The sequence below is a fragment of the Pteronotus mesoamericanus genome, unplaced genomic scaffold (assembly GCF_021234165.1).
Source record: "Pteronotus mesoamericanus isolate MK-2021 breed Mesoamerican mustached bat unplaced genomic scaffold, CSHL_Meso_final contig_221, whole genome shotgun sequence".
NCBI classification, from domain to species: domain Eukaryota; kingdom Metazoa; phylum Chordata; class Mammalia; order Chiroptera; family Mormoopidae; genus Pteronotus; species Pteronotus mesoamericanus.
Window position 1 is genome coordinate 9373560 of NW_026555092.1, and position 283726 is coordinate 9657285.

The window sequence follows — 283726 nt, forward strand, 5'->3', positions numbered from 1 at the left end:
CCACCCGCTCCCAGGCGGCATCAAGCCCAGCCTATCCAATCCCTGACTGGCCCTCCGCTCTTGGGATCCGCCCCTTCTCACAGACAGACCCCGCCCGCCTCAGTAGCCCCGCCCTTTTCCCAGAGCCCCGCCCCGCCCCGGTCTTTTTCGGTCTCAGTCTCTGTTGTCTCAGTCTCTGTCGTCTCTCTCTCTGTCTACCTCTTTCCTTCTCTCCACTCCTCTCTCTCCCTCGCCCCCTCTTCCCGCGCTCACGTGAGGCGCGGGCGCGCGCCGTAGCAGCTGAGCCAGCGCGCGAAAGGCACATCAACCAGGCCGGTGGTCCCGGGCAGCAGCAGCAGATTGCACCCCGGCCAGCGCCAGGTGGCGCCCGGCGGGCGGCGGCGCTGCGGACTCGGCCAGTGGTCACCCAGGCTGCGGCGGGCGCCGGGCGCCGGCAAGGCCGGGCCCCGACAGCCCCAGAAACACAACTCCTGGTCCAGGCGGTGCGGGGGCGTGGTCCGGGGCCGCCTGCGGGGAGATGGGGCGCAGCCACCCCAAGAGGGCACTACGAGCGGGGAGGAGGGGCCGCCTCGAATCAGATGCGGCGAGGCAAGGGCCGCGGCCACTCCTGGTCGATGGAGGGACTGAGCGGGGGTTGAAGGGCCCCATCGGAGTCTTCCTAAGTTCCTGGGCGCCTCTTCTTCCGGCTCCCAGACCAGGACCCTTGTTACTGCTGGCGCCCTCCCCAGAAACCCCTCACCAGGACTGAAGAAAATTCACCACGAAGTGGGAAGTCTCGGTGGACAGCATGGTGTCCAGGCCGTCTAGCCCGGCTTCGGCTTCTTTTAATACCTGACCAGGCGTAGAGGGGGAGGCCTGAAAGCCCATAGTACCCCTGGGCCTGGCTGTTTTTATTAGTAGGAGGCTTCAGCTAGTAGAAGGGAGTGGAGGGCAACGCCTATTCCACTGTCTGACTTCACCAGCCACTTTAATGGGAGGGAACTGGTCATCAGATCTTAATGATCCCCTGAGACACTTCCCCCCAGGACCCTGGACAGAAGGGCAAGAACAGGAGGGCAAGGAGAGGCAGAGGCAGCAAGAGAGGGCTGAGGACAAGAAGGTCAGCTGCTGGCTGAATAAACCCTTCCGTATTCCATCCAGAGGCCTCCAGCCTGTAGCCATACACCCTGATGGTGTGCTCAGGTAGAACCCACACCTCAAAAGACCTCACTGCTCCCACGGCCCTTTTTTCCCTTGCTCCAGGGCACTCTTAAATGTCAGATGCAGAAAGCTTCTCAGCCAGCTCCTACTTAAAGAATTTTTAAAAATATTTTATTCTATTCGTTTTTAGAGAGAGGGAAAGGGAGGGAGGAAGAGAGGGTGAGAAACATCAATTGAGAGAAATATCAGTCTGTTGCCTCTCGCACAGGCTCCCCAGAGAAATATCAGTCTGTTGCCTCTCACACATGCTCCCCAACAGGACTGAAACCTCAACCCAGGCATGTACCCTGACCAGGGATTGAACTGGCAACCTTTCGATTTGTGGGCTAACGCCCAACCAACAGAGCTGCACCAGTCAGGGCGTGAATTCTCATCTGGAGACCAGGAATGAATTTCTGGGAGCTCCAGGACCCCCTAAACTGTCTTCAAAGTTCCAAACACAAATATATTTCTGGAAAGAATCTAAAAAGAGTCCCTGACACCTACCTCTCCATCCCTCCAAAAAAAAGTCCTTGATCTGGTCTAATGTACCCTTTGCAGAAAGGGAAACCAGTTCAGAGGTGGGTAGAGAAAAGCCAAAAGTAAAACTTGGGCTTCCTACTACTCTGCCTACCCCTACAAAGGGTGAAACAACTCTCCTGTGCCCCTGTCCTGCCCAGAGCATGGGGTTCGGGGCTCAGGGCTCGGAGCACAGGCTGGGCCCTGCTCCTTTTCCCACACTGCCAGTTTGGGCTATTCCCCACACCCCGTGACTCATACTGGCTGCTGAGGAGAGTGGGCAGCTGTTCTGAGCCCCCAGAGCTCATCCAGTACAGGTCCTGACTTGCCCCCTCCAAATGTGCAGCCATATTTGAGGATTTAATCTCTTTTCCTCTCCTCTCTGTGGGGAATCTACCTCTTGTCATTCCTTGCTCTTTTCCCTGTCTCCAGTTTCTCCTTCCCTGACAGCTCCTTCCCAGCAGCAGATAGGCTCTAGTTTTTCCTATTTTTGAAGAAGAAGAAAGGTTCTGTCAGTCCTGTGCCCTTCTCCAGCTCCCCTTCACAGCCAACATTCTTGAAAGAGTTGTGTACACACGCTGTTTCTGCTTCCTCACTCAGCCCCTGCAGTCGGGCTTCCTCCCCGACCATTCCACAGGGACAGCGCATCAAGGTCACCACTCACCTCCTTGTTGCTAAATCCAAGGGATGCTCTCGAGGCTTTATCTGACTTGACCCCTTAGCAGTGGTGACTTCGGCACAGTTAAATACTCCCTTCTCTTTGAAGGACTTTCGTGTCCTTGTTTTTTTTAGACATTATGCGCTCTTGACTTTCTCGCTATCTTACTGATTGCGGTGACACGGCACAGTTCTCATCCTTTGCTCACTGCCTAAACATGGGTGTTCTCGGGCCTGCTGCCGTGTGTCCCAAGGGAATCTCATCGGTTCCCATGCCTTTGGTGTCCACCTGTGTCAGAGACTCACTTCTCTCTTTCAGCCCGACCTCTCTTCCCTGCTCTACACCTGTCTCTTGGACCCCTCCCACTGGATGACCCACTTCACAGGACACATGCCCCACACCTGCCCTTCCTCTTACATTCCCCAGCTTGGCTGTTTTCTCAGTTGCCTGAACTAGAAGTCTGGGCTTGGGTCCAGACTCTACCCTTTCTCCACCTTTTCATATTCAAGCAGCTACAAAATCCTGTGTTCTCCAGGACCTATCAAAATCCCGTTGCTTTTCTCCATTTCCACTGCTGACACGTGGTCCCAGACCCCACAGCCTTTGACCTGGGAGGCAGCAGCAACCTCCTTAATTGTCTCCCTATTGCCACTCTCAATCTCTTAGGAGGTCTCTTCCCACAGAGCAGCCAGGGTTGTCTTTCCAAAACAGGTGTATGTCCCTCTGCACAGTGTCTTCAGCAAAAAGTTCACCCATGGTTCACACCAGTCCCAGTGCTGGGACATTTCCCACCCCAAGGTCTTTGCCTGGATGTCTGCCTCTCACCTTAGTTCTAGTGTCAGTTCCTTAGGGAAGCCATTCTGGACCCCCAGCTGGCTCTGCTTTTCCTTCTCCTCACAGCATCGTGGCCTCTCCTCTATGGACTCATCAGTCATTCATTAGCTGGTCTAATCTGCAGACATTCTACAAACTCCTGATCCCTCCCATTTTAGGCCCCGGGGATGTCGGGATGAATATGACACAGCCCCCATCCTCAATGCATCCCTGTCATAATGGGGTAGACAGCCATTCAACAGGCATCAAGGAATATAGGTAAGTACACAGTGGGACAAGTAGGCAAAAAACAGGCAGTCAGAGTAGTCTTCTTTGAGAGGTGGCGATTAGTGGAGATCCGAAGGGTCAGTGGGATTGGGAGGGAGGCTATTCCGGGCAGAAGGACCAGCATGCTTACAGGTGGGAAGAATGTTTTGTGAAGAGCTGAGGAGTGTCCAGTGTGGCTAGGCAGTGATGTAAACAAGCCATTGATGAGATTTATTTACTTTTAAATATTTATTTATTTTTAGAGAGAGGGGAAGGAGAAAGAGAGGGAGAGAAACATTGATCAGCTGCCTCTCACACACACCCCAACTGGGGACCTGGTCCACAACCCAGGCTTGTGCCCTGACCGGGAACTAAACCAGTCACTGTTTGGTTCGCAGGCTGGCACTCAATCCACTGAGCCACACCAGCCAGGTCCATTGATGGAATTTAAATAGGAGAATGACAAGGCTGGGTTTGTGGTCTTTATAAAACCAGTCTGGACTGGAAGAACCAAACAAGGAGCGAATCAGGGAGATTGGTTAGGAGGCTGCAGGAGTAATCCAGATGAGCAGCAATGGGAAGCTGGTGTGAAATTGGAGCAGAATGGTCTGCGGTCATCTGGAAAGAGGGGGAATGAAAATGATTCTGGCGCTCTTACTCCAAGATTAGGTGGAGAAAGGCCATGGAAGCAGGGACAGCCATATCCCTGTGGTGTCCAATTCGCTGATCTACCTGGTGCTGGGTTTCCTGATGTCTTCCCAGGGGCCCCCATTCATCCTTTATCCTAGGGCAGCAGGTGGAGGCCCAAGGGGTAGGAGGCTGCTAAGAAGACCCAGGATGAGACAGAGGGGAGGAGAAAAGGAAGTTGGGTCAGAGTGTGGATATGGTGGGGTTCCAGGGAAAGTAACATTTGGAACTTCCTCAGAGTCTGGAAATTCCAGTGTCTCTGGATCCACCCAAGACTCCCAAATTCTGAGATGTTCAACCTCTGGGGCCCAGTTCTTAGAAGTCATGGGATACTTCTAGGGGCTGTGAGTCTATATCTGAAGGACACCATCCCCTGACAAGTCCCTAGGATTCATGACAGTCCCTAACGTCAGGGTGCACTTCCCATGAGTTGGCCCAATGCCCATGATCCCTGAGATTGGGATCCTCACACTAACCCTGGAGGCTGGCAGCTTATGTACCCATATGGTACCCAGGAAGACTCCCAGGGCTTAAGGAACTTGCTCAAATTCATATAGTTAAGACGAGGCAGAAGAAGGATTGGAATCAAGATTTGGCTGACATTAGAGTCTGTGCTTTTGACTCCTGAACTATATTTAAGCCTCTTGACCGGAAGCTTTGTGGGGAACTTGCTTGTGGTTGGGGTGGCTGCCCCCGTCTTATATCAAGTGATGGGAAAGGGTAGTGCTGATGTCAATTGTTGCCGTGGTGATACAGCAAACGTTTCTCTCTGTCTCCATAGTAACTTGGGGGTCCATCTGTGTACTTAGCCCCCTCCTTCTAAAATGGGGCTCTTTAAGGAGGGGCTGGCTAGTACGGTGTCTGAGAGAGAAGTCAGGGAAGACAGTGATTCAACCATCCTTTTTTTCCCTGGGCCCCTGCTCATTCCTCAGGTCCAGACAATAAGGCTGGGATCTGGGAGTTCAGCTTTGGCGTCTGGGAACAGCTTTACTCTATTAGGTGAGGGAGGCAACTCTGTTTTTACCACTTGGGGGTTCCCCTGGAAATTCCCCCTACCAAGTTCCCAGGCTCCTGAGCGGAACTGCTGGGAAGTTGGCAGAGAGAGGCAAGAGGGATTCCCCAGTCCCTTCTTCAGGCTGGTCATCACCCAGCCCCTGGGGACAAGGCTGGCAAGCTCTCTGTTGCCCCTTGAGGCCAAATGTAGGAGCAGCAGCAACAGGCTCTAGTTCCTTGAGCGCCAGCTGCGCCAGAGATACCTTCCTGGTGCTATACTCACATGACTTACTGAAACCTTCCACCAGGTGTCATTAATGTCATTTCACAGATTTGGAAATGGAGATTCAGAGAGGCTAAGTAACTAGCCCAAGTTTGCACAGCTTGTAAATGCCAGTCAGGACTAAAATCCAAGACTAGAATTTAGGCTCCAGCAGGAAAGAAGAAAAAGCAACCGAGAACAGAATGGAAAAGAAGGTGAGAAACAGGAGAGAGAAGCAATTTAGATTGGAGCCTGTCATGCTCCCTGTAGCCTACAGAACAAAGTTCAAACTCAACGCCTTGACCCAGCTTCTCTTCTGTGAACTCATCCCTGGATCCCCTGAATTCTGAGCTCTGCAAGAACAAGGGATTAGATTCAGGCTTGAGCTCTCAGCACCTGGTGTGGCCCAGGTAGGTACTGGTGAAAGTTGACTGAGCTGAATTTCTTGAACTCGCCCTCCACTTTTCTGCCTCCAGCCTTTGCCCACAGTGTTCCTTCCACCTGGAATGTCTTACTCATGGACATTCTAGACCTAACTAGACTCAGGGTCTGGCCCCTTGGCGAGGTATATGTCTGCAGTGTCTAGAATCTTTGCATCCCTCATTATCCAAGCAACATCAGAGGAGGCAATAAAACTTTTTTTCAAGGAAAGGAGGGTTGAGAAGATAGCACAAAGGAAGGAAGAAAGGTGAAAGAAAGGAGGAATGGGAAAGATTCAGCATTTTGGGGTTGGCAAGGTCCAGAGAGATTAGCTGGTCCCCGCCCACAACTTTTTTCCCCCCCTAACCATTGAGGAAAGATTCCCTGAGGGAAGGGACTTGCCAGAGTGAGGCCTCCCAGTAAATCATGTGAGTTCTATGATTTCTATGTGAGTTCTATGAGGGTCAAGTTCACCATTGAATCCCCAGTGTTCTGCACAGGCCTGGTAGACCTGTATTGTCTGTGCCAGGGACAAAGTCTGAACTAGAACCCAGAGGCCTGACACCTGGTCACACTGCCCAAGGCTCCTCATTGCCATGGGACAGGGTTGTCATCCTGGCCCCTGTCACTCTTTACCCCTTCTTTTCAGGCTTCTTTTTCTCCCAGGCATAATCAATCTTCCAATCTTTGTAGAAGCTGTCCATTACTGTCTGGTGATGCTGTCAATTGCCTGGTTGTGCTTACACCTCAAAGGAAGGCTTACTTAGGGCCCAGACTGGTCAATTATAATCCCCCATCTCCTTGACAATGGTGATTGGCCCAAGGAGTGTACACATGATTTAAGAAGGGCCAATCGCTGCCCTTTCAAGGGTAGGCATACAGAGAGTGGGAGAAAACACCTCTCCCTTCTTGGGATTTCTGAGCTGCTGGCAATCCTGATGCCTCCGCAGGAGATAATCAGGAATTGAGAGAGGAACAAGGGGCAGTCCTGGTGGGGTTGACTCCTTTGTTCAGTCCCAATAGGTGCCCTGATTCCTACAGTTCTTTCTTAAATCGGTAGCTCATATCCTTTCCAGCCACTTGAAACAATCCTTTTTTTTTGTTTAAGTTAACTTCAGGTGCTCTCAATGGCTAGACCATATCAATAATAGAGCCCAGTAATTTTTTCTCTCTAAAATGACAATGGCCTCCTAAGGAGGGTGAATACTGTTTACAAGGAATGAGGTCATTTTTCTGCAGAACAGCATCATGGGTTGTTAGGTTGACTAGGGGCTACATTAAGTTTGGTGGGGATGGAAACAGCTGGATTATTCCACTTAATAGAAGAACGGAGAGTCTGTGAGGGGTTCTCCAGGCAGTAAGGGTGGAGGAGAAGAGGAGTGAAGGAGGAGAGGGAAGCCAGCACGAGGGCCTAAAGCCAGGGGTTATTCTAGTGGAGGGACAAGCTAGGTGTGGAGGGGCTCTCAAAGAGACAGGATGTTTTGAAGGACCAGGGGCTGAATGGTCATCTGAAGTCCTTGCTTTGAAGCAGACCTTTTGGCAAACATCTTCTCCTGTATAAGCCTACATTTGGCACTGCCTAGGAGAGTGTTTTGTTTAGATGTCTAGAAGTCACCTTTCAGATAACCATGGGATTTTGAAGTGCTCTAGGGACAGCTTGGCCTTCTACCCTAGGTAAATTAGGTAAGGAAAATTGAGTCAATTGCACTTAGATCTCAGGCGACAGGAGATTGAACCAGATCTTTGGCTTACATATATTTTTTTTCCAATATTAAATAATCCAGGTTCATTAAAGCAAAATTGGAAAGTGAAAAATACTTATTCAGCCTCAGTACTACACTTTAAGGCAAGTTTGTGCCAGAGGCTGGTCCTATGGATGGCTTTTAAGTCTGAGGACATTAAGTCTGAGAACATTGGAGGGTATGAGCATCATTTATCTGTTGGGGGACCCCAGGCAAGGCACTCAAGGCTCAGTTCCCTCACTTGTAAAATAGGAATTTGAAATCAAAGTTTTTGAAATGACTTCTCGAATTTTTTTTCTGGTTCTACCAGTTCTGGAAGAAACCAAGGTCAAGATGGACAGGGTACTCCCCCACCCCAACTCTTCCAGCAAAACCAAAGGTGCCCAGGGTCACAAATCAGCAGGTAGCAAAACGTAATGCCATCTTGGGAGAATTAAATGAGCCTGGAGTGGGTGGTCATTCTCTACTCTAATTTGCCTGCCGATCCCCTCCAATCCCGAGCTTCTCTAGGCCCCGGGAGTCCAGCACAATAATGTGACTTTCACTGGAGGCTGTGGGAAGAGATGGGAGAGAGAGAAGGATGAACACAAAGGCCCCGAGAGGAAAGGGTGCTGGAGAAGGGGGTCATGACTAGCAAATAATGGGGGAGAGGTATACGCCTGGCCAGAAGAAAGTGGGCCGGAAAAGATGAGTTCCTGGGGCTGGGAGGATTCAGAGGAGGCGGCAGACATAGGGAAGGCACTGTGGGATGGTGCGGAGCAGTCAGCGGGCCCGATACGACAGGAAAGACATACACGGCCAGACCGGAGTGGAAAGAACAGTTTATGCTGTGCTTTATTAAAATGTGCATCATTCTTTTATTTTAAAATGTGCATCACTGTCTCGTGTTCGGCGCGCGCGACGTGCTCAGGCGCACTCAGGTGGCGCGGGCCCGGGGGCTCCCGCCCATAGCCAGGTAGACGTCGATGGGCACGTGCAGCAGCGTCAGGCAGTGGCAGCCAGGGCAGCGTCGAAGCGGCCTGGGGGAAAAGCAGTGCGACAGGGGGCGCTGTTGAGGTCTTATCCGTGGAGTGCACCAGGAGTCTCGGAGGTTCCGGCGAGGATGTGGGCCCTCATCTGGGGCCAGGGTGGATGGGACTGGGGCCAGAAAGTGGGAGGACGACGACCTGGGAGCGCAGGAGGGGCCGCAGGCTTACCTGACCGGGTTGTGCTCCGTAGCTACTGGCTCTGGGCTGTCCTGGGACTCGGGAGCGGCGGCAAGGCCAGGGGAGTCGCCCGCCTCAATGGGGAATCTCCGACCCTGATGGGGCTCCTGGGCACTCATGTCCAGGCCCCGGGTCGCTCTGCGCCAGGAGGGGCGGGGCAGGGCCGTCAGGCCGCTCCCAGACCGCCGGGCGCACTCACCCTGCGCCCGCCCCCTGGGCCGTGCTCACCTGCCGGAGGCCAAGGCCAGTCCCAGGCTGGAAGCGGCTGCCTGAGCCCTGGCCGTGGGAGGACGCTCAGGTCCAGGCGGAGACGGGCAGGTGTCTGCGGCGCGTGTGGGCCCGGGTGTCCACGGGGAAGGCTGCATTGTGACCTGGGCCTTGGCGTGCTGACCTCACAGAACTCGTTCCTCCCTCCAGGGAACCCTTCCGCCACCCGACACCTAGTGCGGCAGTGCGCACGGAGACCGAGGGCTCCCGCCATGGCGCCTTGCGACTGGATGGCACAGACCTCCAGCAGCCCAATGGGGGCGCAGCGGCGACAGCAACCAGCTGGGAGGAGGCCTCGGCGAGGAGCCTGGCATTTTAGGAAGCTTTGGAACCCCTGAGCGTCCGTCCACACCAGGCTGGGCTGCAACTCACTCACTGCCTGGCTGGAGGGTGGGAGCGCGGCGATGACTTAATCGGTGCTAGGTTTGGTGGTGCTGTTGCTGAGGGTAGGCCATTTTGGCCAAGGGTCACACAATATTTACATCACAATTGGGCTGGAGTTGTAAAATGTCTGGTCCTCTACCTCCCCACCACCTGCGGCTGCTGTGCCCTGCGGAGAATGTTCTAGCGCTGGGGGCTGCTGTGGGTGAAGTCCTTGGGGGGAAAAGGTCCGGGCCAAGGGCGATGGTGGAGTAGAGCTGCCTCACAGAGGCAGCATGAGCTGAGAGGGTGATAGGAAGGAAGCGCTACGCAGCATGGAGGACTTTCTGCTCTCCAATGGGTACCAGCTGGGCAAGACCATTGGGGAAGGGACCTACTCAAAAGTCAAAGAAGCATTTTCCAAAAAACACCAAAGAAAGGTGGCAATTAAAATTATAGACAAGATGGGAGGGCCAGAAGGTGAGCAGGGGCCCCTTTGGAGGAAGGGAGGGCTGGTTTAGGTGGGTGGGGGGCTTCCTCCTCCCTTTAGTCTGGAACCAAGAGAGACAGTGGCTCTGGAGTAGGTCATTGGGGAACAGAGGGATGCTGGGAATCCAGGAACATCAGACCCTCCAAAACCAAGATTAAAGTGGCAGGTGAAGGGTCCTCAGAGGCAGAAGCTGGTGTGGAGGCAGGTAGAGATGGGTGTGGGCTCATGGAAAGAACTGTTGGTCACGAAGCAGGGGTGAGGAGCTGGTTACCCCACTGCAGGCAAATCAGGCCTTAAAGCTGAGATTCAATGGCTTTGTCTAACAGTCCCTCAAGTACTTGGATACCTAAGGGCTCACAGGCTGCTCACAACAGTCCCTGAGGTTGGAAGGGAGTGGTTCCTTTGAATATGTTAACTACAAAAGTAAGGTGAATATTCTTTGCACTGTCCAAGCACCTAGACATCTAAGACTGTTAAAAAGAATTTCACATTGTGATTAGTAGGCACCAGACCCAGCCAGACATGGTGGAGAGGCATGCAGATGTTGGAAGGCAAAAGACAGGAGGCAGGAGTTTGGACTTTCTGGACTTGACACCCTATCTCTTTGTCCTTTGTTTCCTCAGAATTTATCCAGAGATTCCTACCTCGGGAGCTCCAGATTGTCCGTACCCTGGACCACAAGAACATCATCCAGGTGTATGAGATGCTGGAGTCTGCTGATGGTAAAATCTACCTGGTGATGGAGCTGGCTGAGGGAGGGGATGTCTTTGACTGTGTGCTGAACGGGGGACCACTGCCCGAGAGCCAGGCAAAAGCACTCTTCCGTCAGATGGTTGAGGCCATCCGCTACTGCCATGGCTGTGGTGTGGCCCACCGCGATCTCAAGTGTGAGAATGCCTTGTTGCAGGGCTTCAACCTGAAGCTGACTGACTTTGGCTTTGCCAAGGTGTTGCCCAAATCACGCCGGGAGCTGAGCCAGACCTTCTGCGGCAGCACAGCCTATGCCGCCCCGGAGGTGCTGCAGGGTATTCCTCACGACAGCAAGAAGGGTGATGTCTGGAGCATGGGCGTCGTCCTCTATGTCATGCTCTGCGCCAGCCTACCTTTTGATGACACAGACATTCCCAAGATGCTGTGGCAGCAGCAGAAGGGGGTGTCCTTCCCCACCCATCTGGGCATCTCGGCCGAATGCCAGGACTTGCTGAAGCAGCTCCTGGAACCAGACATGATCCTCCGGCCTTCAATCGAAGAAATTAGTTGGCATCCATGGCTAGCAAGCACTTCATAAAAGCAATGGCAAGTCCTCCCCAATAAAACGGGGGGAGAAAGAAACCCCAAATCCGCTTCTAAAATGGTGATAAATGGTGATATATATTTTACACTTTAGGTTTACTTATCCTAAAACTTACCTACACCTTTCCCAGCCTTACTTCTCTTTCCCTTTAAAGATCTTCATGGAACCAAAGGGCCTCATTCAGACTTCCCTTTTATTACATCTGACAAGTGATTTTCATATGGGTATTTAACTAAAGTTAATTAAATTAGATCCCAGGAACATACACATACAGGGGGAGGAGAGGAGAGGGGAACAATTGACCAAGATCAATTGGAGCCACTGTTGTTGCAACTTCCTTTTCAAATAAAAGCAGACGCATTGGGAATGCAGAATTGGCCTCTTGACTCCTTGTCTTGGTGAGAAGCCTGCTGGGGGCCCTTTCCATTTCTCATCCCAAAGGCCAACCTGGCTGAGTCTAGGATGAGGATGAGGGACTTCTTCAGGACCCATGCTATCATTGTGGTGCAGGTGCCATGGGGGACAATAACAGACCCCCAGACACCTTCCAGCTTCTGTCGAATCTCTTTAATGCTGTTAACGCCAAGTCTGGAAAACGTTCAGGACAAAGTTCTTTTTTCGTTCTTTTTAATTACAAAACTAACAGCTGTTAGAATCTTTTTTTTTCCTTTTTTCTTTTCCCAGCTACAAAATACTCTGGGGAGATGCATTATAATTTAAAATATATAATATTGCACAAACAACCAAAAGATTAAACTAAAGAAATTACAAAGAGAAAACCCCCCATCCCATCAAAAAGATTCAGCATTCTCTCCATCCCACCCCCTCATTGAAGGTTTGAAGTGGAAGTGACCACCTCTCTTGGCATCCCTGCCTCGATCCAATTAAATCACTGAACACACCAGACTATGTACAAGAATCACCAGAGCAGCATCGTGAAGCACCAGGGTCTCCAGGGATTCCTGCAGCCCCTCATTTCCCCAAGAGAGGTGTAGCTTTTCCAGAGTGAAGCATAAGAGCCATAGGGATTGGGTCTGCCTTCAGAAGAAGAGCTTTTCCAGAAGCCTGGTGAAAATCTCAGGTCACCTCCAGCATATCCCTTCCAGAAGCAGAAGGGTTGAGGCAGAGAAACTGAGCTTACCAGGGATGTAAGTATTCAGCTTTGATCACTGCTCTGTACCACTTGGAGCTGGCTTGTGTCCTAAGATCCAGGTGACGTGTGTAGTTGGCTGGGCAACGTACCCCACCAGGCAATGCACAGAAGGGTCTGGAGAGGCCCCTCCCTTCTTGGGGAGGGGAAGAAAAGCAAGAGCAGTCTCTTGCAGGTGGCACAGCTGGGCTAAGGACTTGGGTGCATCTGACATGAACAAGCCCTGGGAAAGGCATTGGGGACATACCAGCCTGGACTGGATGCAAAATGGAGAACTCAGGGTTTGGTCTCTAGATTCTGAACCACGAGGAACCTTTCCAGGAATGGAAAATACCTGGGAATGGGATATTCCCAAGAGGGGCTAATTTCCCAGAGTCAAATGTCTCTTACCCACTGGAATAGGAACCAAAATGTGTTTGCCATGCCTGTCTAGCCAAAGGGAGGTGACATGGCCTTCCTTGCCTGCTTATGGGTGGACAGTGTGTTGACTTAGCTTCTTCCAAGAGACTGATGGTTCAGTTCCTGTCCCCACAGGCAGAAGGGATGGAGCTATTCCTTAGACCTTCCCAGCAAGAATCCCCAAGAACAGTGGGTATTCAGCAGAGAAATGTAGGCTCTTCCGGTGAGGGGGTAGGTCTCCTCCCCCTAAGGTCATCCTATGGTTGGCACAAGTCAGAGTTCTTGGTTTGGATTTTGTGAGCCCCCTCCCAGCTGTGAGCAGAGATCCACAGGGCCAGCAAGGAGCAACCCAGAATCTGTGCCTAGAGCTCTAGTTGATAGAGGCGATTTGGGGGACATTCTTGATCAGTGTCTTCCAGGGCTGGGCTGAGACGATCGAGTGAAATGGGAGGTGCTGTGGAGGGGGAGCTGCTTGCCCTGGCTCCCCTCATTCCCAGTCCTCCCACTCTACATCTTCCAGCTGTAAATGGGAGGAATAATGGAGAGCACAAAAAGAAATTTACTCCTTTAAGTCAAGCCCAGATTCAAGCTCCCCTTGCTGCCTCCATTTCCAGAGAGCCCTCCTTCACCCCCGTCACCCTGGGCCATACAGTGGCCCTGAGAGTGAACCACTAGCCTTAACGGAATGTATTTGGGGAGCAGAGTTGTCCTCTGCCTAAGGCGTGGATGTGCTGCTCTGATCATTTCAGACCTAAAGGAAATGCTTCCACCAACCAACACTGGACTCTATAAGGGGGATGCCTTGCCCACGGGAACCAAGTCAGTCAATTCCTTAAGGAAAACTGTCTCCTGCTGAACAGATTAAGATGGCGGCTCAGAGAGACAGAGAACTTGAGAGTGGCATTATAATTAGAAGCAAGTGTGGCCCTGGACTAGAGGCACTCACAGGCTCTTCACTAGAGGCTCCAGCACTCTCGTCCCCAGCTGAAGTCTTCCCAGGCCGTTTCTCTTGGCCTGCTGTCAGCTGATCCCTACTGTGACGGGTTACAGAATGACTCTGCTCAGGGACACTGTGCGTCAGGTTTTCAAAGAGGGCTTTTTAAACAAAAGCCGTGAAGCCCCTGCAGCATGACAGGGCTGCATGGGCCTTCCCTGCCGTGGGTGCCGTGAGATCACAGGTGCCAAATGCTCTTGCAGGTATCACTACCTCCTCTCCGGGCTTCAGTTCCCAATATGAAAAACGAGGCCCTTTCCGTGCCTCTAATCTGTTCACCTCGTTAGCAGGTTCATGAGCTATGTGATAGAAGGAATCACGTGGTTCTCTGTGACAGTGGACGTAACAGTGACTTGAATCGTATGTCTGGGCTGGAGCATCAGTCCTGTCACTTATTGGCTACATGAGCTTTTCTCCCAGCCTCTCATTTAAAATGACCCACTCATGACTTTGAGCAGTAGTGAAGAATGCGTACTAGGCCTCTGAGCTTATAATACCTAGACTGGGTCTTGTGGTGGTAACATCTACTAGTGCTCCCATGTCCCAAGCACTGTGACTGACATGTCTACATACATTGTCTATGACAGCTTATAAGCTCATAATCATCAATTCCAGGTTTCAGATGAAAAAACAGAGGCTCAGGTTAAATGATCAGCCCTAGATCACATTGTCTTTTGTCTGCAAGGCAAGAAATCTACTCAGGTCCCACACCGGGGGACCATGAGTCAGAAGATCTGGAGCAGGGTCTGGCATCTGCATTCTTTTAATAGTTCCTTGGTGATTTTGACACAGAGCTAATGTCAGGAACTCTCCCATTCATCCATCCTGGAACTGAGGGGCAGCAGAGCCTGCCGATGACAACTGCTCAGGGCCTGAGTGGGAGGTCCCAGCTCTCTTCCCTGCAGTCTGCCACCTCAGAGAGGCACAGGTATGCACCCTGAGGGGACAGTTGGGCTTGGTGGGGAAAGGCCTCAGACCCGGGCTCCCCGGGATCGCTTCCCTGTGGCCAGCCAGGCCCACTCACCTCACCCGAGGCATCCACTTTGGAAAGTGCCATCTGCACCTCTTCTTCGGTCATGTCCAAGTCAAAGTCCTTCTCCCAGTCTTCACTGATGTCTGTGCTTGAGCCTGGAACCACAACCCACAGTGGCGAGGTCAGGAAGGGATGTGTGAAGAGGTCGCAGCTGGGGAGGGGAGGGGCGGTGCTCCTTAAAGGGCTTGACAAATATACACCAGAGGTCTTCGCCTTCTGCTGCCACTCTAGCTCACTCCCTACTTTAAGGAATCTAAGGAATAATCCTAGATTCAGTCAAAAATTTAACCAAAAGAATGTTCACTGTAGTGCTGCTACAGTGATGAAAACTTAGAAAACCACCTCAAAGTCCACTGATAAGGGAATTACAAACATAAATAAGTGGTGTGATGGAATAGTATGTGACTTTTAAGTTTAGGCTGTAGAACAGTTATATACATTTAAATGGTACTAAACTATACTGTTAAGTGAGGCAAAGCAAGTTAATGAGTAATAGAGAAGCACTTTGGTCTAGGGGTCCCTTGGGAGCCATAAAAATCTTCCAGAAGAAATAAACAATGAATCTCTTCCTCTTCACTGACCACATTCTACCTGCACTGATCTTGCTACTCTGGAAACACACCAGGCACATTCCCACCTTAGGGCCTTTACGTGGGGTGTTCCCTTGTACCTGGAACTCTCAGATATCCATCCACAGGCCAACTCCTTCACTTCCTTTACACCTTTGCTCAAATCTCACCATCTAAGTATGACCTACCCTAACCATCCTTTTAAATTGCAACATATTCCTTATACTCTGCTCTGGTGGTTCTTTTTCTTTTTTCATTGTTTTTATCATTTTCTAGCATGTCATCAGATTTAATATGTTTATTGTTTAACAATATAGGAGCTGGAATGAGAGCTTCCTAAGGGCAGGCAGGATTTTTGTTTTATACTCCAAGTGACTAGAACACATAGTTTGTAATCAGTAAATATTCTTAGACCCTTTCTCTAAACCAGGGGTTGCCAAAATATGGTCCATGGACCAAATCCACCCTATCACCTATTTTTGGAAATAAAAATTTGACCCACAGCTATGGCCATTTGTGTACACATTGGCTACAGCTGCTTTGAGGCTACAGCATCACAATTGAGCAGCTGGGCCATAGACTGTATGCCCCAAAAAGTCTAAAATATTTGTGATCCGACCCAATCCAGAAAAAGTTTACCTATCACTGTTCTAGGTAATTCTAATACCTGTTGAAGTTTAATAACTACTGCTCCAAAAATTCATACTTGGTTATGATTTCTTACAGGCAATATTTAAAAAATGTACACTGAAAGTTATTACTAAGAACAAAAGTACAAAAATAGTCCCTGTTAAAAAAAGTATATGCAGTAAGATTCCATTTTAGAAATACGCTCACAGATGCAGCACGCGCACAGAAAAGGTGAGCAATAGCCCACAGAAATACTAACTATAGTTATCTGTAGGTGATGAGGTCATGTGGTAATTTTTCTTGTTTCCCCTCCTCCTAAAAGGAACATGTATTACTTTTTTTTTTAAGCACCTTAAAAAGCATAGGCCCGATTCCCCCAATAGCATGACCCTTGAATAATCTCCTTATTTCTCGTCTACCTTGCTCCTCACCAGATGCCTAGGCTCTGAGACCCCCAAGACTCACCCCCACATTCCTTATAAGGGGGTCTCACAGTGTTCTCTTTTCTAGCCACCTGGCTCACTAAAGAGCATGGTCTCTGGAAACAAGCAAACAAGCAGACCTGGGTGGACTCTCTATTCTAGTGTATTTAAAAGCTTGTATTTATTTTTAGAGAAAACGGAAAGGAGAGAGAAAGCGGAAAGGAGAGAGAAAGCGAGGGAGAGAAATATCAAGGTGAGAGAGAAACATCAATCTGTTGCCTCTTGTATGTGCCCCAACTGCAGGGCTGAACCCACAACCTAGGCACATGCCCTGACCGGGAACCGAACCAGCGACCATTTGCTTTGCAGGACAATGCTCAGCCACCTGTGCCACACAAATCAGGGCAGAATCTCTACTCTTTTTATCCATTATAGTTTTGGGGCAAGTTATTCAGAGCTTTAGTCTATTTATAAAATAAGAATAAAACTACACTCTTTGCAAAGAACCACTGAGGGAGCTTATTAGAATGCAGATTCCTGCTTCTCCAACCCTCTCATTCAGATTCAGCAGATCTAGGTGGTGTCCCAGAATTCTGCAGTTCCCTGGATGATTCTGTGTAGACCAGAGCCTGCCGTTTGATACATACCAGAGCTAATATCAGAGATGGCAATGTAAAGTGCCTATAACATATACACATAGTGGATATTTAACAAATAAAGTTCTTAGAGGCCTCTTCTCAAAGTTAAGTGGTGTTGCACATGGCCCCACAACTAGTCAGGGGCAAATCTGCAACCCAGACCCAGTTCTTCTGATTCCATATTTAAGTCTCCCTGTACTCTCAGGGCACTTTGGTGGCAACATACTTGACAGTCTGACAGTGCAGGCTTCCTGTGGGATAAAAGCCAGACTCCTGGCTGATTCATGACTTCGGAGGTGTGGCTGTGGCCATGACAGCTTTCCCTAACCTTGGGTTACCCTCTAGGTAGAATTAAGTGAATTAAGTGAAATTCTCTTCCTCAGGCTTAAATGCTAGGGCAGACACTTCCAGGGATAGAAAACAGAATATCAGCTGAACTTTTTAGAGCACGTCACATCTACCTCCTAGGGTGGGTATTTACAGTTCCGATTTACAGATGAGGAAATGAAGGCTTCGAGTGGCAGAGAAGTGAACCTGGGCTCTGCCATCTGCCTCGTCCCACCATCCTGTTCTGTCACATACAGAAAGTACTAAGATTTCTACAATACAGCCCTGGCTGGTGTGGCTCAGTGGATCGAGCGCTGGCCTGTGAACCTAAAGGTTGCAGGTTCAATTCCCAGTCAGGGCACATGGCTGGATTGTGGGCCAGGGTCCCTGGCTGGGGGCGTGTGAAAGGCAACTAATCAATGTATCTCTCTTACACTGATGTTTTTCTCCCTCTCTTCCCCTCTCTCTAAAACTGCATAAAATCTTTCAAGAAACTTCTGTTATACAGTGCACATGGCAGAACACTCATCTATGCAACAACAATTTTAAACTTCATGATGGAGTTTTTCTGCTTTTTGATTACTAACCTCAGGTAGGAAGCAGCTCTACAATGACGGATGGGGATTGCCCTACGACCTGGGAGTCCCCTGTGTCTAGACCCCAAGAGACTCTGTTGCATCCAGAAACCAAGCCTCTCTCATGTCACCTTAGGAAGTGACCATAAGAGGAAAAGGAGTCACTCTGTCTCTAAGTCTCCATTGTCCCTTTTAAGATTTACTCCCTCTACTCTGTTCCCGCTGTCCTACCCTAGTCTAAGACTATGGCTTCCCCCCACTGACTACAACTACTTCTGGTGGGCCTTATGCATCAAATCCCCAACTTCTCCAAGTGCATTAGACAGTAAAACAGAGTAGTTTAGTGCTTTCACTGCATCTTCCCCATTATCTCATTTTGTTCAATCTCTTCCACCCACCATTCATTTTTTCTGATCATGCTCTCTATTCAGATTCCAAACGGAACCTATAATTCCTTAGCCCTACAACTATTTCACTGTTATTCCCCACCTTATCCAGCTCAGATTCCACAAGCCATCATTCTGATCACTTCTTGGATGTACTTGGACTCTCTTCCTCCACTAACTTCATCTGGCTAAATTTGAACCTTGGTTAAATCCAACTCCCCACCTGCTCTGTGCCTGTACCTGAGCAACTGAATGTAGCTCGACAGAAGTGCGGAAGTGCTGACTGTGGCCTCGCAGTTCATGACCGCCACCTCCAGTGGGCCCTCGGTACCACTCACCAGCAACCCCCCACTGCCTACTGGGCCCATCACCTACCTACTCATCCACTCTCCTAAAGGACTACTTCTTACTTTTTTGAATACTTATTGGGTAGGTAAGTGATCTGTTTCCTACCAGTAAAAAATGGGGAAAATTGCACAGGTCTTTGTGAAGATTGAGTGATTATGCATATCAAGTGCTTAGCACAGAGCTACATGGAAAGTGCTCAGAGAATAGTAGCTCTTATCACCACCATCATTTCTCCAAAGCAGGGCTCTACTCAAATTTCTTCCCTGATCGAGGATCTGTCATGGAACAATTACTTTCAGTTTATAGAGCAATAAACAGAAGCTTAGAGATCAGTAAATTTTCTGAAGTCACATGGCTTATAAGCAAAGTAGGCACTTGAACCTGGAGCCTCGACATACAAGGCTCTTAGTATAGGCTGGCCACATAATGTAAGCAGCATGCCCTGCTGCTTTGTGGCACTAAGTTCCACCTTCTAAATTCAGCCTAAGTTCTTAAGTTCTATTTCTGAGCCAATCTGTCCCCCTTTCTTGTTCCTCCCTCTCCTAGGAGACGAGAGAGAAAAGTGGGCTTTGGTCACTAGCCTTGCAATGTGCCCCATGCCCTCTGCTATATGGACTTTATAGGCCTGCTCAGCCTGGACTCCTCTCCTGCACCTGCCCCAAACGCTCCAACTCTCCTATACAACACTTGTCTCCTCAGTGGAACACTTGCTGACGCCCAGAGGCTCCTTCTTTCTTTGACCTTCTCCAGTACCATGTCTGTCCCATACTGCTTCATGCTTCATCATAAAGACTGTAGCTTTTGCCCCTCCCTCCTCAGTGCCTCATAAAGAATAGGTAGGAGCTCAATGGATGACCTCACTGAACCAGAGTCAGAAAGCAAGCACTGTGTTGGAAACTAGATACCCTGCAGTTTCCATCAGGGAGTAGGGTAGGGTGTAGTGGAGCCCATTTCTCCAGTGGATTGAGCACCAGCCTGTGAACCAAAAGGTCACCAGTTCTATTCCCAGTCATGGCAGATGCCTGGGTTGCGGGCCGGGTCCCTGATTGGGGGCATGCAAGAGGCAATTGAGTGATGCTTCTCTCTCCCCCTTTCCCTCTCTCTAGAAATAAATAAATCTTTAATCTTAAGGTCACCCAGGAAAGAAGATCCTTGACATCAATCAGTGTCACAGGAATACCTACCCCAGGATAAGGTTAAACTGTACAAAAGGATACAAAGCAGTACAGTGTGGTAGGTAGTTAAGGGTATAGGCTTCAAGTCAGACAGACCTGGGTCTGACTCTGGACTTGCTACTTCTGGCCACGTGAATCAGAGCAAGATATCATTTCTAAGCTTCACTTTCTTTATTTATAAAATGAGAACAGTAATACTGACCTCAGGTTGTAAGATATGAGAAATTAAAGGCTATGTTACACACTTAGCACAGGATCTGACATAAACCTTATTTTTTGACTCTAAAATCCCAACAGTTATAAAATGCATCCTTATTTCTGAGAACCTGTGCATTTTGGAATTGATGGAATATGGTAATAAATAATATATAGAAGCCATCATCATCAGTATCACAAATGAAGGACATCTGCTTCTAGAACCCTCACAAGGGACAAGGAGGCGAGCCTCCCTTGTGAGGTGTCAACTCTCACCTGCTCTGCCCCATACACTCCCTGGGCTTTGGCCTGGACTTACCTTTCTTTCCATTGTTGGAGGGTGTAGACTTCCCACTGTCCGAGTTCAGCTCAAACACCCGTAAGTCTGTGAGCACCTCCTCCCTGAGAGTCTCTACTCTGGCTGGAGGCCTGGGCTCTGGGCCACTGGGGCGGCCAGCAGGGGTGTGGGGCTTCAACTGTGCTGGGGGCGGGGGTCCAGTCTCGCCCGCATCCACAGCCAGGCTCTGTTCCTCCAAAGATGCCTCTAGAAGCTTTTGGGACAGGTCCTTGGGCAGCACTGGTGCCTCAGGTGTGGTGGCAGGTTTGGCGATCTGTGTCACAAGGGAGACACTCTCACTGCTCTCTGACGGGGTCACTTCTGGTGGAGGCTCTACTGGGATCACCAGATTCTCTTCACAGGGACTCTGGGGGCCAGGTTCTCCTTCAAGGGATGTGGATGTTTTAGCCATAGGAGGCTTTGCCTCTTTCGGAGATGTGGGTGAAAGGCCAACAAGCTCTTCTGTTGAGAGACAAAACAGGGAAAACTGGTTAGCACAAGACAACCTTGGAGCTCTCTGAAGAGAGGCCTCAGGTTCCCTCTAAAGTTTACTCTCATCAAGACCTGGCCCTGGCCAGGTAGCTGAGTTGGTCAGGGCGGCATCCTGATACACCAAGGTTGCAGGTTCGATCTCCAGTCAGGGCACATACAAGCAGCAACCAATGAATGTATAACTAAGTGGGACAACAAATCAATGTTTCTCTTTCCCTTCCTCTCTCTCTAAAATAAAAAAAGAAAAAAAGGCTAAAGGCTGCCAGTTTCCTCACCATTTTCCATAAGGTTCTTCTGCAGATATTCCCTATATTCCCTGTCCAAGTGTCTACTGCCCTTGAGGCCTGGCACCTGTCTGGTTGGGCACCTGGCTGCCAGAAACGCAGCCCACAACGGTATTGTAGATTAATGAGCCCAAGACTTGTCAGTTTTATTTTTCCTTTATCTTAAAAAAAATTTTTTTTCATTTATTTATTTTTATAGAGAGGAGAAGAGAGGGAGAGAAACATCGATCAAGAATTGGGGACCTGGCCCACAACCAAGGCCCGTGTCCTGACTGGGAATTAAACCAGTGACCTTTCCGTGTGCAGGATGATGCCCAACCCACTGAGCCATACCAGTCAGGGCTATCTTTTCTTTGTCAGTCAGTTTTGAGTTCAGGTCAGGCTCTGCTACATCCTAGGTGTGTGATCTTGGGCAAGGCACTTAGCTTTTCTTTAACTTACCTGCCTCACTCAAAAAAGAGGGATAATGGAGTTGTGATAACCACCACACATATAAAGCTCTTAGTACAGACTGGCATATAATATAAGCACTTAACAAATGTCTTAATATTAAATCATATAGGCGCCTCCAACACACCGTCCTAAGCTGAGCTGCCACAGAGGATGTTCAGCTCCCTCCCTAAGCCAGCAGTTCCCAAGTCATTAATATTAATGAGCTTAGCCACAGAAACTTAAAAGGTGGGATAAGAGGCTCTGGAATGTCAATAAGCATCCCAGGTGACTCTAAAGTAGCTGGTCCATGGCTGGCAGGAGAACTGCTGCAACTGACACATGTGCTTTCTGTACCTAAGCCTGGGTTTCCACCAGCCTGAGGAAACACCTCCTTGTCAGCTCAGCCTGTCCTCAGCACGCACACACGCTGTACTCATTCCTTCCTCTCCCCTGGGGTGCCATCTCTCTCCAGGCTGCAGACAGTCCCCCAGAGGCAGGACCTGGTACCTGCCCATCACCTCTCCATACTTCTTACCTTCTTCCTCTTCCCACCCAGGCTCCTCAGTGATGCTTTGTTCTGCCCGCTGCTTCAGGGCATCCCTCCGGGCCTGTTCCTAAACGTGGGGGAACAGATGGCCAGGAGCAGTCAGAGCACTCTTCCCACACCCGGATCCTAATCCCAGAGCTCTTACTACCCCCGTCCCCGTCTTTCCTCAACAAAATCCAGCCTGCTTCTCCCGCGGCTGAATGGAGTGCCTCCCCAGGCTAGGCCAGCATACCTGCTCTAGTTGATGAACTTTATAGAAATAGCGATGCCAGAATTCTGAATGGGAAACAGCTGCTGGCACCTAGAAGGACGGGACAGCAGAGATGGGACGTTTGAAGTGGTTGTATGGGGTCTGCATCCCCAGTTTATCAGTCAGCTCCTAGCCACTCTAGATTTTAGACATAGTAAGAGGCTGAGCAGTGATTAAACAGGGCACTCTACCCTACCCCGACCCCTGCTACCTTCTTGGCTAGCTTGACCCAGGAGGGAGAAAAGAAATTCCATCGGGCTTTGCCAGCCCTTCCATTGCTCACTATGATGGCCAGAAACCTGGCAAATCAGTTTCCCTCACACAGATTCTTGGCTGGTTTGGCTCTACAGGGCTGCCCACTGCTCTCTGAGCCAGATACTCTGAAATGAATCTGGACTTGTCCCACCTCCCGACACCTCACGCTGGGAGCTGGCCGGAGGTCTTGCTAATTGGGCCCTCACCATCTTGGTGTAGAGGGCCCGGATGGAGGGGCTGCCTACAAGGAGCTCTGAGATCTCCCCCTTCTTCTCCTCCAAGCAGAACTGGGAAAGCCAGGCATCAAACAATTCCAGAGGCCCTGTGGAAGGACAGACACTGATGGTCAGAGATCCCTGAGTCTGGGGAAAGAACACTGGGCCTACAGAAAACACACCTAAACCAGGACATGGACAATGAGGAAAGCTTAAGGTCTTCTTCAAAGCCATTTGATCCAAGGTCGGGGGAAAGGCAGGGTGATGGGCTGGGTGGACCTTACTGTTGCCAGGGCACAGCACCTAAGTGATCTCCAGGGGGGGTTGCAGACTCCATTCTCTGCCATGCCTGCTCGCTTTTTAGCCCCCACTGCGTGAGGCCACTGAATCTCTTCTCTGAAACTGCTGTTCTCAGGCCACCCATGTTGCCAGATCCAATGGCAACTTCTCTGTCCTCTCTCATGCGACCAGTTCACAGTTTCTGACCCTGGGAGCCACTGCATTCCTCTAAAAGTCCTCCAGATCCTGGGGTCCAAGTGTCTCCTGGACACGTCTACTTGCACAGGTGCTGCAAACCCAACTCATTTTCTTTCCTGCCCAACCTGACCCACACAGTGATCCTCTGGAAAAGTGGGGACCCTCCTAGATGCCTCCCTATCCAGTCGCTCTGGATTCCACTTTCTTAGTGTCTCTCATATGCACACACTTCTCTTCACTCTTTCTGCCACTTCCTAGTTTCTGGCCCCACCTCTGATGTGAGGGCTGCTACCCAGCCTCCTAACCGGTCTTCCCATCTTCTCTCTCTCCCTCTACCTCATCCTTCACAACACTGCCCAGGGTTCTTTTATGAAATGTAAACTCTGATTACATCAGTCCTCAAAACCCTTTAACAGGCTTTTAAAGCTAGGGTCCAAAGATGGCCTTCAAAGGGTCAAGGAATTCCCATTTTGCATATGCAATTTTGTGGAGAGAGAGCTTGTCATTTTCAAGAGATTTTTAAAAGACTTTGTGACTTAAAAAAAAAAAAGTCAAGAAGCTCTACTTTGAGCATTTTAGGACAAAATTCAAACTGGTTAGTCTGACATCCAGAGCATTCCAATCTGGCTCCCTCTGTAGCTCCTACTGTTTTGATTCCCTCACATGCACCCTTTCCAAATGCCTAGGTCCTCCCTGTTCTTTTTGGACCTTTACGTGTCCTGTTGCTATGCCTGAACACCCACCCCCCACTTCTAAAGGTAAAATAAGTTTACTGCTAACTCATCCTTAAAACCTCCTTTCAACTGTCACATCATAGGTTGCCAGGCTGGGCTGCGTGTCATCCCTCTGGGTTCCCACTGCCCCCACTGGTTCTAGAGAAGCAGTCACTCCAAATCTACTATCTTTGCTTTATTTACTGTTTCCTGTGTCCTTCTTCCAAGAGCAGGCTCCTGGAGGTCTGGACCAGGTTGTGGGTTTGACTCATTTCTGAACTCCAGTTCCCAGCCTCGGGGTTTAGCAAACAGTCAGGGCAGCAGGGCTGGGAAGGCGCCTGAGCTGAGGATGAGGGAGAGGATCAAAGTCTCTGCAGACAGGGATGAAGAGAGCCTGGGTTCAGGGAGGAAAAGAGACCATCGACCCATCGCACCAGATCTAAGGTATACACTAGTCCCACTCTGGTCCCTTTACACAGTGGGTGCCTGGCCACTGCTATCAGAGACAAACAGGGAGCACAGACCAGATGCCCCTGGTCTCCTTGCCCTGCACGCCCACCCCCTCACCGCTACCCTCTCACCATCTGGTTCATTGCAGTAGGTCGCCGGATCTGACTGCAGGCTATAGAGACGAGCCTATGAGAAACAGAGAAGACTCTTCAATGAGGCAGCAGAGCAGCTTCTCCAGCAGACACAGACATGCAGATGTCTGTGAAGACCCTGGCTGGCTGGACCACCTCCCTCAAGGTTGAGCCCAGTGACACCACTGAAAATCAAAACTAAAATCCAAGACAAGGAAGGCATCCCACCTGACCAGCAGGGTCTGATTTTTGTGGGCAAACTATTGGAGGATGGCTGCACGCTCTCAGACTACATTCTTCAGAAAGAGCCCACCCTGTATCTGGTGCTTCATTTGCGGGGTGATCTCATTGAGCCATTCCTCTGCCAGCTCACATGTAAGTACAGCTGCGACAAGGTGATCTGCCACAAGTGTTATGTTCAGCTGCACCTCCACTCTGTCAATAGCTGCAAGAAGTATGGCTACACCAACAAACATGTGCCCCAAGAAGGTTAAATAAGTCCCTTCCACCACTTCCTTGGGCCCACAGGGTAGCATTGTGCCTGAACCCCAAGGCCGTGAGGCCTCAATAAAGTTTCCCTATTGCTGACTGAAGCAGAAAAGGAAGGGAGGGAGGGAGGAAAAAAAGAAGAGAAGAGCAGAGAAGAGAAGAGAAAAGAAAAGAAAAAAAGAGAAAAGAAAAGAAAAGAAAAGGAAAAGAGAACATAAACTCTGGGATGTTGGGCAAAGAAAGCACCCCTTTCTGCCACAGCACTCAGTCAACCACAGCCCAGCTTCTCCCCTGTTGGCTACCATATCCACAGGGCACTTGTCAATTAGTACCGTGGCTAGGGAGCGGAGTGCTGGGCTAGAAGCCCAAAACTGGGGCTCTGAGAAAAGTGATCTCTCACCCAGTATTCCACTCCTGGGAACTAAGAAAATACAGTGTAAACAGGCAACAAAATTATATGTATGAAATTAAATTATGTGAAACGTGAAAAATGCTAATGCAAAAATATTAATAAAGTCCAAAATTATGGACAAGTTTTGAAAGAATGTAACTTCTCTAAATTAAAACCATTCATCAAGAATTTCTTATCCCTGGCTGGGCTGCTCCGTTGGTTAGAGCGCTTGTCCCGATGCACCAAGTTATGGGTTCCAACCCTGGTCAGGGAACATGCAGAAATCAACCAGTGGGTGCACAAATAAGTGGAATAACAAATTGATTCTCTCTCTCTAAAATCAATTAAAAAAATTTTTTTGTTAAAGAATTTCTTAACTTGACAGCCATCTGCTAAGTGAAACTAAGCTGTGCTGCTATTAGGGCCACAGACATGGCAAATTGGAGCTGGTCAACAGAAAGCCCCACCTCCCGTCCTCGGCGTTATGCGAAGTGCGGGCTGGCCGCCTGCATCAGAGCTTCAGCAAGTGGTTTTGGTGAATCACTGCTTTAATTTAAAATCCTGTAATTTAAAAATTTTCACAATTCCACTTGTTCACTAAGTGGTGGTGCCAATTCTAATGCTAAAAACACACTTGAAAAATCAGTATGTTCAGAATGGAAATTCAATGTGGTAAAGTGCTGCGAAGGAGGCTAAATTGTTATGACACTGTGAATTTAGGAGAAAACATTCCATGAAATCCAAGAATGATGAGAAAATAAAATGCAGTAGAAATACAGACATTCTCCCCCCTGCCCCTTGTACATGTATTCCTATTAGGAACTAGCCTTTTTTAAAAAAATTATTTATTTATTTTTAGAGAGAGGGAAGAGAAGGGAGGAGAGGGAGAGAAACATCAATGTGTGAGAGAAACATGGATCGGTTGCCTCTCGCACGCCCCCAACCAGGGACTTGGCCCACAGCCCAGGCTTGTGCCCTGACTTGGATGTGAACTGGAGGCCTTTTGGTTTGTGGTATGATGCTCAACCCACTTAGCTACACCAGTCAGGGCTGGAAATTAGTCTTAAATAACCCAAATGTGGAGAAGATTATGCCTGTAAAGATGCTCCCTACAGCATTCCTTATTATGGTTGAAAGCTGAAGGAATCCAAATGTGCAACATTAGAGAAATCACTAAATAAATTATGCTATATTCATTTGCAAGAGTTTAAAGACGTTAAAAATGATGGTGGTTAGGAAAGGTGCTAACTTTATTGCAAATTTTTTAAAAGGTTACAAAATTACACATATAAAGTGCCTTTTATGTTAAAAAGAAGAAAACCCAAACTGTCTTTACCTATGTTTGTAAACAAAAAGAAATGAAAGGCTAAACACTGCCAAAAAAAAATCGGTGGGTTTTTTGAGTGATGAGATTATAGGTTTAGAAATAATTATCTTCCGGCTTATCGGTATTCTCCAATTTAGTTATATACATGTATTTATTTTGTAGCCTGAACATGTACTGCTTTTGTGACTACATGTAGGAAGCTGGAGCCCAGTGTTGTTAGGCAACCGCAGTGGAGGCCACTAGTGAGTACCTTGGTGCCATCATAGGGCTCAGCTGTGCCAGAGGGCGTGCCCATCAGGGTGATGACATCACAGTCGATGGTTTTGTCTGGTGAGGGAGCAAAGGTGTCGGAGATCACCCCTAGGAAGTCAGACAGACCCTTCTTCACTTTCTCCGTCGCCCCCGAGGAGCCTTCAGTCTGCAAAGAGAAGCCAGCAGAGGAAGCAAGTGGCCCAGGAGCAGGCTACAATCTGGGGTATGGGGCATGGAGGAGTGAAGTGTCAGGGGCAAAGCGTACTGTGTATGTGGGGACCAGGAGTGCTCATGACCTCACACCCCATCTCTGGGGCTGGAGAAGGAGAGGGAGACAGCCAGGGTTTCCATCCCCCAGGTGGGGGTGCAGCACAGGGCTGCAGTAGGCCTTGTAGGTCGGAGCAGGGCTTCGTGACTGGCTGTTCATCAAAATTTCAAGGCCAGCCAGACCGCGCAAAAACTGACCGGAGAGAAGCCATGCTATGGACATTCAGTGGGGAAGAGGACCTATGAGGAGAGTGATGAGAAAGGTCCTAGCTATGGGGTCAAACTTGAATTTGAATCCCAGCTCTACTACTTGTTGATTAGGAGACCTAAATCCTCCTTGAATCTCTGTTTCCTTATCTGTAAAATGCAGATACATATATTTCCTGCAGAGAGCTATTGTGAAGATTCAAAGAGATAAGACATGTACAATGCCTAACACATAGCAAACATTGTTTTAAAAAAAAGCAATACTGAAATATCACAATTCCATCATCATGACTGCTCAGGAAATAGATATTTTATATGAAGGCTGAGGAAATACGGGCAGGATTAGAACAGATAATCTTGCCTAGAGGAAAGCCTGAGACCAGCTGAGGGGCTCTGTAGAGACCTCACAGAAGGGGAGAAGTGGGACACCAGGCTTGAGCCACACTGGTCAGAATGCCCCCCAGCAACCAGAGATGAGTTGCTGAGTGACAGGGTGTGGCTCTAAAGACCTCATGGAAAACTACAGTATTTATGCCTAATTAGGCTGCCCAGGCACTTTAAATCTAGAACGTATCACAGTGCCTGGCACATGTTGGCATAGGTATACAACCATATTTGTTGAATGAAAAAAAGGAGTAACAAATAAAGAAACAAGTGCTGCTTCTGCTACTGCCTGGACTTATCACAGTTCAACAGGGTTCATGCTTATCAGGAGTTGGGGTTAGCAGGCAGCCAGTATTTTACAACATTCAACAAAACAAGCCTGGCTAAAAAATCTCCAAAACATGTTTTTCATAACATGGCCTATAGTCACAAGGCAACTGATTTAGCTGGCAATCAAATTAAGAAACTGCAGTCTGTCCCAATACCAAAGGAAAAATTGTAATATAAAACCAGTATACTGTACTTTATCATAAACTTGAGACTTGCAATGATACTTTTGATTATACACAATTTTCATTCGCACACTGACTTCAGAATCAAACTCCTTTCTCACAAGAGAATTCCACTGCACGTCTCTGAGTAATAAAAACAGGGCCAGTAAGAATATAAGTTGGTACACCTTTCTGGAGGACAGTTTTGCAATAGATATTAAAAGGCCTAAGACTGTACTGACCCTATGATCCCTTCCAATATTTTATCATGAAGAAAATGTTAAGGGCAAAGATTTAGCAATCAGAATGTTCACTGTAGCTCTGTTTACAATACTGGGAAAAACATGAAATAGCAAACTAGGAACTAGTTAAATCCACATAGTAGAATACCATGCCATTTGTGATGCTGCAGAATGAGGTCTGCAATAAGTCAAAAAGTAGGTTACAAGACATGGTATTTAGTTGATTCCAATTCTGAAAAAGAAAGTGTAAATAAGGGACATACTCCCCACATAGTAACAGTAGTTATCTCTGGGAGATGGAATCATGGGTATGTCTAGGCCTTTCTTTCTTTCACTTTTACTTGTATGTATTTTCTAAATTGTCTAGAATGAATGACTTCGATAACAGGAAAACATTTGCTAAGACAAAGAGAAGTGAGAAATCTTAGTATTACTTAATATATATATGTAGCTTGTTTGCTTGATAGACACAATTTTTTCAAAATGAGAGTCTATGGGGATAAACAATCACACAAAAAAAAAATTGGAGAAAGGTTGGGAGCGCCACCGCAGTCCCAGAATACATCACGCTGTGAGGGGCAGCCCCTTCGTGGACAGAGGTTGTACTCACAGCCAACTTCTCCTTGACCACGCTGGCCGTGGCTGCAATGGTGCAGGCTGTGTCGTGCTGCACCACCTGGGTGAACTCTGTCAGGTCCCGCTTCATGAACTCCAGGGCTTCGGAGGACTATGGGAAGACAGAGAGGGATGACAGAGACAGCTCTCTCCACCACCCTTTGTTCCTGTTCCCTGTGCTTCTTCATACCAGATAGACACATGGAAAACTCAAGTGACACGGGAGGCCTGAGCTCAGAAACAATGCTCACTTGTTCCAATTCCACAGCCTGGTATCTAACAACAGAGAGCGAAGAACTTCTTGCTGCTCTGAGAACAGGAATTGACTATCAGCCCAGACACGTACAAGCTAGGTAACCAGGAGTTAACTCTCATCCAGTCTTTGATTGCCTCCCAAAGGCAACCAAACTAGGGGACTAGATCAGTGGTTCTCAAGAGTGAACTGGGGAAGGGGACATATAATATGAAAACAGATTTTGTTGCATTGCTTTTATATGCTTTAAGACATGACATTTGTTTCAAATAACATGAAGAAAAGGTATGTGATTTTTTTTTTTTAATCAAAGGACAGTGTTTGTTTTTACTTTTTTTGTTATGGGGGGATTTAGTTGAAATGAAGCAGTATGTAAAATTATTTGTCTGAAAGGTTTAATAAATATGTTGCAATAATAATGAAGCTTTTATGATTAATTATTGACAATTTAATGCCAGTAAAAAGGTGTATTGATTTTTACATTCAACAAAGGGAGTGTTAACAGAAATATTTGACTGGACTCTCTCTGAGGCTTTCTCGGTCCCATTCATTCATAAAGCTTCTTTGGGCAGAACTGGTATTTGCTTCTGTTAGATCAATCTGCTTCTTACCCTGCACTCAGAACCAACTTAAGGCAGCAGGTGTTCAGCTCTTGTCTAAGTGTTGCCTTGTCTGCTTCATCTTCACCCACTAAATGATGCCTTCCTGAGCTAGCTCTGTACTCGCCTGCAAGCCCTCTCATTTTACACAAGGAAAGCCACCTGCAATTTTTTTAGCATGCTTTTGAGTATTCTGGTGATGTGTTTGTGGAAGGGTGCTGCTTAGTTTTCATCAGCATTGGAAGTCTCTGAGTGAGACAGTCTCATCCATCAGCCACAGGCTACTCTGGGGGTGGGCATTATGCCTCCCTATCAGCTTCAGGACTCCTCTATTGGGATAGAGAGGTTGTTTATTAATTCTCTCTCCATCCACACGGCCACCACCTTAGTCCAGGCCAACCTGGGCTCCTCCTAGGTGGCATCAGATGCTACTATTAAATTCTCTTCCTGATACCAGTGGGAGCGTTGTTAAGTCAGAGCAGAGAGCAGACCATGTTTAGTCTTTGATGGTTGCACAGCATCCTATGAGCAAGTATAAATCTTAACACTCACTTGCAAGGCCCACATAATCCTGCTCTGGCGGACTTTCATCCCCCACTGCCGTGTCCCTCACTAAGCCCCACCTGGCCTTCCTCAAGTTTCTCAAATGTTCTAGCATCTTCCCTACGTCAGGAGTTCTGTACATTATTCCTCTCCTTGACACACAGTTCTAACTCTTCAAAGCAAAGCACAGAACAAAGACAATGAGTGAGCCCTCTTATCTTGCCAACTCCTGTTCCTCCTTCAGATCTAAGCTTAAATGTCACTTCCTTGGAGCAGCTTCCCTGATGCCACCTCATTCTAGGATGGCTCCCCTGCTTCGTGGTCTAAGAGACCTGCACATTGTCTTAACATTTTTCATACTTTAGACCCAATGTCTATTCTCCTGTATAAGCTGTGCGTTCCATGAACATACAGCCTGTTCTTAATTCACTGATGTTTCCCCAAGTGTCTGACAAAGAGCTGGGCATGCAGTAGGCACTCAAAAAATGTTTGCTTGTTACATTTACATGTGACAAGGCAACTTTAATTATATAACCACCAGCATGATTACTTGATGAATGGTTATCTCCCTCACTAGACTGTGAGCTCAGAGGTGACAAATATGAATAAACATGTTGCTTGTTCTCATGAAGGTCACAGACTATTGGGGAAAATGCTCGCATAACAGTGCTAACAAGCAAGGAAAGACCAGTGACCAGAGTATTATGGGGAGCTTGGAAAGACTTGGATTGTGCCCTAAAAAATGGGCAGGAGTCAGCTAAGAAGCCTGGGTGTGGTGGGGCATGAGTTTACTGAGGCCTACAAGCATGTTAATCCTAATGAATACAACAGGTAAAGCAGAAGTGGTGAGGGATAAAGCTAGAGAGGTTGCCAAGGGCAGCCATGGAGCACCTGGTCAGCCCCGCAGGCGATGGGGAGCCACTAAAGGTTTGAAAGAGGGGGGAATGATGAGACTTGCATTTTTAATTGGTCATTCCAGGGACTGATACGGTCTAAGGGTGACAAGATTAGAAGAGGGAAGACCAGCCAGGAGGCTGCTGCAGGAAAGAAAATAGAAGAATATGAACAAGGACAGTGCTGATAAGGATGAAGAGGATGAGACTGGTTCAAGAAACATCAGGCGAAAAAGATGGATTTGGTGATTAAATAGGTGTATTGACTGAGAACAAGATAGAATCAAGGAAGAGCCACTGGCTGCTAGACTGGGTGATAAAGTTGATGCAGTGCTGCTAACTGAGAGAGAAAATGCTGAATGGGGAGCAGCTTTAGAGAAAAGATGATGACAATGACTCTGGTCATGTAGAATCAGCAAGGACTATGGGGTATCTGGAACTGTCCAGAAGCAGCTATTCTCAAACACAAGCTCAGAGAAAAGGACTCAAACAAGTCACCCTAACAAGAGAATGGAGGTCACCCAGAAGAGTTTATAAACAGAGAAGTGGACTGAGGACAAGGACCCTCAAACACTACACCTTTAAGAGGCAGGCAGAGGAAATCAAACTCCTGAAAACAGAGGCAAGGAAAGCCTGGCGAAGTATGCGGAGAAGTAAGAGACGGTCACGCCACAAAAGCCAAGGGAGTAGAGTTTCAAGAATGAGGTAGTGATCACTAGTGTCAAATGCAGCAGAAAGGTGCAGGAAGATAAGGGCTGAAAACCACCCACTGGATCTGGCAAGTGCTAGGTAATGCTGAGTGTGTAAAAAGATAAGTTTATACATCGTGGCTTCAGGGGTGGGGAGGAGTTAGAAGAGATCATGCTGTTGACCTCTAATTTTAAAAAGTAGGAGCTAACGCTGTCTCCCTGAAGTAAAAGGGAAATCGTTGACCAGGGGACTTGAGGGAAGAGTGAGGTTTGGGGAAAGTTTCTGAAGGCATGGGGAGGAGATAGAGACTGAAAATGCTTACCTGGGGTGCTCAGGCCCAGATGAGGTTGGGGAATCTATGGTAGGGCCAAGGAGCAATGGTGACTTTCTCTACCAGTGTCTGCGGCCAAGTGTTCTTGCACTCGCACTCTCTCTCTCTCTGACACACACACACACACACAATGGGAAGAGCAGAGGAAGGCAGATTATAGCACCACCTCAGAGCTAGTCTTTGAGGCAATGCATACTATGCAGTACAAGAAAATTGAAGGTGCTGGGAACTGAGTAGTCGAAATGGAAGGAGGCTAGGAAGAAGGGAAGCAAGGCCACGAAAGCACTGAAAGACCAAGAAAAAAATGGAAAGAAAAACGGACTAGTAGAATTTAAGAAGTTTCCCCAATACTCTCAGTACTTAATAAAATAGCCAACACTTATTATATCATATTTACTGTGTTCTAGGTATTATTCTTAGTGCTTTACATATATAATCATTTAATCCTGACACAAATCCTACCAGGTATGTGTCAGTATTCCCATTTTACAGATGAGAAATGGTGGCTTAGAGAGGTTAAATAACTTGCCCAGGTTCATGTAAAAGTAAGCAGCTAAAAGAGGGAAATTAAGCCTTCTCTTTACAAACGGGGACTTGTTAAAGGCAGAAACAACACTTACCTCTCCCACTTTTTCTTTCAAATGAGAGTTCTCCAAGAACAAAGATGGAAGGTTAATCAACTACCTATTTTTCATGCCTTATGGTAAACCCTGAGGGAAACACACGGGAGGCCTTCAAACACACCTGCTAATTGACTGTCAGACTCTTAGAAGGTTGAACAACCAAAAGAAAGCCACTCGGAGGTCTCTTTTATTAAATCTCAGTGTGAAACTCTCTTCCTTGGTTCTCATCAAAACAAACAGCTCAGGACATTCTCAGATCTGCTGGACTGGAGCTGAGAAGAGTACACAGGCCAGGGAGAATAAAAATGCTCCCAGAGTAGACAACTGACTTGACTGAGGCCAGAAACCTCCTGAAGTCTGTGCTAAAGCAGGGCTCACCCCAAAGGCTTGAGTAACTAGTTAAACAGTGACTAGTTTTCTTCCAGAATTCATTTGGGATGGTTCTGACAGACAAGCCCGCAATGAAACAGAAACACACAATGGCGCTGTTCACTGACAGAGTCAAGTCTCATTCATCCCACAGGGATTGCGGTCTCTCCACTAGACTGTGAGCTTTGTGAGGCCCAGGACTGCATTTGCTTGGCCAACATCGGTATCCTGAGAGCCGGTCAGAGAGTGCTGGCTGGGGCATAAACGCTAATATTTAAATGACTATAGGAGTAAGTTTCTATTGCTAGAATCCCTTATCTTCAAGGTTTACATCAAATGTTTTCTGTTCTACGAAGTTGTGAATTTCACGAGCTGGTATAAATTGCTCGTTCCTATGGGTTCCTACGAAAGGGTCTCTCCAGCCTTTAAAACAATCTTTACTTCACTGCCTATTGTCACAATGGTCTGAGTTGGGGTCTGTCCTTCCACAGACAGAAAGGGGCTAAAAGTAGGGAGAGTCGTTCTCACCCCTGAGGCCTGGCACCCACACAGGTCGGGCGGGGACGCTTCGACCAAGTTGCAGAGGTGTCGCCGGTCCGGCTTACCTTTTCCTTGACTGCCTGGTAGCTCTGCTGCAGCCAGCTCCTCCACCATCCCACGTCCTCCCTGTGGAAGACAGACACATTTGGCAGCCCTGCAGTGCGACTCTTGCCCGCGCAGTGATCGGGTCTCAGCCTCCCCCTCAGAAGTGGCCCCGCGGGCTGAGGCTTCGCAGACCGCTTCCCCACCCCCCTCACATTGAGACTCCGCCTCGCCCTTTCAGCTCCGTCCACCGCTGCCCTGGCCTCCTGTTCCCCACGGGGACCCTGGCCCAGCACCCCAACCCTGGGAAAATTCAGGCCCCAAAGCCCGAGAGTTAGATGACGGGCTCACCCTTCCGCCATCTTGCCTGCATGACATCACCACTATTTACTGACCTTTGACTTACGACACGGCACCGCCCCCTCAAGCACCGCCCTAGAGCACTCGGTCCAATCCTCGAGTGTACACCGTCTTCAGCCCAATCTCCTCCCTGCTTTATGATTAGGCTCCGCCTCCTCGAGCTTGGTCCATTCTCTGTTTCACCCTTAAACTCCGCCCCTGAAGGCTTGGACCAATCCACAGTTTTGTCTTAAGGCCCGCCCCCCCCAGCACTAGCTCCTCCCCCATCAACCTCATCTGTATGGATTTCAGCCAACATCCCCTACGGTGGCCGTTATGGAACTTTGCCGTCCCTTTGGGTGGGCAGTGGGAAACTGGGAGTAGAGGGAAGAGAGGGATCCCGGTGGGAGGGAGCCGGGCCGGAGCTCGTTCAAATGGATCCCAGAGTGCAGGGCTAGGACCGCCCCCCTTTATGAAACCAGCCGCGTAACAGTTGTTCGGGGGCTCTTCGGGCTAGTTCTACAAGCGCAGACCGAGGAGCTCCGGGCCAGCGTTTGGAGTTTTGTGGAGAAAAATTTAGGTGACCTAAATGCAGCCTCTGGAGATACCGGGAGATACACATTCAGGAACCTCTCAACTCTTGGTGGCCCAACTCAATAAATCGAGCTGGATGTGGTTAGGACAAATGCAGAGACAGCCTGGAGGAGGGGAATTGAGATGTTAGAGAGGAGAGGAGAAGAGACAGAATGGGGAGGGAACCCACATACTTTGCAGTCAGGGAACTTGCTGTTCCCTCTGCTTACAATGCTCTTACCCCAGATATCTATGTTTTCCCGACCTTTGCCTCCTTTTCCACTCAAATATCTCTTACCCACCCTGACCACATTATTTAAAATTGTATCTTGGCCCTGGCCAGGTAGCTCAATTGACTAGAGTGTTGTCCTGACACGCCAAGGTTGTGGGTGTGATCCTGGGTCAGGGCACACATTAAGAATCAACCAAAGAATGCATCGTAAGTGGAACAACAAAGTGATGTCTCTCTCTCAAAAAATAAAAAGCTGTCTCAAAGCCCCAGCATTCCCATTCTTCTCCCCTGCTTATTTTTTTCTCCAGTCACTTATCACCAATCTGAAATACTATACATTTTTAAGAAAATTGCCTGCCTCCCTCTGACTAGAAATGCGACTTCCATGAAGTCATGAGTTTTTGTCTGTCTTGTTTATCTGTCTACCCCTAGCACCTAGAACAGGTACCAGGAACAAAATAGGAAAAATTTATTGAGCGAACAAAAGAATAAATATGAGGAGAGCAAGGACAAAATCAGGACTAATTTGGAGCAAGCTGGAGTGACTAAAACGAAAAGAAAAAAGAAGATGGAGGTGAAGCTGTAAAGATCATTAACGTCTAAATTCCTTGGATACAACCTTGGATGCAGCACTAAAAATTCAAAACTAATTCGTGGATAGAGGGTCACCAAAGACTTTTTGAATAAAGAAGTGACTTGTTCTGTGAAGGTGACGTGACCAAGTGATCATGTACTACTGTTAACAGGTGTAATGGGGCCACTTATTAAACAGGTGAACATTTTACAAAATGTACCTTGTGTGATCTTCCCAATAGCCCTATAAGGTAGGAGCAGTTTTTAATCTCTATTTTATAGTTGAAGACACTGAGATTTCAGAGAGATGGAGTTACTTTCCCAAGGTCACACAGCTAGGAAATGGCAGAGCTCTGATTTGAACAGTGTTGTCTAATAAAATCAAGTTTCTGCACATCTTATATGTCTTGACTTCATTCAGCCTCATGTCCTGCCTTCACACCCCGATGATAAGCTGCAGACAAGCAAGGACTGTATCCTGTCCTTTGATATATTCACCTTATGCATTCTCCCATCCCCAAGCCTAGCACAGTGCTGGCCTATGAGGTCCTCAGTGTGTGTGGACTGAGACTCTCTGCTTGGATCTCTTTAATCTTCCCCACACCTTGACCCTTGGCTCCCTTAACTGACATCGAGAAGATCTGGATTCAAATCCTGCCTCAGCCACTTCCCAGCAATGTGATCAGTGTCTTCCTCATTAAAATGGGAACAGGATTCATGGCTGTTATGAATATTAAGTAAAATAAGTAAAACACCCAACACATTGTATGGCGAAGTCCTCAAAGAGCTAATTATTATCTTATCCCCTTACCCTGTCCTTAGAGGCTAACACATTGCTAGGCACTTGTAGAGCGTTAGTAAGTATCTTTTTATATTTATTTTATTGCATTTTTCATAACCACTTATCTCCCTTATAACCCCTCTCCAAATAAGAATATTTTGAATTAAATATATGTTGAAAAAAAACTGGACTGGGTGTCAGCAGAGGTAGATTTTCTTCCTGGGCTGAAGACATTGGTCACTTTTTCTCTCTGGAACTGTATTTTTTTCCACTGTCCTCAGGACCTCAAGATATCTTTTAACAATACCTTTTAGGCAAAATATGAATGCATGGATTCACCCCATCCTTGACCCTCAGACCCCGCTCTGACCCACATCCCCACTCCTGCACTCCTGGACCTCTCTTGGCTGATGATTTCTGTCCCAGGATACTCCTGCCTTAGACTCCCAAGAAGCCCTGACTCCCGGTTGCCACCAGGTGGTGCTGTGGATACATTCAGGTAAGGCTGGCTTCCAGGCTCCAGGCAGGGCTTACAGGAGTGGCCCTAGGACGACTTTCTGGCTCCTCTGGAGAGGCTGGGCTTCCCCAGCAGAAGGCAGCTAGTCTGGGAATGATTCTGGGAGGTGACATTCGCAAAGACTTCCCTATTTCTGCTGTGGAGATTCCAGCATAGACTTGGCAGCAGGACTAGCTACATAATCTGTGGGACCCATTGCAAAATAAAAATGCCTAAATTGCTGGTAGAGGTAGCACAAGGCATGGGTTCTGGTTCAGCCTTTTAGAGCTGACTGTTAAAATTACAAGAATTTTATAAGCTAGCTGTTTAGCACAGCCATTATTTTTGAAAAGTGGTATAAACTTCCCTGATTGGTGTTGTTCAGTGGGTTGGGTGTTGTCCCACAAACTGAAGGGTTGGCGGTTCAACTCCCAGTCAGGGCCTGGGTTGTGGGCCAGGTCCCCAGTTGGGGGTGCAAGAGGCAACTGATCGATGTTTCTCTCACACATCCCTGTTTCTCTCCCTCTTTCTTACCCTCCCTTCCCCTCTCTGAAAATAAATAAAATATAAATAAAATAAAAAATGATATAAACTTACAATTAAATAAATAAAAATAAAGGTAATATCCCAAACTCATTATGTAATTATTGTTATACATTTCATTATCATCTATGCTTTTGAAGTGACAAATTTATTGTATCTGTAGGGTTGAAATACTATGCTGTGTCTTTTACTGTACATCTCTTCCCAACTCTGCGTACAATGATGTCACATTGATAGTTTAAAATCGATGAAGGTGGGAGTGCTTACATCATCAAAATCTACAAACACTACATGTCATGCCCCCTCTTCAAGACAGTTATTGAACTTTTACCAGTACTCCCCTGGTCCTGGTTTTACTGTGTGATCTTGAGCAAAGTCCTATTCCTTCCAGCCTGATATTATTATAAAAGAATATGCATTCTTTTACAATCTACAAAAGGTGGGGACATCCTTTGTGTGCTGGTCACTGTTATCTCATGTAACACTTAGAACCACTGAGCAGGTGGATTATTGTGGTCCAAGGAGCAAAGGATGTTTCCCAGAAAGAGCTGATGACTTTGGCTCCCAAAAATTGCCTATCACTGAAGGCTTCCAGAAGGTGGTGCTGTGGACTGGTTCAGGTAAGCAAGCCACATTACCTTGCAGTGCCTCTTTTTCTGCATGGGTTAGATGATGATGATGATAACAATAATAATAAAAAATAATAGTCTTCCCAATGGCTCCAGCATTGTTTTTGGGACTCATGAACCATAAGCCTGCTTCGTGACTGTATCTGAGAGTGGTAGAGGAAAGATCTAGGCTCCTCTGCTTCTGCAGGAGGACACAGCAGTGAGAGATGAGAACTGGCATTTTCTTCTTACTGTCACAAGAGTAAGGCTTTTTCCCAAAAGGGGGGCTGGGGCTGGATGCTTCAGGAGTTCAGGAAATGCCAGCCCCAAATATGCTGCTTTGGTATATTGATTATTTTGGGTTGAAGTCACCTGAAAAACAGCAAGTTCAAGGAGAGGAACTCAATTGTCATAAATCCCCTCACTTGGAGTTCATCAACCTGGGAAGATGGACTCATCACAGGAGAGGAGATTAGACACTTAACCAGACAAACTTTGATGCGAACTATCATATCTCCCATCTATTTGTCTAAGGTCCCATCCATCTTTCCAAAAATTCATTTACGCTTACCCCTAAGTGGCCTACCTCTCCCCACCCCTTCCTTATTAAGTTGGTATATGAGCTTTCAACTCCCACTACTTTTTCTCCCTCTGCATTTCCCATGCCCATAATATTAACATGAATAAATTTGTATACCTTTTCTCCTGTTAACCTTCCTATTGTCAATTTATTCGATAAACTCAACTATTGAACCCAGAAGGGTAAAGCTGGAAGGTTTTTCCTTCCTTACAATGTGTATGGCCCAAACATTAACTGTTCTATGTATCCCACTTGCTGCAAAACACATACACCCTGCGTCCCAAACTTAGATTTTCTTTCCAGTTAGCAGAAAGCAGCTATCACTCCTAGAATTGAGGGAAAAAACACCTTAATTCCTTAGGAAGGTACCTCAAGGCGCTGGTGTTCCTCCTCTAGCTTTCTTGCAATCCTTCTCAAAAATCTGCAAATTTATGGCTAAATAGTGAAGTTACTCTCCCTAGGCAATCACCTAGATACAATAGTAGGGGAAGGAGAGAAGAAAGAGAAGAAAAAGTATTTGAAGTATGTAAATATATACTTTGAGGAAAGGAGTTCAAACACAGACTATCATCCTCACCTCCATACCGCATTCTAAGGCTGGTCTTGTATTTGCGACTTTTCTTCTTCACTATCTCAGGTTCCCTCTGCCTTCAGTCAGCAGCAGATAGTCAAATTCTTGGCCCACAGAAGAGATCCAGCCCTTCATCACTCCTGAGAGATCTGTGCCCTGTGAAGTTCTCTTGCATAGAATTATAGTAATTTTGCAGTAACTTTGATCACAGGATTTGTAGTAGGAACGGGTTCCTTAGGGATAAATTTGAGTCTATCACTAAGCCTCCCTGCCCCTATCGTATGGTAACAACTTATTTCCCCTTGATAGACAGAGTTTTTAACCCATATAATACCTTGATTTTTTTTTTCTTTCTGTTTAGAGGCATGAAATATTCAAAATGGTTGAGTGGCAGTTTCAACTTTCAGTTTAGTGGAAAAATTGTGTCACTTGGCGGAGGCATCCCTCCCTTGGACACTAAGAGCCTTTAGCATTCCTTCCCTCCCCGCAGTCATGGGGCTAAGAAACAAATAATTTTTGAGTGAGTCAAAAAGTTTTATTGTGAGAGGAGCAACTTTCTTACATCTAGTTTCTTGGTTCTAGATCTATGTAAAGGAGAAACAGCACACTGGTTCAGTGTATTACTGCATCTTGGTGGATGGCTATCTTACAAAGTGTTTAATGGAGGGTACCTTATCTGGACCTTCAATAGGCCTCTCCACTATTCTAGAAGCCTGGAGTAAAGGAGTACGTGGTAAGACCAGTGAATCCTGTGGGTGTCAGCTCCGTGCCTCATTTCTTTATTGTGAAGTCACTTCCATGATCAGAAACAATATTGTATAGGATATCAAGACTGTTTTAGTATATGTGCTGCTGAAGTGAGCACCGATGTCAAGATTGTTTAGTAAGTCCACACATGGAGGTTCTGGCAGGGGCATGTGAGGCAAATCCAAGTCCAGAGTAAGTGCCTCTTCTAGTGAAACAAATTCCTACCTCCATCACAAGGGACATGGTCCTATGTAATCAATTTGCCACCAAATAGTTGGCTGGTACCCTCAAGGTATGATACCAAATCAAGGGTGCAAGCTGATTGGTGCTATGGGCAAACTGGGTATCAATAGTGGTTGTTGCCAGCTTGGCTTTGGTGAGGGTATGTCCTTGTTCTATACTCCTGTCATCACGGTCCTTTGTCCATGAACCCACTGAACAAGTGGGAGCTTGTGGTGAGCATTCATATGGCATACCTGTTGCCTCATGAACTTAGACTATTCTAGGGAATCCATCTTTCCCAAACCTCTTTGTCGTAGCTTCTAATCTTTAGCTCTGAGTGCTCAAATCATTAGTCACTGAATGTGAACTACTGTAGATCTTGACCTCAGGCCATGTCTCCTTCTAGGCAAAGTGGACAATGAGATATATTGCTTACAGTTCTGCCTGCAGATGTAATTAGTTAAGATGACTTTTGTGCTGGAGTGGAGTGAACCCCTAAGCAAATATGACTGATGTCCTTATATTAAAAAAAGGAAAATATGAACACAGAAATATATACAGAGAAAATGCCATGTAGACATGAAGATGGCTAGCTATAAGCCAAGGAGAGAGGATAGGACAGCCTCTTCCTTCATATCCCTCAGAAGGAACCAACACTACCAACACTTCGATTTTAGACTTCTAGTTTCCAGAATGGTGAGACAATGAACCCCGCATTAAAACTAAATTCCCTGAGACCGGTAACCTGGTTTATCTTGTTCACAGCCATGTCAGATCCTGCCTGTACCATTGCTTAACACCTTGTACCTGTACCATTGCTTAACACCTCGTACTGTTATTTAAGTGTTTCATCTGTACATATGAACCTGAAAGCCTTTCGCGGGGTGGTGGTGGTGTGGGGGGAGTTAGCTAGTATTCTATCAAAACCTGTTGAGTAAAAAGGACTCATGGACATGGACAATAGTGTGGTGATTGCGGGGGCTGCGTGGGTGCGTTGGAGGGTATAAGGGGGCTAAATGGTAATGGGAAAAAAAACAATTAAAAAAAAACCTGTTGAGTAGATTAAACTATGTCACACATTTCCAGATTTTTTTATTTATTTATTATTTTTTTTGTGAAGAGTGTACGGATAAGTCATAGCTCTTACTCTCCAGGTTGTATTAATATGCAATGACGCGCTTTTAGCTCTCCGGACAAAGAGATCAATACTTCGCAGGTCCCTCAAATGGGACTCAGAGGACCGAAGGAAGCTCTAGCCTTTGGCAAGCGCTGGTTCTTGCCCCTTTTGGCATCTTGGTACTTGTAGTTTTGTCCACTATATCTTTCACCGAAAAACAAACGCTGAGACCACAACTCCCATCACCCCGCGAGCACTGGAGCCTTCAGAGCGCATCCTCCAGAGGGGGCGCGAGCGCCATTGACTAACCTGCTGGTTGAAGGCCCGCCTTCCTGGGCGCAGAAGCACCTATGATTGGTCATCTGCCCCGCTTCTCAATGGAAGGGGAGACAGGTGAATGAAAGGGGGGCGTGTCCGTGCTCTTAGCTTGGTGGCGGCGCTGCTGGGACCCGCTGGAAGGTGAGAGCCAAGAAGCGGGTTCACGCTGTCGCTTTCATTGGCTTGGGCAGGATCCGGGGACCTCCGAAGGTCGGCCCTGGCCGGGGGTCAGGGGGCAGGGAAGCCCTATCTCGGCCGGCCTTCTTCTGAGCGCCCGGCCCTGGCGACTCCCGGGATCCCTGCAGTGAATGACGGACCCTCGATTTCCCCTTAAGCGTGGAGAGGGGCGCCATGAAGGCAGATGCCCCCTATCCCTGGCATTGGGCTGCCCACCCCCGCGTGGTCCACCCGGGTGGTCGGGGAGTGGGCTCATCCAGAAGCTGCGGGGGCGCGAGGCAGTGCCCGCCGTAGCGATGGTCACTTCGTCCGCAGAGGCCACGGGAGGGGCAAGGCCTCGGTTCCCTACCCTCAGGGGCCAAAGACAGAGTCCAGTAACTAGTTCCAGTTGTCTGGATCCGGACGGGAGAGGACCCCCTTGTCTTGTGAACAATTTAGCAGGTGAACCAAAGACGTAATTCACCCTGAAATTCTTTCTGTGGAAGTGGAAACTTCTTCGTGTCCTTCCTCTCTCCTCCCTGTGTTGGGGAGAGCATGACTTCCCCATCCCTTCTCATTGTGTCCTGGAGGGTTTGGGGAGTCAGGCTTGCGTACTGCTTAAGGGTGTCAACTCTGGAGTCAAACCGACCTGGTTCCAATCCTAGCTTTGGGCATGTTATCTGTAAATCGGAACCGCAATTTTCTTCTCTGAAAAAAAGGATGTAATGATTGTGTCAACGGCACCGGGGTCTTGTGAGGTTTAAATTAATTAACGTTTGTAAAGGACTTGTACAGTGCTTCATGAGAAGTAGTTCTCAGTGAATGCTAACACTTGATGAGTGTTTTCATTATTCTCAGGTCAGCGAACCTGGAAAAGTCTTGTAGGAGTCAGTGGTTGTAATTCAAGGCTGCTTTTGGTGGCTTAATGAAGACAGTCTTGTGATTTGGCTAGGTCGGGTCCTGTTAGGGGAATGTGGCAGTTTATTTCAGGTGGTAGTATTGACATCTGCCCTCTCCTGGAGGATAGGCACTATATGGTAGTAGGTTCATTTTTCTATTCTTGGCAGCTTCCTTGTGTCAGGCATTGTTTGTAGCTAGTAACCGTTGAATTGGAGCTGTTGGGAAGGTTGGCAGGATCCCTGCCAGAGTATGGGTAAATATACTTCTGAGAGCAGTATGCCCTGAGAACTTCTTTTCTAGGAGAAATAGTGATCCTCAGCATGTCCCAGGAATGCAGAGCACCCAAGGCAAGAAGATGAATATGAATAAATAATTTCACATTATATGCCAAATATAGGGTCGAGGAAATGTTTGAAAAAAGTGTGTGGATAGGCTTTTGCAAAGTCATGGAGTATCTGCATAAGTCAATGGAGTTTAGAATATTTGCAGAGAGAAAGCCAAAGGCAATGGATTTTGGGTGCTATTGTTGAAAAGGAATATCTTCCCGTGAAAAAAATGGAAGTGCCCTGGGAGGAGGTTCTGTATATAAGACCATTCTGCAAGTTTAGAAGTATTGTGCCTACTTAGATATTGATCCTCCAGTTTGCCAACTTCTTACCCCTTTGCCCCTCCTCCTTTGTTCTCTTTGTTAGAAAAGAAAAATAAAAGCAATACAGGTGCATAGTGGAACATATTAACAGTACAGAGGTTGCAAAGGAAAAGGGAAGTTCCCACCACACATCACTTGCCCATATTCCCTCTCCTCAAAGGTATCTGCCTGTATAACCTTCCAGAAAAAAATGTATGCAGATACCAGCAAAAACATACACACAGATAGGATCATACTGTATATTTTGTTTTCCATCTTGCCTTTTTCTCTTTTATTATATCTTAATGTCCTTCTTTATATAAACACACTCAACTCTAGCTCATTAAAAACATGGTTGCCTAGTATTTCACTGAGTGACTGCACTTTGATTTAACTTCTCTGTTGGTGGACATTCAGATTGTTTTTACTTTTGCATTAGTACGAAAAAACCTGATGCAGTCTCTGATGTCTCTGAATTTATAATTTGATGTATTTTTTGAGAATATATCCAAAAGGGTAAATTTTTAGCAATGAAATTTCTGGGACAAAAAAATGTGTGCATTTTAAGCTGGTATAAATATTGCCACATTCCCCTTTAAAGTGGTGTTCAAAATTACATTCCCATCAATAATGGATATTATCCCATTAAAAAACGTGATTTTACCAGTCCCATAGGTTTTCTTTCAGTTCTGAGGTAGGATACAATGTAGCATTTAAATGTAGCATTTTCCTATATCTTGTTTTTCCCTTACCATTCTGATTGCCAAGGGCAGCAGCAGGAGCTGCTGGGAGGGCTCGGGTGGAGCAGCCTGAAGAGGTGAGAAGGGCGGTGAAACAAACCCTTAGTCCTGTGAAAACTTTCAGGGGTGATTTATTTGGAAAGAGTAGAATTTTTCAGACATCTGAAAGTTCTCTTCCTTTCTGAACCAAATGTTAATTTTAACTACTTTGGGTGAAAATTTCCAAAATTATGACATAACTTCCTTGAGTTTAAAACAATATAAAGAGCTAAGCCTTCTCGATGACTTATACCCATCTGTTATAGCCCTGGGCTATAATTTAGTGATGTCCTTAGGCCAGTTGTAGTATGTAGGAGCCCTTAATTCCCTTAGCTAAATGGCCTCAGGCTGATATTTTGAAAAAACTCATAGGTCTAGTTTTTTAGAATGGGTTTACCTTTTCCCAGCTGTCAGTTCCTCCCGTTTGTCAGTTTACTTGCTTAGAGAAGCTCCTCTCCACTTTTCTTCCTAATTGGTTCTCTAGTTTCCAAAGTCATTTGTTATACATATGTATAAAGTAGGTGTAAAATGCCCTTTAATAAGCTTGTTGTGGGTCTTTTATGAGTCAAGTCTGTGCAGTTATTGTGTTAGGCCTTTGGGAATCTACTTTTGCCAGTGGAAGGACCCTTTCTGGGGGAAGAGTGCCTGATTTCTGGTTGGGTAAGGCATTGTTGCGCTCCATTTGTAAAAAGAAAGAATGTCAAAGAGTTGTTAACGATGGTCAGCAGCTCTAACTAGACTTTCTGTGATTTCAGTAAAGGGAGATGATGTACTTGATTGTAGACCCTTCTCTGAGCTCTGTGGGTCAGTAAGTAAAAGGGGTGTTGTTGGACGGGACTGTGGTTTGTGTGAAGGGAAAGATGGAGCAGGGAGCTTGGGAAAGAAGGCAACTCCTGCTTATATAACCTTCCGGGAAAAATTCATGCATATACCAGCAAAAGCGTAAGAAACGGATCATAGCTTCAAAGGGCTTGTAGTCTACAGAAAAACAAGGGCCAAGACATAGAAATACAGAGGAGTAAACCAAAGGTAGTAGAGCCAATCAGTTAGGAGTCTCTCGCTTGCAAGAGATGGAAAACCCAACTCAACCCTGGCTGGAGTGGTTCAGCTTGTTGGAGCATCACTCCAGTAACTGAAAGGTCGCTGATTGATTCCCAGTCAGGGCACATGCCCTGTCACGGGATGAAACTGATTGATATTTCACATTGATGTCTCTCTCTCTCTTTCCCCCCTCCCCTCTTCCTCTCTCTTTCTAATAAAATAAACCTTGAAAGAAAGAAAGAAAAAGAGAAAGAGAGAGAAAGAAAACCTAACTCAGACCAGCTAAGCAAAAAGGAAAAAGGAACTTAATTGGCTTCTGGCACAGCAGAAATTGGGACTTAGATGGTGTCCCTGGGTCCATCTGTTACTCCTGCCTGAGCTGGATTGTCACCTTTGTTAGGCTGGTTCTCCTGGTGGCGGCAGCAGCAACCCTCACACCCCACCTGCCTGCAGAGCAGGAAAGAACATACTTTTTTGGAACTCCCAGTAAACATTTCATTGCTTTTCATCAGCTCTGACCAAGCCATGTGGCCATCTCTGAGCCAGTCACTGTGGTCAGATGGCGGAGCCTGGGGATGGCATCAGCTAGATGCAAAGCACGTTGGCCAAGAATGGGGAAGGATGGTTCCAACCAAAGCCAAAACGGACAATAAAACTGTAAGAATGGTCAATGCATGCTGGCCCAAGAATCTGCCAATGTTTCCACAAAGTGATGACAAGAGGTGTAAGCTGAGGCTGCTTGCCAGTCTCTAAGCTCTGTATTAGGACAATGTAGACTGAAGTATAATTCTTAGGTTTGGGTATTATCTATATTTTGAGCCTTGAAGAAAGTAGAGTGCAGTACATCAAAGCATGAACTCTGGAGGTTAACAGACCTGGTTTTGAGTCCTGGCTCTGTTACAGCTGGGTCATCTATCTTCTTTGAATCTCAGTGTCCTTATTGGAAAAATGGGGACAATATTGGTGTTTTGTCATAGGATGTTTCTAAATATTCACTGAAAGAATCAAACACCACATACTGTGTCTACATGCAGTTACCTCTAGTGATTTTTTTTTTCATAAATTAATATAATTGGACAACCTCTGATTTTTGTTAGATCCGAAACAGTCCATATCATCAAGACACTATCGAACCAGTGTTTTGGGGAGAATTATTAAAAAACATTAAAAATACCATGACTGGTGTGGCTCAGTGGATTGATTGCTGGCATGAGAACCTAAAGGTCACTGGTTCAACATTCAATTCCTGGTCAGGGCTCATGCCTGGGTTGTGTGCCAGGTCCCCTAAGAGACAACCTATTGATGTTTCTCTTGCACTTCCATGTTTCTCTCCCTCTTGTTTCCCCCTCTTCCCTTCTCTCTGAAAAGTAAGTAAAATCTTTAAAAAAAATAAATAAAAAATGGGCATCTTATTTGTAAGGCTGGAATTTCTGAATTAACTTTTCAAAAATCTTGGCAGAGATCCAGGCTACTCAAGCGCAGCAGCAGCTGGTGGAGAAATGGAGGTGCAATCCTATTATGCCAAGCTCTTGGGAGAGTTGAATGAACAGCGAAAGAGGGACTTTTTCTGTGACTGTAGCATCATTGTGGAAGGGCGGATCTTCAAGGCCCACAGGAACATTTTGTTTGCCAACAGCGGCTACTTCCGAGCCCTGCTCATTCACTATATCCAGGACAGCGGGCGGCACAGCACCGCCTCCCTGGACATTGTCACCTCCGATGCCTTTTCCATCATCTTAGATTTTCTCTATTCTGGGAAGTTGGATTTGTGTGGGGAGAACGTGATTGAAGTTATGTCGGCCGCCAGCTACCTGCAGATGAATGACGTGGTGAACTTCTGCAAGACATACATCAGGTCATCCCTTGATATCTGCCGAAAGATGGAGAAGGAGGCTGCTGTGGCTGCAGCGGTGGCGGCGGCGGCAGCGGCGGCAGCTGCAGCAGCAGCGCATCATGTTGACGGTGGAAGCCCCAGTTCAAGCAAGGAGGGGACCTCCTGCGATACTAAGAGCTTGGTCTCCTCTCCAGCTGAGGAAGAAGAGCGTGTGGACTGTCCAAGAGAGTCCCCTTGCGGGGACTGCAGAGGCTGCCACCCCCTGGAACTGCTGGTGAAAGACAGTCAGGGCAGTGGCTCAGCTGACAGCGACCTCTCTACCCTGCCCAAACAGATAGAGCCCAAGGTGGAGTTTGATGCTGACGAAGTGGAGGTGGAGGTGGGTGAGCAGCTACAGCAGTATGCTGCCCCGCTGAGCCTGGCCCACATGGAGGAGGGTTTGCCCAGTGGCCAGGCCGTGGACTTGGCTTACAGCAACTACCATGTGAAGCAATTCTTGGAGGCCCTCCTGCGCAACAGTGCTGTCCAGAGCAAAGATGATGTGGAGCATCACTTCTCTCGGAGTTTGGAGGGAAGACCAGATGGCATGGGAGGGGCCATGAGTTCCATGATGGACGTCCAGACTGACTGGTATGGAGAGGACTCAGGTGAGCTCCATTATCGTTCATCATCTCTGCTGGTCATGTAACACCCACCTCTGTGCCTTATAGTCTCCCGCCATCATCCTCATCATCATTGTCACTACCATCGTCATTCCCACCGTCCTCAATGCTGTCATTGCCGCCACTATCACTATCACCATCACCACGTTATTGCCACTGCCACTACAGCTAATAGGTATTCATCGAGTGGGTCATTGTCTCTTTGTACGTGTATTTTGCTTGTATAACTAGAGTGTAAGCATGTTGAGGGCAGTCTGAAGACATGGAAAGAACCTACTATCTTTCACTAACCAGCAGTGGGACTTTGGTTACATCATTAAATCTCTCTGAACCTGTTTTGTTCAGGAGATAATCAGCCCTGTCTTGACTTTTTCACAATGTTGAGGACGAAATGAGGAGGTTTTCGTAATTTTTTCCTCATATATATTCTAGACAGATAGGAAGTTCATTCTTCTTTGTGTCAACCATGGCGCCTGGCATAAAGACATTTGCTAACATGTCATGGTCAATGGTGTGATCTACTTGAGAAAATTTTAGAGGTGGCATTTGGCTTCATGTGAGTGAGTTTCTTTTATGCTTTGGTAAGCTTTTTTGTTATAAGAGAACGTGGTTGTATTCCTGAACAATTTTGAAAGATGAGTTAACTCTTCTCAACAGTGAGCTAATTGTGTGGTAAAGTATCTTGTAGGAGACAGAAATAGACTTGGCTGTCACCTTCCTGATGAAAGTACCCTGTAGCTTCCGGAACCTAAAGCCAAAAGAAATTAATGAATCAAATTCTTACATATCCTTCAGTAGGGAACAGTGAAAGTATTTTAAATAATGGAGATCAGCCGCTTTTATTTGTTACTAAATGGCTGTTTTTAAGTTTTTTTAATTTCATTTTTTTTTTTTTGAAGCAGAACACTGTGTATATCCAATTAAAATTAGACTTGAAAGACTTGAAAATGCTGTTTTGGTCCTCAGAGACACTGCCTTAACCAACATTTAGAAGGTAACGGCTGTTTTCGGTGAGCTCACTACGGGAACTGGTTGCCATCTCATTTCCATGGGTATAATAACCCTTCACAGACTGTGATCACTCTTTCTCATTCATTAGACTTTCATCATGCCTGTGAGTTTGGCAGAGGAAAGGTAGAGAAACTGAGACTCAGAAATGTTTAGTAAGTTTCCTAAGAATGCAGAGCTGGTAAGTGGCACAGCTAAAACTAGAAACCTGGGATGGCATCACTTGTTAAACAGACTGAAGGAGCACAGTTGGATAGAGGATTTCAGTGCAACTATTTTATCATTCAACACAAGCTGCCTGTAAGCACAAGTATCAAGGAGTAATTCAGCTGATTGCTATCTTCATTCAAGTCTTGTCTGTCAGTCTGTGAAGTCAGGTTTCCAAGTAGAAGGTGCTGTGGCAAGGCAGCCGCCTGGCCCCTGGCCATGCCTGGTGTCTGCCACATTTCGATTCCATTCACACAGCTACAGGCTAAATTTATTCCAAGTGCCAAGGTACAGAGTAGGACAGATTTGTAGGATCATTCATTTATTTGCTCAAGTATCTGAGTACCTTCTTGGTGAAGCTCTGTAGATAAGTCAGACATAGATCCAGGCCTCAAAGAACTTAGAGGGGATAAGACGTGTGTAATTGACATCACATGGTCCAAAGGTACTAGGGCTGGTAGATAGATGGAGGTGTGAATTTCACAGCTGTCCGAAAGCAAGAGAGCTGGCTTCCAACTGGGATATCAGGAAGGCTACATAAATGTGGCATCTGAGGGTAAGAAGACGAGACATAGGAAAAAATTGACTAGAGTCAGATCATGGAAAGTCTTGAATGCTAAGAGATGAGGTTTTTATTTGTAGGCACAGGGGGATTTTGGGTAGTTCCTGAGCTTGGGAGTGGACTGGATCTGTGCTTCAGGGAGTTTATTTTGCCCTCAGCACAGGATGATGTGCATGTGGGAGTCCAGGGCAGAGAGACAGTCAGGTGGCTGTTGCAATAGTTCTGTATCAATGTTGCTCATCCCAGCGTTTGCAGACACTGTCAAAGCGTAAGGTTCTGCTATAATCTCTCCTTCCCCGTCCTTCTAAACCCAGCTCTAGCACCTCCTATCACTTCTTGGAAACTTCATCTGCATTTGCTTCCTCCACTGTTTTGCTTCCCACTCTTTTCTCAGCCCACTGCAGCTTGGCTTCTGCCCCCTACACACCACCAGAACCTCTGTTGTGTGGTCAGCTTTATTGTAAAGCGTGGTTTTCAAGTGTTCTCTTACATGACCTTTCTCAGTAGTGGACTCTGACCTGTCTTTCCTTGAAATTCTTTCTAACCCTGGCTTCTGACACCATGAATACCCATTGCTGTTACCTCTGTCCATTCCTTTTCAGCCTCACCATGGGTCATTTAATGTCCAGCATTCCATCATCGGCTTGCTTCTTCAACACCTTCTCATTTCTGTTTGTTCATTCACCGAACAAGTATTTATTGAGCACTTACTACATGCCTAGCAGTGTTTATCACAGAGAACAAAAGAGTCCTGGTCCTCATGAAGCTGGCATTTCTGGTGTAGGGAGACAGACCATAAACAAATAAGTAAATATATAATATGAAGAAGAACTAAAGCAGGGGAAAGGTTGAAAGAAAGTGAAGGGGATGCTATTTTTTTTAGTGTTGACAAGGAAGCCTTTTCTAACAAGTTGCTTCTGAGCAGAAACCTCAAGGCAGCAAAAGAGCAAACTGTCCATGTATCAGGGAGAAGAACATTTTAGGCAGAGGGAAGAGCAAGGCACACAGGCCCAGGTGCAGGATCACATTTGAAAGGTGAACCAAAAGAACAGCTACGATGCTGGTATGGCTGGGGTAGAGTAAGCAAGGCAGAGAGTCCTGGGGGATGAAGCCAGGGAGTTTGGGTGAGGGTAGGCCAGGTAGGGTCTTGAAGGCCATGAGAAAGCCCTAGGATATTACTCTGAGAAAGGAAGCTGCTAGAGGGTCTCAGCCAAGTACAGTAAAAGAACACCCTTGGGTACTATGTGCAGTAACCTCCTAAGTGGGCCTCTTGCTTCCTCCCTTGCTCTCTGCCTATAGAATGCAGGGGAGCCTAGACTCTAGGGGAGTAAAAGTGGAAGCAGGAGGACCACTTCGGGGGGAGTTACTGCAATTCCCCAGGTGAGAGATGTGCTCCTTGACTCAGTGTGGTAGCAGGAGAGAGGACGATAACTGATGATGGAAGAGGGAGGGGCAGTTAACAGAGTGAGGGGAGAGGGGATCCTGTGTACTAGTGGAGGAGATGGTCTGGTTTTAGAGGGGAGGAAGGACAATTCATTCGCGGTAGTAGAAATGAAAGATCGTATGTATTCATATGGGAGGTTGGTGGGTGGCTGGGAGCCAGTAGGGGTTCTCTTCTGCCTGTTCCTCCTTTTCAGTTAAACAAGAAGCAAGAACAGAAGCTGCAAGCGAGGAGAGAGTAAGAGAGGTTGCAGATTTGGGCAGAGGGAAAGTGTAAAATAGACATTCAGAAGCGTGGGTGAGTGAATGAACCAGGGACATTTTTAGGATGCCTGAGCAGACCTAAGAGCTCTTTTGATGTCAGTGCCTAGATGGTGATGGTTAGATGGATTTAAAGTGACCAAAATACGCAGTTGTGTATTTTTCTTTGGTGATATTGATTTGCCTTATTTCACGTATGGAATAGGCAGAGAGTTGTATTTACCCAGAGTCTAGGTTTAACCAAGTGAATACAGATAGAGGGGGAGAGAGGACCAAGACGACTGAGGATGTATGTGAAGGAGTGAATTTATTGATGGATTTTGTAGGCACTGAACTGGGGAAAGAGGATTGAGGACTAAAGGAGGTGAATAGCAATAAAATGGCATTTAAGTCCATGGCTTGGAGGTCCCAGCAGATAAAGGGCCCCCGGGTGTGAGCTGAAAATGTAAGAGACAGTGATTGGGAAATGGGGTATTTGAAATGTAGGTTATGGAGCAAATATAGTTTAATGGCAATATCTAGAAATGGGGCTTGAACTCTCATCTCTGACTGTACATTAGAATGGGAAGGGTGTTTTTAAAATATGGTCCTTGAAATGGAGATTGGATATCAGTATTTTCTTTTCTAAGCTTTCCAGATTGTTGTAGGCAGAGGTGAGGGCTCCTGGTCCAGGACTGGGTAGCTGAAATAGGGTGGAGGAAAACGGGTTCTTTGGAGAAAAGGAGGTCAAGGAACAGAGAGACCACGGTGTTGGAAGGGTCATTTTTGGTATTCCCATGAATTATGCCAGCAGTTTCATTTGAAGGCAACGTGATCAAAGCTCTGAAGGACGATGAGATGACCGAGCGGCTCCTGGATTACTGTAGCAAGGAGAGAGGGCAGTGGCATCATCTGATGGTGTGAGCTTCAAAAGGTCTTAGGGTGTTTGAGGATAGAGGGAGGGACAGTGGACTGGAGATGACAGTGAAGCACAAGAGAGATCCCACTCACCTCTAACCCAGGGCTGTCAGGGCTCTGGGGTAAAGAGAGTAGAGCGCTCAAGAGAGAGGCAGGTCTCAGGTAAAGCAACCACTCCGATGTGCTGAGGTCTCTCATAATTCTGTTCTTCCCTTCTTCCCCTAAGCTCCAGATTTATCTATCTAATCCTGAAAGGCATGGATAGAAGGAACAAATCTCCTAATACTGCAATAAGGGTAACTCATTAAACTTGAAAGGAACAGTTTCTATACGTGTCACCTTAATGGTTGTATGAGCAAGGTGAACAAACCAAAAAAAAAAGATTTGGAAAAAGATTTAAGTGAATTTCTGGATATTTGGTAATTTCAGATATATAGAGTTAATATGATCCCAAACAATTGAGGTTCGCATCGTAGCAAACTCTTCTGTACATGCCCGGAAGCTATTCTCAGGAGTTACTGTCCAGAGGTCTGATCCATCATCTCGACCTGGGCTGGTGGAATCCCCAGCCCCAAATGCTATCCTTCGGAGGCACTGTTGTTGCTGCTCACTGTACAGCTAAATCAGTCCATTTGGTTTCCCAGGTGATGTGCTGGTGGTCCCCATCAAGCTCCACAAGTGTCCTTTCTGCCCTTACACTGCCAAACAGAAGGGCATCCTTAAGCGGCACATCCGCTCGCACACGGGTGAGCGGCCCTACCCCTGTGAGACCTGTGGCAAGAGGTTCACTCGACAGGAGCACCTGCGGAGCCATGCCCTGAGCGTAAGTGAGCTGGCAGTTCTCTTGTGGTGTGTGTGTGGGGTGGCTCCTGACATTTGTTTAATGCAGCAATTTTAAACCTGTGTGCCACAAGAATTTTTAAAACACGCGATACCTGACTATTTAGTAAGGGGCACCGATCTCTTTTCCCTTAGATTGTCAAGTAAAAAAATGACAACAGCCAACACAACAGTAGTCATCCAGTGTGAATGGATCAAAATTATACTGCCTTGTGGGGTAGCTCATTTGGTTATAGCATTGTCCTGATATGCCAAGGTTGTGGGTCCAATCCCTGGTCAGGACACATCCAAGAATCAACCAAGGAATACATAAATAAGTGGAACAACAAAGCGATGTTTCTCTCTCTCTCTCTCTCTCTCTCCCCCTCCCTCTCTCTCTAAAATCAATCAATAAAAACAAAAATTTTACCTAATTTTATTAGGCAAAAAAAATATTTTTTCTGTGCTACAGAATTTTAGCAATTAGTTTATGTGTGTTGTGAGGTGAAAAGAGTAGAAAATTACTGGTCTAATGTAAGGGTTAGAAGTGTCTTTCACATTTCTGTCCACTGGAGTATTTTTAGAGAATTTTAGACATGTTTCTTCTACTAAATTAAACTGCATTGGTGGTACTTAGAGAAAGTTAAAACTTTTTTTTTAAGGTTTTATTTATTTATTTTCAGAGAGAGAGGAAGGCAGGATTTTCAAAGACAAAGGAAAGGAGGGAGAAAGAGAAGGAGAGAGGGGTCCATATCTTGCATTCCCCCAACAGAGGACCTCAGCCCGGGCATGTGCCCTGACTGGGAATTGAACTGGTGACCTTTCAGTTAGCACGCCCTTCCGGGGTCGCTCATCTGGTTCGAGCATCATCCTGATATGCCGCCTTAGTTATCAGGCTGACTGTTGTGGTATTGCAGTGCTTACGTTCATGGAAGACTTATTTTACTTAATAATGGCCTAGTACCCAAGAGTAGCACTGCTAGCATTATCCAAATTGATACCATATGCCAAAGAGATACCATAAAGGGCTTCCTTTAAGTGAAAATGTATGTGTGTCTAGGAAAAAACATAGTATATGAGTCCAGAAGGAAACCAGCCATGTAATATGAAAAATGGGGGCATTTACTGAAGAAGATACAAGATACAAGAAACATTGTACATGGACCAATGACATCTCAGTCCCCTTCAAAGTAGGCATCTTGGGACCTCACACAGTTCTCCCAAATGCCATCAGCTGCCCCATCATATTTTAGTGAATCTCATCAATGATCTGAAATCTCTTCCCTGTTAAGGTGATTTTAGTTTTGGGGAAAACCAGAAGTCACAGGGTGCAAAATCTGGGCTGAACGGGGGCTGAGTCACCTGGGTGACTTGATGTTTCGCCAAAAAACTCTGCACCAGACCTGATGCACAAGCAGGCGTGTTGTCGTTACGAAGCTGACAATCACCAGTGGCCCACAGCTGCGGCCTTCTGAATCATCCTAATAGTTTACGTGGAGGAATTTTCAAGCTTAATGCAGAATTTGGTACAGATTCGTCGCTCACTCATTTTGTTTGCTTAGTTTGTTTTTTAGATTCAATTGTTGATAGATCTGTTTTGTCATTGTATAGTTCATAGTTTTCATCTTCTTCTTTTTTCTTAAATAAATCCCTTTAATATTTCATGTAATAATGGTTTGGTGGTGATGAACTCCCTTAGTTTTTTCTTGTCTGGGAAGCTCTTTATCTGCTCTTTGATTCTAAATGATAGCTGTGTTAGGTAGAGCAATCTTGGCTGTGGGTCCCTGCTTTTCATGACTTTGAATATTTCTTGCCAATCCCTTCTAGCTTGCAAGGATACTTTTGAGAAATCAGCTGACAATCTTATGGGAACTCCCCTGTAGGTAACTTACTTCTTTTCTCTTGCTGCTTTTAAGATTCTTCTCTCTTTATCTTTAACCTTTGACATTTTAATTATGAAGTATCTTGAAGCTGGGCCTCTTTGCATCCATCTTGTTTGGGACTCTGTGCTCCCTGGACTTGCATGTCTACTTCCTTCACCAAATTAGGGAAGTTTTCTTTCATTATTTTTTCAAATAGACTTCCAATTTCTTGCTCTTTCTCTTCTTCTGGCATCCCTATGATGTGAATGTTGGACCTCTTGAAGTTATCCCAGAGGCTACTTATGCTATCCTCACTTTTTTGGATTCTTTCTTCTTCTTCTTGTTCTGATTGGTTGTTTTTTGCTTCCTTATGTTCCATATCATTATTTTGATTCTCAGCTTCATCTACTCTACTGTTATTTTCCTGTAAATTGTTCTTCATTTCAATTAGTGTATCTTTTGTTTCTGATTGGATCTTTTTTATGCTGTTGAGGTCCTCACTAAGTTCCTTGAGCATCCTTATAACCAGTGTTTTTTCTGGAGTTTTGGTTTGCTCTTTCATTTGGGCCATGTTTCTTTATCTCCTCATTTTGGCAGCCTCCCTGTATTTGTTTCTTTGTATTAGGTAGAGCTGCTTTGACTCCCTGTCTTGGTAGTGTGGCGTAATATAGTAGGTGTCCTGTAGGGTCCAGTAGCACAGCCTCCCCTATCACCCAAGCTGGGTACTTGAGATACGCCCTTCATGTGGGCTGAGTACACCCTCCTCTTGTAGGTGAGCTTTGGTTGCTGTTGGCAGATCAATGGGAGGGATTTACCCAGGTCAGTCAGCTGCAAGGACTGGCTGTGACCACTGGCCACCAACCTCTGCCCTCTATGGAGGACCAGCTTTGCAGGGACAGGGTGGTGGTGCTCCGACATGGTCTGTAGCTGTCCATTGGGTTCATTGGCCCTGAGGTTCCCTGGGTGGTGCAGGCCAAGGTCAGCCCAACCTGTGTTTTGTCTGGGGCCACCCTATCTGAGCTATAAAGCAATCTGAGATGGCTGCTACTTCTGCTGGGCTTAGAGATTCCCAAGCAAAGGAAAGCTGTGAATCTAAGCTGGCTGCTGCTAGTGCTGGGCCTGGAACTTACTGAGGCCATCTGTTGCTTGTTTGAGAGGATTTAGGAAGTTGTGAAGCAAGAGCCAAGACCAGCCTTTTATATGGAAAAGCAGCTTGGGTGGACCTGTAAGTTGGGTGTAACAGTGCCTCTGGGGATCACCAAGGAGGGTCAAACAGTGTTAGCCAGATTGATGGAGCCTCAGATATGGCACCAGCTTGCTGGTTCTGTGAGGAGAGGGTTTTGAAAAGGGACAGTGGTCTCCGCTTGTCCTAATGCCAGACACTTCAGATTCTCCCTGTATGCCACTGGTGTCTTTCAAGCTGCAACCCTGGTGCTGGAGCTCAGAGGGAGTGAGTCTGAGTAGGTGAGTCCATGTAGGGGGTTTTTAAGAGAAACTGCTTGGGACTCCAGAAGTTTCTTCCACTGACTCAATCCCTGCTGGTTTTGTAGCCAGAAGTTGGGGGAACTTACCTTCCTGTCACTGGAACCCTGGGCTGGGGGCCTGGGGGCCTGGGGTGGGGCTGGGATGCCTCACTCCTGAGTATTCCTCCTGAACTTTTATCCACTCCATGTGGGTGAGGCACCAGCCCATTCCACATCTGTGCCCCTCCTGCTAGTCTGGATGGATATGGTTTCTTTAATTCTGTAGTTGTCATACTTTTCTATTCAACTCAATTTCTGACGGTTCTAAGAGGTGGTGGTTCTACATTTTAGTTGTAATTTTGATGTGGTTGTGTGACAAGGCGAGCCCTGTCTGCCTACACTGCCTACAATGACTTCACTGGAAGTTCCCTCACTCATTCATTTTTCAGTGCAACAACCATGCAGAGCACATATTCACTCAACTGTGTCTACTGCCCTCACTGACTAGTGCAGTGAAGCCTTCATTGTTCATGCATGCGCATTCCACTCCACTCTCCTTGGCTGCCTGGTTACATTGATGTCACACAAATCATTTGTGTTATAGTAAGAGTGGCTGGACTTTTTGCAAACAGGCCTCATATATATGGTTTGGTACTATCTGTGGTTTCAGGTGTCCATGGAGGGTCTTGGAACATATTCCCCGCAGATAATGGGGGACTGCTGGACAGTCAAGGAAGGAGTATAAGCCAGAATATATAGCTGGGGGACCTAACCTGGCCTGGAGCATCAGAGAAGCCTTCCTTGAGGGGCATTAGTAAGGGGGAGGGGTTGGCAATGGAAGGAGAGCACTTTCCAGGGATGTCCAAGGGCTCTGAGGTGGAAAGGACCTTGGTGACTCTGAGACTGCAAAAGATGGAGCAGGGGGGAGAGTGGTAAGTAATGAGGCTGGAGGGTCAACCAGGGGCCACATCAATGGGGCCTTGAAGGTCAAGATTCAACGCCATTTCTGTGACATTTACTTTGTCTACTTGTAACTTTAGGTCCACAGGTCCAACCGTCCAATCATCTGCAAGGGCTGCAGAAGAACCTTCACAAGTCACCTGTCACAGGGCCTGAGGCGCTTTGGGCTGTGTGACAGCTGTACCTGCGTTACAGACACACATGATGATGAGGACGATTTGATGCCCATCAACCTTAGCCTGGTGGAGGCTTCATCCGAAAGCCAAGAAAAGAGTGACACAGACAATGACTGGCCAATCTATGTGGAGTCTGGTGAGGAAAACGACCCTGCTGGCGACGATTCTGACGACAGACCACCCATTCGGCCCAACCTCACAGATCGCGAAACACTTCTGTAGCAGGAAACTGGTGGGGAGGAGGTTTTAGAATTTGCTATTGCTTGTTCTGTGGCTGAGAGCCACCATTTGTCTAGTTCTGTGGAACACCGAGAGGAACATTTTTTTCACTGTTAACATATTTGCATTTTTGTTTGACTACCTAGCAGAGGTTGGATTTTGTGACTCGAAGGACTAAAGCCTTTTTAGTAGGGTGCCCTTGGTTTGCTGGTGGCTTAACTGTCCTTCGAGTGAATCAGGGCTGGCCTCACGCTCCCTGTTTTTCCTGTTGTGCATCCAAACTCTGGTTAGGAGGACGGGAAGAAAGCCTCCGTGCTTGTTTTCGTATTGTCTCGATCTTCCGCATTCCTTCGTCATCATCCCCTTTTCTCTGGAAAGGTGGGCAGAAACATATTAACTTTTGAGATCAGTCTTACCTCTGCCTAACTTCTCCTGATGAATTCCATATTCTGATTTTCTGAAGAATTTCAGAGAAACCTTTATTGACATAACGCAGGCAGGGCTGCCTTATGCATGATTGTAAAGGATACTTTTTAAATCTAAGACTGCAATTTTAAAAGCTGGGGGTATTTCTGTGCAGGCAAGAACGGAAATGAGTTAAAAGCCTCCTCATGGCACTTTGACTTGCCCCATTGAATTAAATTTTAAGTTAGCCCTGGGAAGGGGCCTGGGAGCCCAGGTCTGGAAGGTTCTCCTGCTTAGTTTGGTATTTGATGATTCTATACACACCAATAACCTGTTTTGTGATCATAAAATGAGTCGTTTGGGCAAAACTAAAAATTCTCTCCTGCTTTGTCAAGCCATTTCCAAAGGCCATTGCTGTGTAACCTGGAAATGGAGCTACCACTGACATTCTTTTACTTTGCTTATGAATAGAACTTTAATTGGAGGGAAAGTGTAAGCCTATATAAACAAGTTATATTTCTACATTGCTTACCTTTTAAAAGATCCTCTGGAAGGAAAGGGAAGTTTAGCAGAAGAACAGGTTTTTAAAGTAGTCTGCCTTTCACCCACTTAGCAGCCATACAATTATTCTAACAAAAGCCTGCATTTCTTCAAAGGGCTAAAAAGCAGGAAATATTAGGGATTAAAAATATTTAAGGCACTTTCATAATTTTTTCTTATGTTAAGGTATCCGAAATGGATTTTAAAAGAAATCTCTAATGAAACAAATATGCAAACAAAACAGAGTTGCAACTTTGAAAAAAAAAATCCCTTTTTCTTCCTTTGATTTTGTATAGTTATATTTCAAGAGGTGGTAAAATCACTTTTCTTTCTGCCTCTCGAACAAAAATGATCATTAAAACATCATAAATTGGCTTGTAAATATTAGTCATTGTAGAGTCAAAAAGTGTTTAAACTGTATTTAGAAGTTAAATACTAGCTACGGCTGCTCAAACTGTGGCCCGCCCACCCGCGCGTACTGGCATGTGAGTTGTTTGATAACAGCCCACACGGTAGGACCTTGTATTAGTCTGCAGTAGATTGGTAATTTAAAACCTGGTCTTTTATCACAGATAGTTTAAAAATTATTGTTCTATATCAAGAGTTACACATAAGTTGAAACTTATTAAGGACCAGAAACACATTTCTTAATCTGAAATGACTATATTAGCTGATTTTTGTTTTTTTAAACAACTGTATTTTTTAAAATGTTTTATTTATTTATTTTTAGAGAGAGGGGAAGGGAGGGGGAAACAGAGGGAGAGAAAGAAACAGCATCAATCAGTTGCTTCTTGTAAGGGCAACCAGGCATGTGCCCCAGCAATCAAACAGGTAACCTCTTGCTTTCGGGGACAGTGCCCAAGCATCTGAGCCACATCGGTCAGGGCTAGCTATTGTTTTAAAAGATGGATCTTAGCAGAAGCCAATCCTAAATGGATGTATTGAAGCTATACTTTGCAAGGAGTTCTGTTTGATGTTTTTGCTCTTTCTGTTTAAAGTATTTTTGATGTTTTCATATGACTTTTCTACCTCACAGTTTAACTTCTCTGCCTACTTTCTTTGGTAGAGCAAAGAGCCTCTTCAGTGACCTCATGATCTATTCACATCCCTGGGTGCAAAGTAAAAAATTTTGCATTAGAGAAATCATTGTAAGACAGTGATCCTCAACTGAGGGTGATTCTGCCCCCCAGGGGAGATCTGGCACTGTCTGGAGATGTTCTTATTGTTACAACTGGGGCAGGGTGCTGCTAGCACCTAGTGGGTGGGGAAGAGGATGGTGCTAAACATCCTACAATCCATAGCACGTCCTCTTACAGCAAAGACTTGTCTAGTTCAAAATGTTAAGAGTTCAAGGTTAAGAAACCCTACTAAAAATTAGAATAAAAAAAAAAATGACGTTGAGTGAATTTAATTTTGTGTTATATTTTAGGCTACCATTTTCTGTCTAAATATTTGATACACCCTTATCCTCCACAAGTTTTGGAAAATAGTGGATGAGTAAAATGGGGAGTGAAGGCCAAATTATTCATAATTTGCCCAAAATCTGATTGGGTTTGTAATGTGGAAATTTGGAAATTCTGACTCTGAATCATACCCCTAGACCCATTCTAGGCTTTGATCATTTTATTAGATTTTGAAGTAGGAGACTCATTGGAAGGAAAACAGAACATGAAGTTTTAATATTTAAATAATTCTCTTTTTTCCATAATGTTTCATATCGTTGCATTCCTGGTTGGCTGTTTAGAGTTTGCATTGGCATTTGTAATAACTGGATCACTGAATTTTGTCACTTTTATAGGAGATCTTTGTCTGGACTATCAGATCATAAACTGTCCTGTTTTAAATTTATGTTTATATTTGGTGGTCAGTATTTATAATCTGCACAGTGTCTTTGAGGTTTAATTTGTGGAGTTGGTGATTTTTTTTTTTATAATAAGTAAATTCACAGTTGGGTCCAACAGACCATTAGTGATTTAGGTTATATTCTGGCATCTTTCTCGCACATTCTGTCCAAGTTCACAAAGGGATACCTTTACCTTATATTAGATATATTGCATGAATGGGAACAGGATTCTTACTTATAATGTAATTAAAGTGGCGTCGTTGGGAAGTTGTTTCGCTTGGGGGAAGGGGACAGGTTTCTTAGCAAGGGTGGGGGAGGAATGTAAATAAGGCCTGTAATTGTAATAAATTAAAAAATGATGTAGAGCATCATGACTTATGGTCATTTGGCAGAAAGATTCCATTCTGGTGTAAATATTTTGGTGGCCACTAGACTTTGAATATTTCTTAAGAAAATGACAGACCTAGTAGTCTGCAGAATATTGTGGAATTGATTAGTCTGGTGGTTCAGAATACTATGATGGCTTTTTTTGTTATTGTGGTTAATTGATGTTGCAACAAACCCCTTAGAAAGGCCACAGGAAGGGCTACATGTACTGATTCTGAGGGCAGTGGGGAAGACTGGAATGGCCTTTGGTCAACTCAATTCAGGCTGTTTCATTTGGACTTCTAGGTTTTTATTGCGTGTCCCTTGTGAGGTGTAGTATAACGGCGTAGGGTGGGGCAAAGGGTTGGGTGGGTGAGAAATTCCTATTGCGTTCTGTTTTGAGCATTACTGCTGTACTTCCTGTTGTTGTTGGTCTTTTACAGCTTGCCTGGTGCTTTCACAGGATCACACTATCTTTTGACCCAAAAAAGGGGACATTTTTTGCAGTTACTTCTGATGGGCAATGTTTTCATTGATTTTTTTCAATATTTCCACAATATCTCTTATTACTATGTTCTTCCAACCTGTCATTATAGGGCTGAAAATTTGAATTCTTTTTTTCAAATAATGCTTCTGTAGAGATAAATAAAAAGTTTTTTGTTTGGCAGGAATAGTTTTGTTGGTTTCTAACATGTCCTAGTTTTAAAAGGTGACACTAATTCACACCATTGTGACCAGATTATCTAGAACCTTCCTAATTTAAGAAGGATATTCAGCATCTCCTCTGACCCTCCAGGTAGATAATTTTACCATTGCCAATTCTTCATTGACAACTGTGATTTTTAGGAGCTATCCATCATCTGAGTTTTGGACAAGCAAATGACCCATACCAGGCAAGTATGGGAGCTATCCTGGCTTAAAAGCCTCTTATCCCGTGGGAGCAAATATCTTTTATAACAACTCCATAGACATAGCTTCTAGGGTCCCTGCAAGAGAAATATCTGCTCCAAGAGTCACTGTATTTAGAGAAGCCCAGAGCTGTGGCTTCTTATTAGGTATTTATAGTTCTCACAGTCTGGATGCAATTTAAGGGGTCATTTCTACCATATGTAATGTTGCCTAGCAACATAGTTGACATACTACTCTAGTAGGTTGTCAGGGGAACAGAGCTAGAGAGTTAACCAGAGGTCAGATTCTCACAGCGAACGGGAAAAGATTCTGTTAATCCTTTACCAAACAGTATGCTAAGCAGTTGCACAATAGACACTCCACCTAGTTTCTCTAAAATATAACCAGGGGAATTTGCTATTAAAATATAGCTACCACCAACTAACTTTTTCTCTCTTGAAGAGTGTTCATTCTTTGTGCTTAGCTGCTTGTAGTTAATATGCTGTTTGCAAATTTTTCTGAGATATGTGTAAGAGTTGGATAAATAGTCAAAATGGTCCTGTCAAAATGTCAAGTATCCTTTGGTGCTACTCCCAATAGGCAGGTATAGTATGACGTATTATAGGGACATTGAATGGAAATTTCTGGGGAGCCCATCAGTCACACTTTCAGGGGAACCTATGTCCACCTAGCAACCAAACACTAGGCTCCTGGTAATGGTGCCTCTTATTGCTATGTTATGTGGTACTACTCTTGCCTGCTTCTGTTGCTCCTCGGCAGATCAATAAGTGAGGATACTGGGTTATTTATTCAACAGTTATCCAACAGTTATTTATGTAGTCCTTATTATGTGTCAGGCGCTAGGGGGACATCAATGAATAAGCAAGATCTCTGTCCCCAAGGAACTTGCAGTGCATAATCAGGAAGACTAGCAATTAAGCAATACAGTTTTGGGTGTGACAGTAGGGACAAGGACAGGGCGTGCTGGGTAGAGCACCTGGCTCAGTTTTAGAGTGTCAGTGATGTGACAGAGAAACATCGACTGGCCTTCCGACCAGCCGGCCAGCCAGGACTGAACCTGTAACCCAGGCACGTGCCCTCTCTGGGAATTGAGCTGGCAGCTCTTTGCCTTGCAGAACAAGGACCAACCAACTAAGCCACACTGATCAGGGCCATAGAGGCTTTCTTGTCTAAGCTTGTGTTATTGTGATCTTTCCCATCCAGTGAACTTCTAGCTTTGGGATACAATTTATAAACAATTTAAACAGGCATTTCCTGCCTTTTCCAAACATGGTGGTTTTGGACATTAACAGTGTTTAAATTACTCATTTTATTTAGGTATGTAAATTTACTATGAGTGTTTTAGAATATCCCGGTCTTTAGAAAATATACCTTAGATGCTATGGTGTTCTTATTAAAAAGAAACAAACAACAACTTCCATTACCTTGATCCAGTGTAATAAGATAGAACAAAGATATTGTTACTGTGACAGAGATGGAGGAACCCCCACTGCATCTGGTTTTGGTCTTGGCTGGCCATGAAAACTAGTTACTACCCCAGAAATTGGGATAGATCTGGGACAGGACCATTAAGTCAAGGGTTTGGGAAATAGAAACAGTGTTAGAGATAGTCAGGTCCAACTCCATTTTATAAAGAGATGAAATGATTAGTTCCTAGTTCCTACACCTCTAGTTGGGATCAGATACCAGGTCTTGCCAGGACAATGCTGATAACAAACACGTTTGGGTAAGAAGCGAAGAGCATCTGTAGATAGCATTTGCTTCCTTGGGGTACCCATCAGACTGACACCACAGAAAAGGAAAATGCTGTGTTCACCTCACATAGCTTTGTGTAATCATGGCCTACATTCTTGTAATGCTTAGACAGGGAGGGGGGAAATCACGTGTTAAGCATGGGGGTGTTTATTTAATTTTTTTGCCAATAATATCCACACATATCTGAAGCAACATAAACCACCATCAACACACATGCACACACACACGGCAAATAAAAATCTTTATTGTCCACTTATTTAATATGTACCATGTATTTGATTTTAATATATTCCTTTTGTTTGTAAAAACCCCCAAAATTAAAAAAAATTACAACATTATCTTGAAATTACTTTTGCCAACCTCTCTGCCAATTTGCCAATTTGAAATATAAATTGGGCACGATTCAGGGAAGTTAACAAGGACAATCTTATTTGAAAAAACAACAACAAAAAAAACACCCTACATATATTTAAGACAGCAACCCATATAATATTATAGTATTGAGTGAAAATACATTTTAGGTATTTCTTGACTCAGTAAATTTTAATAAGTGTACTGCAAAAGGTAATTTTATATAAAGGTCTGTGATAATATATAACAGTTATTAGTAAAACAGATTAGCTACTTTATGATCTAAAAATACCTAGAAGCAGGGTTTCTGGTTGTTAATGAAATATTTATCAAGTTTTGGATTAAAATTAATGCAAATCATCTTTAATTGGTTCAATCAACCTCGGGGGGTAGACAGGACATAGTCTCAAAATAAATTTTTGTTTTGGTTTATATAAGTCAGATGGAGACACATAGGAACAGCCTCAGCCAGATTCAAGAAAAAGTCTTTTGTTCCTTTATTGCTTATTTTATCTTCAGAAACAAATGTAATTTAACTATTTTCTGTGCCTTCCAGAATTTTTAAATTGACCTAAATTGGATAACTGCAAATTTTAGAATGACTAAGGTCAAAATGGTTAAAACAGTTTCTTTAGAATGAATGAAACAAATTAAGGTTTGATTCCCGCACATGGATGAGTTAATAATCCTTCCTAATTTAAATTTAGTTAACTGTTTTTCTCCGTGCAATTATTTTATATGAATTTCTAATGAGGAATTTACAAATAAGATATTAGTTAAGGGGGAAGAAAAGCAAGCTATTTAATAGACCTCCAAACAAAAGAAGCTTCTGTTGAAGTCTTCCCACCTCTCCGACCACTGGAGTTAGGACCAATTACTCCCTTCCTTACACGACATGTTTTCTGGACAGAGTATTCCAAGCCAGAACATTTTAGATTCTACAAAAGAAGACTGACCACTGCTTGATTAATGGGTGGGTAATCATTCACGGGAAGCAATATAAGCAAAAACTAGTGGCAGGCAACACAAAAATCAGAAAAGACACAATCATTCTAAACTCTGAGTTTTATAGTCACACACTTTCCCATGACTCTTAGAAGAAAAACAGTAACTGACTTTATCTTTGGCTGTCAAGTTGCCAAGTGGATTAGTTCCTCTTACAAAGGCACTTGTCAAAACAGCTATCAAAAAAAGAGAAGATGAAGTTGGAAGGGATCCTGACCATTTAAACAATAGCAACAGATACCTTTTTTAAGGAGTGGGAAACTTTCTGCTTTTTAGAACTGAGTCAGTCTTTATGTTAAAGTGACTATGTACCAAGTCTGTTTATATGGTTCAATGTTGTCCAGGTTGTGTGTTGTTTTGCTATTTTTACTTTTTATATATAAAGACCTAAAAATAAAGTAATAAGTTAGTGGATATAATCTATATAATCTAGATCTGACTCTCATTTCTGTTGTCTTGGTATTCCATTTTTAACATAAATCTTTAAGAAGTGCCTATTTTTGTTTCAAAATTCCTTTCTGCTTAAACAACAATTTCAAATATTTATCTTTTGAAGACGGGAAGTTGGTTCAGTTTTAGCGATGTATTGATTTAATTTTACATTTAGAAAAAAATGTAGAGGTTGGGTTTATTTCAGATTGGCTGGGCTTACTTCAGCTCTTGAGAAAAGCATTTATAGCCTATAGATTGTTAAAAGATTCTCTATAACAATATAGAACTGCTAACACTAAACACTAAATATACTTTCCATCCCTTTGAAGACTCATTAACTTCATTTAGTAAGAGGGGGAAAAAAAGGACTATCTAAAACAGGGCAGGCCAAATCCTGCTCACTTCCTATATTTTGCAAGTAAAGTTTTGTTAGGAACACAGACACACCCATTCCTTTCCATATTGTATATGCCAGCTTTTGCACTACAGTGGCAAAGCTGTGGTGTTGTGACAGACGCCTTTCATCTGCAGAGTTCGAAATAGTGACTATCTGACACTTTACAGAGTTTGCCCACCAGTGATCTAGAATGTCGGTGGGGACAAGAGATCTGTTATTCCCTATGTAGGGACGGTGGAGGTGGGGTAGGTTGCACCATCTCAGCGAGCATCTCTAGGATTTACACCAATCTAGTATGTATGGACCGATCTTTGAGCATCACTAAAATTTAAACATGTCTAATATGTATGAAGGTCAGTGGAGGGGCAAAGCCGATCTGTGCCAAATTTTTAGGAGGAAGTCACTAGATGTATCTGACCAAGAGAAAAGATGGTCATGGCTCAGCTCCAGAGAAGTGTGCCTGAGCCTTCACTGTGAGCACTACAAAGAGAAATTAAAGAAGCGTGAATCCAAAATCTTGGTGAGATGCTGAGAGCTCAATGGGCATCATTGCTTTGAACATCTGTCAAAAGCATGAAGCACAGTGCAAGTGCTGGAGCCCTGGCTGCCCGGCACTTCAGCTCTATACATCCTCAGTGGATTCCTAGTATGGCTGTAGCTCAAAGCAGTAGCAAGAGAGGTTAAATCCACATGGGTGGGCTCTAATAATGCTCACTGAAGGCAGCTACGAATTCAGCAGCTAAACACCTGTTTTGGTCAGGGCACAGGGGGGTTCGGATGCAAATTAAGTTTAAGAGCAATTTTTCTAAAATTTTATTTATTGATTTTTAGAGAGAGAGGAAGGGGAAGAGACAGAAACATTGAGTTGCTGTTCCACTTACATATTTATGTGTTCATTGGTTGATTCTTGTGTGTGCCCTGACTGGGGATAGAATCCGCAACCTTGGTGCATCCAGATGACGCTCCAACCAGCTGAGCTATTCAGCCAGGGCTGAGAACATTTTTTCAAAAGGATTTGTGCCAAGATTAAAATGAGTGATTTCAGGAGCACCCTATGGGAGGAAATTGGCAGATCACCTGAAATTAGAAAGTAAGGACTGAGACTGGGCCAGTCCCTCATGGTCCTTGTCTATGCTCCTTTTCTGCTTCTCTCTGCCTGTGTGAAGTTCTCCAGCCTCTCTCAGAAGACTGGCTTGCGTCTGCCCATTCATCAGCTGTAGATGGCTGCCCCATCTCTGACATGACTATTGTCCTGTCCTTTGGTTAAAAACTTTCAAGGAAAACATCTCAGTTTCACCCAGCAAATGCTGGGTTCCCTTGAGTCAGATGGCACACCTTAGGTCAGGCAGCATGGGCTCTGGGAGGTAGCAGGGGTTAGGAGACGTCATTTAGAAGTTGGGGCTGGGTGGTGGTGAAGGGAACAGACCCTCTGAGAACAGGCCCTGATGAGGGCAGGAATACTGACCTGCATGTCTCCTATATCCTGAAAATTAAAGCAGACGGGACATTTTTCTGTTGAGAACATGCATGATACACTTTCATGCATGATACCTGAAATCCCAGAATCAATGAGGGGGGGGGGGGACTGCAGGTGTTGTAGGGTTTTCCATTAATAGGGGATCAAAAGTCTAATTTAGTTACATACCCAAAAGAACTGAATATGAAAATAGATGTTCAAATAAAAACTTGTATGCAAACTCAAACATTCATAGCAGCATTATTCACAACAGCCAAAAGGTGGAAACACCCAAATGTCCAGCAACTGGTGAATGGATAAACAAAATGTGGTATATTCATACATTGGAGTATTACTCATTCATGAAAAGGAATGAAGTCCTGATACACACTGTCAGATAACTTGAAAACATGACGCTAGGTGAGACAGGCCAGTCACAGAGGACATAATATTGTGTAATTCCATTTTTAGAAAATATCCAGGATAGACAAAGCCTTAGAACAGAAAGCAGAGTGGCAGTTAGGACGGGCTGGGTGGGCTGGAGGGAATGACTGCTGATGGGCGCAGGTTTCACTTCCAGGTGACGGAAAAGTTCCAGAACAAGATAGTGGTGATGGTTGCGTAAGATCATGAAAGTACTTAATACTACCGAATTATCCTTTAAAAGGGTAAATTTTGTTATATGTATTTAACACCACGTTTTTAAAATTACAGAATGCATTTTCAGTCAATATTGTTTCTGGAATTCTGTGGATTCACTAAAGGACTAGGGAGCAAAGGCTCCAGCGACAGCGCCCCGGGCTCTGACCACCCAGGCGACGCCCTGGCGGCCCCGTGCGGCCCGAGGCGCGGTGCGTTTACCGGTCCCTGGCCTCCCAGCCGGGCCAGCGGCGGGAGGAGCAGAGGCAAGCGGGCGCCATTTCCAACCCTGGGAGCAGTGACCGCGACGCGCCGACTCCGAGGGGCTGGAGATGATCACAAAGGTGGCGCAGGGCGCAGCCTCGGGGCGGTGGCCCGTGGTGAGAGGCGGGCAGCGCCGGGGAGCACCAGCTCCTGGGCTGTGCGCCTGTCTGGCCCGGGCGTCCCGACCCCGCCCCACCAGCGATCCTAGGCAGTGCGCCCGGGAGGATCTATGGGACAATGGCCGTGCTGTCGCCTCCCGCGACCGCCTCGCCTCCCTGCCTGGCGGCGGCGCGGGGATACGCGGGAAGGCACGCGGAGCCTCCCGCAGCGGCAGCGGGAAGGGGGTGCGGTGCCGGCGCCGGGTGTGTCTGGAGCCGTCGGGCTCCGCGGACTCCCGGACTCCCGGACTCCCGAGGGCTCCGCGTCTGGCTGGGATCCGATCGCTCAGCACGTGTCTGGCGGCCCGCCCATTGGGGCGAACGGGGGCGGACCAGCTAATTAGTAAAATCTTTCCCCTACTTGGTTTTGTTTCAAGCTATGCATTTCAGGCAGGACTATCACAGAAGTGATGCCGCGTTCTTCTCCCTGCCTCACATCAAGCGGCACACAATTTCAGCTAGTCAGTTTGTCTCGATGATATTCACTTTGATCCTTGATTAAGATGCCGTCTGCCACGCTTCTCCACTGTAAAGTTACACATTTTCCTTTTGTAATTGTTAAGTATTATATATGGAGGTACTTTAAAACTACATAAATCACCTAATTCTCATCAAACCTTTACAATTTTATTTATTTTTTATATCAGATGGACTCATCATGTAATCTGTTTTATCCATTGGGCTATACTATGTTCCTATCATTTATTTTAATGATCAAATTGTACCAATATGGCCAGTGGAAGCTCATTCCAGCCAGTTTTTATGCCGACTTGACATGTCCCTATTGTCACTTGAACACCTCCTTTCTTGCACAAGATGTGCGAGGCTCATCTTGTACTTTATCCCTGTGCCAGCCCTGGAATTAGATACTTCTACAAGGAACTTGGTTCTCTTTAGTAGAGAGCGGTTAGTTAGACACCAAAATCCAGATGCTAGATGTGCTTATTGCTTTTGAAGTGTTCTGCTTTCATGCTGTCTGGGGCATTTCCCATAGAGAGATAGCTAGTTAGGTAGAGTGACAGTTTTATATATAGATATGGACATATAGAAATAACTCCAGGTAAAAATCCAATACCATGGGAGCCATTTCTAATTTTCTCCCTCATCATGATTTTTGGTAAATGTGCTGTTAAGGTGAACACTACCACATTTATTCTTTCAAAAATTTTTATTTTCCTCATTAAAGGAAAATATTACCATCAATAACATGGGAAACTACAAAAAAGTAAAGGGAATAAATTGACCATAATCTCAGCATAACAATACAACTATATTTTATAGATTTACTTCTAGCCTTTTCCAATGTGTAGATCTCCTTTTCTGAGTTACAAAAAATTATGCTGTATATACAATTCTGTACACTTTGTTTTCCCAGTCAATATTGCAGGGAGAGGCAATTACAGCCCACAGGCCAAACCTGGCCTATTATTAGTTTTTGTCCATGAAGTAAAGCTGGTTTTTAAATTCTAAATGGTTAAACAAAATCAAAAGAGGAATAATATATGGTGACATGTGAAAGTTATATGAACTTCAAATTTAAGTGTACGCGAATTAAGTTTCATTGGAACACAATCATGCATATTTATTTATATACTGTCTATGGCAGCTTTTTGCTAACAGCAGTGTCAAATAGTTGTAAAAGAAACTCTACTGCCCCCAAAGCGTAAATACTATTTGGCCCTTTACAGAAAAAGTTTGTCAGCGCTTGAAATACTGTATCTGAATCATGTTATTAAATTGGCTGCTAGGTCTGTCCTTCAAAATGTTAGAGAAGTGATAACAATAATACTCAGCACATTTTAGGAGCTCAACAAAGGAATTTCTTCCAAATTTAAGAAGGGAAGGGATTAGGCAGAAAAGAAGGAAGAGGGATAATGATTTTTAGACATGTCTCTTTTCAGGCATCTGTTGAATTTTTTATTCCCAATGGAAAAAAATGTTTTCTCACTAGTCATTAAGAAGAAAGATAAGGTCTTTCATCAATCTTTCATGGCTAAAATAATAGCTTCCTAAATGTCCTTTTGAAAAGTTATTTGGGACCAAAATAACCTTGTCACTACCAAATTAGTAATACATCTAATTTTAACTTATCTTTGGAGAAGCTTTGGTGAATTATTTATTTATTTACTTTTAAAGTTTAAAAAAAAAATTATTAATTTAAGAAAGAGAGAGGAAGTAGGGGGAAGGGGAGAGAGACAGAGAGACATCAATTTGTTGTTCCTTTTATTTATTATGCATTCACTGGTTGATTCTTATAGGTGCTCTGACCCAGAAGCATATGGGGACAACACTCTAACCAGCTGAGCTATCTGGCCAGGGCCACTTTGGTGAATTTTCAAAACGGCCCTGTAACAAACTTGGGAAGATGGTGGGGAGCTGAAGAGGCCTCTCCTACCTTTGTCCCTCACCCCACCCCAGCCCTGTGGGCTACACCGGAATAAATGCTGACACCTTTTTTTAGATCTCTTCGGCCAAAAACCAGTCATAAGTTTATTATTTTTATGATTTACGTCTGCAGTTTCTTAAAGTGGCAGTATATTATTTTAATAATTCTCCTGTTGAGAGGTGGGCGTCTTTGTACTCTCCCTTTGAGTCTGGGTGGGCTTGTGCTATGCCCTGTGGAGTACTGCGGAGGTGATGTATGATTTCTGAGGCTAGGAAACGCCATGCACTCTCCACCTAACTTTCTTGAAATGCTGGTTTTTGGGACCTGCCCTCTGATCTGCTCCTCCGTGGAACCCAGCCACCCTGTGGCAGAGAGCATGTAGGTAGTCTGTCCCTGGCCCTGCAGCTCAGTTGTTTAGAGCATTGTCCAGATACACTAAGGTTGTGGGTCAGATCCCCAGTCAGGGCACATACAAGAACAATGCATAAATAAGTGGAACAACAAAAATCCATGTTTTTATTTTCTCTCCAATATATATATAAATGTTTATATATATTCTTCATGAATATATATATACGTATATATTTTTTTTCTGCACAACAGTCGAGTCCAGCCCTCAGCCTCTTCGGCCCAGGCTCAGCCATGTGAGCAAGAAAGCCACCTTGGAGTGAGTCCTGCATCCCCCACCGCTCTGGCTCCTACCTGTTAGTCACCAGCTGAGGCGTAGGACAGGGTGGACAGAGGAGAGCATCCCCACTGTGCCTTTTCAGATCCACAGAATCAATAATGAATTGTATGATAAAAATACAGAAATCAATAAAAAACATCAATGAGCCATGGTGGAATGGCTCAGTTGGTTGGCTTGTCTTCCATCCACCGAAAGGTTACAGGTTTGATCTTTGGTCGGGGTGTGTATGGGAGGCAACCAATTGTTTCTTTCACATTGATCCTTCTTTCTCTCTCCCTTCCTCCCTCTCTAAAAATCAATAAACATATCCTTAGGTGAGGATTAAAAAAATATCAATCATAAGCATAATAGAATGGTTGTTGTTTCATACCACTAAGTTTGGGGTAGTTCTATAGCAATAGTAACTGGAACAATACCATCTCAATAAAGGAATTTATATAACACCATAAAATAAGCGTAAACAATAAAAAGCAGAGGGGTAATTAAAGCTAAAAATAGTATATCTGAATATTGACTGTAGTTCTGAGTTTTCTAGTAGCCAAAATTATAAGCAGAGAGATTGCCAAATGTAATAGTTCTCATTTTATAATAATAAGAAAGATTATTATTTGTCAGAAGAAAGGAAGTTTTTCTGCCATTAAACTCTAATAGGACTTTATTAAACCATTTCCTCTATAAGGGATATTGAAAAATATAATGGGAAAATTTTTTATCAGCAGTTTTATAGAATTCACAAGGGCTGTTTCTAATATGGACCATCAATAAACTCCAAGTACACAACACTAAATCATAAACTAAGATTGCCTAAGTGTGTAGCTTACTTCTGGGACAGAGCTTGTAAAATCTAGAGGAACGAATGGTTAGCACATTCCTTTGACCCTCTGAGCAGTCATATCAACCAGGCTTTCAGCAAGGACTTGTCATCAGCCAATAAGTTAAACAATACATTTTCTGGGCCCTGGCCCAGTGCCTAAGTTGGTTGTAGTGTCCTCCCATATACTGAGAGGTTGTGGGTTCAATCCCCAGTTGAGGTACATTTGGGAGGTGACCCATAAATGTTTCTCTCTCAAACTGATTTTTATCTCTCTCTAAAATCAATTTTCAAAAAATTTTCTGGTGAATATATGGCTTACAGGAAGTCTGTCATGTTGATTGAAGGTAGTCTTTTCAGGCTTTAAAATACAAGAAAAAAGGCAGCAATGCCTACATGTCATGTGTGTGTTGGGGGGAGGCTATAGACCATAGGCAGGGCTACAATTTCTTTCAAAAATAATTTTGAAACTCATTAGAAACAAGCAACTCAATTTTTAAAAATGAGCAAAATATTTGAATTTCATCAAAGAAGATATATGGATGGCAAATAAACACAGGAAAAGGTGCTCAATAATATTAGTTATGAGGGAAATGTCAATTAAAACTACAATACAAAATAAAACCACCTCACACCTTTAGAAAGGATACAAACAAAAGCAAAACCTTATAATATCAAGCATTGGTCAGGGACATAGATCACTGGAATTCTCATTTGCTGCTGGTGGGAATGCAAAGTGGTATAGCTATTTTGGGAAACAATTTGGCAGTTTGTTATAAAGTTAAATGCACACCAAGTATATGACCCATAAATTCTCCTAAGTGTTTATCCAACTGAAATGAAAACATGATCACACAAAAATCCATATGTGAATGTTTAAAGCAGCTTTTTCACAAATTCCACAACTGGAAACAGTCCAAATGTTCTTCAGCTGGTGAACAGATACATGGGTAGTACATCCATACAATGGAATATTACTCAGCAACAAAAAGGAAGGAACTAGAGTTACATTAGAGTTACATGCAACGACATGGGTGAATTTCTGATATGTTAAGTGAGAGAAACCAGACTCAAAAGACTATTACCTAAAGGTTAAAATAGCAAATTTTCTTATATATATTTTCTCACAATAAAAAAACAAGACTACATACTGTAGGATTCCATTTATGTGTCATTCTGGAAAAAGCGAAGATATGGGGACAATAGGACAGATCGGTGGTTGCCAGGAGATGGAAATGAGAGAGGTGAACCACTGTCCACCATGGTGGTTAGCGCCAATGCAACCCCAACAGGGATCTTCAATGTGATGTGCAGTGAAGAAGGAAACTTTATTTAGCACGAACAGCTCAGTGGAGGGAATACAGCATGGCTGTGAGAACTGCACTACCATGGAACAGCTTAATTGTGCTACAATGCGACTGTGAAAACAGCACCGCCTTGAGGCTCTCCTGGGAACCAGGCCTGTCTTCACCTAGGCAGCTTCTCTCTAGCGCACTCCGGGCAGGTCTCCTACACTCTAGTGCCACCTGCACCGGGGAAACACAGAGTTCAACCTTCGGTGGCAAGCGCGCTGTTGAAACCACAGGGGAGTTGGCTTATATAGACAGAAGTATTTGCCCCTGGATCCTCATTGGTCAGTATAGAGCCCTCTGATTGGTCAGAGCTGTGGAACTGCAATTGGATGGGGAAAGCCTCAGTCCTACTGGCTGAAATAGTACTCCAGGAGCTATTGACTGGGAACCAAACCTGCAACCTAGGTACGTGCCCTGACCAGGAATTGGACCCACATTTTGGTGCACAGGATGATGCTCCAACTAATTGATCCACCCGGCCAGGACATTTAAAATTTATTTATTGATTGATTTGAGAGAGAGAGTGAGAGAGCGAGTGCAAGCAACATTGATTTATTCTTCCACTTGGCTAGGGTGAGTCTACATATTTTCGAAACCATCAAGCCATGGCTTTCTTTTGTTTAATAGTCCTTCCTTTAGCTTCTCTCTCTCCTTTCATAATTTACTACAGGTGGCCCCTTCCGTACTCTACTTGGAAATCTCCTTAGCTAGATCACCCAATTCATCAGGTACATTTTCTACTTTTCACTTTACTGCAGGCAATAGTGTTGCCAAATTTCTGCCAATACATAACAAGAACTCCCTTTCTTCCAGTGTCCAATAAGATTTTTGTGATTCTCCATTAAGCCCTCACTTGAAGCTTCCTGAAAGGTCATCAGGACTCTTATCTTTTGAAAGGTTCAAGCTTTCACTATTGCTCACCTCAAAGTCCTTCCAGCTGCAGCCCACTGCTCAGTTCCAGAGTCGCATGTTTAGGCTTTTGTTATGATAGCACTTTTGGATACCACAATCTGTATGTTTTTCTGCATAACAAATCACACCCACAACATAATGGCTTAAAACAAAAAACATTCATTACTTCTCAAGAATTCTGAGGGTCAGGAATTTGGGAGCATCTCAGCTGGTTGGTTCTGGCTTGGGCTTTCTCATGAGGTTTCAGACAAGTTTTTTGCTGTGCTGCAGTCAGCTGAAGGCTTGTCTGGGGCTGGAATATATATTCCAAACTAGCTCACTTGCTCACTCACATGGATGTTGGCAGAAAACCTTATTTTATTTCCACAGATTATCTCCCAGAAAAACCGATCTAAGACAGAGAAAGAATAAGCAGGAAGCTGCTTTACTTTTTATCACCAAGACTCTGAAATCACACTATTCATTTCTGCTTTATTCTAGTCTTTAAAAGCAAGTCACGCTAAGTCCAACTCACACTCATTAGAATCAACTTCTTGAAGGAAACAGGGTCAAAGAATATGTAGGCATTTAAAAAAACCCTTCAACTATCCATGGTTTTCTCTTTGCTTTCCAGTTTCAATGGGGACAATGAAGTTATCACTTTTCCTATCCAAAGTCTGCTCTTCTATTTGAGATTTTGATCTCCTCCCTGAATTTATAGAAATTTAACCACTGTTGTCCTGGCCAGGTGGCTCAATTGATTGGAGCATTGTCCCATACACCAAAAGGTTGTAGGTTCAATTCCTGGTCAGGGCACATACCTAGGTCGTGAGTTTGATCCCTGATCAGGGCATGTACAGAAGGAAACCGATTAATGTTTCTCTCTCTCCTTCCTCTCTCTCTCTAAAATCAATACCAATATCCTCAGGTAAGGATTAAAAAAAGTCAGCCTTATTATTTCTCCTGTATATTCAATATCTCCTTCTCGTCTTTATGCTTTCTCTCAGCATTTAAACATTTTTAAGTCTTTTACCCATATCCCTTTCTAGCTAATACCCTCTTTGCCTGTAGTAGTTTTTAAACATGACTCAAACTTCTCTGACATTCTTCCCATTAAGAGAGAGCAGCTATGTGCCCTTCTGCTTGAATCTTGGTAGGCTTGTGATTACACAGTAGAATATGGCAAGCGAGGCAATGCAACTTCTGTAGATGGGTATAAAAGATCACGCAGCTCCGTCCCAGTTCTCTAGGAATACCACCTCTTGGGGACACTCCCTCTTAGAACCCAGCCACCATGCTGCAAGAGCCCAAGCCACATGGAGAGGCCATGTGTAGGTGTACCAGGTGACAACCACAGCCAAACCCAATTTTTAAAAAATTAATTATTTCAAAAGCCAAATTTTTAAAAATTTTTTAAAATTTATCAATGAGAGAGAGAGAGAGAATGAGAGAGAGAGAGATAGTCCTGTTGCTCCTATATGTGCTCAGACCGGGGATGGAACCTGCAACCCTAGTGTATGGGGATGATGTTCCAGCCAACTGATCTACCTGGCCAGGGCACTAAGCCCATTTTTCAAGTGACTGTACCTGATCTGTGAGTGAAGAAGCCTCCAGATGATTCCAATTCCTAGCAGTTTGAGTTACCTGCCAGCAATTTGAGTCTCCTCAGCTGAGACTCCAGACACTGTGAAACAGAGAGAAGTCATCCCTGCTGTGATTTGTCAAATCCTTGATCCTTGGAATCCATGAACATAATAAAACAGTTCTTGTTTTATGCCACTACGATTGGGTTAGTTTGTTACATGGCAATAGTAACGTGAACATCCCGTTTACAACCAATTCTCTCAAAAGAGTTGTGAATTCTCATCTTTCTTCATCCCCTACTTATTCCTCTAATCTGAATTTTGCTCCCATCTTTCAAGCTTAATAATGGTCTCTGAAGTTAATGATCTCCAAGTTGCTAAATCTGATAGACATTTTTCTAACACTATTTAACACTAATACTTAACTCTATTGTCCAATTCTTCCATCTTGAATACTCTCTTCTAGTTTCTAAAGCACCATACTATCCCAGGTCTCTTCCTTCGTCTCTAGTTACCTCTCAGCCTTGTTTCCAATTTCACCTTCCTCTTCCCAGCCACTAGATGATGAAGTTGCTTGAGCTTGGTTCTAAGCTTTCTTCTCACTTTATATTCTATCCATTTCCCTGATTTTAATTCTCACCTATACAACATTGATGTCATTTTATCTCAAATAATTTTACCTATTAAGCTCCATGCCACAAGATCAGATGCCTTCTTAACATTTTGTACCATTCAGCGTTCTTAGGTGAGCAGAGACTGGCCTTGGCTGAAAGTATTAAAAATTCACAGAATCACAGGAAGGGCAGAGCACCGGGGGTAGAGCCCACGGTAAACAGGCAGGAGCAATAGCCAAGTCATGCCACAAAACTGGCCTCGTGAGGATACCAACACTGCTCTCAGCAAACAGAGACATGGCAGCTGTCACTAGCAACAGCATTGCCACTGTGGCCATTGGAGATATTATCTTGGTGCAACTGTCAACACTGCCAGAAAAGATTCTTTGAGGTTCTTGCTTTTTGGTGCCACAGCTCCCTTTTCAAAGTTGCTGGTGGGCACACCTGGTCCTCACATGTAGACTTTGACCATGTCCTAACTGTGAGAGATTCTGGGAAAGCAAGCTGTTGGCATTTCCAGGTTCTTTGCAGAAGGCAGATTGTACCTCCAACCAGTTAAGTATAATGTAAGAAATTCTCCAAATATGTAAATGAGTTTCAGAAGCTAAGACTGGGAAGCTGAGGAAAAAAACAAACAAACTTCCATTACCTCTTCCTTTCAACAAAGAGCTTATCAGTGATCCATTGTGCTCTCTTGAGGAACAAGGTTGTAGAACTCTGTTGTATGTTTTAATTAACAAAGGGTAAAATAAAGTCTTCTGCTATAAAAACGGATGGCCTTCCCTTGAGAATTCTCATGGGGATGTAGCAGAGTAGCCTAGGACATCCAACACTCCTGATCCTCATACCTAGTGATTTTCAAACACATTTCCTTTCACCTTTCTCATTTTCTTTCCCTTTTTTGTTTCATTTGTTGTTTCCTTTCTTTTTTTTCCATTTGCCTTTCTGAATATGAGGAAATGTGACTACCTAGCAAAACACCCTTAGAATAATGCAGAAGTGACATTAAGAGATAGTTGTGAATATTTTGTATCCTTCTCATATAGTATGACCCTCAAAATATATAACTAATTGTTAGTGAAACCAAAGGAATAAACTTTGCCCAATAGGACTCTATATATGACACAGGACAGGAATCTATAAAATAGAAAAACAAAATTTTTAAAAAATTAGTGTTTTTTTTCACTTACTTTACCTGAGAGTCCTTTTCAGTATCTTACCCTCATTATAAGGAACTAGAAAACTACCTTGGTTTATAGAATTAATGTTTCTGTAGTAACAGTGAAAATTCAGTGATTTAAGAATTTAGCAAATATATAACCTGTTTGTACTCCAAATATTAGGGACATACATATGTCAGAAGACAGGCTTGATATACAATACATTTTTGTATTTGAAAACACAAAACCTACTATTTTTACTGGTTTTCTATTTTCTCTGAACTTAACCAAGAATTATTTTCTCTTATCTCAGCCTCTCTGGGTTTTCCTTTGAATAAAATGCTTGTGACCTGTAGAGATTTAGAAAAGGTTTTCCCCGACTAAAATAAGTTCTTCGAAAAAGAGAAGAATTCTGTGGAAATCTCTTGCATTTGAAGTTGCTAAACTTAAGTACAATACTGTCACATGTACTTATACAGTAATTGTGGACACGCCTAAGTCCCTCCCTCTTTCCTAAACCAAATTCCCCAGATCCTAGAAATCCAGCCCTTCTGCCCTCCGGAGGCGCCTTTCCCAACGTAAAGTACAATTTTCAATTTCAGCTCCTGACTCCAAAATGGTTCTGTAGCCAACTGCTAGGGAATCTGGGCACCCCCGCGCCTCTGGAGGGTGCAGCGGGGTGTAGGCAAGGGCAGGGGGAGTGGGCGAAGCCGCTGGTTGGTGCCTCAAATCTGTGCGTTGCCCCTTTAATTGTGTCCTCAGCCCTCGGGCGTTTCTGTCCAACGCCCACGTCAGCAAATACCTTTTGTTTCTCTCACGTTGGGGCTACTTGTTTTAGGGCGCAAAGGACCGGCTGGGAAAAGGGGTATTTCCCCTGCGGAGGACCAGGAATCTGCCCCCAAGCCTGCGCGCGCGACCCGCCGGTGCGCCGCGGCCCGCGGTAAGAGGCTGCGGGCGGCGCGGGCGGAGGGCGGGTGGGGCGTCGGGGCTGCCGGGACCCGCGGGACCGGCTAGCGAGCCTCGCTACGGGCGGAGGCACGGGCGATGCGCGGGCGGCAGCGCCGCGGGCTCTGACCACCCGGGCGGCGGCGGCGGGATGCGGCCCGGGGTGCGGTGCCCCATACGTCCCCGGCCGGGCGAGCGGCGGGAGGCGCTGAGGCGAGCGGGCGCCATTTGCAGCCCCGGGCTCAGTGGCGGCGGCGCGCCGGCTCCGCGGGGCTGGAGACGGTCACAAAGGCGGCGCGGGCAGCCGGCGGCGGAGGACGCGGCCTCGGGGCGGTGGCCCGCGGGGAGAGGCAGGCGGCGCCGGGGCGCACGGGTTCCCGAACCCCGCGCCCGCCTGACCGCGCCGCCCCGCCTGGCCAGCGGGCCAACCGGCCAGCCCATCCTGCGCGCCCGGGAGGGGTTGCGGGACAATGGCCGCGCCGTCGCCGCCTGCGCCCGCCTAGTCGCCCCCGTGGAGCGCCGCGCCCGCTTCGCCTCCCGGCCCGGCGGCGGCGCGGGGAAAGGCGGGAAGGCGCGCGGAGCCTCCTGGCGGCGGCAGAAAGGCGGCGCGGGGACGGTGGCGGGCGTGTCTGGAGCCGTCGGGCGCCGCGGACTCCCGGAGGGTCGGCAGGCGGCCGGGCTTGCGCTGCTTCGCGAGTGACGGCCGGGCCAACGGGGCGGCGGGGGGCCGGGGCGCCTTCCCCGCGGCCGCGGGCACTTGCCTCCGCGGGAAGGTGGCATGCGGGGCGGTAGTCCCAGTTTTTCCGTACATCCTCCATGCTTTAGTTTTCATATTATGCGAGAGATCCAGGCTTGGAACGGAATGCACCTCACAAATATTGAGCTATGATTATTGTTTTATGACGGAACCACACGTGTGCACCTTCTACTGCCACTTTTGTAAGTGAGCTGTTTAGCTCCTTTCCATTAAAATGCGCTTATATCGTTGATTGTGCCAGTAGCCAGACTCCACATCTTTCAAAAACTGGAGTTTAAAAAAAATGAGATAATTGACATGTAGCATTGTAATAGTTACAATGTTATATGTTATGTTGTGTTTGGAAGCGATAAATTGTTACTTCTATTCTTAATAAACGTTTATATTTGCTGAACTTTATATAGTAAATTAAATGCTTTCACTTACTGAATCCTTTCACGTTCACGTAAAACCACCATACAGTCAGGCCGATGGTTATTCCACTTTCCAGGTGAGGAAATGAGTTAAACGCGGAGCTTCACCTCTAAGCCAGGAGGTGAACGATGGCAGTGTCCCAGCGCCTTTGCCTCCTGGTCTTGCTCTCCATTTCCTCCTCAAGTCACCTCCAGAGTCTTCCAGAAAGCAAATTAGTCACATCGGTCTCCAGGTCTACAAACCTGAACTGATCCTATCAGAAAAAAGTTCAAAGCCTCAGCGGAAAAATCAAGTGCCAAATTTTCTCTCCAGTCTAATCTCCGAACCTCTCTTATGGGTGGGTTTGTGGGACCCCAGGAGCAAGAACTCTTCGCTGATAACCAGGGATCTCGAATATCTTTATTCCTGGGAATTGACCTGGCCTCACAAGGGGTAAATGGGAAGTGACAATCTCATCTGCCACCCTTGGCCAAATGGGCACATATAGGTTAGGCTATGTCAGTAGAAGGCATCATGAACCCCTGGGCTCCTTCTATGTCATGTAAATTTCAGGTGCCAGGAAACAGGGCACCCTGTCAGATCTTATCTCCTGAACTTGAAATCACCAGCCTTTCTGTTGATAGTGATTTGGGCCCAGAAAAAAAAACTTGGGAAGATAACACTAAATTCATTTTATATAATTTAAATTGTATTTTCTAGATACAGAATTTTTCTCTAATAGACATAACTCTTTCAGTGACACATACATGTGTATAATAAAAAATTCGATATAAGTTTATTTGATTCCCCTTGAGGGAAGTTTTTGTCACTTTTTTGCTCAAAATTGGTCAGTGACTCCTTATTTCCCTCAGATTAAAAGTCAAAGCCCCCCCCGTGGGCTACCAGATCCTCTAGGAACTGATCTCAAGATGTCCTACCTGCCTCACATCTGCTTTTTCCTTTCTTCCTTTTTTTTAAAAAAAAATAATTATTTTTAGAGCGAGGGGAAAGGAGGGAGAAAGAGAGGGAGAGAAACACCTTTGTGGACCTGGCCCAAAATCCAGGTATGTGCCCTGACTGGCAATGGAACTGGGACCTTTCGGTTTGTAGAACTGTGCCCGATCCACTGAGCTACACCAGTCGGGGCTGGCATGCCTTTTCCCGACCCCATCCCTCATTGCTCTCCCCAGCCCTCTTTGCCCGCCCCTGCTCCGAGCCTCTGCAGGCACTCTTCCATCTACATGGAAGACTTTTCCACCCAGATACCTACATGACTGTCACTGCTTTTGGACTTGACTTAAATGCCATTTTCTCAGTGGGACTTTCCCATCTATGGTTTTGATTTTCTTAAATGTTTTTATACTTCTCAGTCTTTGCAGTTAAAAGATGTTTACCCACCAAAGAATATAATTACCATGTCGGTTGGCTGAATTTCCTTATGACCCCGGGATTTTTGCTAAGGAGGCTAATGAGATTTATTTCGGTGACTCTGATGGTGCACACTAAATTCTAGATTAATGACTATGTATCTTAAAAAAGAGTCTCCTAGACCACCAGTTTAATTCAAGTTACACTCATTTCCTAACTCTTCAGTTTACTCATAGAAATACATATATTTCCCTTCTGTTCCAAAGACCTTTGAACTTAATGGTTCCCGAAATATGCAGTTGTTTTTTCGATCCATCTTTTTAAAGATCTTTGAACTTAGTGGGAATCTTGAATTTTTTAATATTCTTAGGACTATTATAGATATTTAAGTCTCATAGATATTTAAAAATGTTTCTCATTGAATTTTGGATGTCTTGCATGAATTAGTATAACTTGTTTCAACTTTTATTGTCAATCTACTGAAGTAAGAAAAAACGTATTACTCATTTCCATGATTTAGTCACATCTTGAAAATAAACCTTTTAAAAAATTTTTTAAAAAAGAATTTGTTTATTTTTAGACAAAGGGGAAGGGAGGGAGAAAGAGAGGGAGAGAAACATGAATGTGTTATTGCCTCTCAGTGTGCCCACACTGGGGACCTGGCCCGCAACCCAGACATGTATGTACCCTGACTGGGAATCTAACTGGCGACCCTTTGGTTCACAGGCCAGCGCTCAATCTACTGAGCTGCACCAGCTAGGGCAAAAAGTAAACCTTTTTTGATGACTTAAGAGTACTGTTATGAATGCAAATTGTGTTAATGCCCTATAGAAGTAAGTGTTATCAAGTTATAACTGACCCCAATTTATAGAACAATTCCTATTTTCTTGGAAAACTTCCTGTTTTGCTCCTTTCTTTGTCTCCATTGCCTTAGCTCAGTTCCTCACCAGTTCTTGCTTTGACCTTTGCATTTAGCCTTTAAATTAGTCTTCCTGGCTCTGCCTCTCCCACCATTTCTCTTCCTCCATGCCGTCTCAGTTTTTCTTCTGGGTATACAAATTGGGTCATCATAACAGTAATACCTGTTTTTTATTGAGCCTTAGCTGCATGCCATGTATAGTGCTAGGTATTTGCACACACTGTGGTCAGAAGAACGCAAGACTTAAGAGTGTCAGTTTGAGGTCAGTTGGCTTGAATTCCAGTCTCTGGTCACTTGCTCCTTGTGCAGTCTTGGACATTTTCTTCTGATTTCTCTGTGCCTTAGGTTTTGTTGTTGTTGTTGTTGTTTTGTTTTGTTTTTATCTATACAATGTGGATCACAGCAGCAGAAAATGAATGTAAAATGTTTAACACAGTGCCCAATAAACATTCAAATTCTGTATCAAAAAAGAGGTTTGCTAGAAAGTAATCTCACAGCGTTATTTGATCATAAATTCCTAAATGGGCAGGTTATGGCAGGTAGTCACACCCCAGGCATATAACTTCTTTAGTAAAAGGCTTATCTTTTTTTTTTTTTTTTTTTTAAGGCTTTTTACTGCCTTAGGCAAGCCTTGACCATTGTTTTTGTGCATCTCGGTTATGCCCCTTTGAAATACCTTTTCTCAGACCCCTCCTTCTAAAAGGGTGACCACCCTGAAAAGAACAAAGAATTTTAACTATCCTGTAATCCCATCCCTGCCTTGCTTTCTCCCAGCATCATATAACCTTCCTTAGAGTTGGCAGGGAAACAGCACCAGAATGTTAGCAGCACTAGATGTCTGGCTAAGAAAGAATTTGCAACCTTGGCACTTGAGTTCTGGCTAAGAAAAAACTCAGAGGAAAGACCCAACAAAAGTAAAAGTTTATTTAGAAAGTCACAGAGATAGAAATGAGCCATAGGAGAAATGGGCTCCGAAAAGGAGAGAGGGAGAGGGAGAGGAGGGAGAAGAGGGAGAGGAGGGAGCGGGAGAGGGAAGAGGGAGAGGGAGATACCCTGTGGGAGGATCTCAGTGGAATAGTTATCAGCTCCCCAGCTGTGTCACCTCAGGGTTGCGGTTTCCACTGATTTGTCTGTGCCAAGTGCTAGGGAAGGGGGTCATTAGTCATTGCATCTGCTCCTGATGTCCACCATGGTGTTGCTCCACTGCTCTGCTCTGGTTTTGCTGCTTTCCTGGAGCCGGAGCTGAAGCACAACTGAGCTGGGGGTGTCCAACATTTTGGTGTCTCTGGGTCCCACTGGAAGAAGAAGAGTTGCCTTGGGCCACACATTAAATACATTGTGACATGTAATCACACACACACACACACACACACACACACACACACACACACACAAAATCTCATAATGTTTTAAGTAAATGTACGATTTTGTGTTGGGCTGCATTCACAGCCATCCTGGGCTGCATGCGGCCTGTAGGCTGCAGGTTGGACACCCCTGGAACTTATTTCTAAGGGCTTAGTCCTTAAGGGAGTGGTTGTGCAAGGGCTTGTATGGGGTTTGTTTGAGGCTCCAGCTCCCTGGTTTCTCCTCGAAGGGGCTCTACCACGTGACTAGCAACATGCAGGGGAGGGAAAGGTCACCGCAGAGACAAGGTGCTTGTTTTCCCATTTTGACCCTCATTTTACAAAAATGAAACTGATACTTAGAGTTAAGTAAACTTGACTAAGTCACACAGGGAGTCATTGGTAGACCTATAATCATGTCACTCTTAAAAGCCTTCGTAAGTGCCCTGACCCTACAAAGCAGAGGGGCTTCAGGATCTGGTGCCTACATATTTTTCTTTTTATCTTCCACTATCCTTCCACAGGCTGTAATCTCTAGTCATATCAAACTTTTAATCATTCCTGAAGAGGTCATGTTGTTTAATACTTGTCTGTACGTTTGCCTTTGGTGCTCTCTGTCTAGGATGCCCTTTGCCCTCTTTTTCATATATGAACTTCTACTCATCCTCCAAGACCCAACCCAACTGTTTACGGCCTTTTGGAAACTTTTCTGGACCCTCCCAGACACAGTCATTTGCTTCCCTGATTTTACAGTTCCCTTCTCCTAGGAGTATTTTCTTCATTGCATTGTAACTTTAAAAGCCTCACTCTCTCTCTTCCTCTCTCTCTCTTTTTCTGACTCTCTTTTCCCCTTATGGATATGGAGGTGTGCCAGAGAACTGACACACCTCAATGACAGGGCATCATCTCTTTGTATTCCCAGGGCCAGGGATAGCCTGGCACAGAGTAGATGAGTGAGAAATATGTATTGAATGCATACATTTTACCTTCCAGTTTGAATATCTGCCCTTGTCAGGAAAAGAAAAGATTTTTGTTTGTTTGTTTTTTTAAAGATTTTATTTATTTTTAGGCAGAAGTGGAGGGAGGGAGAAAGAGAGGGAGAGAAACATCAGTGTGTGGTTGTTGCTTGCAAGCCCCTTATTGAGGACTTGGCCTGCAACCCAGGCATGTGCCCTGAGTGGGAATCGAACCAGTGACCCTTTGGTTCACAGGCTGGTGTTCAATCCACTGAGCCACACCAGCTCGGGCAAGATTTTTACTTTCAATAGCAAAATAAAACATGTATAGTTATATGGAGTTCAGAACAGTATAAAAGTAATTATTGAATCAGAGGATGAAGCTGCTGTCTTTCAGTTTTCCTAATCTTTCAGAAAAAAGTCCACTCGGACCAGGTAGCTAAGTTGGTTAGAACAGGGGTCCCCATCCTCTGGACGTGGACAGGTACTGATCTGGGCCTGTTAGGGGCCTCACAGCAGGAAGGGAGATTGAATGTAATGCACTTGAATCATCTTGGAACCACCTGCTGACCACGGTCCGTGGAAAAATTGTCTTCCATGAAACCAGTCCCTGGTGCCAAAAAGGTTGGGGACCGCTGGGTTAGAGCATCCTCCCTAAATGCCAAGGTTGTAGGTTTGATCCCCAGTCAGGGCACATACAAGAATCAACCAATGAATGCATGAATAAATGGAACAACAAATCTCTCTCTCTCTCCCTCCCTCCTCGCCCTCCTGTCCCCCATTTCTCTCTCTCTAAAATCAATAAATAAAAATAAAAATAGCTCCCTAAGGACCAAAGCTTTGAAAATTCTAAAAGAAAGTCTCCACTGCTTTGAGTCCTCGGTTCTCAGCAGCATATGAAACATCGAGAGTTTAACAAACACCTGTGTATCAGCTTCAGTTTCCTCATCTCAGCTGGCACCAATGGATAAGGTGCAACATTAGGTTCTTACAATTTCAGAATATTTGAGGGAAGCTTTATTCCAAAATCTGCAATGTATTTTTCACCATCAGAAGACACTTCAGCACAGTAAACCAGGCCATTTTATCTAAAATCTTCTTAATACTACATTAAAATAGTATTTTAAACCTAAGTACTAAAATTTTAAACTTCTCTGCGATAACATTTTTCTTTCTTTTTTTTTTTTTTAGATTTTATTTATTTTTAGAGAGGGGGAAAGGGATTGGGAGAATCATCTATGTGTGAGAGATACATCAACTGGTTGCCTTTCACACGTGCCCAAATGGGGACCCGGCCTGCAAACCATGCATATGCTTTGACTGGGAACCGAACTGGCAACCCTTTGGTTCACAGGCCAGCACTCAATCCACTGACCACACCAGCCAGGGCTGTGATAACATTTTAAAAATATGAATAACAAAACAAACTGTTAACAAATGAATGGGTAAAAATGATGCGACCTATAAATGTGAGATATACACACACATGAATAATAATCAACCATGAGAAGTCCTGTCATTGTGCTAAATGAAATAAATCAGTTAGAGAAAGACAGATACTGCGTGTTATCATTTATACATAGAATCTAAAAGTCAAACTCATAGAAACAGTAGAAAAGTGGTTTTCTGTGGCTGGAGTCGGGGAGGGAAATATGGAGAGGTTGGTAAAAGGTATACATAGACTTTCAGCAATGAATAAGGTTTGAGGATCTGTATAACGGGTGACTAATTGGTAACACTCTACTATGTAATTGAAATTTGGTAAGAGAGTAGAACTTAAGTGTTCTCACCAAAAAAAGATAAATATGTGAAGTGATAGACATTAACTAGTGGGAAGAATTCTCTCTCAATGTATTCATACTGTATATCAAATCACCACGATATTCACTTTCAGTACTTTATAATTTTATTGTCAATTATACCTCAGTGAAGCTGGAAAAAAATCTGAATAACAAAGACCCTGGTTCATAAAGCATGATTAATGAGGTAACATTTGAAATGGGAAAATGGCAAAAATAGTTTCTAAAGAGTGGCTTGTCCTTAGGGTGAGGTCTGCAATAACTAGTTAGAGTAGAACTTTGATACCGTCAGGTACACTGTAGTTTTGGAAGGATCACTTTCTCTGGGTATGCAAATATGATGGAAGCAGTCAAATATTTTCTGTGTCCACCTTGTATAAGTTAGCATTCTCTAGGTCACGAGAAAAATGTGTGTAATAAAATTTTACAATGTTTACATTTTCTGCTTCATTAAAGCAGTATTTTAAAGTCATCTGCATAACTAATAATAGAAAAGAATATTATTACTATAATAATAGCTAACATCTATCAAGGGCTTGTTGTAAGGCAGATACTGTTGTAAGCACTTTACAAAGATTATCTTCTCATTTAATCATAACTCTAGGTGTAGGTATTATTACTATTCCCATTTTACAGATGAAGAAACTGAGGCAACAGGGAGGTTAACATCCCATGTTGTCCATTTAGTGGGTTGCAGAGCCAGAGTTTACACCTAGGTGGTCTGATTCCAGAACCTGTTCTTCACCACACTGCCCAGTACTGCTGCTCAGAGATAGACTACTCATCCTTCTGCTTACATTTTGAGGCAAATTATGTACTAGTATGTCATCTCAGCCCAGTTTCAGAAAAGAGAAACAACTCTAGTGTTTTAATTTGTTAACTAAAGGGAATTGAGTACTTAACAAAATCACTGGAAGGGCTGGAAGCATTGGGCTCCAGGCTGGGCCTTCAATTATTCTCAGAACCCGAGCTCCAAGCAGGCCCTCCGGGGGGAGGGAGCCCCTGGTGCTGCGGAGTTCCAGATGGCATTGCGCATGGCAATTCAAGGTTCAAGAAATTGCTACCCCGAAACTCTCCCTCAGCATCCACCAAGTGGTGAAGGCTCTCTCTACCAAACTTATCTCTTGACAGCCATGGAGCCCTGGGACACTGGCGTGCTGCTGCAGGGAGACCCGATGTTTCCACAAACGTGCTTGCCAGCATTAATTGCCAGAACAGCAGAAAGACAAGTTCCGCCTCGTTTCTGCTTTCCAGATTTCCCAGCACAGCCTCTGGGAGCTGGACCCCATTTCACATGGGGAAACTTAACTGTAAAGGAGTCTGGGAAATGTACTTTTAGTTTTCCATTTGGGAAGTTAGAAAGGATGCTTACACACAAATCTACCGTAATATCTGCTAGGGTAGAATTTGGTGGTTGTCTGTTAAAAATGACATTTCCTTTTTTTTTAAATACTTTTTTTAGACTTTATTTGTTTCCTTTTAGAGAGAGGAGAAGGGAGGGGGAAAGGGAGGAAGAGAAACATCAATGTGTGGTTGCCTCTTGCACACCCCCTACTGGGGATCTCACCTGCAACCCATACATGTGCCCTAACAGGGAATCAAACTGGCAACCCTTTAGGCACTCAATCCACTGAACCACACCAGCTAGGGCAAAAATGACATTTCATTACAGTGTAAAAACTGTTTAGGGCACAGACTAGATTCAGAAATCAGTTCTGTTAAAAAGCCACAGAATTAACTTTCCCTTGTCACTCAGTACGCTGGACAGTATTAATTAGTGAGCTCTTAAGTGAGTGAAACTAAAGCTATCAGAGTAAACACCCTTTGCCAAGTGCCCTCCTAGCTCAGTGGGGCTAGGAGATAGATGAGTTTTTGGTGAAGCAAGGAGTTCTAAAAAATTATTAATTTTGTGCGCCCAACTACAAAATCCTAGTTTATCCCTCAGTTTGATCCTGCTGTTTTAATGATGAATATATTTTTTAAAAATTTATTGATTTTAGAGAGAGAGCAAGAGGGGAGAGAAAGAAACATCGATTCGCTGTGCCACTACTTTCTGCCTTCCTTGGTTGATTCTTGTGTGTGCCCTGACCAGCGATCAAACCCACAGTCTTGGTGGGATGACACTCTAATCAGCTGAGCTACCTGGTCAGGGCCAAAGATGGGTGTTTCTTAAAATCTTTCTCATAGCCAATTTTATTCTTTCCTGAATAAAAATTTTTCTTTTATTCAATTTTTGTTTTTATCTTCACCCAAGGACATTTTTTCATTGCTTTTTTAAGATAGAGAGGGAGGGAGAGAGAAAAACAATGTGAGAGAGCAGCATTGATTTATTGCCTCCCATACATGCCTGAGCCGGGGATCAAACCCACAACCTTTTGGTTACGGGATGATGCTCCAACCAACTGAGCCACACTGGCCATGGTTCTTTACTGTCCTTTAATGTGACACTTAAAAAATGTTGATAATCCACTGTCAATGCAGCTTCCTACTTCCATCACCTTTCCTCTCGGCTTGCTCTAGTCCCCTTATTTAGATTATTTTTGATTTCTCTCATTCTTGCCAACTCTAGAGACCAAGAGACTTTAAGAAAAAAATGTCATAAGAAGTAATCACATTACATCTTATGGAATACTCAGATCGTCTTGGCTATTTTCTCTATTGGTTCATGCTCAAAAAATGTCTTTTAAATTGTAAATGTATTGGGGTGACAATTGATTAAAAAATTACATAGGTGTCAGTGTAAAGTTCTATAATATAGCATCTATATATTGTATTATGTGTTCACTACCTCAAGTCGAGTCTCCTTTCATCACCATTTCCTCCCCTCCGTTTACCCTATTCTTCCTCCCCCCCCCACCTCCTTTTCCCTCTAGTAATCACCATGCTGTTGCCTGTGTCTATGAGTTTTTTTCCTCACCTTTTTTACCCTGCCCTCCAACTCCCTTCACCTCTGACAGCTGTCAATCTATTCTTAGCTTAACTGGTTGGTTTAAAAAGCATCAAATTCACTTTTCCACTGCTTATGGGCATAAAGCGTTACCACTCTCTACATGAACAAAACTCAATGGTCATTGAAGAAACTAGTGGAACAGATTATGTTGTTGGAAGTGGTAATTAAAGTGGTTTGGAATATAGTAGAAACTGAAACTTTATATATATATGTGTGTATATATATATATGTATATATAATTTATTTATTTTTAGAAAGGATGGAAAGGAGGGAGAAAGCGAGGGAGAGAACATCAGCGATTGGTTTCCTCTCCCCTCCTCCAACTGGGGACCTGGGTCACAACCCAGACCGGAAGTCGAACATTTTGGCTCACAGGTTGGCGCTAAGTCCAGTGAGCCCGACAGGCCAGGGCGAAACTGCAACTTTTTTGTAGCAAGAGTCGTTACAGCTGCTGTTACAAATTGTGGTATACTCTGGTACAATCTGGCAGATCAGATAGAGTTATAAAGGACCTGGGTGACTGCGGTGGGGCTTTCTGAACCTTAGCAGTGGGATTTCCGCCGCGCCGCGTCCCCCAGCCCAACTTCTCTCTTAACCATACAGTTTTTAAGTAATGTTGATTTTTTCAAGTTGAATCTTTAATGCTGTTCTGTTTGGTTTTCTTGCAAGTCCTGTGGATGTCACTTGCAGGAAAAGGATAACAGGATACATGTTGTTGTCTTGGTGTTTCATCTGCTGGCCTGCTTTTGACTAGATGTTTTTGTAAGAAGTTTATTTTATTGTCAAAGTTAAAAAGTATGTTTGCTTTCAATTTGCCATAATATATCTTAATGTTGGAAATCTCTACTTACAGGTTGATATAATAACGTTCAGGTAATAAATAAATTTCCATTCACTAATAATCTGTGCCAGATTATCTATTTTTACATGCTAAAAAAAAATCTGATAGATGGTCCCATGTAATTTAAATCGATATTTATGATGTATCTTAGCAGACGTTTTATGTCTCATTACAAGAATACATTATAAATAATTATTTTCTCTCTACAGGGCAATCCTTCATACAGAGACTGTGTCTGACTTCAAATCTTCCCTTATTTTACTCTATTCAATTGATTTAGCAGGGTTTCAAGAGAAGCATTTGTAAGTTTCCAGGTATGAAAAATTTTAATTCTTGATATTATACCTAACTTAAATACATAGATAAAAAGTATAACTTTGCAGTTGTAGATTTTATGTATCAGAGAATGGATTTATTGCTTGAAAATTCAGTGTATAAAACATTTAACATTTGGATCTCCTTGGCCAGGTCTCGCTGTTTGCGTATTGCTAAATATTTAATCCATTGCCTCTTGTGTCTTCCATTCCACCTTAATCGAAGACTTATGTTACTTAGGGCTGGAGATTATCTAGATCAGTCCCCTCAATTTGCAGGGAAGGACATAAGCCTAGAGAGGTGAAGTTACTTGTCCGTGGACATAGAGCTAACGCAGTGGCAGCACAGCTGTCGGCACTGATCTTCCAGCACCCACTTCCCACCCCCGCCCCTCAGCCCTCACTGGTGAGGGAGTATAACTCAGTAGTTACAGGCCGCAGCTTGGGAGTCATTGTCTGGGCTAATACCCTTTTCTGTAAAATAGGGATAATAATACTACCCGCCTGATAGGTTGTTGTGTGTGAGGATTAAAGGAGACAGTGCATATCGCTACTATTGTTATTACCCATGGCCCTGTCATTTCTCGCCATATTGACCCCTTCACTGCTTCTTGAAACTCCTCATCCTTGGCCAGCATATTACAGGGCTCTGATTCTCCTTATAATATGGTCGCCAGCACTGGCTTCTCTCCCCTGTCCTGCCGCACAGTCACGGGCAGTCCTCCAGGATCTCACCTCAGCCCCTGTTTCCTCTGAGCCCGTTCATCTCTTCGCAGATACCTCCCACGTCTCTGTCTTCAGGTCTGACTTCTTCTCTGACTTCCGATCAGCATTCTCAGCGGCCCTCTGGCCAACTTTACCTGATTTCCCACTCTCCTCAAACACAGTGTACTTAGAACCAAGGTCATAATCAGGTTTTTTCTCCTGACTTTCTAATTTCTGTTAGGGATACTACTAACCATCTAGGTTTTAAAAATCCATGTGTCTCTCCCTTACTGGTGTGGCTCAGTTGGTTGGGCGTCATCCCACAAAGTGAAAGGTTGCTGATCCAGTTCTTGGTCAGGGCACATCCTAGGTTGTGCGCCTGGTCCCTGGCTGGGGCACACGTAAGACATCTGATCGATGTTTCTCTCCCTCTTTCTCCTTACTTTCCCCTCTCTCTAAAATAAATAAATAAATTTTTTAAAAAAATCACTGTGTCTCTTTACCTTCCACAGCCAATCAGCCATTAAGATCCATGGATTTATTTCCCATACAAATCTTTTACATCTTTCCATCCTTTCCATTCCTGCCGTAATTACTGGGCTCAGGCCATTAATCAGACCAACACTTGGAATAGAGTAGCTATTTTGTCACTTGGAAGTAGTTTGGTTGGTATTCTTTTTCTCTTTCTCTCTCTTTCCCAAGAAATCCAACCTCTTGAGTTTCCATAGTGGAATATTAACTTATCACTTGTTCATGTAGCACATGAATCTTGATTTAAAGATACAGAATATCATCATATTTTATTCTTCTCTTACAGCCTATATCTGGCTAAATGTGAGACTGAATGTTAAAATTTTGCCCACTTGTTTGACAAACTTTAAAAAATTTTATTTTTGAATATATTAATATGATTCAAAACTCAAAAAATACTTAAAAGTATACAATGTAAAATTGGTTGCCTGGCTGGGTAGCTCAGTTGATTAGAACATCCTTCCAATATGCCAGGGTTGCTGGTTCCATGTCCGGTCAGGGAACATACAAGATGCAATCAATGAATGCATCAATAAGTGGTGCGACAAATTGATATTTCTCTCTCTCTAATCTGTTTAAAACAATTTTTAAAAAAAGTTTGTCTCCCATGCTTCTCTCTTGTCTCCCAGATGCCACTTCATCTCCAATTGGCAACCACTTTTTTGGGTAAATATGTACACACACACACATACTCTCTCTCTCTCTCTCTCTCCCCCTCCCTCCCCCCCCCTTGCTTTTTAAAAAAGTTTAAAAAAATTCTTGCCCAAGGATATGTTTATTGATTTTAGAAAGAGAGGGGGGGGGGAGAGAGAGAGAGAAACACATTGATTTGTTGTTCCACTTAGTTATGCATTAACTGGTTGATTCTTGTATGTGCCCTGACTGGGGATAGAACCCACAACCTTGGTGTATTAGGATGATGCTCTCACTAACTGAGCTACCCGGCCAAGGTCTATAATTATTTTAGAGTGTACTCTTTCTAGTTAAAAAAAAATAAAATTTGCTGTCAGAGTATGCTGTGCTATGCTGGCAGCAGCCTCTTAGATTTTGTATTTACCATTTCTCTCTGTCTTTTCTTTTTTAATCCTCACCAGAGGACATGCTTATTGATTTTAGAGAGAAGGGAAGGGAGGGAGAGGAACATTGATGCGAGAGAGAAACATTGATTGGTTGTCTCTTATACACTCCCCAACCAGAGATCTAACCTTCTATCTGGGTATGTGCCCTGACCAGGAATCGAAACTTTAACCTTTGGTTTATGGACGACGCTCCAACCAACTGAGCCACACCAGCCAGGGCTACTATGTCTCGTGATTGTATCATTTTCTCTTGTGTTTGATTTAATCTTGTATTCTTTTATAAAATTTAGTGTAGCCTAAATTTACAGTGTTCATAAAGTCTACAGTAGTGTACATTAATGTCTTAAGTTGTCAGATTCACTCACTACTCACTCACTGACTCATCCAGAGCAACTTCCAGTCCTGTAAGCTCTATACATGGTATGTGCCAGTTTTTGATTTATGTATTTTGAAGTTCTGTTATTAGGTGCATAGGTACTTACGGCTGTTATAATTTCTTGATGAATTAATCCTTTTATCATTATAAAATATCTTTATAACTGGCATTACTTTGTCTGATATTTAACATAACCATTCCAGCTCTTTTCATGTTATACTTAAAAAAAGATATACACACACACACACACACACACACACACGCATGCATGCATGCACATATATATGGCCCTGACCAGTATGGCTCAGTTGGTTGGTCATCGTCCTGAAAAGCAAAGTCACGGGTTTGATTCCCACATGCCTGGGTTGCAGGCCAGGTCCCTGGTTGGGGGCATGTGAGAGGCAACCAATCAATGTCTCTCTCACACATTGATGTTTCTTTCCCTCCCCCGTCTCTAAAAATAAATAAATAATCTTAAGAATAAAACATAATTAAAAAATAAAAAAGATTTTAAATCTTCACCCAAGGATATATTTATTGATTTGAAAGAGAGAGACATCAATATGAGAGAGAAACACCAATCAGCTGCCTCCCATACATACCCTGACCAGGGATCAAACTCTCCACCTAGGCATGTGCCCTAACTTGGGATCAAACCAACTGAGCCCCCTGGCCAGGGCCTAATGCTGTACTTTTTAACATCTATTTGCTTTTAACATTTTTGTATCTTTATACTTAAAGTGTATTTCTTGCAGACAGCATATATTTGAGTCTTCCTTTTTTATCATCGTCTGCTTTTATAAATAAAGTTTTATTGTAACACAACCACTGCCCTTCATTTTAAATGGAATTCAGACTTTTCACAATTATGAAAATGATCAGTATATTTGGATTTAGCCCTAGCTGGATGGCTTAGTTGCTTGGAGCATCATCTGTGCACCAAAAGGTTGTGGGTATGGTCAGGGTACATATCCAGGTTGCAGGTTTGATCCCTGGTTGGGGCATGTACAGGAGACACCCAATCAATGTTTGTATCTCACGTCAGTGTTTCTCTCTCTCTCTCCCTTCTTCTCTCTTGAAAATCAGTAAACATATCCTTGGGTGAAGATTATATATATATATATATATATATATATATATATATATATATATTTGGATTTAAGTATACCATCTTGCTATTAATTTTCTATTTATACTATTTGTTTTTGTTCCTTTTCTTACCACTTCCTCACTTTTCCTTATTCTCTCTCAATAAAATAATATTGAGTAATTTTTAGTATTCTATTGTATTTGTGCTATTGGCTTATTAGTTTAATCTCTTAGTTTTATATTTAGTGGTTGCTCTAGGGGGGTTCACAGTATGCATTTTCCCCTATTACAATATGCATTTCATTTATTATTCATCATATATTGTACCACTTCATATATAGCAGGAGTTGGCAAACTACAGCTTTCAGGCCAAATCTGGACCATCGTCTGCTTTTATAAATAAAGTTTTATTGTAACACAACCACTGCCCTTCATTTACATATTGTTTATGGCATATTTTTGTGCTGCAGTGGCAGAGTTGAGTAGTTGCAGCAGAGACCACTAGCCAACAATGCCTAAAATATCAGCTATCTGGCCTTTCATAGAAAAAGTGTGTCAATCTCAGATATATAATGTAAGGACCTTAAAACAGTATATTTGTGTTTCACCTCTTTTCTTCAAATATTTTTTCTGCCCTTTTTTCTCGAACTTCAATTATAAACATAATAGGCTGTTCGATATTGTTTCACGACGTGTCTCTAAGGCTTTGTTCATTTTGCTATATCTTCACATTCATGGATCATTCTTCTGCAGTTTGCAATCAGTTATTAAACTCATCTAAAAATTTAAAATTACAGATACTGTATTTTTCGTTTCTAAAAATTTGATTATTTTTATCTCTTCTATGTCTCAATATGTTCACGTTTTTCTTTAAATCTTTGAGTGTATGTATAATAACTGTTTTTACATCCTTGTTTGCTAAGTCTAGCATCTTTCATTTTTGGGTCTGTTTCTAATGACTAATTATTCTTCTGATTTTAGGGAGATTTTTTTTTTCTTTTTCATGTGTCTAGTAATTTTTAACGAAATGATGGACACTGTAAATATATGTTTTTCAATGTCTGAATTTCGTTGTCTTTTTTTGAAGACTTTTGTATTTTGGTTTACTTGTTAATGAGCTAGTGAATCAGTGTGATGATTTTGAGACTTGTTTTTGAGGTTTGAGGCAGTTCCAGAGAGATCTTTACTGTTGAATTAGATTAGTCCAATTACTAAGGTGTTACTCTCCTGGGGTCTCTACTAAAAGCCCTGAGTATTCAAAAAAGATTCTTTACTCTGGCTGGTCTAAAGTTAAGTGTCTTCCAACCTTTTGTGAGCTCTGGGAATTTTTCTGCACGTGGTTCCCCAGGAGTTCTTTATCCATGCTCTTGAAATTTCACCCTACACTTGAACACATTAATGTTCAGCACAGGCTCTGGAGTACTCCTGTGAAGACGTATTGATATGTTTTGGGCCGAGTAGTTGCCTCCCTTGGTACTTTGCCCCACAACTTCCAGGTACCTCAACCTTCCTGAGCACCCACTTTGCCTGTTCAAGTTTGATTTCCCCTCCCTAAATACAGAAAACCAAAGTGATAATAGTCTTATCTCATTTTATTCCCTTCTCTCAGAGATCACAGTCCCAATTACTCCATTTCTTGGTCTGAAAACAATTTTTTCATGTATTGTGTCCAGTTCTCTAATTGTTTCTAGCAGAAGGCTAAGCCTAGTTCCAGTTACTCCAACATGGAAAAAAGCCCAATAATTTTACTTTAATAGTTTTCTAAGTTTACTTTTGCATTTTAATGATATCTAATATCACCTGCAATAACAATAACTGTTTCATCCTTTCCAGTATTCATATTTCATATTTAATTATTTTGCCTAATTCACTGGCTAACACTTGCAGGGCAATGTTAAATACTAGTATTGATATTTTGCTGGTAGTTTTCCCCAAGGGTAGATGGGAAAGTATTTTAATGAGATAACATCCAGAGTTAATGAAAGTGTTAGAGGAAAAGGGCACTAACGTGTTGGTAATGTTTTGGGAAGGTAATCTGTCTGTACCGACTTAGCAATTGTATTTCTAGGAATCTGATTATTTTACAAGTGCTGAAGGATTTATGTGCAAAGGTACTCATTGCAGCATTAATTATAATAGCAAAAAATTGTAATGTCATGACCCACTACCATATTTCAAATACGGAATTACTACATTTTAACTAACAGGATATTATAGTAAGGGATTGGGTATTGATTTGACACTTCTCCAGCAGTATTCCCAGGTGTCTTGTTTTGGCAGGTGTATTGTATGACATAACCCTGAGTATATTCCATCTCCTTTAACATAGTATCCCTAGTTTGCCTGTACTGAGAGACGTAATCATATACTACACAGCAAAATCTGGGTCTTTGGGCACATAATGACGTGAAGACCCCAACCTCTAGCTAAGTGATATATTCTTATTTATATAATAATTTCTAAGAGGCTTTGGATTTTTAAGCCTAGTAAGCCAGAACCTGGGTTACATTAAACATGGAAGAAATGTCATTACAGATATAACTCCTTATCACAGGTGTTCAAGTGTTAAGGTTAAAGTTAGTGTATGAGTACTAAACAGAAATATTATTTTGGATGTTTCTTTTTAAATTATTTTCTTTGTTCATTATTATTACATTTGTTTCCATTTTCCTGCCATATTTTGGATGTTAAAATGGATATTTTACAGTGACTTGAGCCAGGGGAATAGCTTTAAATAACTGATCAGCTGTTAAGGAGAGGTTGGTGGCAGACTTCCAACATAACAAAAGGTGTCTGAAAAGTTATTGTAGCCTGAGAAGAAATGACTCACAACTCGCTGAATGAATAAAGTTCAGAGAAACTTTGCCTGGAGGCATGCCAAGACTTTATATATGAAGGGAAAAAACTGCAGTATAACAACATTAGTAACTCTCTTTTAATGATTTGATGGCCTCGATTGCACTGATTCCATTAATATTCCTATTTATAAAAATGTGCTCTCCCTTCTAAATAGAGTATTCTTGAATGGGCCATAGTTGCAGCCTTGGAAAATGTCACATATGAGGAATAAATGATTCTTGGTCACCTAAATTTAAGCAGAAAAGGAAATTTTTTGGTTCATATAACTAAAAATCCCAAGGGAGCATTGGCTGTAAGCACAGCTGGACCTAGGAATTAAGAAAATCTCATTAGGACTCTCTCTAAAACAGTTTTTTCTGGCTTTCTTTTGTGTTAGCATTATTCCTTTGCGGGCATTCTCACTTGTTGAAGATAACTTTTTGTAGTTCTAGTCTTATGAGATCCTTAAGGCCCATGTTGTCATGCAGTGAGAACACTGTTCTTAGCTTCCATCATATATGCCAATGAAAGACTCAGGCCGATCAGTCTGGGTCTTTTGCCCATGGGGTCGAGGAGGCCAAAGGATGAATAACATCATCAAATTGTGGAAGGCAGTTCTCAAAAGAAAAAGAGGAACCCTACCCTGAGGAAGAGAAATGGATGCTGTGCAGGGAAAAAATAATGGAGGTCCAACTATGACAACAGAAATGGAAGGAGGCTCATGTCAGTAGTGCATCTGAAATATTATGGGTAGAAGGACTTGGTGCCTGTGAATTTAATTTTAAATATTCTGGGTGGGGAACATGAAGGCAGATCAAAGATACAAAACTGACAAAATTCGTGAATGTTCAAAATGGGTAGTAAGTATATGAGCATTCCTTATATTATGTACTCTGTTTTGGTGAGTGTTTAAATTTTTGCTAAAAAAGTTAATGACAAAAACAAAACACCAACAATAACAACAGCAAAATAAATGCAGTTTTTAATTGACTACGGTTGTTTGCAAGAAGTAAAAGGTAAGAGAGGTGCTGAGAGGAAAGAGTATGTCATTTATCCAGAAGGTCAAGTCTCAGGATAATAGACACTTTCAGCTGATTTACCTGTTTTTAGTGCTAGAAAAGGTATCAGTCACGGTCTACTCAGGAAGACAGAAACCACGCTGGGTATTTCAAAGAGAGGGAATTTAATATATGAAATTCGTTCCAAATGTCTAAGAAGGACTAGAACAGCAAAAGGGAAAAGCGGGGCCAGGGGACCTAGGAGAAGAATTCTAACAGATCAGGAGCTTCCGTGCCCTGGAGCTGGAGCCCATAAGTTTGTCCTTGCTGCTGTGCAGTTGGAATTGCTGTCACAGTCAGTTTGGGTCCTGCCGAGGAAGTGCCACTTGTGTCGGAGATGTAAAGTCCAAAGGATGGAAAGGCTACTGCAACCCGGAATCTGCCCAGGCCTGGTGCCATTGCACCAACAGCCAGCAATTGCTGCATTTCCGCCGCCCAAAGCAGGAAATATCTTTTCCTTTTTCTGATCTCCTATTAGTTCCTTCTATTGATAGAATCTAACAGGAAGCCAGCTGCAAGGAAGGAAGCCTGTGAAATAATCATTTGCAGAATTCCGATTCCATCAGTAGTAAGTAGATAATGGTGGGTGTTGAGCTGAGAGACAACAGGCAAATAACCAGCATAGTCCACCATTCTGGCTACTTGGCATCCATACTGCTTTTCTTGTATTTAAAACTCTAAACAACAAGCTTACGGGTCTGCCTGACAATATGCAGCTTTTCTCCATACAAAGACACCCTCGTGCTCTCCCCAGAATGGGTGATGTTAACTCTTCCTTTAGGTCTGTCGCAGTCTGATTTTAATGGAGCCATGCAGTGTTTCCCTGGCGCAAGCCTTCCCATCTTGGGAGTTAAGACCTCTAAAGGGACAGAAAGCAAAAATTCTCTTAGTAGCTTATTAGAAAAATAATAGTTTAAAAAAATAGTAAAGGAGAAAGGAGGGACTACCACTTTCTTTCCCCCTAGAGGTGGGTGTTCTATCTATGGAAAAAATAGCATTACATTATGGTAGTGGTTAAAAGTGTACACCACTTCCATTGGGATAGCACCCCAGTCTCTCAGGGTATCATCCGTCGGATAGGGCCATAATTGAATAGTCAGTTGGTTATTCCACCATTTTGTCAGGCAAGCTGCTTCTGGGTGATGGAGTATGCAGCGAGCTTCATAGAGGCTAGGGGAAAAGGCCAGCCAGCATCCACAGAATGGACCATCTTGTCCGTCCGATTTCTGGAGGGCCTCCTCAGCAGCTAGTACCCTTAATTAAGATTTCACACAACACTCTAAAACCTCATACCTTGTGCCCATTCCAAAAGGTATATCCATCTACCTTTTCTTCATATGCCTTTCAGTTACCAGTGCTTCTATCTATTTCTTTTTAAATCCTCAAGCATTTGGCCAACTTGTTAACCACTGTTGACAAAACGGAGTAAAAATCCATACTTGTGTCTATCTCTGTGTCCATGCCAGGTGGACAACCAGATGCCCGATGGGGTATTTCCCTTCCCATTGCCTTTCGGGGAGACTCCTGATTGGAGTTGTGATGTTTCAGCCATCCACTCCCAGCTGGTGCCAGCATATTGTGCGGAACCATCTCTAAAGGAGGCCTTAACTTTTTTCCCCTCTGTCAGCTAATTGTAGGTAACTCACCATAGGGCCATATTTGTGAGCTGAGGAAAGGCAGCCGGGTACCAGGAGTAGGTGCTATGGGAACTGTACCATTTGCTCGTGAACCTATTTGTGGATTCAGGACCTGTTCAGTCTGATCTTGTACGTAACACTTCATCTTGATGACAGAGTGCTGCTGCACATGCCCAAATATGTAATTTGGTGCCGTAGTAACACTCATGACAGGCAACTCAGGCATGGCCACATAGTGACCCATGGTCAGCATCAAGCTCTAAGAGAGCTTGCTAGCATTCCAAAAGCTCTTTTTCAACAGGAGACTAGCTGTCTGCTAGACCTCCAAATCAAGCTACCCGGCTGCAGTGTTCATGCTTATAACTATAAGCTGGTCTATATCAACTTTTATCTCTTTGACCAATTTAAACGTATATTAAGAATCTGTCAAGTTTTATTCTATTTTCTGAAATTCCTGGTGTTTAAATTCTCCTGTTTGTATGCCTGCTCATTCTTCATTTTCATTTTTTAAAAGTAATAGTAATTTTATTTTTTTAATTTTTAAATTTATTTATTGATTTTAGAGAGGAAGGGGACGGAGGCGGGGGGGAAGAGGGGAGAGAGAGAGAGACATCAGTTTGTTGTTCCACTTATTTATGCATTCATTGGTTGATTCTTCTGTGTACTCTGACCCGTCATTGAACCTGCAACTTTGGCACATTGAGACGTCGCTCTAACCAGCTGAGCTACCCAGCCAGGGCTCATTCTTTGTAAAGAATGATTTCCTTGTATGTTTTAACATTTTTTATTTATTCATTTAACGTTTATTGAGCATCTGCTGTGTACTTGAGTGCTGTTCAAGAAACTAGGAATGCATAAAGAAACAAAACAGGCAAAGTTCCTGCTCTTTTGGACCTAGTAGGTGAAAACAGTAAATAAATAAATAAGGGAATGGAGAGTGGGAGGGGTGCTTATATGGATGGTAAAGGAAAGCATCTCTGATAAGGTGGCACATGATCAGACACCTAAAAGATATGAGAATGTGAACTGTGTGTGTATCTGGAAGAAGAATTGCCCAGCAGAGGGAATAGCTGGTACAGAGGCTGCATGGCAGGAACATGCCTTTGAATGGTCAGGAATGAGCAGAGGTGATTGTAGCTGGAATGCAGTGCATGAGGGTAGAGCAGAGGTGATGAGGGCAGAGAGGTACCTGGAGTGGGAAGATGCAGATCATGCTGAGCGGTTTAGGTCGTGCGAACTTTGGAGCTGGATGGGGAACTGCTGGAGCATTTTGCACAGAGGAGTAACCTAATTTCGCTTAATGTTTTAGAAGGGTCACTCTGGCTGCCGCATTCAAACTAGACTGAAGTTGCAAGGAGACTAATTAAGAGGCTACTGAGGATAGGCGATGGCGACTTGGATCAAGGTGGTAACATGAGTAGTGGACAAAAGTGGTAAAGATTTTGGGTTGTTTTTTTTTTTTTAAGGTAAAGCCAACAGCATGGAATCAAAGATGACTTAATGTTTTTGGTCCCAACAACTGGAATAGAGTTACCGTTCCTGAGATGGAATAAGACTGTAGGAAAAACAAGTTTAAGATGAGGGTGAATGAAGGGTAATTTTTTGGATGTGTTGAGCTTAGGGTGCCTATTAAGCATCTAAGAGGAGATGCAGGTAAACAGATATGAGTCTTAGGTTCAGCGAAGAGGTTGGCGGCTAGATATGTAAATCTGTGAGTCATAAACCCAAAGATGGCATTTAAAATTGAGACAGGGCAGGCTCTCCTAGGGAATGATGTGGGTGGAGAAGAGGCTTGAGCCCCACAGCCTGAGGCATTCCAGCTCTAAGGGAGGAAAAATTTTCATTGACATTCCTCCTGGCTGAGTCTAAAAATTAAACTGACAAAGACAGATTAACAGGAGTAACTCAAACAAATTTACTTAATATAAGTTTTCCATGACACAGAAACCTTCACAAGGAAATGAAGAAATAGTTAGAAATGAGTATTTTTATGCAAGGTTAATGAAGGGTGGACAGCCACGGAGGACTCTGGTGGGTTAAGGAGTATGAGGTGAGTTTAGCAAACTGGCGAAACTCAGCAAAGCCTGTTGGTTCAGTTTCTTGTCGGTGTCCCTTTGTCTTCTGAGATAAGGAGGCACCTTTCCTTTGGGTATAGGGAGGGCACCTCTCAGGTGAGGGTTTTATGATGTGTTGCAGGGAAGAAAGGAAGGGGGTGTCAGAGTGACCTTCCTGCTTCAGTTCAAAATATCCAGTGTCCAAGGGGCCACATTGTGGCCTAGCGTGTCCTGAATCCCGCAGCACTTAGAGGCTGGGGAAATGGAAAACCAGCGAAGGAGGCTGAGAAAGAGTGACAACAGAAGAAGAACCATGAAGGAGAGGTGTTCTGGCAGCCAGACAAAAGTGTGTTAGGGTGAAGAGTGAGGCGCTGCGCCAGTAAGGTGCAGGCAGAGGAAGGACCATTGGATTTAACAATGTGCAGGTTGCTAATCTTTTTAAAAAAATGGTTTTGATGGACGGGGATGAAAACCTGATTAGAATAGGGTCAAGCAAGAATGGGAGGAACGTGAAGACAGCAAATGAAAAATACAAAACAAAAAAACTCTTTCGATGAATTTTATGTAAAGGGGGCAGAGAAATGGAGTAGTAGCCAGAGGTAGATGTGAAATCAAGGGGATGGTTTTGTTTGCTTATTTGTTTGTTTTTACAACAGGAGAGATTAGGCATCATGGTGGTACAATATTAGAGATGATCCACTCTGTGTAAAGAGGGGAATGATTTTGAGTTCAGCTTAAGCAGAGCTTATTTCCCCCTGGCTTGGGTTCTGGGTTGCCTCTTGTACATTCCCCGACCAGGGACCGAACCCGCAACCTAGCCATGTGCCCTGACCAGGAATTAAACCCACGACCTTTTGGTTTGCAGGATGATGCCCAACCAACTGAGCCACCCCAGCCAGGGCCTTCTGAGCAGTTTTGCATTTGCTTCTTCAAGATGCCCCACAGGCACCACCAGCACCTCTGATTCCACCAGAAAATTAACAGGACTAATTTTCTTGTTAATTTTTAGCCTTGAGGTTTCCCACACAAAGCAGGTAAAATAAATTTGGACTCCAGAACCTCAAAAGACACAATCTTGGGTTTGATATCTTATCTAGGAACAATTATTTTTCCCCAACCAAGGCCCTGCAAAGACAAACTTCCTTTACCTTAACCCTAGACTTATGGGCAAAGCTCATCAGCCCTTTTTCATTGAGATTGTGGTCCTTAGAGGATTCCAACCTCTGCTACTGATAAAAACCCAAGCCCACATTGCTGTTCTGGCTCTGTTCCCTCTCCACTTCTGCAACCTAGAGATTTCATATTCTTTCTTGCAAGCCCAGCCACACACATTTTAAAAGTTTTGGTTAATTTTAGCCAGCATCTCTAGAGGTCTGTGGCAGGAAAGTTTCAGCACTTTCCAGACCACTGTTTTTGCTGGAATCAGAAATATTCTCCCTTCATTTTTCACTTGGTGAATTCCTGGTCATCTTTGAGGTCTCAGCCTAAATGTCACTTCTCAGAGAAGTATTCCCTAACCCTCTCCATCTCAGTCGAAATTAGTTTACACTTTTCTACTTCCTGTAGCACCCTCTTTCTGTCTTAGCACGTAATCTATCATTTATAACTTCATAGGAATATTTGTTTAATGCCTGACACCCCCTCTAGATTGAAAACTACATGAAGACAAAAGTCAAGCCTGTTTAGTTCGTCATATAGCCAATGGCCTGATTTATAGATGATGCGAAATGAAGTTTGGTGACTAGACAAGTAATTGTTTAAAAATCTAAAAACTAATAATATAGTATTATGTGATATCCTGAAACCTATGATTCTTTGTGTCTTGGAGACTGTATTCTCTAAGAAAGTGGTTTTCATGGAAAAAAAGATAGAGGTTTCTGATTGGAATTTTAGTTGATTCATCTTAGAAAACAGTGTTACTTTGTGGTTGATAATCGCATGTGTCTTCTCCTCTTTAGAATGGAGATCTCCTCTCATCAGTCTCAGCTCTTGCAACAACTAAATGAGCAGCGCCGGCAAGATGTGTTCTGTGATTGCAGCATCCTAGTTGAAGGGAAAGTCTTCAAAGCGCATCGAAATGTATTATTTGCTAGTAGTGGTTACTTTAAAATGCTTCTTTCTCAGAATTCAAAGGAGACAAGTCAGCCGACCACAGCTACATTTCAGGCTTTCTCCCCTGACACTTTCACAGTTATCCTGGACTTCGTCTATTCCGGCAAACTCTCTCTTACTGGTCAGAATGTCATAGAAGTGATGTCAGCTGCTAGCTTCCTTCAGATGACTGATGTTATTAGTGTATGTAAGACCTTTATTAAATCTTCATTAGACATTAGTGAGAAAGAAAAAGATCGCTATTTCAGTCTCTCTGACAAAGATGCCAGTTCTAATGGTATAGAACGCTCCTCTTTTTATAGCAGTGGCTGGCAAGAAGAAAGCAGTTCTCCACATCCTCACCTAAGCCCAGACCAAGGAACAGGTGTAATAAGTGGAAAATCTTGGAATAAGTATAATTACCATCCGGTTACCCAAAGGAATACTCAGCAACCCTTGGCCAAGCATGAACAAAGGAAAGATTCCATTAAAAAGTCCAAACACTTGAGGTTGTCACAGCCTTCTGAAATTGCTCATTGTAAGTCAAGCAAGCGAGAAGCACGAACGTCTGAGTCTTCCAGCCACGCTTCCCAGTCTGAAGAACAAGCACAAATCGATGCTGAAATGGACTCTACTGTTGGCTTTCAGTATGGTCAAGGCTCTGATGTTACGTCAAGAAGTTTTCCAGGTACCCAGAAAGAGAGTCTGTCCCCTCACTCAGGTGTCCTATATAAATCCAGCCTACGCCAACATGCCCTTACTTTTTTTTTACATGTTATGGGCAGTTGAACTGAGCGATATTTTTTTTTTAAAGATTTATTTTTAATTTATTTTTAGAGAGGGGGAAGGGAGGAAGAAAGAGAGGGAGAGAAACATCCATATCTGAGAGAAACATCGATTGGTTCTGAGGGTCAAAATTCATGATTTTCTCATTTTACAAACCTGTATCTGTGGGTGATTAAATTACTGTTAAATATTTAAAGCTTTTTTTAAAAAAAATAATTTAAAAAAATGTATTTATTTTTGGAGAGAGGGGAAGGGAGGGAGACAGAGAGGGACAGAAACATCAATGTGTGGTTTCCTCTTGTGTACTCCACACTGGGGGCCAGGCCTGCAACCCAGGCACGCGCCCCAACTGGGAATTGAACAGGCCACCCTCTGGTTCTCAGGCCAGCGCTCAGTCCACTGAGCCACACCACCCAGAGCTAAAGCTCTTTTCTAAATGGTTCAGTTCCTAAGACCAACGGAGCCACACCAGTTGGGGCCCAAATGATTTTTTTAAAGTCACTTTTCTAATAAAATTTATTTCATAAAACAAAAGAGGGAGAGAAACATTGATGTGAGAGAGAAACATCGATCAGTTGCCTCTCGCACACCCCCAATCAACCAGGGACTGCAACCCAGGCATGTCATGTGCCCTGATCAGGAATCGATTCATCAAACTTGTGCTTTGCGGAATGACACCCAACCAACTGAGCCAAACTGGTCAGGGTATAAATGAAAAATTTTTAATTAAAGTAATATTGGGGAAATTTAATGACAGGTCAAAACACATGATTTTCTAAACCTGTATCTGTGGGTGATTAGATTACTGTTAAATGTTTAAAGCCCTTTTCTGAATGGTTCAGTTCCTAAGACACATGTTTTCATGTAAAATAGTTTACTTTTTTCCTGAGTATTCACTTGGGAAGAATATTTTTGTACAGAAAAGTTAAATAGGGCAAACATGTATAATTGCGAAGGTTCACAGATCCAATATTCAAAAGAAATTAGACTAAATCTGAATTTATTATGATATAAACAGAACTTTTAAAAAACTTAACATACAGCCAATAGCATTGATACTGTAATTCATGTGCAACAACTTGGGACATTTCACTTTTATGATAGTAGTACAATGCAGAGAAATTATGTAGGTTGAGAGTTTCAAAGTAACCTTCCCTCATCACTTAAGACTGAAGTAGAGAATGGAGATGAGAAATTCATACCATCCAGTCCCTCTCCCACCTCCCATTAATCAGCACATTTGCTTTATAGCTTACATGTGAATTTAAAGGAAAATTAGGATTCAATGAAACCCCTGCAGAGTAGAGGATTTGGATTATATATTTACAAATTTTAATTTTTGGAAAATTTCAGAAGTAAAGAGGATAGTGTCATTAACTTCCATGCCCCCAGTTACCCAGCCCCAACAGCGTTCAACTCCTGGTCAATCTTACTTCATTCATACCTCTGCCTCCAACCCCTCCCCTTACTATTTTTAAGCAAATCTCAGGCATCATATGTTTTAATCTGTAAGTATCTCAGAATGTGTCCTTAAAATATAGAATAAAAAAGACACTCCAATACTGTTATGGTATGTAAACAAGATCAACAAGTCCTTAATATCGCTAAGTAAGTTAATATTCACATTTGTCATATAAATTTCAAAAAAATAATTTGCTTACAGAGAACATATTTTTAAGTGATAGCAACCTGATTTTTACTTATCACATGTTTTATAGGATACTAACATGAAAATATATGAAATTGTATCATATTTTAGAGCTTACCGTTAATAACAAAAAATGGGAAATCTTTGTTTCACTTTAAAACAGCAATAAAGTCATCCTTTTTTTTATTTGGGTTCTGCCCTTTTATAAATCTGGGTTATTTAAGCCTAACTTCAGTAATGAGTAGCTCAATTAATAGCAGTTAATTTGATGAAGTTTGCCCTCAATCACAACTAACGTGTTGACTATGTGAATTTTAAAATAAAAAATTAAAGATCCCTTATGTCAACTATACTTTAATTATAAAGAGCTTTATATTCCAGAATAAAAAAAATTGAAGATCCTTGAAATTGTTTCACCTTTAAAAGTATTACAAGTGTATGAAGAATAAAGGCGAGGGAAATAAAAACATGTAAGTAAAACAAGTTACCTAAAAGCTTCAATATTAAATCACTTTACTTTTGGATTGTGTCAACAGTTTTAAAATCCAGTACTACCTTTTTACATTCAATAGATATTGACTCTATGACATTTAATAAAAAGGTAAGTGTGACAGTCTAAATTTACCTTGACTATAAATATATCAAATATTAATACTAAAGTTATAGTTCTGTACTTAGGGTTACCCTGACAATCAACTCTTAATAACATTTCTTCTCCTTTCTCCTTTTCAAGATTGGACACACCAACTCCTTCTGGATTCTTTTTGTTATTAGAATTGTTATTGTGAACTTCCTGGTGATTTAATCAAATTGTCTCCTAACAGACGATCTGCCCAGGATGAGGTTCAAGTGCCCATACTGCACACATGTGGTGAAACGGAAAGCAGACCTAAAGCGTCACCTTCGTTGTCACACAGGAGAACGGCCCTATCCATGTCAAGCTTGTGGAAAAAGATTTAGCAGGCTAGACCACCTAAGTAGCCATTTTCGAACAGTATGTATTTGATTTTTCATCATTTTACTTCTTAAGAAATAAGTGCATTGATCTGCTTTAGGATAATCTAATTCATGGCAAATCTTTTCCACAACTTCACCATATTAAAAGCTTTTTCAGCTTAATGTTTTTACTGTGCACGTAATACATAATTGTGTATATATATATATATATTCATTTATCTATTTATTCTCCTTTGAGACTTTGAAGTTGGAGATATTTTTTGAGTATTTATTTTAATGCATTTAGAATCTAATAGGTTTTATATACTGGTCTTTTTGGGGCCAAAGCCAATGTAAAATGTAAACATGTTTTAACTGTCTGAGTCAGGATCATCACTTCAGATACTCAGCATCCAATGGTGACTCAGTCCTTGCGCGGTAGGATCTCCAGTTTCTGCTGTCCAACCTCTCTGCACAACACCCCCTTTCAAGTGTCGCTCCGTTTTCCCTACAGTCTCCTCACGGAAGGCAGCAAAGTGGGCAATAGAACTACCGCCAGTAAGGGACTGGGCTGTCAACAGTCAGAAAAATCTCAGGGAACTTGCTGGTAAATGCTCTGGTGGTTTACTAACGTAGTGACATTGGAACATTGTTCTGCTGTTCATCTTGCAACAAAAATCTTTTCCAAAGTCTGTTCTATTACTCGTACTTCCATTCCACTTATAAGAGATCCTTTTAATTTTAAAGGATACTGGGTCCCTTAAGGTAATTTCTTAATGCATTGCTTTGTAGTTACTCAACAAATAAAACTGAGTACCTATTACATGCCAGACCCTTTTTTCTCTAAGTGCTAGGTGCACAGCAGTGAGCCCACATACCAAACGTCTGCCTTTAGTACTCTCATGAATCTAGATCACTGGTTTTCAACTTCTTTCTTCTCATGACACAACATAAACTAAGTACCAAAAGTTTGCGGCACACCAAAACATGTATTATTTTTGGATGACCTGACCAAAAAAAAAAAGTAGGTATAATTTTGATTCATTCACACTGGACAGCTCTTGTGTTGGCTTAGGGAAAAGAGGTCAGTCAGTGCCCCTCACTAAATAGTCAGGTATCGCATGTCTTAAAAATTCTTATGGCGCACTGGTTGAAAATTGCTGCACTAGATTATTATAAATCAAAACAACCTTTTATTATTACAAAAGCAGAAAACATTTATGATAAAAAGTAAGAAAATAGAAGTAAAAATAAGGAAATAAAAATAGTATATTTTTACCACCCAGATATTACCATTCTTACTACTTAATCATGCACACTTATGGTTTGGTTTGGTTTTTTTACTAAAACAAGATACTGCACATGCTAGTTTGTAACTTGCTTTCTTTAGTGAACAGTCTGTACCTATACATCCCAGTAAAATTTTGCCTAACACCCAGAACAATTTCAAATTTCCCCATAGTTCCCCAAATACCTTTTATTGCTTGTTTGTCCAAACCAGAATCTAATCCGGAACCATGTATCCCATTGTTAGCTCCCTTACATGTTTGTCAACTGTCATCATATTTCCCCCTCCCCTTTCTATTTCATAACACTGACTTGCAATAGATACTGAGCCAATTGTTTTACAAAATAATCTCCCTCTGGATTTTTCTGCATGCTTCCACATGATATCATCTAGCTCATTCCTCTCTCCCCCCTGCCTTTTCTTTAAAATACAAGTTTTGGGGGGTTTTTTTAGTTCTTTTTTTAAAATTTATTTTTAGAGAGGGAGAAAGAGAGGGAGAGAAACATCAATGCGTGGTTTGCACTGTGAAATAGAAGTTTTATCTAAAGCCTTAATGGATTCAGGTTAAGTACTTCTGACTACAACACATCAAGAATGAAATTGCATTTTTCATATTGTGTCCCATTAGGAGACACATCATACCTGGAGGACCCATCATTTGTGTAATTAAGATCAATCACTGGATGAGGGCGATGACAGGTGATGCCACCGTTGTACACCTAAAGGCGGCTGCCTTGTGGTTAGAAAGGAATCTGTGTGGAGCTATTTTGGTATCATGTGACTGCCTATTTCATCATCAACCATTCATTGAATGGTATTAACACCAACTGATAATCCCTGTCCAAATTATTAATTTTACTTGAAGTTGTGGACTAATTTACTAATTTTATGCTTCCTTCTACATTATCAGCAGGAATTCTATAAAGTGAAGCTTTCCTTCATCATCTGAGGCTGTTAGGTTACTTTGAAACAGGGCTTCTATAAGAGAAGCATGATAAATATTTAATTCTTTCCCTTTAATTAGCAATTCTCATAGTAAAGAGTTGATTTAATAGTAATCTTAAATGACTTGAGTTTTTATCTGTTTTTTTTTTATAAATAGCGTATGATTCCGTGAATTTTTAATTAGTCTATTATGTTTGGATCCATAACAGTTGTTCTTTCTGATACTCAGATTTTCAGTTTTGTACAGTGGGGACATCTTGAAGATGACTCATGTGTCCTTTTGTCATAACAAATTTTGGTGTCCTTATTCTTTGGCTCCAAAAGAGCCCTAGGCTCACCTTGTACTCTTCCTGCCACAAAACTGGAATCAGCCATTTGTCAAAGGTGCTTTGTTTCCTTTTAGTGGAGAATAAAATTTGAAACCAATATCTGGACACCTAGAGTGCTCATTGTCTTTATGTTGTCATTTTTTTTTTTAGACTGTTTCAGCAAACAGAGCTAGAAGATACATATTTTTAAAATCAAGCCCCAGCTGGTGTGGCTCAGCTGATGAGCACCAGCCTGTGAACCAAAGGGTCGCTGGTTCGATTCCCAGTCAGGGCACATTCCTGGGTTGCGGGCCAGGTCCCAAGTAGGGGGCGCAAGAGGCAACCACACACTGATGTTCCTCTCCTCTTTCTCCCTCCCTTCCCCTCTCTAAAAATAAATAAATAAAATCTTTAAAATATATATTTAAAATCATGTGTTCATGATATTTTCAATTTTAACATTATAGTGTTTCATTTAATTTCAACTTCCTAATTGTATTGGAATGGGAGGAAGAACATGAATGTGTCAGAACTTTGTACCAAGAACAATGCCACATGTGATAACTGTAATATTACTATGTCAGGAGAAATAAGGATACACTCAAATTGTGTGCCTCCAATATTTACTGATTAATAGATCAGTGGTTAGGCAAAAGATTTTAAATGTACTAAGTGATTGTCCCATACACTTTTTTAGATATTTTACTGGAATGCATTAGTTTTCTTTTTCTTTTTTTTGTGGCTTACTTCCATACTCTTCTTAATTCAACATTATACAATTAATTGTAATAATTTTTAGATTAGATCCCATAATCTACTGCTCTGAGAGCTGTTGAACTTGTTTATTATTAACTATAATCTATAATTATTCATCAAGTGCAGTTTTTTCTCCAAACATTTCATACATATTAACTCATTTTTTCCTCCCAACCTGAGTTGTATCCCCCTTAGTAATAAAGAAGTTGGCAGAGATAATAATAGGCTGATACATAGCAGAACCACCACAGTGGTTGTTTGTAACCAGTGTCCATTCTGATTGGTCAGGCTTCTATTTGGTTTGGGTGGTGCCTATACCTTACAAGTTGTTAAATAGTTTGACTATCACCCAGGAAGCAGGTTTATAACGTTCTAAATTACTTGCTTCAAGATACATGATTAGTAAACAACAAGGTTAGTAAATGACAAAACCAGGCCTAGAACCCAGGCCTTAAAATTCCTAGTCCACTCCTCTTTTTAGTAGATCGATCTTTCATTAATAATATTAGCAAGTAGTTGCCTATCCAAAAATATTTTTGATAAAATTAAATTTTAGACAGTATTTTTTTCTTTCTCTGGCAAAATAACAACAACAACAACAACAAAAATTAATACTCATTTGAAATGAGAGGTTCCCCCCTGAATTAAGATATATAAAGTCACTAGAATACTAACATGGCATATATCATTTGCAATTATTATTATTCTGAAAAGGCGTCCTGTGTTACCTCAGATATCAAAATACTATTGGATTAAGGGATATGTGAAATTACTGAGTATGTAATATTAATCATAAAAACATTTTAGCCATTATTTAGAGAAAACTATTGTGTAATATTTCTGTGATGTCAATTTATCACCTAAACCTGTATCTCTTTCTAATATCTAGATGTTAACTTAATATTAATGCTTGGCTTTAAACATCTTAAATTTATGAATTAGTACGTAGACTTTCAAATTGTCCTGCTTTTTAAAAATCATTTTTTATCATTATTTAAATCTCTATACAGATTCACCAGGCGTGCAAACTAATCTGCAGAAAATGCAAACGCCATGTGACTGATCTAACAGGTCAAGTGGTACAGGAAGGAACCAGGCGCTACAGACTCTGTAATGAGTGCCTTGCTGAAGTTGGCATAGACAGCCTCCCCATTGATTTGGAAGCTGAACAGCATCTTATGTCCCCATCAGATGGAGATAAGGATTCCAGATGGCACTTGAGTGAAGATGAGAATAGATCATATGTGGAGATTGTAGAGGATGGGTCTGCTGATCTGGTCATACAACAGGTTGATGATAGTGAAGAAGAAGAAGAAAAGGAAATAAAGCCCAACATTAGGTAGCTCTAATGTGAACCAACAGAGCTGGCATGTCTGCAACTTACATTGACCACGTGTATCTCTCTCTCTCTTTTCCATGATCAGAGACTGGTTAACAAATTATCAGACTGACTTATAAGTAATCACCTGATATAACTTGCATGCTTTCCAAACAGGCCATTGTATCCACTCTGAACTTTGTTGCCCTAAAATATGTTGCTGCAGTGGAAAGAAAGACCTAGCTTGAATTGGCATTATAGATGGACAATTAATCCTCTTCATTTTATTACAGAGATACCTTTTTTCTTTTAGTATAGGAAGATCTACTTTGCAAACATTTTTCAAAGAAAATATTTTAAATAAATTTATCACAACCAAACTTTATGTAAGATAATTTCAAGGTGTTTCAAAAACACATATTGAATTTTCATAGGGAACCAGGTAAGAGCACATTTAAGAGTCAGACATCCATCCTGACTGAACTAATAACACATTCTATTAGCTCAAGGTCCACAGCAGCCTATGATTTTCATAAAGCAGGAAACTAATACTGCCTAAAAGTCAAGGCCATTTGTGAAGATGTGTCAATATAGTTCTCTTCCTCTCTAAGGAAAAAGAAAAAAACAAAACAAGAAAACTGGAGGTTCTTACCAGTTCTTTAGAGCAATTTTTAACATTTATGAACTGCTTGCTATATTATTTATATAGAGAAATATTATTGTCTCTGATTTACAAATGAAGATATTAAAGTCAGAAAGTTTAAGTGGTGGGACTGGTGTCTGAACAGGTTTTGATTCAAACAGTCCTGTTTCAGCCTTTTCTCCTTATATTGTCCCCTGAAATGGCAAAGAACTGAAGTCACACTTTACCAATCTGCAGTAATTATCAAAGAAGCCTATCAGAATTAGAAAGTGTGAAAACGGAGGAAGTTAATCATCTTCAACGACGTATAATGTTTTGAACTAGAGTTATTCAAATAGTGCTAAGTAATGTTCCTAAGGTATCTATTGACATGTTTTTTATGTCATTATTTATATGTAAACTTTATATATAAAACTACTTGAACAAGTTATTCTCTTAAATGCTTTCAGCATTTTTTTGCTTATCTTGTATATGTAATTTTTCAGAATAAACTTTTCTCCTAGGATACAAAGTTAAGTTTAAACTCTTACCTGTTTGAATTATGAAACATTCCAAACTTACGGTTAATTTGAAGAAGGATTATTTTAGTCCTAAAGATGAAATCTGTATACCAGAAGTGAAGAACTGACCTCCATAAAGGTCTCTGCAGGTTATCACAATACAGCTTGATATAACTGAATTTAGATAGAGGCTCCATATATTATACTGTATTTTTAAATACAGCCTGACATACCTCAAGATGATACTTTTTATATTATCATTTTCTTATACTCTTTAATTAATGATCATCTTTGATCCCAATTTGTGGGCTAAAATGGTTAATTTCTTAAAAAAATTTTTTATAAATAGATGAATAACCACTTTGTTTTATGGTACTTAATTCTAGACTTTTTCAAGATTCCTCTGATGGTAAATTTCCAGTTGCTTCCAGACTAGATGGTGTGCATTGAGTTCATCGTTCTCCATATATAACTGTTCCTGAATCAGGAGTCTTAACAATTAAGTTGTATCCCAATGAGGGAGGAAACAGTTGTGATGTCACTCTCTAGTCTCACCAGATGGAAACATCTTTCAAAATTCTAATCTGATTTTCAGTCATTGGAGCCAATAGGAAAACTTACTGATTTGAGCTTTATTCATAGAAATGAAGTAGTGCTTGCATGTGTATACTCTTAACGCACTTTATGACCTAAATGTTCTTTTATGCTATTATCTTCTGCATGCAAACTTTACCATACAGCAGCATGAATGTCAGCAAAGTCCACTGAACACAGTGCCACCAGCACTTGTAGAGCCTTATCAGAAATAATGCTTTCTCATAATTGTTTATAACAAGCATTAAGCAATCCCCACAGAACAGCTATCAAGTTCACCAAACTAGACAGCACATCCGTTCTATCATCTTAGTATCAGAAAAGAAGAACATTCATGACATGTTTGCAAGTTGTAAATAATACTCCAGTTATCATCTCGTATGTCTCTAAGTCTTTAGAGACCAATCCTTTTCTAGAATGAAACTGTCTATTGGTTTCTGAGAAAATTGAATTCTTTGGCTTTTAAATGTGGGGAAATGTTACATAGGGGTATAATCTGTTAATATAAGCTTTATTTATGCCAAGGATTTTTTAAAACAATAATTGGACAATACTGGGAATTGGTTAGACCAGTTTGCTCTTGCAGGAATGCTGTTTATCGGCTTCTGAGCATTCTTTTAACTTTATGGTCTTTTAAGAGCATCTTGTTGATGGGATGAAGTTTTGCAAAAGTAAAAGCATCACTGCAGTCGTGCCTAGTATCTAGGGGAAGCAAAATAGGCTAGATCAGTGGTTTAAAAGATTTTTTTTAACCCAAGAAAACCGTTTCTTCCAATGGTTTTATAGAGAAGCCCAGCATTTAAGGAAGAAACTCTAAAATCAGAGTTGTTCTGGTTAGAGCTCCCTGTGAGCCTTTCCCTAGGCACCTTGGCAGAGCTCAGGAGTACAGCACTGAAAACCTTGGAACTAGGTAACTTTTTCATTTCTCTTTGAGCATTAGTCTCCTTATTATTCCTATTACTCACTGCACTTATAAGCCAGTAACCACAGGTTCTCTTAGAGCAGCCAATCATCCTTATACAGTGTTCCTTCTGTAGTTATATCTTTAAGACTTTAAGAACACATTTTTCAATGTTGTATTGTTGAGTGATAAAATCAAAACAGTTATTGCTTTTTTTTGGTGTGGCCAAATTACTGCTTAATGGATTACAAAAGTTTCTTTTTTCAATTACTTATGAGCTCAGAACTCAATTCATTAAAGTTATTTTGCCAAGTCATGCTAAGATATATTGAAGTTCCCACTCATATTATTTTTATATATATATATATATATTTTTGAGTCCTGAAGTTAATACTATGGAAAATCACTAAAACAATACAGCATAAGAAGATGTGTTTAACTGGGAAGGGTGATAATTGATCCTGGAGGACCAAAATTTAGATTATAAATGGAAAGTTCTATGTTATTTTATATTAAGAGTGAATCAGTATTACTATTTATCATTTATATAGCATTTTATATTTGCAAAGTATTTAATAATTTTTGTTATTCTTTACATATCTAGGAAATAGGGCAGTTATCCCACATAAGTAAAGAAATTGAGGCACAGAACAGTAAAGCAACCTACCTAAGACAACCCAATGAAACACAGGCAAAAGTAGGAATTAAAATGATCCAAATTTTTGAATCCTGGAATATGAGCATAATTCACTGAAGTGTGTTGTGTATTACTCTATTTTATAAGATGACTTTATACAAATAACAGTCAATTGTTTAAATCTGATGTCATTGTATGTGGATAAATTCTATACAGAATAAATATTATGTAAAGTATGTGACTTTAGTTACAAGAGTTTTAATGAAAAAATTCAGGTTTTCACAGAAATGGCACTGGTTAGCCAGCTTCTGTATGTCTTGTGAACTATAATATTTTATTTTGTTACAGGAGTTTCTTAACTATGCATTCATACCAGTGGAGCCACAAATATACTAAGAAAAATGGAATCCACAGAGGATCTAGAAACTTCATTTTCTAACATGTTGGTCTTCTCCCTACAGAACTTGTATTAATGCTAACAAAAAGTCAGATGTGTTAATAAAGCAATAAACCACACACAAAAGGAACCAAGGGACACAACTTTTAAAGACAAAATATTTTGAAATGTATGTATTTAAATAGCATGATAAACACTTTCTCCCATCCCTTTTTGTTTTTTCACAACAGCAAAAGTTCATTGGATATTTTATCACCTTTAGAAAGGAAACCAGTGACCAGGGTAATGCCAGTCACCTCTTTACTTCTGGGATTGACTAGATTATTTGAAAACATTACTACATTGAATACATCTTGTAAAGTACATTTAAGAATTTATTACATTTTGCTTTGCTCTTTCAGATTTCTAAATACAGAAATCCATTATATAGTTGTTGTATATTTTTAATCCTCACCAGAAGACATTTTTTTTCATTGCTTTTAGAGAAGAAAGGAAGGAGAGAGAAAAAGAGAAACATCGATTGTCTCTTTTACAACCTAGGTATATGCCCTAACCAGGAATCAAACCCACAGCCTGTCAGTTTGCAGGACAGCACTCCAACCAACTGAGCCATGTGAGTCAGGGCTATGCAGTTTCTTGATCACCCCCACTCCCCTCGAAGGTCTTTTAGTCCCTAGTTGATATTATTTACAACTACTTAATTTCTTTATTAAAGAGTAACTTATTTTTATTCAGCCTATAAGGGAAAAGAATGGAAAAACATTTCTGTGTAAATCGTAGTTCTCAACCTTGGCTGCACATTAGAACCATTTGTGAAGTTTAAAAAATATATAGATGCTTAAGCAAATTAGGATCTCTGGTAGGGCCTGGGCATAAGTATTTAAAACTAATCTTCCTAGCATTTTTTACATCCTATTCAAGGGTTCCCTCTTTCCTCATATAGATGCTAGGGATGGGCCATCAGACCATTTGACCTTCCAGTCCATTAGTTCTCAATCCTATCATTAAGGAAAACATTTAAAATACAGGTGCTCAGTTCAAGAAAATACAAATTTTGTGAAACTACAAGATACTGTGTATGTTCCCTTAACTAACATTTTTGTTAAGGACAAATATGAACACTGAACTAGTGGGTAGTCTTAAAATAGTCCGTTTTTGCTTTGGGATGCATTTGCCTTTTTTTGATTATGGGTATTACATTCTGGAAATTCACATAGTACTTCAGACTAATAAAAGAACTTTATTAGGAACATGTGACTAAAATACTATATCCTGAAATTTTGCGAGCTTTCATGCTTTTTGCTTTTAAAAAAGGAACCAGAATACTCTCCAAGCATTATGGAGCTTAATTGCTATATTTTAGAATTCCATCAATTAGTTGAATTAAATACTTTTTAAAATATCTCATTTATTTTTAGAGAGAGGGGGAGGAAGGGAGAAAGAGAGAGAGAGAAACATCCATTGGTTGCTTCCCACACTCCCAGCCAGGAACCGGGCCCACAACATAGTTGTCTGCACTGACTGGGAATTGAACTGGAGACCTTTCCGTTTGCAGGACTGGCCCGGATCCACTGAGCCACACCCGTCAGGGCTGAATTAAGTTATTTTTTAATCTAAGTTAAACATTGTACTAGAGAAATAGAACTCAATACTAAGATGTGTTATTTAAAGGAGATTTAAGACAAATTTGGAAACAAAAACAGCTTTACTATTTCAGGAATTATTAAAATTATTTCTTGAAAATAGCATCTTTTGAGTAGAGCACCATTCTCATTCCCGTTTAAGGTTATGTTTGCAATTCAAACACAAGTATATCCCTTCCATAGTATTGTATGTACAGACACTCCCTTGCTTAGTCTCCCCCACTCCCATCCCCACCCCAACACACAGTATCCAATAACGAAGCGGCACATTCTTCTATAATTCAAAAAGGTTGAATGCTGAAATTAAATAAAAATACTGTGCCTTTTGTTGCGTGAGTTGATCTAAAGCTTTTTTTTTCCCCCCACCCTGGAGGAAAAGATCCACGAGGAACACAGCAGTGAAAAGCAGTGCCTATAAGCATTGGCCCCAGACGCTCCAGTATTTGGGGGCATGTTTAAAAGTGAAAGATCGGTTTTTCATCCTAATTGGTAGCGACATTTATTCTTGCTCAGGTGGGTGACAGAGGAAGACTACACTGGCAGCTAGGGCCTCGGAGCGGGCCTTGACCTACCAGACGCCCGCAACACTAGAGTCTGGGTGGTGGAGGATGGGCGGGGTGGGGGGAACGACGTTCAATACAAATTTTCTGTAGTGCCTACTGGGCGCCCAATAAAGAGCCTGCATTTGCCAGGGATCTACTAGACCCTACTAGGTGCACTCGCGCCTTTCCCATTTAAAAACAGGAGGAAGCTGCGGCCTGAGAAATGACCCCAAAGCCACCAACCACTCCAAGCGTTGCTGGGATTCGAGCCCAGGTACTGGGATGCCTGCCGATGCCTAAAACCGTGGCCCTACCGGCGGGAGAGCTGGTCTATTCCATCCCCACTGTTACAGTGCTCTTATCGGCGGGACAAAGCACTTAAATACTTTGCGCATCCCTGAAATCGCCGGCGCCCCAACCCTCTTGTCACAGACGCTGCAGGGATCACGCCCCTGGCCTAGCTGCTCCCAACGGCCAATCAGCGCCTTTGGTGCTCCGGTCGTCTGAAGCCCAGCCAATAGGAGCCGGGGAAAGGCACCAGGGAGGAACCTGCACCAGCCTGTTTAGGGAATGACTCCCACTCTGGGATCGGACTGTTGACCAGATTCTGACTCAGTGTTCAAGTTTACCCAGGGTCCCTGCTCTTTCTAGTTTCTTCCCTTCCTCCTCTTCCCATCCTTTTTTGAGGGAGTCATAACTCTTTAAGAGACACTGACCAAGTTTTATCCTGACAGCCACGTGAGGTTGGTACTATTTTGGGGAATGAAGAAACTGAGGGTTAGAGTGGCGAGAACACTTGGCCAAGATCAGAGAAAGTTTCAAGAAGGAAATTGGATGCAGAGGCTTTGGCTCCAACCTTTCAGGTATATATATATTTTCTTTCTCTCTCTCTCTCTCTCTCTCTCTCTCTCTCTCTCTCCCCCCCCCTCCCTCCCTCCCTCTCTCTCCGTCCACATATTTTAAGGTGAGGCATTTAAAATGACTTCGGGAAATCACATGCAAGGCAGAGGAATGAAATGACGTCCTGGAGGAAATTTACATTCCAGGTGGAGAGACTTACATAGGGCTAATAATAATGTGAGGTAGAAAGTACCAGTGTCAGAAGTACATCCATTTATTTCTTCAACAAGTACCTTAGTATCTTCATTTGCATCCCCTTCCATCCAGTTCCCTAGAGTGAATTCAATTTGGGCAGGGAGAATATTGTATTTATTTTGTTTTTGTATAAAAACATACAAAAGTAACACAAACAGTCTTTAATCCAATATGCTGATATATTTTGAAAGATTTTTTTTTTTTTGAGGGGGAGGGAGGAGAGGGAAACACTGATGTGAGAAACATGGACCGGCTGCCTTCCGTATGCGCCCAACGTACCCACTGGTAAGAACCTGGTAACAGAACAGACAGTAGACTGGTGGCTGCCCAGGGCCTGGCAGTATGGGGGAGATGACTGCTTAACAATGGGTTTCCTTTTAGGAGGAAACATGTTCTAACATTGATTATGGTAATGGCTGCATATAATTGTGAATATACTAAAAACCATGGAACTGTACTTTAAATAGGGGTAACTGTATGGTATGTGAATTATAAAGTTGTTATAAAAATGAAGAGAAAAAGAATCTGAGCAAAAAAAAAACCACGGCAGACTAGTGAGTTAGGGGGTGTGACCTTTGCTGGTGCAAGTGGGTAGGCTGCTCTGGTACTGAAATCAGGAGAGGCCATTGGGATGATAAAGGCAGAAACAAAGTTGCCCGATACTTTGTTCATTTTTCTTCTCAATGTGATAACAGCCCTTGAATGTTTAATACTGTGAGTTACAAGGAGTCAATCAGGGACCATAAATGGAAGGGCAATTGGTTTGGCATAATGGAATAGGCACACCTTTTGAAAATAGACACTCAACTTGGATGTTACGAAGAAGTTGATTAATACAGAAAGGACTAGGAGTAGAGAAGGAGGGAGAAGCAGAGACTTGTGGCTTTGCTTGCCCTTATTATATGGAGACTTTAGGAGAATGGCACTGACTGCCACCAGGGTTGTCTCTAGGATGGTCACACCCCCTAACCAAGCACTGTGGACTTTAAAATTAAGGACAAAAGTAAGGGGGCTACTATAATTTGTTTGCCCCAATAATACTACGAGCCCTCATTTACTGAGCATTTACTCTGTCAGACACTGTCCTAAGAGCTTTATATGTATATAAAATCCTCTCAATGATCCTACAAGTACTAATGTCACTACTTAAAATTAGGAAATTGAGGCATAGAGAAGTTAAGTAACATGCCCAAAGCGGAGAATTAGTAAGTGGTTGAACCAGGACTAGAACCCCAGTGATCTGGTTCTGGTTTGTGCTATTAACCACTACAACCCCAAAATAAAAATGTCAGCACAGTAGTGTTTAAATTCCACAGCTCCACCCTGGCTGGTGTGGCTCAGTGGGTTGAGCGCTGGCCTGCAAACCAAAAAGTTGCAGGTTTGATTAATGGTCAGGGCACATGCCTGGACTGGGGGCCAGGTCACCAGTTGGGGGCACACATGAAGCAACTGGTACGTTTCTCTTGCACATAGTGTTTCTCTCCCTCTCCCTCCAAAAACAAAAACAAAAACAAAAAAAAAAAAATATATATATATATATATATATATATAATATATATATATCTTTTAACAGTGATTTTTAACTATCCTGGGGAAGCTGGGGACACTTGTATGCTAACTATACTTTAATAAAATATTTAAAAGTTTATGTGATAGGCAAACACAAAAAAGCCACCTTCACATAGTAAGAATAACATACTCATTTTTCTGCCATGTAGTATCTTCATTTTGGTATATTTATTTAATCCTCGACCAAGGGCATTTTTTTTTTTATTGCTTGTAGAGAGGGAGGAAGGGAGGGCAGGAGGGAGAAAAACGTCGATTGGTTGAATACACACACACCAACCAGGGATTTAACACATAACCTAGGTGTGTTCCCTGACTGGGAATAGAACCTGGAACCTTTTCGTGTATGGGACATCGCTCCAACGGAGCCACACCAGCCAGGGCCATTTTAGTGTATTTTAAAACCAACAAACTAATGTTTAAAATTGTATTAGATTATATACTTACTATAAAAACAATTTGTATTGCATAACAATGTCTGACTTGTTTTTACTGAACCCCATTATATAGCATTGGTGGTAAGAGAAATGTCTGTGCTTTTCCTCTGAGTCAGGCTGGTACCCTACTTGGCTTAATATATCCCAAGAGTCTTACTTTAGTTGTGGCTCTCATGGTATCCCTTTGTTTATTTTTCACATCAACCCCCCACATAGCCTATGATGTGCAAAGAGGTTCATGAAAAAAGAGCCCCACCTCAGTCTGGAAATTCATCCTAACAAAAGGTAGAGATTCTAGACATTTCTTGCTTGGAGGGCCGGAATCCAAACGTGCAAAATGTGCCTAAGATTAAAGAAGGTTATGAAGCACTACGCCATTGATCCCACTAGGTACTGAAGAGCCACAGGCGCTTCGCCCAGCCTTCATTAGCCTCGCTGTTAAATACCCAGGGAAAATAATGCAGTGCTCAGGAAGGACACTTGGAAAGCTCACAATCGCTTCCTCTGAGGTCGAGTTCAGCCTAATGTAATAATATTTAGCACTGCCAGTGGCAATCTCTCCTCACATTTGTGTGAATAAATAGCAACTTTGCAACCTTTTGTATCACAAGAACACACCAATTAATGAAAAGAATAATGTTGCAAGTCAAACCACAGCAATTTCATTTTTTTTAAAGTCATCTACTTTGAAAAGTTCAGATCATTTTAGTCATTTTCCTAGACTCCTGTCTCCTTAGAAATAAAGAGCTTAGGTAATTTTTTAAAAACAAGTACATTTTTAAAAAGTTCCGTCCTGGCTGTTGTGGCTCAGTGGGTTGAGCGCCTTTGAACCCAAATGTCGCTGGTCAGATTCCCAGTCAGGGCGCAGGCCTGGGTTGTGGGTCACATCCCTGATTGGGGGAGTGCAAGAGGCAATCAATAGATGTTTCTCACACATTGGTGTTCTTCTCTAACTGTATAAATAAACTGGTTTTAATATAAAATTACATGTTAGAAGGAAGGGCCCACTTGTGAGGGCATTACATTTTTCTTACAGGAAAACAAGAAAGTGTCCATACGGTCCATTCCGGGACCAGGCTGGAGAGCTGGCATTCCACCGGAAGGGTGTGAGGCCCCTGCTGCTTCAGCAGCGAGTAAATGAGGAACCATACTTGCCATGTGAAGAATTCTTTAGCATTTGAATATCTGGTTAACATAGACCAAGGCAATGCCTTCATTTCCCATTTGTGAAAGTTACACTTTTAAATCAAAAATTTGTTTTGTGTATCATTGTATATCATCAGACATTGTAGAATTTATATCATGGTATCTTTTCAAAAGGAAGAGAAAAACACAGTTCTTCATAGGAGATTTTGTTTGTTTTTTGTATCTTAAATGTCAATGATCACAAAAACTTCTGGCTTCTCTTCATACACCTGCATTGCTGAATATGTTATTGCCTTGACTTCAGTTCCCTAAAGTTGGGGTTAGAGAAAAAACAAATAGGAAAAAAAGGACATTGAAATCAGAATCATTAACTCTAGCAACAATTGGCAGAAAGTCAAAATTTTATTATTCTGAAAAACTAAAAATTCAATAAAAAGATTAGTTATCAAATTGGTATAGGATTACACACTGATCCAATAAAAACAACATATGCACCAAACTGCAGTGAAGGGACAGAACTCCAATCCTGGCTTTGTTTCCACCTGGGTATGGAAGTTGTCTGACCTCTCTGGGCATCAGCTTTTTCACTGATCAAATACGCTGAGTCAAATAACACAACACTTTCCTACTAGTTGCTTAGGGTTCCTTCTCAAGACTTTCTTTTTGCAGTCTAACCTGGGCCTGAAGAACTCAGTCTATTCTCTTCTCAGCTGCCAATACTCACTTTACGTTGAAGGGTTGTTTTCTTTCCACGTGTTTTCTGATACATGACAATGCCCTGCCCCAGTGCAGAAACACAGTATTTGATGTTCTTTTAGTTCCTTTTACAATAATTCTGTGCACTACAAAATGTATCAGAGACTAGGGGACTGGCATGTGCTAGCTCTATGGCACCAAAGAAATCTGAAGATTTCAGACGGATCTGAACGGCACCTGCCTCTTTTTCCCCTCCACCATAACCACCAGGGGAGACAACCACCTCAACCATATTCAACTTTCTGTCTGTGGCAGCACACACCATGCAAACTGGCACCACCTTAAAAGTCTGTCCACAATTCTCAAAAGGATACTCAGCACTGACCAGTAATCCGATTGTATATTTACCACAAAATTCACTTTCTCACTCTGAGGCCATGGAAATTTCTCATCTTTGCCTCTAGCCCCCCACTTCATTCTCACTCTCTTTCGACGGTGCCTTCTAGAGAAAACAAGAGCAATCAACAAGAACTGACTCATCTTCCCGTTAACAAATCTACCACCCTACTGTATCTGTATCCCACCAGCCTTTCCTCCTGTTGTAACGGCCAGTCTCTGCTCCTATGAGAAGGCCAACCTCACTTGATCACTCCATCTGCTCCCCCCACCCCCTAGCGCTTACCTACTTAAGGTTTTTGCTCTAAAATTACTCTCCCTCTCCAGCATGATCAATTTCCCCCCATGTACTAGATCATTTCCATTTAGCATACAATGGTGCTACAAAACCTTCTAGCTAATACAAGGCAAAGCACAACACTTCCTTATTGGCCAAATACCCCTCTAGCTATTATTTTTCGATCCGTATGTTCCCATTTTCTGCAAACTCTTCAAAAGAACTGTATCAATATACTGTCTCTAATTTCCCAACTCTGAATTCCTTCTTTGACCCACCCCAAATATTTCCATCATTCCACTGATTAGTAAATCCAAGGTCAATTCTCTGTCCTTACCTTTCTCAACCCCTGAGCAGCTTTAGATGTTTGGCTTTTGGGGCTGCCCTCTTCTCTTGCTCCCTCTCACTATGCTCTCCTTCCCCCCCTTTTCCTTTCTGGATCCAAATTTAATGCCCCAGGGCTCAGTCCTTTCTCCTGCTCTCTTAGCTACCGTCCTCCTAGGTAATTTTATCTAGTCCTATGGCTACAGATATCATCTATTCAGTGTTGACTGCTACTCTGTATTTCCAGGCACTCCTATCTCCTGAACAACTCATGCTATAGATAAATACCTATTTAGATAATTTAGATATATCCATTTGGATGTCTAATAAACATCTCAATTATAACATGTTCGAAAAAATCCATGCGTCATTTGTATTATAAAAATGATGTTCTCAATTCATATGTTCCAATCCTGGTTTCTCTTCATTTTATGCTGCTCTCTTCTGAGAATCCGGCACCAGGCTTCATTTCATTATATCATGGTTGAAGAAATGAGACCAGCACTTCCCAGACACCTCCAAGTAATTAGGTCTCCTTGACCCAAACACAGGGGTTGGCAAACCACAAATCACGGGCCAGCTCCAGCCTGCCACCTGTCTTCGTATAGCCCCACAAACTAAGAATGATTTTTATATTTCTAAATGGTTGGAAAAAAGAAAATTTCATGACATATGAAAATGGTATGAAATTCAAGTTTCAGTGTCCATAAAATTTTACTAGAACACCATCACATTTATTCATTTACATATTGTCTACGCCATTGCAGTGTTACAACAGAATAGTGAGGGGTGGCCCTTCCATCGCTCTACCCGCAAAGCTTGAAACACTATCTGGCCCTTTACAGGAAAATTCTGTCCACCCCTAATTCCAACAGATTTGACTAATACAAAGTGAAGCCGTACAAACTGGCAAATACAGAAAGGCACAGAAGGGCCTTGAGAAAATATCTAATCCAAAACCTTCATTACAGAGGAAGAAATCAAAGCCTGAAAAGGCAAGGGACTTACTTTTAAGTCCCACAATAATCAGTAACAAACCTGACTCTACTGGAATCCAAGTGCTGACTCTTAATCCACCAAACCAGATGTGTGAAATCAGTGTTTTAACAAAATATGTGTCCAGAGAGGTCAAAGACAGCTGAGGAAAACTTACCACTTTACACTAATTTATTAGAAGTCACTGAAATTTATTGTCACATACCTCAAACTTTTTGGTAAGGAAGTATAAAATGTTTTTAATGGCTAAAGTAAAAACATACCTGAGGGTGCTTGGACAATGAGAATTCTTCTCCCCACCTTGAGAAGGAAAATTAAAGCATAATTAAGATTTCCAAGATAAAATTATACAGGTTTTCAACTGCACAATCCTCTAACACATCATCTGTACACTGTATTGTGTGTTCACCACTCCAAGTCAATTCTCTATCCATCACCCTTTATCCCTCCATACCCTCTTCCACTTCCCTCTAAGCCCTCCCCCTATTTACATATTTTAAAATTAGCCTTACAAATGTAGGTAAGGTACTAGAAAGCCAAGAGATGGAAGGGGTAAGGAGCTATAAATTTCATTTTGATTGCCAGCAGATACAGCTACTGAAGGACTTGTGTGCAACAGCCATTTAAACAAAGTTGACAGTTAATCTTTAAAAAATGTACCCTAGTATAGTGTGCACAGATTCTCAATAAACATTCTTTAATGAATATTATTTCATAATAGGGTAGCATGTCCAAAATTTTCACTGTACTCAAGGATACAGAACTAATAAAATATGTCCCATAGGAGAAAGCAAAATAAGGCAAAATAATAGATTTTATACTATGGTCTGACCTTGGTTTGCATTTTATAACTTTAAAAAAAATGCCCTTGTCTGTATATGAAAGGCACTACAACGGGAGTCACTCTCCTAGAACTTGGCTAGAACTAAGTGTCCTCTCTCCCTTCAAAACTAATGTGGCTGAAGATCACAGCAGTAGAAGCACCAGTAGTAGCAGAAAGAGGAAAGTTTTAAAACTTTGTTCAACCATTCATTAGCTAAGTACCGTGGATAAGCCTATTTGCTCAAACCACCCGAAAAAGTGGTGATAATTAAAAACCTCACTTTACAAAAAGAAACTTATGAAATAAAATTCAATGTGAAATGGGAAAGATAGGCTTTATATAAAAATAACACAAAAGATATCATTGAGTGACTAAAGAAACTTGGGAAACACCAAGTGCAATCAAAGCGACCTAATCACCAGAGGGGATGGGGAATGGGGATAATGGGGGAAAGAAGGGGAAGGGTGAAGTCAAGGAACATGTATAAAGGACCCACGGACAAAGACAATGAAGGCGGGAGAACTGAATATGGGAGGTGGGGGGTGGGTAGAGCAGCGGAGAGTAATGGGAAAATAGGACAACTGTAACTGAACAACAATAAAAAGAAAATTTCTAAGACAAAGTGATCTAATCAACTATCAACAAACTCTGGAGGAAAAGAATAATTTAATAGAAGAAACTGGTTTGAATGGAGCCCAGGTGTGAGGATCTATGAGAAAAGACAAATTAGTATTTCCCATTGCCAAGCGAGGCTTTATGCATTTATCTATACCAACTAGCAATTATATATTTTTTTTGTGCTAAAAATCAACAAATTGGCAATCAGCTTTAACAACTCAAATCAAATTTGTCCTGATAAGTTTCTGGTCCTCCAAAGCTGAGGTGAGCTCTCCCTCCTAGGTGTCTAATGAAGGTTAACCTACTTAATCAATTGAAAAGCCCTCCCTAGTGAGGTGCAACTGGTCTTCTGACTTTCTTACTTTCTGTCTGCTAAGTTCAGTGAAAAATGTAACTTAACATCTTTCATAACTTGCTAGTTAAAAGATTTTCAAAACTTACCCAATTGACCGTAATTTGAAATTTCTTTGATCAATACTAAGTACTTTCACTTCCTAAAAAGGAAAAACATTTAATTAAAAAAAAAGTTCATTATAGACCAGCTACTAAACAAATGTCTAGGTAACCTCTTCTAGATAACAGCATACAACTTCGATTATGCAAAGATTAAAATGTTAACTAAAATAGAACAATAAATTAAATATACTTCAAGGAAAAAATGTTTTATTCTTACATATTCAAGGGAGGTATTCTTGAATATGTACAATATAAAAACAGGGTCAAAAGAACTTTTCTGTAAGACAGAGGAAGACTAAGATTTAATACTCAGCCTATTTTTATCAACTTTATTGAGGTATAATTGACAGAACTCTTAGTCTATTTTTATGTAATATTGCAGGCACTTGAACTCTGTAAGATGAATGACCCAGCTGGAAGGGTATGTGTAGTGGAACTGGTAAGGGAAAAAATGAGGAATTAGGGGAGCAAAGGGGAGCCATGTATGCTAGATAACAATGGTGCTGGAGAGGTATTTCCTTCCAGATGTTGATGGCAACAAGCAATCTCCCTTTGGTTTTTTCTTTTTCACATTCAGGAAATCTAAAAGAACCAATTTTTTAACTTAGGCCAACATGGCAGAGCTGCTAAATTTCAAATGGGAGAAAAGGAACATATAAATGGACACAACCATAGCTCAAACTTGGGAGACATAAAAAGTGCCAATAAAGAGAGTAAGTGCATTCTTATCACACAATCCTGATTAGTGACAAATATATAACGAGCTCTAAACACAAATGGCATATACGTAGGCAAACTCAGGTTAACCAAGAAGAGCCTATGGTCACGATAATCTCTGCAAATCAGTATCATTGTTACATATCTGTACAGCTTGGTTTTACATCACATGTTCTTCTTTAGATCACTTGCGCTGTATTAAAATATGAACTAAGAACCCATATGCTCAGTAAAAAAAAAAAAAAAATTCCTTGCTTACCCGGGGTATAAAGAATTCATCCGCACTGAACTTATAAAGCCACTCATCCAAAAAGTGAAACAGAAGAGATTGTAAATCATCTCCTACATAGGATCAAAAAGAACCATAATAGTACAATGTTTAATTAATTAATTAACTAACAAATAAATAAAAAAGGAAAAAAATAAACTGGTTACCTTGTGTTTCTACTTCCATTGTTTGGAGGGGCTCCACAGTCCCTGTATCTGTCATGTAACCAAACATGGCCATTGCACACTGCTCGAATGCTTCCTCCAGAGTATCTCCCCATGCGTGTAACCTAAAGAAATACATTCATGCCCTGTGTAATATAATCCACTGCAAGAGAGGAAACCTGACAGCAAAGTCAAAATAAAATCCATATGGTAAATACAAAACCAAAGGACTTATTTCAATGGTACTGTAACTGGGTGCTTTTAAGCCATCATTTTCATGTTCTAAGGGAACCAAAATAGGAGAAAAATGAAAACTGGGAACATCAAGCTTAAAACAACAGCCTTCTTATTTAAATACATGGTTTCAAAGGCATCAACTCCAGCTATACTCACTGGACATCCGCTGTATGATCCAAATCTGAGGGAGAGAGTGAAAAACACTGATAAGTAACTAAACTGGACTTGCTAATCACAAGAAAAGAACTCTACTTCATTTTTAAGAACATCAACCTTGGAGAGAGAAAATGTGGGCAGATCACACCTTCTGCTCTTCATTTACACAAAAGTTGGTTGCATTATTAAGGGTTACTTTTCATTTCTAAAATTTCTTCTAAGGATTTACAGTTGTCGGTTAATATGAATTAAATAAATGGCTAAAGAACTAACAGTAAGATAATATTAGCATGTTGATGTTGAAAGGTTATTTTTTAATCCCAAAATTTACTTCTAAAAGAAAGAATTTCTGGAAGGCAGCAGGGCACTGGTCTTCTAAGTGACCTAAAAAGTGTCTAATACATCATAGTTTCTCAATAAAAAAAGTCATTTCCTGACATGAGTTACTTTTCCTCACAAAACAAATGACTATCTACTGTGAGAATGATCAAAATTCTAGGAACTATATTATCATCAAAGATATAAAATCCCAGATTTCCATGCTTCACCTTTTCATGAACAGCTAGCCAAATCCTAGATGAAATAGTTTTTGGGTTTTTAAAAACAAGAGCCAAGTTTTTTTATCTGTTTACTTCTAGCATTTTGAAGAACTCCTTGATGTTGTAGTTGGTTGATAAAATAGTTTTAGAAAGTAAACTCTATAATATGTATTATGAGCTTTTTCCTGATATTCTCACAGGAATATCAGTAACAAATACTACTATACCAGGCTCCTACTGGATCTGTTACCTCAACATTTCAGTCTATTCTTCTTGTATTATGTTTATCAATTCTTCCCACTAGAGTCACAGAATATTCAGGATAAAAGGAAATCTTGGAGACCATTTAATATAATTTTTTCACTTACAAGAAGAAACCTGAAATCTAGAAATTGTGTGACTTGTTCAGGACTACACCACTGATTAGAGGTTGAGTTAGGACTAGAACTGAGATTCTATCTCCCAATTTAATTCACTTTATACCATAACACATGACCTTCTGGTGGGACCTGAGGTTCAAACTCATCTCTAATTTACTCAGATATATTACTGAGGACTTCAAATACTTCAGGCACTAAGGGGCTCATGACCAGCAGAGGTGACAAACTAGTTCAAAGAAAATGACTAGTATTAACCCTAGAGCATGTATCCACAAAAAGACACATAAGAATATTCACAGCAATTTTACTCCCCCACATTAAATACCCAATGTCTGTCAAGAGAACAAATGAAATAAACTGAGGATGCCCTAGATGGCGTGGCTTAGTGGACTGAGTGCTGCCTTGCGGGCAGAAAGGTTGCTGATTTGATTCCCAGTCCGGGCAAGTGCCTAGGTTGCAGGCCAGGTCCCCAGTCAGGGGGCATACGAGAGGCAACCAATCAATGTATCTCTCACACGCTGATGTTTCTCTCCCTCTTTCTCTCTCCCTTCCCTTCTCTCTAAAAATAAATAAAATCTTTAAAAAAAACAACAAACCCCGTGGAAAACAATGTGATACTACTCAGCAATAGGAAAGTGTTAACTACTGATATTTTATTAACATGGATCTCAAAAACATTAAGTGAAAACTACAGAACTCTCAGCACCTAACAACTTCATCCAAACCCCCCTGCACTGAGACCTGGCCAAACTTGAGCATGGCTTCTTGCAGCGTAAAGCCACCCACCTTCCTAGGATTACATTCCTTATCCCTATCCTAACCCCCGCCCCCCATCCCCCTTCCCGCTTACAATGCTTCCCCAAGAAATGCAACACAGCCAGAAGAATTTATTGTTTGTTCTAGCCAACACCTGACCACAGGCCCTTGACCTCCCTCTCTTAGAACATTTACTAAAAAGGACTTACATTGTGAATATTTTATCTTTTACAGCTCAGAAGTGTCTTTCTCAAGGGCTCCAGAGCCATTCCTTTGAAATGCAATCATCAGGAAGGACAGAATCCTAACTGGGTAACTGCCAGCCAGCAAACACTGCTGGCCTAACTGAGTTTACACTGAAACCAACCCAAACTTTTGTAATTTTTCCTTCTCAGTCTCCACTGAGCTCCCTCCTCTCCTCTCCCTCCATTCCTTTCTCCCTTTAAAAGGCCCAGTCACCCCTGCACGAATCAGAATGGAACTCAGCTTCCTCTACTGTCAGTAGTTACTGATAATATCCATTCATCACTCTAACGTCTGACTGTGTTTATCTTTAATATTGAGTGAGAAAGCCAGACAAAAAAGGATCTATACTGTGATTCCACTTATACATGAGTGGACTCTAAATATGAGGCTCTAAAACAGGCAAAATTAAGCTACAGTGACGGGAATCAGAACAGTGTTCACCTCAAGGTAAGGAAGGGCCTAGGGGAGTCACTGGAAAGGAGCAAAGAGGGAACTTTCCAGAGTGATGAAAATGTTCCAGAGCTTGACTGAAGTGTTGTTTACACAGATGTATCTGTTTTTCAAAACTCAACAGACTTAAGATCTCAGCATTTTTACCATATGAAAATTATACCTCAGTATAAAAAAAAACAATTTTTTACAATAACAGATTGCTATAGGGAAGTGGTTCTCAAATTTTTTGGTCTCAGAAATGCTTTTACTCTCTTAAAAATTACTGAGGACCTCAAAAAGCTTTTGTTTATGAGTAGTACCTGGCAATATTAACCAAATTAGAAAATTTAACTTAGAAAATTTTAGTAAAAATTCTAATTTTACTAATTAGAAATTAGTAAAAACTGATTTTAAATACTTATTCTTTTAAAAGTAACGATAAGCAGACAGACCTGGAAACAGAGAGCATGGAGCAGAGTCTACTCGGTAAAGCAGACAGGCGACATTCAGGAATGAGGCCACAGAACTCACTAAGGAGTAGTGAGAACGCTGGGTCCAGCTCAGAGGGCCTTGCACTGGGATGTGACGTTGGAGAACAAGACTCTGCTCTCCCTGGATGAGGAGCTCCCAGACACAGTGTGGGAAGAACCACTCCAACTCGCATCCCCCAAATGGCATTATCAGAAATGGAACCTGCATTTTCTACCTGCAAAGACAAGTCTCTCAACCATGACACTACATAAAGAAAGATATTCAGTCGTATATACTGAAAGTCCTCAACATCTGTCCTTCCCTTTACTGATGTCCTTTGCCATTTTAAATGATTTTATCTTTATAAATAATTGTAATTATAGCAGTTCATAATTATGTCTATAAATTTATTTTATAGGCCACTATTATGTATGACTAAATATTTAAAGATACAAGGAAGGTGATAATGCACTAACCATAAAATTCTATAAGAAAGATTATCTAAGACCTATGACTAAACATTTAAAGATGCAAATAAGATGATAATGCACTGACCATAAAATTCTGTAAGGAAGATTATCCAAGACCAAGTGTTGAGTTTATAGGGGCCAGAATGACTCAATATTCTGACAAACTCAAAAGATGCATTTGTCCCCACCCCAGGAACAAGCGTACAATGGTAGTAACCACAGAAATCTTTGTACCATAATATGGTCGACTGAGCTATACATTTTAAATCATGTATAAGAGACAAAACACTGTAAGCTAGAGGCTAGATTATTGATTACAAATGATATAATTAACAATGAAAAAGAACTAAATGGCAAAAAAAAAAGACATAAAATGTACAATACCGCCCTGGCCAGTGCGGCTCAGTGGATTGAGTGGGGCCTGCAAACCAAAAGGCCGCTGGTTCAATTTCCAGTCAGAGCACATGCCTGGGTTGTACAATGGTCTCCGGTTGGGGGCGTGTGAGAGGCAACCACACATCGATGTTTCTCTCCCTCTCCTTCTCCCCGCTAGCTGGATGCTGGACTGGACTGGACTGTAATATGGAGCAGAAACTCTGGAAACTGACTCACGCTTTGGCTTTGTTAAGGACAAGATTGGACTTCTTCCATGGAGAAATGGATGGAAACTGGAGGGCAATCCCCTTAAATTTACATCATCAATAAACCACACCACAGAGCCTCCTCTTCCCATGGGGTCTCAGGAAATTCTTCTCCTTGCGATACTGACAACATTATGATAGGAGAGCATAAGACATAATGGAACCTAGACTAAAGGGTGCAGGTAAGGATTCCCAAATGAAACAACTTAACACTTTAAACACCAGAAAACTAAGGGTAATCTGTATTTGCTTGCTCATTCTTTTATTCCCAATTTCTGCTCAGCGCCTTATCCACAGCTAGTTCTCAAAAATACTGAATGAATGAGATGACAACTGAACTGAGTCACAGAGGAAAAACAGGCCTCAGAGTGAAGGCGAAGGAACATCAAACTCGGCTTCAGAGCACCACACTAAGACTAATTTCAGACCTACCCAGGAATGCGACCCTAAACCAATCAGTGTGAAATTTCCTGTTCAATCCAGTGAGGTAGGTGATTTGCCTGACAGACCCTGCCGCCTTCCCCCCAAAGAAACATGCCCTTGCCTGGGACAGTCATGCGTTGCCTTTTGCGGATAATTTTCTTGTCAAGCCAGTTTCTGCCCATAAAAGCCTTCTTTTTTTATACAACTTTTCAGAGCTTCCTTCTATTTGCTAGTTGAGATGCTGCCCAACGCATGAATCATTTAATAAAGCCAAGTAAATCTTCAAGGTTACTCATCAATACAAGGATTCTGTACAAAATGTTGGCAAGTAAAACCCATATGACCTAGTAGGATTTATTCCTGGAATGCAAAAATTCAATTATGGGGAAATTGAAATAATATATACAAATGCACAGTCATCTCCATAGATATAATCATGATGCATAACATAAAAAAATATTATCAGGATTTTAAAGCAACAGGTTTTCTCTGCATAATAAATAAAGTTAAACTATTTTTTACTTTTTTCTCTCATTCTCACTTGCTGCATTTTACTGAATGTTGATATACATATATATATAAAATCTATGTTGAGATATATATATTTATATATATATATAATATATATAAAATCTCTGTCCTGGGTTCCTGGCACAGAGTTTCTAAATCCCTGGGAATTTCTTGAGTAATAGGAGTGTCTTGTTATTCACAATAAGCCCCTTTCTACAACACCTGAGTCTATGCTAATAAGGTGACCTAGATAGCCTTAGAATGGGGCTATCTCACAGAGTAGATGAAACAAATGATTAGAGTGGGAATTTCCAGCACCAACCCCCTACCTGGTAGAGGGAGAACCAGGAGGTTGGTTTATATAAACTTCTGAACAAAGAGAACATTCGGAATGGTGAACACATCAAGGTGTTGAGGGTGACATGCCTAGAGAGGGCATGGGAGCTCCAACCCTCTCCCCGTACACCTTGCCCTATGCATCTCCTCCACTTGGCTGCTCCTGAGTTGCGTTTCCTGTAACAAACTAGTATTTATAACTAAAGTGATTATCTTAGTTCTGTGAATTTTACTAGCAAATTATTGAACCTGAGCCTGAGGGGGGCTTACCGCAATGTTATTGTCGAATTACTTAGAAAAGAAAGGGAAGCAAAGGAAACTAGGTATCAGTTTAATAAAATGGGGAGCTCGAGCCTGCTTGCTTAGCCAAGAAGCTGCAGCTTTTCACACTCCAGGGAACCACAGCACTGTGCTCCTCCAAAGGAATTAACAGTCCTCCTCCTGCTCTGATGCTGGACCAAAGAGGCCTCTCAGTCTGACAAGAGAGTGTAAACCTATCCAGAGCCCATGAAAGCTTAGGAAGTTAACTGATTCTTTTGAAAAGACACCTGGTCCATCCCAAGCCCAAACTAATAAAATTCAAGGGGAATAAAGAAACTCCCCCCCACCCAGGGAATTAGCGCTTGGGTCGTGCGCCACCAAGTCTTATCTCCATGGCCAAGAGGCCTGAGCAGCTGCATGGCCCATGTCTGTGCAGGCTCCAGAAAGAAGTCTGACTAGCTCAGCACACAAACGGTTCGCAGCCAGGAACAAAAGCTAAACTAGCTGGATGCTGGACTTGGCTATATATATATATTTTTTTTAAGATTTTTAATTTATTCTTGGGGGGGGTGAAGAGAGGGATAAAGAGAGGGAGAGAAACATCAATTGGTTGCTTCCCACACACACCCCAACTGGGGATGAAATCCACAACCTAAGTATGTGCCCTGATTGGAATCAAACCTGTAACCTTCTGATGCATGGAATGATGCTCCAACCAACTGAGCCACCTGGCCAGGGCTGAGCTGTATTTTAATATGGAGCAGAAACTTTGAGCAGTGGCCTTTCTCCTGGCTCTACTGAAGACAATATTAGACTTTTACCATGGTGAGATAGACAGAGATAGGGTATTGGGAAGTCAGGAGAGGAACTCCCTTAATTTCATATCACCATTAAAGTTTACCATGGAATCCCATCTTCCCTTGTGGGTCTCAGGAAATTCTTTTCCTTGTGACACTGCAAGAACTTGTTTTCTACCGATAACAGGACCATCGGAATTTGCAGTAGGCTAAGCAGAATTGTGGGTAGCCTGGATTCCACATGTGGGGCTGGCGTCTGAAATAGAGGCAGTTTGTGGGACTGACACCTTAACCTGGGGTCTGTGCTAACTGGGGAGTTCGTGTCATAATTGAATTGAATTGCTGGACATCCATTTGGTGACAGAGAGCTGAAGAATTGCTTAGTGTCAAAAAAATCACACATGGTGTCAGAAGTGGCGCCAGAGGAAAGAAAACAGAGTTTTGTAGTGCATATGTTATAATAATCCAGTGGAATATATAAAATTCAGAGTGTATAATGAAAAAAGTTTGATGATGATTGCCCAAGAGGATCAACTGGTAATATACTAACCATAAGAGAATTCATTAAAGGCAGTATAAGAAATTATAGGACTCTATAGCTTTCACAGATATAATCAAGCACCTCAGAGATAATATGGAAGAAAAGATCATTTCCATCAGAAAAGAAAGAGATGAAGGTGCAGGCCAGTGGCACAATGGATAACACATCTGATTATGAATCAGAAGGAAAAAAAATAGATGAAATACCTAGAGATAACCTTAGGTTACACAAAGTAATATATTAAAAATGGAAAGGCAAACCTTATTCCTGGGTTGAGAAAAAGACAATATAAATACTAAAGCTTTAGTTCTCATTAAGTTTGTAATTAATGTGATTGAAAAAATACCCTGGATGGTGTGGATTGAGTGTCAGCCTGCAAACCAAAAGGTCACTGGTTCAATTCCCGGTCAGTACACATGCCTGGGTTGCACGCCAGGTGCAAGAGGCAACCTATTGATGTATCTCTCATGCATCAATGTTTCTCTCCCTTTCTTTCTCCCTCCCTCCCCCTCTCTCTAATAATAAATAAAATCTTTGTAAAAGAAAAAGCCAATAGTAATTTTTTGTCCATGGTTTGCTTTTCTTTTTTCAGCCCTCACCTGAGGATATTTTTAATAATTTTTAAAAACAATTTTCTTAGAGACAGAAGAAGGGTGAGGGAGAGAAAGAGACAGAGATGGAAACATCAATGTGAGAAACATCAATCAATTGCCTCCCATATGTGCCCCAACTGGGAATCAAACCCACAACCTTTTGGTATACGGTCTGATGCTCCAACCAACTGAGTCTTCTGGTCAAAGCTGTATGTGATTTACTTTACAGTAACAGGAAAGGGCCCTAGCTGGTGTGGCTCAGTGGACTGAGTGCCCGCCTGCGAAACAAAGGGTCACTGGTTCAATTCCCAGTCTAGGGCATATGCCTGGGTTGCTGGGCCACGTCCCTGGTGTGGGGTATGTGAGAGGCAACCACACAATGATGTTTCTTTTTCTCTCTCCTTTCCCCTTTCTCTAAAAATAAATAAATAAAATCTTAAAAAATAAAAAATACCAAAAACAAAAAACAACACAACAACAGGAAAGGATGTGAAAGGTGGCAGAATATATCACCCTAAAATATGCTACTCTGGTATAAAGATTGTTTTGAGCTGAAAACGACTGAGAAACATACTAGAAAAGCTCCCTGCCTGCCACTATCTACCTAAAAGGAGGACATAAATTTGTAAAGGTATTCCCCTTTGTCCTTCTATCAGCAAGGACAGAATTAATCACCAAAGAACATTCTAGACCCTAATCTGCTGAGTCAGCACCAGAAGAATCTACATAATAAACTTAACTAAACTAGTCCTTATCTTCTATTAGTTCTCCCATATATATTTACCTGTCCGCAATTTGCTACTCCAGATGTGAAAAGTGCTTTTCCTTTCTTATCACATCTCTACAAAATTGTTTCTGTAAGCTTAAGTTCTAACCATCTCTTTGAGTTACTCATCACTGAGTACAACTGTATATATGCCCAATGCACATGTAAATAAACTTTAAATTTCATTTTCTCCAGTTAATCTGTCTTTGGTCAGTCTAATTTGCAGGGCCCCAGCGAATGAGAACCTAAGATGGGTACAGGAAAGTTTCCCCACCACGTACAGGAGAATATGGATGGTGTTGAAGGTGAAAAAATACATTAGTTGATAATTGCTGAAGTTGGGTGATGTGTAAATGAAAGTCATCATACTAGTTCCCTAGCTTTGTATATATTTGATACTTTTAAAATAAAAAGTTTTTAAAAAGGAAGAATGTCAGGAAAGGGGCAAATACTGAAGGAGAGATTGTTCTATGACATTACAAGACAGAACAAAACCCCAATAATTAAAACTGTGCAACTGGCACATAAAAAGACAGAATGTAGTTCAGTTGGTGGAGTGTCATCCTGCAAAGCAAACGGTTGCCAGTTCGATTCCTGGTCAAGGCACATGCCTGGGTTGTGGGCCAGTCCCCAGTTGGGGGCATATGTGAGAAGCAGGTGATCAATGTTTCTCTCACACACCACTGTTTCTCTGCTTCTCTTTCTCCCTCCCTTCCTCTTCTCTAAAAATAAATAAATAAAATCTTTTTGTTGTTGTTGTTAAAAGACACAACAAAGGAATAGAACAGTAAATCCAACTACAGACCTTAATACAGGTAAGGGAATTCTGCATATAATGAAGATTTTGCATTTCAACCACACAGGGTAAGACTGTAGAATAAACATCTGGTAATAGAACACCTGGGAAGTTATATAGAAAATAATTAAATCAGATACTTTCCATCTTACCCTAATCCTGTTATAGTCAAGATTTAATGTGGGAAAAAGACCCCACAAAAATACTAGAAACAAGAACAATCTATAACTATCAACAAAAATATGGTTTACACAAATATGCACAAAACACTCTAACATAAAAGGAATACATAATGACTCCATTTATAGAATACATGATTCCATTTTTGTAAAAAAAACAGGCAAGGCTAATTTACAGTGTTAGAAGTTAAGCTAATAGAGAAGTAGGGAGAGTGATGATGATTGGAAAGGAGCATGAGAGGGGCTTGTAGGATGCTGTAATAGTCTGTTTATCAATCTGGTTACTAGCTATACAGGTATATTCAGCTTGTGAAATTTACTAATGATATGTAAAATCTTCTATGTGTGTTATACTTCAATAAAAGTTTTAAAGTAAAATAAAATTACTAGAAAAAAACAAGGGAGAATTATTTTACAATCTCAGGGTAGGCAAGGCCTTCCTATACATAAAACCCAGAAGCCATAAAAATAAATTTCTGCATAGTAAAAAAAAAAACCAAAACCAACAACCCAATAGAAAAATGAGTTAAGAATATGAATATACCCATTTCAGGAGAGGAAATACAAATAGCTCCAAATACAGTACATTATGTTCAACCTCACCTACACTAAGAACAATGCAATTAATATAAGATACTTAACAAATTAGGGAAAAAACAAAAAGTATGGTATACCAGTTAACTGGTGGGTGAGGCAAGAGGCATACCCATGCAATGCTAGTGAGTGGATAAACTGGCAAAACCTCAATGGAGAACAATTTGACAATAATTTTGAGGTTAAAAATGCCCATATTCTTTGACAAGGCAATGTAACTTTTAGAAACGTATCTTACAGATAGCCTTGCACATCTGTAAAACAATGAATGTACAAGAATATTTGCTGCTGTGTTGTCTAATAGTAAAATAGTGAAAATATTACAGATGTGCATCAACTGTATACTGGTTAAATAAAGTAAATGCTAGAACGTCTTTGCATGTAAACAGTTTGAACCTAGTGAGGACGACTAAGTTTCTTGGGATAACGCCTGAAAGACTTTTCAAGACATATTTGTTTAACTTTTTGAATTTTGAAACACATATTGTACCTATGAAAAGAAAGTTTTAAAAACTGTTTGTAAGTGAGAGAAAAATGAGCTAGGGTGAACCTAGCCACACTCTATCCCACTGTTGGAGATTATCAGGGGGTGACAATCACTCAAACACTTGAAAATACGGTTATCTCTAGACTTAATACACTAGTAGAATTCCCACAAAATAAATGTGATTAGGCATATGCAGGGAAAAAAAATCAAGAAATTGTAAAAGTGGGAGCCCATTTTTCCGACTCTCACAGACCGGGTGGTTTTTGCTTCAGCATTCCCCGAACAAATACAACTGAGACTACAATACAGGGTGAAATGTAATCATATCTGAAGCACCTTATGCGGGAAAGTGGTAAACGAGACCAAGAAGCTCCGGGCAAGGAGAGGAGATGAAAGAAGTGAGCCACCTACTCACACTCGTACTTCCGATTGACTGGAGGATACTTGGCCTTGATCGCTTTCTGCTCCTCAGTCAAATTGTAGTCTCTAACATCTTCCTCTTCCTGCGCCATGATTGCAGCATTGAGCACTCTACTTCCGCCTTTCATCAGTTGGACTTCGGCCCTGATTTACAACTTCCGCTTTAAACCCCGCCCCTTGGCATGCACCCTTAAAGCACCGGGACTTCAGGCGTACTTTATCACTTAAGACTTCCGTTCTAGTCCTTGCCGCTTGTAGAACATCTTTAAAAAGTCCATACCCCATTTTCTGGACTTGCTGCATCAATGGTTCTAAATACTAACGAAACAAATTGGAGGACCTGGGAGTAAGGGACACTCGAATTAGACACCTGTAGGTCTGAGTGATAGATGTCTTTTCATTCTGCCCCTGTTGGTAACTAGACTAAAATGCGTCCAAGTGTTCACCTGAGTACTTGGAAGTGGTGGTAGCCTAACAACCTTTAAGAAAATGGCTGCCCCCAAGAGAGTGCGGACTAAACGGCTCACGTGACCCCAGGCGGGCGCACGCCCACCAACAGCGCGCGCGCGCGCTCGGTCGAAGGAAGTCGGCCCCGGGCCTTGTCGAGGCAGGAGCAGAGAGCGCGCTTGCGGCTCCCGGGTAGCGACTTCGCGCTTCTGGATAGGCTGTAAACGCGGACTGCCCGCCCACTTCGCCATTCGGGGTGCACCGATTGGCCGGTGTTGGCGCGAAGGTACGCGAGTCAGCCCTCACGCAGGGGCAGCAGGAAACAATAGAGGCCGCGCGCAGAGAGCGAGCGCCCGTAGTCTCCCCGCCCCTCCCGCAACGGTAGACCTCGGGATACCCCTGGCTTGCCTGCCCGCCATGGCCGACAAGGAAGGTGAGGGTTCCGAACCCGCCCCAGGAGGACGGGGCGTGCCGGGCTTGCGCCGCGGCCTCCACACGGCCTAACTGTGAGAGCAGGCCCGATTCTGCTGAGTGCTGTCTGCACCATTGAAGGCGTGAAAGCGAAATCGCCCCTGGAGGCGGGCTAACGGCGCGCCAGTTCCTCTGGAGAGGAGGCCCGGCGCGGAGGGGTGAAGCTGGCGGTGGGGGCCCCGGCGGGTGTTTGATCTTTCCTCGCGCTCCCTGTCGTTCTGCCTGCCTCTCTCTAGTTCCGTCCTGCACCGCTTTATAACACCCAGGGGGTCGGTACTCGGGCCTTCTCGCGGGTCTCGTAAACTTAACCGCGTGGGAGAGCGTGCTTCCGAGGCCCGGCGCCGTCTCCCGAACGGCTGACGGAGTGTCTAGCCGGGATGACCCGAGAGTAGTTACGACCCGCGAAGGTGGAGGGGGTGTTGGTGCCTCCGCCTCGGGGAGGTTTAGACATACCTGCTCCGTATCAGGGCTCAGGAGCCGTAGTGGTAGTTTTGGAAGTGTTTACTCGATTTCTATTGTGTTCGCTAACTTAATTTGTTTTCAATATTTTAGCAGCCTTTGATGACGCAGTAGAAGAACGTGTGATCAACGAGGAGTACAAAATATGGAAAAAGAACACCCCTTTTCTTTACGATTTGGTGATGACCCATGCTCTGGAGTGGCCCAGCTTAACTGCACAGTGGCTTCCAGATGTAACCAGGTGATACAAATCTCTTAAACATTTTTTGGTGTGACCACAGTGTAGATTTATCACGTCTGTTTTCCCTATTTTTATCTCCAGCCACCCTTAGGGGGCATGTGATCGAAACCTATTGGTGACATTTTTTTCTAGGCCAAAAAGTGGGCAAAATGTAAAATTACTTTGTAATTTTTCCTGATAAGAGGAAACATGCTGTTCTCTTTTTCTGTTACTGGGTTGAATAGTCACAACTGCAGTGTACCAAATAATAATGGGAAACTGTCAGCTTTCAAACCAGCTCTTTTAATTTCACAATCATTGGTTGTAGCTGGTTAATATAAAGATGAATGTGACGTGGTACTTGCCTGCAAGGAGCATGGTCTGGTTGAAGCAGGTTTAACTAATAATTATAGTTGCACGGGCTCAGAGCAGTTTCAGAAAGCTATTTAGGATGCTTAGAACGAACACCTGAAGGTGGGGTGGTTTACATATGAGGGAATTATGCAGGGTGAGAGATTAATCGCATGTATTTCTTACTCATGGGTAACTTTGGTAGAGCAGATAAAAGACTATTTACTTCAGCTTACATTTACTGAGAGTCTAGGTGCCACTTACTAAAACACACAAGCTTAGATAAATATGTTTCTTCTCTACCTTGACTTGCATGTATAACCTGTAACAGTAAATTAACATCATGAGAGAGGCAAACATAAAATGATGAGATGAAGGAAAAAGTACCTCATCTGAGTATGAGGAAAGGCTCAGGTTTTAGCAGAACCAGTGTGCCTATTGGAATAATGAATTTCCTATTATAAAACTTCTAGTATTCAGAATAACATTGAAAAATTTTATGCGTGCTAAAAAAAGAAATTCCTTTAAACTTAGGTCTTTAGAAGTCTATATATGCTTCAGTTCAAAAAATAATAGAAATCTAATAAAAATGTTATTAAGAATGCACATAACTGGTTTGTGGGTTTGGCCTCTGGTTGGGGTGTGTATGAGAGGCAACCGATCAAAGTTTATCTCTCACATCAATGTTTCTCTCCCTCTCTCTAGAAAATAAATAAAACCTTTATTTTAAAAAATGAGACCATTACTTTTGCAGTGGCATTTAAAAAATAAATACCTAGAAATTTTGAGTTGGAAGCTTCTTCATGTTCCCATGTTCAACTGACCCATCAGAATCATCCATAAAAAAGAACGAGACCTTGCCATATGGAGCAACATGGATGAGCCTAGAGAGTTTTGTGCTGAGTGATATAAGTCAGAAAAAGACAAATACCATGTGATTTGACTTAAGGGGAATCTAGAAAATAAGATAAACAAGCAGAACAGAAACAGACTTATAGGTACAGAGAACATTTTGATGGTTGCCAGGTGGTGGAGGAGTCAGGGGCTCGGGTGAAAAAGAAGGGATTAAGTACAAATTGGTAGTTACAGAATAGTCATAGGGATATAAAGGACAGTATAGAGAATACAGTCAGTAATGTAATAACTATAGTACCAGATGGGTACTAGGTTTGTTGGGGTGTTCCTAAGTTATATAATGTTTAATCACTTAGTTGTACACCTGAAACTAATAAAATATTGTACATCAACTGAAACTGAAAAATTATTGCTTTGGCTGGGTAGCTCAAAATTATTGCTTTGGCTGGGTAGCTCAGTTAGTGTCATTCTGCCAGGGTTGCTGATTTAGTCCCCCATCTTGGCACATACAAGGATCAACCAATGAATGCATAAATAAATGGAACAACAAATTGATGTTTCTTTCTCTCCTCCCCCTTCTCTTTTCCCCTATCTCTGCCCCACCCCCCTCAAAAAAATCAATAAATAAAAAAAAATTAAAAATTACTAAAATGTGAAAAAAAAGAATTACTTGAGTTCAGTAGAAGTAGAGTTTTTTCTGACAGGAATTCTCGATGGTAATTCAAACCATTAAACTTATGGCAGAGTACTTGATTAGAAATACTGTAGTTGGTGATTACAGATTTACCAATCATCTGCTAAATTATATTGGACCAGTGTGTCTCAAATACTAGCCACCCCGTACTTACTAAATCATCCTGGAACCCAAAGCTTCCCGTATAATGTGATTAGCTGATTTGGGAAAGCAATGAATTAGACTAAATCCCCCAAGGCTAAAATCTATGTATCATAATGGTTTTTCTTTAGCAGATTTAGGCAAATAAACTTTTCTGTAATATTTGACATTGGTCCAAATACCTTGCCTTTTTTCTTTTTTAGTATTCACATATAACAGTTTGTTTTTTAAGGATGAGAGTTATTTATAACCAAGCATCTCTAATGCCAAGTGTTTAATTTTTTGTGTGTGTTCTTTTTTTGATATTTGTCCATATCCTTTAAAAAATAGTTCTATAATCGTTTCTCACTTCCTCTGGTTCTTTAACTTTGTAAACACAAGTGTTGTCATTTTATATTGACAGCTCTCCTTTTTTTAACTGTACTTTTTTTTTTTTTAATCTTCAGAGAGAGGGGAAGGAAGGGAGAAAGACGTCAGTGTGTGAGAGAAACATCAGTTGGTTGCTTCTCACATGCCCCCAGATGGGCCTGGCCTACAATCCAGGCATGTGCCCTGACAGGGGATTGAACCAGCAACCTTTCAGTTCACAGGCCGGTGTTCAACCCACTGAGCGACACCAGCCAGGGCTGCTTTTTCTCTTTAAGATGCAGATGTACATCACCTCTGCAGAGGAATTCCAATTGGATATTTTAGACCCAACTTCTGGGCTCTTCCTGAATATTCAGCTCCCTACTAGTATTTTCTCTGGATTATTTTACTGGCTTCTCAAACATGACACATTCTACCCTGGCTGGTGTGGCTCCGTGGATTGAGTGCCGGACTGCCAAGCAAAGGGTGGCAGGTTCGATTCCAAGTCAGGGCACATGCCTGGGTTGCTGGCCCGGTTCCCAGTGGGGATGTGTGAGGGGCAACCACACATTGATATTTCTCTCTTTTCCTCCCTCCCTTCCCCACTCTATAAAAATAAATAAATACAATCTTTTTTTTAAAAAAAAGTGAAACTTTCCAAACAATACATTTACATGGAAGTCCCACCACAACTTTCTCTTAGAGTTTGACTTTAATTTTTTTTTTTTTTAAAGCCTTCTCTCCCATTGTGTTTTCCCATGCCCAAAGTCAGATTTGGACTTGTTCTAGTTCTTTTACTTACTAGTGTGCTCTAAGGCAAGTTGCTTCATCTTTATAGTGTTAATAGTATTTAAATGATGCAAGGTATATGCAGTGATTAACACAGTGTGTGGTGCTTTTGTAGACCTTCCCCTTTGCTCAGTTCGTTCCTTCCTCAACATTTTTTTACTGCTTTTAGAGAGGCAGGGAGAGGAACATCGATGTGAAAGAAACATCGATCATACGTGTCCCACCTGGGGACCAAACCACGGCCCTTCAGTTATGGGACAGTGTTCCAACCAACTGAGCCACACCAGCCAGGGTCGATTCCCTTTACCTGGAATACCTACTTGTCTTCTGGGGCCCATGTTCCACTCTGCCAGGTTTTATCTCTCATTTTGAGACCTGCTCAGGTATCGCCTCTTCAATGAACACTTCCTTCATTATAGAATAATCTTTTTTTCCCTAAATTCTTGCATTATGTACCTTCTGTGTAGTTTATATTGACTTGTGTTTTAGTCATTTGTGTACATGCCTGCCTGATTCCCCTTGTCTCCCCTGGTTTTTTGAGAACAGGAATCATGTCTTAATCATTGCACATCCGTAGTATGTAGAGCAGTGTGTTTATTGACTACACAGTTAGGAAATAAGTGAAGTTGGTTTACCTAATGTTATTTCCTTTCCTTTCTTTTTTAGTGAGGTTAACCTAAAGTGTTAATGTACTCAAGTTGTTTTCTTTATATCCAACCAGTTGTAAAGGATGAATAGTTAATTCACATTTTATTCCTTTGGACTTTTTTTCTAAAGTAATTGTAAATTTTTCATCTAGTTAAATACAGCAGGTCCTCGAACAATCTTTCATTCATTATAAAGCTGATGGCAATACCATAAGAACTTAACTCTTGTTTTTATCAGTTAGCCGGTGGTAAAATTGGTTTCATTTTACATTGTTTTGCTTAAAAGTCACAGAACCTGTGGGTGATGTTAAGTGAGGATTTGCTGTATTTAAAAAACTAAGTGCTATGTAGTCTTCCTTATACTTGGCTCTATGAAAGTTACATTAAAAGTAGAAAATGATTCTCCTCTCAAGACCTGGTTGTGATTGTGCCTTTTGCGTAGATGTATGTCACTGACGTTGAAGTCTCTCTTACTGTTATTAATTTGAATAGTGACCATATATTGCTATTACAGACCAGAAGGGAAAGATTTCAGCATTCATCGACTTGTCCTGGGGACACATACGTCGGATGAACAAAACCACCTTGTGATAGCCAGTGTGCAGCTCCCTAATGATGATGCTCAGTTCGATGCTTCACACTACGACAGTGAGAAAGGAGGTAGGAGTCTTAAAAGTGAAAGAAGGAGTCTACGAGTTATATTTTTCATCTTTGAATTATCATAAAAAGGATGTACAGTTGATAAAAGCTTCATGGTAGAAACAAGATTTTAAGCTTTGGAAAGCCTGATTTTGCAGTAGATATATTAGATGTTAGAAGACATACATAACACATATTTGGTTCAGTGCCTTTTCTATAAATTTTCCTAAATTCTTGTATTATGTACCTTCTGTGTAGTTTATATTGACTTGTGTTTTAGTCATTTGTGTGACTTCCTCTAAAATTTGTACTGGGAGGATTTCTAGAATTGAAAGAGGCAAAAATCCACCATATATCATGGCTGTCAATGCATGCATTCTTACCATAGGAGATACTGTCCCTAGGGAGGAGTGGAAATTAGTTTTTGGAATAAGGTATGTGTGAAAACAATCTTATTCTTTGAATATATGAAGCAAAGATATACATAGCATATATAAATAGATATGCAGTGTATCTGGTATTAAAATTCATCATGAGTGTCAGGAAATTGTCTTACAAGGTTTCTTAGCAGAGCAATAATGGAAAAAAGATTGAGAAACACTGACCTAAATTACCCCTTTCCAGGTTTGAAGTAGCAAAATGACTCAACCATGGCACTTGCTACATGTATAAAAACTAAATGAGCCATTTAATTATATCCTATTTTAGGAGATAACCTAAGGGTTTATTTGTTCATGAAATACTCTTTCCCTTATAGAAGAGATGAAAGGAGTACATTTTCTTTATTGTTGTCCTTGAACTCAAATTATTACTGAGAAGTAGAAGATAAGCTCTTGTTGAGTTTCGTGCTTTAAAAAGTGGATGTTCAATGTTTAGTGTCTTATTTCACCTGATTAGCAGAATCCATTCTTTTATCTAAGTAATTTTGGGTTACTTATTTTCCAGGGTTGTAACGTGCAGTTGATCCTCCTTCCCTCCCTTTTTTTAAGGTATATTCCTGAGCACATTTAACTCAATATTTGGGGAACTCAGAGGTAGCTGAGGGACACTTTTTTGTAATCCTTGCCTGAGGATAATCCACTGACTCTAGAGAGAAAAAGGAGAGAGGGACATCAGTTGGCCTTCTGTACATGCCATGGCCAAGGATTGAACCCACAACCTAGGTATGTGCCCTGACCAGAAACTGAACCTGCAGCACTTTGGTACATGAGATGGTGCTCCAGCCGAGCCACTTGGCCAGGGCTGCAGTTTATCTTTTGATCATTCCACGTTTAGCTTAGGGTGATGCAGATTGCAAAATAAGTTCTTAGGATAAAGGTCAGCAAACATTTTGTGTCACTGACCCGAGTGTGTAACTATACGATTGATTAAAGTTCTTTTCTAGGTGGGCATTAGTGATGGGGGGGAGGGAACACTGAACTTAGCCTTTTATTAGATGAAAGTGATGAAGATAAATTCTCTTAAAATAGAATTTTTGGTTATTTACGCACAAAACAAATACTCTGGTAATGTAAGAAATTATTTTAAAATACCAAAGCAGCGTGGCTGATGTGGCTCAGTGGATTGAGCACTGACCTGTGGACCAAAAAGCTGCTGATTTGGTTCCTGGTCAGGACACATGCCTGGATTGCAGACCAGGTCCCCAGTTGGGGGTGTGCGAGAAGCAATAGATTAAAGTTTCTCACATCTGTGTTTCTGTCTTCTTTTCCCTCCTTTCCCCTCTCTCTAAATAAATAAAATCTTTTTAAAAATATCAAAGCAAATATAAAACAATGTGGGAACCTCCATAAATCTATTCCCTATAGATCACTATTAAATTGATACATAGTTTTCTCAATGATTTATCCCATTTATTGGAGTACTTATTTAAAAGATATGTTAAGTACTTACTACATGCCAGACATGTTTCTTGGTACTGGGGATATAACATGGAATATTGTATTCCAGCCTGGTGTATCTTGGACGAATTTCTGTGTAAGCGTAGGGAACCCTATCTCCTTTTCATGGCTGCATATTCAACCATAGATAACCATTCTTATTTATGGACATTTAAGTGGTTTCCAGTCTTTTGGCCTCAAAAGCAATTCTTGTACATGCAATGGGCATAGTTTTGCTGTAGAATAATTTTTAGTGTAATGTTCATCATAGAGCAAGAACATTTCAAGTACAATTGATAATGCTAAATTGCCCTCCAAAAAGATTCACAGTCCTACCAATAGCAGAAGTATTTGTGTTACTCCATGCCCTCACCAATACTGAACTTAACACTGCAATCTTATTGTACTTTGCTTTTTAAGTCATTCATGGTATAGAACTTATTTTAAAATACTTGTTTTTTTTGTCTACCTTGACCTGCCCATTTAGAGTCTCTGCTCATTTTTTTCTTTTGGGTTATCTCTTTATAAGGTAGATTATCCCCAATAAATAGGTTGCAAATAATTTTTCCAAGTTATTTTACAATCTTAAGTCTTACTTTGAAGTTGTGTTTATTTCTTTGATTTAATCTTTACTGCATTTTTTTCATTACCATTTAGTCCCCTTATACCGCACCCCCCCCCGCCGCCGCGGTCACCACATGTTGTCCATGTCCATGAGTCCCTAGAAGCTATGTGTCTTAAATTATCTAACTTCTTTCCGATGTCTTTCAAATATTGAAAGGCTTTCATCATTCCAAAACTTTTAAAGAGTACAATTACGTTTTGACCATTAAAACTTTAATCTTTCTGGTGTTAAGTATGGAATGAGGATCCAAGCATTTTTCTAAGTGGTTAGCAATTTTTTTAATACCATTTGCTGACTAAACCATTTTCTCCACTGATTTTTGAAATTGCATCTTTAGCATATATACTAAAATCTTTTTCTGCTGAGTTGTTTGAGTGGCATCAAACTAATTCACTTTTATGTACCAGTGATACCTTTATCCCTCTTATTAGCACTTAATAGTAAAGGAACAATAAAAAAATACCAGTAATATGTATAATATATTTGTATGACTATGTAAATCACCTTAATTAATCCTTAAAGGAAACTGATACTCAGATGTTTTCTAACTTACCCTAAGGTTACACAACATATCATCTCCCATTCTTTCCTCTTCTCTTTACTCCCCCCAGCCTGTCCCCCCAAATCTTCAGATCACTAGATAGGCTTGGTGTTTAAAGGGGGAAGGCCTTTCACCATATGGTTTCAACAGTGGTTGAAGCAGATATATCCTAATATCTCTTTAAGTTCCTTGGTTGGTTGGTTGGTTGGTTGGTTGGTAGGTAGGTAGGTAGGTAGGTAAGTAGCTTCCTAATGTCTCTCCTTGGTCAGATAAAAATGTCCTCCTCTCAGATTGAACTATTGTAATTGATTATCATGTCCTTGACTCTGTTTGATTTGAGATAATTGATGGCAGATGGCTTTAAAAGATCATTGAACTTTCAAAGTATAAGACTTAAAAGCTGCCTTAGGCCTGTTTTGACATTAGAAAGAATTTGTGTGTTTATATTAGGTTTAGCCTGGCTATAGTCATACTTTAAGCCCTGAAAATAGATTAGATGTAAAATTTTACTTCAGATCATGTTACCAGAATCTTCAAATATCAACAAGTTTATTTTTAGCAACCTATTTGGGAATTGGCTTTGTGTATTTTAAAAAGATATCTCTAGTCTTTTGTCTCAATTATATGTAATAAACTTTATTAAATCATGATGAAATAATTAAATATTTGATTCACGATGTTAAAATCCTTCTAGGTTTCAAAATGTTTATGGGCTCAAAAAGTGGCTTGGTGTGGTAGAAACTAGAATGCTGCGTGCCTTGTTTGTGGAGGTTGGGTGTTGGTTGGGAGGGACACCATGGTGCCTCCTGGAGAGCTTGATGTTTTATGTTTGATGGGTGGTGGTTCTCCTGGTGTATTATACTTGTGTAAAAATTTGTCACACTGACAATTTTATTGTATTATTTATACCTCAGATTTAAAAAACCGTTATAGTGAGAAACATCGGTAGGATGTTTTGTTGTTTTTTTTTTTTTAATCCTTACACAAGGATATGTTTGCTTATCTTAGAGAGACAGACTTCGATGGGTATTTCCCATACATACCCCACTGGAGATTGGACCTGCAACCTTTTGGTATATGGGACAACGCTCCATCCAACTGAGCCACCCAACCAGGGCCTGGCAGTCCCTGTTAATGGCGATCTACACTTTACCGAGCCAGTTTATCCTCTGTTTCCAATCCAGCCCACATCCCTGTTCATGAAGCAGCATTGGCAGCTTCAGTGTCCTATTTCTGACTCTGTCAGAGGAGAGCAGGGGGCGATCTCGTGGGACGGTGAGGTTGATGAAGTCTCCAGTAGTGTGTAGGGATGTCCTGGGCCTTTGCATTCGCTCGCCACTCACTGACCCAGAGCAACTTTGGGTCCTGCAAGTTCCATTTACGATAAATGCCCCCTACAGATGTACAATTTTTTATCCTTTATACCATATTTTTTACTGTACTTTTTCTATGTTCAGATATACAACTACTTACCATTGTGTTACAGTTGCCTGCAGTGTCCAGTGCAGGGATACGCTGTGTGGGTTTGTAGCCTAGGAGCAGTAGGCTGTCCCATATGACCAGCCTAGATGTGTCGTGGGCTAGATCATCTAGGTTTGTGGGAGTGCGCTCTATGGTGTTCACCCAGCGATGAAATTACCTAACACTTCTTGGAACATTTCAGTCATTAAGGGATGCATGACTATGTTAATACCACAGTTTTTCTTTCCTACTTCAAATTTTGCCTTTGACATATCAACTTCAACTTGGGGAACTTACTGTTTTTTAATAGAAAAGTTCTTGTCTTCATAAAACCTCGATTATAAGTCCTCTGTGCTGATTTCTTATTAATGTACTTCACAGTTAGAGAGGCCCTGTGTTGAGTATATACTCAATACTAAAATAACCCATATTTTATAAAGATTACTTATTGCTCTGTGGGCTCTATGCCAGCTATTGTTCTTCCCTTGTTACTGGTGTCTCTTTTCTAGCTGTTGTTATGCTTTTTTTGGTCATAGACATCTGTAGTTTTGTGCTTATCTCCCTGTATTTGGACTAAAATTCCCTTAAAAATCATAGATTATCATGCCTTCTTTTTTTTATATTGTAGATGTTCCATAGTCTAGAGTTCTTGGGGGGAAAATTTTTTAATGTGGGCTTTTCTCTTTCAGAGTCTATTTTAAACTTTTGTTTTAGATTTTTAACCTCTTTGAAACATTCAGTTTTCAACTTGTAAAGTTATTTTGAAGTTGAAAGTTACCTAATCTGCTAGCCCTATTACCAATTAATTAATGGATTGCTTTTCAAAGAGATTTTTTGTCCTTCAAAGTATAACACTCATGTAACGGTATTAGTGATAGCATTTTCATTTACTCTCAAAACTTGCTTTGTGGATAAGGTATTTGGGGCTCAGAGAAATTGAAGGCCTTCCCCAAAACACCAAACTAGTAAGGGGCAGAGTCATTTAGGCTAAGGTCTGACTGTCAGGTACCTTAGCATGCTGCCTTGTATATAATTCTTTGAGTAATCATTAACTATCTTTGTTTATGTATTGCTTGCCAAGATTTATATAATCACAAATTATATCGTGTTACACATTTTATAACGATACTTAAGAAAACTTGAAGGCACACAGGAGTCAAATACGAATTTAAAAAATGTTTTTGTCTAGTCCTTGCATACCTGGTTTATTTCAACCAAGGACTATGGTTGGCAAATACAAGTGGGGGTTAGGAAAATGGAACTAGCTCTTGTGGCTCTGTTTTTCCTCACTGAACTAAGAGAAACATTGTTGAGAGAAGATTTGATACAGTGGTATTTCAGAAAGGTTATCCTGAATTGGAGCTTCCAGTAAGTATAAGAGGGATTCTAGAATTTAGCACATCGTACTTAATGAAGATAGTAACTTAGGTTTTATTTATTCAGCACGCTTATTTTGGTACTTGAAATGAGGTTTGAAAACTGCTTATTGAGAACCTACTTTTGAAGAGGAGTCCATCATTTTCCTTAGTTTTAGATAGTAATATAATTTAAGTATATAACTACCTACAGTTATTTCCTGGTTGAAAGAGTACTAGGCAAAAAATCAGAAAAATAGGGATTCAGTTTAGGTTCTGCCATAGTCATGTCATCGTGAACAATTGTAGGTACTCTGGATTTCTGTTTTCCCATGTAAAATTTTTGGAAGTAACAACTGTCTTCACTACTATGTAGGGTTGTGGTAACCAAGTGAAATAGGGGTGTGAAAGCACTTTATGGTGCTAACAAATGTCTGGATTACTTTTAGTATTATGCCAGTTCACTGATAGAAAGCCTTGTCGGTGTAATACTTTGAATGACATATATAGATTAGCTCTTGTTTTGGCCTCACAAGTTAATTTCTTATTTACAGAATTTGGAGGCTTTGGCTCTGTTAGTGGAAAAATTGAAATAGAAATCAAGATCAACCATGAAGGAGAAGTGAACAGGGCACGTTATATGCCGCAGAACCCTTGCATCATTGCAACAAAGACTCCATCCAGTGATGTTCTTGTTTTTGACTATACAAAACATCCTTCTAAACCAGGTACCTGCCCTTTTCAGTTCAAATACAAATGAATCATCATGGGAATACATTTCCTTCATTTAGTCTTAATCGCTTGTTATTCCTTGTGTAGGTTAACATCTTATGACTTATATTGATACGTGTGGCTATTCTTCATTCTTCTTTAGGTGACAAAAAATGCTTCTTTACATAGATCAGAATGATAGTATAGCTTAAGCATTCTATATTTGGGCATAATGGGTCTCTATTAAGAGGTTTAGACTTCCTGATAAAAATTCTATTATGCTTCGTAGTGCCAAAGAGGCAGTGAAATAGACAGTTTTGATGTGTCTTTTACTTTGCAGATCCTTGTGGAGAGTGCAACCCAGACTTGCGTCTCCGTGGACATCAGAAGGAAGGCTATGGGCTTTCTTGGAACCCAAACCTCAGTGGGCACTTACTTAGTGCTTCAGATGACCATGTGTGTATCCTTCCCGTTTTGAAGCAAATCTGGGCTAGTTATCAGTTGATTTCTTTTCGGGGGTGTGTGGGGAAGTGAGAATCTTCCTTTTCTATAATAGTTAATTTTACATTTAAGACCATCTGCCTATGGGACATCAGTGCTGTTCCAAAGGAAGGAAAAGTTGTGGATGCGAAGACCATCTTTACAGGGCATACAGCAGTAGTGGAAGATGTCTCCTGGCATCTGCTTCATGAGTCTCTATTTGGGTCAGTTGCTGATGATCAGAAACTTATGATGTGAGTAGAATACATTTATAATTTTTTCTGTATAAGTTATCTATGTTTTATATTTAGTTATCTATTTCAAGTGTTTTCCTTCTATTTCCTTTTTCTACTAAAGCTGGGATACTCGTTCAAACAATACTTCCAAACCAAGCCACTCAGTTGATGCTCACACTGCTGAAGTGAACTGCCTTTCTTTCAATCCTTATAGTGAGTTCATTCTTGCCACAGGATCAGCCGATAAGGTTAGTTTGATTGACTTGAAAAGAAAAAGGGGTGAATTTCTCTGGCTTCTTGTAATGCACAGACATCTTTTAGTTATGGGTTTTCTTTTTCTCATAAAAAAATTGATTACTCTTTGCTTTCTATACATAGACTGTTGCCTTGTGGGATCTGAGAAATCTGAAACTTAAATTGCATTCCTTCGAATCACATAAGGATGAAATATTCCAGGTAAGAGAAACTAAGGCTATAGTTTTTTTTAAAGGAGGACCTTGATGTGTGACTGTGCATGCTTGTGCTTTATTCCATTGCTATATATAATAGAAATGTTCTATCTGCCTGTGCTAATCTCTGTAAGAAGTGGGGTGGTTTTTCCTCTGTTATTTCTAAACTTTCTCAAACTGGTCATTGGTCACCTACTTTGTTGAGATATTAAGAAAAGTAGTGCCTGACTTTCAACCTTGTTCCTAACACTTGTCTCTTCCTCGTTACCATTCTTTTTTTTCTTTATAACTTGCCAAGTGTATTGATTTTGCAATTGAAGCCTAAAGTACTGGCTCCATATTTTCTGCCTTGTCAGCTTACGTCTTTCTTTCTTCCCCCTTCCCCTTTCCTTCCTTCCTTCCTTCCTTACTGATTGTAGAGAGAAAAGGAGAGAGACCGATTTTCGTTGTTGTTGTTCCATTTATTTATGCATTCCTTCGTTGATTCGTGTATGTGCCGTGACCAGGGATTGAACCCGTAGATGTGGTGTATTAGGACGATGCTCTAACCAACTAAGTTACCCAGCCAGGGATTAAGCTCCCCCAAAGCTTTAACCAAGCAAGCCACATTGGCCAGGGCTTAAGTTTCTTTCTTAACATGTAAAGCTCTCTGTCACAATTCAAGAAATTGGTTTATTGCACGGGTACTGTGAGAAACACATTGCAGTCTTCTTTGCTGTCAAAGAACTTAAAATTTTGTAGTGAAGAAGGCCCATTTAGTATCACTATAATAAATACTGTTTTGTCAAGTGTTAAGACCTTAAGGGTGGTCAGAGTTAATTTTGGTGTGTGAATGTGGCACCCAGAATTGCTCTATGTGAGCCACACTCTTATATACTTAGCCTCAGCCTTATTTTCTACTCTTCAGCTTGCTCCAAGGAACATCTTCTCTTCACTCTCTTTGGCCTTGCTTTTAATGGTGGTGTTGCTTGGAGGGTATCCAAATTCTTTCTAAATACTGGTTGTTAATGCCCTCTTATCTGTACCATGAAGTTCAGGCTTTCTTACCAAACAGTTTTAACAATTTGGAGATTATTGTCTGTGTGGTAGCTAACTTTAATAAAATCATTTTTGTACGTATAATATTGAATTCATAACAAGTATTCGGGAAAATGGTGTATGTAATCTTACTGTAGTTCTTAGGTCAGAATTTGATTATATTTGGCTAGAGGCCAGAATCAGACAAGATTAAATAAAATGAGGTCTTCAGAAATATAAGAGCAAATAAAAGCTGATATCTTAGTCTAATAGTGGGTTATTTTCATATCAGAAATGATCTTATCTGTCAGGTTTTTTATTTTTAAGATTTCATTTACTTTTAGAGAGGGGGGAAGAGGGAGAGAAACATCAGTGATTGAGAGATCCATCAGTCAGTTGCCTCTCACATGCCCCAGCTGGGGACCTGGCCCGCAACCCAGGCATGTGCCCGACTGGGAATTGACCAGTGATCTTTGGGTTCACAGGCCAGCACTCAGTCCACTGAACCACACTAGCCAGGGCTTATCTGTCAGTTTTAACTTTAGTATCTAAAATACTTTGACTTCTGCCCTTTTATTAACAAAAATTTAAATTGTTTAAATATAATTTTAGGGTTTTTTTGTGTGTGTTTTTTTTACTCAATTTTGTAATTGAAAACTTTTCTGCTTTCTTCTTTCTTCATGTAGGTTCAGTGGTCACCTCACAATGAGACTATTTTGGCTTCCAGTGGTACTGATCGCAGACTGAATGTTTGGGATTTGAGGTAATCTTGTGTTAGTTACTATGTGTGGAATTATTTTCTTTGTACTTTCCAAAGTTAGTTAATTTTTTTAAATCTTGTTGTTCTAGTAAAATTGGAGAGGAACAATCCCCAGAAGATGCAGAAGATGGGCCACCGGAGTTGTTGGTATGTTACAAACATGGAACAATTGAAATCATCTGTAATTTAATGTCATCTGTCTGCTTTTCATATCTTATTTTCATCCTTCCTTCAGTTTATTCATGGTGGTCACACTGCCAAGATATCTGATTTCTCCTGGAATCCCAATGAACCTTGGGTGATCTGTTCTGTGTCAGAAGACAATATCATGCAAGTATGGCAAATGGTAAGTATTTAATTATTTGGAGGAAGTTAAATAAAGGAAGCATAGAGTCACTTTATATATTTCATAAATACAGCTGGCATCTTTATTCCATTTACTCATGAGTGTGACTTTAGGGTTTGTCTATACATTACATCCTTTTCAGCTGCCTGCTCTTTACCTTTATCTGGTTATCCCACTGGTATCTCATGGTCAGTTAAACCGAATTTGTTTCTTTCCTCGTTCTCTCTACCCGCCCGCCCTCCCCTTTCCTCCCAACTTTGCTGTTTTCCACGTGGCTCTGGTGTTTCCCTAGCTGACCACACTTGAAAATTCAAGAGTTCTCTTCCACTATCTATTCACCTCTAGGTTCAGTTCACTTATCAGGCTTTATGTTGTCTTTCTCTGCAATGTTTCTCCCATCCATACTCATCTTACAAATAACAAACATACATACTCAACTTCCCTGTTTTTCCACACCCTCGTTTTTTGCTCATGTTCTCATTACCACTTGCTTGACTATTGGCAGTAGCCTCCTAGTTGTTGGCTTGCTTCCTGTTTCTCTTTGCTAGCAATTGAATATCTAAGGCTAGTCATTCCCTTGAAATGATCTGTGAACATACCTAGTACATTTCCTATCACAGTGTCACAGCATCAAATACTACCATTTCTCTATGAAACTGTACTAGATTTCAAAAACATTCCCTGCCTTTGTACTCCAATTAAAGGTTATCGCCTTTCTTTGATTTTTAGAGTGCTTGAAATTTAATAAAGATAATTGCAATCTCTAATATATAGTAATATAAGAAAACAGTTCCATTCTACAGATGGATGGTGATGATAGTTGTACACAAGGCAAATGGACTTAATGCGACTGAGCTGTATCCTTAAAAATGGTTAAAATGTTAAATTTTATATCTGTATTTTGCAACAATAAAAAAAAGTTGCATAACTTTTCATTGATGGTACCCTGAAAAATTAGAAGAATTCCAAAGAAATTTTGGTGTCTCAGGGAAGATTTAGAGGCAGGAATAAACTCCAGGGGAAAGCTTGGGGCTCAACATTAGGAAAAATGTTTTAAAATTTCTGTACAGAATAGTACTATTAATGAGTATTTGTAGCCAATGAGATTAACAAATTATATCCATATATATCCGTACTTTGGTATTCTGTGTATCAAAGAAGTATGCTTAGTTATGTGAGATATTCATGATATACTGTTAAGTAGAGAAAAGCAGGTTGCAGAACAGCATGGTGGAATCCCTGATGTTAAAATTAATGTGTATCATGCCCTGACCAGTGTGGCCAGTTGGTTGGGCATTGTGCTACAAAGCGAGGAGTCACGATTTGGTTTCCGGTCAGGTCACATGCCTGATCGGGGCGCATGTGGGAGGCCACCGATCCATATTTCTTTCTCTTTCTCCCCCTTTCCCCTCTCTCTGGGAATGAATAGATAAAATCTTTTAACAAAAAATTTGTTTGTCAGGCTTAAGTTTAAACATAGGTAGTATGTATTTATTTTAGAAGTCTCTTTGCCAAAATATGGTTGGTATACTTATAGAGTTCTTGATTTCTCTATATCCTTTAAGGATGTGTTACATGTGCAATGGAAAATCCATGTTCCCCAGAGAAAATTAGTATGAAAAATTGAGAGTTCTAATAGGAGCTTCCTTGGATAATCTCTCAATTAAAGGTATTTTAGTAGTTGCCATAAGAACATATAGGATGTAAACTCTATCACCTTCAAGACTATCAATTCCAAGGCAGGTTGTTACTTTACTCAGTTGTTGACATGTTTTGTTTTGTTTCTTTTTTTTATCTTTACCAGAGGAGGACATGCTTATTGATTTTTATTATAGAGAGAGGGAAAGAGACATTTATGTGAGAAACATCTAAAATAATGTGTTTTTTTAATTTCAAATTGCAGTTGACATACAATATTTTATTAGTTTTGGGTGTACAGCATAGTGATTAGACATTTATATAACTTAAGATAGCAATTTTCAACTGATGTGCTGCAAGAAATTTTAAAACATTCAGTATCTGCCTACCTAGTCAGGGACATGGACCTGTTTTCCCTTAGATTGTCAAATTAAAAAATGGCAACTGCCAACACCACAGCAGCTGTCCAGTTGTGAAGGAATCAAAGTTATACCTTTTTTTTTTTTTTTTTGGTCAGATTGGCAAAATATACATTGATGTGCCACAGAATTTTAGTAAATTTGTTTTTGTGTGCCACAAGGTGAAAAAGATTGAAAATTGCCGACTTGAGAAATGAGTACCCAGTAAGTCCAGTACCTGACACCATGCATAGTTATTGCAGGGTGTCTCTTGCTATTTATAAGGAGTCACTTTTGGCCACACCTGATTTTAGGCTAAGGAGGTGACTTAAGGGGCCCCTGGATACAAGCCTCCACATGAGTTTGGTCTCTAGAAAGAAGACCAAACACTTGATTAAAGAGTTGGAACTTTACGTTCCACTAACCTGCAGATGGGATTGAGCTGTAAAAAAAACTCTTGGAAAAGCCCTTGATCTGATGAGCTTGAGTTCAGTGAGTCATTCTAGCAAATTATCAAACCTGAGTAGGAGGGTCATGGGAATCCCCAAATTTATACCCAACAAATGACAGAAGTACCCCGATAGCATGGGCACTTGGGGCTTATCACTGCTCCCTAGAGTGAGGACAGTAGGGGGTTTTTTGTTTTGTTTTTTTTGTTTTTAAGAGAGAGGGTAAGGGGGGAGGGTAAAAGAAACATCACTTGGTTGCCTCTTGCATGCACCTGGACCAGGAATTGAACTGGCAACCTTTCGCTTTACGGGATGATGCCCAACCAACTGAGCCACACTAATCAGGACTTAAGCAAGGACAGTCTTGTGGGACCATGCCTTTAGTCACATCCCTTAAACCTGTAGAGTCTGGTGCTACCTCTAAGTAGTTCGTGTCAGGATTGAGTTGGCGTGTTGGACACCCAGTTGGCATCAGAGAATTCGTGTAAGGGAAAGATACTGCACATTCATTGTTAGAAGACATTGCACAATTGTACACATTTTCCTGCAGTCATATTACAAATTCTTTAAAGACAAGTCAATCCCATCCATATCAGCGCCTAGACTAGTGATTTGTGAGTGGTAGATGCTAAACTAAAAAATTTTCTTAAAATGGTTTCTGTATTTAACATTATGCCTTTGGATACAGGTAATGAAGAAAAAGAAGTATAGTTTATTTTATGCAAGAGCAGTTTTCACTTAAAAATATTTATAAATTGAGATTTGGAACATACAGTTTTGATGGGGTTTCTCTCTTTTTTAAAAAATACACAATTGAGTGATTTTTAGTATATTGACAGAATTATGCAACCATTACAACCATCGATTATGCTAAAAAGAAACCACATAATCACTCGTACCCAGTAGCCTTCATTCCTCATTTCCCTCCAGACCACCTAGCCCTAGGCAGCCACCAGTCTACTTTCTCTCTGGATTTGCCTATTCTGGACATTTACTATAAATAAAATCATACAATATGTGACTAGCTTGTTTTTTATTGCCAAATAATATTCCATTGTATGGATATAACATTCATTTTACTTACCCATTCATCAGTCATTGGACATTAGTGTTGTTTTTACTTTTTAACTGTTACGAATACTGTCTGGCTGAAGGACTAAAGGTTGATTATCAAGACATACAGTAACCATACTTCAGTTTTGTGGGAATGTCCTAATCCAGAGGTGCTGGCCTCTGGGCCAGCTGTCCGTTTTTATTGGAGCACAGACATGCCTGTTCATTTCCAGATTGTCTAGGCTGCTTTCATCCAACAACTGCAGACTTGAATAGTTGTAATAGAGACTGTATGGCCCATAATATGTTTACCTGGTCTAATCTGGTTTTGAAACCTTAACTTCAAGAACTTGCATTCATGTTTATTAAATCCCCTTTTCTCTCTTTCTTTTTTTTTGTTTTTGGGCAGGCAGAGAACATTTATAATGATGAAGACCCTGAAGGAAGTGTGGATCCAGAAGGACAGGGGTCTTAAATACATCTGCACTTCTTGTGATTTTAGACTCCCCTTTTTTCCTTTCAACCCTGATACTGATTTAACACTGGTTTTGAGACCCAGACTTTGTTCAGCTATCCCTCTATAGTAGGTACCATCAACAATGCTGTTAGCCCAAACTGAGGGTGTTTTCTAAATATTAACTGGGGGACTTGATTCAGCAAAACCACAGACTTATATTTAAATTTTCTTCAGGAATTTTCTAGTAACAAATATCTAAAGTAGCCACTGAAAGGGGACTATTGTGTGTGGTTATTTTATTTTTCTTCCAATGCTATATCCCCAAGTTTTTCAGACTCATTTAAATAAAGGCTAGAAGTAAGGAATAGAGCCAAGTGAGATAGGTGTCTGAGCCATGAAGTATAAGTACTGCGAGATGTTGTTTTATTCAGGAATTAGGGGAGATTCAAGTCATAAATTGCTACTCTAAAATCTCCACACCTGACTTTTCCAGGATGCACATTTTCCCCTGTAGGCCAGTTTCCTCTGTTTCTTGAGTTAAGTCAAAACTACATGTTCCTCTTTCCCCATATATTTTTGCTTGTTAGTGTATTTCTTGAGCAGTTTTCATATTATTTCTTTCCTTTCTGTGAAATGGTTTTTTAAAAAAACTTGGGACCACCAAGTTGTAAAGATGTATGTTTTTACCTGACAGTTATACCACAGGTAGACTGTTAAGTTGAGAAGAGTGATAGCTTGTATTTGTTTTTAAAATTAAATTAATCCTGGATAAGAGTTGCCTTTTTTTTTTTAGGAGTTAGTCCTTGACCACTAGTTTGATACCATCTGTTTTGGGTGACCTGTTTCACCAGCAGGCCTGTTACTCTCCATGACTAACTGTGTAAGTGCTTATAATGGAATAAATTGCTTTTCTACATAACCCCATGCGTTGATGGGTTTTCTTTAGTATATAATATCTATCAAACACCAGTCTCTGGTGTCTAGAAGAATTCTTTGATGAAAGTTACTTTCTGTCATCGTCGACAATCAAGAGCAGAATTAATTATAATAGACCCAGAGCTATAGAAAAGAGCTTTACTTCTCCCCATGGAAAGTGAAAGATATAAAACACTGAATCATTGGTGCATAGATTAGTCTTTGATAAAATAACATCTTAAGTCTATCCCTAGAGAACTACGTGGACTTGCAAGAATGTCAAAGGCAGTGAGGCAGACATTTTAAGGCAGAAATTAAACTTGGAAAAGGTATTTGAACCTTTTCTCAGAGAGAGGCTGAATCTCCCCATTATGTTTTTCACTGAGGCCTGTACTTAGAGGTTAGAAATAATAGGCTCTTGAAAGCCTTTCCAGCTAAAATGCCTGGTTCTTTGCAATCACTCAGTTTAACTGAGTAGTTCACTATGACCAAAAATCATTGGCTTAAAGTATGATCATCAGGGAAATCTGGATTAGTTCCTTTTTATCAAGTCAGTAGTTCTTTTATAATGAAAGTTATCTTGACACAGTTAAGAGTAAACTATATGGGTCAGCATAGACTTAAAGAGTAAACTTTGAAAAAGGATTCATTTTAAAGCCTTAACACTCAAGGCATGGCACAAAAGAATTCAAATTGTAAACCCATATAATAAAAACTGGCTGCCTTTTGACCCCACCTGTGCTCCAAAAAATGTTTTTGATTTAGGTCAACACAAGGCAAGATACATTCTTCCCGAGGCTGCAGGTGTGCATCCAGCGGTCCTTTACTCAGCCTGTGTTGCTGCTGGAGGGCAGGAGGCTCGTGTTCTCTGCTCCTCTCTGCATTGAAATCAGAACCCAGCTAGGAACTGACGGATGTGTTCTGCCTCCAGCCAGCCCTAGAATCTTTTCAAACAGGTCAGCCAGTATTTGTAAATTTACCAGGGTGAATTGCTTGCCAAGTCCCTGGCACTCTTCTCTGGAAAAAAAGTATGTCCAAAGGGTACTTAGTGAATTTTTGCTAAGAAGCTTTTCTGGTGATTTCTTGGTTACAGATTCGGCCATATGTTTCTAAACAGCTCCTGTAAGGTTGAAAGAAAAAAAAGAATGAGTTTATACTTTCTGTAGCTTTTGAAATATTACAGTGTAAAGTTTATAATGGTGAACTTCTGAAATACAGTGCAGGCTATGTTGGGGAGAGATTACTAGACTATGACTCATGATCAGGGATGAGTTTCTCCTACCAAATATTTGGGTGCCTCCTAATTTGCAAAACAATCAATGGTAATCTGTCATGGTGATGGGAGGGGCTCGCTAAAATATTTCTCTGTTCAAGTTAGGTTTACACAGGTATTACAGTGCCTGAAATTCTGTAGTTTTGTTTCTTTGAATTACTGCCTTTTCCCCATTGTACTTTTTAATCTGATATACGCGAAGGTGTTTAACAGATCATTTTCCTCAATTACAAGGTTCTAGTAATCTCCCAAACAATAAGTGTAATCACTTATAACACAGTAGAAGAAAATCCTAGAAAGTTAGGAAAAGTATCAGTTACGATAGTTATTTGTGAGTTTGCATCCAAGCTATAAGATTAACTGGGAAATTAAGAAGAAAATTTATGTGCATTTAACTAGTATACAACACGACAGAGACCTTTTTTATCTGTAGTTTCTTTATCCAAGAGAATCTAAAACTTGAAGAATAGGAACATATTGGTACATAGAGAAATTAGTAGGTGTGTTGCTTGTTTCATAATCTAAGCAATAATCCTGTTCCTCGAGCTATAAACACACTCTTCAGCTTTTTTATATACATTAATTTAGCCGCCTTGGCCTCTTGTCATATTCTGAATTAGCATAACTGCTTTCTCTGCTATTCTAAGGAAACTATTTATGAATAGCAGATGGGGTAAGGTGGGAGGAAAGTGAATGCACGGAGCTTAGATATTTTACCAGTTACAGAATTCCTGGTGATAATTAGGGCATGTTCTGGGTCCTACCAGAAACTGAAACATTTCCAAATAAACTTTGAATGCTTGAACCAGGCAAATTGGTGGTATGTGTTATCCCTAAATGCTTTGTCATTAGACACACACTTGAAGTCCTTTTAAGGCATTAATATGGTTAAGAAAGCAAAGCAAACACCACTCTTGCACTGCAAGGATCACCTTGAGACTGTGTCTCGGTTCCACCTGCCTGTTCCAGGCTCTTGGGTAGCATAGCCCTTTAAAAAAAAAAGAGCCATTTTTTATCTGTTCATGGATGAAATCATTCTCAACATCATTTTTCCCCACAGAGTGAAATTTCCCTCAAGCAACATCTGCCCTCCCCACCATCCACTCAGCCAGTGTTAGTTGAGATTTGGGTAGCAGCAAAAACTGACTTATAAGTTGAAAGCTCTTCAGCAAGGCTGATCCTTAGCTGCTCCATCTCTTTGTTCTTCTGTTGCTGGAGTTGCACCCCGCTTCTTAATTGCCTCTCTCGTTCTTCCATTTTCTCCAGCTGCTCCTGCATTAGAGGGTGAAGAACGTATCTGATGAGCCAAATAATAAAAATATTAACATTGTCCATAGCAGTTTACAAAGCACTTTCTTGTATATCATTTAATCTTCATAGCAGTATTAAGGTTGAAACTGATTCAAGAGGTTGTGTTGTGACAAATTGATACTCTGCTGAAGATGGTAGCCTGAAAGGAGCCTTGTCTGTTAACCTCAGCTTGCTTAATAGAATCCTGCAAGGTTGACAGGTACTCAGGGACTTTCTAGTTTACAGTTTTAAGAAGTGTTGGGGAGGAACTTGATCCTCTGCTTGGTGAGCTGAGAATTTTATAGATCTCTTGCTCTATGTGCAAGTTTGTTTCCATTAAGCCTGAGTTTTGTTTTGTTTTTTTAAAAAAGCTAAAAGATGCTATGCCCAGGGGGCCCCAGGAGCTTCCAGCTAACTGCCCATTACCCACTCTGCCAGCACCAGACAGGGTGCATTCTGTAAATGGTCTCTGCTGAGGGCTAATGCCTGAGGAATGAGGTAAGGAAGATACCAGCAAATCAGTCCAGTGTTAGTTGTTAGCTGGCATGGGTCCTTAGGAAGCATGAAGGAGTTGGGAAAGCATAAAGAGACAGTAACTTCTTGAATTTTGGAGAATAGTAAGATAGAAATCCGGTTTGGGTACATGCTATTACTAGAAGGATCTAAATAATTTGTTCTCTGAGTCATCCTTGAATTACCTGTGGCACATCAGTCTGCAGTGGTTAATAACTCTGGCTGAATCTCAACTTAAATAAACATTATCAAAAGGCCTTTTTTTAGTGCCTCGCCAGGCTTTGGCACCACACAGAGATGCAGCCTTACCGTCTAAGTGTGTCATCTGAAGGGAAGTACCCACATACCTCTGTGCCCCAATTTCCCAAACCCCACTAGCAAACCTGTTATTTTGGCGAGGCGCAAAAGTATCATACATGCTTGAGAAGGCAGTCTGCACCACAGTGCTTTGACAGGAATAGCGTCACAGGGTGAAGGATATGTGGCTGCAGTGAGTGGCATTAAGGACAGTCTCCAGTATTAATCCTATGTAGCACCCACTAGATCAACTTTCTAAAAACTGCTTTATCACAGTCTTTCAAAGGCTTCCCACTTTCTTTAGTCTGGCCTTCAGACCCCCTCTAGTTTAACCCCTATTTCTAAGTAGAGCCTCCCTTACTCTTTGATATGAACATTTTCCCCTAGCCTGCACTGTTCAGTGTGAAAGTCACTAGCTACATGTGGTATTGAATACTTGAACTATGGTTCATCCAAACTCACATGTATTATAAGTATAAGATAGATTTGTAAGACTTGGCACAAAAATAAAATACTTGAAGTTTTCATATTGATTATATGTTGAAATTTAATATGTTTATATGCTGGGTTACATAAAATTTGAATTTCACTTTTTTAAGCATGGCCTCTAGAAATTTAAATGACATCTGTGTCTTGCATGAGACTTGTATTGGACAGTGCTGATCTAGCCTGACCAACTCAGATCTCTGTGCCTTTGCTTCCACCACTTCCGCCACCTAGACAGCATCTGCTGTTATATTATTCTCTATCTTTTAAATTCATGTCTCACTCCCAGTCAGATCACAGATGCCTTGTTCTTTGTACCCTACACATAATGCTTGTAGATGTAAAACTTGCAGATAGTAAGCATATTCCATATTTCAGCATTAGCTACCTACCAGTTTCCAGTTAAAAACAGATCATTCTCAGCAAATTCTTCACCTCACCCGCTGTGGCCAGTCCAAATCCTACCCATTTTACTGCACATATCTCACACTATCTCCCCCTCATAAGGTCTAAGTTGTCTTTCAGGCTTTTTCAATCCACTCACCACACTGCCACTTTCAAGAGTACATACCTATGTGCCGGGCACCATTGCAAGTGCTTTACAAATATTAACCAGTTCATTCCCTGTAAAAGCCTTACGTGTATGATACATGTGAGGGAGCAGAGCCACATGGGTTAAGTAATTTGTCCAAAGTTTACCAATTAGGAAGTGGTAGAACCAGGACTTGCCATTGGCTTATCATTCACATTTTTAAAAAAATTTTTTTAAGATTTTATTTATTTTTAGAGAGGGAAGGGAGGGAGAAAGAGAGAAGTATCGATGTGTGGTTGCATCTCACATGTCCCCTGCTGGGGACCTGGCCTGCAACCCAGGCACGTGCCCTAGACTTGGAATTGAACTGGCGACCCTTTGGTTCACAGGCTGATGCTCAATCCACTGAGCCACACAGCTAGGGCTACAGGTCACATTCTTCTTCTTTTTTTTTTTTTATCACATATATGTAGGCTCTTTAGTGGTCTTCAAACTTTCCCATGATACCGCAGGAGGAGGCCAAAATGGAGTGCCCCTGCCACTCTAATTAGGAAGTAGCTCCACTTTTGCCTGTTTTATATATTGGCATTCCATACAAAATTCTTTTTTTTTGTTAAGATTTTATTTATTTTTAGACAGGGGACAGGAGGGAGAAAGGGAGAGAAACATCAACGTGCGGTTGCCTCTCACACACCCCTTACTGGAGACCTGGCCTGCAACCCAGGCATGTACCCTGACTGGGAATTGAACCAATGATCCTTTGGTTTGTAGGCCAGTACTCAATCCACTGAGCCACATCAGCCGGGGCAGCATGCCACATAAAATTCTTTTTGGGGGAAAGGGTCTGTGGTTTTGAAAAAAAACTTCTTTTTGAAAACCACTTACCTAAAGATAAAGCCCTTTACATTTTGGCTCTCTCCAGCCTCATTGTTCTACTCACATTCCTTATGATCCAGCCACCCTCACTTCCTGTAAGATGTCTTTTTGTGTTTTCATGCTTTTGTACAAGCTGTTCGCTCTGCTTGGAATGCCTTTCCCTTTTCTACCCCATGAATTCATTCACACAAATAGCTTATAGTGGTTGACAGTGGACTTGAGCTATAATTGCACTGGATTATATCCTTCCATTGCTTCCTAGCTGTAGAAATCTGGACAAATGACTCAACGTCTCTCTCACCTGTTTTCTCATTTTTTCAAATGATGACAGTAGTTCATACCTATCTCATAGAGGTAGCATTAAATTAATTATTATTAAATGTAAAGAACTTCAAGTACCTACCATCTATTAATCAATCCTCTTATAAAATTTTGCCCTTGTTTCCCCAGGCAGGGGTAATTATACCAGCTTCATTCGTACTATGTCTTATAACTATCACAGTGTTTTTATCACATTGAAGTCTATTGTTTCATTGATTATAAGGCTTTGACAATTTAACAGATCAGAATGGATCTTAAAATCAAGTGTCTTAGACCCTGGTCAGGTGGCTCAGTTGGTTGGAGCATCATCCCATACACAAAAGGTTATGAGTTTGATTCCTAGTCAGGGCACATACCTAGGTTGCAGGTTCAGTCCCCGATCAGGGTACATATAGGAGGCAACTGATCAATGTTTCTCTTCTCTCTAAAGTCAATAAACATCCTTGAGTGAAGAATAAAAAATAAAAAAAAATCAAGTGTTTTCAATTTTATGAAATATGTTTGTTTTATCTGGTATCCCTCCTGGACTATAAACTGTTGGAAGGCAGGAAATCCTCCCTCTCTCCATTTCTCAATTCTTTTGTCAGCATACAGCTCACTGCCTGGCACATAGGCAATATCTGTTGGCACAAATAAGTAAGCACTTGGACAGTATCTGTTGCATGAAGACAAAAGAGACAGTGTTCACAATTGTAAAAGTGAAATGTACCTTTGGAAAGTAATCAGGTGCACCCTGGCTAATGTGGCTCAGTGGATTGAGTGCTGGCCTGTGAACTAAAGGGTTGCCAGTTCGATTCCCAGTAAGCGCACATACCTGGGTTGTGGGCTAGGCCCTCAATTGGGGGCATGGGAGAGGCAACCACACATTGATGTTTCTCTTCCTTTCTACTACCCTGTCTATCTAAAAATAAATAAATAGATAGACTTCCACCAAGATGATGTAGGCAGCCAAGATGATGTAGGTAGATACACTTTGTCTCCTCACACAATCAAAAGGACAACAACAAATTTAAAAATAAAAAACAACCAGAACTGCCAGAAAATCTAACTGTATGGAAGTCCGACAATCAAGAAGTTAAAGAAGAAACATTCATCCAGACTGGTAGGGGCGGAGAGAGAGGACGCGTGGCAAGGCAGCACCTGGAGGGCCGGGCAAAGTGGCGGCTGGTGGTGGTCCCACATTTGCATGCAGATAAACCAGGAGGAACAACTGGGGAGTGAGACAAACCATGCAACCCAGGGTTCCAGTGCAGGAAAAGAAAGCCTCAAAACCTCTGGCTCTAAAAATCTGTGAGGGTTGTGGCAGCAGGAGAAACTCCCAGTCTCAAAGGAGAGTTTGTCAGAGGGACCCACAGCGTTGTAGAAAGTACACAAACCCACCCACCTGGGAATCAGTACCAGATAGGCCCAATTTCCTTGTGGGTAGGGAGGGAAGTGACTGAAAGCCAGCCGAGAGCCAAGCAAGCTGCATTGTTCCCTCTTGGACCCCTCCCCTACAGTGCCACAACGCAGCAACCTGGGTTGCCCCGCCCTGGCGAATACCTAAGACTCTGCCCCTTCCAACCTAACAGGCACTCGGAGACAAAAAAAAAAATATGGCCCAAATGAAAGAACAGATCAAAACTCCAAAAATAGAACTAAGCAATGGGAGAGATAGCCAACCTATCAGATGCAGAGTTCAAAACACTAGTAAACAGGATGCTCACAGAAATGGTTGAGTATACAATTAATGCCATTTGTGCCAACTAAACCCAAGGACAGATGAAGTCAGGGGAACAAATAACAAAAGCCCCATTAAAAGCCAAACGGACCCAAGATAAATGTAAAACAGTAGAACAGACCAAAGGATATTCCCAAACCCCACTATGTGCTCATTTTGATGCATCAGCATATTAAAAATGCACCTGGAAAGCTGATGAATATTCTGCTGAAACCCTTCCCTAAGATTCTCACCTGCAGAATAAAGATAAAAAGCCCTCAGGACAAAGACTCAAGGCAGGCTCACTCTAGAGAAGGCTCATGCCCTCTCCTGGAAATGACATTTTTACTACTTCCTAAACTCCAAGTGTCCCTTCGATACTTGCAGCCAGGGGAGCATTGGGCAGCAGCAGCTCCACCTGGGCTTACCCCCTAACCCTGTCTCCAAGGCCCCCTTTTTCTCTGACTTCCCAGTGAACTAAAAGCGGCCCTGTCTTGGCTCTTTCCTACAATGCTTCCAGGGAGCCAAAGCAGAGCACTGCCTAGACTCTCCTGTTACTTCTACCCTAAGGCCTTCCTTTGATTCAGTTTCCAGCTTTAATAAACCTACTCTCAAAATCACCTGGACTTGGGTTGTGAAGTCTTTCCTACATGAATCAAGAATCTACACACTGCAGGCCAGCCTGAGGCAGACCCACTTCAGGCCAGTGCCTGTCTGATAACAAAACAATGAGAGGCCCTGGGAAGGTGAGCGTGGATGCTTCTTCACTGGCACGCCTGTTTGGGATCTCCTGGGATTTCATTTGTCCCACAATAAAGTAAATTGAAATTAGAAAAAAAAAAAAAAAAAGAAATGGTTGAGTATAGTCGCAAAATAGAGGAAAAAGTGAAGGCTATGCAAGATGAAATAAAAATATACAGGGAACCAACAGTAAAGGAATCTGGGACTCAAATCAATGATTGGGAACAGAAGGAAGAGATAAGCATTCAACCAGAAAGGAATTGAAACAAAAATTTTAAAAAATGAGAGGTTTAGGAACCTCTGGGACAACTTTAAACATTCCAACATCCGGATTTTAGGGGTGCCGGAAGGAGAAGAGGAAGAGCAAGAAATTGAAAACTTATTTGAAAAAATAACGGAGAACTTCCCCAATCTGGCCAAGGAAAGAGACATGCAAGTCCAGGAAGCTCAGCAAGTCCCAAAGAAGTTGGACCCAAGAAAGCACAGACCAAGGCACATCATAATTACACTACCCAAGATTAAAGAAAAGGAGAGGATCTCAAAAGCAGCAAGAGAAAAGGAGACAGTTACCTACAAAAGAGTTCCCACAAGACTATCAGCTGATTCTCAAAAGAAACCTTACAGGCAAGAAGGGGCTGGAAGGAAGTATTGAAAGCCATGAAAGTCAAGGACCTACATCCAAGATTACTCTATCCAGCAAAGCTATCATCTAGAATGGAAGGGCAGATAAAGTGCTTCCCAAATAAGGTAAAGCTAAAGGAGTTCATCATCACCAAGCCCTTATTATATGAAATGTTAAAGGGACTTATCTAGGAAAAAGGAGATTGAAACTATGAATAGTAAAATGACAACAAACTCATAATTATCAACAGCTGAACCTAAAAACAAAAACAAACTAAGCAATCAACTAGAACAGGAACAGAATCACAGAAATGGAGATCACATGGAGGGTTACCAATGGCAAGGGGGAGAGGGGAGAATGAGAGAAAAGGTGCAGGGAATAAGAAACATAAATAATAAGTACAAAATAGACAGAGAGAGGTTAAGAATAGTATAGGAAATGGAGAAGCCAAAGAACTTACATGTGCAACCCATGGACATGAACTAAGGAAGGGGAGGAATGCTTGGGGGAGGGGTGGTGCAGGCTGGAGGGGAATAAAGGGGAAGAGAAAAAAAATGGGACAACTGTAACAGCATAATCAATAAAATAGACTTAGAAAAGAAAAAAATTTAAAGCTCGTAAGATAAATAAATAAATAGAATCTTTAAAAAATAATCGGGTGCCATAAGTGACCTTTGGCAAACAGTTTAGGAAGCCACTTCAGAAAGAATTAGCTCCTTCATACCTTGACTCCTACTTTAGTTATGGTAAAGGGATCGGGGGAGACTCTCATCAAGAGTGTTCTTCATAGAACGATCTTTGGGAAGTTGCACAATCCTCAAATCTGAATAAATCCAGTACAGTGATGAAAATCATGGGGGAGAAAGATTCTATAACTCGAGTACTGCATTAGAAAAATGAATCCAGAGCTCTGGCTGGTGTGGCTCAGTGGACTGAGCATTGGCCTGTCAACCGAAGGGTCACCCGTTTGGTTCACAGTCAGGGCACATTCCTGGGCTGTGGGCCAGGTCCCCGGGTGTGAGAGGCAACAAGTTGATGTTTCTCTTTCTCCCTCCCTTCCCATCTCTCTAAGAATAAATACATAAAATCTTAAAAAATAATAATAAAAGAAATGGAATCTAGAGGATTCGCTGTGTATGGCACCACTGTCCTGGTTAGCCTGGCCTGCAGTCCCAGCATCCTTTTTGACTTCTCACCTCTCTGCCCCATTCATCTGATGGCCAGATTGATTCCGCATGTGCTCCTGCGCTCACCCTCTTCCTTCTACTCCCACTGTCATCACTTCCTCTTACCTACAGTAGCTTCCTAAGTGATCTCCCTCGCCTCTGGGTGCCTAGCCCATTTTACACACTGCCACCAGTCCTTTTTCTAAAAGTAGGGGGACAATCATATTAAGTACTTTTATGTTTTTATTTTTTTAATTAAATTTATTGGGATAACATTGGTTAATTTAAATACCTTTAATGATGCAACTGACAACTGAATAAAGTCTAAACTCCCTAGTTTGATTTCCAAGTCCAATGTGATCTTCCTACCTACCTTTACACTTCAACTTACCTTGCAGTTTTTCACATTTCACATGTAGCCAAGTTACTAATTACATTTTGGATATATTGGGCTAAATAAAATATACTAAAATTACCTTCATCTTCTCTTCACTTTTTAATGTGACTTTTAGGAAACATCATTTATTTATTTATTTATTTATTTATTTATTTTAGAAAACTTTAAATGATATATGTGGCTTGCATTATATTTCTTTTGGATAGCACTGGTTTAAATCTTGCCTATATGTCAATAGCTAGCTCAAATAACATCTCTTCCTCCATGAAGTGTTCTCTGATTTAACTCATGGCTCAAAATAATCTCATTTTCCCATAGGGCTATTATCTGCACCTCTCTTAAATCACATGCTACTTTCTACCCTGGGTTACAGTTAATGTAATATCTGTTTGAGTATAAGCTATTAAAATAAGTGCCCTTTCACTAGATTGTGAACCAATAAAAAGGCAGTGGGGGGTGGGGTGAGGTTACTACACATATGCATAGTTTGAAAACATTCAATATTATGACGAAAATGCCCTACCGTTTTCATAACACAAGCTACAGAAAGCTTGACAAAATCTTGAGTAAAGTGAATGCAGCCATTTTTAACAGAGGACATGTTGCCTTAAGGATGTATCAGGATCCCTGGGAAGGCATAAGATGTTTAAAGTTTTTGGGTTTTTTTTAAAGATTTTATTTATTTATTTTCAGAGAGAGGGGAAGGGAGGGAGAAAGAAAGAGAAACATCAATCAGTTGCCCCTTGCCCACCCCAACCGGGGACTTGGACTGTAACACAGGCACGTGCTCTGACTGGGAATCAAACCAGCAACCTCTTGGGTTGCTGTCTGACACTCAACCCACTGAGCCACACCAGCCAGGGCTAAGATGTTTAAGTATTGTCAAAAGACAAAAGTACTGCTCTGAAAGGTACCACACTGCAGTCTTCTCATAGTGCCCAACAGCACTTAAGTCAAGATTTAAGTGATGTGTACTCTGAGCCCAAGTGTCAGAGATAAGTAAAACATCCTCCCTACCTTCCAAAAGCTCACAGCCTGTGGGAGACATTGTTTATTCACTAATATTTATATCCCACTCTTCCATAAAGGGATTAGAACTGGCACACACTTAATCAGACACAATTTGAGTACAAGTGAAATGGTGACAAATGCACAAATAAGGAATAGAGATTTATAGATTTCATACCACTTTTAAGACTGGAAAACTTCAAGGCAGAGATCAGCTAAGTGGGATTTGTGGTGGCATATGGGGGGAGGGCAAAGAATGAATGAATTTGAACTTGCCTTGTTTTCTCTCGCTCTCTGTAAGGTGTCATTCACTTAGAATTGGAAAATTGTGCTATGGAAAGGGCACTCACATATTTGGGGTTGGTCAGACCAGGGTTCAAATTACTCTGGCTCACTGAGCCTCAGTTTCCTCCATAAAAAAGAAAAATATGGGACTTGGAGGATTAATGAGGGGATCAAATGAGATAATTGGTGTAAAAGTGTAAACTAAGAGTGCCGATCATTTTCAGCCCCTAGCACAGGCCTGAATGCACGAAATGAAGAATGCGGTAAGGACAGGAGAGAATGGCCCCAAAGAATACATTGTCCTTCCTACATATGACAGTATCCTTCAGCCCAAAAGACATTTGACTCCTGCCACGTTTTCCTTCCCCAGGCTAAAAGACGCAATTCCCTTCATGTCCAATGAACCTACCCTGTACTGCTGCACCTCCTCATCTCGTTTTTGCCTCACAAGTGTGATCTGGTCCTCCAGGTTCCTGTTTTGTAGGTGGAGCTGCCGGGCCTCTGCTTGCAGGGGTCTCAGAGCCTCCTTCATCTCCTGGATCTCTGCCTGCGTTTTCTGCAGGGCTTTGGCAGCAGCCTCTTTCCTCTCGAGGAGCCGCAGCAGCTGAGGCTCATACTCCTCCTCCAGGCCCTGGCGGCTCTCTGCCATGAGGTTCTCAAACTGGGCAGAGAGCCTCCGGCTCTCCTGCAGGAAGTGCCCATCCCCCTGGCTTGGAGGTGCTTCTAGCTGTTGCCGTAACTGCTCCTTCTGCTTCTGATAGGCATCCCGGAGCTGGGCCAGTTCTTCCGAGAGCTGGGCTGCCCGTGCAGTCAGCACTTCCCGGAAGTCGGCAAACTGGGCCACGTCCTGCCGGCGGCACTCCAGCTGGTATTGGTAGGCCACACATTCCTTTGTCACCTTGAAGAGCTTCTGCTTGACCAGCCGGATCTCCTCCCTTAGCCCATCCCTCTCCAGCTCTGCTTGAGCATGCAGTTTGTAGGCAGCCAGGATATCCTGGTGGACTTGTTGCACCTCCTGGAGGGCTGGTTCCCGGAGTAGCACGAGCTCATGAATGAGCTGATCCCTCTCTTCTTCCAGCTGGGCCACAGCTTGGACACATTCCTGGAAGCGCCCCTCCAGCAATTCCAGGTCCTCTACGCTCAGGCTCTCCTCTGGGCTGGAACTAGGCCCGGCTCCGAGGCTCTCCTCGGGGTTAGGTTTCTCCTCGTTTGTGACCGTCTCTCCCCCATAAGCCATCTGTTCTGGGCTTGTCTTTTCTGGCTTCACAGTCTCCTCCGCATAGAGTGTCTCCTCCTGCTTCACAGTCTCCTCCGCAAGCAACGTCTCCTCCAGCTTCACAGTCTCCTCCGGCTCCACAGTCTCCTCCGCAGGCAACGTCTCCTCCAGCTTCACAGTCTCCTCCGGCTCCACAGTCTCCTCCGCAGGCAATGTCTCCTCCAGCTTCACAGTCTCCTCCAGCTTCACAGTCTCCTCCGGCTCCACAGTCTCCTCCGGCTCCACAGTCTCCTCCGCCGGCAACGTCTCCTCCGGCTCCACAGTCTCCTCCTGCTCCACAGTCTCCTCTGCATGGAGCGTCTCCTCTGGTTTCACAGGTTCTTCCACATACAAGAGCTCTTTTGGCTGCCTGATCTCCTCAATATGCAGTGTCTCCTCAGGATTCTCAGTCTCTTCCACATACAGTATGTCATCGAAGTCACCTGTGTCCCCCAAGTAGAGAATGTCCTCCAAGTCCAAGGTCCCCTCCAAAGATAGAGTAGCTTCTGGGTCCAAGGTCCCCACCTCATCCAGGGATTCAGAATGCTTCTCCTCTTGAAAAGAAGAATTGGGTGCTGCTCCTGTTCCCCTGCAAGAGAAATGACGGAAGTGAGAGGGCAGCCACAATCACAGGATGGTTCATGACTGGAGCCATTAGACCACAGGCCTCGATGATATCCGGGTCTCACATCTGGGCACTTGTTTGCTCCCTTCCCTCCACTGAGCTATCCCCACATGGCCCATTGCTTAGATCCTCTGAGAACGCACCCATGATATCAACGTCTAGTCTCTGCTTACACACCTTCAAGGACAGGATCTCGTACTTGAGCCCCCACTCTTTGTTTCCCTATCATAAAATTCTAATGTTGAGGTAAAACCTTCTTTCCTGCAATTTCTACCTGGACTTTGATTCTCCTTTCTAAAATTAGGCATATCTTCTTTTCCACGTCAGTTCTTTAAGCACTTAAAGAGAACCAACTTATATTTAAATTATTCCATGCATGTCAAAGTTCCCAGTGCTCTCGTCATGTAGGTTACTTCTTTCTGACCAGGCTCCCCATTGTCACTGGCCTTTGGGAATGGGTATTGGAGCAATACGCAGGTGTGCTCTGGGCCGTCAGTCTCTGGACACTAAACTCCTATTCATGCAGCCAAGATTCCCTTTGCATATAGGGCAGCTGCATCATATTCTTGACAAATGCTGAGTTTGACTAAAATCCTTAAGGCTTTTTCACGGCAAATGATTTTAAACCGTATCCCTTGTTCCTGTGAAATGTCAGTCATCTTGTTAGAATTGACCAATTCTTCTAGCCTGTAAAGGCTCTTCAATACAGATTCTCTAATTCTAACAAACGAGGCCCTAACCCAGCTGCCTGTTGCCTGCCAGCTCAGTCAGCTCCTGTCAAGGAACGCTCCCCCGCTTCTTTGGCCCTCAGGGGGCTTTGGTCTTTCCTGTTTCAAATGCATCTTACCTATCTTGGATCTCTGAGCAAATACTTGAAAATATAAAATACCACAGAAATAATTATACTTCTAGGGGTCTTATGTCTTATGTGTGCCAGGCCCTATTCTAAATGCCTTATGTATATCAACTCATTTAATCCTCATACCAATTCTCTGAGATAGTTACATTTATCCCCATTTTACAGATCAGGCAACTGAGGTTAAAGGAGATAAAGAAAATTACTCAAGGAAACTCAGATATTTAATGTATACCAGTTACAAAACAGACTAAACTTGACTATAGCTTTCAAGAAACACTTTTTTAAAACTATAAAGTATAAAAGAAAAGTCCCACATATCAAAGAATTTGATTGATCTGTCTTGAAAAAACCTACTTGTGCCCAGGTTTTAAGTTCTATATCTTATCTCCAAGTTCCCAATAAAGATTATTTTTACTCTAAATCACCCTGTACCCTGTCCTCTCTAACACTTCAGGAATCCCTGGCTCCCCTTCCTGTTTTCTCAGGTTGGCCTGCTGGGAACTACAAAATTCTGGCTTACCAGGCCCCGGACATCATTGGCTTCATTCAGCCCAGCGCCCACACCAAAACCTAAAGTCTGAAGACAACCTCTACAGCACCTAGTCCATTCACATCACTTTACCAGAGAGAAAGTGTTTCCTAGATATTTTTATTGCATGTTACTTGGTATCTCAAATTCAACTGCCCTGACTTATTATTCTCCCGCCTTGGCCAGGTGGCTCAGTTGGTTGGAGCGTTGTCCCACATATCAGAGATTGTGGGTTCAGTCCCCAGTCAGGGTACTACATAGGTTGTGGGTTTGATTCCTGGTCTGGACGTATATGGGAGACAGCCAATTGATGTTTCTCTCTCATATCTACGTTTCTATCTCTCTGTCCCTTCCTCTCTCTCTAAAATTGGTAAAAATATATCCTTGGGTGAGGAAACAAAATTATTCTCGCTGAGTTTGTTGCACCTGTATTCTCCGGCTCAGAGAAACACATCACCATACACCAGGTTGCTGCGGCAAGAAATCTTTATAAACAGCTCTTTCCTTTCCCTATACAGCCCACTTACCGAGAACGGCCCCTTCTGTCTCCGAAAGTCTCAAGTCCCCATCCCCCTCTCCATCCACTGCCAGGGCCCTAGTCCAAGCCGTCATCTCTCACCCACACATTTGACCCAGCCTTTCAACAGGCCTACGCTCTACAGTGCTGCGGCTTACTCTAACATAAAGCAAACCCTGTCACCCCACTTCACCCAACTGCTTCGCGGAGACTCAAGGCCCTTAAAGATGTAGCCCTGAAAAGCCTCATCTCACATTACTCCCCCAGAGCCCACCCAATTCTTGACAATCTGGAACATGAGATAATTTTTACATGTCCTACTCCTAACCCACAATGTCTAAAGGATCCAGCTAAGAAAATACAGTTCATTGTATACCACCTGACAGAGAACAGCCCTGGAAAGGTGGCGCTCCTAGTGCCAGGAAGGATGCACCTGCTGAGCCAGCCAGAACCCGCCCTGATCCTCCACAGAGTCCTGCTTTCCCAGCACGCAGACCTCACATCCGTCTCCTGCCAAGTCCTCCGCCCTGGAATGTCCTAACTGTATTCGAGGCAGTACTGTATGCATTCTTCACGAATACTCATTGATACGATGATCATCCATTGTCCCCATTTTATAGATGAGGTAACCAAAGCATAAACATAAACAGAGTAAAGAACTCACTGGAGGTTCTGCCCCAGAGCTAGAGCGCCTTTTGACCAGTCTCCTCTTAGAATAGGTATAAGGCCTAAAAGAGGTAAAACAATGAAGGCAGGTACTCCAGAGTTTGGCTCTTAGCACTCAAAGTGTATTAGTATCTATTTGCACAACAAATTTCTATTCATCACTCAAGCCCTGCAGAAGTCCATCTCCCCATTCTTGCATTTTCAAAGCACTTTGTATGCAGCTCATCTTTGCAGTTAGTATTTTGTATTATAGAAGTGCATGCATGTGCTTGTCTCCCCTGATAGTCCATGTCTTAAAGATGAGTGTAGTTCTCATTCTCTCTGGATCCCAGGGTGGGGCCCTGTAGAAGGAAGGCAGGCAGAAACCGACTGAGATCCAAGGAGGAAACTTGCCCAAGGTCAAGTGGCAAAGCTGGAAGTAGAACCCAGGCCTCCTGACTTCCAGGTGGTGCTGTTTCCACACACCATGTTGTCCCAGTCATCCCACCCAGTGCCAGGCCTCTGCTAGAGGCTGCCTTCACACAGCCGCCTCTCTCTAAGGAGCTGGGGGGAAAGGAGACTATAGGAGTTCCACAGGCAAGGGAGCCAGCTCAGCTGGGGCCCTTGACCTCAGGCTTCCTTGGTCCCCAAACAGCCTGCCTCTGCCACTCTGTCCCTGTCCCTAGAGGACTCCAGCAGCTCCCAACTCCGTCTATCAGGGCTGTGGCTGGAAGTGTTTGTGACACTGTGCAGGCATGAGTTGATGTGTGCCTGACTGTATACCTGGGTGTACACATGGCAGTACAGGTGCGTGTATGTGGAAGACTATGCTCAGCTTTGTGCCGTGTGTGCAGAGAAGGGGTGTCTGGTGCGTGTATTTGCACCTTCGCCTCTTGGTACGTTGGGAAGTCTAGGGCTACAGTCTGACCTGGGGCAGAAATACTTCCTACTTGCCACAGGTCCCTTCCCCCTAACCAGTGGCAAACTGACAGCAGGGATGGATACAGGAGGGCCTCCACTCCAGAGCCCCCTGCTGGTCTGGGACAGCAGCCTCTGCCCCCCTTTCCAGGCCCCAGACAGCAGAGAACAAGCTGCCTGAGCAGACTTTTAACTCCAAGCTGGCAGATGCCCAGCCTTGCACCAAGTGTCTCCCACACAGTGAATTCAGCAACCGGAGGCCTCCATCTCCAGTTGTCTTTGGGGTGAGGGCTGAAAGGAACAAGTAACTTCTTTGGCCACTATGGGCCAAACGGCATCTGACAGTCGAAAGGCTTGATTCTCACACGGCCCGTGGGAGTGGAGCTATTATAAAAAGCCACTGACAAACGGAGGTGCCAGGCCCCCGGGCGGGGTCCTCCATCGCCCCTGGCTCGGTGCCTCCGCCCCGCGCCGCATCCCGGGGGACCACTACCCTGCCGGGCGAAAGGTGCTGGTGTGTGGGGGAAGGGACTCCCTCCAGTACCCCCGCCCCCCGCGCCCCACAGGGGAGGCCCCGCGGGCCCTGGACTGTCCTACCTCGCGGCCTGGGCGGCGCCGTCCCCGCCGCGCCGGGGCTCCGGGCTGGCCATGGCTGCGCGACCCCAGGCTGGGTGGCCGCGTTATTAATAGGCGGCCCCGCCGGCCGCCTGCTCCGCGCCCGCCGCACTGACAGCTGCAGCCGACACCGGATCCCGGCCCCGGGCGGGCGCGCCCACTTGGCCCCGGCTCCTGCCCGCGGGAGGAGGGAGCCGGCCGCGCGGCCGGGGGGCGGGGAGAGGCCGCCCCTCCCGAGACCAGCCTAGGATGGGGGTGGAGTGGGGTGTGGTGCGGGTGGGGGGTTGGTTATTGCCGTCTCCGAAACTAGCCAGACTCAAGATCTTCCCGAACCTTCTTTCTCTCCACCCTTCCCTTCCAAGGGTCCCAGTTGCTGGGGGGAGGGTGGGGTCAGGAAAGGAGGATGGGTCTGCAATCCCAGGAGAGCACTTTCCCGGGGCGGGGGTCAGGGTCTGGGGTCGGGGATGGAGAGGGACCCAGCACCCCTGTCCGTTTGAGGATGTCGGCAGCGGTCGGGCGCTTTGTGGTCCCCACCCGCTAAGGGGGGAGGCTCCTGGCCGCAGCTGTCCCGAGCGGCTGGTGGAGGAGGCTAACAACCGCACCCCGAACGTTTCGGGACAGCGGGGACCCTGGGAGACTGTGGCCGGGGTTAGGGAAAGACGGCGTTGGAGGGGCTTAAGCCTGTAAGGTTGAATCCATATTTAACAGCTTTCATCCCTAGGCTGCGAGGTTTCCTGGGGTCTCTCGCTTGCTCCTCCTGTCACCCCCACCCAGCCCTGCTTCTGGCCACTCCAAGGCAAGCCCCTCCCCCACGCCTTTAGCCCACCAGTGTCGGGGTCAAACTTCCAACAATGACGTCTTTCTCCCGGAAAGAGAAGCTGCGGGGCCATCCCAGACCTGGGCCTCAGCATTCCCCCTTCTGATGCCTTTTTTCCACTTAGCCCCTCTGTCTGGGGAGGCCTTTGACTCAATCGCAGAAGAATGCTGTGCACTAGAACCGGCAGAGGGTGTTTAATCAGAGAGGCCTTGAGCTGGGTGTGGGGGCGGGGTAACCGTGCCCAGGTGTTGAATGTGTGTGGCTTGTGCATGGCATCAATCTGCCCACTGCTGGCTGTATGAACATCACCTGCTTGTGTGTGTGTGTTGTGCAGAGCAGGAGACGGGAGGACTGCGTGCCCATGTGTGACTGATGACTGCGGGGTACATGTCTGTGTGTGGGTATGTTGATGTGTGATTGTATAATCCTGGGGTGAGTGATTATGTGTGTGGTGCTCATGCTGGTTGTGGAGTATCTGTGTGTGTAGCCAACTGTTGTGACTGTGTTTGTGGGGCGTGTATGTAGTCTTGCGTGTGGTTGTGTGTCTGAGTGATTGGGGGCTGATGTGTGTGTGTGGATGGGTGCTTCCAAGCAGATGTGAGGAGTATCTCCTGTGTGTGTGAGGCCTGCGTCTGTGTTCATTAATTCACGTATCGGAGTGTGCTGCCTGTGGCTGTATATTTATATCTCTTTGTCTAATGCAAGGGGGTGGGAGATTAACACCCAGGGCAGTCAAATACACCCTTGTAAGGTATGCACAAGAAAAACTTGGGTTTTGGAGGCTGCTGGTCATTTACTGACTTACCCCTGAAATATTCTAGGGGAGGAGGTTGGCAAAGCCTCAGCTGCCGGTCATTTGACAGCTGCTGCCAGTCAGGGGGGCGTGCAGGGAGCGAGCGAGGGTAAGGGCTGCCAGCAGCACTGTTTGCTGTTGGTGCTAGGCAACAGGCTGCAAGGGTGGCATTAAGAAGGTCATCCCTTCCCCTCCAAACCCCTAGCTCAGGAGCTGGCTTGGGGCAGACCCCAAGAGTGAATTCCTTCATCCCTCCTAGTCTCCCCACCCAAGCCCTTTTTTAGGCTGAAACCTTGAATCCCTGGGCTCCCAGAAACTCCTCCACCTCTAGGCCATTGTTCTTGCTGTTCCCTCTACCTAGAACACCCTTTCCAGCTCTTCACAGCCCAGTTTCTACTCTTCCTTCGGTCTCAGTTTATGTGTCATCTCCTCAAAAAGGCCTTCCCTGACATGTTCCCTCTCCTGCATGAATGTCCACCTACTTACTTTTATCTTGTCACTGTGTATATTTTCTGTACAGCACTGATTACGATCTGCAATCGTATTGTTTCTTTTCAATTCCTTCCTTTGCTTCCCCCACTAGAATGGAAGACCCATGAGGGCAGGGATTTTGTGGGTCTTGTTTACCGCTATGTTCCCACAGCCCAGCACAGGGGCTTAGCATATAGTAGGATCTCAAAAATACAAATAAAAAATAAATAAAAAATGAAAATGTTGAATGAAGGAAGGAAAGAAGGATGGTTCCACCTGGGCCAATTCAGGTAACACTTCACGCTTGCTGTGTGCCAAGCCTGGGCCACTCACTGCCAAGGAGTCCCAGTGTACTCAGGGAAACGGACATACTCGTGTGCCCAAATTGTGCATACCAAAGCAGAGTGAGGTGATGAGGCTGTAGGATTCAGCTCGCTTGGCAAACGTTGGTACTTAGTCTGTGCCAGACCCAGTGGCAGAACAAATGGCTTTACTTGGCCCAGACCCCAGCCTGCAAAGAGCTCACAGGGTAGAGGATGCTAGAACTGTCTCCTGAGGAGATGAACCCATGCAGAGAATAATGCCAGGTCACCGAGCTGAGCGGTGTGCTAGGCACTGAGACCCAGGGAAGCCAGGGACGGGGGAGACTCCAGGACTGAAGCAGTCCCGTGGACAAAGTCACCTGGGCCTGGAAAGATGAGAATGGATGTTCTGCAACAGGCACAGATTGCTTTGAAAGACAAGCACACCCACTATCTCTCAGCCCTTCCACAAAGTGAAGTCCAGGGAGAGAAGCCCTGGGCCAAGATTCTCCAGCCTGCCGTGGATTGCGTCCCGGAGCTGACTCCTGTGGACTGTGTCCCCTGGGCCATGTTGCCTTCTGCTTTCAGGAGAAGTTTGGCCATAGGAGGCACTGCTAGGAGATCAGAGGGAAGTAGGAGAGCGAGATCAAGATATTTATAATACCCACCTTCCCATGGGATGTTGGCACCTCCCCCCAAAAGCTGCAGTTCATGTCAGTAGGTCTGCACACATGGATACATCTCTCTCCAGATTCATTAACAAGGCTCCATCCCTTTGACCCTTTGGGCCAATGGAGGAGAGTGATTTCATTCCATTGTTGAGAGCCCCAGGGTGCTTCACCATTCCTGCCCACATCTCTGTGAATAGTCCCTTCATTAAACCCTCTTCCAGCAAATTCTTTGCGTGTTCCCATGTGTCCCGCTGAGACCCCTAAGGTAAAAACTACATCCAGGGGAAATGAGCCCTTGACAGTGAATTTGGGGGAGACCCTCTTTCTAAATCACCTCCAAAAACCAGATTAAGAAAAGTTGTGAACAGATCAAATCCCATCCTGGGTGAACTGTGACCTTCCAGGCACCACTCCAGGCAGGGTCCCCAGAGGTCCCTCTTAGTTCACCTTACTCAGGCGTAGGCCTATAGTAACTCTGGCCAGGAGAACGGGGCAGGGAGGGGGACATGAGAGTGGGGAGGAACGGGGCGATGACTGGCAGAGGTTAAGCTTGGAGGCAGGGAAGCACCAGAGGGCAGCAGGTCCCGCCATACCCCAGGGCCTGGCCCACCCGACCTTGTGAAGCCAACCTTCTGAGCCGCAGTTCCCGGTCTGTGAAATGGGCAGTTAATACTATGTTCCAAGGACTGTTGTGAAAAACAATCAAATGCGAGGCTCGGCACATGAGCAAGCGGAAGTGAACTTGCTCTGGAAGCTGAGAGGAGCACATTTCCCATTACTACTGGTGTAGGTAGAGGCCATTCTGGTGAGGTTCTGTGTGCCAAGGGCTCTGGCCAACCATCCAGTGGTGGGAGGCGGATGGTGAAGACGCCCCAGCAGGGCCCTCCAACCCACTGCTTCAAGGAGCAAGAGTCCAAATCCAAGCTTTGGAGCTGGTAGGGCCTAAAACCAGCTTCTGCACTTACTGTGCGGCCTTAGGTAAGTCACTCTACCTCACAGAGATTTTTTTTTTTTTTTTAAGATTTTACTTATTTAGTTTTAGAGAGCGGGGAAGGAAACCAGAAAGAGAGGAAGAGAAACATCAATGTCTGGTTGCCTCTCACATGCTCCGTTGGGGACCTGGCCCGCAACCCAGGTATGTGCCCTGACTGGGAATCGAATCGGTGACCCTTTGGTTTGCAGGCCGGCACTCAACCCAGCGAGCCACACCAGCCAGGGCCTCACAGAGATTATTTTCTTCTCTGTGAAATCAAGTAACACTCTTTACCTTACAGGTGAGGATAAACTGAGAATACAAAAAACATTTAGTTGAGTACTGATAGTTTGTGAATGCCCCAAAGTATTAACTATTACTTTTTAAAACACCGTTTTCTCCCTCTTACTCTCCCTGAAACTGTAGCCAGGGACTGACTTGCTGCAGTATATCTCTCCATTTATTCACTCATTTGTTCCTTTATGCATTCATTTCAACATTTATTAAGCCAATAATGTGCTGAATCCTAGGAACACAGAGACTAGGAAATCATTAAAGTAAGAACAATTTCTGTATTCCTTCATTGCTGTAGTCCTAGTTCCTAGGTTTTCAAAAACTAGTGGCTGAGTGAGTAAATGATATTGGCTGTTTTCTTGAGCACCTACTACATGCCAGGTGCTAAGCTAAGCTTTTTATCTGCATTATTGCAATGAATCCTCAGAACAGCTATAACCTTATAAGGCCTAAGAAAGCTCAATTATTGATGGTAAAATTGAGACTCAGAGAGGATAAGCAACCTAGTTGATCAAAGACATACAGGAATTGGTGACACTTGTATTTGGCACACTGTCTCCACTAGTGACTGAATTTTATTTATTTATTAAAAAAAAAATCATTGTCATTGTTATAACGCCTGACCTCCAGGGGCATATAGTCTAGTAAGGGTCTGGTGGACTTTTCCTCTTTGGATTTAGCTGGGAGGGGTCCTGGGCATGGCATCAGACTTTGGCAGAGTTGGGTTCAAATCCAGGTCTGCATCTCTGGGTAAGCTGAGATTAACCTCTGTGAATCTCAGCTTCCACTTCTAGGAAATGACGGTGGGGGGCGGGGGCCGTTAAAAGAGAAAATGTGGAGGAAACACCCGCCGCTTTGGCCAGTATACAAGAGTCTCTCCTGTTAAGTGCTATTCTTTTTATTTCCCTCTTCCTCCTCGCCAGCTGGGACCTTTATCTGGCGACCTGTGCAGGTGCTGACCACCGGCGCGGAAGACGCCGCGCTCCGCAGTCGGGCTCTCGTGGCAGTGCAGAGCTCTGCCTCCAGGGGCGCCACCACACAGGCCCCGCGCCCCGGCCGTTGTTGTTCCCACCGCGGCCGCATGGGGCCGCCTGGGCCCGGAGCTTCACGCGCGGGAGGCAGGGAGGTCGCAGCCCGAGCTGAATCAAGGATGTTTTCGGATCACAGTGATAATTAATAATAAACAACAATAATAGTAATAGCACCAGATCCACCGGTAACCAATTTAAAAGGCTGTGCTGGAAGGCTGTGGGACTCAGGGAAGGAGCCGAGCTTTGTCCTAGACCCGGTTCCAACCCAGACCTCTCACTCTAACGCCCTGCTCTGTAACTTCGGGCCTCTCTGAACCTGCTTCCTCAGCTTAAAAATGGGAGACATAATGATATAGCTCTCGAGGAAGAAATGAGCTCCTAGAGGGCTCATTGGAGAGCAACTTGGGAAAGTGCATGTAATGCACTTCTCACATCTACCCTGTGAGGGAGCTATAATTAAATTCCCTTTACAGCTGAGGGCTACTGGTGACCTTTTCCCTGGCTCCCTGGGGCTCCCCTAGGTGTCTCTCTCTCTTTTTCCTTTCCTTTTCTCCCCCAACTCCCCGCCCCGCCCATCCCCAGAACAGCCTAAAGGCCAGTCCAGGAGTTCAGCCCCGAAACCCCACCATCCAGCAGTATCACCTCTCTGGAGTTGCTCTTTCATCTTCAGACCCTCTGGCTCCACTGGACATTGTCCTTCCATCCCCAGGTACAGGTTCAGGCAAGCAAACTCTGGCTATTTCCAACACACACACACACACACACACACACACACACACAGAAAACTGAAGCTATGTCCCCTCTTCTTGCCTACCTACCTCTTCCAAAACCCCATCCAGTCAGCTTATCCAGAAAATATTCCCTGAGCTCTCTCCCCCTGGGTCCACAGCCTTTGCACATGGGGTTCCCTCTACCTATAATACCCTTTCCCTCAACTCTAAAGCCTATTACTTAGAGTGCAGCTTAAATATCACCTTTTCCAGGAAGTCTCCCTCCCCTATGTTCCTGCAGCCCATGTGCTTGTTTGGTGCTTCATCTACCTCCATTACTTAGTGATGTCCCCGAGAGCAGGAACCACACCTACTGAGGGCTCCATGGTATTGCAGGGCTCAGTGACTGGAACAAAGTGAGCACATGTCCTATGAACGAGTGACTCAGCTCAGCTGGGTTCACTCATCGATCTTTTGCAACAGCCCTCAGCTCGGAGGCCCCTGCACAGTCACAGAAACAGAGGCACAGTCACCGAGGCACAGTCACCCACAGTCACACTTGCACAGTCATAAACAGACATGTGCAAGAGGCACACACACAAAGCCAAATTCCTCTACATTCATTGCTGCTTCTCTATGTCTGGGTACCTGTGTGTCCTAGGTAGGTGTATTCACTCTCTTCTTTTTTTGATTTGGGGTCCCTGAGAATGAGTGTTGCGTCTCCTTTACCAATCTGGAGGCCAGAGAAGAGGATGAATCACCTCCATCAGACTGGGAATCCCAGGGGGAGCGTTCTGTCTCCCCATCTAGTTTAAGGGGCTGAGCCAGCAAGTGTCTTCCCCACCAGCCTGGGAGCTCTTGGACTAGGCTGTCTCCCGTCAGACTTGGAGTCCTTGGGGCAGAGCCACAACTCCCCCGCCAACTAGTCTCAGGGCCCTGAGGACAGAGGAGGTCTGATTCAGCTGGGTACTCTAGGAGCAGAGCTGCGCTGGCTTTCCACCGTTAGACTGGTCATTCTCACAAGCATGGCTGTGTCTCCCTGAGCCCTCTCCACCCCTGCCACCTGCCCACCAGTCAGGTCCTCCTCAGCTTAAAAGTGGTACAGCGATTAGGGCTGGGCTGGGCTGCCAGGGCTTTGGAAGCATCGGCAAGACTAATAGCAAACCACATTGCGAGAGGCTGGTCCTATAGGATCCGCCAGGATGGTAGGACGTGGCCCAACCTAGTATGTCCTGGCAACTCACTCATGTGTCTTTGATTGACTCCCCAAATCTGCCTGGAGCCCCTGGGCCTGGCCCTGTAGCACTCTACCTCTATTACGTTGTTTCATTCTCTCACCAACTCAGTCCCGGGAGGTAAGTGTGATCATCACCCCATTGATAGAAGAGGAAACTGAGGTTCAGAGAAAGGCAGTCACTTGCCCACTCATAGTCACATAGCAGAGCTGGGCTGCCCACTGCACAGGCTGCCGCCTGTCCAGGTTTGAGAAGCCCTGGAGAGGTAGATTCGACAGGTAGCAGTGACTGGTCTTGGCTGTGTGTGTTTGTGTGTGTGCATCACACGCGCAGGTTTCTGACTCCAGCCCCATGATACTCTCCTGCCAGAGGGTAGGAGAGCCTGTTAGGGAGACTGGGAACAGTGAAAAGGAGCGGGTTCGGGCTGACAAGCAGCCAGCCAGGGCCGGCAGAAGGTGCACCTGAAACCCAGTCTTCCCCATTCACAGGACAAGCATCGTCCCCGCACTCCTACTCTGGCTCCAGGCACTGGAGTCTGGGTTCAAGTCCCATTTACCGTCTCACCCCTCTCTGAGCCTCATTTTCCCCATCTGCAAAACAAAAGCAGAGACCTGGTGAGGTCAGTGTTTGGGATTCCTGCTCCTTTAAGCCTTTCCCAGAGGAGGGTGAGGCCAGGCTGCAGGTGAGTGAGTTGCCACATCAGCAGGGTGAGACCCGCCCCATTCCCTCCCCCAGCTCCAGAGGGAGGTCCCAGAGGCCCCAGAGGATGGTGGGAAGTGGGTGGGGAGAAGGAGTTGAGCCTAGTTGACTGGAGAGCTGGGGATGCCTGCAGGGCTGGGTGAGGGAGATTGTGTGTGAGTGTATCTGACCAAACATCTGTGAATGTTCCAGAGTATCAGGAGTGTGTACAAAATAAGTGTGTGCCTTTGATGTGAGGATATACTCAAGTGTGCAAGCTTGTGTGCAAGAATGTGTGAATGTGTCTGAGCACATCTTTGTGTCTGCTTCTGTGGCTGTGCAGAGGTCCTGGATATGTAGGAGAATGGTTGTGTTTCTTTTGGTGTCTGTGTGAAGGGACTTGAGTGAATAAGTGTGTGTCTTTGGGTTTGCCCTTTTGTCTATGTGGATGTTGTATACAGGAGCATGTGTGTGAATATGTGCCTTTGTGTGTTAATACTTGGATGTAAAAATGTTTGTGGATAAGTTTGTGAATGTCTCTGAGTGTGTCTTTGTGTCTGTGGGTACTGTGTGAATGTCCCTGAGTGTAAAGAGTATGTGAATGTGTGTGTCCAGAGTGCCTTTGTGTGACCACACAGACAAATGTGTGTGTGTGACTCTGTGTGTTGCTAGCAGAGTCTTCTCAGAATAGGTCTGAGCCTTTGCGAATCCATGTCCATTGAGCAGCTCCTCCAACTGACTCCTGACCGGTGGAGGTATAAATCCTGGCCATCCTTCAGAAAAGCCCAGGACTGCACCCCACCCCCTGCCATCACCTCTCCTCTAGCCCCCTGCGTTAAAGGGCAGCCCGTCTCTTGCCTAGTCTGCCCTCTTCCCATCCAAGGGAGTGTCAGTCCCTTCCTCCAGGCAGCCTTCCATGACCAGAAAGGAGCTAAGCCCCTATGGTACCCCCACTTGATAAATGAAAACATGAGGCTCAACGTCCTGTAGTGCCCTGCTGCAGGTCACACGGTGGCAGTGTGTGTTTGATCCCATGACTCCCGAAGCCCAGGACAGGACCTCTGGCCTCCTCCAGCCTCTCTCATGGCCTCAGGCCAGGGCTCTGGACCTGAGAAAGAGAGAGGAAGCTGACATTTGAGGGAGCAACAGCCCCTTGGTTGGACCTTCGCATGTTGTCATTTCATTCACTCCAATCTTGCTCAGAGAGGTACGGCAGCTGGTCTAGTGTCACAGTCAGAAAGTAGCTGAGTCAGGATTGGAACCCAGATCTCTATAGCCCCAGATTTCATGCTACTAGGGGCAAGGATCGAAGTGAGGTCAGCCCAGGGCTCACTGGCTGCTAGTCCTCAAAAGAAAGGCGGAAAGACAATGAGATGTGGGTAGAAATGAGAAAACAGGACTTGTGACAGTTCTCGTGATGCTGGAGAGCCGATGTGACACAGTCTCATGTGAGGCCCAGCAGCCTGGCAGGACTTCCTGTTCTAATCGAAGTCCGACTTCCTACCCTGGATCCCCTTCCCTTGCACCAAGGTGCTAGGATGAGAGACAATGTGACTAACTGGGCCCAGCCTTGAGCAACTTCTTTGGTGGCTGGTCACAAATATTTGAAATTCAACAATACACCGATATCTGTCTCCTCAAGGCTCTTCTTTTAGATCGTTCTGGGCCTTCACTTCTGTTCAACGTGCTCGGCCTGTCTGCCTAGCACCCTTGCTCCTGTGGCCTCTTGCTCCTGCTCACAGCTTTCTCTGGGCTGCTCCCTTACTCCCTGGGAAAGGATCTACGTGGTTTAGTGAATCTGATTCCTGGAGGACAGGTTCCAGCCGGACCACGTTATGGGCCTCTGGCCAACTGGTGAGGGCCAGGCCCACCGGACTCCAGTCCAGTTAGTGGCAGAGCAATGGGCTCACTTGGTTCAGAGTATGGTGGCTTAAGAAACCAGTTGAAAGGACTGTAGGCGAGACAGGCACTTAGAATATAAACAGCTCCCTGGAACCCAGACCCTGATTTTAGCCACTTTCATGAAGTTGGGGACAGTGTCTTTTCATCTCTTTTCCCCCGTGCCCAGCACAGGGCTGGCAGAATTGGGCTGCACTGACTGTGTTGATGGACAAATGAGTAGAGTCAGCCAAGGAGCCTTGGGGCTCCGAGGAAGGCTGTGGCTATGCAAAGGGGCCTGCAATTCCTGTGTCCTCTGGGTCTTAGACGCTAGGATCACCATCACCTCGAACCTGTCTTCTTCTGTGACTGTGGGCTTGGGTCTCCCTCACATGGGTCTGCTTCTCTGTGTCCCGGAGATGCCTAGAACACCTAGTGGCCACCCCGCCACTCCAGACTCAGGGGTGTGGGCCCAAGGGCTCTCTCTGCCTGCTGGTCTGACTGTATATCCCTGACCCAGGAACTCACAGCCTCTCTCCCTTGCTCCCTTGCCGCCCGAGTGTCCTATTTCTGGCCGCCATGGGTGGCCCTGCCTGACCTTGTCCTGGCCTTAGGGGTAGGATGGGGGGATGGGAGGGGTGCGCACAGTGCAGCCCTTGTTCAAGGGATCAGGGTGGGACCAACGCCTGCTCTTGTGTTCCAGCCCTTGTCTTGAGCCTTGGCAGGCTGGAGGGGGAGCTGCCTCTCTGCCCGCGGCATCATCTCAACATTCATCCCGCTGGCAGAGCAGGTCCAGAGCCGCCATGGAAGCTGACCAAGAAGGCCTTTAGCCGAGCTCTCCTTCCAGGCTATTATTGATCCCTTTGCCACTGTCTCTTCCATCTCACAACTTGTGCCCTGGGCTGTGATGAAGACAAGGCTGTGGCTGGTATGGCTATGGCCAGAGCCTGGGTGGACCCAACGCTGGTCCCAGGGACTCAGCGAAGGGATGGGAGGCTCAGTGAGGGGGTGGCGCTCAGTGAGGGGAACGGGAGCTCAGTGAAGGGATGGGGGCTGGGAGTGAGCTCAAGGAAGCCAGTGAGAAAGAAGTCTGTCCCTGGCTGGGTTGCTCAGTGGTTAGAGAGTGGTCCCCATACACCAGGGGGACCCAACTCTCCGGGAACGCAGACCAGTTGGGCTCCACAGCCTGTTAGGAACCTGGCTGCACATCAGGAGGTGAGTGGCAGGACAGCGAGGGCAGCTTCCTTTGGGTTCCTGCCTGAGCTCTGCCTCCTATCCCCACCCCACTCCTGGTCTGTGGAAAATTATCTTCCACAAAACCGGTTACTGGTACCAAAAAGGTTGGGGACAGCTGCCATACACCAACGTTGTCGGGTTTGAAACCCTGGTCTGGAATGGGGCCATGGATGCTGAGGGAGCCTTTTCCAGGTTTTCTTTTTCTTTCTTTTTAACGTTTTTATTTATTTAATCTTAGAAAGAGAGGGAGGAAGGGAGAAAGAGAGGGAGAGAAACATCAGTGTGCAAGAGACACATCGATCAGTTGCCTCTCACACACCCCCAAATGGGGACCTGGCCTGCAACCCAGGCCTGCAGCCCAGATGTGTGCCCTGACCGGGGATCAAACTGTTTGGTCTCCAGGCTGATGCTCAACCCACTGAGCCACACTAGACAGGGCATGCTCCTTGCTTTCTTTCTTTCTTTCTTTTTTTCTTTCTTTCTTTCTTCTACAGATTTAAAAGTTATTTATTTATTGATTGATTTTTAGAAAGAGAGAGGAAGGGTGAGAGAGAAAGATTGATTTTGTTGTTCCACTTATTTATGCATTTTTTGGTTGATTTTTTTTTAAAGATTTTATTTATCTATTTTTACAGAGGGTGGAAGGGAGGGAGAAAGAGAGGGAGAGAAACATCGATGTGTGAGAGAAACGTCAGTCTGTTGCCTCTTGCACACCCCCAACTGGGGACCCAGGCCACAACCCAGACATTTGCACTGACCAGGAACCAAGCAGGCCGGTACTCAATCCCCTGACCCACACCAGCTAGGGCTATTCGTCGATTTTTGCATGTGCCCTGACCAGAGATCAAACCGGCAACCTAGGTCTATTGGGACAACGCTCTAAACAACTGAGCTACCCAGCCAGAGTCCCCAGTTTTTCTTATTTCCCTGGAGTTTCCTCCAACCTCTGGGGTCCTGTAGGCTGGAGGCAGCTTCCTGAAAGGCATCCTAGGATGGCCCTACCCAGAGATCCTGGTAATGCCCTCTTTGTTCCTTGGCAGGCCTCCAGGACTGGGAGGGGAGAAGGGGATGAGCAGTGGGACCACACCTCAGATTCCTGAGACTCCTGCCCCTCAGTGACCCTCTTCCCTCTTCCCTCCTCACCAGCACCCTCCTCGTCCCTGAGTCCCCGGCTTTTTTACAGAGGTCCTCCTCCTTGACTGAGCCCATCTCCATCTCTACAGTGTCCCTATCTCTGTCTGGTTCTCTATCCCTTCACTGAGTCCAGGTCCCCCTCACAGAGCCCTCAGGCCACTTTCTCACCTGCAGGGAGGGCTGTCTTGACCCTGGACCCATCCACTCAGGCTGGAACAAGCCTTTATTGCCCAAAGAACTGCAGTGGCTGCTAATGAGAGAGAAGGCACTGATTTGCATTCTTTTGCATGGAAGCATTTAGTATTCAAATGTCCTAGCTTGGGCTGGTAAGAAATGACTGCTAGTATGCATGCTATTTGCATACTTCCTTTTTTAGTAAGGAAAACACAAACCCTCCCCTCTCCTCAGCTCCCCTGTTTGGGACCTGAATCGAGGAGAGCCTGAGTTGGGCTCTGCAGAGGAGGAACAACAATGCAGAAGGTTAAGTAAATAGGAGTTACTTTGGGTCCTAGATCTCAGAAGCACGCTGAGGACAGGCCTGAGGTGGGAGAAGAGGCAGGGGGTCCTCCCCATTTTTCAGAGGAAGCCAGGATCCAGAGCAGGGAGTAGAATGCAAAAGGGTTCTTAGGGACTTCTTACAGTCTACCCAGTGGCTACAGTGGATACGCATGCTACCTCTTTCTGCGTCCACTGCAGACATGATTAATTGATCGTGGCACTCTGAGCCTGGAGCACTTCAGCTGAGGCAGCAGTTGGCATGCAAAATTAAATCTGTCTGTCTTCCCTGATTAGTTCAACCTTTTCCTTTCCACACAGGGAAGTGAGGTCCAGAGAGGATGCAGCAAATGCAAGCTCTGTCCACCCCCAACACTACCTGTCCCACCTGGAAGCACATGAGTCATTCCCCTGGAGCAGGGTGTCCAACCTCTTGGTGTCTCTGGGCCACACTGGAAGAAGAAGAGTTGTCTTAGCCCACACATTAAATACACAAACACTAACAAAAACTGGTGAGCAAAAAAAAAGGTTTTAAGCAAATTGACGATTTTGTGCTGGGCCGCATTCAGAGCCATCCTGGGCCACATGTGGCCCGCAGGTTGGAGGGTACGGGTGGGCAGGTCTACTCTGTGTAGGAAAACCATCCCAAAACGTCCTTCTGAGTGGAATTACAGGTGATTTTTATTTATGACTTTGTGCTTCTCTGAATTTCCCATATTCTCTTTGAGCATGAATTTATTTTGTAATCAGAAATCTCTCAATGATAACACTAGGCTTTTTTAAGAAACACTACATCAGGCCTGGCTTGTGTGGCTCAGTTGGTTGGAGAGTCATCTTGTCACCGAAAGGTTGTGGGTCTGATTCCTGGTTAGGGCACACACCTAGTTTGCGGGTTTGACCCCTAGTCCAGGTGCATATGGGGAGGTAACCGATCAGTGCCTCTCTCTCTCGCTACCTCTCCCCTCCTTCTCTCTCTAAAGGCAATGAAAGAATGTCCTTGAGTGAGGATTAAATAAATAAACAAACACTATGTGGTATCTGCTTCAGGAATTCTCTAAATCAACTCTGATGATCACTCTGGGAAGGGGGTGGTATTATTGTTATTCCTATTTTTAAGAGGGAAAAAAAACAAGGCTTAGGGAAGTCCAGAAATTTGTCCCAAGGTCTCACAGCAAGTGGCACAGTTGTGACTCTAACCACATTAAATATAATTAAATCAATCAAACTTAATATCAGGGATGGCCTGGGTATGCAAAAGAATGCTGATTTGTATGCGCTTCTGTATAATATACGTGGGAAGCCCCATTGGCGGGGGAGATGTGACCTGCCCACGGTCACATTGGATGTGGCGTGAGAAAACAGCCTGGGCCTCAGAGAAGCCTGCTGAGCAGCCTGGGAGAGCGTAGAGGCCTGGCACAATCCACCACCGTCGCCACCACCGCCACCTTCTCTCCCCAGGACCTGCACACCTCCCTCCGCTCAGGACAATGGGAACACTGTGCCCCAGCAGCATGCAGGATGGCAGGCCACCTCCTGCCAAGGCCCCTGCTATTGCCCTCAGCGTGAAGGGGAGAGGAGAGGATGAAAGATTCTGAGGAAGGCAGGAGGGGCAGCTCCTAGCTGAGCCAACAACAGCAGGGGCAGAGCAGGGGATGGGGCGGGGAGGGAGCCCGGCTCCACTGGTACGTTGGGAAGGACCACTGCAGCAGCAGCATGGGCAGAGTGCTCCCCGCCACCCAGCTTTTGCAGGCATCACCCACTGGTATGCCTAAGCTCCTCAGTCCCTTCATCCATTGTCTCCAAACATCACCCCCTCCTGTGTGCACAGAGCACGGGATGGGAACACCAGTGGACCAACTCTCAAATCTGTGTTACCTTGCCTAAGCCTCTCTGTTTCTCTGAGTTCCCTCACCTGTGAAATGGAGGTGACAAATCGTACTTTTCAGGGCTTTCTGAGCATTAAAGGCAATCACAGAAGCAAAGGATCCCAGCCAGACTGGGTGAAGCAGCCCAGCAAAACCTGGTTGTTAACATGACAGGGACGCTCCTCTCCCAGCCTGTCACACAGCTGGTAGCGTGAGGACTGGCCAGGAGAGCTTTGTGGGGGAGGAGCCTTCTTCCTTCCTGCCCCTTCCAACTGGGTATCAAGATCTGAGACCAGATGTGTGGCTGAGTGACTCAGCCCTTTCCTGCCTGGAAACTCCTCCCTGCCTGCTTCACCAGGCTGGGCCAGGGAGGGTGAGACAGCAGATTGGAGGTGGGGGTGGCTGGTTCCAAACAACCTCTGGGGAATGATGGGGGCTGGGTGAGGAAGGTCAGGAAAGAGGAATGAGCATAGCTGGGTTGACTTGCAAGATGGGGATGGGACAGAGGAGGGACAATGTTGGGCCTCCAGGAAGAGACTGAGAGTGTTCTTCAAGTTGTAGTCACTGATTCAACCTAAAATGCTCAACTGCTCCCCCCTCCTCTTCCCACCTGCTTGAACCCCTTCCCCAACATTTCCAGCTCAGTCCAAACCCAGGTGCTCAACCTTCCTGGGCCCGCATATCCACGCCCAGCCCCCTGGACTGCTCCCTTCCTTCCCTGGTTTCTCCTCTGCCCAGCCAATCACCTCCACTTCCTCACCTCCCACTCTGCAAGTGCTGTTACTGACCCCCTGGAAGTTTGCCTCTTAGCTGCCCAATCCCGCACCCAGCCCAGGGTGACCTCTCAGGGACAATGGGCACTGCGGCCCAGGCCCATCGTGGAGCTCTTTTCTTGGCTTCAAACACCAGCCTGCTGGTTCCCCTTCTATGTCTTGGACAAATAGTTTCCCATCTGAGCTCAGCTTCCTCTCTCCCCCTTAAAGCTATGAGCTCTGTAAACTCAGTCCTTTCTAGTCTACTCTATGGGAGAGAGATTACAGGAATGGACTTTGATATCATATGGACGTGGGTTCAAATCCCGACTCTGCCGTTGACTAGCTGCGTAACTTGGGATACTTTAATTTACTTCTCTGAGCCTCAACTTGTCCTCCATCAAATGGGTTGATGTTATGTACCTCCTGGTGACTGGATGGGAAAATGCACATAAAGCAGTTAGTGCTGAGTCTGGCCCATGGTAAGCTGCTATTACTATCCTTTTTTCCTGGTCAGCTTTCCTTTCACCCCGCCCCCACCTCCTGCCTACTGGGCATGTCCAGCTGGATGTCCTAGGGGTACCTCAGACTACAAATGGCCAAAAACAAAATCCCGTCCCTCCTCTCTCCTCCCAAAAGCTAGTTTCTCTTCTTGATGCCTCTATTTCTCTTACTGCCCTACCATCTTCCGCCGGCCCCAGCCCGCAGGGATGTTGTCTACTCATTCAACAAGTATGTACCGAGAATGTGAAACTATGTGCAGGGAAGATGGAGTTGAAAAATCATTGCCTTTGCCCCTAAGGAACTCACAGTCTTGTGAGGGAGACACACACTTAAATATAATATTAGAGGTTCGTATGGAGAAAGCCAACCCAGGAAGCCTTCCTAGAGAAGGTAGCACTTGAGCTGGCGCTTGTAGGCTGAGTAGGAGCTTGAAAGGTGAACAAGCAGGGAGAGCTGAGCAATCAGCCACGGGCAGAGGCGCGGCAGTGTGAGGCATGGGGGGCAGAGGCGAGCCAGGTCTTTAGAGCTAGAAGCCGGCGTTTGTGTTTCAGAGAGCTCCCTGTTGCGGCACGGAGGACTGCTGGGAGGGAAAGTGAGAAGGTGAGGCAGCAGGGAGACCCAGGAGGAGGATTGGTTAGGGTCCAAAACGTTCTCCTGCTTTGCTGCGCACAGTTTGCTGTGCAAACTTGGGAAAGTCACTTCACCTCACTGAGTGTCCATCCCTCATCTGTCAAACGGAGATAATAATAGGCACCCGCAGGGATGCTGGGGAGGGCTAAATGAGCTAATGGAAGGGAAAGTGCTGGACAAATGCAAGCTGTTGTTATTGTAGACAATGGGCCAGGGCGGCGGTGTTCTAGCCACAGCCCCACCTCAAAAATGGCTTCCTTGGGTCTCTCGTGAGCCGGGCCACATCCTCCCCCGCTGCGGGTGGGGTGCAGGATGCAGGGGAGGACGCCTGACTCCGAATCCTGTCTCACAGGCTGTGTGGTCTGGGGCCAGTGTGTTCCCCACTCTGAGCCTCATTTCTCCAGCTGCAAAAATAGGCCTAGGATCCAACCTATAGGGCTACTGGGAGGGTTTTGTGACACCTGGTAAGCCATCATTAACTATAAACAGTTCCCTGCTCCCTGCTCTCTGGTCTCCTCCTCCAGGGCCTGGCACTGAGCTGAGCAGAGTGGGAAACTGTAAATATTTAATAACAGATTGGCTGAGAGCTCCTGACTGAAGGGACATGTGAAGGAGCCAGACTTGCTCCCCCCACAGGGTCTGCTAGGCCCCAGGGCACCACTGCCAGGTTTTGGGGGCACTTTTGCCTTTAGTGACTTCCTGGAAAACCCACCTAGCAGGGGCTCTCCCAGGGTACCCCAGCCTCCCAACATGCCTCTCCTGCCCTCCTTTATTCTGTCTCTCATGCTTACAGCAGATGGATGGGAACCCCAATCAATAGCCGTTCACTGATTGTCTCCCCTCCAGGCCGAGCCTGTGCCATCCCTGTTCTCAGGGTGTCTACTTGAGTCGCTGGGAGAGCGATGGAGCCCTGTGTGCTACAGTGTGATTGCATGTGGCTTGGCCAAGGACTGATTTGTGAGAAAATCAGAGCTGGAGGAAGGGACTTAACTTCTCTGGGCCTCCATTTCACCATCTGTGAAATGTAGACAACACTTATCTCTCTCTCTCTCTCTCTTTTAAAATATCTTATTTATTTATTTTTAGAAAGGGGGGAGGGGAAGAAGAAAAAGAGGGAGAGAAACATTGATCCATCTGTTGCCTCTCACATGCCCCCAACTGGGGACCTGGCCTTCAACCCAGGCATGTGCCCTGACTGGGAATCGAACCAGCAACCCTTTGGTTTAGCAGGACAACACCCAACCCACTGAGCCATACCAATCAGAACAATCCTCACCTCTTGAGGGTTATTGTAAGGATTAAGGGAGGTGATTACATAATGCACTTAGGGCAGGACCTGGAAGCTGGTCAGTCTATCGGTGAAGATGCCAAGAGGGTAATAAAGATTAGAAGTCCTGTGGTGGATGTCTCCCGGACAACCTCTTTGGGGCTGGGGGTGGGGGCAGCAGGGAGGGACTCTGCATGGGGAAGTCAGGGAACACTCAACAAGAGGAGCATCTGAGCTGGTTAGAAAGGAGAAGTGCTCTGCCAAATGGAAAAATGGGAAGAGGCAGATCAGGTCCCAGAGGGAAGGGCCCTAGGTGTCCAGGAGACTGGGACTCATCCTGGAGATAACAGGAGGATTTAAGCAGTGGAAGGACAAGGTCTCCATTTAGCCTTAGGAAGGATCCCCCCTAGGGCATGTAAGGAAGGGATTGACTGGAGAGCAGAGAGGTTCAGAGACTTGGGGAAGCTGATATGACAGTCCTAGGGGTTGGAGCTTTGAGTGTGCGTATCACTTAGTCACCTGCCAGGTGCTCAGGTGAGGTCAATGATTCAAAGGTTCCAGTCCCAGGAGTATGCCTGCCCTTTAACAGGAATTTACAGGGACAACGCCTTTAGCCAGAGGAGTGACCCAAGGGACCCAGAGCAGAGCAGTCAGGCAGAGAGCCAGTTGGGACGCCCTTCCTCTTGTTCTGAGAGGTGCAGGCGGGGGTGGGGGGTGGGGTGCGATGGGGGGGTGGGGGGAAGCTCCTCCTCCCTGCCCCTGGGCCTCCCCTCTGTGAATTTGCATCTGTGGTTGCCTGTGGGCTGAGGCAGCAGAAAGACCGTTTTGGAATGAGCCGGGGCTAAACCCAAATCCTGATCCTGCTGCGAACTAGTTGCATGACCTTGGTCAAATTTAACCTGTCTGAGTTGGTTTTGTGGAAAATGTTCAAACTTGTAGTATCTTTAAATGTTTTTATGTAAATGCAAAGAAAAATTATATACTGCGCACTAATAATAGTGGTTGGGATGAGAAGGGGAACATGTGTAAAGGGGCACGTTTACATTTTACCCAACATCTACATTGTTTGGGCTTTTTATAGGCATGTGTATTCCACATTATCGCATTGGTAAAAAGCAGGGCTAACAATACTACCACCGTCACAGATTGTTGGAAGGATTTTTAAAAGATTCTACAGATAACAATCCTTTCCTGCTGCTTGTGCAGAATTGACTCTCACCCAGTGTTAGTTCCATATTCTTCTCTTCCCCTTTCCTGGATTTGTGTTGGGTGTCTGTGTAGCTGTGTTTCTACTTGCATCTCTTTGATTCTTTGTATTTATATAACAAGGCTTTCTGTACATCTCTTTCTGGTTTATGGGCCAGTAAGTACCTGTGTGCATTTATATATCAATGGGCGTCTGCATACGAGACTGTGTGCATCTGGGAAGGTGTGCATTTGTGTGTCCGTGGGTGCGTGTATATCAGCCTGCGTATAATTTTGTGTGTGTGTGTGTGTGTGTGTGTGTGTGTGTGTGTTTGTGTTTAGATATCAGCCTTTCTCACTGTACCTGAGTGTTTACAGTTAGCTCTATGTATCAATATGTATCTGGGTTTGTTTTGCTGTGTGTATCTGTGTATCTGGGTGTGTCAGTGTGAACTGGTGTGCGTGTGGGTATGTCACCCTGTTTCTGGCTTATTGAGCTTGTGTGGGACCCTGTGTGGGTGGTGGGCAGGCTGTCTCTGAGAGCGCACACCCAGCTGTTCCCCTCCGATCATGGGCAGGGAGCTCTGCCCACAATCTTCGCCCTCTCCCAGCTTCCAGAAGGCCCTGAGGGAGGGTGTTTCCCTCCTAGTCCTGCCTGTGGGCACAGGGCCAGTCTTGTTGCCCGGGATTGGTGGGGTGGGTGTCTACAAACACCTTGAGGGCTCTACCCAGCAACCCCCTAACTAAAGCCTTATCAGCTTGCAAGCCTGACTGGTCAGCCCCCTATTTTGGGGGTGAGAACTGAGCACCGAACCCCTCTCCCTAGAGGGCAGTGAGCCCTGTGGATCTTGAGGTCAGGAAATCCCTGCTCCCTCTGCCAAGGTCAGTGTCCATCTTGGCTCAGCTTTTTGGCTTTTTGTGTGTGCTTGTCAGATGGAGCCAGACAGTTGGGAAACAAAGCACATCTCCATGGAAACCCACCTCTGCCATAGAATCTGGGCAGTTCAGTGGTTTTGTGGCCCCTTCTTCAGGCCAGAGCTCGGATGGGGGTGGATGGCAAGGATGAGTAATGAAACTTCTGCATATGTGCATTGCACCCCACCCGAACCCCACACCACAGCACACGCAGATACTTCCACACACATTCTTTTCCTAGGTGAAATCATCTGATGATGGGAAAATTGGTGTCTGGAGTGGGCAAGTGTCTTGCCCAAGGACACCCTGCAAGTTAGGGGCAGGACTGAGGTGAGAAGCAGCTTAGGCTAATTTTGTCACGAGCCGTTAAGTTGGGCTGGCTGGAGAACTCGTTTCTGCTCAGACTTCGGACTACAGCTTCTCCTGACACTTCTACCAAGTTGTTAAAACTTACCATTTGCCCCTGCTTGTCGACGAAGCTCAGTCCTTTCTAATTACTGACTAAAACAAACTGCCGTGGAAATAAATGGAATGCTGGCTCTCAGCTAAAACCATAACCATCACCTATAACTCAGGGCTTCAAATTTTTAGTCCATCAAAATGTCATCATTGTTTCTGCCGATTTACTTTGTGGTAAGTAAAGGTTATAAGTTTTGAGTTGTAAAATAAATTTGTACCTATAAAACAGTGCCTTTATCCATTTTATCTATGAGATAAAATTCGGGTAGCTTTTGTTTGAGGGGAAAGATAAAATTTCCAATGCAAAAAGTTTGAAAACCGCTTTTCTATACAAGGAGAGAGGCGATCTGATCACAGAATCTGGTCAGCCCGGAAGCCTGGCGCTCAGAGCTGGTCCTGGGAGGTAATTGCTGACAGAATGAAGGGACTAAGAATTTATTCCATGCGGGAGTCTGGGCAGTGGCAGCAGCCGCTTTTCCTTTCTCTCCTGTCTCCGCCCTGCTCTCTCGCCTCTTCCCCCTCCTCTCTCATACCTTCCCTCCCTCTGCCTCCTAGGACCTGGCACCAACTCGGAGCTGGGAGCCCACTGATTCCAGCCACACACCACTAACTCCTTGGGTTTATTTCACCTCTCAACCAAGCAGGGGAAATGGGTGGAATTAGACTTGGGGCCTGATTCTAAGAGATGCTGGGAGGATCAAAGAAGACCTCAGCAGCGAGACTGTTTGACATTAACATGCTGGCACAGATGCCAGGAGCCTCACAGTAGGGGACACAGGAATGCCCACCCTAGAGCTCTAACCTGCAGGGTTCTCCCTTCACCCTTGGGCTAGGGAGATGGGGGAGGTGCATCTGAGGCTAGGAGCCCCTTTCTCTCTTCTTCTCCCGCTAAAAAGGATCAAAGGATAGAACCTTAGATTTCATGCTGAAATAGAACCCCTTTGAGAAGCTGGTTAAAGCTGCGGACCCTTTACCCAGATAAACACGTGAAAGTGCGTTCAATGTGAATTGAGAACATTTCTGAAGGTTTCTGAAGGCCCAGATATGGCCCCAGGATAAATACTCCCCTTTTCCAGGTTCTTAACTGCCAACTCTTGAAAACAGCTTGTGTTGGGTCGGGGAGTGCCTGGCACAAAGCAGGGTCTCAGACACAGAGGCGTGCGCGCACACGAACACAAATCAGTTTTAAATTCCACCTCTGCCCCAGGTGGCTGTGTGACTGCTGGCAAGTCACTCCACCTCTCCTTAGGCTTTCTTGTCCATGGAATAGGAATACTATTAATCTCTCAACATCTTCAATTTTGCAGAACTGCCCTGCCCTCCGCTACAATTCCAGGCCCTCTAATTGGTCTAAGCACTGAGGGAAGCTACAGGGAAGCTACCCCTGACTGTGTGACTTGCAGGCTCTTGCCCTTCCTGGTGTCCCTATAAAATGAGGTAGGCCCAGCTGCACCTTGGCCTGGCTGCCCAGGCTGGAGTCTGTAGGGAGGAGGCCAGGCCCCTGCAAGGGACAAAGCCAGAGCCTGCCGGAGGCAGGTCTCCCAAGGCGGAGGGTGAGGGAAGGTTGGATGGATGTGAGGGGGATATTCTGGGTCATCCTGGGTTTTCCAAAAACAGAGGGGGCAAAGCTAGAGGGCAGGGGGAAGGGGCTGCTGCCCTAAACCTGGTTGTTGCTTTGTCTACCCTGGGGACAGGTTGACACTTCCTTTCTGGTCAGGTGACAGCCTAACTCCAGAATGGACTTTGGGCCCTGCCCATGAGGATGCTGGGAAGTCAGTTTCCTCAGCTGCTTGGTGAGGCCAGCAAAGGTATAGAGCTGAGCTGAGCACTCATGAATCCCGAGAGCAGGGTTGCAGGCCAACCCTTCCTAGGCAAGCCCTTAATGGGTGTCCTAGAAGCATGTCTGTCCATTAGGTCAGGGGATCAAAGGGAAAGCTGGGAGATGCTGGCTTGAGGTTGGTCCAGGATGGAGATGGGAGTTGAGAATGTCTGGGTGCTGCACTTAGGAACAGGGAAGGGAACATAACCTTGACCTCTCTCCACTCCTTACCTTCCTCCTCTGGCCTCCAAATCAGGGGACCTAACTTATGGGTTAACTCCTGGGCATTCTGGTTTGAGATGAGCCTTCAGTGAAAAATTACATGAGCCACGTGGTAGGGCCAACTTCACCATGTTTGGTTGAATGCTCTGCAATAGTTCTCTTGAAATTTTTAATAATTTTTGAACAAAAGGTCTTGCATTCTCATTTTGTACCGGGCTTTGCAAATTATGTAGGTATCTTGATCACTGGGAAGAGGGTGCTGGAACGGCTGACAGGGGTAAGACTAACCAGTATTTCTCTCCTGATCACTCCTCCCAAGAGCCTTCCTCTCTCCTTCGTACCCAATGCATCCAGACTATCCACCGGACCGAGGCCCTGCACACAGCTCTTTCCAAGCCTCAGCCCTGCCTGTAACACTTTCCCTTTGATGCTCACCAGCTGAGGGAGAGGCAGGGTCCTCAGGCCAGGGCAGAGAACATGAGGACAGGGCCCAATGTGATTCCTGTGCAAGGCAGGGCTTGAGCCAGAATGGGTGCTCTGGGGTTGTGGGCCAGACCAGAATGAATGGTTATTAGTTGGAAAACTGAAGCCCAGCCAAGAGAGTGATCTGCCCTAGACCCCCCAGGTGGGGAGAGTGTCAGTGATGGCCCAGGTTTGCCACAGCTGAGCCCCTGGGGAGACTCAGGGGGCTAAGGCAGGGTAAGGAAGTTACACTTTACACTCTACAATATAATAGTGAGTGCTGTCTACATTATTCCAGGGCAGACTGGGCTGGGTGCCCCAGACAGATGGGTCTTTGCACTCATGGAGGCCAGGACCAGGAGAAAACTACCTGACCAGGGCCAGGTTTTGTGACTAAGAAAAACTAACTGGTGGGGTGATCATCCCGCCCTTTTAGGGACCCAGAGGGGGATTCCAAGACTGCTGAACCAGCAACAGGTCCCTAGGGCAGTTTCTCGCCCCTTGTACCAGGCACAGACAAGACAGAGGTTGCGGTCTTGGCTCCTCTGCTGCTGACCACTTCCGAGCTCCCAGGCCATCACCGCCCCTCCTGGCTTCAGTTTCCCTTCTGCACTCAGGGGGTTACATCCCTGTTGTGCTTCCCTCCTAGCTTGCTGTGGGAGAATTTTTAAAAATATATTTAATTATTGATTTGAGGGAGAGGAAGGCGGGGGGGGGGGGAAGAGATTAAGATTTTGTTGTTCTGATTTATGCATTCACTGCAACCTTGGCGCAATGGAACGAAGCTCTAACCGACTGAGCTACCCAGTCAGGGCCTGCTGTGGGATTAAAAGATATAAAAGAGCTTGGTCAGCTATAATAAAGAGCCAGAGGCCTGGAGGTAATGAGCACAGCCTTTTCATAATTCCCTACCATCTTCCTCAGTCACTTCTCACCTGCAGAGGATCTGAAAGCACTTTACACGTTATGAGTTCATGAAGCCCCAGATCAGCCCTAATCAGTTTTGAGGAACTCAGTGGGAAACCCAGACCCAGGCAGGGGTGGGCTGGGGCCTCACAGTGTAGCTATGGGGTAAATGGAGGCACTGTTCTCATCCTACTCACTCCGGAGACTTGGGTCCCAGATCCACGCTGAGGATGGTAGGAAGCTGGGGGACGGTGTGGTGAGGGGAGGGAAAGGAGTAAAGAAGCCTCAGGCGCTTCTGCATCCTCAGTCTCTAGAGCAAAACTTTCAATACTGTCCAGGTCCTAGAAAGAACTCTCAGAGTTCCCTTATTCCAGGTAAAAAAATTCCAGAATCTCTCATGTCTTCCCAAACCATACTCAAACACCAAGCTCTCTTGGGGTCCAGCCGCAGCATTTCTTTTTCCCCTTCCCTAAGCACCCGCTCCCCCAACCCCGCAATCTTCCAACCACTGCCAGTACCTCGCTCTAGAGAACCGAACACCCTTTAGTGGCCCCGCTGGGACAGAATCTCAGTACCGCCCCCACCGGACCCGCCCCGCAACCCCGCCTTCTCGGTCCCGGGCAGTCCGCACGACCCCGGGGACTCGGGGCCACCGTCTCTCCACACCGAACCTCGCCCTCCTCCAGCCGCGAGGCGCTCAGGCCGGGGCGGCGGGGAGGGGCTGCAGGCAGCGCCGCTCCCGCCCCGCGGCCGCTCCCTCTCCGGGCTCCGTCCCTCCGGGCGTCCCCCACGCCCCGCCCGCCGCCGGTCGGCCCCTCCTGCCGCTCGCTCGCTCGCTTCTAGCTTGCTCGGCCTCGGCCGCCCAAACTTTTCTCGGGGCGCGTCTCCCGCGGCAGCCGGCCGCCCGACCCACGCATGGGCGCCCCCCCGCAGGGGGCCTGACCCCGCCGCCAGGTCTGCCCGCCGCGCCATGGCGGCCTGCGCGCCCCCCGCCGCACCTGCGGCGGATGAGCCGGGGGGTCCTGGCGACCCCCCGCGCAGGAAGAAGTCCCGCTCGGGAGCGTCCGGCCTCCGCCGCGCCTTCAACTGGCTGCGGGGCAAGAGGCGCAAGAAGAAGGCGGTGGGGGCTGAGGGCGCCGAACCGGCCGCCCCCCGGGGCAAGAAGGCGGACGACAAGGCCAGGAGGGCCAAGGGCAAAGGCCGAGGTAAGGCGCCGGGCGCCTGGGCTGCGCGCTGGGCGGCGGCCAGGATGGCTCCGCTGGGGGTCCGCGGCTCTTGGAGGGGGACGAGGCTAGGCGCCGGTGCTGGGGCAGTGGAAAGGCCCAGGGCTTAGCCCAAGCAACCCTATTCTGCGCCGACCCCCAGCATTTCTTATCTATACTCAGCTTACACTCTACACTAAGGAAGGAGGGGGAGACCCTCGGGTAGGGCTGGGATCCCTGGCCTAAGCAGGAAGTGCTGGGAGTCTGGCTCCTGGGACGGTAAGGCAATTCACCATCCCTTAGGCTCACCCAGGTTCTTCCCTCTGCTGAGTCAGGGGGTGAGAAATTGAATCTGGCCTGGGGCCAATGGGAGAGGCTAGTGGCCCTGTGGCTTTGGTGGTAGTGGTGGGGGTGGGGTGGGGTTCCCTCTGGGTCTGGAAGGTCACCTGCATGCAAAAGGTGTTTCAGTTGACTAGGTGGATCTGAGTTTCCAGCCCCATATGCTTTAGGTTTTTAAAAGCTAGCAGTGTTGCCTAGCCGGGTTGCTCAGTTGGTTAGAGCGTTGTCCCCATAAGCCAAGGTTGCGGGTTCGACCTCTGGTCAGGGCGCACATAAGAAGCAAACAATGAATGTAAAAATAAATGGAACAATAAATCAATGTTTTTCTCTCTCTTTCTCTCTCTTCCTCCCCCCCCCTCAAATCAATCAATCAATAAAATAAAACAAAGACTTAAAAGAAATCTAACAGTGTTAGCTTTTCCCACCTGGTTCCTGTCACCACTCACCTGGGTCAAACCACAAACATCCACCTTCCAGGGTGGTGAGCTCGCCCATGTGAGCCATCCACCCCTCCCCTTCACTCCTTTCACTCCTTTCCCCAGCCATGTTGGAAACATGCCTGTGTCGGACTTGTGCTTACAGATGGGGGAAAGTGAGGCCCAAGTTAATCGAGAGGCTGTATCTGCGCAGGATGGTGCTTAAAATACAGCAGCTAATCCCTGGGCTCCCTCTGGCCTGAGGGATGGGCAGCCCAAGGGGAGGCTGACCTGGCCCATCCCTGCTGGGGTCACTTTTCTTTTGGCCACTTGCTTGATTTCTTTCTTCATTTCCCTCTGTTTTTGCCTCTCATTTGAGGGGGAGGGTATGAGTTTCTGCGAGAGGGTGGGGCTCCCTTGGGGCTTGCCGTGCTCCGAAGTCTACCTTTACTTCGCTTCTGCTGCTGCACTGCAGGTGAGGAAATGGCAGTGCGTTCGGCCCATCCCATTCTGCCTGTATTTACCCTCCCAGCGTCCTTTAATCATCTCCTCTGGAGGAGAATTGAAGGAACACTTTAGGGATCAGGAAGAGGGTGAAAAGTCTCTTGTGCGATGCCATCCGACCTGATCATGCTTTTGGATAAGGGTCTTGCTCCCCTGCTGCTCAGCCGCAGCTAGAAGTCAGGGTGCTGGGGCGGGGATGTCTGGGCTAGGTTCTGAGGGAGGATTTGGTGAGGGGTGTCTCCAAGGGCTCTGCAGCCCTGACAGGACCGGGGGCTTGTCCAGGGCTTGCCCGCCTGGGGTTCAGTCTGAAGTCGTCCCTGTCTCACTCAAGAAGGCATGGGTCAGTATGGCAACAGGATGGATTGCAGTCAGACTATCAGGATTGGAGATAGGAGGCTAGTGGTGTACCCCACAGCAATGGACCAATCTGGAGGCAGAGGCTGGAAAAGCCCACCTGTAGGTCCCTGCTCCAGCAGCCTGGGTGAGAGGTCATTGGGTCAGTGGTCAGGCCTCCCCTTGCCTTGTGTTTTGGTGTCAGGTAGCACCGGGCTTTCTGGGCAGCAGGTCAGCCTGATGTGAGCCCACGTGCAGGAAACACCTCCCCTGCCCCTGGCTGTTGTTTCCACAGGTCTGGGGGTGGCTCCAGGTACAACTGGAGGAAGTCCTGGTCCCTTCTGCCCCAACCTCCTATTATTCAGTTGTTTCCTTGTCACCTGCCTGGCTCTACTTCTTTTCTGTTTATTAAGAGAAATAAATCTGATCTCTCTAATCTCCACTGGCACCGCTGGTCCGGAAGGGGAAGCTCAGAGAAGGTTTAACTCTTTCTGGGGAAAATCTTCAAATGGAGATTGGGAGAGACAAGGAGGAGAGATGCACAGGAAATTCCTGGGAGTTCGGCTTTTGTTGCGAAGGCCATTGTCTCCCCTGTCCCCTTCTCTGAACCGAAAACCCAGAGATGCAGGTCTTGGCTCCCTTAAACCGAGGCCCCTCCTATAAGACGGGAAGACTGAGTTTGGAATAGAGTTTTGAGCTCCTGTCTTCTGGAATCCCTCTGCTCTCCCCACTTCCCTGCACAGACTTAAAAAGAAAAGAGAGGGAATTGGACATTTATTGATTATTCTGAATGTGCCAGGAACCCTGTATCCATTATCCCTTTTGAACCCATTTGTAGATGAAAAAATTGAGGCTCGGGGACAGTGAGTGAGCAATTTGCTTAAACCAGTGGTTTTCAACTGGTGTGTCGTAAGAATTTTAAAAACATGCAATACCTGACTGTTTAGTCAGGGGCACTGACCTCTTTTCCCTTAGATTGTCAAATAAAAAAAATGACAACAGCCAACATAACAATAACTTTCTGGTATGATTGAATCAAAATTAAAGCTATTTTTTGTCATATCAGCAAAAAATATATTTTTTGTTATGCCACAGAATTTTAGTAATTAATTTCTGTGTGCCATGAGATGAAAAAGGTTGAAAAATTTCTGATCTAAGGTGGGATTTGAATTTAACTCATCTGCCTCCCAAACTCGTACTGTTTACATAACATTCCCAGGGACATGGACCACTGCAGGGATTGAAGGTCTTCTCACCCAACCCATTCTACAGATGGGAAACGCCTAGAGAGAAGTGAGGCAACTTGGTAGAGTTGGAAAAGTCGGGGAAATGAGAATTCAAATTCTGGCCCAGAAAGCCCTGTGACATTGGGCAGGCCACTTGTGATGGCCTCCCTGAGTCCATTGTTTCTGGAAAGAGGAGGGACATTGCCTTGATGGATCTGTAACCTTTCCATCTCTCCAAGATTCTCAGAAGAGAGAGTGTGAAAATTATATGAAAGTGAAGTCACCATAGAAATGCAAGGGGTTGCTGTTATTGTGTTTTTAAGTTTAATTACCTGTCACTTAAGGACCCTGTCTGAAAGCATGGGCTCTGAGGCTGATTGGATAACTCTGCTGCCTTGGTCTGCGTCCCTCCGGCCACAAGACACCAAGACACCAAGACACTGGCCTGTTTTTAGCCCCTCCAAGCCTCAGTTTCCTTATCTGTAAAATAGAGACATTAAATCCTGGCTTTACCGGGCTGTTTCAAGGATCAAATTAGATAACAGACTGAGTGCTTTGAGCTCTAGAGCATGGTCCAGACAGTAGCAGGTTCTTGGTATTAGCTAAGTTCATCCTGATGCATGTTTGGAAAACAACTCACTTGGTTACACCTCATGTACTGATGATTACTGAGGGGGATCCACAGAAGCCCTGTCTTACCTTTGTCCAGCAGGAGGATGCAGGCATAAGAAAAGGTAAACAGGAATCCATATTTTCCAGAAATATCATTTGGTCTCTAGACAAGTGTGGGAAGGAAGTGTTTCTGGGCCAGATGCCAGGACTTGAGCCCAATAATCAGGGGAGGCTTTCTGTAGGAGGCGAGCAGGGTGTGGGAGAAGGCAGGGTGCTGGCTAATTTGAAGAGAAGTAACATGAAGCTTCTATCTATGTGCCAGGCCCTGGCCAGGCATTTTCATGAATGTTTTCCCTGTCCTCAAAACAACCTCGGAGATAGGCATTTATTACCATTTATAGGTGAGGAAATAGGCCCCGGGGCGGGGGCGGGGGGCGGTGAAGTAAGTTGATCAAGGTCATTCAGCTTCATTCATCTGAAAAAGACATAGTCTTTACTATATAGTGTTCAGCGCTGTTCAGGGTAAGATGAATACCTGGGCCAAGACAGGCAAGGTCCTCACCTGCATGGAAGTGATGTTCACAGCACGGCAGTGACAGAAGCACTCGTTTTGCTACCAGATGCCACACTCTCCTAACAAATCAATATGAGGCTGGATGTGTTTCTGACTCTGGAGAGGAATAACCGTTGTAGCATCTCAGACAGCACCAGCTTCAGGGAAAGGAGTCTTTAGCCCTCCCGAAGGTTTCTCTTGGGGAATGGGCAGTGGCTGGGGGGCGGGGGTGGAATGTGGATGGCTCCTGCACCGATGGTGAGAATTCAGGAGCCATCCTGCCAGGCCCAGCAGATTTAACCAGGGGAACTCTGGCTGCTCACTCAGGGAGAACCGCCTCTGGCGTGGGGCTGTGGAGAGACTCCTGAGGTTGCGGTCTGCTCTGCTGTATGGCCTGGGCAAGTCCTGCCCCATTCTGGGCCAGACATGACCTGTCTTGACAAAGAGAGGGTTTTACGGCCTCTGAGATCCTTTTTAGTTCTAGAATTCTGTGCGTTTGAGAATGGGCTGAAGGAGCAAGCTGGTAGGGGCTGGGGATGTGGGGGTGGGAACAGGGACCCGAAGAAGAGAGCCTCCCTTTGGTCCTGGACAAGTCATGGGGACCCAGGGGCCTGGATATCATAGGGAGGTGGGTGGGGAGAGTACAGTCTAATAGTGCCATGCCTCCCTGTTGAGGAGCCTGCCTGTGTGTCATTCAATGGGATAGTGATTTCCATAGAGGAGTCTGGGTTCATTTCCTGCTGGCCCCTGTGAAGAGATGCGCATTGTCTACCTTGGATCCAGGAAGGAGAGGGAGCCTCACTACTGTATTTCACAAATACTTACTAAATATTTAATATTAGGTATAAGTACCTCCTCTGTACCACTGTCTTGGGGGGATGAATGAGAGGCAAGGTCCCAGTCCTCATGAACCTCACAATTTGAGGGGGGCAGGCACCAAGATCAAGGAGGCAATGAAGGGTCAAAAGATGTGATAAAAGAGGGAGCACAGTGATCCCTGGGGGAGATGGGGGATGGCTTCCCTGAGGAGGTGACACATGAACTAAAATGGAAGGATGAGGAGAAGCTGGATTGAGGGATTTGCAACACTGGAAACAGGCAGGGCACCTGCTAGGGACTGGTACCAGCTGGCTGTCTGGGGCCTGTGGGGGTGCAGGAATCACCGTACCTCGCTCTTCTGAACACCCTGGGGCAGGAGCTGGGCTGACTCTCTTTTTCCCTCTGCCCAGCACAGGGCCTGGTACTAAGTAGCTTTGGGTGATAGGCGGGTGATCTGATATAGGCCCCCGGTGCATGTGCATCTCCAGTTCCTAGACGCTCAGAACTGATGGCCCGAGGTGTCACAGGGAGCCTTCCATGGCACACGCAGGTGGGTAGCCAAGACCGAGAGGAGGAAATGACTTGCCTGAGGTCACAGAGCCAGCCAGTATTAGCGGTTCAGCAGGGGCCCACACCTGCCAGGCTGACCCCAGCTTTCCCACTCTTGTGTCAGACTTCAAATGGAAAATCCCGTCCTAGAGAGGCGCCTCTAGCAGGGGTGGCATAAGATGAACTGGAAGCTGAGGCCAAGAAGGCTGCCATCCCCTCCCTTACCTCTGACACCTTCCGGGGCTGGGCGGTTCCAGCTGCCTCTCCCTCCTTGTGGAGGCCCTGAATTTGCATCCATGGCACACATCCCGGCGCTCTCCTGGAAATCCCCTCAGGCTGGGGGGCCCCGCCCCCTACTATTCTCTTCCTCTCCTGCCCCTGAATCAAGGCAAGGTTTGCCGAACTGGGGCGGCTAAATCCTGTGGCCAGAAAAATCTACACTGAACCCCCCTACCACCACCTGCCCCTTGGAAATCCCCCTCTCCCCAAACTCTACACGCTGTCTCAGCTGCTCTTGGCCTGTCACACGCTGCCGAAAACTAATGAGAGAAGGCATTGTCTATTATGTGGGCCACAGTGAACGTGCTGGGTGGGGAGGGCAGAGATACACCTCTACCTTCCATCTGCAGACCCCACGGCCGCCGTTAGCCCTTTGGCTGACTTGGGGAAGGAAGCAGGTGGAAACAGATTCCTGGGGCAGGAGGGGGAAAATCATTGTGCACCTCCCCATTTATTACATTCCACTCTGTGCTCTTGTGTCCACTTTCCTTGGGTGCCATTCATCAAAGGCCATCAGCTCCACTCACAGGGTGCCAGGCCCTGTGCATGGCATGGACAGGAGACAGCTCAGCTTGCAAAGAGGTTTAAACCCCAAATCTTCTAGCAAAGTGCATGATTCCCAGGAGGTTCCAGGTGGGGTCTGCTCCAAATAGGGCCTCCTGTCTGCTTCGGACACCCTCTCCTCCAAGCCCTCGCCCCGGGGAGGCCTTCACCACCGTTCTCCAAGAGGGTCATGAGGCACCAGGCTCAGTGTTGTGGTTCCAGGAGTTCTGGTGCCTGCTCCTTCCACACCGCCTACTTCTTCCCATGTGCTTGGCTATGGAGCAAGCGCAGGCTTTGTTGTGAAAGAATGTAAGACTGGGAGAGTGTCCTGGACACCTATGTCTGCACCTCACTTCCACCAGTACTTAAGTGCCCTTATTGCCACCTCTGCCAGTATGCCAGCCCCACCATCTCCCACCTCCATCAGTTTCTGTTCAGCACGTATGGCATATCTGCTGTGTACCAGGCTCTAGGCTGAGCCTGGAGTTACTAAGAGAAGTGAGACCATCACTGCCCTTGAGGAACTTGTTTCCTGCTTGAGACAAGTGCTGGGGAGTCCTGAGCTACGATCAGGTCTGCAGGCAGCACTAATGCCTGTAGGAGCCCAGAGAACTGAGCTGCGGGAGGAGCGCTTGCAAGGAGATCTTCATGGAGGAGTAGACTGTGGAGCAGGGCCTTGAGGATAACAAGGAATCTTCCAGCAAAGGTGGAAGAGAAAGATGGGTGAAGGCCTGTAGGTGTACACTGGGGAGTGGCAAGCAGTTTTGTGTAGCTGGAGTTCTGAGAATGAGAGGGGTGTGGCTGGAGATGAGGTTGAGCTGGTGGGCGTGGGCAGCTCCTGCAGGGCCTCCTGTGAAAGCCAAGGCACCTGCTACGCAGACACCCTTCAAGGCTCCTTGCACATCTGCCCTCGTTCAATTCATGCTGAGGGATTTGGACTTTACCCTTGAGTGTTTTCTCTGCTCCCCGACACTACTTTTCCCCTATGGGCCTCAGTTTCCCCATTTTTAAGTTAAGGAAACTGGGCTAGCAGGTCTCTGAAGTCTCTTCCAGCTTTGACACTGGGATCCTTTCTTGTGTGCATGGCAGGGTGTCTGGGGCACAGTTTGGTATACAGTCTATGTTCAGCGAGTATTTTCTAAATGGATGAATAAAACACAGCCTTTCAGAGACTGCACTGTTGTCAGCCTTAGGCTCTTAACAAGAGATGGAGCCCTAGCTAGTATGGCTCAGTGGATTGAGCACTGGCCTGGGAACCAAAGGGTCGCCAGTTAGCTTCCCAGTCAGGGCACATGCCTGGGTTGCAGGCCAGGTCCCCAGTAGGGGGTGCACAAGAGGCAACCACACATTGATGTTTCTTTCCCCTTTCTCCCTCCCTTCCCCTCTCTAAAAATAAATAAATAAAACCTTAACAAAAACAAAAAACAAGAGATGGGCATCGGGGAATGGAGAACATCTTTGACTCTCATTTTGCAGAGAAGGGACAGGGTGTTCTGGAACCACTGGGCATAAGAGGCAGCATGGTGTAGTGGGATGGGCTTGCCCAGGTGGCAGAGAGGATGAGCCATATGGGGAAGACTCTGGACTCCTAGCCCAGCGTTCTCTCTGCTACACCATGCTGTCCTCTGTTGGAGGGACAGGGCAGAGTGATGGTAAAGGACAGGCACTTCCCAGGCTCGGGGGCTCTGGGAAGGTCCCTGGGCACAAGGAAGCTTGTGAGGACACAGAGATGAGGGACAGCCTGACAGCTTGGAAGGATTTCAGAAGAGGTGAAAGCTTGGCCTGGGATTGAAGAAGAAAGACTCGTATGAGGGGAGATGTACACAGACATGGGTGGTTTCACATACGTCTACCTACTATACTCTCTATTATTTAAACTTACATACGTACAAAGGTAGGTATGCACATATATTCAGTAAACATACTTGCACAGTCATACCGATACACAAAAGCACATGCAATCACAGAATTTATAAACATATTTACACTGACATACACAGGCAGGTTGATACTCATGCAAATACATAAAACCCGTGATTCCAGCCACCTTGAAAGAGATAGTCACAATTATATAGGCAGATACACAAACATATACATCTAAACATTTGGAAACAGACTAAATGATACTGACATAGACAAATAGCCACATACGGATGATTGCATAGAGAGGAAACCATATATTCAGGGTCGCAGGTATATACACAGGTGCACAACTACACAGCCATATTCAAGCACACAGTTAGAAATTCCCAGTTACATGCCCTTCAAGGTCATGCAAGGGTATAAACTGGGGGAGTGGTAGAATGGAGCAGTGCGCATTGGAGTCAGTCTGGGTTTGAGTCCTAGCTCCGTAGCTTAATGCTGTTTGACTTTGGACTAGTCAATTGACTTCATGGAACCTTAATTTCCCATCTGTAAAATGGTAACGATAAAACTACTTACCTTACATAATTGTTTTGTGGATGAAATGAAGTAATCCATGAAAGTGGTTACACAGTGCCTGGCACATAGTGCACACTATGTAAAAGGGTAGTACTATCATTTTGAACACCATTACTACAGAAATACAGTCAGATCGATACATTTGTACATACAGACACCTGTGGTGTTTGTTGGTCCTTGGCAGCAGGAGGGTTCCAGGCCCCTCCTATCTGGAGCCCGGTTCCTTATTATCTCAGTTCCACTGCAGTCCTTTGATTGGCGGCCTCTAGGCCGGGAGAGTGAACTACCTGCCTGCCTCACCTGGACAGGCCATGCCTTTCCCAGAGCGCTCTGGGCGGGGTGGCTCAGCTGGTCTTCCAGGTCTGGGGGGCGGAGCCTGTGGGGTGCGCCAGGCCCCACCTCTCTGCTTGCCCCGCCCCTGGCCCGGCCATTGGCCACAGAGCCTGGGGGTGTGGCCGAGCTGGGGCTGGGGGCGCCTGCGGTGGCCGCCCGCGCGCGTCTCTCTGCCTCTGCCTGCCTCCCGGGGCTGCGGGCCCGGCGGCCCAGCTTGTTGAGCTGCGCTAGGTTTCCTGTGCTGGCTCCTGTGCCCGCCATGGGCAACTCACACCACAAGAGGAAGGCCCCCAGCGGCCCCCGGGCCCGCAGCTTCTGGCGGTTCGGGCGGTTGGCGAAGCGGCCGGCAGGTAGGGGCCGGGGTGGGGGCGGGGCAGGCAGGGAGGAGGGTCTCTCTCTGCTGCGGCAGCCGCCACCGCTGCTGCCCCCTCCCGGGGCTTGGCGGGTGTGTGTGGGGGTCCGGGTATTCCCCGCATATAAACCCGACTCCTCGCATGCACACAGAGACACATGTACACACGAATACCCACGGGAAGGCACATGTACACGTTCACAATATACACAGTCACACACACAACACCCACTCAGATGTATGGACGTGCAGACATAAAACCACATACAAATTTACACCCACACCATCACTGTAGGAAGCACAGATCCTGAGAGAGGCACATATACCTATGTGTACGATTTACACAGCTACATGAGCTACATTACACGCACAGATTCAGACCCACAGTGGTACACACACATTAGTCATATACAGTTGCCCAACATGTTACGCACACAGATGTACACACAGGTTCAGAACTGCACAACCAGCCGAACTCACACTCAGGATTAAAGACAGACCCTAAGGCACTGCGTGACAAACACACATACACACTCTTGTTTCCCAGGCTTTAGCCCCCAACAGGCTGAAAGTTTGCAGGAGGGAGGGGAGACAATGGTGAAATGGAGAAGCAGGAAACCAGGGGCTGGAGGCTCAGGTCCACATCCATCTGGCGCAATCGGGAGTTGGACTGGTTATTTGGGCTCTCTACCCACCCCCACTTGCACCACCGCAGTCTTTCAGTCCCCCTTCCGCCCACCCGCCGTCCCTGTGGTCACTGCCGCATCTCCCCCCTTTCAGTGCAGCCACCGAGCTGGAACACGGCCTTTCCCAGCGTGCTGCGGGATCCCTCCTCGGGTCACATTCCAGCGTCCAAGTTGGGGGGAGGAGGGAAGAATGGGGAAGGCCTCCCACCCTACTGCTGGGAGATGGGATTCCTGGTTTCCCCCAGCGGGTTTGGCAGTTCAGGGTGTCCGTCAGAGTCCCAAGGGTTGCTGGAGGAGGGGCTGTTGAGGGTGCCTAGTTCCCCAACCTGGTGAATCTAGAGATGGGGTAGGGGCTGTAGAGTGGATTTACGTCCCCCCTGCCCCTCCGGAAAGATAAGGTGTTTCCAAGAGAGGTGGATAACAGCTGGTCTTTGGGAGTGAGAGAATCCCCAAGAGGGTGGGGTGGGGAACCCCCTCTGCTGTGATGGGAAAATCCACCCATGATTTCCCAGGATGGCCCACATTCTTAGAGGTTCTGAACTGAACCTGATGATCTCATCCCTCCATGCAGGGCGCCATGAAAAGAGCCTGGGCCGGGAATTTGGGGGTCTGGGTTCTCAGTGTGGCTGTGGTATGGGCTCTGGTGACCTTGAGCAGATTGCTTTCACTTCTCTGTACCTACCTGGCTCCTATGGCGGTGTCTCTAGGGGCACTTAGCTTAGGTGACTTCTTGGGACCCTTACAGTGTGGCTAGCCATTTCATGGATAAAGAGACTGAGGTCTATAGAAGGCGGACTTGTCCAAGGTCATTTGCCTGTTCTGGTTTGAAGACTAATCATAATCATCAAAATAATGGTAGGAAAAGGGTTAAGTTCTGGTAGGCTCTCTGAGGATTCCTCAGAAGGTGGGTTGAGAGACTCCAGGACTTTCCAGGAGACTCCCTCTCCCAGCAACCCTGAAATCTAGGCTCTGCCCACCGGTCTCTCCTCTTGGGATCTGCATGAGTGGGTGGGCCTGGGACTGGGGCTCTTAATCTGCCATCTCAGGGCCACTCTAAACTGATGGTTTCCTGAGAACCAACAGTAGGTCCAGACTTGTGACCATTTGTGGTGGGGAGAGAGATTAAGAGGGCTGTGTTTACAGTTTGCTGCCCGCTGGCCCTAAAGGAAGAGGCCAGGGGTTTCTAGCAGCCTGCTCTTCCAGTTCCTGCGGTAACTCAGGGGTCAACCAGCCTTCAAGGTGTTCCTCCAAAACAATGGAATGTCAGGGCAACAGAAGTTTCAAGTGTGGCCACTGGGGAACATTCTAGGCCACATATCAGAAATGTTTTGGTTTGGGGTCAGTTTTCGAAAACTAGGGAGATGGTCTTACTATGGTCTTTGAAGTAACTGCAGGGTTGGAATGTGTGCTGATTAAATGAGATACATTTCTTCTCTGGGGTACGGTTGTGAGCAAAGGCGTGTAGTTGAGACTGAGTGTGGAGGTTGGAGAGAAAAGTAGTTGAGGCTCTTTCCTTGCACCTGGGAGCAGAAGTTCCATTGTGAATGCAAACTTCAGTTCTTTTGATTTTACTTGTGCTGAGGATTCTGAGGCCTCCCTGGCCTCAGCCTCTGCTGTCTCAGGCCCAGGTATGGGACTGGGACTTGAGTACTTATCCATTTGATTATTCTGTGAGAGGATGAGGGAAAGAAGGCAAGGCAAGCAGAAAGGGCTGGAGTCCACAGGCCATAGGGAGCCAGTGAAGGTGTTGGAGCAAGGGAGGAGCCTATGAGAGTGGTGTGTTAGGAAGAGGGCTCTGTGTGCGGGCAGGTACAAGGCAGGACAGGTTGGCGGGTGGGGTGGTAAGAGTGGAAGCTAGAGAGAGCAGTCGGGAGGCCGTTGCAGTAATCCAGGGGAGAGGTGATGAGGTGAGGGTTAGGGACAGGGTGGGGGCTGTGGGAATGGAGAGGAGTGGCAGCAGCAGAGACACTGCAGAGGAGGTGACAGGAGTGCGAGGACCTGGGATATGGGGCAGAAGGGCCCACGAAGGCTGTGAAGGCTCTGTGCTTGGGGCCGCTTGGCGAGGGGGCGGTAGCAGAGGTAATAATGCAGAGATAAAAATGAGGCCTATGCTGAACGTTTTAGAGATTCATTTGTCTTCAAGCTAAAAGCTGTTATTCTCCCCATTTTACACATGAGGAGGTTTATAAGCTAGGCTCTGTTATTCTCCCCATTTTACACATGAGGAAGTTTATAAGCTAGGCTCTGTTATTCTCCCCATTTTACAGATGAGGAAGCCGGATCTCAGAGAAGTGAAGTCACTTGCCCAAGGCCACTCTGCAAGGAGGTGGCTTGAATCCTGGTTCAGACCCAGAAGCCTTTCAGGTTCTAAAGCCTGTACCTTTAATCTGTTCAGGGATAGATGGGTTTCCTTTTCTGATTCAGGGGTCTGCAAGTCCTCTGGGCAAAGAAAACCTGAGGCCGAGGGGAATTTGGACTCTGAGGAACGCAGTGGAGGAAGTGCGGTGAGGGAGGGGAGGGGGTTAAGGACTAAGCATGGAATCCCCTGAGGGCTCAGAGAGGGAGCAGGTGGAAAGTGGGAGGGATTCCAGGAATGATTGCTCCCTTGTATCAAAGGCCCTTGGACCATGGAGAAGAATGAGAGTGAGGGTGGAGGGGAGAGGCCTCCTCAGTCCTGGAAAGACACTAATCTGCCCAGCCCAAGACTCTACTCGCCTCCTCCGGCCACTGGGCACTTGGTCCTGGACAGGTGGGGGGATTGTTGGAGGAACGGAATTGGGAGCCCAAGGAACTTGCCCCGTCTCCCACTGCTCTCCTTTTCCCATGCGTTGTCCTGTCAGGTTTCCACATGGCCCTCCTCTTGGTAGGGTTTATCATTCCCATCTTGCAGATGAGATTGAGGGAAGGAATGGCTAAGTCTTTAGTGGAATTAGACCACCTGAAGTTCTTTTCCTCTCTGCCCCTGGACTGTGGGAACATCAGGGGTTTGGCAGGTCCGTCAGCTAGAAGGTGGCTTGCTCCTCCTCACCCTCACCCCTCCACCCAGGTTCTCCCTATCTCCTCCCCTTTCCTGCAGGGAGACTTGTGTCCAACTCTATGGCTGAGCTTGCGTCTGGGAGTCCTGGGCTTCCCTCTCTGGTCTGAGGGATCTGAGATAAGCCGAACTGCCTTGCCGCCCCGGGCCCTGACTCAAAGTGAGGGACTACTGCCTTCCTCTGGGAGCGAAGTCATACAGTTCGCAGGCTCTTGAGAACTATTTCCAACCCTCCTACCTCGAAGATGAAAAAGCGAGGCCCAGAAAAGGGCAGAGCCTGGCCCAGGATCATGCTGCAGCTGAGGGGTGGGGAGAGTTCAAACCTAGGACTTCTGGCTCCCAGGGCAGGGGGATCTATCTGCTCTGGGCCCAAATTCCCTTCCCTCCCAGACAGGGGGGTCAGGGCTGCCAGATAGGGCCGAGTCACTGAGGACCTGGTAGGGAGCTTATGTTAAGTATCCCTTATCAAACCTTATCTTAATGGTCCTTAAGTCCACTTGAGATTTGAAGAGAGCCCTGGAAGTGGGTGGGAGAGGAAGCTTCTGGTGGCCAGAAAACCTGATTTTTCAGCCAGTCAGAGGGCTCACATCTTGACTCTGCCATTACTGTCTGTGTGACCTTGGGCAAGTCATGGACCCCTGGGTAGTGCCTCTGTATGATGAGGGGGATTTAGTGAGACCATGTGTGTCTCAATTAATTGGCACTCTATAACTGCTAGTGTATTACCTTTGCGTTGTAAGGGCCTGAGAGGGCCCTTTAGCTACCCCACACTCAGAGGCATTAACTTTCCCAAGCAGCATATCAGGTCGGTTAGTCCCACTTTACAGATGAGGAGACTGAGGCCAGAGTGACTGGTTCATTCCTCTGAGGCCTGGAATCCAGACCTCCTGACTCCCAGCCCTTTCCTCTCCTGGTTTCATGGTGGCTGAATATAGGCCTCCCTGGCATTTATAGGAGGATAATCATGCCTTGAAGGAACAAAGGAAAGGGTTTTGGAAAGTCAGAATTGCTCTCTTGCTGAAAGAGATTATTATATCATTGTTGGGAGCAGATACTGACCCGGAAACTCATTATGACATTTATTAATATTATTGTAGCTAATTCCTCGCTGCACTACTGCCGTTCCCCTAGGCACCTTTGGGATGGGATCCTCTCCTCCCTGTCCGGGGCACTCCCTGCCCCCCAATATTTATCTTAGAACCGGCCTGTCAGCTCTGCCTCTGCTGGGTGGGGCTTCCCACTGAGGGAAGGAAGGAGGTGATTCCCCTTCTGCAGAGGCAGGGTGCAGAGCTTCTCCACGCTGGGCAAAGACCCAGGCTGCGGCCCCCGACCCTGAACTCCTGCAGACTTAGGACTGCTAAGGCCTTTGGAGTGAGACCCAGGTTTGACTGTGGGCTGGGCCACTTCCTGGTTGGTTGACCTTGAGCAAGTCACTTTCCCTGGTGCCTACTCTTGTTCATTTGTTAAAAAAAAAAAAAAGAAAGGGAGTGTCACAAGCACTTCCCAAGTTTCTTGTTAGGTGTGTACAAGACTGGAAGAGAAAGTATTTTGAGAACTATAAAAGTGTCTCCACCTGAAAGTTTTTGTTATATTCATTTCTCTTTGGCCTCTAAAAGAATAAAATCTACACATGCTCTGGGTTCTGTTCCCATGGGAAGGCCCCAGCGCCCTTGGGCTTTGGTTTTTCCACTGCTACAGCCCAGGGTTGAGACTTAGAGCCTCTGAACACCCTCAGTCTGGCTTCCGGGCTGGCCAGCAGCACAGTCAGAACGTGGACAGGGGACAAGGTCAGGCCTGGAGGGTTCCAGCTCCTGAGTGAGGCCACCTGGGCAGTTGTGCCCGCCCCCCTCATTCTTCTCCTCTGAGTCAGGCCTGCCTGGCTGTGGGTGCGCCACCACCCCCGCCCCTTGCTCTGGAATAGGGCAGGTTGAGGCCTCACCCCATGGAGGATGTTGCCAAGACAGTGCATACGTATGTGTATGGCCTTGGGGGCTGGGGCTTCCCCCCCCCCCCCCCCGTTTCTCTGTCTCGTCTTGGGGCTCAGGAAAGCCCCAGAGTGGTGGGTACATGCACCTACCTTCATGTACACACAGTCACCTGGCAGGGCCCTGTGTGAGTCTGCAGTCCAGCTCGTGCGTGAGGAGGACCTGGACTAGGGTGGCTTAGGTGTGCTTTGTGGATGGGGTCCTGAGAGCACCCACCGGTGAGACTGGCCCCAGTGGGGCGTTTTGGAGGGGTGTGCCCGTGTCCCTCTGCCGGTGGACCAGATCTAAGCTGGTGAACTTGCCTGTGTGCTTCCTGGTGCGCCTTGTGTTGGGGGGGCGACACCCAGAGTAAGATGCCTTCTCAGATCAGGAGCTTCTTCCTTCAAGCAGGTGGAGGAGGAGGGGAGGCTTAGGCTGCACCTCTGGACCTCTGGAGCAGAAGGCCCTGGAACATGGACTCTTAAGTGTGCCCTTGGCCAGGATCCTTCCACTCTCTAGGTCGGGATTTCTTTGTGAGGTACCTGCCCTCCATCTGAGATTCAAGTTGCCGAGCCCCTCCCCTAGCGAGCCACAGATGTATAGGCCTGTGTCTGGGGTAGTCCCTTCTTTGAGAGGCCTCAGGCTCTGGCCAAGCTGTGGGTGGCTGGGGGTGGAGGCAGGGGTGTTGCTGGGGCAACCAGGCGTTATCAAGAGTGAGAGCCTTGATCTGGCTGGCGAGTTTGCAGCTGTGACCCTGACTCTCAGCTGTGGGCTTGGGACCTTGAGGAGCTGATGTGCTCCCATCCCTGACTTAGGAGGAGCTCAGCCCTTTGTTTCCCTGGTTAGAGGGAAGCTGAGGACCAGTTTTGGAGCCAGGCAGAGCTTGGGAAGTCACCTAGCTCTCTGAGCTGCACAGGTCAATGATCAATTACCAGGTGAGTATCTTTGGTCACCTGCCTTGAAGGGCTGTTGCTGTAAGATCCATGAGGGCAGAGACTGTTTGCCTCCCCCCAGCACCTGGCATGGTGCCTGGCATGAATTAATCACCCTGCAAGTGTTGGTCTACTGCTCTTTTCTGGTTGAGTGGGACGAGTAAGAAGGGTGGATGGGTCTGGCTTAAGAGAAAGGGAAGAAAAAAGTATGTGGTCAAGAAAACGTGAATTGCCTTGACTGGTGTGGCTCAGTTCGTTGGTGTCAGTTCGATTCCTGGTCAGGGCCTATGCTTGGGTTGTGGGTTTGGTCCCTGGTCAGGGCACGTGCAAGAGGCAACTAACTTACTGATGTTTTCCTCACATCAGTATTTCTCTCCCTCTCTTTCTTCCTCCCTTTCCCTGTCTCTAAATAAATAAAACCTTAAAAAAGAGAGAGAGAAAGGGGGAGAGAGAGAGAGAGAGAGAGAAAAGAAACCTCGAATTTAGGAGGGTGGTGTCCCTCGGCCCTTCCGCAGAGGGGAGATCAGGTTGACACAGCGGACAGAGGATGGCTTTTGGGTTCAAGCTAACCTGTCCTGAGCACAAAAACTACCCTGCCATTTACCAGCTTTGCAGTGCTTGCCCTCTCCGACCTCCATTTCCTCATCTGTAATATGGGGATTAAAGTGCCAACTTCTTAGGATTATTTATCCAGCGGTTCGTAGATAAATGTACTGTCCAGCTCTGTAGAAGTTTGCTTCCCAGGGAGTCAGGGCTCAGCCGTGTGCTTGACTGGTCTCTGAGAGGTGGGGCACAAAGGGGTCCTGCAGCATGGGAGCCCCTGTGAATTCTTCAATCCCTAGGGACTCTGCTGAGAGAAGGGCGCTATGAGACAGCTGTCCTCAGGCAAGTTTGGGTGTGCGGCACTTTATAGTTCCCAGGCTTTCTCTTTCACAGTCTCTGTTACACCTTTTGGAGTTGCTGGTGGGGGGCGGGTGTCTGTCAACACGGCCATTCCCCAGCTTATCCGTCATTCCTACAGACCAACTTCCTGGGGGAAATTGAGGCTCTGCCAAGGCCTGTGGGGCCCTACCAATCGGGCGCTTGCCCTCCCCTCTTACCTCCCACCGTTCTCTCCCTGGCTCACCATGTTCCAGCCACACTGGCCTCTGTTCTGGGAAACCTACCACTCCTGCCTCCAGGTCTTTATACTTGCCGATGCCCCCGTCTAGAAGGCTCTGTGCTTTTGTTGGCTGGCTTCTCATTCTTCAGGTCTCAGTTCCAATGTTCTTTCCTTGGAGAGGCTTTCCTTGATGTCCCTTGAAGGCACGCCCTTCCTGTCACAGCTCTTCTGTCTTCACTCTCTAAAATTATATTGTTAGTTTATCTCATTCATGTATTCATCAAATATTTACTGAGCTCACAGTATGTACGGGGCTCTGATTTAGGCACTGGGGATATACTGGTGAACAGGATAAAGTTTTCCATTGGGTATAGCCCCTAGTACTAGCTTAATAAATATTTGCTGATCCAATGAATGGATACAGTAGTCTTATAAAGAGGGGTTATTGGCACCTTCCTACAGGAGGTCACGACTTGTGTGTGATGGAGCTGGGTCCGAACCTGGACCTGACTTCTTTCCAAGTGCTGCTCCCCTTGCTGCCCTCACCTATGAGCTGTTTGTTGGCTAATTCTGTTCTCCCCGCCTGGGGATCCGGCAGAGCCACCAAGTCACAGACTGAAGCCAGCGGGAAGAATCCTGGGCTCCTGGCTGGAGGAGCAGGAGGTCTGCATTGAAGGCCTGTCTCTGCTCTGTGAGCTCGGAGAGCCCAGTGCTTCTCTGGGCTGCCAGTGCCGCATTACCTCAGTGGGAAGGAAGTCCTTTGGAAACTGTGGGGCTGAACATTCACATGAGGGCTACCACCAGCCATTGTGATTCCACTCTGGGCATCTCTCTGGCTTCCCAGTGCTGTTCCCTGGGCTGGCTCCACCTCTGCAGGGGCCTCTCCATGGATGGCCTGGCTGTCTCCTCGGGGGCCATCCCCACAGACGTTCAGGTCTTCTGCCTGGCTGCTCCACACTCTGAATTCCTTCCCCAGGGAATTACCCTCACCCGCCAGGAGGGCCTGGGGTGGGCACCATGCCAAGTGTAGTGTGGTGGCTCTTCTACCTACCATCTGGCAACTGGAAGCCCTGCCTTAGCTTTGGCTTCTGACTGTTTAGAAAAGGACTTGGGGATGGGGTTCGTGGTCTAGCCCTGGAACCGAGTATCTTCAGCTCTCCTAGTCATACTGCCCACCAAAGCCCAACACCCACAGGGCCTCGCCCCCCACTCCCCTCTTCCCTGTGAGCTTGAGAGGGCTCCTGCCCCTGCACTTTACTGGAGGGGCGGGGCCGATGGGGGGCGGGGCCAGTGGCCAAAGTGGGAGGAGGACCTGGGGAGCAGTCCTTGCCCCTCCCCTGCCCGATCGGGAGCTGTGCAGCTGGGCGGGCCGCGGTGGACTGCATCCCTTAGTGCTGGGTTGTGAGGAAGGCGTTGCCTCGGCCGGCCAGCCGGTGTTCTGGAGAGGTTGGGTAGGGACCGACTGAGTGGCGCCCGCCGTCATGGTGGTGTTCCTGGGTCGTCACCTCCCGGCGCTTCTCGGGCTCTTTAAGAAGAAGGGTGAGTGGATGTGGCTGGGTGGGGGGGAACAGGGATCCCTGACCCCTCCATTTGCCAGACCTTGATATAGAATGGGGTGCTCAAGGCCGAGGAAGGGTAATGGATGGGGGATGGGGTCCAGCATCGAGGCCAGACTCCGCTGTTCGCTGCCATGCCTTTGTCCAGCAGCTTTGCTGCTGCCTTTGTCTGGCCCTGCTTGTGTTTGGGAGGGTGGATCCAGGTGTCTCTGACCTTGAAGCCTGCAGCCCTGGGGCGAGACTGCCTCCAAGGAGTACCCACACTTTATTGGGTACATCCCAATACCTCAGTTCCAAGAGGAAGGGCACCCCCTCCTGGGTCAGTGTGTCTGGGAGGAAGGAATGCGGGAGCAGAGTAGAGGGGAAAGCAGATCCGCTGGAAGTTGGGGGCATGATCAGGGGAATTCTGTTTAGAGGCCTGGGGGACAGTTGAAGGTTTGGAGGGGGGGACCTATGCCCACTTTTCCCAGGAACTGGACATTCAGGCTTGGATTAAGATGTGGGGGCCAGAGGGTCCCCAGTTACAGTGTGACCAGGGATTCCCTCTGGGAACTTGAAATTTAGTCCTGTAGTTTAGTTTGCCTCTGATTTGTTGGGTGACCTTAGGCAAGACCTTTCCTCTTTGAGCCTTTTTCCCGATTTATAAAATTGGGATTGGGACTAGGCTAAAAGATCATTGAGAGACCTCCTAGCTCCGGCTCTGTGGGACTCCTGCTGATTCCCTGGGCTGCAGCTGGCTGGGAGGGAGGACAGGGCAGGTGTCCCAACGAAAGACCCCGATTCTTGGGTGTGGCCCTTTAAAGGGCTTGTTTTGTTCTTGCTCCTCTACAAGGTGCTGCCAAGGTCACATGACCCTCCAGTGCTTTTGCTTGTGTTGTGGGTTCCATTTAAGGGGGCTGGGGCTGCAAAGTGCTGACACAGTCCCCCATTCCCAGGATTAGATGACCAACTTCCCAATGGGCAGGGCCTGTAACAGGATCATTTGTAATGGATCCCTGGCTCCTCTGTGTGTGTGTTGGTGGAGGGAGGGGTGCTTCAGGACGGGGAACACCTGGGACTGATCTCCCAAGAGAGTCTGGAGCTTCCTTTTCCTGGGGGTGTGGGGGCCTGGGTCCCTTTTCTCCCCTACCTTGGTTATTCTTCCACTAAAGGACAGCCACATGGGTGAGTAGGGGACCCAAGAGGCCATATCACTGCTTTGTCCCTCCTCCCCAAGACTTCTTGGTAACCTGGTTATGACCCCTGCTAGCCCCCACCTCTTGCTAGTGTCCCCTGGTCTCTTCTATCTGGACCCTGGTGAAGGTGTGTATGAAAAGGGTGGATGTTTTTGTTTTTGTTCTTTCTTCCTGTAAAGTGAAGCTTGGGGTCTGGAGATCAGAGAAATGTACTTGCAATGGGCTATATGTGGACTTGGTGTCGTGCATGGGGCCCTGAGTGACGTGTGGATACGTAGTTGTATGTTTGCGTATTGTTTGTATATGTATAGAATGGAGACTGTGGATGTTATGTGTATACGTGGGAGCTGGGTGTGTTCTGTCGGGGCCCCTTGTGTGCAGCGTGTATACACAGATATGTTTATACTTGGGTGCTTTGTTTGTGCACAGACTGAAACCTCTGGGTGTTATGTGCACATACGGTGGGCTTCTGTGCCCTGGGTGTGGTGTCCTGTCTGGGGCCTTTTGTGTGGTGTGGGTACTGAGATCTATATATGCTTGGATATAGTTTGTACATGTACATGGGACTGTGTGTACAGACTGCAGAGTGGGCATTTCATGTATGTGCAGGAGCCGTGTACAGCCTGGAGACTGTGAGTGCCCTTGTTGGGGCGCCGGTGGAGCCTGAGAGCCCAGATGCCTTTGGGCTTCACTTCTCTTCCTCTTTTGTCCCACTAGGCTCAGCCAAGACTGAGAGTGACAAACGTGTAAGTGCAGGGCCCGGCCAGGGGCCCGGGTCTGTAGTGGATGAGCACCAGGACAATGTCTTCTTCCCCAGTGGGCGACTGCCTCACCTGGAAGAGCTGCACACGCAGGCCCAGGAGGGGCTCCGTTCCCTACAGCACCAAGGTAACCCGGCCCTCCCTTCCAGTGCTCCTCTCGGCTCCCTCCCGAGGTGAGAGGCCTAGCCCAACACCCCTTTCTGCTATCTTCCAGAAAAACAGAAACTGAACAAAGGTGGCTGGGACCGGGGAGACACCCAGAGCCTCCAGGTGAGCCCTGGCCCCCAGCTCAGTCTGACTCTACTTTTCCCTCTCTGCTTGATCTCTGGCAAGTATGTCTCCAAACCCTTTTGGATCTGTGTTTCTTTCCTGTACCACGAAGTGTCTACTCAGTGCTAGGTGATGCTGGGGACAATCTGAGTCAGAAATTCTAAGGGGGAGCCCTGTAGAGGCAACAGTGAGCCCCACCCGGGCCTCTGGGGGTGGTCCTTGTCTGAGGCCGGGGCCTGATCTCCTTTTTTCTTCAACAGTCCTCCAGGACGGGGCCAGATGAAGATAGCATCTCCTTCTGCAGCCAGACCACATCCTACATGGCTGAGAGCTCCACGGCAGAGGACGCTCTCTCCATCCGCTCCGAGATGATCCAGCGCAAAGGTGTCTGCTCACTAGCTGGGATTCTGGGACAGGGTAGAGGGGTGGTGGGCACCATGTGGGTCCCTGCACCTGCAGCATCCTTCCCGCTTTCCTCCTAATCTGCTGTTTCCCACGGCTCTGTGATTCAGTGAATTCAAGAAACAGAGTACCTTTTGTGCTCTTGGGCTCAGGATGTACATTAACTGCAGAGCAGGACAGTTAAGAGTTGGGCTTGAGCCTGATATTGCTACTTACTTGCCCTGTAACCTTGGGCCAACTCTTAACCTCTCTGAGCTTCTGTTTGATGTTCTATAAAAATGAAGACAAGAGTACTTATATTATTGGAACAACTACCAAGTGTTTAGCATGCTAACACATAATAAGTAGTCACTAAATGGAAATGATCATTATTGACCTAGTAGATGGGAAAGCCTTCCAGAAGTTTTACAGAAGTGTATAGTTTTGTTTACCCTAGCTTTGCCCATGCCCACTTGACTATGGAACTTTTTTCCCACAGGGTTGTTAATATTCTCCAGAATGTCCTGAGACCTGCTCTAATGGTTTCTCTCCCCTGTACTGGCCCCCAGGCTCCACCTTTCGACCCCATGACTCATTTTCCAAATCATCGGGGAAGTCAGGGCGGCGGCGGCGGGAACGGCGCAGCACAGTGCTGGGCCTGCCACAGCACGTGCAGAAGGAACTCGGTGAGCCCTGGGTTAGAGGGGCAGCGGTGGTGGGTGGGGAGCCGGGGGCAACCCATCTGTTGACTCCCAAGTCCTTCCTGTCCATTTCAGGCCTGCGGAATGAGCGCGAAGCTCCAGGTACTCCTCGGCCTCCGGGGCCCCGGGATGCTGTCCGAATCCCCACGGTGGACGGCCGTCCAGCGGGTCTGGCCTCAGGAGCAGGGGTCCGGGTGTCCCTGCAGGCGCTGGAGGCAGAGGCGGAGGCTGGGCCCAAGGCAGAAGCCATACTGCAGCGCCACATCGACCGCATCTATCGGGATGACACCTTTGTTGGCCGGTCCACAGGGGCTCAGCCTCCGTCGATTATCCGGCCCATGTCCCTAGCGGTTCCCGGATTGACAGGAGGGGCCGGGCCTCCAGAGCCTCTGAGCCCGGCCATGTCTATCTCACCCCAGGCCACCTACTTGTCAAAACTGATCCCACATGCTGTACTGCCGCCCACAGTGGATGTGGTGGCCCTGGGCCGCTGCAGTCTGCGCACGCTGAGCCGCTGTAGCCTGCTCTCGGCCAGCCCAGCCTCCGTCCGCTCCCTGAGCCGCTTCTCCTCGGCCTCCAGCCCACAGCCCCGCAGCCGCCACCCATCCTCCTCCAGTGACACCTGGAGCCACTCTCAGTCTTCCGACACCATCGTGTCTGACGGCTCCACCCTATCCTCTAAGGGTGGCTCTGAGGGCCGGCCAGAGGGCTCTGTAGCTAGCAGTAGTGTGGCACCCCCTCCCCAGGGGGGCAGCGGGAGGGGCTCTCCCAGCGGGGGCAGCACTGCCGAGGCCTCGGACACTGTCAGTATTCGGAGCAGTGGGCAGTTGTCCGGCCGGAGTGTGTCCCTCCGTAAGCTGAAGCGACCCCCGCCACCCCCCCGCCGGACCTACTCACTTCGTCAGCGGGGCTCAGCAGCCCCTGATGGGCCCTTGGGGTTGCCTCCCAAGCCAGAGCGGAAGCAGCAGCCCCAGCTGCCTCGGCCACCTACCACTGGTGGGTCAGAGGGGACAGGGGCAGCACCCTGTTCATCCAATGCAGCAGGCAGCTGGGTGCCAGGCTTGTCTCCAGGTGGCTCCCGGCACCTCCCACGCTCCCCAGAACGGACACTCTCACCCTCCAGTGGGTACTCGAGCCAAAGTGGTACCCCTACTCTCCCTCCCAAGGGTCTAGCTGGGGCGCCTGCTTCCCCAGGCAAGGTCCAACCCCCTAAACCAGAGCGTGTCGCTTCCCTCCGGTCTCCTGGGGCCTCCGTCTCCTCCTCCCTTACCTCTCTGTGTTCCTCCTTCTCTGACCCAGCCCCCTCAGACCGTTCTGGTCCACAGATGGCAGCCCCCCTTGGTGACAGGTTTGTCATACCTCCTCACCCCAAGGTGCTTGCCCCCTTCTCCCCACCTCCCTCCAAGCCCAAGAGTGCTACTAACCAAGCTGCCCCTGCTCTGGCTACTCCTGCCCTGGTCTCGGGGCCCATCTCTACCACTGATGCCAGTCCCGAGCCCCCTCCCACCCCCCAGACAACCCTGACCCTGCCACAGGAGTCTCCCATTGCCTCCAAAGACCAGTCACCCCCACCATCCCCACCCCCATCTTATCATCCACCCCCACCACCCACTAAGAAGCTAGAGGTTGTTGAGGAGGCCCTGTCTGCCCCAGAGACGGCTGAGGAGCCGCTCCAAGATCCCAGCTGGCCCCCACCCCCACCCCCTGCGCCCGAGGAGCAGGACCTGTCCATGGCTGACTTCCCCCCACCAGAGGAGGCCTTTTTCTCGGTGGCTGGCCCTGAGCCCGCAGGCCTGTCAGGCCCTCCAGCTCCTCTCAGCTCCCTGGCTGCCTCACCCTCAGCTGCTGTCTCTCCTCAGAGCCAGCCCCATGGTACCCCAGGCCCTGCAGCCCCACCAGCCCTACCTGATGGTTCTGTCCCAGAGCTAGCCCAGCTCCCTCGGAAGGAACCAGTGGGCTGTGGCAAGGGCAATGGGGTTCCCAGAGAGGATGCCGGTGCCCCCCTGGTCACGCCCTCACTCCTGCAGATGGTTCGGCTGCGTTCTGTGGGTGCTCCCACTGTGGCTCCAGCCCCAGCGTCGGGGCCATCAGCCCCGCAGAAGCCACTGCGCAGGGCCCTGTCAGGGCGGGCCAGTCCAGCACCTGCCTCCTCCCCGGGGCTGCATGCTGCCATCCGACTCAAGGCGTCTAGCCTGGCTGCCAGTGAGGATTCTGTGAGTGCCCAGCCCAATGGGCCACCTGACGGAGAGCCACGGTCCCCCGCCTCTATGGCCAGCTTCATCTTCTCCAAGGGCACTAAGAAGCTGCAGTTGGAGCGGCCTGTGTCCCCTGAGAACCAGGCTGACCTCCAGCGGAACCTGGTGGCTGAACTTCGGAGCATCTCAGAGCAGCGACCGCCCCAGACCTCAAAGAAGCCAACTAAGGCCCCCCCACCTGTGGCCCGCAAACCCTCTGTGGGAGTGCCCTCACCCGCCTCTCCCAGCTTTCCTCGGGCTGAGCCCCTCACTGCTCCTCCGACCAACGGGCTCCCTCATGCTGAGGGCAGGACTAAGGGGGAGCCGGCCGAGAACGGAGATGTTATGCAGCTGGTGGGCCCAGAGGAGAAGCTGGACCTGCCTGGCTCAGGTACAGTGGGCAGTGGCAGTGTGTGGGTCCCATTGCTGGTGGTAGGACTGGGTGTCTAGGTCTCACCGCTAGGGATTGCTCTTGGACTTGGGCGGTTCCAGTCTCAGGATGCCTGGGGAGGGTAAACTGTCACCCTAGAGCTGCTGTGAAGCAGCATGGTGTGTGGGTTTTTTTTTTTCTTTTAACATACTTTGTGTGCATGAGCACATGCAATTACAGTTGTCCTAATGTTTCCCCCGTTGCTCTTCCCTGCCCCACAACCCTCCCCAGTCAATCCCCACTCTGTTGTCTATTACCATGGGTCCTTTATCATGTCTGTTACCATGTTCCTTGACTAGACCTTTCCCCTCTTCCTCTTTATCCCTCTTATGTGGGGCTTTGTTATGGGAACAACTGAGTTTGAATTCCAGCGTTGCAGTTTATCTTGGGCCATCGTAGCCTTGGGCTCCTTGCTGTCAAGTGGGGACAGTGGTGTCTACTTTACAGGGTCAGAGATAATGTGTGTCTGGTGTGGTGCTGCTCACGTGGTCAGTAAATTAGGGTAACAATGTGTCTTGGACTTTCAGTGTCCAGAACTAAGGGTGGGGGGGCCTTTCCTGAGTGTTCCTTTTTTCTTTTTCCCCCCACAGACCCACAGAAAGAGCTGGTCTAACCACCAGGCACCCCACTGGCACTGCTGACCCATCCCAGGAATACAATCTCAGGGACCTGAGCAGTTCCAAGGATGAGAGGATGTGGCAGACACTTAACCTAATAGAGAGGATGCCTGCAGCCTTAACCTCCACGGCCTTCAATATTTATGCAAGCCTGGTCTTGACCCTGTCCTCCGAGTCATCCAGCTCTCATGCCTTTCCCTAATGGAGTCACCTCTGGCGGCTGCCACTTCACTCTCGGCCTTAGCCTCATCTGGAAGGAGGTAGCTGGTGGGAGCGGGTGGCTGCGCCCCCTGCTGGCCCTGAGGTCAGAGTTGGGAGAACACCTCCCTTGAGTTTCACTTTTTTTTAAACGTCCAAATCATGCACATCCTGTAGTCCAGAATCAAAGCACTTTTAAAAAGAGACTGCATGTCCATCCTCCGGGGCCCATGAAGCCACATTCCAAGGGCCTGTTTACATGGCAGCAGCATCAATCCCTGGCAGCCAGCCCATAGCTGGGACCATCGACCCCCTCCCTCTCATCCACTTCGCTCCTTTTTTAGTTCTTGGAGGTGGGCAAGTCATTGTATTCCCACAGGCTGGAGGCAGGAGCGAGGCTGTGGAATTCCAAAGCACAAAAAGGTGCAGCGAGGGTTAGCCTTCCTGTGCCTCAACTTACCACCAACCACCCTCCTGCCTTCCAGTTATGCCAGGTGCTCCGTGCAGGGAACAAGAATTGGGAGGCTGCCTGGGCCCGAATGGGTGGGGAAAGAACTAACCAGAGGGAGAAGGTCCACTGGCTCTGCCCTCAGAGAGCAGAAGAGCGTAGGGAGTCATCTTGTGGCCAAGCATTGTCCCTTGTTTTACCCGATCAGTTTGAGGGTGGGCAGGCACAGCACTTCGGGGACAGGAGCCCATGGGCTGTGGCCAAGCTGTATCCCTTTCAGCTGGGCAGAAGTACTGAGGAGGTAGATGGAGGGGAGACTCTAGCACGGGGACAGCTTATGTGGACAGTGGGCCCAGCCCTAGCCCCACAGATCCATTCTCTGACCGACCTTTCCTCGCCTCTGTTCATGGCCTTTGTGCAGCCGCCTTTCAGCACAGGTGGTTCTGTTGGGGGAGCTGACACTGACAATGGGAAGCGAAAGGTGCATCCTATTCCCGACTCTTCCTTAGTGGAGGGGGGGGCCACTCCATGCTCCAAGGGAGCAGGATGGGTGGTTGCCCCCCCCCCCGCCCCCAGAAATCAGTCTCTGCTACTTATCTGTCCTCCAGGAATTTTAATGACCTGTTTTCAGCCTGTGCCACCTATCTAGGTAAGCTGGCTTCCCCACTGGCCCCTGTGGCTCCATAGTGACTCAGGCTTGAGTCTGGCAAGGAACCTTACTATTAGCTGCCTCTCTTCCACCAAGGAGAGATCGACCTCCTCCCAGAACAAGAGCTGGGAACACGGGGTGTGGTGCGAGAGCCCAGGTTCTGCTGGCCCTCTCATGACTTCCCGTAGCTGTAAACCAATGTTCTTCCCTTGCCCTTTGGGTAATGGAGAGCTGCTGCTGGGTACGTGTTGTGCCTGCCCCCCGAGTTGGGGAAAGAAGATGGTCAATAAGCACCGCTCTGCTCAGAGCTCCTGATCCAAACCCCTGGGAACCAGGACCAGGCCAGTGCCTCCTGAAACTAGGTCCTGGCAGCAGCCTTGGAGCTGCTGGAGATGGGAGGGAGCCCACATTCTCTTTCCCTCCCTTCTCTCAATGTTACTCAAGCTCCTTTTCCTCGGTTAGAATCTTTTATTTCCCCACTGGGTGGGACAGTATGAAGAAGGGAGGATCTAGAAGCAACCCTTCTTTGTCCTCTGGGGTAAAGGAGCTTGATCTAGTGCAAATGGAGAGACCAAAAGCCTGATTTTTAATTTCCACAAAAATGTTAGAGAGAAAAGTATATATATATTTCTTTAAATTTTTGAGTCTTTGATAACAACTATATAAACAAGCCATTCACTCTGCCCTGAAGCTGTGTGTTTCAAGTGTTAATTAAATGATTAAAACTTGGCTGTGGCTGCTTAATGGGAGAGGGGCAGTGTTTGGGGCCCGTATTTAGAAGGGAAAATATCCTCGCAAGCATCGCGCCCCCCCAAAGCGGGCCTCAGCTGCTTAGCCCTGCCAAAGAGAACGTCAGGTGTCCATCCTCCATCCTCCGAGCCTGCCTCCCTCCCTCCCCCACCCCGCCCTGCCACAGGGTCAAAAGTACAAGATACAGGCGGCCCCAGGCCTGGTGAGGAGCTCAGCAGCTGCTACACACTTGTGTTCCTCTTTCCCAAGATGGTCCAGTTCACACAGGCCTCATCCAGACGCCCCTTTTCAGACATTTTATTTGAATTCATGACGCTGATGGTTAGTGATACTGATGGAGATGCCTTACAGAGAAGTAACCAACCTCTTACGAGGAAAGAACCAGGCAGTAGGGGCCCCCCTACTCCCCATGTTAACAACAGCTGGTTTAGGGATTGTCCCAACCTAGCAGAGCCAAGGGGAATTCCTCGGAGCCCTGGGGCAGACCCTGCCTCCAAAGCCAAGCCTTAGGACTGGCAGGCAGTGGCGAATGCGGCCACCCACGTGGTGGACCACTAGGTTCTCTTGTTCTCCCTCCCCTTTCCTTTTCAAATCCCACAATTTCCTGCTGGGGAGAAGCTGTAATTAACCCAGTTCAGGCACCAGATCCCAGGCAGAAGCACAGCTGCTGGGGCAGCTCTAGGAAAACCAGGAAACCAGTGTTTTTCCAATTAGAAGAACTGTGGCACAAACTTTTTTTCTGTGCGTTATATTAAAAACAGATTTCTCCAGTCAGCTGCCAGGGGAAGAAGAGCTGGACCCCTGCTGCTGCCCAGCCCTCATTACTACCTGGGAGGTCGGCCTCCCACAGTAGCTGGACTGGGATGATCCTGGATTCTGGGGCGATTGAGCGGCCTCTTACCAAGTTCTGTACCTAGTAAAGTCCCAAACTTCTTGCTTCAGTGTCCTGGGAGATGGGTAAACAGATGACAGACGGAGCAAACCGCGGAGAGAGCAGGTGACTCTGGATGATGGGTGAAGGGTGGGAGATGCCGGGTTAGCTAGCTAATGTTCCCCCCCTTCAGTGATTTACAGGAGATGTAACCCAGCTTGGTCATGAAGTTGGTTTCCTTCCACTGTGCGATGCACTCGTCAGAAATTTTAAAGTCAGCCTGGACGAGAAACAAAAACAGTGATCACAGTGACGGTGACAGGACAGCAAGAAAACAAAGGCTGTCTTACCCCCCAGCATGCAAACTGGCTCGGCCTCTGAGGGCGGTTTGCCAAAGGCTTCCTCACTCACATTTTTTTTTTTTTTTTTTAAATGTTTCACATCTTTTGACTCAGGTAAACCCAAAACATTGCTGGAGGCAAAAAACAACAAAGCTGAAGCTGTCCTACTTAGGGCACATCATGAGAAGGCAGGGTTCCTGGGAGACAGTAGTGCTGGGAGAAAGAGAAGGCAGCAGGACAGGAGGAAGCCCAAATGTGGGCTGGAGTGACTCCATAGAGGAAGCCGGAGGCCTGAGTCTCCAGGAGTCGAGCAGGGCTGTTGAGGACGGAACACTCTGGATGTCACTCATTCATAGGGTCACCAGGACTTGGGGCCAAATCAGTGGCACAGAGTTCATTTTAGGGGCCTAATTTAAGAAAATAAGTACAAAGAACTATGTACCAGGACATCCATCATGGCGTTCTAATAGTGAAAAACTGAAAACAACTTCCGTGAGGGTAAACAATTTTGTTAAATTATGATACAGTACTATACAATAAGATTCCCCCCTTGATATTTAAGAAGATAGGGAAGTTTTTTGGCATAAAGTTTAAAAACAATATGGTAAGATTCAAACTGTTAATATCTCTAGAAGTCCAGAAGAAAATCATCACTAATGACATTTTTCAGTATCTCTAGGTGGTGGGACTATGGATACTTTATTTCTTCATTTTTTCCTAAACTCTACATATACCTACACTGGAAATTTATTTTATAGCCAGGAAAAAAAAAAAGGATTGATAAAGCCATTCTAGAAAACCAGGAAAGGAGGCAGGGGACAAAGCCATTTGGCACATACAGGAGGAAATCCCTCGGAATACCCTCCAGAAAACCTCTGAGGAAACAAGTTATTAATTGGAAAAAGTCACACACGTAGAGTTAGTTCCAGAGAGGGTGAATTTTTGCTGCTGTAGTCACTGATGTAGCCCAGACACCCAGAACAACGTCTGACACATAGTAGGGACCCAGTATTTGTTGAATGCATGGATGCAGGCAGGGGTCGCGGGGACAGGTCCTGTGTGAGTCAGTGCCCCAGAGGCAGAGGAGAGAACGAGTGCTCTAAGCTCAAGGTGGGTGATGGTGACGGTGACCCCGGAAGGGTTTTGATCCTGGCTCCACCACTTCTGGTGACCCCGTGTGGTCTTGGCAGGTATCCTGCCAGGTAACACAGGATCGTCTCTGACAGGCCTTAGATCAAATGAGGAACTCTGAAATCCCCCAGGCAGTGCCTCAGGCAGCCTGTTGGTCCTCAGTACATGCGAGAGCCCCCATGCGCCCTAGGCACCTCATTCAGAAAGTTCTAGAATGAAGACAGAAGAGGGGCTTAGATGCAAAGGCCCAGCTGGGAAAAGGGCAGGTTTGGATTCAAATAATAGACACGGTCCACGCAGGCCAAGTTAAGAGAACCACCACAGCTTTTTACCTGCAACTTCTCAAAGACCTTCTTCTTGGGCTTGAGCTCTTCATCTGGTTGGCCCTTCTCATAGCCCTTCACAAACACTCGCTCACCAGGAGCAGAGCCTGCAGGAGGGTCCAAAGGCTCGACCTTGCGGCTGACCCCTTCTCTGGGAAGGCACACAGGACAAGGAAAAGGTGAGGCTCCGACTGCTTCCAGCGGCCGCGGAGGCCGCAGCATGAGAGCCCCCACACGGAGGCTCTGCTGCGAGTTAGGTCACCCTCACTGCCAGGGCCCCAAGAGGCCCTCCCTGCTATACTACGTGTCTGCACACCATCCGCTTTGCGTTAACCAGGGCTAAACTGAAGACCTATGTCAGGAGAAACCAAACTCTGGGCCCTTGGGGGAGGACGTATGACATAACAGTGAGGGCAAGGCCTTGACAGCCCACGAGAACGGGGTTTGAATCCTGGCTCCGCCTCGTCAGTGGTGAGAGGCGGGCATGCACACACTGCTTTGAACCTTCAAATGTCTTTTAACTGCAGGTAAAGCGCTTCATTCATATACTTGTACGATAAATAATTCCTTCCTGCACTATCTTTTGGCCAGTGTGCTCCGGGCTTCCCCCTGGCATGGGAGGGCCAGCACATGGGCCAGTTCCCCACTCTTGGCCTTCCTGGTCCTGTGCCCCGCCCCAAGGCCTCACTCACGTAGAAGCGCACAGAAGCATGCCTTGAGACTCGATTCCTCTCATCTTCTGCGGCTTCAGGTTGCACAGCACCACCACCAGCCTATCCTGCAGTTCCTCCTTGGGCATGAACTGCACCAGGCCGCTCACCACGGTCCGCGGCTCAGCTTCCCCCACGTCAACCTTCTCCACGTACAGGCTGTCTGCGTCGGGGTGCTGCCAGCAAGAGATGTCAGACCCAGAGCGTGTCATAGTGGAATAGATTGATGGCACCTGGTGAACCCTCATATCCGGAAAGGGGCATCTACTCCTAGAGACGCCCCTGAGGGATCCTCCAGAACTTACTCCTTCCAGGTCTCAGCGCGCAGGAGGCTGGGTCTGGACAGTACATTCTACTCCCAACCGACAGGTGGGATATAAGTAAAATGAACCTCATTACTTGTGTAAGAGGTGGAAGTGATCTCTAAGAGAGATGTAATGGCCCGGCCTATCTGGGTGGTTGCCATTACGGCCACAGCAGATCAGTCCTAGGCGCAGGAAGATGAAAAAAGACGACTGGTGCCATCATCTGAGAGCACCAGCTGCTCTCAAAGTAGTTTTGGTGGCTGGGTCTATATAGTGAAAAGCCAATCAATGCTGGGAGCAGAAAAGGCCCACAATGCCCTGACTGGCGTGGCTCAGTGGGCTGGGCATTGTCCCACAGACTGAGGGGTTGCTGGTTTGAGTCACAGTTGGGACATGTGCCTGGGCTGCAAGCCCGGTCTCCAAATGGGGGTGTGCAAGGGGCAACCAACTGATGCTTCGTTCCCTCTTTCTCCCCCTTTTCCTCTCTGAAAAGAAATAAAATCTTAAAACATTAAAAAAAAAAAAAAAGAGAAAGCCCACAACAATGGTCCCAGTCACTGGTGGCATAACTTTCTGTCCCTGAGAAAGAGTCCTTCTCCCTTCACCTCTTTGTGTGTGTGTGTGTGTGTACACACACACACACTCTGGGCGGGAGGGTCTGGGAGACAAAGCAGCTGATCCCAGATAAGGCCTGCAGCGAGTCCAGACAAGCTGGTAGAGACCAGCTGAGTCCATCTGACTAGATTTAATGGATAAACAAGCTCCCTCCAACCAACATCCGCCCCGCACTCCGAGTTCCTGGCCTTGTTTGGTTGCATAAAGTCCAAAGGCAGCAAAAGGAAAAGCCTGAGGCCTGGAATTAGACACCTGGGTTCTGACTTGCAATATGACCTCAGGGATGTTACTTCCCATCCCAGGCCAGGTTTCCACCAGATGGAAACAGACAAAACTTGACCCCTATCTGCCTCTCTGGGATGTGGTGAAAACGAGTACCTTGTCCACACTAATGACTTTTCCCACACGGATATCCAGCCGGGATGGGATGACGACCTCTGGTTCTGAATTCTTGGCAGGGCCTTTGGCAACAGGCTCTGGGAATGAGAAGAACCCCAAGGGGTCAGAACTGTCCTCCTTCCCCATGAGAGGTCAACTGCTGATCCCGCCAAATACGGACACCAGCAGGCTTTCACGCAGTCCCCAGAATCTACCCAATAATTTTACCTTCCTTTATCTAGCAATCATCTAATCCTCCTTCCTTATTTAACTTTACAGAAAAAATTTACAGAATTACATATTAGTCATGTGGGACTTTGCCGTGGAAGTAGCAAACGGAGGACCTGAAGAGGAAACACCATTAATATTAAATTTTATGGAACATGGGAATCCTGGCCTCTATTTTACAGCAGTTCAGAGTTTTAATGATCAATTAAAACTTACCTTACCATGAATGCTGCATCTGAGTTATATCTTCTTTAAAACAGGGTTGGCAACCTTTGAGAAGTGACACACAGGATTTTCATCTATTCTTTCCCTCAGTTATTAGATGGGAGGGGAGGGGACAGCAGGAGGTCTGCCACCTTTAGGTGTTTCCATTCATGCATTCCACAAATATTTACTGAGTCTTTTCTGGGGGTGTGAGGGCTGCACGGCCAATAAGAGCCCGTCAGAGGCACATGGAAGGGAACTGAGTGACTCTGAAGATGAGCTTCCCTGAGCAGCTGTGTCCCCTCACAGTCTAACCTAACTGGAGAGGATGTAGTGAAAGGGTCCACATACATGTCTTACACCAGCATCTCCCAGCAGTGCTGGTACAACAGGGTATACGTATGCATAGCATCCACCAAACCAAAATCAAGACGACTCAAGTTCCATTCCAGGTGTCAACGGGGGATGACATTCTTGTGCTCCAGGCTTCCTGGCTTCTCGGGCCCTCAGTGTGGGATAGACCCTTTTCTGAGGCCCACTAACAGGCTATCTATCCCGATAATGTCGTCCCCCCTCCCTGGCCTTTCCCCTCCCCCACTGGCCTTACTCTGCTTCGAAGGATCTGGGTAGGCAGCGCTGGACAGTTTCTTCAGCGCCGGGGTATTAAACTTTTCCCGGATGGGATCCAGCAACTTGTTCAGGGCAACTTCAACAGAATTCTTTAGGTCTCCAGGGTGCACAACCTGAAAAAGTGCACGAGGCCTGGTGAGATAAGGCCTAGAACACCTGAACGCCTGAATCTATTAAGAATTATATGCATACAAGATGCAGGGTGTTTTCCCAGCACAGTGAGAACCACCTTGTGAAGCTGGCAGGGCAGAGAAGGGGGAACAGGTTCAGAAAGGTCATCTAACTTGTCCAGGATCCAGGTCTTTTAACTCTTGAATTTGATACTAACTTGAAGGTTTTTAGAAGCTGTGTGTTTTTATTAGCCGAAATCTTCTAGTCCTCCCCTTCATGCTTAGAGTGGTAGCATAAACCAGGTGTCATTTACGGAGAAGCGTTCACATGGGTAACAGCGGGGCTAAAAGCCCAAAGGGGATCTGAGTAAGAAGGAAGAACGAGGGCGCTGGAGTTGAGGCCCAGCTAGCGGCATGACCCCGACCCAGGCCCCCTCTAAGTGTTAGATTCTGTGCTTAAAAAATGAAGATAATACCTTCATCTCATAGAGTCAAAGTGAGGATTAAATCACATAATGCGGGTGCAAATGGTGAGTGGCATCAGTACGTGGGGGGAGGAGTTCATAATGAAATTTCAATGAACTGGGGTAAAATTCACTTTTAAATCCCAAGTTTGGCCTGAAACGATCTTCTGGATATTCTGAGGAGATATCCCTTAGGTATGAATATCTGTACTACAACACCTACATTTTTGTTTCTGATGCTATTCCTTCATTTCCTTGGAAATGTTGAATTTTTAACACCACAAAAGCTTCAGACCTGCACTGTCCAGTATGGTGGCCACTAGCCTCCTGTGGATATTAAGATTCAGTTATTCAGTTGCACTGGTCACATGTTAAGGATCTACAGCCACATGTGACCAGTAGTGATGGCTGTGTTAGTGCAGACAGAACACGTCTACCCTTCCAGAAAGTGCTATCTGTTATTGTTGCTCCAGGCTCTTCATTCAAAAACATTGCTTCTACTTCCCATTTCTCCCACAGGGGACTGTTCACGGGGTTGAAGAGGGGACTATGGCCTGCTTCAGACTGCAGAGAGAGGTCTCAGAGCAACGGCTGTCAAATAGCCAAAAAACGGGCCTTAGGGGCCCACAGACCTCAGAGGTCCCTAAGTCTCTCCTCCACTGGATGCCCAGACCCTCACACAACATTGTCTCCAGGGGTCCTCTGGCCTCCGCTGACACTTCAATGGCAGGGAATGCAAGGTCAAGGGAAGCAGCCCTGTCTACCCCTACATAGTTGTGGTCATTAGAAAGTTTTTCCTGATATTGAACCTGAGCATGCCTGCCTGAGGTCCCGAACTGCAGCCCAGACTTAGGCCTCTGGTGCCCAGGAAGAAACCTAAACCCTCTCCCATGAGAGTCCCTCATGTATTCGGGGATGCCTGAACTCATACTTGTTCCTCAGCTAAATACGCCCAGTTCTTTTAACTGTGCTTTTGTGACATGGTGGTGAGTCTGTTGTCTATAGTGGCATCTTTCCTCTACGCACCAACACACCCCAGATAGTCAAATAAACCTCATCAAATCAAAGTCCAAGGCTCCATGCACAACACGAAGTGGACTCAGAGCAAAGGAGGACTGAATGGACTATGAACTCCCTGGTACTGGGATCTCCATTTCTGATGACTTAGGCCAATACTTCATTACTATCTCTGAGAGCCCGATCACACTGCCGACTCAACTCAAACTCAGAGTCAATCGAAACTCCCATTTCATTCCCCATACACACTACTAGGTCTTCCCCTTATAATCTGGCCCTGCCTGCATACCCCACAATGCCCACCTCACCTTTTAGACTCTAGTCAGACCAAGCCACTTCCGATTCCTTGTATGCCACACTGTTTCATTTTACTGACTTTCTGCAGTTTATTCCCTCACAAATTTCCTCATGAACTCCTACTCAAGTGAAACGGTGGATGCTATCCACTGGACAAAGTGCCCCAGACAGCCGCTTAATCACTTCCTCCCATTTTCTGTCTAGACCATGTATGTATCTTCATTGTGCAGTAAGACAGGAAATATTTGTTTATATGTCTGCTTCAACTACTGGATTATGAGCTTCATGAGGATACAGTCTTCTTTGTATTGCCAGCTCCCAACACGGTGCCTAACACACGGCCACCATGTAAATCTTGTTAAACTGCATGGTGAAATGAATAGTATCCTCTATTCTGACCTTTTCATTAAAATTTTATCTATGTATTTATTTATTTACTTAGGTTTTTTTTTTTTTTTAATCCTCACCTGAGGGTATGTTTTTATTGATTTTAGAGAGAGAGGAAGCAGGGGAGAGAGACAGAGGGAGAAATAAAAACATCTACTGGCTGCTTCCCATACACGCCCCAACTGGGGATTGAACCCATGACCTAGGTATGTGCCCTGACCAGGAATCAAACCCACAACCTTTTGGTGCATGGAATGACGCTCCAACGAGCCACCTGGCCAGGGCTCTCTATTTTGTCCTTTTATATTTGTGTCGCTTTTTCAGACCCTGATTTTGCACCTGTCCTTGAAATGCTTCATTTTGGGTTGGGTTCGGTCCTTCATTCCAGGTTAAGGCCTTTGGAGAGTGATTAGGACACTAATACATTAGCTTTGTGCTGTTTGCCCATCTTATCTGTGAACCATCTGAATCCTCATCTTACCCATTAAAATATCCCTGGAGAGCATCAGGACAGAGAGCCCTGTGGTACATAACCAGAAACCTAGCTAGGACAGGATGGAGAGGTTTGTCAGAACGAGTTCAGTGGTGATTATGCCTCCTTTGGTATTACCTCATCAGCGAAGTCCTTTTCCAGGTCCAAGTAAGCTGTGTAGGTTTTATTTCCACCCCATTTTTCATCTCGAAGGATCACAAACTCTGCAATAAAAAGGATCCACACCAACAAACTCACTGCTAATGGCAGTCAGCACGCCTAGCCCAAATATATGAGTATCTGTTGTTTCTGCCACATATGTATTTTGAACTTATTTATATGATGTTTTATTAATTTTTAAAATCGGATGCCTGGCTATGTTGTACACCCAGCTATCACTCAAACTCAAGGGGGAAGGATCATGTCTTACATTTACTTTTCTCCCTTTACTTCATGCCTGCCCCCACCCTCATTTCTACCACCCTGACACCCCACTTAGAACCTAGCGTGGTAACAACACAAGCACAGTTAAATGGTATCTCAGCTCCAACTCTACATTACTGTCTGCGAATGCAGAGCAGAGTATCGGGGAAGCCGCCCCTGGAGGAAGCCTGTGATACGGCGTGTGATCACACACACCAGCACTACTAGTTTTGCTATTTCGGCCTGGCCTCTGAGAAGAAAGCAGGGAGTGTCTTACCAGACTTGAGGGGAAAAAGGACATGCTTAATGAAGGACAGAACCCCATTGTTCTCCACATTCCCTGGCTCGCAGAAGGCCTTCTTCAGCTTTTTCTTCACATCCTCCTTCGAATCAAGGAGATCAATCTTGGACTCCTAGAAGCCAAGGAGGGGAAGAGGACCTCTTGTGGTTGAAAATGAGAATATGCACAACTAATCTGTGTACAGTTGATCCCTGAACAACACAGGTTTGAAATGATTTACTTACACGTGATTTTTTTTCAGTACGTACAGTACTGTAAATATATTTTCCTTGTTTTCTTTAGTAACATTTTCTGTAGCTTATTTTAAGAATACAGTATATAATACACTGTGTTAATAGACTGTTATTGGTAAGGCTCCTGGTCAAGAAGACTATTAGTAGGTTAGTTTCCGGGGAGTCAAAAGTTACGTTTAGATTTTCCACTGTGTGTGTGTATGTGGGGGAGGTTAGCGCCCTTAACCCGTGTGTGTTCAATGGTCAACTGTATTTTAATTTTTTTTAATTTATTTTTTAAATTTAATTGTACTTTTTCTATTTTATTACCATTTTCTTAATTTTTTCTGTATTCTAATTATTTTAAAACAAAGATTTAAACATTAAACAACCTTAACAAAGCATAATTAATCAGAGTAAAGGACCACTCACAATATTCCACCCAATAAATAAAGCTATTTTAATTTTTCTGTGTTCCTCCAAGGCCTTGTCTATGGCATATGGAATCAGTACAAATTTGTAGTTAGAGAATAAATGTCCTGCGATTTTTTTCACTTAAGGCTATGTCCTCAGAAATACTTAAGTATTTCTGAGTGGTTACTCAGTCTTCACTTATAATTTTTATGGTGTTTTAATTATAAATTTTAATTATTTCCAATAATTAGTGACAACATAATTATACAATTTCTAAAGTTTCAGATTATGTTCTAATTGTTACAAATTATGTATCATGCTATAATGAAGAGCCTCGCAGAGGTATTTTATTTAACTTTCTCTAGGATTATTTCTTTAAACTACCACAAAAATTGCTAGGCACCTGAACGGGGCATACAGATTAACACTGCCATCAGCAATGCGTGAGGAAATGTGTTTCACAGCAACCACCAACGTCAGGTATCAGGAATGTTCTAGAGCCATGTCTCATTCTTAGGGTCATAGAATTTGTTTCTCATTTTGGAGCGAGTGAACTCATGCTCATCTGCATTCAGCGGTTACCAAATCTGGTCCACATATGACTGTATATGAATCACGTGGGGCACTTTAAAAAAATTATGAATTACTGGGCTCCACCCAAAACTCATGAATCAAAATCTCCTGGGGTCAGGTCGGGAGATTTTTAAAAAGCTCTCCGGGTAATTCTAATGCGTTCGTGTTTGGGAACTGCTGTTAGCACTGATTTCCAGGATTAAGAATATGGTGAAAGTCCCCCAACAGGATGAGTAATATGATTTTGTCAGAGAAATAATTGACACATGGAACATCTTAATTTGAGACAAAAAGTAATGAGTATATTCTTTTAAAAATAACAGTAAGCTTTCATGCATATCTTTATTAATCTCTGATCAAAGATCAAGAAATCAGACTTAAAGAACTAGGTAAGTGCCCAAACATGACTTTAAACAGAATCACTTAGTAGGATTTGAAAGAAAACACAGATTCCTGAGTTGTACCCAGAACCATTTTATCAGAATCTAAGGGCACGGTCTAATCAACTTTTTTTTTTTTTTTTTTTTTAAATTTCCTGGGTGATTCTGAAGATAAACCATGTTTGGGAACTCTGAACTCAACCTTTTGCTATTTTGAGCTCCACCAAGTCCTCTATTCTGTACCCTTAGTGAACAAAACAAAAGCATACATTCCTTAAAGAGGACTTTTAAGTGTTTAAAGACAACATATGTATCGTATTAGTTATATGAAATGTCACCCGAAGCACGAAGATGCTAGTTGGTGAAATGCAACCACAGCCTTCTCATTAATAAGGCCGAATTTTATCACAGTTCTATGAGTAGGGAAATTGCTTTTGCTTGTTCTTTTTATCAGTAGCAGCAAAACTCTTAAAATCATCAGGACTGCTTCTGGGTCCTTCAATACCCAAGAATCACTGGAATTAACTGAATGATTTAAGATTACTTATAACTCAAATTTTGGGGAATTCTGGTTAGTTAAGTTACTCTTCTCTTGAGTCTTTAATCCCTTTATCTCTTGCTGAAGATTTCTAAACTCAAGTCAGAGTTGGCAACCTACCTCTTCTGAGGAACTCATTTTGCTACCAGTTAATCCTGGAACCATAGGATTCATCAGGTGGATCCGTTTTGAGTAGCCAAGTGCAGGGAGATACTAAGGGGTTAGAAAGGAACACGCAAAGCCGATATTAGTATAAATTCCTCCTCAGTACCCGGATCTCATCTAGCTAGGCCAGCAACTTAATAGTTTCATATATTCCTTCCAATTTTTTTTCCTACTGAATATATAACTTCCAATGGTGATCATAATGTAAACAGCGCCCCCCGCCCCCCGCCAAGCTCTTCTATTAGTATTATATTGTGAGACCTTTGGATTTATCCTCCCACCACCATAAACTGTAAAATCTGGCAATAAATAAAATAACCATTTGCAGACATTGACAGCAGCGGGTGTACAGCTACAAATCTTGAGAGAAGGGAAAGCAAAGGTGATCACACAGTTACCCTGGCTTTCTCCTTGAGGGCATTTTCCCAAACCAGGTGCTGAGAAAAAGAGACTAAACCAAAAGCAGCAGTCGGACGAAGCAGAGGAGACAAGAGAGTGAAGTTTGGGGCTATCAGGAGGCTGGGATTTGGGAAGGGTTCTAGAGAGAAGGGACTCCCCCGTCTAAAAATCTAAGTCAAAATTCCCCATTGATTTAACAACTGACTCATAGCTGCGCATGCATATGAAGAGAATCGAGGGAGCCCAGCAGAGAACAGGCGCTGGGAGGCTGGAGACCTGAGCAGAGATTTCAGAGGCTGCACAGTGCTGGGGAGGCAAAGTTTGGAATTTAGGTCCAATCAAAGTAGAAAGGGTTTTGTAAACACCTCCAAGTTTCAGTAAGAGACTCCAAAAGCGCCGGGGCCTAAGAATAAAAACCACATCATGGGAAGAAGGGCAAAATTCTAATAGACCTGTTCTGTCAAAGCCTAAAACCAGCCCCTGACAGGATCAAGGTGTGTAAGTAATATAATCATATGTAAGTAAGTAATGGCATGTAAGTAATTTAACAGTCTACGCAAACATAGCCCTCTGTAAACATAATGCAGAGCCTTTATAGCATATTTACAGTGACTCTGATACATTAAAAAAAAGCATTAGATGGGGATTGCCAGGGAGCGGGGAGTGAAGGGAGGCGGAAGAGGGTATGGGGGGATAAATGGTGATGGAAGGCGAACACACAGCACAGTGTACAGATGTTGGGTTGTGGACTTGTGCACCTGAAACCTGTATAATTTTGTGAACCAGTGTCACTCCAATAAATTCAATAAAAAGGAAAAATAAGTACTAGAAATGGAAAGCAGAAAAAAGTGACCGATTGTTAAAATAGCCAACAAAAGCAGAGCCAGAAACCATCCAGATATTATAATAAGCGGATCGGGGTGTCAAAATTATGATTGGTGTGTTAAAGGGAATAGAGGAAAAGATGGACAAAAGACAGATAATTATAAACGAGAACAGGAATCTATAAAAAACAATCAGTGGAAGTTCTAAAATGGCACAATACAGTACTGAATGGATTCAACAGAAGACAGGATTAATAAATTTGAAGAAAAGTCAAAAGAGAAAATCCAAACTAAAGCACAGAGGAAGCAAAGAAAGGAAAACAACAGAATGCAAGAGACATGCAGGGCATGATCAAGAGGTCTAACCCACATACCGTCAGGGTCCTAGCAGAAGAGAGAGAGAATAGGACAGCAGCAATATTTAAGGGAATAATAGAGGACAATTAACCAAATTTGATGAAAGCATCAACCCATAGATTCAAGAAGCTCAGCAAAATCCAAGCAGGATATAAATACAAAGAAAAATACAGCAAAAAATATCACAGGCAAATTATTGAAAACCAGAGACAAAGAGATAACCTTGAAAACAACCAGAGAAAAGATATATTATCTACAGAGGAGAAACAGTAATACCTACAGGTGACTTTTCCATGGAAACTAGAAGCAATGGGACAACGCTTTAAAGTGCTAAAAGAAAAATAATTGCCAACATAGAATTTGAAACCTTTGAAAGCAAAGGGGAGATGTTTTCAGACAAAAGGAAGCTAAAAATCTCCTTATCAAGAGACCTGCACTACAAACACGTAATACCAAGGGGGGCTCTTTAGGCTACAGGAGAATGATCCCAGATGGAAGCACAGAGACATAGAATTGCGGGAAGAAATCAAGAGTAATGGAAAGGGTAAGTAACGATAAGTATACGTGAAAATTGTTTTAAAAACAATTGTAATAGTCTTTGGGATTTAAAATATATATAACAGTGAAATATATGATAACAATAGCATAAGGGGCAGGAGGGCGTTAAATGGAGTAAAATAGTATGTTCTTACATTGTTGGGAAGTGGTAAAAATATCTAACTTAAACTGTACTAAATTCCAAAGATACATGTCATCTCTGGGCAGGGACGAGCAAAACTTTTCTGTAAAGGGCAAGATAATAAATATTTTAAGCTTTGTGGGACACACATACGGTCTCTCTTGCAAACTTTTTGGTTTTTTTTTATAACCCTTAAAAAATATAAAAACCGATCTTAGAACATTTGAGTCATACATAAATGAGACTTGGGCCATACCTCCACTAGAATAAAAGAAGGTTCAACTAAAAAGTTAAGAGAGGAGATGAAATGGAACAAGTAATACTTGATTAATCAACAAATTTACATTGCAAACATTTCCCCAATCTCTAAATATATACAAAAACCACTTAAAAATATAAGATTCCATTGTGAGGCCTTATCACAATGGTAAATGGTATTTAACCGATTCCTTGTCATTTGTTATGTCTATTTCCAGATTTTTGCTTTAAATTGATAATATGATACGTACTTTTATACATAATTCAAGTTGCACTTTCAAACCACCCTCCAGGAATTTCCACTAGCAGTGTTTTCTGTCCACCCTTGCCAATGTGAGGTTTTGAGATGGTTTCAAAAATACCAACCACTTCTCAAAAGCTCTTTTCAACTTACTCAAGTTCTTTCCCAGGGGAAAAAAAAAGCTATTATGGGCTTGTGCTAATTTCCTACTTCAAACCCTGCTAAACCTCATCTTAGAGATGAGTGGTTTATGTAAGACCCAGAGCAAACAAACCAAATGCTGTGGGAAAGAACAGTAGTGTCTTTCCCTGGAGACTGAGCTACTAGGAAAGATGCGTATCAAACAGGTCTAGGGGCAGCTCTCTGGTGGGAGCAGAAGGACAGACTTTGGAGACACACAGGTCTGGGTGCTAATTCCTGCTTGGTCACTAACTGATCTACTGGACAACTTTCTTACTCTTTCTAGCCTAAGTTTTCTCATCTGCAAAACAACAGAAAATAATACCATACAATACGATGAGTGGCGAGACCTGCATTTTTAATAACCTTTAACTGCATACCCCTGAGGCTCAACAAGAAAAAAAAGATAGGAAAGAGGATACTAACCTTCTCGGCAAAGGTGAAAATCTTTCTCTGATCAACGCCTCCAAATTGTGCGTCTACTTTCAAATACTCTTCATCCAAGGCCTGTGGAGAGAAACACATGAGCATAAGCTCCTACTGGGCTTATTCTATATGCATCTGGGTGATCAGAAACTTCTGAGGATCACTACGTTTCTCAGAAGGTAGAGGCAGGAAGCAAGGAAGCAGCATTCAGTCTCCACATTGGCCTCATGAGCCGTGTCACCATTTGCTGAATGCCTTCAGTGGACGGTGCTCCATGTGGATGTCACAGGGCAAAACAAGCTCTGCCCTCATGAAGCTCACAGTCCAGTGGGGGAGAGAAGGCAATAAACCACAGTCATGTCAAAGGTGCTCACTGAATAATGCAGCCTATGAAAAATGTTAAGTAAGTGGCAGAAAAAGGTGCTGAGTGAGCCTGGGAAAAAAGGCAAGGCAAAACTTATAAACAAGGAGTTACTGTCACTTACTACGTGCCAGGCCTTAGTGCCAGCCCTGTGGATAGAATCAAACCCAGACCCTGCCTTCGAGCAGCCAATTACCCACTTGAGGAGAGAGGCATATAAACAGGTAATTTCAATACAGTCCGCTGAGGGCTAACCTGGGCTAACCTAGACGTTCATTTAAAGAACAGTGCTAACAGAAAGAAAGAAATAATTATCTCTATCTGGTCAGACAGGTGGTGGTGAAGGCTTCCTAGAATCAGGATGTGGGCTGAACTTGGCTTGGAAGAACCTCTAAGCGGTTTTCACCATGTAGAGGAAACAATGCGAGAAGGCACAGAGGTGTGAAGTGTTCAGGGAAATTATGAGTGATTCAGTCTGTGAAAGCACAACTTCAAGGGATGTCGGAAGTGGTTAGCGATAATGACATTGGAAAAGCAGGTAAGGACACTGAATGCCATGCTACGGTGCCTAGCGTCACCCCAGTCAGTGAATGGTTTTAAGGAGGGGAGAAACATGGCCTACACTGCAGAAAGACCACACCAGTAACACGGCAGAGCATGGAGTGGATGCCTACGGGTTGGAGACAGGGAGAGTGTTTGGAAGGCTGCTCTGCGAGGCCGGGGACAAAATGATGATAGAGCAAGTCAGAGGGGACACAGAGCAAGACTGAACTTATGGGAGTTTTAAGACATGGAGCTGATAAAATTTAGTGTCTGACAGGATGGGGGCAAGAGGAGGAAGAGGCAGAGAAAGATGAGCAAGCAGGAAGAATCTAGAACAGCACTGTCCAATAGGCCTTTCTGTGATAATGGGTATGTTCTGTACCTGTGCTGCCCAACACTCTAGCCACTGGCCACACGTAGCTCACGAGTAACTGAAACATGGCCAACGTGACTGAAGATCTAACTTTTTAATTTTAATTACTTTTAATAGCCACGTATGGCTATGACCACAGGCTACCATAGTGAACGGTGTAGATCTAGAACATCTCTGGGTTTAACCTTTGGAAGGATCACATGGAGGTGACACGGGAAGAATAGTTTTCCTTCTATCAAACATTACAGAAATATGCAAAGAAAAAGTTAAGTCCATCTATATGTTCATCCTGTCTTCTTAAAGTAACCAGTATTAACAGCTTGATTTGTATTTTCCCATCCTTCTCTTCACGCATACAAGTAAGTACACACACAAAACAGGATGTGCTTGTTTTGTTTAATAAGAAAATAGGATCCTGCCTCGTTTATTTTTCACACATTGCTCTGAAATTAATTTTCAACGACGAAACTGTGATCAACTTAAGGAAGGTTTGTGGGATGAGCAGTGTTTTGAAGCACAGGCAGGTAGGGGAAGACTTATAGTTGAAAAAGTCACAGAGGGTTCTAGGAAACGGAGGCACGGGGAGGAGGGAGTGGCAAGAAACAGAACAGAAAAGGGTGCCGGGCAACCACATCCCTTGCAAGTACCTGCAGTCCGGGGTACAGCAGACCGCTCAGCAGAGGGTGCTCCACCTGCTTTACCACCTCAGCTCCAGCTTTTTTGGCATCATGCTGCGTGACCACGGAGGAGAGTCTGTACACGTCTAGTGTGTATTCTCTGAGGAGGAAAGGAAGAGGGGGCGGCTGAGCCTGGGCCCAGGCCTCGGTTTAACTCTAAAGCTCCTTAATTCACCCTCCCCATCTTAACACACTTCAAGAGGGCACTGCCTAGCGACCCATCCTCTCATTCACAATACTATTTCATTTTTATGGTTTCCCTTTTTAAAGATGGCTTTAATTAATCTTTTTCTTCACTTATCTCTTGAAATACTGCCTTTCTGCCATCCCCTTCCATTTTCTTCTTCTGGAATGCCTAGTAAACACTAGAATTTCTCAATCTATCTTTCATGTCTTAAGGGTAGTGTACCCATCACTCAGTTTAAAAAAAAGAACCTAGTTACTTCTTTTTTTATATTCTTGTTTATTCTATTACAGTAGTCCCAGCTTCCCCCCTCTGCCCCCCTCCGCCCAGCCCCCCGCCCCCGCTCCCGCAGTCCGTCCCCACACTGTTGTCCATGCCCATGTGTCACTCACACATGGTCTTTGACTAACCCCTTCCCCTCCTTTCCGCCACTCCCTCCTCCTGTGCACCGCTCCACAATCCTATTCTGCTTTCTCCTCCTCCACAGTAACCACATCCTCATCTTTTGTTTTTTTCCAGTTTTATGCTGTTTGCATCTCTAAAGCAATGTGTTGTAAATATTCTTTTATGTGTATCCTGTGCAAGTTCTTGTATGTGTACATGTGCAAGTTCCCTTATATATGCCTAGGAGGAGAATTTCTGGATCATAGGGGATTTGCATCTTGAACTTAGTGGGCAATGCCAAACTAGTTTCCAAAGTGGCTTTTATTGATTTTTTAACTTAATATTGTCATTATTTTATTTTAGTTTTAGAGAGAGGGGAAGGGAGGGAGAAAGAAAGGGAGAGAAGTGAAACATCCATTGGTTGCCTCTTGCACAACCCCAACTGGGGGCCTGGCCCGCAACACCGGTTCATGCCCTGACCCGGAATCAAGCCGGCGACCTTTCGTTTTGTGGGATGACGCCCAACTCATTGAAACACACCAGTCAGGGCTGGTTCAAATCTTGACAGATGCCCCTAAAGACCCAGGCAGGTGGCCAAAAGTGCCCCATATACTGGCTCTACTTTCCTTGAGAAGTAGGGGCGAGAATGGAAAAAGGGAAAAAGCCCTCCTTTGTTCTCGGCATCTGAGCAGTAAGCCTGGGTTGTCCCCATCGCCCCCTTCCGGAAGATCCCAGCAGACCTGTAACTTCTACCCAATTCACCAATTGGCATTTTAATCCTTTCTCTTACCATAGAGATGGTTAGCTTGCTTTTGAACCTGGCTATGAGGTTTGGTTTTTTATTTTTATCTATCACTGCTGTGTTTGGAATAGAGGGAGTGCATCAAAGTGTGCTCTTACAAAGCCACCTTCCTTTGAAGGTACTTTTATATACAGGAAAACATCAAGTGACTTTGAAGCAAGAAAGTTTTATGTATTCCACCTTTATTCTAGGAGAATAAAACCCTTGGCCGAGTTTGTAGATAACAGTGTCTGGCATACACTGAGAACTCACTAAAATGTTTGCATGACTCACTCTCTCCCTTTGTTAGGTCTCTGGCTAGTACCATTACATCATAGCGATCTCTGCTCACTCTATTTAAACAGAAACACCCCCACTTCCTGAGAACTTTCTTCCTCCCCTTCTGCCTGCTTTGTAGCACCTATCATCATATAGTAAATGCTCCCTAAATATCTGTAGAATAAATGTAAAAATTAATGAAACCTCAGGACACTTCCAAGGCTATAGATTCAAACACTCATTTACATAAGGATGTTTATATACTTTATTTAAAACTCTAAATGTCCAATAGTGGGGAAAGGTAAAGAAAACTGTGTTAGATGAGGTAAAAGGAGACATTAACATGTAAGCAAGAGATATGAGCTCACATCCTGGCTCTTAGTTACTAGCTGTTATGAACTTAAGTCAGAATTTATTTCCTTATCTGTGAAAAGGATAAAACAATGCTTAACTTAAAAAGTTGTTCTTTGGGAAAGTGACTAGTACAGCGATACACGGCTTATTTGAGAGTTTTTAAAAATCAAAAAATGTGGAGACTATGAGGCGGCAGGGGGGAATTACTCAGAAAATTGTCAAATTAAAAAAGGTAGGACACAAAATTTTATGTATGCCAACATTACAAATATGAATAAAACTGACAAAGATAAGCCATAAAAGTTGTTGGGAAGGTGAAAAACAAGCGAACTATTTTTCTTTCACATTTCTTTTATCAGTACTTGCTGGGGCTGGAAGGAGAAAGGGAGGCTGACTTGCTCATCATCATTTTACCATATGCTGTGAGTTCTACAAGGCCAAGGACTCTGTTTTGGTTACATTTATATCTGCAGCAAATAGGAGAGTGAGTACCTAGGCATTTAGTAGTCAGTAAATTTTTGATGGATGAATTAAAAAGACAAAGGGTGGACCTTTTTAAATGGTTAAAAGGTAGAGTCAAACAGTTTCTAATCCAAATTGAAGACTGCCTAGACTCTCACAGGCCTGTAATTAGCTAGGAGCGCCAGAGGCACAGGGAGGGCGGAGGATCAAGCACTTACTTGCTGAGCTGGTAATCAGTGCCTTTGATGAACCTGAGCTTCTCCAAGGGCACACCAATGCTCTCCAGCATTGCCTTGATCACATTCTCATAGTAGCTGGTTCGGAGTTCCAGTAGTTCCCAAGGGGCTTTCATGTTATCCAGGTATGCGTGAAGGTCCGCAAACAGAACTGTTACCTAGACGTAAGAGAAAAGGGACCACCCAAATGTGAATTTGTCCAAGTACCCTCAAACCCTCCTTCCTGCCCTACCCTTATTAAGTCTCTCTTTTGGCCATTTCCCAAGGGCAACTGCTTGGTTTAAAACATTGCTTCTTACCTCACATCCTGCTTTCAGGAAGTCCGCGATCTTTGACATAGGCACGAAGTAAGCCACATGTGGCTTGCCTGTGGTTGCTGTTCCCCAGTAAATTTTAAGTTCCCGCTCCTTCAGTATCTCCTTCAGCTTCTCTTCCCCCAGAACCTCCTGTTGTGGAAGCAGAAGAGCTGGTTTAATGCCGGTGCCCCACCTTGCTCATCCTTTACCCTGTGACAAGGAAAACAAAGGCATGTGTCACTGGGGGTCCAGGCTCTGAGCCAGCAGGGGGGCATCCAGCCGTGCTCTTAGTGCGGAGAGCCAGTCTAAGTTGGCGTTGTTGCTTGACCACCCCAGTGAAAGGGCACTGACATTAGGGGCGTGGGGTGTCTTTCTAATCGCGTCTTCCTGTCCAACTACCTCTTAACTCATGCTCCTTCCTTTCAAAGCCAACTTCTTGAAATAGTTACCTCTTTTTCAGGTCTCTGTCCCTTATCTTTCCAAAAAAAAAAACAACAGATTTTTTTGCATCTGTTCTCCTTAAGCATTAAATATTAGCAATTCTTGCAGCCCTACCTCTTTTTACTCTACATTCTCCTTGATCCCCTTTAGTGGCTTCAATTACTACACAAGAGCTAGTAACTCCCAAATCTCCTGCTCACACCCATTTGTAGAACTGTGTACAAGGGTGTACCCCCCAAAAACTGAAATTATCTTCTGGAGGGTGGGTCCCTTGTAGTATAGGCTTCCCCTGCTAGCTGAGTGTTCTAGGAAACCAGCAGACATTTTTGTGAGAGGCTGCTTTTGGCTCTGGGAAATTTTTTTGATGACACTTTGAACACATTTGCCCATTTCATGGTGGGTGATTTATGAGCAAGGCCACTCACCCACACTGCGCTGAGTGTTCAGAAGTTTTTGACCAAAAAATAGCATCGTCCCTGTGCCCCACCCTTCCCATTTACCTGATCTTACCCTGAGCAACTTTTTTTTTGTTTGTTTCTGGATGAAAAAAGTCCTCAAAGGGAAACATTTTGCTGATGTGGACAAGGTGAAATAAAAACGGCAGAAGCACTAAAAGGCATCAAAACTGAGAGTTCAGAAACTGTTTTGAGCAGTGGCGGTGGACTTCCGGTCATGATGGAGGTGTAGGTAAATACAGCTCATCTCCTTGTACAATCACATAAAAATTACAACTAAACTATAGACTCACCATCACACAGAACCATCAGAAATCGAGTTGAATGGAAGTCTGACAACTACGGAATTAAAGAAACCACATCCATCCAGACTGGTAGGAGGGGCGCAGATGCAGAGACTCTGAATGGGCTGGTCCCATTCCCATGTGTGTTGGATGAAAATCGGGACAGACATCTCGGGAGTGAGGAGTCCCAGCCCCACACCAGGCCCCCTAGCCCAGGGTTCCAGTGCCAGGAAGAGAAGCCCTCATATCTTCTAGATGCAAAAAGGGATGCAAACCAGGAGGGATTGAGTTAGTGTAAGAAACTACTGGAGTCCCACGTGGTTCCTCTTAAAGAACCTGAACAGACTTACTCAGACTCACTCCCTCTGAGCTCCAGCTCTGAGGTAGCAGCTTGAAAGGCACCAGTGGCACACAGGTGGTAACTGAAAAGTCTGGCATCGAGAGGAGAGCTGGGGAACAACTTTCTTCCAGAGAGAAAGGCAGGCAGGGGCCATTGTTCCTTTTTTGAACCCTCCTCCAACAGAGCCACAGAGCCAGCAGGTACATGCCATATCTGAGACTCTGTCTACTCTAACAGTGCTTGCCTTGCCCTGGAGATCCCCAGAGACTCTGTCCCACAAAACCTACAGGCCCACCCAAGCTGCTTTTCCATAGGAATGGCTGGTCTTGGCTCATGTTTCACAACTTCCTAAATCCTTTCAAACAAACAACAGCCAGCCTCAGTGAGCTCCTAGTCCCTGTATCTCTTGCTAAGTGGCCCCAGGCCCAGCGCTAGCAGTAGCCAGCTTAGGTTCACAACTTATCTTTGCCTGGGAACCTCCAAGCCCAGCACAAGTAGCAGCCATCTGCGGATTGCTTTGTAGCTCAGGCAGGATGGCCCCGGGCAGAACACAGGCGGGGGCTGTCTTTGGCCTGCAAGCCCTGGGAAACCCCAGAGACTATGCACCCAGTGGACAGCAGCAAACCACGTTGGAGCACCACCACCGTGGCCCTGCACAGTAGATCCTCCATGGAGGGCAGAGGTTGGTGGTCAGTGGTCATAGCCAGTCCTTGCAGCTGAAGGGCCTGGGTAAATCCCTCCCATTGACCTGCCAACAGCAATCAAAGCTCAACTACAAGAGGAGGGTGTATTCAGTCTACATGGAAGGCACACTTCAAGTACCAACTTGGGTGATAGGGGAGGCTGTGCCACTGGACCCTACAGGAAACCTACTACATTAGGCCACGCTACCAAGACAGCGAATAACAGTATAGAAACAAACACAGGGAGGCTGCCAAAATGAGAAGACCAAGAAACATGGCCTAAATGAAAGAACAGATCAAAACTCCAGAAAAAGAACTAAACAAAATGGAGATTAGCAACCTATCAGATGCAGAGTTCAAAACAATGGTTACAAGGATGATCAAGAAACTTAGCAAGGACTTCAACAACATAAAAAAGATCCAGTCAGAAATGAAGGACATACTATTGAAATAAAGAATAATTTACAGGGAAACAACAGTAGAGTGGATGAAGCCGAGAATCAAATCAATCATTTGGAACGTAAAGAAGCCAAAAACAACCAAGCAGAACAACAAGAAGCATAATCAATTAAATATAATTTTTAAAAAACCTGTTTTGAGCAGTGGAAAAAACATCTCAACTGGTGTACTGCACAAATGGAGAGTACTTTGAAGGTGCCTTAAGTTTAAACATGTAAGAATACACAATTTTTTATAATTAAATTCCATTTTGAGGGGCTACCCTCATACCTGTCATTAATCCAGTTAATTCAAACTCAGTGTGTTCAAAATTAAACTTATGTTCTCACCTTTCTACCTTACTCCTCAACCATTCTTTTCACTCATGGTTTCACCCCCAGTTCAGTAAACGGTACTGTCATTCATTAAGTTGCATAAGTTACTTGGAAACAGCTCTTAAACCCTCTGATTTCTCTGCCTCTATGCCACCACCCTAGTCTAGGCCACCATCAGATTACACCAAGATTACTATAGCATCGTCCTAACAGGCCAACAGGCCTCCCATATCTACTTTTGCTCTCTCCAATCTGTGTCCCAAAAGGCAGCCGGAGAGATCTTTAACATCCAAAATCTGATGAACTCACTTACCTGTTTAAACACTTTAATAATTTCTTTTTGCCCTAAGACATACTGGAAAAATCCTAATAGGCCAGTATGCTGCAGGTAAAAAGAGATTTTAGTGTTTCTTCAAGTGATGCCTGGGGAGGCTGTTGGAAGCCATGGTAGCAAAAACTGTTTTGCTGGTTTGAATTACCTATTAGCAGGACTTGTTAAAATTCTGTGTTCCAAGCTGGTTGGAGGTTGATCCTGCATGCTCCCAGCCTGTTTGGACACTTAGAGGTTCTCACCACCCAAGGAAACGTCATATCACTTACCCTTGAAAATCCGAGTGAGTCAATGCCATTAGCTTTGTATATGCTCTATTCCCAACCAGCACTATTTTATAGAGAAAGGCTTGGAAACAAAGGATCTGGCTAAGGGGAAGCATGCAAGAATCTCTGGTTAAGATCAAGTTATGAGTGGAAAAAACACAAATGCCCATCAACTGATCAACTGAATGGATAAACAAAATACAGTTAATCTATATAATGGAATATTATCCAGCCATTAAAAAGGAATGAGATTCTGATAGGACAAAGTAGATTAGTGTTTCCCTCATTCTGGGGGGAGGGGAGAAATGGAAAGCGATTGCTAAGGAATACAGGTGTTTTGAGAGTGATGAAAATGTTCTGGAATTAGATAATGGTGATACTTGCACAACCTTGTAAGTACAATAAAACCCACTGAATTTTACACTTTAAAACGGTGAGTTTTATGGTGTGTGAATTGTTTCTCGAAAAAAGCTGTAGCCTAATCACTGCTCTTAGAATAAAACTCCAATTTTAAACAGCCTCATGACCTGGTCCCTGCTACCTCTCCTAAACAAACAAGTACAATGTATGGTGATAAGTTCTACAGGGAACCAACAACAACAAAACGCTGAGCAAGGGATGAGACAGTTCTGGCGGCAGGGGATTTATTATGTAAATACGGTGTTCAGGAAAACCTTCCAGATAAACGTGACAATAATCAGAGGCCTGAAGGAAGCAAGGGAATGAGCAATACAAAGAAATACTTATTGTTTGTTTATTTGTTCATTCTACTCCAGCTCAATTAGCCTTCTCTCTGAATCAGTGTTCTTTCCCTCCTCTGAGTCTTGACCTGGGTTCCTTTTACCTGAAATGTACCCCCCCCCACCCCACCCCATTCGTCCTCTGGTTAACTTCTACTCCTGCTGTTCTGGAAACAGCAGAACTTTGTGCAGTGAAGAGGGATCCGCATCCTTCAGGGTTTTCAGGGCGCAGTTTAGAGGTCACTTCCTCAAGCTTCCCTGACACTCACTCCAGCCCTCCTCCCTAATTTCCTTTCAAAGTTCCATGTATAGTATCGTCCAATACTTTCTTCAGCTGTAATTAATTGTATAGATTACAGGTTATTTTTAACGTCTCATTCCCTCTAGACAAGCTCTGGGAGGGCAGGGCTTTGACGTATCCCCAACCCTAGCGCCTAGCACAGCGCCTGGCACGTAATAGAGTGGGTGAGGTGGAAGTTAAGCTCAATGTGATTTCTTTAGTGCCCAGAAAATTGACTGACTGACTGACCAACCGTGAGGGTTGCAGGCTGTCTCACAGCTGCCTTGGCGTGGAATCCTGGCCCCATACAGTTAGTAGTGGGGCTCAAGATCTCTGAATCTCGGGTCCCCAGTCCCCAGCAACGCGTTTTCAATTACAAGGCCCGACCTGCAGGTTCCGTGTGATGAGATGTAGCTTCTCTTCTGGGCTCGGAGCATCCCCCATGGCTCCGTCGCCTGTGTTTCTCGTGCTGTGTCCGGCACCCCGCACCCTTTCCTCGGTCGCCACCGCCGCCACGTGCCGGGAAACCTACAGCGGGTCTAGTAAGGTTGCATCAGCTGAGCTCGTCGCTCGTCTTGCTAGGCCTAAACCTTTCGCCTGAAAGTGGTCCGAAGTCAAGAGCAACAGAAAGTCGAGCAGGTCGATGAGACGGGACTAGGTGGAGCTAGTAGTTGGGGTAGGCGGTGCGCGGGGCGGGGTTGCGGTGCCTGCAGGGGGCTCCACCCCTTGAGGCGGGGCGTCCCCTTGCCAATCACTGACTGTTCGCCCACCCACTGGAGCTGCTGGGGCTGCCTCAGGGTGGGGGAGGTCGGGGAGAGGGGCGATAAAATGGCGCAGGGGGCGGAGTGAGGCGAGGTCTTTCGCCCAGGCTTCGGCCCGGCTTCCGGAGGTGAAGAAAGGGAGGGGCGAGGGGTCGGCATTGCCTGGCTGGAAGGAGGATGGGAGAGCCTGTTGCTTCTTCAGGGGACCGCGTACGCCGTCCGCCCCGTTAAGGGGGTTGGGAGGCCCTCACTCGGCTGGGAGAAGGGCTCGTTTTCGTTCTTGAGGTGATGGCGGCGGGAGGGAAGAGAAGGGGAGTGTCCCTGCCCCCACCTCCACGTTGGCGGGCTATAGGTGCCCTCACCCTGCTGAGGAAAAGGGAGGTTGTTTGGGGGCCTGGGAGGCGGGGAGTGACGTCGGCTCTCCCAGCCCAGTAGGGATGGGGAGGGATGGAAGTGTAGGCGGGTGGGCGATGCCGCTGTGCCGCTGCCCCCGGCTCCACTGGGGGGTGGTTGTAGCTGGGGAGGGGATAGTGGTCTTTCTGCCATTCCTGGTGGGTGGGGGGAGGAAAGGATGACCTGCCACTTCGGGGAGGGGGGCCTGGGTCCCGCTATGGTGAGGGTGTGGGTAGCCATCGTCAGGAAGAGGGGCGCTGGCCTGCCGACCGTCCGGTTTTGCCCCTACGGGGGGAGGGGCGGAGATCAAGCCCGCGCTTCTCCCGCCTTCCAGAGGGAGGCGGGAATTACTGGTCCTTTCGGAGGTTGGAAGAGGGAAGTGCGAAGGCCCTGTCCTGGGGCGATGCTGTGCTGGCAGCCGTGGCATTTCTTAGGGAGCGGTGGGGGAGGTCAAGCGGCAACCTCCGAAGGGTGCCTTTGGGCCATTCTTCCTCCTGGCTCTCAAGAACTGGAGGGCCCCCCCCCCCCATTTCCTTCCTGGGCCGGAGGGAGGGCAGTTGGCACAGAAAGCGATTGAAATGCCCACCTGCTGCCTCTACCTGACTTCCAGTTACTCATGGATGTTAGAGGCTCCAGGCTTTAGCAAACCTAAGTTGTTTTGTTTTGTTTTTTAATTTTATTTTAAAAAAGAAACCTGTTGCTGCGGCTTAGATACTGGTCTCCCATGCCTGTGTGGGAGGAGTGTCCTGGGGCCCTTCAGCAGAAATTTCCAGTTCTGGGTTGTTTTTCTGTCCTACAGCTTTTTCATTTACCTCAAAGGGAGTTGCACAATTCTTACAGATAATTGCAGTTCACTGTGATTTTGTTTAAGCGTTATAGCTGTCCCTGTTATGGAGTGGTCAGACTTACTCCGTGCCTTTGTGTGGTGTGCCTCACAGGTACTGCAAGGCAAACGGGGAAGGCTGGAAATGAAGAGCCAGTGGGGAAGTCCTATCCCTTGAAAATAATCCTTACCCTTATCTGTCAGCTCCCGCTTGGTAATGCTCTTGGTTTTAGAGCCTTGAAAGAGGGACGCAGGGTCGTGTCTGGTGTTGCAGTTTTAGTGACCTGAATAAAATAAAGCTTTGTGCTCTGAGGCAATGGGTTTCTTAGGTATGATAAAAATAGAAAGGGAACCAGTTTCTGAGGTTGCAACCAGGAGGTTAGAGAACAGGCAGGGCGGGCGTGGTAAACTGAAGTGTGAAGAAGGGGGTGGACAAGTAAGAGAAGTAGAAGGACAGAATAGGGTCACAGAAGGGATGGGGAGCAGAGGAATTAAGAGAGAGACTTGGGAGGTGGGAAAAATATTCTTCCCTTAAAAATAAAGAGGTCCTCGTATTTTTGGTGGAGGTTATAAAGTACCAAGAAAGGCAGGTGATGGTTCAATAGCAGACAGAAGTGCTGAGGCTGTCCTATGGAACTTGAGTTTTATCTGAGATTCTACTCCCCTCTCCCCGCAAATTCATTAAATACCAACTTGCATTAGTATAGGGCTTTTAGGTTTAGACTGCTTTCATAAACTTGCCCTCATTTGGTTCTCATGATAATCTGTGTTTGAAGTTAACAGTGAATAATTCCCATTTTTTCAGATGAGTATTCTCATCTGTGTTGAGGTTCAGAGACTTCAAGTGAATTGCTGAAGTTTCTGAATTTTAGTTTAGTTCCTCTCTGTGCGATACTTTATTATTAGTTTGCAGAATTTGCCTGATAGTTTAGATGTCCATACAGCCTGGTCTTTAATTTAGTGACAAAATGGTTGAGTGCTGGGTTAAACTAGAAGAGATGGGGTGTCCAATCTTTTGGCATGTCTGGGCCACACTGGAAGAAGAGTTGTCTTAGTCCACACATTAAACACAAACACTAATGAAAACTGATGAGCCAAAAAAAAAAAAAGATTTTAAGTAAACTTAGAATTTTGTGTTGAGCCGCATGCAGCCAGGGGTCTAGAGGACACCCCTGCTAAAGTACACTGAATAATTTCTTAACATGCAAGGACTAGCAGAAGTTCCTTACCAGTGTAGCACTTTCTGTTTTCCTATTCTTTGAATGCTTCTCTTAAGACTCTTAACGGGTCAGGGAGATGGTGAAGGTGGGGTGAAATAGTATCTATAGCCACTACTTCAGCTTTTACATCGTGCCTATAGCATGCTAAGTGCTTTATGTTCACTCTCTCATTTAATTCTTCCAACAGCCCTGTGAGGCAGGTATTATGATGGACCCCATTTTACATGGGAGGACATTTGAAACTTCAGAATGTAATCATTGTATCGCCACTGACTTCTCATTTAAAAATGTTTTTATTATTAAATATTTTGAGCATATAAAAATTATAGGAATGAATACTAACAGTAATGAATACCATGATACCCACCATTAAGCTTTATCTTATGTTGCCACATTTGTTTTAGGGCTTTGTTTTGTTTTGTTTAAGAAAACATTACAGGTAGGATTGAAGCTCTTAAGCTCCCTTGCCATTCCTCTTCCCTCCCACAACTAGAGGTAACCACTATCCTGAATTTGGTGTTTCTTATTTGTATGCATGTTTTTATAATTTAATGATATATGTATCTGTGCATATACAATTTGTGGTATTTTTTAAAACAAATTACAAGGAAAAATAGGGAATCTATAGATTAAAATACAAGACATCAAATAATTACAATGTATGGTCCTTATTTGGACACTGATTTTTAAGAATCTTTAAAAATATATGACATTTATAGAACAATTGGAAATCTAAACTGACTTTTATGATAAGGACTTCTTGTTATTTACAGATGAAATGATGTGATGCCTGGAATTTGTGTCAAAATAATCCGATAAAGGGGGGAGGTAGATGGCATAAGATTAGCTATATGTTGATAGTTGTTGGGGCTGGGTGATGGGTATGTGGGGGTTCATTATGCTATTATGTTATTTTTGTACATGTTTTAAATTATGAGTATGTTTCAAAATGAGGAAATAAGATTCGGAGAATAATTTGTGCCAGTTGAAAACTATATGTATATGGCATTGTTTTGCATGGTTTTTTTCCCAACTCTTTTGGCACATTCTGTGAGAGAAGCTCAGAAGACCCAGGTCTGTGGCTCTGGATGTCAGTATGGCATAGGAATTGGTGTTTTCAGTGATTGTGATTTTGGTCCTGTGCGTGCAAGTAAAGCAATGATGTTTTTCTTCTAGTGAGCTTTGGCCACATTCAGGGGTATTTCTCATGTTCTTCCATTCCACCTGGGAGGTCAAGGGAAGTCTGTGCATAATAAAGTGGCTTAAATTATTTTTGCAAGGCACCAGGAACCCTCATTGGTGTCCACATCTTTCATGTGTGTTAGAGGATGTAGTGAATTTAGAAGGCTCTGCCATTTGCTGACTGACCCTGGACAAGTCTGTCACAAGGGTCAAAGAAGAAAAAACATTGCCTTGGGAATCAGACCTGAGTTTGGATCCTTGTTCTAGCAGTATTACTTCTGTATATTTGGTTAAGTTAGGTTATGCCTCTGAATGTTGGTTTCCCAAGAGTGAAAATCTGTTGAACTCTTCGTTTCTTCAAACAGGTGCTTGAACTAGACCTTTCGGGAGTAGCTGGAGTGAAAGTAGGGGTAGGGGCTCAGAAAGGGCTTCTCAGAAATGGAGTTGCTTAACCCCAGTGCCTGCGATACTTGTGCTTGACAACCACAAACTTTAAGTAAACTTTTCTTCTGCCTAAAGAGATAACTATTAAGAAACACACTCATTGGGCAGGGAAATTACTTTTATCTTCTTGGAGGAACCTGCTTCAGTGCCTGAAACTCTTGCAACAATTGCTGGTAAAATAAGAGAAAAAGTCTTAGCAGCTTTAAGATGAAATACAACAGAAAATTTAGTTTCTTTGATAAGATCTGTGTTACAGAGTTAAGTTGAGGGGTTAAATTAGAGTGGTAAAGTGTCTCACAGTGCCTGATTTATAATAGTTAAAATTTCTTCCTTTTCTGTCCCACCTCATTTCCAAGATGAGTAAATTTAACTAGCTTCTTTTATTTATTACCCTCCAAATTTTATTGAGATATAATTGACGCATAACATTGTATTAGTGTAAGGTGTTCAACATAGTGATTTGATATATGTACATATTGCCGTGTGATTTTATCACCTCACGTAGTTACAATTTTTCTTGTGATGAGAATTTTAAGGATCGGTTTTCTTAGCAAGTTTCAAGTATGAAATACAATATTGTTATCTATAATCATCGTGCTGTGTATTACTTAGGGTCCCTTTTACAATAATTCTAAAATTCTGTCATCCTTTCCCTTCTCTTTCTGTAATACTGTATTGACCATACCACTTTATATTTTCTCATAGTGGTGTGTAATTTTAAGTTATTGTCTCCTTAGCAAGATTATACATTTTTTGAGGGTGGAAGTCGTATCTTTATTTCTTAGAAATTGTATAGAGACGTATTATCTAGCTCATTGCTGTGTGATGATAGTAGCATGGAGAGTGTTTTCTGTAAGAATGCATGAACTAAAGGTAAAGTTCCAGGTGTGGAATGGAGGCAAGTGGGGTAGGCAAAATTCACAGTTAAAAGACTATAACGAGTTTTCCAAATTATTGAGTTTAGTGTTTAATAATTTCTTATAGTTTCTCAGATGTTGACATGTAATATGTAAAATATTAGCTTAGAGATTGCCTGGTCCCCTCCCCGCTGTATTCCATCTCTTTTCCATTTTATAAATGAGGAAACAAGTCCAAATGGTTAAGAGCCTTGCCCAAATTATTATAGCTGGTTAGTGGCAGAACCAGGACTGTAATCCAGGTGTTTGGACTTAGAAGCAGTATTCATCCTACTCAAGGAAATGATATCCTTAAGAAAGTACAAATTGTTGAACAAAATTAGTTCCTTAGTTGCATAATTTTTCCTTTAAAGGGTTTTCTTTGATGTTCTTGACTCAAAATCCAACTTTCTGGTATTTAAAAAGAAATCAAGATGAAAATTAATAGATGGAGCACCTTAAAAGCATAATACAGTTGACTTTGTAATTAGCAGAGTTGAAAGTGATGGGAAGATCTTTAATTTTCTTTGTACCTGCAGGAAGGTGGGAGTCAATCATTTTGACAAGTCTCCTGAAAGGAACAGCTAGCAGGAGCTGAAACCCTTTTCCATTCGGTCTCATGACAAAGGCAGAGATCAAACCAGCAGCTCCACACAGTATGGAAGACTTTGCTTGTATTCTTAATGTGCCTTTTTTTTTTTTTTTTAACTTCAAGAATAATACGTTTGTTTTTTAAAAAGTGTAAACTGTGAAAATCCAAACATTTTATATAATATATATTTGTTTTGTGTGTATGTGGTGGATATTATTCCATGATAGTATATACAGGTCTCATTGTGTTTTTTTAAATAGAGTAGTGCCCTCTTGTCTGCAGGGGATATGTTCCAAGATCCCCAGTGGATGCCTGAAACTGTGGATAGTAATGAACCCTATATATACTATGTTTGTTCCTGTACATACATACTTATTAATTTAGTGGGAATTTTATAGCTTCTCCTTGGCAGATACGAATTGCCAGCATCACTACTTGCACTTTGAGGCCATTATTAAGTAAAATGAGGGTCACTTAAACACAAGCACTGCAGTACCATGGCAGTTGTCCTGAACACTGAGATGGCTACTAAGTGACTAATGAACGGGTGGCACATTCAGTGTGGATACCCTGGACAAAGGGAGTGGGAAGGCATGAGATTTCACCACACTATTCAGAGTGGTATATGTTTTAAAACTTAAGAATTATTTCTGGCATTTTCCATTTAATATTTTTGAATCTTGATTGACCTCAGGTAACTGAAACTGTGGAAAGTGAAACTGCAGAGAAGGAGGGAATGCTGTAGTTGTAAATATTCCTTAACATGAATGTACCATGATTTTACTTAACTGTTATCCTGGTGATGGATATTTAGGTTGTCTCCAGTATTTGGCCATTTTGAATAATGCTGCTTTGGACATCCTTGTAAATGTATCCGTGTGTATTTGTATTGGTATTTCTGTAGGATAAACTTCCAGAAGTGAAATATCTGCGTCAAATGGTATTGCCACATTATTATCCACAAAATATTGTGCCGGCTTACACTCTCACTGACAGAGTGTGAGGGTACTTTTTCCTCACATCCTCATCAGCCTGGATGGATTATTATGTCATCTTAATTTTTACCATTTTGGTAGGGAAAAAAAAGTATCTCATTGTTCTAATATGTATTTCCATGATTCTGATAAAGTTAAATACCTTAAAGTTACTTTTCATGTTACAAGTCACAGTGTAAAGAATTTGAAATGTTAGGACACCACCACTCTATAGAGCAGATTGGAGTTGGTATAAGGGTTCCTGTTCCTCAGCACAACTGCCTCTTTATTTCTCCAGATATGATGTGCTCACTAGTGCCCTCTAGGGCTTCCTTGGATGAGGATGTATTGGATGACACCTTGCTGGACCCAAGTGAAGGAGAAGAAGATGATGGCCTTTTCAGTGTCACTGAGGAAGAGGAGGAGGAATTATTGAAGTCAGATGAGGAGGAAGAGGAGGTGAAGTTACTGAAGGCAGATAAGGACAAGGAAAATTTATTGGATAGCTGTGGACCAGTAGCTGAGACTCCTGGCCTCTCCAAAGTACCTCAACTAAATATATCAGTTGGTCAGGGACCAACTCCTGCAAAACCATTAAACAGACCCTTTGCATTAGAAAAGAATCATGTAAAGTTAACAGTTGTTGCACCATTTAATCCAACAGTTTGTGATGTTGTGCTTGATAAGGACAAGACTGATACATCCAAAGATGTTGAAAAACCCTCCTCCCTCGGAGAAGAGATGAGAGAAGATGGTGTTAGCCCAAATAAGAACAAACTTTGCACTAATTCTGAAGGGATCATTCCCAATAACTCTGCCTGGGATGGTCCCCAACTCCCTTCTCCTTCAAATAATAACTTTAAACAAACTGTCCCTGATAAAAGTATGCCTGATAGTAAGAAACCTACACCTGTGTGCTCTCAAATCTTGGACCATTCAGAGACTCCTCATACAGGGTCGTCCTCAAAAAATGGATCACATAAATCAAGTTGTGAAGTGAGGTTTCCAGTTGTTTCCAGTTCATCGAACAAAGTAAGTATATTTTTTGAAGATGAAGAGAAAAATAAAATTATTTTTATTCAGAAGCTGTATAGCAGAGCTTTGTATTCAGACAAATTGGGGTTTGAATCCTATCTAGCACCATGACCCTGGATAGATTATTTAGACTCTCTGTTTCCTTACATTTCTTATTTATAAATTGGAGTAAATAATATTTCATGGTATAGTAAAGATTAATAAAATAATGTATTTACAGTAACATGCATGATATTAAATTACCACTTACTGAATAATTACTAAGTTGATGATTTTACTATTATTTTTCCTTTGGGCTTCAGCCTAAGTCTCAGTCTTTAGTTATATTGCCATATTAGATGTAGCACCAGCTCTGAGTCAGCTTCGGAAGAGCTGGGAAATCTTGGGCAATATACTTAACCACTTTAAGCCTGGTTCCCTTTCTCCCAAATGAATGTGGTAATCCCTACTGCTTAGGGTCCTTTTTTTCCTTAAGATTATAGTCACTCTCATTTAAAGCAGCTAGCATAGTGCCTGGTACACAGTGAGAGTCAAGAATATGCCTCTGAGGCCTTTAGTTCAAGCATATTTCCATAGTGTGCTCAGTTATTTTCTTACAACTAAGAACCATTTTTCCTTCTGCATTTCTTCTACTCTGAAAAAAAAGGATGTTGTTGACAAGGATTCTGGGAAGCTGAAAGTCCCTGAGAGAGTAGGCAAAGTCATTCCTGTTCTGCAATCCAAAACAAGGTAACTGCATAATGAAATATTCTGGTTTCTTCCTCAGTTTCTCTTCTCAGTTCTCCTGTACTGTGGGGAGTGGGGTAAAACCCTGCCACAGGAGTGAGCACACTTGAAGTTCTGGGACTACCTATTGGTATGACCTTGGGCAAGTCAAATAATCTCTGACCTCAGTTTTGTCAATAAAATGAGGCTAATGATGCCTTCTCGTATGCCCCACGGGATTATTTTTGAAGAGTTAAAAAAGACATATTAGTGTCCTGGCCGGTGTGGCTCAGTTGGTTGGAGTGTCATCCCATAACTGAAAGATTGCAATTTCAATTCTGGTCAGGGCACCTACCTAGGTTCCGGATTCAATCCGAGGTCCAGGCGCACGGGAGGCAGCCAGTTGATGCTTCTCTCTCACATCAAAGTTTCTCTCCCTCTCTCTAAAAGCAATGAAAAAAAAGACATTACTGAAAGCACTGTATAAATGTAAGATTTCTTTTCCTGTGTATGGGCAAGCCTGGTCACAGATATGGTAGGATGTTAGAATAATTTTATAGCAATATAGAAAATCATTTAGTCATCTCCCAACTTGCATACTACTGTTCCAGGGAAAAATTCGTATAGAGGTTGCAGATTTGGGTCACCTTTTCAATTAGTGCTCTTGTTGCCAGGAGATGGCAGTGTCTCCACATGGGCCTTTTCAGTTAGCAAAGCTGTTTTTCAGGTTGAATTGCATCAACTTTTTTACAGTGATATTTAAAATTTTATTTGTCTTTCCATTTATTTACTTTTAAATCTTTATTGTATTTTGTTCCCATTACCACTTAATCCCCTTATACCTCCCTCCCCCAATTTTGTTTTATTACACAGATACTGTGCTTTTGAAAATTTAAAATATTATAAATAAGGTTAAAGTCTCTCCCTTTTCTGTTTTGTTTTGCTTTTTTCCTTTTGTTTGCATAATTTGGAAACTTTGTGAATTTCTCACAATGGGAATTATACCAGAGAACTTAAGTCAGGCTACTTGAAACAGTAATAAACCAACTATCTCAGTGTTCTCCTCTGTAGACTCCTCAGTATAGTGCAGTCAGTGTGAGCAAGGGCCGGATGTTGTTCTTGCCAAGGTCACCAGTGTTCTAATCGCCAGATCCATTTGGCTCTTCTCTGTCTTAACCTCATTTAATTTTTCTGTGGCTTTGTGAAGTTAGTTAGCTATTTCCTGACTAACCTTGGAAAGTAACTGAAAAGATACTTTCTTTTCTAGGAACTAGGTAGTTACTTTCTATGCCTTGTTAATAGTTGTATATATTTCTTCCCTTTTTCCTCACAACTCCATACTTGATTTCAGCTTTGCGCTATGTGACTAAAACAATCTTGTGTCATCAAATCTTAGAGTGTATTTTGCCTCTGAAAATTACTTGTTCTAATTGATGAGCAGTGTATGACTTCTGTCAACAAAACATACTCCTGATTCTAATGGACTGTTTTTCTCCTGATTTGCTTTGTTCCAGGACTAATGTTCCGACATTTTCACAATCAGATCTAGAACGAAAGAAGCAAACTTACGTCAGGAGTGTCTTTGCTCATATAAAAAACTCAGTGGACTCTAACCAAGGTAACATGGTAACCAAAGAATGGCATGTAAAGATGTGATGGGACTTTCTTTTTTCCAGTGTAAGAGAGCTTAAATTGAGAGATTGTTTTGAATTTTCTTAAATTGGTGAGAAAGATAACTTGCTTAACCAAAAATTTTCATTTTAAGGGATTGCCTCACCAGGTAATCATCAAAGTGGCTGGGCTAACCAGTGTTAGCAGGTGGTCCAAAGAGACTCGTACCAGTACATGAAAAGTATCTCCCCCATGGCCAAGGACCTGTTCTTTTTGCTAGGGACTTCTGTGTCTGAAAAATGATAGAAGTGGATGCCCATGCACTATTTAGTAATCATTGATTTTTATTTGGAATTATTTATTTTTCCCTGTTGCCTTTAGCATTTAAATGTAAAAAAGCAAGCATTTCAAATTTCGTCCTGCCTCTTGCTATTTGTATAAAAGCTCTTGACAGGCTTTGACTATTTTCCAGATCCTTCAAGCTGAATTATTCCTAGTTCATTAAAACGTATTGCAAACCAAAATTGCTGGACTCCTCTAGCCCTCAAGAGACTGTTATATATTATAGTTCATGTTATCATTCATCCTTAACTATTGACTGATGGGAAAACTTTTCACAGGAAACTTGTGGGCTGTACTGAAGGTGCAGAGGTTAGAGAGGTACTGATAGAAGAATTCCTTCTTACAAAGATAACTATATATTCCATCATCTTTAATGTCTTTATTTATTCAGCAAACCTTTCTCAAGAACTTTCAGTGGTGTTAGGTTCGAAGGTTAGGGATTGTAAACATAAAGAGAAGTGATCTAGAGTCTTGGCCTTTTGGGAATTGATAGCCCAGAGAAAGAAAGATAATTATACATACTGCAGTTTTGTTCAGTGCTCTAATAGAACCATGTACAAAGTGCAGTCGGAGCAGGGAAAGAGCCCTTCTGTTTGTATTTGGGGAGAGTGGAAGATGGGGAAGGAGGATGCTATAGGTGGGCTGCACAGAGAAGATAATTAGTTGTTACTCTAAAATTACAAACGAGGGCTTTAGAAGAACATTTGGCCAAAGATCAGCGGAGCCTCCCTTTTCTTTGACAATTCTTAAATTAGTGAGTTTTTTCTTTTTCGTTTTATAAAGCTATGAGTGAAGAGGTTTAGAATTCTTGACACATCAGTCAGAAGAATTTTTTATTCCAGGTCCTTTTTTTTTTTAAATCAAAAATTTCGTTAAACAATCAAATATTCCTAATACTGATTGCTCAGCCCTCTCTGGTGGTGAGATCCCTTTGCTTGAGTTATCTTAAAAGTCTGGTGGGATAGGGACACTTCCTCCTGCCCCTCTACCACACCCCAGGTCGCTGGAGGTGCAGATTAAAAGAAGTTTGTCTATATTCAGCCTCTGTGGAAGAGGGTTGATCATTGCTTTTCCCTCCATGAGGTGACTTTTCTTTTTTATTTTTTTAAAAAGATTTTATTTATTTATTTTTTAGGGAGAGGGGAAGGGAGGGAGAAAGAGAAGGAGAGAAGCTTCAGTGTGAGAGAGAAACACCAATCAGTTGCCTCTTGAACATGCGCCAGCTGGGGACTGAACCTGTGACCCAGGCATGTGTCCTAACTAGGAATTCAACTGGCAACGTTTTGCCTTGCAGGATGATGCCCAACTGAGCCATATCAGTCAGGGCAAGGTGAATTCTCTTTTTTATCCTAGGCAGTTGATACTGATATATTCAGGTATACATTTTCCTTTCTCAATTGGGGCATTTAGAAAAGAAATTTCACACACAAAAAAAGCAGTGAGCAGCCGCTTATTTTAGAGCATCCTTTTCAGTGTCTTCCCCCATGCCACAGTCCGTCCCCCATTTTATCACGGCGATCCCTACCTGTAAGGGACAGCTAGAGTAACTGGTATAGAGGAAAGACAAGCATATTTTAGTGGTTGGGAGAGTAAAGTCTAGTCTAAAGTTAACTTCAGAGCTCATATCTTAGCACCATTGCTTACTGGCTATGTGGCCTTGAATCAGTAAAAACTCAGTTTTCTCATTTGTAAAATGGGGATAATAATGAGACTTAGCTTATGTAAAAACTACGTTACTTGTAAGTACAAGTATAATGCATAGAACAGTACCTAGCCATAGCAACTAACATTTATTGAATACTTGGTATTAGCAAGAAAGTGTATTTTTACATACTGAAGTTTTTATAGGTAAAATAGTATGATATCAGTGTTTGTTTTTAAATCTCAAAAAAAGAAAAAACAACCTGGAAAATTAGAGAAAATAGCTTTAATAAAATGTAGATAAAAGAAGCTAGCTGAGTGATGGGTATGTGGGGTTTCATTATACTGTTACATACTTTTGCATGTATTTGAGAATTTCCATAATAAAAAGTTGTTTTTTAGAAAGTGCATCTTTTCCCCTGACCAGTGTGCCTTAGTTGGGCATGATCCCGCAAAGCAAAGGATCTCTGATTCGATTCCTAGTCAGGGCACATGCCTGAGTTGCAGCCAGTCAGTGTTTCTCACATCGATGTTTCTCTCCCTCTTTTTCTCCCTCCCTTCCCCTCTCTCTAAAAATATAAATAAAATCTATTTAAAAAGTGCATGTTTTAGGGAATTCCTTTTTAACATCTAGGAATATTTAACATTGCCAGTTAAAATGTCGCAGCCCTCCAACGCTTGCTTCTGCCTTCTAGAAACCCAGGGTGATACTAAGTTTTTTGTTAGTTCCTACTGCCCAGTATTCATATATCCAAAACCTAAAGATTTGATATACCATATTGTAGGACGAACAGGGTCATAGTTTTCATTTCTTCTGTGTTTATATATGAATTACAGAGCAGCCAGAAGCAAAAAGAGGGAGTATAGTGCATCCTGTCTTTCTTTCTTTCTTTTTTTTTTTTTTGAGATGTTTAGTGCTATTTCACCTTGGAAAAGTATGTCTTAGGTTCTGTATTAGACACAGAAATTAGTAGGGCAGATTCCAATGTAGTTCCTGCCAATTCAGTTTGAATCCTCTCCATTGGGTTAATCATCTTTCATTTTATCAATAATGTATATATTATTGATACAGAATATAATAATATAATTTATCCTTCAACTCCATTATTATAATATAGATATACTCTCTTTTTTAGCTTAGTGCCACCTGGTTCTTCAATAACATTTACAAAAAAATGTCAACCACTTTCTGACATCACAGCTAATGGAAAACTTATTATGAAATTATAAGTTCTTAAAGTAAAAAGAACCATTAAGATCTTCTCTTTAATCTCCAAACACATAATTCTGTTCTGTGTATCTTTGCCAAGTGACCATTCAGCCTTTGCTTTCAGTTCTAATAGTGCAAAACTCATTACCTCATGAAGCCAGCCATTCATTGCTTAGAAAATTCTAATTGTTAGAAAGTTATTCCTTACATTGAGCCAAACTCTGCTTTCCTATAATTTCCACTGGTAGTTCCTAGTCCTGTCCTCTAAAATCACAAAAAATAACTGCTCTCTTCCATTCACTTAATGTATTTTAAGGACCTTTTTTGTGTTACATATCTCAAATTAAGATTTTTTTAATGATTACAAAGTATATTACATCTTGGATAATTAGATTGTGTCCATTTTCATTCGTAATGCTGCAGTGAACACTCTGGTCAATAAATGTTTATGTACAACTTTTATTTCTGTAGGATGAATGCCTAAAAGTGAAATTGTTGGGTTAAAGTGCATAAACATTTTCAAAACTTTTGATACATGCTACCAGATTGCCCTACTCCTCCCCAAATTTTATGAGTTTTTATTGTTGCCAACTTGGTAGGTAAATTTTAACATACTTTGTTTTAATAATTAGTGAACTTAAACATTTTTCATGTTTATTGGCAATTTATATTTAATTCTAATTTTTTTTTTTTAAGATTTTACATACTTATTTTTAGAGAAGCGAATGGAGGGAGAGAGGGAGAGAAACATCAATGTATGGTTGCATCTTTCATGTGTCCTACTGGGGACCTGGGTTGGGGACCTGGCCTGCAACCCAGGCATGTGCCCTATACTGGGAATTGAATAGGCAACCCTTTGGTTTGCAGGCCAGAGTTCAGTCCACTGAGCCACACCAGCTAGGGCTAATCCTAATTTCTTAAAGTCATCTAATATCCACATTATATTCCAATTTCCCTGGTTCCAAAATGTCTCTTGTAAATTGTTACAATAGGATTTAATCAAGGTCTAGCTGTGTCCTTAGTACATGTCTTCATATCCCCCTCTTCCCTCCTCCAACAGTTTCTTTTTGCTGCCTGGCTGGCGGGCTGCAGGGCCACATGCACTGCAATATACTAGGCTGGCTTGACCCAGCTGGGCTTGCACCAGATGCTGGGTGAGCTTAAAGGAGCACCCGTCTAGCACACAGACACCGGGCACGTTGGTGTTCACCATGAACATTGGCATAGGGGGCCAGTGAGCTCCTCTCTTTCTCTTGGCGTGGTTGTATGTCCCTACTCTTTTCTCGATGAATTTCAATGCCTGCTTATCCTTGGAGAACTTGAGCAGCTTCATGGTGGGTTGTTTATAGGGAGCAAAGCTGCTCACCTCTCAGATCATGGCGACTGGAATTTGTGCTTCCTGAGGTTCCTCAGCTTGCTTACCTTTTTGGTTACATTGTGGTTTTTTCAGGCTCACAGCCATGGGGCATTGCACAGCCATGGCTACAGCTCTTCGATGGCTTTTGCTGTTGAAGGCCCTATGCTGGGACACTCTGTAGAATTTCTCATGGATTTGTTGTTAAAATCAGTGTGTTATAATCAACTATAGTCATTATTCTGTTTTTACTTGTCCCAAATTTGATCATGGCAACTTCTTCAAACAAGCTCCTGTGTCTTCTGGCATAATCCCATTAATCTTTTTTTAAAAATTGTGGTTTGAAAATAACATTTACCATTCTAACCATTTATAAATATACAGTTCAGTAGTGTTATGTTTATTCACATTGTTGTGAGGAAGATATCTAAAACTTTATTGTGCAAATCTCAAGCTCTCTTCCCATTAAAAAACTAGTTTTCCTCCCTCCTGGAAGCCGCTGGTAACCACCATTTTATCTTGTTTCTATGAATTTTACTTCTTTAGATAACTCATATAAATGGAACCACATAGTACTCGTCTTTTTGTGGCTGACTCATTTCACTTAGTGTAATGTGCTCTCTCAAGGTTCATCCATTGTGTAGCATGTACCAGAATTTCCTTCCTTTTTATGGCAGAATAATATTCTAGTGTATGTATACACTGCATTTTGTTTTCCATTCATTCTTCAATGGACATTTGTGTTGCTTAACCTCTTGGCCATTGTGCATAGTGCTGCTATGAACGTGTATGTACAGATACCTCTTAAAGATCCTGCTTTCAGTCCTTTTGGATATGTAACCAGAAATGGGATTGCTGGATCATATGGTAGTTCTGCTTTTAATTTTTAAAAAAATTTCTAATTTTTTTTATGGATTTTTAAAAATTTTTATTTAATTGATTTTAGAGAGACAGGAAGGGAGAGAGAGAAAGAAATGGCATTTTGTTGTTCCACTTATTTATGCATTCATTGGTTAATTCTTGTATGTGCCCAGACCAGGGATTGAACCCCCAGTCTTGGTTTATTGGGACGACACTCTAACCTACTGAGCTACTTGGTTGGGCCTCTATTTTTAATTTTTTGAGGATACTCCATACTGTTTAACATTGGTTGCACTATTTTACAACCCCACTAACAGGTTGTAAACCTCTACATCTCTGCCAACACTTGCTATTTTCTGTTTTCTGGTAGTAGTTATACTGATAATTGTTAAGTCAGTATTCATTATTGGTATTTCACCTAAGTAAATACTGCTGTTCACTGTGTCAGTAGTACACTATGGTTCTGTTTTGTTTCTTGAATTATTTGTTCTTCTGAAGTTTTTAATTACCTCACTTTTTTAAACTACAGATGAGTGGTGGCTGATGTGGCTCAGTAGATTCAGCACTGGCCTGTGAACCAAAGGGTCACTGGTTCAATTCCCAGTCAGGGCACATGCTGGATTGCAGGCCAGTTCCCCAGTAGGGGGTGTGCGAGAGGCAACCACACTTTGATGTTTCTCTCCCTCCCTCCCTCCCCCTGTCTAAAAATAAATAAAATCTTTAAAAAAAATACTACAAATGAATTTATCCTTAATTTTCTTTACAAATCCAACTTATATCCTTACCAGTGTTCCTTCTACACTTTAAATACTTAAACATACACAGTAATTTGTCAATTCCTCTTCAATTTTTTTTTTTTTTTGAGACCTTTCTAGAGTCTTCTATTTTTTGTGTGGTTTTTTTTTTCCTCCAGTCTTCACGGCTTGTTCTCTAGGCCTGCTGCAAAAGTAACCTCCTGCTATTTACCTTTACTACCTTCCTGGGTTGAATCCTTTTTTCTGGATTCCATTTCTTCCTTTTTCTTGATCTTTAGTTTTAGTGGCACACATCTTCTGAGAAGTTCTTATAAAAAACAAAAGGGTAAAAAGGTGTTTTTACTTGTTCCTCTCTGATTTGGATGTCTTTTATTTACCTTTATTATCTTACTGTGCTGGTTAGAATATCCAGTACAATGTTAAATACAGGTAATAACAAGTAACTTGTTGCTGGTCTTAGGAGGAAAACAATAGTCTTTTGCCATTAACTTTATGTTTTAGGTTTCTCTTGGATACTCTTTTATCAGCTTGAGGATGATCCCTCCTATTTATAGTTTGTTGAGAGCTTTTATTAGAAGTGGATTTTGGATTTTGTTAAATACTTCTCTGCATCTACTGAGATGATCACGTAGTTTGGTTTTTTTTAAGTCTATTAATTAGAGAATTACTGTATTTTTTCTGTATATAATGCGCACCCCCCCAACTTTAAGGGAAAAATAAAGAATGCACATTAACAATTCTGAGTAGTCTGAAAAAAGTGTCATATATTTTGTCCAGTTTCTAGTTACTTGCAATGCATTCATTGTGACTGGAAGTGGAAGTCTATGCTTTGAGTTTTACTGAAGGTCAAAAGCAACAATAGTTACATAAATTCTTATTCTGCATTTGCCATTACTGTTGACAACTTTACATAAATAGTTCAATATTCCCCATGTAATATGTCACTTCAGAAAAGAGTTTTATAGTAATTCCTGTTTCTTTTTTTTTTTGCTTTTGCCTTGTCTGCAGGGAAAATCAGTCAAGATTTATACTAGATCAGTGCAGTTTTGTTTACCTATAGGTGACATGTTTACATTCTTTTTACTTAATCTTTTTTTCTTTTTATTCCCATTTTATTAGTCTATTCATAAAAGCAGTAGCCTACACCCATATAGCACATTTTTTCTTCCCTTTTCTTCCCCTCCCCTGTACTTGGCATTTTTTTGATTGCATGGCAGAGACATTGTGTTTGCCTATAAGTAACTAAGTTTAAGGATTTATAGGAAAAAAAATGAAGATTATTAGATGTTCAACAACTTAGCCAGACCTCATAGGAAAGAGAATCAGCCATAGAGCCAGGCCCCCTCAGAAACAGGTGCCTTTGTTTCCTACTCAGGTTTTCCCTGCTGATTTAGTGCTGTTTCTGCTGATTTAGTGCTGCTGCTGCTGTTAGCTGTCTCAAGTGTCTGTTCCCTAGATTCCTGTCTGTGTGCTTTCTCTCTCTCTCTCTCGTTCTCATTACTAAAGCTTACATTCATATTACAAAGGAGAATATCTGATTGATTCACTTGATGACTTGTTGGTGCCTGGGCAGCTTGTAAGTCATAAGCCAGCTGAGAGATTCTCTGTCCTTGGGTCATGTGCCACACTGGATTGAGTAGGGTCATGTGATACAAAATGTGCTGCCATAAAGTCTGTCAGAAGGGCCACTGGCATAGCAAGCACTCAGCGTTATCATTCTTCCTCCTTTATAACAATTGATTCACTTTTAACTTATTAAGGGCAGTTATTAGACTGAATTTCCCCCGCAACTAGTCAGCTACATACTTATAGATAAAGGTTTAGAAGAATTGCTGATCTCATTCCTGAAATGTTGAGGGTTTTTTTTCCTCCTAAGTTCATTCTTAGCTGATTTTCGTTCTTAGCCACAAAACAAAAAGACAGCTTTCACCACCTTTTAGCCACAACTTAAAATAAACTCCTACCGATTGTTGGTCCAAGAAAACCCATCTGCTAGAGACTATGAAGGGAAGAGAAAATTCAAAATTTGAAATAATGTTTCCATTCTTGTTAGCATCTCTAAATTTGGAGGAAGAAGAGATTCAAGCTATGAGCTGAAATAAGATTTTTGGATTATTAGCTCCAGATGGGTTTGAATCCTGGCTTTCCCATTTACTAGATGAGAGATGAGTATCTTTTCTAAGCTTCCATTTACTCATGAGTAAATGGAGATTATGATATTTGCCTCATGTGGTTTTTAGGATTAAATGATAGCATACATGCAAAGCAGTCAGCAAAGTGCCTGGTACATAATAAATGCTTGATAAATGTTAGCTGTCATTATCTCTAGATTATTAAGTCTTATTAATAATAAAGGTTACCATAGTTCATCAGTAAGTTCTTAGTGCTAATGAAAACTAACATTTTTTGTGCATGAGCTGAGACCTAATTATTGAGCCTTTGTTTACAGAGTGCTGTGCCAGGTACCAACTGACTATGCAAGAGATATGTTCTCTTTTCTTTTTTCTTTTCTTTTCTTTTCTTTTTTCTTTCCTTTTCTTTTTTCTTTTCTCCTTTTCTCTTCTCTTCCTTCCCTCCCTTTCTTCCCTCCCTCCCTTCCCTCCCTTCCTTCCCTCCCTTCTTTCTCCTCCCTCCCTTCCTATTTTTTTCCTTTTTTTTTAAATTTATTTTTAAGGAGAAGGGAAGGGAGGGAGAAAGAGGGGGAGAGAAACATGTATTGGTTGCCTCTCTTATGCTCCCCAACTGGGACCAAACCTGCAACCCAGGCCTGTGCCCTGACCAAAAATCAAATCAGTGACATTTTGCTTTGAGGTATGACTGCCAACCGAGTCACACTTGTCAGGGCCGTCCCAGAAAAATTTTTAAGGAAACTCAAACCATGGTATTGTTGAAATTTGGACTCTGTCACTAGCTGTGTAACTTTGGACAAATTACTTCTCCTGTGTCTCAGTTTCTTTATCTGTAGAATGGGGAAAATACCACATATGATTGTTATGAGGAATAAATGCATTCATATATATAAAACACATAGGACAGTGCCTGATGTGTAAGTTGCTGCCACTAGATTATGGTACCTAGCAGTTGAATACTTGAAGCCTCCTTGGCATAACTGACTAGTCTTTTTCTTCTTTTAGATTAACGCGTGTAGGTTTCTGGGCAATTTTATAGAGTCTAGGTGGTAAGAGATAAGTGAACTGAAGGACATGGTCTATAGATAATCTTGTTTCATTTTCAGCTTGGACACCAGAATTTCCCTATCTTGCCAGCGCTCCTTTGGTGGTACAAAGCTGATTTTTGCCCCAGTACAACATCCTTTTGTGGGGACTAGAGGGGAAATGAGTGTCAGTGATGTAAAAGCAGGGTACAAAGGAAAGAGGCAGTTCAAATCAAGACCTTTGATTTTAGCCAAACAAATCTAGAAGGCAAGGGATTTTCTAAATAAAAGATACTTCCCTTCTTAAAGAGGAAATTTGTTCTTGCTTTATATTTCCTTATGTAGTGAGACTAATATGTTTTCTTTCCATATTAGTGTTATTGAACATCTTTTCATTATGTTTATTGTTCACTTATGTTACTTTTGTGAATTGCCTGTTCATGTCCTTGACCTATTTTGTGTTATGTTTGTTGTGTTTATGAGTTATCTTTGTAGAAAAAGGACATTGAAGCCTTGCCAGTATCTGAAACAAATGTGTTCCAGATATATTTTTCATTTAGTCAATTGCCTTCTTTTACCCTTGGTTGAGCTTTTTTATTTTAATTGCACAGAAACTTTTGATGTAGTGAATCTATAAATTTTTCCTGGAAAGTATTATCTCAGTATGGTTAGAGAGTTTTTGCTGAGTGCTCCTGAGTGTCATAGTTCATACATTTAATGAGCATTTTTCCTTACAAATAGGCAATTGATTATCATGGCATTTAAAGACTAAACTGACACAAGCCTGAGGCTGTAACACTGCAATAATAGCTACTACTTACTGCACATGGGCTGTGTGCTACGCAATATGCTAGGTCTTTTATGGACTGTGTTCTTAGTACTTAGCTTCAAGCTAAATATTATTGTCTACAGTTCCTTGATGAATAAAGCAGGGCCAGAAGAAATGAAACTATTTGCCCAGGGTCAAAGAGCTAGTTAGTGACTGGATTGGAATTTTAATTCATCCGCCTAACTCCAAAGTAGATACTTTTTTTACAAAGCTCAGCTTCTTGAGGCCTCAAATAAATTTAGTTCATTCTAAAAGTTAAGTAAATATTTTTTACCAGAACTTGAAAAAATTGTCTGTAGCCTAGTTAGAGTGCTCTTGGTTCCTGGAACAGAGTAGATGAGATAATGAGAAATACGTAATTTAGCTGAAAGAAAAATCTCCACTGTCCAGGGCAGTGGTTTTCAAAGTGTGATTCCCAGACCAGCAGCATCAGCACCACTTGGGCATTTGTAAGAAATGCAAACTCTCAGGTCCCACTCAGACCTATAGAATCAAAACTCGGGCTGGGTCCCAGCCATCTGTTTTATAATACCGCCAGCTGATTATGGTGCATGTTAAAATTTGAGAGCTGCTGGTCTGGGGAAATTATTTTATTCTAATTACAATTTCTGTTCTTGTAAGCTTCAGCTTACGTCTCAACCCGTAAGTGCAAAATTAGCATGATTGAATAGTGGCAAAAGCTGGACTCAAACAGGAGCTAGTTTTGAGTTCAGTTTAATAAGCTCTTAAGGCAAGTCTTCCTCCCTGAGCTATAGTTTTCCATCTCCAAAATGATGTTAATAACATCTACCTCCATATTAAGATATTTTTAAAAATTAAGATAATGTATAAAGTGCTTCCTAGCACCTTGCTAGACTCCCAAGTTTCTCAGAAATTGCCTCCAGCAATCTTTCTTGTTGAGCAAAAAGCCTCCATCCCCCTTCTATTCTCAGTTTCTCTTTTCTTGAATGTATTGTACCGTCTTGTGTCTCCAGGCCTTTGTATTAGCGATTTCTCTTGGACACCACCACTTCTACCCTTCTTTATCTCATTAACTTCTCACATCCTTTAGATCCTTGCTTATAGTTTACTTCCCTTGGAGGGGACTTTCTCTAACCCCCTATTCTGCAGTCTCTGTGCTCACATTGCAGCCTGTACTTTTTGTCATTGCACATAATCACAAATTTTGGAATCACCTGAGGGCAGATAGGGTGTCTTATATACCACCATAGTTCATAGTTCACACATTGTAGGAGCTAATAAATGTTGAATGAATGAATGAAAGAATGAATGGTGGCTGTCATTATTGTTTCTTATTCTTCATCATCATCATCCAAGAACAAGCTTCCCTCTCTGGCTTGTAGTTTTTGTGCTGAGCGCTTGTGATAATCATAAATAGACAGTATTAGGACCAGTGCCTGTTTTTTTTTTCTCTGAAAGCTTTGACCTAGGCTGACGTGGAAGTTCGCTGAGTGGCTTCCTAACCACAGATCTCTCTGTATTGCAGGTGCCTTGGTGGAACTGTGTTCTTTGATGGATCAAGTTCATCATAGGCATAACCATTCGCATCCTTCGGACCTCACCATTCGGTGAGTGGGTGATTAGAAGGAGGAGAGGGTAGAATTTAGCTATAGGAGGAATGTGGTGGGGAGTTGCGTTATAATTATTTAATTCCAGAAATGGAAAAAGAAGCAATATAGTATAATGGAATAAGAACTGGACTGAAATTCAGGAAACCTGGTCCTAATATTAGCCTTGCAGTTTTTAATTAGCTTTATGATTTTTAAAAAATATTTTATTTATTTATTTTTAGAGGGGAAGGGAGGGCGAAAGAGGGAGGAGAGAAACATTGATTGGTAGCCCCTCGCTCGCCCCCAAGCAGAGACCTTGCCCGCAACCCAGGTATGTGCTCTGACTGGGAAGTGAACTGGCGACCTCTCAGTTTGCGGGACAATACCCAGTGCATGGAGCTACACCAGTCAGGGCTTAGCTATATGATTTTGCTACAATCACTTTACTTCTCCAGTCCTTGCATTAGTAAAATTAGTATACTAGACTAATTGATGTCAAAGCGTCTTTCTGGCTCTGATTCTTGGTGCAGTGTTATCTTTCAGATTTATTCAGTTACTTTGATCTAGTTACCCAGAAACCCTGGAGTCACCTTTGACTCCTTTCTCTCTTACCCTATGTTCAGTCCGTTAACAAATCCTATAAGCTCTACATATAAAATGTATCCAAAATCTGGCCATTTTGCACCATTTTCACCTGGATTATTGCAAATCTCCTAAAACGGTCTCCCTGTTTCTTTCCTTGCCTTGTCTGATGTTCTCAGCTCAGCAGTTAGAGATTCTTTGAAAGCATAAATCATAAATCAGATTCTTTTCTTTGCTCAGAATTTTCCAGTGGCTTTTCATCTCACATCTTCCCATCTTCACGATCCCCTGTGTATTCTCTGAGAATCATGGCATAGGCTGACATAGGTAGCTCACCAACCTCATCTCCTGTTACTTGGTGCTTTGTTCACTCTACTCTAGTCACACTGGCTAACTTGCTATTTTTCAGGTATGTCAGACACTCTCCTACTTCAGCCTTTACATTCATTGTTTCCTCTGTAGTTGTCAGAAAAACAGTGTAGTGTAACAGTTATTAGATAAAGTCTGGAGTCAGATGTGAATTCAAATCCAGGCTCTTCTACTTCACTATATGATCTTTATGACCTTGAGCAAATTATTTAACCTGAGCATCATTTTCCTTATGTGTACAAGTTGTTAATGAGAGTGCTTTTCTCATAGGATTGTCTTTAGCATTAAATGAGGTGTTGAAAGAATTCAGCAAGTGCTTACATACAGGGCTAGGTAAATGTCAGGTACTGTTATAATTATTTTCAATCCTGGCTATTCCTTGTATTCACTTGTGGAGGTGTCTAAAAATACAGATGTCCAGGCTCTGACTATGGGGATCCTAAATCATTAAGTCTGGTGGTGAGACAGGGGTCAAGAATCTGTATCTTTAAAAAGCTTCCCAGGTGGTTATTAGGAACAGCTGGAGTTGAGGATGGGCTCACATTATCTCAGTGGGTCATGTTCAGAACCCCAGCCCAGCACATGACTAAAGGAGACTCTCAAGAAACTCTTAAGTCTGTGCTATTAATTGTTCAGTCTCTAAACTTGCAGTGTGATACTCACATGATGACTTACCTTCTCTGGGAATTTTATTCTAATTTTAACTGCCGTGTCCTGAGCAACCTTGAGCTGTGTCAGACAGTGAGGTCCTGTTGGAAGTACAGCTTTGATGCAAGCAATGAAATGTAGATCCTGTTCTAAATGTTTCTGGAGGAAGACATTTTTTTTCCTACTTAATCATTAGTATACATTGTATATTGGGTTTTCTTGGGACATTTGTGTATAGTGCCCTTATACCATATTTCCTGTTTGGGAATTAGGTAGCTTTGGAATTCGGAAGGAAGTAGTAGTTATAATGTGACTTGCATATAAAATTTCTAAAATTGTGAGACTTGAAATATAAAATTAATACCTGATTTCTTAAAGTAATGATATTCTTAAAATACTTGTATGCAAATAGCCATACCAGCTCAAACCTTCATCTTTTGTTTTTACTTTCCCTCTCTCCTAATAGGAACTATGCCCGTCTCCGACAGAAACCTTTGGAAAGATACAGTCTGACTGAGTGGGTTGACAGGAATAAGCGAAGCCACCAGCGGTTCCAGAGTCTCTAAGATACCCAGTACAGTGTGTCTGTCACATCCCATCAATGGTGAAAGTCCCTGTCCAGGGTCCTGTCCGGAGCAGCAGCTCATCTTCTCCTGCCGTTCTGTGCTTTGCAGATTTTGAATTTTATTTTTCACAATATTTTTATTTAAAGAACTTGTCATCTTTTGGAAATACCCACTGCTGACTTGAATTTTTTGTATAAAGTTCGTGTGTGTGTGTGTGTGTGTGTGTGTGTGTGTGTGTGTGTGTTTAAACAGTGTTTAGTTGATAAAGTTTTTATTTTTTTCTTTAAATTGAAGGCGGCCGCCTCCTGAAAGCCAACAGTAAGCCAAAACACCCTGGCTTAAGCAAAACGCCCACCTTCGTGCAGAAGTAAACTTTACTGGTGCCCAAAAGAAATCATCTTTTAATCTCTAAGGAAGAGATTTTTTATCAGGCTGCAAAGCTAGTGTTAATTATTGCTTATGACATGTAAATGGCAACGAGTCACTTTTAACAACTCCTTTTTTTTTTTTGTTTTAATCTCTAAATACCTGTCAAAATTTTAAAGTTGGTTATCCAAGATGTTTGAAGTAGGATGGGGCAGGACAAAAGCCCTGTTGAAAGAACAACAGGACTTTTTATTAAAAGTGCAAATCTTCTCTCCTTTTTGTACCTACTATCTGCCTTTATTTTTTTGGCTTTTATTTAATTCATCAAATTTACTTTGCACAATAGTGTTTGCAAATCTTATACATCTTAACTGACAGAAGACTGCTGACCAACCCACGTTGATCTGTGGTCTTGTAGCTGTCTCCTCTGCCTTTCTTCAAGGATTTTCCTTTTTTCCCCGTTGACCACTGTGCTCTAGGGTCTGACTGGCATACACTCCTGTTAAACATGGACGTGCCTCTTAAGAACAGTCTCCCTACTCTCTTTATTGAAGAGCTGCTCGTCTAGGGTCTTGACTTCAGGACAGGCCAGGAAGCCAGTGCCATTGAGGTGTCAATGGGTCTTCCACTTTGTCTGCTGAACCCTAACTTGAAGTATGAGGTCATGTGTTAGTGAGCCTCCCTCCTATGAGAGCAACTTTGGAGAGGCACTCCTTTGTCTCCATTATTAGTCAGCAAAACGTGCCTTTAGACCTTGGATGTTATCTACTTATTTGGTCAAACCTCTGAAACATCACATGATGTTTGGTGGGATGTTACATATTCCGGTAAAGGGGTGAATTAGAGACCTTAAAAGTGAATTCTAGAGGAGGCCCATACTGAAAAGCTAGTGCTCAAGGGGACAGGATTAGGAGAAAAGGGCTCCTGCCCCCAAAGAAACACTCCGCAGTCCTTCCCCAGCAAGTTCCACAAAGCTGCTGAAGTGGGTCTAATCAAGCTGTGAGTAAGCCTATACACAAAAGCATTACCTGACCTTAAGTATTTCCTGCTCTAACACAAGTTGACCAACTTTGTGCAGCCATCTTAATGCATGCCTTAGCAGTTTGCTATTCCTGCTTTACAGACATCTCTAGACATCTTTTGGGAGATTGTGCAAGTCCCGCATTCATGCTGTTCACTTTCCGTGAAGGTTATGCACAGTTGCTGCAGCGCAGCCTGTGCTATTGGACTAGCTGCTTCTGTCTGGTTCTGTTGTTTCATCAGCTCCACCTGTGTGAGTAATCTATCTTAAACATCCTTCCCTGCTTTAGAAATGGACTGGGGAAAAGCTTGGTCATTCAAGCTACCAGTAAATTTAGATGGATGCCCCTAAGTATATACTGTTTTTATCCAGTTAAAGATTTTCTATTCCTTGGACATTTAGTTTAATTTTGAAACCAAAATGCTAAAAAGTTCTGTTCAAATGCAAGAGTCAAATCTGTTCTTTCAGTTGTCATCTAGTACATTAGTCACTTCTCCAGGTTTCCCTAAATTAGCTTGAGAGAGCAAGACAAGCAGCCATCTACCTTTGGAACCACAGCAGAGCTAAATCAGTTACAGCTGGAATAGCTTGCATTGCAGCTGTCTGGTTCCCCATAGATAACCCAAGGAGTGAAGGGACAGTGTTTTGCTTCAGCAAAAATCTAAGACTCGTGTTTCTGCTTCCTTGGTACAAAAGGGTTTAAAGTCTGAATGTGTAATGGGAGCATCGTCTTTGCCAAATCAAATGAGTGACAGGTTAACTGCAAAGTGTGACAATCACATTTCCTCTTTGCTCAAATAATTCTGTTTTTCCAAAGCTTTAGCAGCTTAATTAAATCTGTTGGACTGGAGGAGGAGGAGAGAACTGTTCTCAAGCAGTTAACATGATATTCTTTAAGGAGAAGAAAAGCCAAAGAAAACTCATTATCAGGCATGCTCGCCTTAAAGGTGGTAGTGGGTAAAATCTGGAGTTTTCAGTGTTTTTAAAGATGCATATGTCATATTTGGTGTTGGCCTCTAAGTCTAGAATTTCATGTGGAATTCTTGCTTTATTTTATGTTATGTACACTTAATTGCCTACCTAGCTTGCTTTATCCATGAAGACGTTCTCACCACAGGGGTATTGATAAAGCAGAGTAAAAATGTGTTGTTTATATGGTTTATCTGTAGTTTTTCCTCTAATGCAGGCCCTGGTTTACTTGAGTTGTTGTTGGGATCAATTATGAAGCAAGTTTGGTGCCTCCTCTTTATCATGTTTTTTCGCTTGTAGCTGTTGTGTTTAATGTCATTAAAAAGAAATAAAAGTTCTCGTTAGTGGCATATGTACTGTGACCGTCTGTTGCAGGCTCTGAACAAAGGTTCCTTCCTCCTCTGCGTAGGTAGGCTAGTGGGATATGGGAGGGGATGGCAATTAGAATGTGCTACTGGGGAGGTAAGGGTGCATGTTCCCTATTCTTTTGAGGGTAAATTACAGTGTTGAGAAAGGCACTCCAGCAGTGAAGAAGCGTTGAAGTTGATTGGGATTTGCAGCTACATATAGGGCATGTCAGGAGCCTGCATAGGGAGAGCCTGAAATATCACTGCACTGCTGTTTCTGCAGAGGGGAGAGACAGCTCAGCCTGTTCAAACAGACATGGCCTGGCATTCCTTCCCATGTTCTTGCGGTTGACCTCTGGGTCTCTGCTCTCCAGAGGCAGCACTGATTAAGGAAGAAGCTATCCTGGGACATTGTCCCTTTGAAAGGGATGTGAAGTCAGAATTAATAGTACAAAATTGATGGTTCTTCTCTAGAAATTGACCGCTCCTAGAATCTGGGGTGAAGGCAGGATAAGTATGGGTAGGTGTGGGAGACAGTGTTTCTTAGATCCCTTTTGTGGGCCTGAGCTTCTTAGACTTACCCCCCAGGAGCAAGGATGAAAGGGAAGGCAGTAATAGCTCGGCACCTGTATTAGCCAATGCTTTTTAAATCTCAGCTCTTGCTGAGAAAATAAGTGGCAACATGTTTGGACAGGCTTTCTGTGCCACTGTTCTATAAAGTTTGTCTAGTATATATTTTACAGTCCAAGCAAAAGGTTCCATTTAAATTTGCTAAATACTATTTGATATTCTTGTCTGAACCTGAGGTGCTTCTGATCTGTGCATCTCTATTTTGTTCTGGTCAGGTAGGTGATCTTTTGTCCAGTAATTGCTTGTTTCCTTCTCAGCAGCGTGACGGTAGGCTTCAGAGACCAGGCTGGATTCTCTGAAATGGTGTCCCATATGCTTAGCTTGTTTCATGTTGCGGAAAAGCAAGGAGAAATGGGCCTTCTCTAAAAGAAATGGGCTCATTCTATAACCATTCTTCAAAGCATTCTCCTGTTTGGAGCTTTTACAGGGAGAAAAAAACCCAAGCACCTGAAAGTAGATAACAGTTCTCTGCTCTTCTGAATGCTTTCTGCTTTTCTAAGAGAAAACAATTATTCCTACGCTGATTCTAAAGTATGTTTGCTTTGTATGCCAGAGCACCTGTCGGGGGAAAATTTCCACTTGTCACAGGAAGTGTCAGCTGGTCAGTGGTAGAATTCCTCAATGAACAAGCTCCTGCCTCGTAAATCCTCTCCACCTGTCCTCCCCCTATGACAACTGGGAATGCCACAGACAGAAAATCAGACCCTCCCCAGCCACCCTGTTAAGAAGGGAGTGGAATGCAATCATTTGGATAATCTTCAAAACAGCCCATGTGTTAGTCCTGAAATGTATCATTAAAGAACTATTTGTATGCAAAGATTTTCAATTCAGCTTCAAGTAACATTTGAGGGTTTGGGAATATTACACTCATGGAGCTTGGTGGGGTTGGATCTGGGGGTGGGGGGGTGTCCTATTTATGTAAACAATTTGTTCTTGGAGGCTACTTCTTAAAAGCAAAATCCAAAAACTGACATAGGTTTAAAGAAGGTGTGAAATAAAGTGGAAGTCTGAATGTTACATATTTCTGTGAAGAGTTCAATTAGAGATCTTAAGAGGGGATTCTAGAGGAGGCCCACACTGAGAAGCTGGTGCTTGAGGGGACAGGGTTTGGAGGAGGAAAGAACTGCCCCCCGCCCCCAGAAACATCCCACGGTCCTTCCTTAAACCCTGGGCTTCCTCTCGTTCCTGTCTAAGCCCCCAGTCTAGGTGGTGGTTAGCACCTGGGAATCCTCTGGTCTTACCCCCTTGTTTTTGACAGGAAACCACCCCACTCCCCAAGTAACCGGCCTGAGTCTACTGTGTGTCAGTCCTGCGTTCCTCCCGCAGGCCTTCTGTGGTTTGCAAGCCAGGTTTCAGTCTTGAAGAATTTGCCTGGGCCCCTCCCAAACTGTAAGGAGTCTGCGGATCGGGGTGAGTGGTAAAGAAAGGACCATTTCCCAAGTCACAGCTGTACGGTTCTGGGCCACTAAGTTGATTGAGGAAAAGCTCAGTTGTTAAAGAACTTGGGGGTGTAGGGAGCTAATTAAAGGCAATGGAGTCGGAGCCAGGAGTGTTGTTTGCTCCTTTTCCCCTCACACCCTTGGCTTATGCACTACTATAGACACAGTCAAGGGGAGACAGCTCTCGCATGAGCAGTGCTTCCCGAGTCCCACTGACAGCTGTCTCTCCCTGATGCTGACTTGGGGACTTCTCCATCATTTGGCACTGCAGACACAGAGGACCTGGGAAGTACCTCTTAGAACTGGTAGGGTTCTGCGTGCTAACGGATTTCCCACTCAGCCTCTAAGACCTGCTTTCCTTCTGCTCGCAGAACAGTCTTCCCTAAGCCCCGCTCACCTGACATTGTCCAAGCTCTTGCTGGTTCTGACCGAAATGTCCGTGGTGCCCCAACATGGTTTGCTCACGGGCTAATGGCACCATCACTCTACCTTGCAGCCTGCTGTTGGGATCCTAACGATGTTCCTTTCACAGCCCAGAACAGCGTGCTGCGCACACTGAGCCACACGCAGCAGGCAGCTTTGGCAGTTCCTCTTCACTTCCTCCTCACCCCTGGGAGACACACACTGCATTCCTCCGGCCAGGGAAAGCACCCAGCCCCATCCGAGGGGAAAACCCTTTGTTTTAAAAACAGCACCAGCCTGCATACCTGCGTGGTGAGGCAGCCCCAGCCTGGTTTGCGGGGCGGGGATGGGGCTCAGTAATAGGATGATGGAGCAGCTATTCTCTCCTCCCACACGTGCACCCCCATCTGCTCGCGATTTCCCTTCCAACTCCAGCTTGGCTGGCAGGCATGTCCCTGGGAAGCTGCAGGCCAAAATGGAGAGAGAACTGACTGGCTGCCAACTGCCGGAAAAAGAGGGCAACGTTTGGGCATTTACCAGATGACAAGGCTGTGCTTTTTCATTTGTCTTTTTATTTTACATTTAAAAAGTGGTTATTGCTCTAACTGGATCAGAGGTAAGGACCTCTCCCCTAAGGAGCCTTGGCCTTGCAGCCCCATTCAGCAGGGATGGAAGTCACAAGACA

The 283726-nt window shown here is 44.3% G+C and overlaps 12 protein-coding genes and 1 pseudogene across 23 annotated transcripts in view; 7 read left to right on the plus strand and 6 right to left on the minus strand.

Moving 5' to 3' along the window:
• Positions 1–8428: 8428 nt before the first annotated feature.
• FAM229A (family with sequence similarity 229 member A) lies at positions 8429–9110 on the minus strand. Its single transcript, XM_054571905.1, has 3 exons — positions 8974–9110; positions 8737–8883; positions 8429–8559 (listed from the first exon to the last, which is right to left on the minus strand). The coding sequence occupies exons 1-3, from the start codon at positions 9108–9110 to the stop codon at positions 8457–8459; spliced, it is 387 nt and encodes a 128-aa protein (XP_054427880.1). The 3' UTR covers positions 8429–8456.
• A 502-nt stretch (positions 9111–9612) lies between these two features.
• On the plus strand, positions 9613–11150 carry TSSK3 (testis specific serine kinase 3). Its single transcript, XM_054571908.1, has 2 exons — positions 9613–9852; positions 10486–11150. The coding sequence occupies exons 1-2, from the start codon at positions 9708–9710 to the stop codon at positions 11148–11150; spliced, it is 810 nt and encodes a 269-aa protein (XP_054427883.1). The 5' UTR covers positions 9613–9707.
• A 64-nt stretch (positions 11151–11214) lies between these two features.
• BSDC1 (BSD domain containing 1) lies at positions 11215–34520 on the minus strand. Of its 2 annotated transcripts, none has more exons than XM_054571907.1 (11): positions 34480–34520; positions 34152–34212; positions 29241–29357; positions 27038–27205; positions 24581–24635; positions 22801–22916; positions 22322–22390; positions 22078–22156; positions 20317–20796; positions 14724–14827; positions 11215–13225 (listed from the first exon to the last, which is right to left on the minus strand). In XM_054571907.1, the coding sequence occupies exons 1-11, from the start codon at positions 34488–34490 to the stop codon at positions 13193–13195; spliced, it is 1293 nt and encodes a 430-aa protein (XP_054427882.1). In that variant the 5' UTR covers positions 34491–34520; the 3' UTR covers positions 11215–13192. The 2 variants fall into 2 exon arrangements, with proteins under 2 accessions (XP_054427882.1, XP_054427881.1); XM_054571906.1 differs by lacking the exon at positions 11215–13225 and adding an exon at positions 13238–14636.
• Positions 24675–25078, plus strand: LOC129069273 (ubiquitin-like; annotated as a pseudogene).
• Positions 34521–41925: 7405 nt separating the features above from the next.
• On the plus strand, positions 41926–57712 carry ZBTB8B (zinc finger and BTB domain containing 8B). Its single transcript, XM_054571909.1, has 4 exons — positions 41926–41969; positions 46792–47813; positions 52848–53026; positions 57388–57712. Exons 2-4 carry the CDS (start codon positions 46832–46834, stop codon positions 57703–57705), a joined length of 1479 nt encoding a protein of 492 aa, XP_054427884.1. The 5' UTR covers positions 41926–41969; positions 46792–46831; the 3' UTR covers positions 57706–57712.
• ZBTB8A (zinc finger and BTB domain containing 8A) lies at positions 57603–113761 on the plus strand. 4 transcript variants are annotated; one of them, XM_054571911.1, is made up of 6 exons: positions 78560–78647; positions 90188–90292; positions 102525–102693; positions 103618–104438; positions 107009–107178; positions 111428–113761. In XM_054571911.1, exons 4-6 carry the CDS (start codon positions 103619–103621, stop codon positions 111758–111760), a joined length of 1323 nt encoding a protein of 440 aa, XP_054427886.1. In that variant the 5' UTR covers positions 78560–78647; positions 90188–90292; positions 102525–102693; position 103618; the 3' UTR covers positions 111761–113761. The 4 variants fall into 4 exon arrangements, with proteins under 4 accessions (XP_054427888.1, XP_054427887.1, XP_054427886.1 ...); XM_054571912.1 differs by lacking the exons at positions 78560–78647; positions 102525–102693 and adding an exon at positions 78244–78285; XM_054571910.1 differs by lacking the exon at positions 102525–102693.
• A 6628-nt stretch (positions 113762–120389) lies between these two features.
• Positions 120390–138930, minus strand: ZBTB8OS (zinc finger and BTB domain containing 8 opposite strand). Of its 5 annotated transcripts, none has more exons than XM_054571914.1 (7): positions 138598–138926; positions 127965–127989; positions 127575–127696; positions 127399–127481; positions 126408–126460; positions 124789–124825; positions 120390–122144 (listed from the first exon to the last, which is right to left on the minus strand). In XM_054571914.1, exons 1-7 carry the CDS (start codon positions 138728–138730, stop codon positions 122061–122063), a joined length of 537 nt encoding a protein of 178 aa, XP_054427889.1. In that variant the 5' UTR covers positions 138731–138926; the 3' UTR covers positions 120390–122060. The 5 variants fall into 5 exon arrangements, with proteins under 5 accessions (XP_054427889.1, XP_054427893.1, XP_054427892.1 ...); XM_054571918.1 differs by having other exon boundaries at positions 138594–138676; XM_054571917.1 differs by having other exon boundaries at positions 138519–138624.
• A 388-nt stretch (positions 138931–139318) lies between these two features.
• Positions 139319–159433, plus strand: RBBP4 (RB binding protein 4, chromatin remodeling factor). The gene is made up of 12 exons (XM_054571920.1): positions 139319–139482; positions 140073–140220; positions 144539–144684; positions 151077–151250; positions 151574–151689; positions 151807–151967; positions 152071–152197; positions 152328–152405; positions 154102–154178; positions 154265–154322; positions 154411–154521; positions 158469–159433. Exons 1-12 carry the CDS (start codon positions 139467–139469, stop codon positions 158532–158534), a joined length of 1278 nt encoding a protein of 425 aa, XP_054427895.1. The 5' UTR covers positions 139319–139466; the 3' UTR covers positions 158535–159433.
• Positions 159434–161519: 2086 nt separating this feature from the next.
• Positions 161520–177020, minus strand: SYNC (syncoilin, intermediate filament protein). The gene is made up of 4 exons (XM_054572202.1): positions 176883–177020; positions 171347–172781; positions 161852–161976; positions 161520–161692 (listed from the first exon to the last, which is right to left on the minus strand). The coding sequence occupies exons 1-4, from the start codon at positions 176933–176935 to the stop codon at positions 161593–161595; spliced, it is 1713 nt and encodes a 570-aa protein (XP_054428177.1). The 5' UTR covers positions 176936–177020; the 3' UTR covers positions 161520–161592.
• A 24530-nt stretch (positions 177021–201550) lies between these two features.
• NHSL3 (NHS like 3) lies at positions 201551–229043 on the plus strand. 3 transcript variants are annotated; one of them, XM_054571921.1, is made up of 7 exons: positions 201551–201809; positions 222273–222443; positions 222531–222586; positions 222847–222970; positions 223537–223653; positions 223744–226293; positions 226923–229043. In XM_054571921.1, the coding sequence occupies exons 1-7, from the start codon at positions 201575–201577 to the stop codon at positions 226943–226945; spliced, it is 3276 nt and encodes a 1091-aa protein (XP_054427896.1). In that variant the 5' UTR covers positions 201551–201574; the 3' UTR covers positions 226946–229043. The 3 variants fall into 3 exon arrangements, with proteins under 3 accessions (XP_054427896.1, XP_054427897.1, XP_054427898.1); XM_054571922.1 differs by lacking the exon at positions 201551–201809 and adding an exon at positions 210962–211104; XM_054571923.1 differs by lacking the exon at positions 201551–201809 and adding an exon at positions 220228–220363.
• A 161-nt stretch (positions 229044–229204) lies between these two features.
• YARS1 (tyrosyl-tRNA synthetase 1) lies at positions 229205–253950 on the minus strand. Its single transcript, XM_054571924.1, has 13 exons — positions 253758–253950; positions 248781–248927; positions 248464–248639; positions 245772–245901; positions 243848–243928; positions 240439–240531; positions 238178–238313; positions 237616–237701; positions 234708–234843; positions 233669–233766; positions 232353–232546; positions 231670–231811; positions 229205–230145 (listed from the first exon to the last, which is right to left on the minus strand). The coding sequence occupies exons 1-13, from the start codon at positions 253812–253814 to the stop codon at positions 230035–230037; spliced, it is 1587 nt and encodes a 528-aa protein (XP_054427899.1). The 5' UTR covers positions 253815–253950; the 3' UTR covers positions 229205–230034.
• A 5047-nt stretch (positions 253951–258997) lies between these two features.
• Positions 258998–279372, plus strand: S100PBP (S100P binding protein). Its single transcript, XM_054571925.1, has 6 exons — positions 258998–259745; positions 260954–261687; positions 262337–262419; positions 263910–264013; positions 275639–275720; positions 277768–279372. The coding sequence occupies exons 1-6, from the start codon at positions 259709–259711 to the stop codon at positions 277865–277867; spliced, it is 1140 nt and encodes a 379-aa protein (XP_054427900.1). The 5' UTR covers positions 258998–259708; the 3' UTR covers positions 277868–279372.
• A 4264-nt stretch (positions 279373–283636) lies between these two features.
• The window catches only part of FNDC5 (fibronectin type III domain containing 5), a 7457-nt gene continuing 7367 nt past the window's right edge, over positions 283637–283726 (minus strand). For both annotated transcript variants that reach the window (XM_054571528.1, XM_054571529.1), the window contains one exon: positions 283637–283726. This exon is cut by the window's right edge and continues 1948 nt beyond it. The gene's annotated coding sequence lies outside the window, so the exon portion shown is untranslated.

What these genes read in the sequence shown, in the direction of transcription:
- FAM229A (XM_054571905.1), bottom strand. Translation starts at nt 9,110, where the DNA reads ATGCAGCCTTCCCCGTGGACACCCGGGCCCACACGCGCCGCAGACACC. An exon ending in CTGGCCTTGGCCTCCGGCAG is followed by an intron (nt 8,884 to 8,973) that starts GTGAGCACGGCC and finishes CTCCTGGCGCAG; the next exon opens with AGCGACCCGGGGCCTGGACA. An exon ending in ACGGAGCACAACCCGGTCAG is followed by an intron (nt 8,560 to 8,736) that starts GTAAGCCTGCGG and finishes CTTTTCCCCCAG; the next exon opens with GCCGCTTCGACGCTGCCCTG.
- TSSK3 (XM_054571908.1), top strand. Translation starts at nt 9,708, where the DNA reads ATGGAGGACTTTCTGCTCTCCAATGGGTACCAGCTGGGCAAGACCATT. An exon ending in CAAGATGGGAGGGCCAGAAG is followed by an intron (nt 9,853 to 10,485) that starts GTGAGCAGGGGC and finishes TTGTTTCCTCAG; the next exon opens with AATTTATCCAGAGATTCCTA.
- BSDC1 (XM_054571906.1), bottom strand. An exon ending in GGGCCCTCTACACCAAGATG is followed by an intron (nt 22,391 to 22,800) that starts GTGAGGGCCCAA and finishes CCGTCCTTCTAG; the next exon opens with GTGCCAGCAGCTGTTTCCCA. An exon ending in TGGGTGGGAAGAGGAAGAAG is followed by an intron (nt 20,797 to 22,077) that starts GTAAGAAGTATG and finishes GTCTCTCAACAG; the next exon opens with AAGAGCTTGTTGGCCTTTCA.
- ZBTB8B (XM_054571909.1), top strand. Translation starts at nt 46,832, where the DNA reads ATGGAGGTGCAATCCTATTATGCCAAGCTCTTGGGAGAGTTGAATGAA. An exon ending in CTGGTATGGAGAGGACTCAG is followed by an intron (nt 47,814 to 52,847) that starts GTGAGCTCCATT and finishes TTGGTTTCCCAG; the next exon opens with GTGATGTGCTGGTGGTCCCC. An exon ending in TGCGGAGCCATGCCCTGAGC is followed by an intron (nt 53,027 to 57,387) that starts GTAAGTGAGCTG and finishes TTGTAACTTTAG; the next exon opens with GTCCACAGGTCCAACCGTCC.
- ZBTB8A (XM_054571913.1), top strand. Translation starts at nt 103,619, where the DNA reads ATGGAGATCTCCTCTCATCAGTCTCAGCTCTTGCAACAACTAAATGAG. An exon ending in TACGTCAAGAAGTTTTCCAG is followed by an intron (nt 104,439 to 107,008) that starts GTACCCAGAAAG and finishes GTCTCCTAACAG; the next exon opens with ACGATCTGCCCAGGATGAGG. An exon ending in TAAGTAGCCATTTTCGAACA is followed by an intron (nt 107,179 to 111,427) that starts GTATGTATTTGA and finishes ATCTCTATACAG; the next exon opens with ATTCACCAGGCGTGCAAACT.
- ZBTB8OS (XM_054571914.1), bottom strand. Translation starts at nt 138,730, where the DNA reads ATGAAAGGCGGAAGTAGAGTGCTCAATGCTGCAATCATGGCGCAGGAA. An exon ending in GATCATACAGCGGATGTCCA is followed by an intron (nt 127,697 to 127,964) that starts GTGAGTATAGCT and finishes GTATTTCTTTAG; the next exon opens with GTTACACGCATGGGGAGATA. An exon ending in CATTGTCCAAGCACCCTCAG is followed by an intron (nt 122,145 to 124,788) that starts GTATGTTTTTAC and finishes CCCCAACTTTAG; the next exon opens with GGAACTGAAGTCAAGGCAAT.
- RBBP4 (XM_054571920.1), top strand. An exon ending in AAAACATCCTTCTAAACCAG is followed by an intron (nt 151,251 to 151,573) that starts GTACCTGCCCTT and finishes TTTACTTTGCAG; the next exon opens with ATCCTTGTGGAGAGTGCAAC. An exon ending in TCATGCAAGTATGGCAAATG is followed by an intron (nt 154,522 to 158,468) that starts GTAAGTATTTAA and finishes GTTTTTGGGCAG; the next exon opens with GCAGAGAACATTTATAATGA.
- SYNC (XM_054572202.1), bottom strand. Translation starts at nt 176,935, where the DNA reads ATGGCCAGCCCGGAGCCCCGGCGCGGCGGGGACGGCGCCGCCCAGGCC. An exon ending in GGCGCCGCCCAGGCCGCGAG is followed by an intron (nt 172,782 to 176,882) that starts GTAGGACAGTCC and finishes TTTCTCTTGCAG; the next exon opens with GGGAACAGGAGCAGCACCCA. An exon ending in GAAGAGCTTTCAACTTATAA is followed by an intron (nt 161,693 to 161,851) that starts GTCAGTTTTTGC and finishes TTTTTTTTAAAG; the next exon opens with GGCTATGCTACCCAAGAGCC.
- NHSL3 (XM_054571921.1), top strand. Translation starts at nt 201,575, where the DNA reads ATGGCGGCCTGCGCGCCCCCCGCCGCACCTGCGGCGGATGAGCCGGGG. An exon ending in GAGACACCCAGAGCCTCCAG is followed by an intron (nt 222,587 to 222,846) that starts GTGAGCCCTGGC and finishes TTTCTTCAACAG; the next exon opens with TCCTCCAGGACGGGGCCAGA. An exon ending in CGAGATGATCCAGCGCAAAG is followed by an intron (nt 222,971 to 223,536) that starts GTGTCTGCTCAC and finishes ACTGGCCCCCAG; the next exon opens with GCTCCACCTTTCGACCCCAT.
- YARS1 (XM_054571924.1), bottom strand. Translation starts at nt 253,814, where the DNA reads ATGGGGGATGCTCCGAGCCCAGAAGAGAAGCTACATCTCATCACACGG. An exon ending in AAGTCATTAGTGTGGACAAG is followed by an intron (nt 232,547 to 233,668) that starts GTACTCGTTTTC and finishes TCTTGCTGGCAG; the next exon opens with CACCCCGACGCAGACAGCCT. An exon ending in AGGTCTTTGAGAAGTTGCAG is followed by an intron (nt 230,146 to 231,669) that starts GTAAAAAGCTGT and finishes TTTCTCGTCCAG; the next exon opens with GCTGACTTTAAAATTTCTGA.
- S100PBP (XM_054571925.1), top strand. Translation starts at nt 259,709, where the DNA reads ATGACAAAGGCAGAGATCAAACCAGCAGCTCCACACA. An exon ending in CAAACCAGCAGCTCCACACA is followed by an intron (nt 259,746 to 260,953) that starts GTATGGAAGACT and finishes TTATTTCTCCAG; the next exon opens with ATATGATGTGCTCACTAGTG. An exon ending in TTTCCAGTTCATCGAACAAA is followed by an intron (nt 261,688 to 262,336) that starts GTAAGTATATTT and finishes CTGAAAAAAAAG; the next exon opens with GATGTTGTTGACAAGGATTC.